General features: G+C 35.6%; 1 protein-coding gene across 5 annotated transcripts; it reads left to right on the forward strand.

The window, feature by feature from the left end:
* The first annotated feature begins 18,745 nt into the window (after positions 1 to 18,745).
* Positions 18,746 to 216,414, forward strand: AGMO (alkylglycerol monooxygenase). Of its 5 annotated transcripts, none has more exons than XM_038173734.2 (14): positions 18,746 to 18,935; positions 24,851 to 24,981; positions 37,277 to 37,428; positions 97,831 to 97,934; positions 103,621 to 103,716; positions 117,472 to 117,538; positions 118,886 to 118,951; positions 119,091 to 119,170; positions 120,286 to 120,420; positions 120,934 to 121,050; positions 129,889 to 129,971; positions 131,566 to 131,671; positions 174,393 to 174,546; positions 215,052 to 216,414. In XM_038173734.2, exons 1-13 carry the CDS (start codon positions 18,807 to 18,809, stop codon positions 174,510 to 174,512), a joined length of 1,386 nt encoding a protein of 461 aa, XP_038029662.2. In that variant the 5' UTR covers positions 18,746 to 18,806; the 3' UTR covers positions 174,513 to 174,546; positions 215,052 to 216,414. The 5 variants fall into 5 exon arrangements, with proteins under 5 accessions (XP_038029662.2, XP_027306685.3, XP_027306683.3 ...); XM_027450884.3 differs by lacking the exon at positions 174,393 to 174,546 and adding an exon at positions 162,996 to 163,086 and having other exon boundaries at positions 18,747 to 18,935; XM_027450882.3 differs by lacking the exon at positions 174,393 to 174,546 and having other exon boundaries at positions 18,747 to 18,935.
* The last annotated feature ends 45,067 nt before the right edge of the window (positions 216,415 to 261,481 follow it).

Here is a 261,481-nt window from a genome sequence, read left to right on the forward strand (position 1 = left end):
GCAGTTAATGACATCTTCAGCCAAAACCAATAAGACTGTTCATTTTTCCAGATCTAAAACAAATATAAAGGGTTAACTTGTTGGATCTTGTTGAAATTGATTAAAAAGGAATAAGTATAAGGAAACTTACATGATCACACCTTTGTTTAATAAAGTTGTTCAAAAAAAAAAAAAACACACTAAAAGTAGGAGGTGACTGGGTTCTGTGGTAGAAGGAGCAGGGTGAAAGAAAGAGCAAGAAAGAAATGTGCATGTCATTGTGAGCATTCACTGAAGATCTGCAATGAGGAGCAGTAGGACATCATAAAAGTTAAACATGATCAGGAGCTCTGAGTCTGTTCTCCAAATCCTTTCCACTGTAGGCTTGATCTTTCTTGCACATTAACTGTTGTCATGATCATTTTAGTTTAAAATATCCAAGCAATGGGTAATTCATTTCTTTAAAGACTTCAGAGCATTTTATTGAATCCAGCAGTTACGGAGTTTTGCTTTTGTTTTTCTGTTCTTTTTCAAATGCCTTTCTCATACAAAATTGCTTAGAATGTGAGCAGGGTAGAGAAATAAGCCAATTGCTTGTGAATATTTGGTATTTTTAATTTGATGGCTGGATGGGAAAGTTTTTTGAGTGGTGCTGGTGATTATCAAAGTTGGAAAAAAAAAAAAAGTGATCCACACTAAAAGTTTTTATTTTTGACTAGTTTTTCTCCCTGCTAAGTGAAATATGGCTAAATTTCAAAATGAAAAAAAAAAAAATATATATATAATAAAAAGTTGAAAAAAATCATTTTGAATTTTGAAATACTACCCATTTTGACAACAGAGACTTAGTCAAATTCTATGTGACTCATTTAGCTAGTAAAGAGGTAAAAGAATATTATTAGCTTTCATATACTGTAGTTGCCAAAAGTACCTTTTCAGGCTTACAGAATCAATTGTAGTTGTCTTTCATATGCAGTTTAAGACTGAACCTGAAAAGTGTTTGGGCAAGTTTGAGGTGACACTTCACAGAACAAATGGATGTGCTTTATTTACATTACCTAAAATGTCTTCCTAGCCTAAGGTGTGGGTGGCATCATGATTTGATCAGGATACTCACAATGGGTAGGCAGCCTATATGTATGATGAGGGCAAACATGAAATATAATGATCTCATTACTAGGAAGAAGTTTTTCCATTTGAGAAGTAAGGACTTTTTTTCCCCCCATTTTCTTAGATTAGATGAATATGTTGGGATTTAAAAAACTGAGAGAAGGGAAAGAAATATGCAAATGAATTTAAAGTGTGAGGAGAATTTTTGATTAGATTTTTTTTTTAGATAAGTCTCAAACAGAACACTAACATGTGACATTATATTTTGGGGTGGAGGGGTGGAGGGACTGGGGGGAAAAGGAGACTAACAAAACTGATCATCTTCCATGTTCTAAAAGCAGTTAAGACTTTGAATGTGGCTGTAAGGCGCTAACTGGATGTAGATTATTTAAAGACCTCCAGTGGCTTTAAACAACTGTTTTGTGGGCACACCATTGCAAAGTGCAATATGGTGTAGAGATTGCACACTGACAGAGGTTGAAACTATAAAGTCTAAGCACAGTGAGCTTTCTACCATGGTCTTGGAGGAATTTACTTACAAGCACAGCCTCACAGAAGTCCAGACATGCTTCTTCCAGATTTCAGCTAGCTCATGTTCAAGCCACACAGAGCAGCAATGAACCCTCTGCTCTTTAAAACTGGTTTGTGGGTAGCAGGTCTGCTTAGGACTCATCAGTGCAGATGATCGGGCTTGTTCTGAACACTCCAATTACTCAAAAACTAGCTTATGGAAGCCTCTGGGATCAACCAGATGTTGTAACATATGATTTTGTATCAAAATTTTAGCATAATTTTATTGTTGAGAAAAATTATGGATAAAGACAAAACTTGAAGTTTTGTTTTATATTTAATGTTTTTTGTCTGCCTACAGAGTAACTGAGGGTTCTTCTACCAATCTAGTCATACGGTATGGCTAAGAGTATACCATTTAACAGATGGACACAGTCAAACACTAAGTTTGTGATTTCCCCAAGGTTGTGCAGGCACTTGGTGGCAGAACTAAGTGGTATGAAACCTAATTTGTTTTATATCTTTTCCTGATAACATAGATATAGATATATATTTATATATTTTTCTGATAATACAGATATATATATATTCCTGACAATATACATGTTTCTGATAGTACGGAGTGGCTAATCACATTTGTGTCTTATCCTTCATGAACTTTGTTACTTTGTCTACCGGAGCCCACTGCTCTTTGATGCTTTATTGTCAGCATATCACCAAGCCAGAGATAGACTATATACAAACACAGAAAATCTGACTGCAAAAAGAGAGTAATGTTTAACAGTTTAATTTTCAACATGTTAGATGATTGGAATTTTTTTTTTCTCCTGCCTTGGAGATACAAGTCTATACAGTATTTGTAGGGTTTCCTTCTCTTCCTTTATGTCTGTTGACTTTTCATTTTGTCTTATTGTTTACTATGGCTTCATTGTTCTCAGGTTTATTTTGGCAATAGCTCTTCAAGAGGTGTGGTTAAAATAACACCATTGTGAGCTAGTATGATTTATTTAATCACATAATGGAAGTAGTTTGGGATTTTCATTAAATACTTAATTAATTTTTCATTAAATACTTTTCCTAAACCTTTATTTATTTATTTATTTATTTTCATCAGATCCAAAATAGTCAAAAATGGAGCTTAAAGAGTGAATCTATACTTATGTCCTTCCACCACAGACCACACTTCAAGGTAGTTTATTTATCTGGCTTTCTTAAATGAAGACTCTGACTGTTGCAATAATATTATTTATACAAATAAAGAAAGAAACAAGGTTAGGACATGCACTCTTAATAGCTATGAGGAAACACAGTTATATAAGGTAGGGACAAAAAGTCAGCTTGAGCCTTCGCTTAGAATTTTCTGGCTTTAGTCAGTTTATGTCTCTTGTATTTAAGTCTATGTCACTTGTATTTAATAGCTTACATGCAGTATTTAGGATCAGCTGCAAGACTCGAGAAATTTGAAAGAGTAATATTTAATCAATGATGTACTGTAATTTAATATTATTATGCAACATTTTTGGATTGAAAGGAAGAATTCTGTACACAAACTAATGTTTATATTGACTCAAAAAAGATAATGTACCTGATAGCCTGTAATAACTGGTGGCATAGGGCTGATGAACATGATTGCCTCAGATTGATAAGAATTTACTAGAGCTCATTTGCTTTTATGTATTTCTATCAATTTTTATTTAAAATCCATAGTTTTTTATGTAAGTTACAGCTGAAAGCTTCGGTATAGGAGTCAATTTCAATGTAATTTAAGGCCTCTGGCAGTTATTCAGGGCCTCCATACGGCACAATCTGACATATTATCACAGACACATTATATGCATTATCGCAGTCATCTGTACAAACTCCAAACGTATTAGAAGTTTCTGAATTCACAGTTATTTGTTATTTCTGCCCAAACTTTGCATGCAAGACATGTCCAGTGCATGTTAGACATTGTCCTTTTCCTGGTATCTGAACTGTCACTAGTCCTATCTGTGGAAATCTAATGAAACATCGCTTCCATTCAGTTGGAAAAAATCATCTGGGCATTAAACTTGGTTAGTATCAACAACTATAGAAGACCCTGCGAAGTGTTGGAAATGAAGAGCTCATTAAATAATAGTCATAGTTGGAAGTAATAATAGTTCCTTTAGTTTTCAGTGCTTTTCTGTAGACAGACTCTCTTTGGAGAGTCTCTTTGGAGAGTCTCTTTGGAGAGTCTCTTTGGAGAGCTCTCTTTGGAGAGTCTGTCTACAAAGAGTCTGTCTACAGAAGAAGGGTAAATTTCAAAATATTTTTACTGGGAAAATTATAAGAGACTTAAATAATTTGTACTGGTCACCTTATGTCTCAACAAGCTTTTTGGGATTAGTTTCAGTGTCCTACAAATTGTGCTCTGAGAACTTCATAATTCTTCTCTCTCTGTCTGTCTCTGTCTCTCTCTTTTTTTGCCTGGCTTATTTGGTCCTTGATGGATTTCTTTGATGACTCCTGAGACCCTGAATCCTTTTGTTGACAGACAATTCACACAAAAGAGCAAATACGCAGTTCTTCAAACCACACATGAAAAATATAGTTGAAATAAGATAGAAAAACATGATCCAGGACATTAAATAATAATAAAGACAGAATTAGTTCTGTTCAGAAGACTTGTTGCCTTGCCTGGAGTAAAGCACACCCCTGTTCTTTCTATAAATGGTTTTGTATGTTTTTTTTTTTTTTTTTTTTTTTTTTTTTGTGCAGAAATATCATTACTATACACATTTTTTACCTATTAAGTTTAAATCTATTAAGGTTATGTACTTGAATTTAAATATTAAGTTGTGATGTCTAACAAAATGTAATTTTTAGTCTACACTCAAGAGAGAGACAAAATTTGACCATAAATACTTTCTACTGTTTGTATTGTATTTATAGATTTTGCAAATTTAACATCCATTATGAGGAACCTTGGAAAAAGTTATTTTACATTCATGAGCAACAAATTTCAGATACACTCATCCATCAAGTAAACTTCACAACAACTGATTTCATTAGGAATTTTCTTGTCTTATAATCACATGAAAATATTATATCTTTCATGTTGTAAGAGTGTGCATGTTTGTCTCAACTGCAAAACCATATGAAGCAACAAACATTGCCAATATCAATGAAAGTGGTTTAGTATTTAGAGACATATTCTTATCTGTAGTATCACTATATTGAATATAGAGACATTGTATATGCTACTTATTTTTGCTTATGGACTGATTTTTTTTTTAGAAATATGCCTATTCTGAATGCTTACTGCATTATTTGGCAAGAAAGTCACATGCACAGCTGAAAAAATACTGAAATGGGCATTTTCTCAAATTAAAAAATTGTCTTGAAAAGTGACCTTAGAAAATTTTTATGCATCCACCACAGAAATGCATTTAAGAGAGTAAAAACTAACAGGAGAGAAAAAAAATGTAATTAAGACATGTTGTAAATAATTTTGAATATGTATTTCTATGATTCTCATGCATATACCTATTTGGAATTGCAGAGAAATTCACAGGTTTTAAATTTATAACTGATAATAAATGCAGCATAGATTTGTTACTTTTCTAAGACTAGTATAAGGTATTTGATTCTGAAGACTGAATATTATGGAGTTCTTGGGATTCTTTTTATTTAGAATATTTTTGCAAGAAAGAAGTAAAAACTCTTCCAATAAAGCAAAGGACCTCATCTAAAGCCTATAGATGGCAATGGAAAGATTACGATGGATTTCACAGGAATTTGGATTTAACCCAAAGTATACACAAAAGTTCATACAAATCAGTGGGCAGTCCAGGATTAAGACATTAGCCAATAATTTCCAAAGTGACTGTTGACTTTGTGCCTCCGTTATGACACACAGTATCCTGATTTCAATGAAGTTTTGAGTACACATTGGAAATTAGGACCACTTTATGGAAATGTGAGTTGAGGACCCCATATTACTAGCCAGTTAAGAAAATTTTGTTCTTGATTCTGACAAGAGTCATATAATGCTGGATTTCTATAGCTGGCAAGTCATCACATTATGTTATTAAATCATCGGTTTCATAACCAATATAGAAGAAACTTGCTATGCTGCTTTCCTTCTGCTATAATTTGTAGCATTAGTAGATAAGAAAAATAAAGCACATTATACAGAGGTAGGTTTGAACAGATGTTCTTGAATGTTGGAGGGGGGTGTGTGTGTAGGGGTGTTGAGGAAGGTAAAACTTTCCTTTCACTCAGATGTCTGTCTTGAATTTCTCACAGTTTTTGCAGACAGTTTGGCTTACTTCCAACATACATCGTTGCCTGTCTGGTATGAAAAATGCCATCTGTGCTGTATGGAAGTTCTTTCTTTAAAAGTGGCCTGCTAATTATTCTTCAGGCAGGTGTTACTAAAGTGAAGTCAGGTGTCAAGCATAGTATAACCTTTGAATTGCCTAAAATTGCCCAGTTGTCATGCTCTGTTCCTTCCCAAAAGAATAGAATATTGCAGAGAATTGAAATGTTGGTTGATACAGGACTGAGATGACTCATGCAGCAGTATATATTGTGGTGACACTCAAAAACTTAAAGTTAAAGGATGTGGGTTGAATGAAGCATATAAACTTTCCAAAACAAATATTCTTCTGATTCTTATAAGTTTCTTTTCTGTTCCTTAACATCTATACTGCAGTCTTGCAAAATATTAAAAAGCCTGATACTCTCAGAAATTTCAGACAGGGTAAATGGTAGTAGAAAGAGTTTCCTTCTGTTTTTTAATAGACTGAGAGAACTGTTTTTTGAAAATACAGGGGAAGATGGCTGTACTATGTGAATGACACCTGCAAATTCTCACCTATATTCACTCTCTCAAACACTCGCACTTTAAAGATTTTTGAAGATTAATAGGATGGTTAATGGGCCAGAATCAACACATGGGGGCTGCAGGCAGTCATTCAACTGGTCCACAAGTCCCAGCTCCCAGGATAAGTACCGCTGCTGCCTCTCATTTACAATAGTTAGTCTGCTCCCCTGACTTCCTTACATGACATCAGCCCTCCCAACAGAAGATGAAAACTTACCACACTGAACCAGATGTTACAACACTTCTCCCTCTCCAGCAGATGAGTGTTGTTAGGAGGTAAGGGATTACAAGTATAAATGCAAGGCTTCCTCTTTTCCTATGAAGTTTTCAGAAGGTCTTTTGAAAAAATGGTATTTTTACTCCTTCTAATCTGAGTGTTCAGAATGAATGACGGTGTTAGCAGTTTAAAAAATGAAGATGAGGAAAACACAAGTATATGTACTCTTTTTGACAGTAAGGCTTTGAACTGTTTTCTCTAACAGTGATGAAAGTAATCCCAATCCCACTTTTCCCCCCAATTTTACGCAGAACTTTTGACAAAATATTTAGAATAAATCAATATGACATTGAGATAAAGACCAGTCCCGTAAGTAACTGCATATCTAGTGCTGTTGTATTTTTGATCAACCCTCAGACATCTGGAGGATTTTGAACTACCAGTCTTCTACTACGAAGAACAGTTTTACTTTCATAAGGACTTCCTCTTGTGTTTTCAATATCATGCATAGCCTCTGACTGACTTAGCATATTGCGATAATGAGATGTACACAAAGCACTGGCATGCAGCATTATTGAGATGATTTCCTTTTTGGCTCAGCCAGATTCCTGTTAAAAGTTATACAGACTCTTAAGAGACTAACAAAAGAAGAATTAAAGATCCAGCAATAGCACGAAGATAAGCCTGATGAAGCTGGAGTTAGGATCTCCTGAAATTAAAAGCAGACTTCGTACAAATACATTTATTGAAATATACCAACGACATTTCATTAAACAACAAACCAAAGGGGGAAAATAAATAACTAACTAAATAACTAACTAACTAACTAAATAAATAGATCTCTACTTGGCCCATGTTGCATACCATCAGAATCCCAGAATTTACTCATTAGAATAAATTCTTCACCAAATTTGTAGAACAGAGGCTTAACTAAACACATTTTGGTTAGGAAAAAAAATAAATAAAGGGAAAACAAAGCTGAAAACTACACTGAAATTTCTCCTCCATTGTAACATGTTAATGGCTAAAATCCATTCAATACCCGTCCACATAATGGATTAAATGAGGATGAAGCCATGAGTTTATGGTTGAGTCCATCCTACACTGGTCTTTTGAATGACTTTGTGAAAACAGCATTCAATATACTATTGAGATTATTATCTCAATATACTATGCAGATATTGAGATATACTGAGATTTCTTTCCATTCTATCTGGAGACTATTGTCTCCTAACAAAGACATACAAGCACCTTCCAAGCACCACCAGTATAACAAAAATTTTGCACATTGAACAGTCCTTTGGGAATGTTTTGATGAGTCTGACAGAGTTCTGAGGGCCAAGGTGGAAGCAGTTTTTTTCACAAATTTTGATGTGTAAAGGTTATGGTATCATCTAGACATTTAATTCAGCTTCTTAATCATGCTAAAAATTATAAGCAGCTTTACACAAACCGTAAAAACACATTGTCTCTACTTTTTCCCTATCACTACTGTGCTGCTCTCTCTGAGGTGAAAATTTACAGCTGTTTAACAATTCAGAGAATGACAACAGAAGAAGAGAAGAAGTGAACATGAATAATGATGAATCTAAGCACAACTATATTTTTCTTACTGCTTTTATTACTGCAATTACACAAACAGAATTTTAATCAGGATACTGGATTTCACTCCAGTTTTTTAGTTTCTCCTATATTGAAGAAAATCTATGTTGTAGACCTCTTTTTAAAAGTCAAAATATTTGGGAAAGCCAAATATGATTGCAATAATTACTTGTATGAAATACTTGTGTAATTTTTGTTAACAATAAATATTATGTGATATGTTTTAAACATTATTTTTCATATATCAACAGAGCAATGGCAAACTAACCAGAGTATCATCAATAAAATCATGCTTGTGTATTATAATTATCTTGAATTAAAAGAAAGGATGACAATGAAAAAAAAAAAAATCACCTCAGTTGCCACCTTGATCTTCTCCAGTTCATGTACAAGTCCTAATCTGGCATAAAACATGATATTTCATTTTACAAGTGAGGTTGCAATGCTCAAGACAATATGGCATTCTTGTTTTTAAGGAAATTACAGATTATTTTGTGTGTGTGTTTGTGAGTTACAAAGATCAGGTGAAGGCTTAGTGATATATCTGAGATAAATTGAATTGTTCTTCTGAATTTAATGAAACAGATTTACCAAAACTCTTCATAGCTCATATCTATTTCAACTATGACATACATAAGCAAAATTGAAATGTATGAACCAATATTAAGAGTGTTTTAAATTAGGATGCCACTTTCACATTTTGTTTCTTATTTAAATGAAGAAATTGATAAAATTTGGTGTTGCTTTCACTCTGTTGCAGTAGCTTTGGTATCTCACATAGGTGTGATTCAGAAAAACAAAACTAGGTCAATTACTTACATGAGCAATGGAACAATTCAGAGAATTGTTGCCCAAAATAGCCAAGGAAAATAATGTAGTGAGTGCTCCCCTCTTCATCTGGGAAAACAAAATGTTAGCTTCTCTAATGCCAGTTGGCATAAGGTCCAAGACATTTTTAGTAGGATAATGTTAGCACCACAAGATGTCTGTGGAGGGAATTAATGTAGGAATGTGCTTCACTGGAGCAGAACTATTGGATATGACAGATATCAACATTTTACAACCTATTTGCACACCTACTAGTTCAGAACTACAGACCAAATATCTCAGTCCAGATTCTAATTTCAGTTACAGTAATGTAGCACTGAAGTAAATACAGATCTGTATGCAATCACTACACCTAGTTTCTAGCAGAGGAAAAAAAAAAAAATCCAAATCCTCTAAGAAGCATTTCATTAACAATTTTCCAATTTTCCTTTCTCACTACATTATGGTAAGAGTCAGTGTTTGCTCAGTTTGAAAGGTAAAAAAGCTTAAAAAATACTGAGATCTGAACTGGAGACACAGAGCAACACATTGCATATTCCTTCAGCTTTGTGACAACACCTGGACTCCAAAGATGTACCATATTCAGTGAAATAGAGATTCTGGTTTTAATATTAACATTCTTCTCTGAATTCTGAAAAGTTGGTAGAGGAAAGTTGGTGTTTATTCCTGGTTTACCCACTTCCCATCCCATCTCTTCTTGTCACTGTTTTCCAAATCCAAAGTTTTGCCTCTCTGTGGTCCATAACAAAGGGCTAGTCACAGAAATGGCTCAAACAAGTCAACAGCAGTTTTACTGATTGAGAACCATGGTCTAAAAACTTCACTAATTTACAACTCAATACACAGAGCTGTGAAGTCAGTGCATTATTTTTTTTTTAAATTGATAAATACAAAATGATGCATTTTATAACTTATATTCCTGTATTCAGATGATCTATGCAGATTGTGCTAGATTTTGTAATCTTTTGAGAATGAGCATGCATTCCCCAGGTAGCTCATCAGTCTCTTAAAAACTAGAGATGATTCATGTCAAAATTATTGTGTTGATTCATTGCAAACGTATCCTAAGTAGACAGAACTGACCCAGATAGTTGCATCTGGAGTCTTGCAAATCTTTTTTTAATTTTCCACTATTTTGTCTCCCAGAATCTTGAAAAATTGCCACAAAACCCCCACAAGACACTCATCACCCCCCCCCCCCCCCCAAACACTACACATACAAATCTTACTATTTTGATTGTTTTTTGGCTCAGACCAAAAAAAACAGTAAGAGATTCTGAACAGGTAAACAGCACAGAAAAGGAAAATTTACAGACATCTTGATCACAGCTGCTGTGTAAGTTACTTTGTAACACTGGAAGGATTCCCCACAACCAAATATCAGGGAATACATTCCATACTTATGACATACAAATTTGAAGCCTATTTCATTCCCTGAACATAAAAAGAGATTAGAAACATTCATGAATATATGGCGACCTAAATTTTGGAACTAGTATGAAGGAGAAAAAAATAGGCATTTCATAAGTGAATATTGTAGTGAATAGTCTTTTTTTCCCCTAAAGTGTATGAATAAATTAAATTTCTATTTATATTTACATCTGTATTCATTATATTAAAAGAGGACAAAAAAAAAAGAAAAAAAAAAAAAAAAAGCTTCTTTCCTATGGTAAAATGTGTCATATATTATTTGTAACTTGATTGATCATGCTCCAATATTTTATCAAATGACTTTTAGAGTTATTGTTGCATTTCATAACATATTAGAAATTCTAGGGCATGAAATGAGCTTCAAGCTTGCAAAATGAAAAACATTAAGAGATTAAAAACTTTAACAGACAATACCAGTGCTTATCCATTACAGTAGTATTTAATTTATTTAATTAACCTTATCATATTCTATTTTGTCTGGAGAATTTTATCTAAATTTCTGCTTTAAATACCCAATTGTCTAGAGAAGTGGGGATTCTATAGAGTTCTGCTTGGTTGGTCTATTTATTTATTTATTTTGGTGACACCATTTTCCCTCTGCATTTTTTGCAGGTATTTTTTTTAATTATTATTATTATTTATTGTCTCAATTTTAATGCTTCTTCAGTCCAAATTTCAGTTTTTACTGTTAGATTGGTTATGAAGAGCACATTGGAAATGTTCCAGGTATTACACAACTAGTATTGCACAGCATTGCAATGACCTAGCATTGTAGGGCTAGGTCCCTGGTGCATGACAGATAAATTACCAGCAGTGCATTGGAGCATATGAACAATGTTCACATTTGGTTGGGCTGTGGGGAATATTTGGTGCTTCTTTCTGGGGGTGGCCTCATCCTCAGAGGTGATCTTTGGCAGAGGCACCTCGGCACTTGGTAAAGGAGCAGTGGGAGGAACAGTATGACTGTGTAGCATCAAAGATGACAAGAGGTGATGGACAGGGACCCTGGAGCATTTTCAGAAACAGCTGTGTTCTCTATGTAGGGAAGGAGTGTGAGTGAGTGGCTGGATGGGTGGTGGATTCCATGGATGGAGTCTGGAAGTTTGTGTTTTTGGGCAATAGGAAAGAGGCTCCTCTTTGCCACCAGATCTAAATTTATTGTATTTATGCAGTTTCTCAAAGTCAAGGCAAGGGAAAAACCTCTGCCATGGGAGAACATGAAGGAAGGTGAGCCAGAGCTGAGCATAGTGTGGTAGGAGACAGTGGCTGCACATTCCCTTCTGTGGGGGGCACCAGGGTGCCCATCTCCCACCAGGCTTGCTGTCACTGGAAGCTTCTTGCAAGAGGCAACTTTACTAGAAGAAAATAAAAAGGGATTTCCATCTTTCTAAAGGTATTCTACTCCATTTCATAGCTAAGCACTTTATTATTTACTTTGTTGAAACTCTTTAATTGCACTCAGCATTTATAACTCACTGTAGCTTATTTAAAGAATTCATACGCAGAAAAGAATCTCTCCTTCCAGAACTAGTTATTTTCAGGGTAGAAATGAACAGAAACTATGTGATTATCCTCAGGAAAAGAAATTATACCATTTCTTACAATAAAGAAAAAAATGTTGATTTGAGGCCAAACGGTACTTGAACATCTCAAACTTCAGAATTTTACCCAGCAATTTTCTTATTAAGTACATCTTCTGTTGGTACTATAATGTATATAATGTGAAAAGTTGTCCAGTGTCATTTAAGATAATAATCCTTCTGCTGAAATTTGAAGATTATATGTGCATAATCTTTGTAATTCTCTAGGACTGTTCCTTTTGCTAAAAACATCAGTGTTTTGGCTAGTCTTTTTTGAATGGTGGCATTTTGCATGCTTTCACTCGAGAAAGACCAAAATGATTTCTGCCTGCACACTAGCAGCAAAGTGTTAGTGTGTGCTATAATTCATGTGTTGAGATGTTTCATAATTTCAGATCCACCTGGTGTGGATACTCATACGCTTCTAATTTAAAAACATGAAAGATACTATTCTGGTTATAAAAAATAATCATATAATCATATAATCATTTATAATCACTGGTCACATAATGTAAAGACCTACTATATAAGTTGCAATATATCTGATCAAATGATCTTGATGTTCAAGATATCTACCCAGAATCTGAGTTTGTGTTCTATATAAGCTGATGTACTGTGTAGCATCTTGAATCTTGGTGTTCCTAATAAACTAAACTAGAATAAGATTTTCAGTAATAAAAGTGCAAGAAGTTGCATAGCAAAGCATGCCAAATAAAATTTGGAAACACCCACAACAGGTGGGCAGGCTGTTCTAAAGTTACTTGATAGGCGCCTTGAAGATGGAATTTATTTTTCCAGTAACTCCCATCCCATCCCCTCTCCCACCAAAAAAACAAAATACATTTCTCCTCAGAGGGAACAAAAGGTTAAAGTATTTCAAGACAAGAAAATGCCAGGGGAGAATAAAATAAAATAAAATAAAAAAAAAAAAAAAAAAAAAAACCTTTAAAATAAACTCCTGCCTTGTTTTTCAGACTGAGTACCCTGATGACTGCTTTCTGACTCACTAGGCAGCTGTGTCTGCATCAGAACTGGGCATAGGCAAGTCAGATGATGTGGGACTTAAAAGCAGTATTATGGCTTAAAGCAACTTGTTGGAGCTACTTTAGTTTGCACAGAGATAAGCAGTCAAAGAAGTCAGTTTTGGGGAATGCCAATTACTGACCTAATTAAGAGTTCACCAGTTATGCAGATTGGTAGCTGATGGACGGGGCAGCCTAGGAGCACACCCATGGACAGACGTGCAGCCCAACAGCTCAGAAATTAAGGCTTGTGGACAGGATGAACAATCATTTAGTCAGGCCACATGCCTGTTTATTGAAATACCTGTCTAGAGAATTTAGACATGAGACACCAAGATCAGCTTGATTCTCGGAAGTTCCCAAGCTTTCCTAATCAGGATAAAGCCTTGACTGCCATGTTTTCCTGATCACCCTTTCCATGTGAATGTCTCTTGACTTCAGTCCAGAACAACTTAGGCCATTTTTAGCTTTTTGTTTTGCTGGGCTAACTTTTCTGCTGATGGAGCTGGTTAAAATGACTTGGTTCAGTTCTAGTGACCACCCCAGCTTACACAAGGAAAGCAGTGAGAGTGCACAGTGTGCAGCTGGAAGTGGGGGAGGGCTGAAACCACTGCTTAGGCTCTCTTGGGAACTTCTTGCCATTACAGCACTGTTCAAGAAGGCTAACATGCAAACATATTAGAGGGCTTTCTGCTTGTGGTTGGCTCCCAAAAATCAGTCAGAATTTCAGGCTGAACCTCCCTTCCCATCTTCCTTGTAGTCAGCATGGCAACCACACCAGAGTTTTCTCTCTCTCTATATATATTTTTTTTTATTTTATTTTTTTTAGAGTAAAAACTAAAACAAACCAACTTTTAAAATACTTCTGTATTTCTGAAAAACTGAAAACTGAGTTTTTTCTTTGATGATTGAAGACTAATAGAAATTTAGAGCACAAATGCCAATTCTCCTGCTGCTCACATTGTCCTAATAGGGTGGGCCACTACCTTCAGATCCTGTATTTCTCATCTTTCAGCCTCAGCTCTCTTCCTGTGTTGCAACAAATTCTGAAAAACTCTAGTTTCCAGGAGAACCTTCCTCCTGCAATCACATGGAGATCATCTTTCTCTCCTTCCCTACGGATGCTCCATACCCTAGTCACATGTGGAGCTAGAATATGGGGTACCAGGGAATATTCTTCTTTCCTATCCAGCCAAAACCCATCCATAGACCATAACATATAACATATATAATAAATAAGCAAATAACAGAAAAAGCTTCCATCCTGCTAGAGACTGGCTTTCCAGAAAAAAAAAAAAAAAAAAAAAAAAAGCAGTTACTGAAGTGGTGATATAAAGGAAGTGTCAACTGTTTGGATGTAGTTGCATGCTGACATATGATAGCCTGCTGAAGCCATATTTTTGGCAAATGCACAGGAGGCAGTGACTCCATGAGCTGTTCATCTGATCTAACAATTTGCTGCTGCTGAAATGAAGAAGTCCTGTTTCCACCTCATCCTCCCATTTCTGGTTTGTAACTGTGTGGTCCTGTCCTTTGTCTTCTGGGCTTTCATGCCAACTTCTGCATTCCCTGGACTCTCTCATGAGCCAATTATCTCACTAGAGCAGTAGTAAAGTATAACAAGTGTATATATATATACACACACACACATATATATATATTATATATATATATATATATTTTTTTTTTTCTGGCTTAATTTCTTGCAATGTGAGTTTGTGAGGTAAATCAACTCATGTGAAATCCTGTCATTCTTGGTGCCAGGCAAAGGTAAGGAGTCGAGGAGTCCTGTTAGAAGCAGGGAGGGAAAGGGTAGTGCTGTCCATTTTCTAACAGAAAGTCAGCAGTTGGCAGTGGGGAACCACAGTCTAAGGTGCAAATTATTTAAATTATTATTATACTAGGGAACAGAGAAAGGAATATAAGAAATTTTAAGAATGATAACAAAAATATTTTTTTATTCCAGAAGAGAAAATATTTTTTTTATTCCAGATGAGATTTTTTTTTTCTCCAGAAGAGAAAGATAAAAGATATCAGGCACACCACTGTTTAAAATAAAATAAAAATTAGTAATAATAAAAAATCTTCAAGAGTAGATGTTAATATCAAAGAAACACACAGGATGCAGTTCTAAGAATAGTATCACAGAAAGTTTCTCTGGCAGATCACCTGAAGGGTCTATTACTTTCTCTGGCAACCTTTGAATAAATTGATTTTGCTAACAAATCACTGTGAATTGAGTAAATAATTGAAAATTATCACATCTGAGTACTGCTCTTTGGTTAGCAGTCCTGTATAGAAGAAATGGAAACAACCCTGAAGTTTGTAGTGAGTAGTTAATTGTATGTTTTGGTGTTGATTAATATAGCACATCTCTGTCTTCAGGCTTTTGGAGTCAGTTATGCTGCTATTAAGACCTGCATATTAATATATATAGTTTATTTAATGTGAAGAAACAAAAACTGGAATAATTGTTTTAAAAAAATCACTATCAAAACAGGTGTTATACAATATAAGGTTAATCACTGGCAAACATATTTGAAATATTTCATAATACCAGTTTTATAATAATTACGCTATTGCATCTTGGTATCCATTGCCAAGCTTGAATAAAGGTTCTGAATACTTAGATACATGAAAACAAACAAACAAACAAACAAACAAACAAAAACCCTATTTAATCTACACAATATACTTACATAAAATGTTTCTATATTCAAAGCTATCACTACATAAATAGAGGTCTCTAAGCCCAGCTCAGTTCTGGATGTGATTCAGGTTGCTGTGAATGATTGCCAAGGCAGACTATATAGCCCATCCCAATTTCAACCTGCCCTAATTCCCTTTATGAGTTTATTATTTAGTGCTGGCTTAGTGCTCAGAGAGACCCAAACAGGAAGTGTCTGGGCGTTCTCTGTTCATGAAGTGGGTGGGATGGAGTTCTTTAGAGAAAACAAAATACGATCCACCTACAGATCATGTTAGGCCAGCTCCCCAATTTCCTCTAAGTAGAACAGAGGCTTTTGTTGCCTTAGTTTCTGGAATGGTCTACTAGTCAACAGCAGAATCCTAGTCTCCAGAGAGAACATCATTTCTGTATTTCTGGTGGCAGCACAAGATAGGAAATAAATGCTTTATTTAGTTATTTATTTTCTGTTAAATATATTTATATATTTAAATAAAATATTTAAATGAAAAAAATGGTCTTTTGCTAAAAAGAGATTATGCAAGGTCACTGAACAGACGTTGTTTGTTAGAGTGTTAGGACTTCCACTCAGGCAACATTCCTGGATGTTTAATTTTCCATTCCTTTCTTAACAAAGAGAAGAGTGAGTACTGGAAACTGCATGCTAAATTTCAAAGCTTAAATAGAGAACATCAGCTACATTTGTACAGCCAGATTACTGACGTCTGTCTAAAACTCAGGCGTTCCAGATAGAATTTAAAATTTTTCTTCTCCTCACTAGAGGTGTAGCTATTATAGCGCTATCTATTTTTCCTTGGACACAGAAGCTGGAAAGTACAACCCATCTGCTTCCTCTGTAAAGTATAATCAAATCCAAATAGCTTATTTTAGTTTTGAATATGTGAATTTCAGTGTGGTGATACTTGAGTGACAATTTACACTGAAATGGGGATCCAAAATAATTTTTAAGAAAGTGTTGAGTCCCAAAAAACTGTTGGATTATCTTTTTTTCCTGGAAGGGTATAATATGAAATAGCAGTTCCATCTTACTTGAAATGTCTCACCTTTTGTAGCCGTGGACTCCCTGCCCTAGCAATTGTTCTTCACATCCCAAGGTAGAACCCAGATAGTGATAACTGTTTTTTGTTTGTTTGCTTGTTTGTTTTGTTTTGTTTGTTTCATTTTTGTTTGTTTGTTTGTTTGTTTGTTTGTTTTTTGGGGGGGGGGGGGGAGAGAGGGAGGAGGGGAGAGGAGGAAGTGACTGGTTTTGGTCAGATTAGCTCTGTGAGCTGACAGGGGACCAAGACGAACATGAGCACCAGAGCAAAGGGTGGCTCAACATGCTGCTGGGATGGTGCAAATGAGCACCTTGGTTCTGGGGAGGCCAAGCAGCCTGACTATGAGATTAATGTTGTAAAATTACCTAGGCTAACCTAAATGAAAGGAGTGAAGAACCCTGAAAATCTAAATAGAATGCTGTAGATCTGTGTGATGGTGGGTGAATTTGAAATTTTCATGTCAATGTACTGAGGTTTTAGACGTTAATAGTTAGAGTTCTACAAGAACCACAAATCACCATTAATCAACCTTGGAGTTGAGAACACTAAGCTGTACTTAAAAAATTTTTAAAAGTTTGTTAATCAATTTTACCTGTATTACAGTACTAGCATAAACAATACACATTAAGAGAATGCCAAAACACAGTTTATATTTCATTTTCAAATACTCATGCTCTGTTCAGCTTAACATAAAATATTTCCAGTAAATTTATTTGTGTACTATTGTATTATGTTCTTCAAACTACAGAATATTGTTTAAAACTAAACCTCAACTGTTCAAATTGCAACATGATTACAAACAGCAAATGTGCTTTACTTTAATTATTTTAATGCCAATTTCTACATATGTTTCTTCTCCTAAACAAAAATTTCAGCTCACATTACCTGTCATAGTTCCTTTCCAAAAATAAGGGTTGTTTCAAGGTAGACAGTTTTTCTTAGTTTAATAACTAGAAGGATTTTAAATGTGGCAAAATCTTTTACAGCAGGATTTACAGTCCATTTCTTCTGCAAAGGTTTTAAGTGGAACTGAACATTTGAGAGGAAGGGGTCATTGGGACATCATGTTATTTTATTTCTGGCTAATCTATTTTATCACAAAGCTTATTATTTGTCATAATGCCAATAATATCAAGGGTGATTGACAAATATTTGACAGGGAAATGCATCCTCCTGAGTTTTGGATTAATGGACTGAATGTACAAAGCCTCTTGTTATTTCTGTTTCTGTAAGTCATTTTCTACAGGACACTAACACACATTTGTTTTCACTGTTTCTTTATATTTCCCTAGTTTTTACTCCTTTCTAAAAGAAAACCTGATAGAGTCTGCCTTCAGCATAGTTATATTAATCTGAGCTACATAAAATTGAACTACAATAAACACTTCTTAAAGCTTAAAAATAAAAACATTGAACAGAAGGAGTGCTTGGCTGCCCCATGCAGCTGAACAAAGGAGCTGACGAGCACACCTTGCCTTGTTTCTCAAAAATATAAACATATTGATTTAAAATAAATAAATAAAACTGCATTTATGCAGGACTCAAAAACTGAACAATATTTTGTGGTGGAAAAGTTGAAAAGGGGTATCTTGAGCTCTGCTGTTCAGGGATTTTGGAGGGTGAGAAGGAAAATGCAGTAGATCGGTATGCAAAAAGTTGGCCATCCACTGAAACAATGATGAAAACGAACAATATTAGCGATAATTTAAAGATCTGCATAGCAGCACGGTTAAAGGACAAACGAGAGGCTTTTCCCGAAAGCAGGCTGCGAGACCCCCACCGCCAAGGGGAAGCGAAAATAGGGCTAAGGGCCAGAGCAGGCGCGGGCGCGGTGGCTCCGCGCTGCGGGCGCCGCTCCCAGCGCACCTGCGGAGGCCGCGCAGAGCCCAGCGGGCGGCCGGGGCGGGCGCAACGCGGCGCAGAGCAGCGGGGCCATGGGCAGCGCAGCGGGCGGCCCGCGGGCCACCACGCCGGGACAGCAGCTCCGCGCTCTTTTCTACGTGCTGCCACCCGGGGAGAGCTCCTTCCGCACGCTGGAGGAGGTGCCCGACTACGTGGAGAAGGTGAGAGCCCCTTCCTCTCCTCTCTCCCCGCAGCATCCATCCCTCCCCTCCGCTCACCCTGCGTGCAGCCAATGCCTTCCTCTCTTCAAAGGCTTGGGGAAGCGATGACTGCAGGAGAGCACCTCAAATAAGATTAAGTACTTTGTCTTTCTGTCTCCCTTCACTCCTGGGCTTGCTGGCAGTGTAGCCAAGTATTCTAATAATGTATTCTAAGTGAAGGCTTGGATGCTTTCTCCTAATATCACTTTTCAGAGGAGCACCTTACATCTGAAGGTTGGTGCTAACATTGTTCACATTGGCAGAGCTGAGTGATATAATGACAGCAAACTGAACTGAGTAAACCAGAATGCATGATGCTGTGTTGGGCTATTCAGGCTAGGCTTCTACCTTGCAGATCTTCAAACAAGCAAGCAAGCAAGCAAGCAATAAAAGAAACAAACAAACAAACAAAAAAAACACTAATAATTTTATATATATATATATATATACACACACACATATATTTAGAATCACTATTTAAAATAAATAAAAAAAAATACACAAAGATTGTTTAAGATAATTAGAACAAATATTTGTTTTGGGACAGTGCAGATTCCTAAAGTTTCAAGGCAAGAGTACAGAGGTCAGGCATGAGAACTCCCTTGGCAGCAGCATATCTCTCCCTCCCCTCCTGCCCTACTGGCTTGTCCGCTTTCCAGGAGATACCTTTGCACCCTTCTGTCCTACCTATTGCACATATCTTGGTACATATCTCAAACTGCTGTGCAGTAGCTGCTATTGGGCTGTAATGGGGGTGTCATGGACTGTGCAGAGTAGTACAGCAGTGTCAGCAGATTTCTGGGAATGTCAGTGTTCAGCAACCCGTCACTGATGGTGGTTATCAGCAAACACGGCCCTTTTGGATAGGGTAAGCAGACAGCTGCTGCAAATCCAACCTGTGTACACAAAATATGGTCGATGGACTGATCCCAGAGGCATTTTGCAACAAAGCTATAGCACAATGGTCAGGCAAGTCTGTCTAGAGCTTGGCAGTTTTGCCTAGTCAACTGATTGCTTCCTCCAGCTCTGTCTAGTGCTTATCCCAATCCCTTTTACTGTTCCCACATTTTCAGCTGAGTATCATTCAATTTCTTGCTAGCACTGTTCCTTAACGTCCCTGAACTTCCTTCTCCCATGCAGACCTGTGCAATATTCAGCTCAGACCTTGGCCTAACCTGTGACTGTTGATACAGGGCAGACAGTTATGAAAGTTTGCGGAAGGATTCCTGATACTTCTTTGCATTATAGAAGTGTCTGCAGGCTCCTGCTCTTGTACGACTCCCTTGTGATAAGTTTGTAAGGGAATATGTACCTAGCAAAAGTTACACTAAAAAAGTTTTTCAGCTATAATTGCTGTCTGATAGGTTAGCCTATTATCTTAGGCTTATAGCTTAGTCTAATTTGTGCACGGTATTCTCTGGTTGTAGTTATATTACTTCATTTTTTTTTAGAAGCAGGGCAGTTCCTGGTCTCTGCACTCTGCTCTGTTGGCATAGCTGTATGTTAAGGCCCCAAGTCCTGTTCAAAACATGGTCTGATTGGTTACCAACGACCAGTAAGCAATGTTCTGCAGTGGGGTCCACGGGGAAATCACCCTTCCAGCTAGACTCCAAAACTCTGGGAAAAGGGGTCCAAATCCTGGACCACAATCATGGAATTCATTTTTATGCGAGCTTTTGTCAGGTAGACTTTGAAAACCTTTATTTTCCCTCAGTTGTAGAAAGAGAAGAGAAAGTACAAGTCATTTTTTTTTCCTCCAGTTTAGAACCCAGCTCTTACAATGCATACCAATGCTTACCTTGTCCTTTCACAAGGACTCAAAGTATAAAAGAATATACTTTGCTTGCTCTGTTTCTTGGATTCTCTCGATGTTCTGCAGATGGGCAGAGAGAGTCCTTCTCTCTCTTTTTTTTTTTTTTTTTTTTTTTTGTGTGTGTGTGTGTGTACAGTTTTCATGAACATAATTTCACTTCTTGTTACCTTCTGGAATTATCATTTATGTGCAGAAAAGACTTTAGTCTACTTTAGTAGACTGAAGTAGACTTTTAATCTACTGACTGTAGTCACTGTAGTCAGTCCCAGGAAGAGAGTGCGCTGTTCCTTCCTCTGAAAGCCCCAAAATGGAAGCACTAAATATAATAATTACTGTTTTTCTTTTCTGTTTACTCTCTGTTTTTTAGAGCCCAAAGATTAAGTTCACATTTACACTCAATCCACGCTTCTAGGCTTTGCTTCTAAATAATGAGGCACAGAACCTGCTTATTTAATTCTATGTGAAAGTTGAGAATCTTATGTTATGAGGACCTGGGACTTTAAGAAAACAAACTGTTTCAAGGCTTGTAATAAAATCATGAATTTATGCTGACTTTCAACTTAGTATTATTTTTTGCAACTGTATGAAATAGAAATTGATTTAAAATGGTCCTTTGCATTGTGTAAGAATTGGTTACTTGTAAGGGAAACCCTTTATTCAGCATTCAGAGTAAGACTTCCAAGTTATGGATCAGTTATTCACATAAACCACAAAAACTAGTGCAAATCCCCATTAGGCATTTCTGCTGATGGGTGAAAAGAAAGCAGCTGGTAACAGAGTAAAACATTTGTAGATCAGAGGATATCGAAAGGGGCCAGCTTCCATCTCTGACCAGTGAGGTCAACAGTGGCTATTGCTTAATTTTGTGGGACTTTGTTTGCAGGGACAATACTTGAAAACTTTTCCTGGATATGTAGGAGTTACCTTTCTCCCTCATGTTCATTAAACATCTTAATTGTCATTTTAACTACTACCCTGCACACTTATCCCTGTCTGCCCTCCCTTACCCCCCCCCCCAAAAAAAAAAAAAAAAAAGACAACCAACTAACCATCCAAAAACCTAATGATTAGGCTACTTGAAACTTGTCTGCCTTACTGACTGCCTCATTTTTTCCTGTATTATTTCTGTTATCCTTCTGCTGTCTTACACTTCATCCCAAGATGATAAGCTGTTAGGGACAAGGAGTGCCTTTTCCTTCTGTTTTTATGGCATCTAACTCGATAATATCCTGATCTATGACAATAACTATTAGGTATTATGTTCACAGAAATAACATATACAAGTTCTGAGGTAGTTGATTTCTTTGATCTACTTTGGACACAGCATAATGTGGGTGCATGGAAGAGAGGTAGTAATATCTTAGGTACCAAGAGGTATGTCATAACACTTTCCTTTCTCAAACTCTTTGATAGGCAGGAGGTTAAGACTGTCTGAATGTTTCTGTATCCTCCTTGCTGTGACACTCCCTATTTGTGAGTCAAAAAGTGGTGTCAAATATTTGGCTGTCTCACAGCTTCACAGTGGGAAGAAAATATTTAATGAAGTCAATGGGAAAGAAGTTGTATTAGTATAAAGCCAAGTATTTTAACTATTTCAGAAGTTGCTAGGTAAAGTGAATCGCCATGCAGTATACAGGAATTGTATATTTCCTGTATGTTATTTTCATTTATTGAATAAAAGAAAGATCCCAGTTATTCTGCCCTGAGCCCTTTCAATTTGCAGTGCAGCTTCTGCTATTGCATAACTTTGAAATTGTCTATAGTCTGTGCTAGAGCTGGCTCTTAATTTTCTGGTAAAATCTTTCTTAGTGGTTCTCAAGAAGACCATTTTTATCTCTGATGGATGTACAGGCATGGTTATATGGCTTGTTTAGTAATTTAGGAATCTTTTTTAATTATATCAACTAGAAAAAAAATAAACATCTTATCTACTTAGAAATTATTCAGTTAAAGCAAAACAAGGAACATTTATATTTTTTCTAGGATGCTTCAATGACCTCTAAGAGAGTGCATTTTTTTTTTTTTTTTTATTGATTTCAAATGTACAAAGATTTACCACACTGGTTTTGCTGGGTACTGTTTAGGATTTATCCATAAGCTTTCCTTTGTTTTTGAAACTTTTCTATCATCGGCTAATGTGTATCCCAAACAGGCCTTTAGATTCCTAAAGTACTGTTAAAGTTCAAGCTAGGCATCTAAATTAAAAAGTGCCATGTTGATATTAATCTCTGTTCATCTGTTATTGTAACCTAACCCTGAGCTGCTGCAGTTGATGAACTTTCATATTTCCTAGACACTATAAATCTCTCTCTGCTTGCATGGTTTGAATCATCCCATTCTTCTTTGACTGAGAAATCTGGTCTATATCCATCTTAGTCTCTTTGGTGTCCTAGCTTGGTAGGAATTCCCGGATCACATCTCACTTGGCAACAAAAATGAGCACCCTCCAAAATGCAATGGCATTTGCAGAAGCAACGTGCTTCTTCCATTAAAAAAATGTATAGGCAGGAGCAACCTCTCTCATACGGTGCAGTGTGGAAGGTTTCAGTATATGGATCTATATTTTTGCAGTGACTTGAATGGGACAGTGAAAAAAGTCTAAGGGGTACAGGGACCAGTCTAGCAGTGTGATGTCTCCCATACTGGTGAGTGGATAGTCTAACAGGTCTTGTACTTAAAAGGTCTCTATCCCTTAAAAAATGCAGTGTGAATTTTATGCCTTAGTACCAGCAAAAAGGAGTTGTTTGAATGTCTCCAAGGTTACCTAAGCTTTTTCTGCAGAGCAAGGGAGGTGGTTTAAGGAACATTCAAGTTCACAAAGATCTGATGCAAATAAAATAGCTACTTCCTATATTCCTTGCTGCAGGCCTTCTGGTGGTGGTCTTGGTGTCTGATGTGCTGTTCCTGTCTCATCAGTTTTTCCTCCCATAAACTGCAGGCACTATCAGTCTGCACTGATGAAACATGGTGTTTTCACAATAATTTTTGCCAGTTCTACCCCACTAGTCACATCCATACCATTCTCTAATGGGTGCTGTTCTTGGGCATTTTCATCTTGTCCATTGATCTGGGACTCAGAATATACAGTGTGAGCTGAATTGTAGACTGGAACAGTGTTGTGGGTGAAAAATGTTTGTCTTGCGCAGTATTATAGTTTTCTTCAGAAAGGCAGTAAATAATTTGACAGCTAGTATAACCCAAAAGAAAAAAAGGGAGCACAATTTCTACTTGATCTGGAAAGAATACAGGCCCACATTGGACTTTGTTTCATAGTTATTTCACATAATTCATGGGTTCTCTAGTTAAAATGCATATGGAAGAGCTGTTGCTATCAGCAGCAAAAAGCATGGCAACAGATATGTTAAGCAGAAAATAACTCTAATGTATCTTTCAGATAATATTGTTGGATGCCAAATTCAGTGGCTGAACACTTTCAAATACTGCTTACATATTAAATTGAAAGCAGATTCTATTTTACCTTGGAGTTAGAGGAGTCCACAAATGTTGATGCCTTAACTGATTTATTTGAAAATAAGAAATGAGTTTGGAAAGGCTTTTTTTTTTTTTTTTTTTTTGATGCATTTAATAATTTACATGCACACAATAGAAAGTAATATATGGGATGAAGTTAGTGCATTGGATTTATTCTGGTGGCATCTAAGCCTTGGCAGCCTTGGTCGTCCTTGTTTATAGTGTCCATGAGGAGCTTTACTTTATTATCAGGGTGCAATAGTAGCTAGAAAGATGCAAGTCAACCTGAGAAGTATCTGTCTGCATAATCTGCTCTTTGAATCATGTTTGGAAGAACCTTAAAGATTATCTAGGTTCAATCTCCCTGCCAGGGTCAGTGACACATTCCACTAGATCACTAAATCAGGTTTCCTAAAGCCCCATCCAACCTGGACTTGAACATTTGCAGGGATGGGGAATCCACACCTTCTCTGTGCAAACTGTTCCAGTGCCTCACCAGCCTCACAGTAAAGAATTTCTTCCTAAAGGAAACTGAAAAGGCAGATCTAATCCTACTTGTGTTCTGACTGCTTTTCTTCCATTTCTTTTTCAGAGTATTCCTTTCTTCATTGCTTTTATTGTGTTGGAGTTTGCTGTCAGCTGGGTTCAGAAGCATAAGCTGTCAGGTCGAATCAATGATGGCATAAGTTCTCTTTCTTTAGGTATCCTGTCTCGACTGCCAGAGTAAGTATATGTGTTATATTAGCTTAAGGTTGTTTGCTAGCCACTGAGAAGGAAGAAGAAAGAATTTAATGTATTTAAATTGTTAAATTATTGAAATTGTTATTGCTAACCCAAAGTGATTAAATAAAGCATCTAGATTTTACTTTGATAAATTAAGTTGCATAGAGAGCATAAATGTCTTTTTAATCTGTAAAACTAAATATGATACTTGCAGGATATTTTCCTGTTCCAATTATATTCATCCATATTTGATCTTGGCTGTCACCTTTAGTTGTTTCTGGGACTTCAGTTAACTGGTGTCTTAGATTATGTTAAAATCTGAGTTTTTTTATTAACCTGCAGAAAGGAGAGAAAAAGAAGTCCTTTATATTCATTAGCCTTTAAAGTAAAATTGCATGCATATAACCAAATAGAAATGTGAATAAACATGTGATTCAAAGCTCTTTGAACTCAGTCATGATCTTGTTTGAGTTCAGTGGACTTCTCAGAGGTTTTAATGCTCAAGAGAAATGTTGCAAACATGATCATCTGTTTTTTTCTCTCCTATATAGAGGTCATAAGATTAACCTGAATTACTTCATGGTGGATGGAGTTGTGTTTTAAAGAAATATACATTATAGATTAATAAATATTTAATAGTAGGGAATCCAGCAAATTCTTTATATAAAAAGATCTAAGTGATTTTCAGAAGCTCTAAATGCTTCTAAGGAGTATTGTGTCTTAGATCTGCCTTTTCATAAGATGAGCTTCCAGACGCTAGATTTTATTACATCTTTTCTGTTAAAAAGGGATTCAGTTTCTATTCCCACTGTATGAATTTACAGATTACCGTTGTTGCATATAATCTTATTCATTACATGAAGAAAAGTTTCAATTATTTGAATTTGACTATACTGTATATTTTCAAGTCTTTCAATTATTCCCACAGTTCTTCTGAATCCTCTACAGTTTTTCAGCCTTCTTAATGTTGATGTCTCAAGTGCACTCCATATTTCAGAATTTGCTACATAAGTGCCAAGTAATGAAGTCATTTGTTCTCTATTTCTACTTGTTGTTCCTCCGTTTATATATCCCAGGTCCATGTTAGTCCTTTGAGCCATCTTTCATCCCCAAATATATATATATATAATTTTTAGATTGTGGTTTGCATTCCTTATTCATAGACAATATGTTCTTATATTTGGCCACACAGAAATATATGGGTAATGCATTTGATCAACCTGAATATTTTGAATCAGTGCAATGATGTCATTGCTACTTACAGATCCCTAGTTTTTGTCATTGCAGATTTTGCAAACAAAGGTATTGCTAAAATACATTAAAAGAGCACAGAAACAAAAAATTATCCGTACTGTCAAGTAGCGACCATTTTTTTCACACTTAAATTTTGAAATACATAAATCACCGAATTTGTAGTCTATTGATGTTTGAATTTGCACATTTAAAAAAAAAATGTAATAAAGGAAAAGTTTTGATAAGATCTATATACCTTTAATTTAGGTACAAAAAAACCTTGTGATTGATCATCTTAGTTTTCACTAGTAACTGTCTTGAATGAAGTCATTTAGGGAGTTTGGCAGATAAATAATGTCACTTATAGACACTCTCCCAAACTTATATATCTTGAAATAAGAGACAATAACTTTCAGAAATTATCTTGAACTTTTGAGAAATATTCAAAGTAACATCTAAATGGAGAGTTGCATGAAGCTAGTTTTTGCAACTAGCGAGCAATCTATACTCAAACTATTTTGATATGATCTGTGAACCTGATGCTGAAGGAGAAACATGCAATTTTGTGTTATATTTTAAGCCATAATAAATTATATAAAGTATTAGACTTGTATGCACTGAAACACACCACTAAAGAAAGTTTACTCTAGTTTTCATGCAGCTAAAACTGAAATTATTCAAATATAATTTTTTCAAATTACAGAATTTTTCTAGACAGTCATATACTTCAGATTTACCATGATGAATGCTTATTTTTCTTATCTCAAATATTCAGGACTGATGAAGTTAGGGGGACTGAGATATGTGTGATGGAAATTTGAATGGTTTTGTGAGGTCTTTTGGCTGTATTTTAAGAATACTAAAATGCTTCAGGGGCACTTATTCCTGGAACGAATGCTTGTTAAGAAAACTAATGTTGCATGTGTAGAACACAGCTTAGCAAGGTGCTGAGTACTTTTATTATTTTGGCACTCAGTACTCTGCTGCAGAATTTGGCTTGTAGGCTAAGCAGTTTTCTTTTGGATAAGAATTATTTTGTGAAGTTATCTTGAGTGAGTGAGCTAAATGATCCTTAAGGACATAAACTTTGTAGGATCAGGCAAATCGGCAGTACACTTACTCATTGATACACCAGCACAAGAAGTCTCTTCCAGGTCACTTGTACTGCTTTCCTGGCTGGAAACACAAGACCCTTCTCAGCAGTTCTATCCAAAAAAAAAAAAAAAAGCTTTTACAAAGCTTTGAAATTTCTTACTGAATGTGAAAGAAACAGTTTACCCTTCTGTCTTCTGCTTCCATGGTGTGAAAGAAATGGGTCAGAAAAAAAAAGGAGGGGGGAAACTGCACACGCAATCCATTGCTAAGACTTTCACTTCAGTCTTTCCCTTTCAGGAAGAAAAAAAGGTAGGGAAAGCTGACAGAAACTGCTAAAACAATATTTCAGCAGAACCCACAGCATCAGGGGAAATAGTAGTGCAAATCATTAACAGCTGAAGGTTAGATTAACACACCATTGATTGTATCCTCTCCCAGGGACTAATTTTCATTTTCTCAACTAGCAGGAATGGTTTGCCACTTCCTTAAAAAATCTGTGGTTGAATCTAAAATGGTGGGCTTCAGTCTATTAGTTAGAATGAAGCTTCAGATGCATCATTGCAATGAGGTCTTTACATTGTATGGAAAAATTATTCAGCCTCTGAGTATGTTTTTCCATTTCACAGTCTGTATAACAAGTGCTGCATCTCTTGAGGGAAAACAATATTTATTCAGTGTTTCTTACTTCATTGTTGGAGAAAATGCAAATCATAAATTGTTGATATTCCTATGCCAAATATTAAAAATGTAGGTGCAAGAAGAAAAGTCTAATCAGAAAAGGCAATGTGGTTTGTTTTTAGGCTTATTAGACTCAACAGCATGTAGAAAGTAGAATTGTTTTGTGTGTACATGTTACTTCTTGTAAAATAGCACATACATTTCTTATATATATTTTTTTTCCTTAACACATACTGTGCATTCCTTTGCATGTATGAATGCTAAATGTTATATGCAATGAAAAGCAGTTCGGGGGAAAGGGACACATTTGAATTACTAACCTTACTCCCTGCATCTTCAATGTTGGTGGTTAAAAAATTTCTGAGAACTTTTATTCTAAATAAATAACAAACTTCTCTAACAAACCATTGCCAGGAGACTTGAAATGCTGCTTTAAAAATATTCTCCCAAGAGAAAGTTTATTTTGGGTATAAATATCCACTATACAAGTATGTGCATTATTTCATATTGGCCCATTTCTTCTTTTAAAGCAGCAGAACATAAATCAAATCAAAAAGTGTTTGGGGGATAACTGAGGTAGGTACATTTTCAAACTAGTTGGGAAAGTCTCCATTCTTTATGGTCATGCTCAATTGCCAGTTTTTAGCGTTCAGCTCTGCAACACAGTCACACAGTGTGTGTGAGTTTATAAAGTGTATATATATATGTCTAACAGTTTTGTCAACAAATCTGCAATGAACTTTCCCATTTCTAAAGTGAACATTATTTTTTTTTTCTGTATTAAATGTTTGGCTTTGTGAAACACAGGAGGCTGAATTTCTCCAAAGTGGTGTTGAGCATCAGAAAGGAATGAGAAAATGTTTTTTGGATAGTTCATGCTATTATGCACTTCAAAATTGCTCATCAGCAATAACTGAATCAAAGGAGGATAGATTTTGTTTCTCCTGTAAACCAATATGGTTCAATTCTGTGTGTAAACTGGATTTTAAATAATTTTTCCGCAGAAGAAATACTGAAGAAGCAGTTTCACATACATATTAGGCCAACACTGCGGCCAAATGAAGGACCCTTGCCTGATTTGTACTTCTGTTTGAATATTCTTGCCTCTGATCGTTCTCTCCCCTTTTGCTGGCATCAGTACTTGTGTTACCCTGTGCTGAAGTGGCCCAGGAAATACATCCAGCACCACCACCCCCTCTTCCCTCCCCCCATCATACTAACCTGGATCAGCTCTTACCATGGTTCACAAAATCTTGTACCAGAACAAAAAAATGAGCATGGAAAAAAAGCAGTCAGGGGTGCAGGATAACACTCAGTTCTTTTGTAATATTACTGAGTTATCCACATAAAATTATGTAAAATTGCAGTCTGAAAACAGAAGCTTTCAGTCCTTAATAGTAGTAGTGTGCAGAACTGATTAAAATGCATTTGTTTCAAATTAGTGCAAGCAGTTCACAACCCCATAGAGCTGGCATTGTTTTTGACAAAACAAAATACTCACCTTCATGGATGCATCCATTTAAAGTATGTCCTGGCTTCCTGATGCATCTACTAGTACTTCAGTACGCTTATGAATGCAGAAAATTATAAGCTCATAAATTAGTGACTGCATCTCTTAAAAGAAAATTTGATACATGCAGTGTCTTGTAAATCATATTTCCACTTCAAGACTTATTAGCTAAATTTTTCTCTCCACATCTGCTTGAGTAAATCTTTGGACAGATGTTTACTTAGAGAATGGTCAGATGTGTTGCTTCTGATCCAGCTGCCCCCTCAGATCTGCCAACATAACTGCACATTTAATTGCTCCCTAACCTGGTCCTGACAAAGTGATCCAGCTAAAAGCAGAAACAAAAGCCCCCCAAGAACTATAAAAGAGGTGTTTAAGCTCAGCTGCATTCATTTTGACAGAGCAGGGTCAGGGAGCAGCTATGCATGCAATTATGCTGGCAGGTCTGATGGCTGGTAACCACCAGACTTTGGGCAGCGATGAGCAGATGGGGCCAAACTGGAAAGGTAATCACTTAACCTGGTTAAATTGCAAGTAAGGCTGCTGTGCCCCTACACCAACTGAACTTCTAGCTACTGCACTTCTGTCCTTTCTATGCTCATTTACATAGTCATTCCTTTATCTTGTACTGGTTCATGCGTTTATCCGATCCTGTGCTAAGGTTCAGTTCAGTAATGTGCTATTTCAGTTCAGTAAGGTGCTATTTCATTTCAGTATAGAAGCAATAAGGTTTTTGCTTAAAGCAGAAACAGACAGGCAAATGTGACTGGCAGCCAGCAGCTAGGCTGGCTTAGGCTCCACTGAAACTGCAGACACCAGCATGCCTGGAGCAGCTAGTTATGGCAATTTAGACACTACCTGTCATTAGATGTTTCCATAAAATAGTATTTTAATAGGTGACAAGTGTGAAGAGATAGAATCTACTCATCACCCCATTCCTCCCACACTTCAAATAGTGTTTTGTACTGACTGCACTGTCCAATATACTCTGCTAATTGTTTCCACATTTTGCCAAAGGTCACAGCCCTCACAGCTCTGTCAGAAGAACAGGTTTAGCAATAAGTCACTAATTCTCCATAGGTAAAGCAGTCAGAGTAGGATAAACAGCTTCAGAAAGCGGGTAGTGCTGTGCACTGGAGCTGGCAGTGCTTTCAGCAGGCAAACCTGACTCTGGAAGGGAATTCTCTAACTTAATTTAGTCAAGCTCGTGACAGGGACTGTCTGCATGAATGATCTTTGGTCTAATTCCCTTTTTTGTTGAGCTGTTCCATCATCAACGAATTGAGTGGGATCAAATCAGTAAAGGCTAGGTTAATTAGTCCATGTAAGGGTTACTATCATCTTGGTGAATCAATTTAACACAGCTTTATAAATTCAGTATAAGCTACACTGTGCTTTGGACAAATTCAAATCTAGCTGTGCCCATAAAAGATGTTAAAGCTTCCTGCCTGCTCACTGACACCTCCCTGCTCCCCTGTTACTATCTCTCACCTTCTGTCAGTGATGAGTCCTCCCCTGGCCATATCAGCTGCATTACCTTCAGGGCTTTAAAATGCATAACTTTGCAGACCTGGTTCATTTTGTTTGAAACGTGCTGGAGAGCACCTATGTGAGCAGCGCTGCTGGCACAACACAGGAGTACCAACTAGCAGCTGTGGACAGCCTGCCGTGTGTAGTGTGCTACTTTTTGGTGATGACTAAAGCAAGCTCTGAGCCAGAACACTGGAGTTTCTAATGAAATGATGTAAAAGCTACCAAACATTAAAGAGCAGAATTTTGGAGACAGACTTGGAAGAGTCAGGATATTCTCAAACTAATTGACTGAAACAACTGGTAGTCCCTACTATAATGTTCAAGAGCTTGCCATGTTTCACACAAGCCTGTCAGAAAGCCAATTACTCTTTTAGGTTCTAACCTCTTACATTGAGACAGCTGTTTGCAGAATTCATATTTGTCTACATCTTCAGTGTTGCATTGTTACTTATTTTCTAGACACTGGACCCAGTAAATGTCTCGGCGATTTTGTGAATCTCAGAGCCCAGTTTCACACCTGCTATGTCTCTAGAAACAGAAACAAGCTGTTAACATTTGTTCTCAGATACATTTGTGCTCTTATGTGAAAGTACAGACTGTTAACTGAATTTACCCTTATTAAAAATATGTTATTAATTAAGTTCCATAATCAGAGGCTCACAAAGCATACCAATTTCCAAAGCCCATTAAATGTTGCGTATATTTTATTCTGTATTTCTGTATTATTCACTAAGATAAAAGCATGAAAACTGATGAAATTTATTTTTTTTTTAAGCCCTCTAATTCTAAATTGTCTAGAGTATCTTCTGACTAAAGTACTTATCTGCTAAAAGATATATTAAGTTTAAATCAGGATTCCACTAGATGGAGCACAGGGGTAGCATTTTTAAAGCTGGCCAATATAGTTTGCTGGGATGACAGTTATGGAAATCAGGGAAAAATCTCTCTTTATGATTCTGTAAATCAGTGTTACAGAACAGAAAATAACAGACTTGTACCACTGCATATAACATGGACAAAGGCAAACTATGGCTATAGAAGTTCAGAAGTATTACAGAAGTTGATCACTAGAAAATCTTACACAAATATTTCTTCTGATTCCATCATTTAATGTGCTATGATGTGTCACTGAAGCTATTTCACTATATTTTTACAGACTATTGGAACAGTCATCTGTTATCACTTTCTTTGTTCTAGATAATTTTAGAACAAAACAGGGTTGAATTGACCTCATAACTTCTGCTTATACATGACATTTGAGAATATAATATGCTTTCTGCTAATCTAACCCAAACCTTAATGCAAATTTGCTGACTTCAGTGGAACAGTCACTATTCTGCAAGTAAGAGAGATCAAAATCAGATTCTTTATTGAAAAAATGCACTAAGTAAGCATTTGTATTACACTTGTATGTTGATATTTATACAAATATTAAAAAGTCAGGTCTGTTCCCTCACAGAATGTTCTAGAATCTCCCAAGATTGTACATCCTGAATTTACTAGAACACAGTTTGCTGTTCAGTGTGCTGGGAAGGTATAAATATATCTAAAGAAATGACACTTCCATTCTTATAAAGGTAGAAAAACCAAGCTACAATGACAGAAACTCAGCTGTACTGAAGGATTTAAACTAGTATTTGAAATCTTTTAAAGATAATTTGTAATTAAATTTACCATAGGAGTGCATATAAACTTAGGTATTACTAAGGTATTACTACCATGGGTTTTATTACTAAAGGGAGTGGAACTTTTCATGAAAATATTTAAGGATTTAATCTCGGATTTTTGATTGATTGCTTCTTTATGTCTGAAAGAGCAAAGCTAAATGATGTGACATAATTGATATAGGCATGACTTTTTAAGAAGCATGACAATGACATTTATTCTTTTGCTTTCAAAGCCCGTTGTTTCATGTTTAATTCCACCCACTAACAGAAATTAATACTAGTCTCAAGTTGGAGGATAAAAAGTGAAGTGCAGCAGGAACAGGGCTGGTGAAGAAAAGGTCAGCTCTGTCAGATGAAATCTTATGTAATACTGCACCTAATACAGCTAGGGATACCAAACTCACCTCTATTTTATTTCTTTTTGCATTTATAGTTGTTTTTTTTTTTTTTTTTTTTTTTTTTTCTTCTTGAGGAAAAGTGGGAACTGCATTATTTAGACTAAAATACCAGAGAAGAAAGCCATACTGAGGAAGAGGAGAGGCTTTGATTCAGGTTTTGTGTCTGGTGGGAACATTTTCTCAAAATATAGGTGCTATTTCCTGTAATTAAGGGCTTTCCAGAGTTTGATAATCATTTCCCAGCTGTATCATTTTGGTGAATTATTTTTTAGCCTTGGGTTATTTCATGACTGGTTTTGCATATTAAGAATAGGAGAGGATCATATTCATCTTGATGATAGAAAGCAGGGAATAGAACTCCCACAGCTCTTTCTCCCCTTCCCTCTACCTTGTGGAAAGTTTGGCTTTGAGCTAAAGCGTGAAAAAAGCCTTGACTGCAGTATGTCAGGCGTATTTCAGCTCGATTTGTGTCAACCCTAATAAGTCAGCTGACAAGGTAATAAATTGGGTGTCTGTTCAAGACCTGGCACCTGTACAGGAAATAAAAAGGGATTTCAGTTGCAGGAAGGTTTGCTTTGTTTTGCAAATGGACATTTTCTCAAGGCTTCTCTACCTCCTTCCCCCTTCTTCTCTTTACTGAATTCTTGTTATCAAAATGTTTATTTCAATTGTGACTGGAGCTAGTTTTTCATCCTGAAAAGAAAGCTTTCTGAGTGTCATTGGAAATGGAAATCCTTATACTTTCAACTCTGAAACAAAGGCTTACAGAGCATTTAATTATTCATGTATCCTTCTGTTACGTATATGGCCTGAATAATTTCCAATTACAGAATAGAAACGGCCTTTGTTCAACATTTTGAATCTTTACATTGATGTAGTATGCATCAGGCTGGGAAAAATGACTTTGTTTAACCCAGGGAAACAATGTATATGTAATATCTCACTATTTTTAATGATAATATAACCTTGTGACCGGGGTGTCTCAACGTATTTCCTCCTGTGTCTGACCTCCAAGGATGCAAGTCTGTTACAGCTCCTGAGAGCTGACCTTTTGTAGGTCCAGCTGTAGAGTTGTGTTTTTAGCTCAGGGGACCCAGGATGAGTCCCAGTGTGATGCGAGGGGGTGTCTGCAGCAGTGACGAGCCTGAGTTGTTTCCCTGGGGTCTTCACTTTCAACACACACCTCTTCCTCCATGATCAGAGGAGAGACACCTATTGTTCCCTGATCCTTTTCACTTTTGGGGACTGTCCTGGGGACCATGGAAGAGTTCCCCTGCAAATTAATTTCAGGTTCTAAGGTTGATCTGTGAGGTGGAGGAAGCAAAACAGGATCTGGCATTCTTTGCAAGGGGTCAACTGTGTGTTCATCTAGTTGAGTTTTCTTCACCTTTTCCATCTTTCATTATTCCATTGGGATCTACTGTAAGTAGATCTTCATGTCCACATGGAGAGTTCATCTCCAAGAATTTCCTTCTTGGACTTTTTTAATTAGAGGAAGTGATAATCTGACCCAGTGGAAGGAGAAGGGGGAAATGGTTTATTTTAAATAGTATATGATATATAAATATATATCATATATAAATAATAAATCACCTTTAAGTAAAACATGTATGATTTTTAGACACAGCGAGATGAAAAGCCTCTCTCAGTCAAAACAGTTGCAAAAGTGCATTCTTTGCACATAGTAAGATTATTTTTTTCAGCAGAAATATTCAAAATCCAAGATAAATCTATGTAATGTGTATAATAAGGCTTTCTATGCGGTATATGTGTTCTAGGATTCATTACTCCTTATGCAGAAGATTGGGCTAGATGACAAAAGTCCTACCTATCTGCTTCTGTCATATTTATGGTTAAAAACTTACTTTTAAATGAGGAAAAAGTTTTCATAAGTTCTCTTCAGTGTTTTCAAGAAGTGAAAAAGTAGCTTGAGGGAGAAAAAAGGGGCAATATAAACCTTTAAAACTCCAAGTGAACTTTCAGAATCTAATTGAATGCAAGCTCTGGACTTTCCTATCTATCACACTGTAAATTTTTTTAAAATACTTACCTAAGCAACTCTTCTTTCTGCAGCATTGCATAGTGATATGATGGATTACTCCAAATTAATTAGAGTAATCAGCTAACGTTATGTTCTGTAGAATTGTGATTCAAGCATGAAGGAAAAAATAAGCAAATTCTGACTTCTACAGCAAATTGTACATATAAAAATGTGTTGTGAGGTTAGCTCAAGTTTTACACCTTGGCCTTAGCTTGTGGAAAAAAAAAGAGAAGACTCTAGGGTGAAATACAAAAAGCTGATCAAAAATGGAGGAAATGTACCCGTTCACATATCTTTGAATGTACTGCAAAGGCATTATATGTTAATAAAAGCAAAAGAATAAAGTAAGAAAACAGTACCTAATAATAACTGATACTATATGTTGCAAAAGGTGTTTTAAATTTCCTGGTCATTGAAAAGATGTCAAGAAATGCCCATTTCTTTGTGTTTGAATAATATCAGCTCCCTTCTGACCTGTTGTGAAAGTGCTTGAGAATTTATACCAAACTTTACAGATGCCTCATGAGGTGAATTGCAAAAATCTGGTTGGACACATATAATCTTCTTTAAAAATATTTACAGAAAACAGCTCTTATGAAAATTAAACATGTTCCAGGTGTGTATGGCCCAACTTACGGGCATAGCTCAGTTGTTTTTGAAGTGGCAGATACACCTGCCTTTGCAACTCAAGAGAAATTCTTCATCTGCCAGCTACCAAAATGAAACTGTGTTGGTTTTGTTGTGTTTTGTTTTTGTTGTCTGAGATAAACTGAGATGTTTGTAGTACATGTAGGAATGAGCTAGTTGCAGGTACGATGTGGTAGCTGTCTGTGAGGAAAACATTAGTTCTCGTCTTCCCAAGCAACAACTCCTTGTAAGGCTTCAGCTTCTTAAGATAATATGGTGGGTGTGGTAATATTTTGCTTGTTGCCTAGTATTGGGAACTTGGAATTTTCAAATGACTTTGTTCCCCATTAATAGATAAACTATCATCACAGTCTCAAAATGTTTCCTTCTAATATCATTCAAAATACCATTACGGGAAAAAGTGCTAATGCTGGGATCATAAAAGTACTGAATGGATGTTTCTGCAAAAATATGGAGGTGAGGTGACCAAAAAGTGAAGTGAGAGCATGGGGGATGGTTCATAAGCTGAAGCAGTGACATTTTCTGAGGTTCCTTCATGTTTCAGTGCAGCTACCCAAAAAAAGACAGTGCATGGCCAGACTATTTTCAGGGACATACAACACAATTCTCACAATTCTGCGTTACTAGTAAGTGTATCTGAATTTTTTCATGTGCGTGAAACAAGTTTTTGCAGGAGACGGAGTATAATATGTCCTCCTTTAGTCTTGCAGGTTCAAGTATTTTGGGGGCTGTGCAGTAAACTAAATCACTGAAATCATCTGTATCAAAAATAATCAAGCTGAAAAAGGTGACAGGGGGGAAGGGCGTGGTGGTGAAACAAGAATTGGGAAGAAGCGTCACTGAATTAGAAATGAGCAGACATGGACAGACACATGGCATCCTGAATATGGGCTCCCATGCCTTCGTTGTGACAGTCCTGGTATTAAATCCCACTGGATGCTGAACTCAGCTGACTAACCAGAGAAGAAACTATCCCTAAGAAACTGGAGAGGAGGAAGTCTCTCCCTTCAAGTGACACTGAGCTTAAACTGTAGCAAATAACTTCTGGTACTCATCCTCAGTCCCATATCAAACTTCATCATATTTACAATTTTATTTAAAAAGTATTTTACCTTACTTATTTTACACTACATTACGGTTAGTTTTTGAGAATGATCGCCACTACACTTCACTTCTAACTTGCAAGTTAGTAAGGATGGGTTTTCTCCAGACCTGTGAAAACAGGAACACTGCACAGCACAGACTGCGTAAGGGTTTCAGCATACGTAATGCAAAAATGCAGGTGGTGAGTGGCTGATCTTAAAATCTTCACTGACCTGAAGCAATGGTACTGATGAAGTTAACAGTGAAGTTAACTTGACAAAATATTGTGGAACTTGGGCAGTGTTTATATGCTTTACAAAAAGACTCCCAATAGTAAATATACAGTAAAACAGTTCTGTAATTGCAGTTGACAAAATTATTGATAACACTCTTTGTCTCTCTATTTCAGTGTTTTATTCAGAAGTGTCGACTTAATTAGTTATATTTATGTATGGAATAACTACCGACTCTTTGAACTGCCCTGGGACTCGCCATGGACATGGTATTTGACATTCCTGGGAGTGGACTTCGCATACTACTGGTTTCACCGCATAAGTCATGGTAAGAGTTAGAGTTTTTCCTGTATTAAAATACAAATGGTGTTAATTATTATTATTTATTATAATAATTATAATTGTTATTTATTTATGAATAAAGTGAGGTATTTATTTTCATTTCTATACTTAATCAACTTTAGGTGCTCTCTTTCCAAAGTTTAGCAGAGATTTACTTGTACTTTGAATATGGAAAACAGTCTGTACATCACACTTTTATGCAATAGATACAGTTTTGTGAAAAATAAAAAAATAATAATAATAAAAAGGAGTATCTCTTGGCTAGTAGCAACACAAAAGAAAAACAAGATGTATCACAGAAAAAACTATAAATAAATGAAATTTATGATAAATAAATAAAATTTGTATGGCATAGTATCCTTTTGTGCCTGTATGGAAAATACGGCTTCATACAAAATGGAGGGGAATCAAAAGCAAGGTAGCCAAAATAATGACAGGACATCTGGCTAACTTCCTCTGCTTCTCTGTATATATATTTAACATTCAATTATTGTTTAACTGACGAATGAAAGTGGTTCTGCACTTTATATATATAGATATAAATATACATACATTTTATACACACACACATATATATGCACATATATTTATAAAGTATTTTAGCAATTTTGTCTGCAATTAATACTTGACTTAAAGGTGATCAGTCTTTTTTTTTTTTTTTAAAAGAAGTACCTTACTTGCTGTTATATATGAAAATATAGATTTTAGAAAGGATTCAACTGTTACTTATTGTAAATGGTTGTAAATTGTAAATGTAAATCATGCCGGTTACTTCTGTTCATGTGTATTCTGAAGATGTAATAATATTGATCTGTCTGTTTATCCATTATATATTCCTCTTACTGAAAACACATTTTTGCTATAGCCATTTGTATTCTGTGCACAGATGAAATAATGCTTTGTATCACTCCTAATTTTGGATCTGATCTAAAGTCTGTAGCAATGAAATAAGTATCTCTTTATTGTTTAAGAGACTTTGGAAGGGGCTTCTCAAGGCAGCATGCCCACAGCACACAGAAGCTGTAAAATCTAGTAATGAAAGTTTATGTAACGCAATTTCGAAAAGGGAAAACATTTTGATGCCAGTAGGTCAGTGGTAAATGTGGAAGTGGGTGAGAAATGAGTGTGAGCTTCTGGGGGGAGTGGGAGGTAGGAAGGGTCCCTTCCGGGTGGGGAGAACAATACAGGGTGGGTGCGGGGGGACAACAATGGTGTGAGGGGACGGGTCTCACAAGGGGACATGGTGGGAGGTGAGGAAGTTGGGGGGAGCTGGAACAATGTGCCGGGGGGACATCACAGCCGGGAGCTGGGAGCCCTGCGTGGGCGTGCGCGAGACTGGGAATATGCTTCAAGAACAATGACATTAACAGTGCTGGCAAGGCTGCAACTTTGGGCTGAGAACTGGACCAAGGTGGGAGGATATTCCTGTATTTTTAAGTTAAAAAAAAAATTACCTGAGAGTGTTAGAAAATCAGTAGCCTGGCTCTACTTTCACCAGATTCAGTGGTAAAATTCCCACTGCAAGAGAAAGGAGCAGGATCAGCAATTCTGAATTCACTCTCATCTGCTTTTCTATATTTTGAGAGGAACATTGGGACTGTGCACTTTGAAATGAATCACTCTGGCCATTTTAGAATTAAAATCCAAAACAAGTCTCTCAGTATGTAGTGAAGTTGTGGAAACCACAAAACAAAATGTTGTCCATGTCTTAAGAAGGTCAGCACTGAACTGTTCTGTAAATGTTAATTTAGTCTTCCGGAGGTTGCAGAAATGTTTCTTGCTGTCAGGTCTGTGCTGCTCAGCAGGGAACTGATGCAACGTTATAGAATAGCACTTAAAATGAAGGTTTTAGCTTAACTGACAGCCTTATTTCTGATCAAGCAATGAAATCTGTAACAGGGTAACACAGCTGCAAAAGTCGACTGCTTCAGAAGTTGGAAAGGAGAATTTGAATGTAGGAGATGCTTTTAAAATGCAAAGTGTAGTTTACTGGAAAATACCTCTGTGATTTGAGAAGTGGAGGCACTGGAACAATCTCTACTACAACTGGACAAACGAGAAAATAACAGGGCCTGGTGATTCAGGCTTGGATCCCAGAGCTAAGTTAAAAATTAATAGCATATGTATATCCCAGGAAATTCAAGCTGTGTGGACTTATGTGTGGGGATGTAAATAATAACACTAATTGTTTCAAACTGAAGAACTTAAATTCAGATGCATTTTCAGGCTGTTTATTTAGTACTCAAAATAATTTTGTTACAAAGCATCATCATCATATAGCTTTTCCTATCTCTAAGCAATTATTGGATAACACAAACTCCTGTCTACTTACTATCTTATTTTTATGTTGTCCATCCAACAATTGGATTGTTTGTTCTGCTATTTAAAAGAATAGTCTGAAAGTATAAACTTCTTTCTGTAGTACTTTCTACTGTAGTAGAAACCCTAATATACAGATTCAAGCTTTTACCCTGTGCTTGGGAATCTATCTTTTCCTCTTCGCTTATATGTGTGTAATAGCTATTATCATAAACTGAAGTTATACAGCAACAAGAGGAAGTATTTTCAGGTGTGATCTCATTTTTTTAAAGGATAGAGTTATTCTAAGTATGTGCTTGTATTTTCCATTGTTTGCAGTAGCCACTAAAAAGTTAGAAAATAAAATGTTTCACCACTTATTCCAGAATTCTTCTGGGCCTGATCCAAAAGCCATGGCAGTCAATGGGAATGCTTAGTTAGACACTGCTTTTTTTTCTTGGTGTTTTAATGAATTTATATATCACCGTAACTTTTCCTTTTGTTTCAATAAAAAAACACTGCTTATGGTGATACTACTGAAGAAAGTAAGCTGTAAAATAACAGGTCTTCTCTTTTTTTCTTTTCTTTTCTTTTCTTTTCTTTTTTTCTTTTCTTTTCTTTTCTTTTCTTTTCTTTTCTTTTCTTTTCTTTTCTTTTCTTTTCTTTTCTTTTCTTTTCTTTTCTTTTCTTTTCTTTTCTTTTCTTTTCTTTTCTTTTCTTTTCTTTTCTTTTCTTTTCTTTTCTTTTCTTTTCTTCTCTTCTCTTCTCTTCTCTTCTCTTCTCTTCTCTTCTCTTCTCTTCTCTTCTCTTCTCTTCTCTTCTCGGGGGGGGGGGGGGGAGGAGGGGGGCGAAGAGGATATGCGTGGGTTTAGGGAATTTTTAACAGATATTTTAATCTAGCATATATGGATCACTCCTCAAGCTTCCTCTCCAGGTGCAGAGTCCTTGCAGAGTTATTCCTGCTAAAAAGCAGGATTCTCTGGTCCCAGGGCAGTGCAGAGCCCTGGCCGTGGTGGAGCACACCCCTTCCCGAGCTCTGGCTTTGCCGGTACTCCTGTTGCAGACATATGACAGCGGCAGTAAGGAATTTAGAGGCTCTGTAAACTAATTTCTTCAGCAGCCACACCTTTTAATCAGGGAAGGAAATCTAGAGACTTCCAGATCCATGCAAAAAACAAGGGAGCTGTCACTAATGGATACGCTGGTGCTGAGCAGTGGATTTTGTGGTCAGTTTAGGGACCCTTCTCTCTGTTTTCAGGCCCTGGGAGAAGTTCTCTGGGTTTGGCAGGCAGCAGGTTCAGAGAGCCTGTCTCTTTTTAACAGCAGATTCCAACACCTCTTCTTTTGTTCTCCTTTACTGCTGGGGAATTTCCATTGCTTAAGTGTCCCTCCCCTCAGACAACCTGGGAGAAGTGAGTTTCCTTCAGCTGGGCCAACCTCAGTAGCAGCTGCATTGTTCTGCCAGGCCCGAGGCGGCCCGTGTCAGCAGTGCGCGCCCATTGTCCGCTGGCGGCTTCCAGCCGCTGTGAGGGATACGTGACAGGGTCCCTGTCAGCAACAGGCTGAGCCAATATCAGTTGATGCTTTGAGTTATGTGCAGAGCGTGTAAAATAGACCTCAGCTGATAAGTATATCCTAGCTGGATTCCCCAGCTGCTATATACAGTTTTGAGTTAACGGCCTGTCTCTTAATATTTCTCTGTTTATTTATGGTGGGTGAGAAATAAATTGGGCATATTCTGGCGAAACAGTCTTTGAGCTCTTCAGATTCCTCCAACCCACAGGACTGACCAATTGGCCAGCACTAGGTTCTGAAGACACAGGAGAAACTCTAAACTCTCATTTTGATTTTGCCCCTCAAAAGGCTGTGCCTGGGATCTGTAGCAAAATGTCTCAACTGAGGATGCTGAGGAGGATTTCTTTTTAAGATTTCCAAGAATTGGAAGCTTTAACTTTCAAAAATTCAGCAAGGCAAGAGATGAGAATGTGGATTTCTCTTAGCTTTATTTACACATGACTTACATAGCTTCTACCTCTCCCAGTAAACATCTTTACTTAGAGCCTCGTAGAGAAATTTTTTTTCAGCAGCAGAACTGCCTGCAGAAGTTTCTGGCTATTCTTCCCTACACTACCCAGCCAGTTCTGAAAAACTTTCTGTGAGGTGACTATATATGTAAAATCACTGAAAAAATAGTTCATTAAAAAAAAAAAAAAAAAAAAGGGGGTGGGGGAGGAGGTGGGATATATTGGGTTTCTCTTTTAAACAATGAGAAGCAACAACTTGGTTCAGTCATCATGGGGTCAATTTAGCTATGGGGCAGGAACTGCCCAGTGGTCAAGGACAGAGACAGCATAAACCAGATTTGCTGGTGCAGACTCTGTGGGATAACTGGAGACTTTGGGAAGAGCAGAGAAGTATTTTCTGTGTCAGTAGTGCAGAGACAGGTACCTCATCTCATCAGGAACCAGAGTGATCCATTTGTGGATAAATAAGAGCAGGCAACGTTCATGATTCATGCTGTCAAAATAATGGGAAGAGGTGAGAATAGAACCCAGTCCTATTCTTTCAGTTAGTTATACACATAGCCTTCAGAAATAATACTAATATGTTAGCACATTGGACACTAGTGCAATGGTATGTTTGCTATTAAGTGAGAAGATGAGTTTGAACTTTCAAGCTTGTTAAAGGAAAAGACAGCAGGGCTTAAAATCTTTTCAGCATTTACATTTACCACTCATTTTTGGAGGGTATATTGGAATCATATGATCACACTATCTTTATTTATCGGATCCATTCCTGCCTTTGAAGTGCTTTTTTCCATCTGCATTTTATAATGTGCTTGTCTGAAGTCAGTATATCAGAATGGACTTGTTAAGTAGATTTTATATTAAGAATTGATAGTATATTGAAATAATTTTGGATTTAAAGGACTTTAGTTTTATGGGAAATTCATTACAGTAAAATGATATCTGACTTTTGTTACTGGGAACATGGTCAGAAACACAAGGTTTTCTTTTCAGAAAAACCTGTATTCCCCTAGAAATGCAGTAAATGAGCATGTTCTTTTACATGTCAAAGGCTTCATTAGGGGGGACAAGGGAAAGGCTGGTTAGTGTTTTTTTTTAAGCTTGTCCTTGCATGTGGCAAAATGTCACTGTTTACCTGACTAGTAATTCAGAATTACATTGATTACCCAGAATGAAACAAATTTCATTCCACCCCAATGAAAGATGAAAACAAAACAAAAACAAACAAACAAACAAACAAAACACACAACAACCAAAAAAACACCTTGGGGAACTGTCAAGTGACTGAATGAAGTTCTGCTCTTTTTCTCGTCACAGCTTGTGCTGATTGCAAGGGGAATTGATACCCAGTGATTAAGATAAAAATATTCTCTTCTTGTGAATTTTAGAGAAAACACTTTTGGCCATTTTGGTAGTTGTTTTTTTGTATTATTTAGACAGGCTTAGGAAAGAAAGATATTAAATTGCTGACTCTGCAAGCCTCACAGAAATAGCAAAAGCAATAGCTGGTTTTCATATTTTTTGTTGTCTTCTGATTGTTGCTAGTCTAATACCTTCAGACTGGATAACATGAATTAAAAATAGAGAGTTCATGTAATTATGATTCATCCCCTGCCTTCCTACTCCACTGTAAATAAACTACATCATTTGTTATTTCTATATGCTTATTTTTGCAACCACATTTTTTACATTTCTTTTACTTCTCAGAAATAAGAGGTACTCCTTTACATAGCATTTTCAGAGCGAGTAATATATTTGTAGAAGACAGAGTCAACCAAACCAAATGATGACACTTCTTCTGCCAATTAAGCGTATATTTGGTTTAAGAAGGGTTCACCTGAAAAACCTTCAGCTGCAATCAAGCTTCCTGACATGTCGTGGTCTAAGGTCCTGTAAAATTACGGGAGCTTGCTTGTATTGTTTTCAGGTTGTTATTGTTCATAATAAGTTCCTGTTGTTTGAAAGACTGATTTCTCGTATATTGGCAAGAATAATGTCCTTATCTGGGGTGAAGTTAAATTTGTTGTGGCACATGCAGATATCAAAAGCTCCCTCCTGTTCTACTTTAAAAGTTGAGATAATAAGAGAAAAATTTCCATAATCTCTGTGAAGTTTAGAAGATGGGAATGAGAGGAAATCTACTGGATTATTTTTGCTTAATTTTCATTCTGAATATCCAGAAGAAGTTTACAGGTGAATAGATTTTCTAAGCATGCTATATGCCAGAGGTTATTAAGAGTGATGGTAATAACAAATACACTGACAGGTTGGACTGCAGAAGAAGTGATTGACTGCTGATTTTTGGCTCTTTAGAATATTGGCTGTGCTCCAGGGTGGAAGGTAGGACATGGATCATTGCTATAGATGAGGCATTAAATTTGTTTATCTGGGTTCAACATCTAATCCAAGAATACATAAGCTGTTTGCTCTTGGATGATGAAAAGGTATCACTGAGAAAAGTTACAACACGCTTGCCATGATTCTTGCATATTTTCTGTAAACACATAGTAATTGCTTTTTTTTTTTTTTAAATTTTTTGGCCACAGGATACTGGGAGAAATGGATCTCTATGGCTGTTATGAATTAGTCCTTGATCTGAAAATAAAAACAGGCCTTTTTGTTTTGTTTTGATGATATCAGACCATGCATCTTTTAATTTTAAATATAATGAAATATTTATTCATGAAAGTGTGAGCTGACTCTGTTATGACATAATTTTTATAGCAAAAATTCAGGTGGTAATTCCAGCTTCTCTCAGCATTGTTTATCTTTTCTCAAGCTTCCACCATCAAGAGATCTGGCAAGCTCCCCGGTACCAAATGAAAAAGAAACCATATTCCTCAATTTTCCTTGTTAGCTGTCTTTTCTTATGGCTGGGAAAGGGTCCAGCACAAAGTTAATACTCCTCTTAAGTATCACTGAAATCCTGCTTTGGGCATTTAGATAATACGTCAGCCTTGTCAAGGCTCTCTATGTGGACATACGCTAACAAGAGGTACCTATGGGTGTCTGGGGGGTGCAATCTCATTTTTTTCCTGTACTCAGAGCCTGGAGTTGTCCCTGAGTGCATAGATTTGTGAAAAAGCTCTGGATCTGCTTGCACAAAAGCAAGTTGGTAACATGCTTTTACAATAAAACACTAGAAAATGTAAAATAAATATCCTTAAATATTTAAACCACAGGGAAAGTATCTGTGATTTCTCACCTAACCTTTTCTTTAAGGTGGTAAAACCTAAAGTTTCTGAGGCTTGAAATGAATTCCAAGTCGTTTCACAAATGACTGTCTGCTGAGATCCTCAAGGAAATACGTACAATGTGTGGATTAAATGAGCAGTTGTAATGAAGAAACTGATATGTTGCACACATGGCTGTTGCGATTATGGTCATGCTCCTGACTATTAAACTAACCAGACAGAAGTGTCATTGAGCATGAATCCCTTAAAACAGTATATTTTAGGGTGAAGTGGGAGAAGAAAATTTACTATAAACTGGCACTGGTTGACCATTCAGAAAGACAGCTGAATTCACACATTCATAAACTTGGCTAGTGCTGCCCTCTAGTCTGTGCATGTACATTTGGAAAGGTGAAAAAAATCCCTTTCTGTTCTCAGAGTGGAGACACGAGGATGAAAGTATCTAACACTGTGTGGAGAAACAGCTCGTTTGACATAGTTTTCCAAGTGTGCTGCTGAAAACCAATGAAATAGTGCATAACACTTTATGGTTCTGTAGTACCTTAAGAAATACAAATGTGAATTATCGAAGCTTTGAATCGAACCTTTTTGCAAGTAGTGATTGTGGGAAAGAAGAAAGTACTTCTGCAATAGTTTGTAGATTTTAATTTTTGGGTGTTTCGCCTGGAAAAATGTTTGGAATAGCTCTCTATACACTATTTGACATCTCTGTTGTTACAGAACCACATGCAAGCAGGTAACTTCATTAGCTGAGGAGAGAAACTGTAAAGGAAGAGTGAATATAATTGTGAAATAAGTGTGAAATTGTGAAAATAAGTGAACCTGCTTTCCCCAAACTTCCAAACATACATTTTTGCTTGCCTTAAACATTCAATATGTATTTTACATTAAAAACATATATTTAGAGTAAGTGAAAATGCACCAGATAAATATATTCTTGTTTCCCTATATCTAATTTTAAGTCATGTTACTTATTTCAGTTAAAGACTTCTTACTAACCTAGACATAAACAAGTATGTACTTCCTATATTAGTTGCACACAAATCATTTTGCTTAGGCTCATCCAAACACCCTTTTTTTTCCTTTTTGTTGTTGTTGTTGTTGTTACCCTAAAACAGTTGCAATGACTGTGGAGAATTATCACAGAATTATCTAGGTTGGAAGAAACCTCACAATCATCGAGTCCAAACTCTGACCTAACACTAACAAGTCCTCTACTAAACCATATCACTAAACTCAACATCTAAACGTCTTTTAAAGACCTCCAAGGACAGTGACTCCACCACTTCTCTGTGCAGCCCATTCCAATACCTCACAACACTCCCAGTAAAGAAGTTCTTCCTAATATCCAACCTAAAACAACCCTGGCGCAACTTTAGCCCATTCCCCCTTGTCCTATCACCAGGCATGTGGGAGAATAGACCAACCCCACTCTCTACAGCTTCCATTAATGTACTTGATAATTTCTGATACAGCATCTCTGCACACTTGCTAGAAGACTTTGTCCTGGATAGTCTAGGAGTGGCAAGGTTCATTTTTATGTCCCTTCTATGTTTTACTAATCTGCTGAAATCAGCAGATTGGCAATAAGAGGTATGAAATGTAAAAACATTTATTTTAATTTGTTATATGAAAATTTGATTGTAAGGAATTAGGTTTAGAGTAAAAGTACACATCATGTAAATATCAAACAGCATCAATGGTAACTTTTTTTTTCAGTTAGATTTAAGGCACAAGCATAATTCTAGAGAAATAAAAGGCATTGTTAAAACAGATGGCCCATTTTGATGCTTGTATTTTTCCTGTTAACAAAAAAAAGAAAAAAAATTCTGCTGTGCTTGTAAAAATGTTTGTCAGTCTGTATAGTTTTAGAATGGAGAAAGAAACACGTAGAATACTAACTCTCAGCATCCCCATTCTGAAGCTGCATTTTAGCTAATGGGTGCTGTGAAGACCTGTAGTACTTTGCAATTTCAAATGGCTCTTTTGAAATGTCTTTAAAAACACTTTTCAAACTGTGCAGAACTTTGCTTTGGAGCATCCCTGTGTTGCTCTTCACCGTCTACCTGTGGGAGAAAGTAACTGGGGTGTGTAGGTAGGGGGCATAGCTCAGAAACAGACCCTGCTTTCCTCTTGGTGCAATGAGCCACTCTCAGGGCTCCATCTGCTCCTTAGTGGGACATTGCTAAAAAAATCCAGTATTAAGACCAGGGATATTCCAGAAATACCAGTATTTCCACTTGTTTCAAGAACATACGTTCTTTATGCAAAATTTTCTGTAACTTAAGTAGTATGAATAGATACACATTGGAAAACATTTTACACCTGTATATAGAGAGAAGTTTTTGATTATATATTGTCGCGGCTGATGTGACTGACAAATATTTCCCAGCATGTGCAATCTGTCCTAGATCTTTTCAGAATTAACTACCAAAAATAATAAAAATAAAAAAATTTGGACTTTCTATTGCTAATCGACAACCTTAGTTCTTGTTGACTGATGTGCACTCCTTACAAAGAATAAATGCTTGATTATTTGTAAATTTGTAAAGGGTGTCATTTTTTTTTCTTTCTTCTTATTTATTTTACTATATGTAAAAATTCTGAAATGACTTTTTAAGCAGACTAAAACTGCATTACATCCTAACCCCCAAAAGGTAAGATGTTCTTTTCAGGAGCATCAATTACTCAGATTTCTAGAAGCTTGATGTCTGTAATAGTTCTTGCTTGCTAAAAATCTGGTGAGGCCTTTACCATTTAAAATACTTTATTATACATTTCAGGATTTGCAGTCAACATAAAAAGTGTGTTTAGAACAGACAAACCATTAGTGTATTTGGACAATATCCTTTGGATGTATGTTTCCTTGGTTGTATCTTTATTGCCTTAATTAAAGTATTTAAACTTCCAAAAATGGTTTTTGAGTACAGAGGTAGCAATCTTTTCCACATCAAACACTATCTGAATTGATAGCACACTGGTGGGTAACAACAACAACAACAAAAAAGGTAAATATAATTTTGCTTTTTTCTATTTTTAATAGCTAAAATTATCATTAAATCCTTTTTTTTTTTTTTTCCTTGTTTCCTAACCAAAGATATTTAAACAACCTATACTACTGCTTAATTAGGTTCTCTCAAGAATCACCAGTTCTTGGGTAATATAAACAAATTCATCAAGGTTAAATATGTTATAAGTAAAATTACCTGTTTTACCCTAAAATATAGGTAAATAAAACAAAATGAAATAAAACAATACAAAATAAAATAATAATAATAATAATAATAATAATAATAATAATAATAATAATAATAATAATAATAATAATAATAATAATAATTATTATTATTATTATTATTATTATTATTATTATTATTATTATTATTAAACAAAACAAAACATAAACAAAAACAAGCCATACCCTAGATAGAACGCAAACATCCCATTGCAAGAAGGATGTCTACAATGTTCTCATGTGAAAAACTGTATGAAAGACAGATACCCCAAATAAGTATCACTCAACTATGATATTCATAGTTGGGTTTTGCAAAGCACTTGGATTTTAATACTGAATGTTGGCCTCTGCTTTACTGTTGCTGGCAAACAAACATTTTGAATAATCAAATTGTATTGTTCTGTTTGTGTGAGGAAGTGTAAGTTTTTGCAGGGTCCTGAAGTGGACTGAGGTCTTGCTCTCTTGGTTCCATTGTTGTTTTAACTTTATAGAATCTCTTAAGAAACTTTTCTTCTGATATAGCACCATCATGCTCAGCCTTACTGACAAGGACATGTAAGTGGCAGTCACTACATAGACTATCAGTAAATCTGGCTGGGGGTATTCTTTGCTTGAAACAATGCAGAATAACTAGGGCACCGGAGCTTGTAAAAAAATGTACGAGATTTTTTCCTTGTTACTTTTAGCTTTAATAAAATAAAGAGAATTCCTTAAAGTGAATGTATATCACAAGCATCACTGTCATTCTGATCATACCTCTCCATTTTATAGTTCTAAATTCAACAGTGTCAAAGGTATTGCTAAAATAAGACTCTTATGTTGTAATAACACTATTGTATGTGACAAGCTTTCATAAGGAATCATTGCAGAAATTAATGACATTTTTTGTGTTCTTCTTCAACTCTAAATAAGTCTATTAAATTGTGACAACTATTTATTTATTTATTTATTTATTTATTTATTTATTTATTTATTTTTTACAGTAGTATTGTGAGGAAAGTATATGCTTTATATGTGCATCCTATATTTTACATGCTTTTATATTTTCCTTTAAATTATAGTCACTGTAATACATCCTTCTTATGGTGTTGGTTTGTTTTAGTCTACTCTTTGGACGGTAAAGTGATCTATGGTGTTACAATTTTATTTATTTATTTATTTTTTAAGAACTGTATATGAGTTGTTTATTAACTAGGAGTGATATGAGGCTAGAATAAGAGACCTGTTAAAGCCGGCTCCCAGGTCTTCCCCACTTTTCAAATCTTCTGGTCTCTTATCAACTCATTCTGAAGTGAAATTATTTTAATTTTTTATTACTGTTATAAATGTAGTTTTGTTACTTAATTATGTATTTTTTTTGTTGATTTAAAGTTGAAAAATGAATCTAAATGTATTAAGGAGAATACACAGTTAAGTATGTAAGCTTGTTGTCATTAACAGCTTCCCTTGGCCATATGGGTAAAACAAATTCCAATCAGGCATATTTTCAACATTCCTATGGGGCTATTGGTAGTGTGCAACATGTATGCAATACATGTTAAATAAACTCATATGAAATGATATAATTTTAAGAAGATATAATTTTTAAATTAACCACTACTTTAAAAGCACTTCAATTTCACTAAGCAGAGTTAAATTGGAAAGCAAGAAGCTGGTTCAAAGAAATAACAGAGGAAAAGTGAGTGAAACCTCATGTAAAGAACAAACTTCAAAAAACTCATTGCCTAGTCCGAATTCTTTATTTTTTGTCCAAAAAATTTTACAAAGTAATTTCAGTCTGGACACTAGGATGATGATATGGAAAACTGGAAGTCAAATATAGATTTAAATTACTGAGTAGTAAGAAAAACTACAATTATTTAGGAAAGATAGCCTCTGAAATGATTGATCAACATTTTGTTATGTTAAATATGTGTGTTTGGTAATAGCATTTAAATGTCTTACAATGGCTTTTTCATAGTTAAACTGCAAAGTGTTTTGCAAAGGAGATGACTTTCATTCTATCTCTGTAAGATGGGAGAAGGACGGAACAGGAAGACAATTTTCATAAAACAGCTTTTCTTTTTTTAGAAAATTGATATTCACATTTCCTGTTTTGTGACTATCCCAAACGTGAAAGGTTGATTAGAATAATATTTGCTATATAGTTTATTCACAAATTAATTCCTACCTGTCCCTTGAATAGTTTCTTCTGGATTTTACTCTCTTCATTCTTTGTAAAATATAGAACACTTTTAAAGTCTGTTTTAAGATGTAGGAGATTTTGCATACATTGCAAATATGACTATGTAATAAATACAATTGCATATGTATGCTCCCTGTGGCTATAGACGTACATATACACAGAATAAAAGCTACAGTCAAAAGAATCCAGACTGCTTATTTTTATACGTACTGATATCCCAGGGAAAAAGGTAAAAAGCAGTTTATAAAACCTGGACAAAAGAAGGATGTAACTTTTTTTTGTACTCCCCTGGGTTGAATCTCAGCTGAAATAACTGACAGTTTTTGGACTTACCGAAGGAAATGATGAGTGAAGATAAATATCCAGATGTTTGCTGACCAGATGTATAAGATTACATTTTGGAAGGCATGAATACTCTACCTGTGTCTTCTGAGAAAGAGGTTGTAAACAGTAAACATTCTAAATTGTCTCTACAATCTGTGAAAAAAAGGGATTAAAACTAAAACTTTTTTGTTCTGCCTTCAATGTAATTTCTTAAGAACAGATGCAGGTTGCACATGCAAATTTACATAGCATACAAGTGGAATTTTTTCAAGAGTCATTATGTCTTCATGGCTAACTTAACACCCTTTGTGCATTGTTTTCAATTTAGGGGAGATGCAGCTTATGGAACTGTCTTAATTTTCCAGCAGTAGGAAATAGGTGTGTCCAGTCTTTGAAAGTTTCCTATTTTCTGTTCCCATGTTTCAAGCTGCCTATTTACGACAACAAAAATTTAAACCTTGACTTTTTCCCCTCTTTCCCCCACCTACGCTAAGTCTCTCCCTTTCCCACCTAACATACAGATCTGCTTCTTTTCAAATAAATTGTTGGAAGCGGCTGCCTGCTCATACAGCAGCACAGCTCATCTCAGCTTGTGCTTGCTCTCAAACTTGGGAAGAAGAAAGAAAAGTCTTGTTAAAGTCAAGTAAATAACTTAGCTGCTAGGCAGTAGGAAAAATATTGGATTTGATTGTGTATTATTCCCATATGGGTGAGATATATTTAAAATTGAAAAGGAAACCAGCTCCCTTAAAACTTAAAGGGACAGATTTTCAAAAATTGGCAGCCAATTTTCGCCTGTAATTGTACTTAATGTGAAAGGGATTTTCCTCTGCTGATGAGGGATAAGAGGGTCTTGCCACCGGACCAGCAGTAAAGCAGTGGAGGCCCCTTCCTCCAGAACGCCAGTGTTGTTACTGGCCATGTCTCTCCTTCTTAGGGCTAAAGACCTCCTATGGCCCGCAGGACTCTGGGGAAGTGGGTGAGGGCTGGAGCCTGTGTAGCAAGCTGCGGTGCATGTGAATGAACACATATCAGCTCCCCCCTCCTTTAGGAGTGCCAAAACAATCATGTAGAGAGTATAAAATCACCATGATTCTTCTCCTGGACAGGCAGTGTTGCAGCATGTTTCAGCACTGCAAATTCCCTTAATTGGTATAGCTTGTAATTTTAAATGGAAACAACCTTAAAGTTTTGTTTGATTATTCTGTTTATGTAGATTTGTTTGTGTTCTCATCCTGTCGGTGTGTAAACATTAGAAAACATAAAAACCATGTAATTACAGAAGTCCAATATCTCCTTAGATAGAAACAAAAGACTTAAAGAAATCCCTATCTCAAAGGCTGTCAAACTCCTTCTTTGCCAACTTGCTCATTTCTTCCCAGTCGTGTATACGAACAAAAAGGCTCTAGAGGGTGACCTGAAGGTTGGCCTTTGCAAGCAAGTAGAAATAGACTGTTTCAATTTCAGTGTAATCCTCCTGATGCTGCTTTGAAATGTTGTGTACTCAGGTCAAGATGCTAAAAGACAGAACAATCTGTATGTATCACCAGACACAAAGCTTGGTGTCACAAGTCTTTACCTATAGAGAAGAAAGAAGCATGGTTGAGAAGAAAATGCAAGATAGTTACCACAAGGAAAAATTAATTGTAGAATCGGAATCCTGCTCCTATGTAGGTCTGGGGATCCTGGTCCTGGGAGCTCAACCCTGCTCCTGGGGCAGCTTCTTTTCTCCAGCAAGACAGAATAAAGTGCCAGGGAATAACCTCTTCAGCTACAGGTCGAGTAATGCAGTGGCACTTGGAAGTTGTCCCCATCTGGTGCTGTGGTCATGGCAGCATAGCATCTCCTGGGTGGGCAGGAGGCTGGACCCTTGTCACTTGCAGCTGTGGTTTCTTCATGCTGGTGGGGAGATGGGACAATGGAGAGAAAAAAATACCTATTTCAGATTTGCTTATTAAACTATTTCTCAAACACATCTCAAGCCACATGGTGGCTTATTGATCCATGTCTGTTGCCAGCTGTTGCTATGCTACTGTGTCTCAACAACTTTATTGGCAGTACAGGCTTTGAAATAATTCTGAAATTATTTTTCCTTTGGCTTTGATTTCTGTGCCTGTAGGACACATTTACTTTTTTTTTTTTTTTTCCTGTGTCTAAGAGGACTGAAGTAATTTTTGTCATAGTGAACAGGCTCACAGGTGAAGCACTAATGGAGATTTCACATATCACAAGAATAACTAAAGGGAGAAGTCAAATGGGCAGGCAAATATTCAGATAGGAAAATGTTATTGATCTGAGTGTGCAAGTGGGATATGGAAACACCACTGGGTGTGGGGGAGAACGTGAAGAGGGATGGATGGAGCAGAGGAATGTGACAGAAAACAGTAGGTGTTGGGGTGGTGTGGAGTACTGTGTGCAGAGTCAGGACAAAATGAGGAGGACTGGTCTGAGGTTAATGTGAAATGAGAAAATTTATGATGGATTCATTAATGGCTACTGCATGGTATAGTGGAGGGATAAAGCACTGTCCCATAAAGCCTGAAGAAATTTTGCTGTTGATTACAAAGTGAGAGTTTGCACCAGAAGTGAACGAAAGTCATCTTTTCATATCAGGCACTAAGAAATACTGTTTTGTTATTGTTTTTGTTTTTGCATACTGCTAAAATGAAATTTTGCAATATGGTTTGGGCAGTCCTCTCGTGTGCTGAAAGCACTCTAGCCACTTGCTAACTTATGCTTCAAAATCTTATGATTGTCAAAAGAATCTAAGGGTTTTTCAATACATAGAACATAGAATAGTAGCTTTTATCAGAAGAGTTGGGTAAAATTGTCCTCTGCTCTCTCTTATGAGGGAGAAGACAATGGCAAGTGGTGGAGGAACACATTTTTATATAAGATTGTCACAAGAACATCTCTTTAGAAATATTTAATTTTTTTTTTCATTTGCTTACATTCAACAAATAGGTGTATAAATATTTGTTAGTTATATATTGATTTATATCTATTAGTCAAGTGATGGAAGCATCCCTTGAGAGGTGCGCTACTGAGTGTTAATATAATTGCTAAAAAGTTTCACGCATTTTTTAGGTGGGAATAATATTCAGCATGTAACGCATTTTCTGTGAGGTGATAGCACAACATTTTACACATTAATCAAAATAATTCACAGAGCTTACTTCATCTTCCACTCTAGAAGGATATAGTTACTACACAAATAACTTTAGGACAGGAAGTAAGAATAATACTGTAATTAACTGAAATTGCAGGGGAACTTAGGTAGTCAGAATGTAATTATACAAGGCACAACTCAGTCAGGAAACAGGATTAACTTTCCTGTTCTTTTGAAAAATGCCAGATGATTGCTAATATTTATAAAAGGTTTTTACACATCAACTGAATGATGATGCCTGTGACAGAGAAGCTGCCTTTAAAATTATGCTAAACAGTTGGTTCCTCTCTGACTCAGTGATAAAGATGCTTCCTCCAGAAGCAGCTGTTAAATTTCCTTCTTGAAAGCTATATTTCCTTAAAGGTGACACATGCAAACATTGACTCAATCTTTATTAGTTTGTCAGGATTAATTTGATCACAGTTTATCCAAAGTAAAGTTAAATTGAAAATGACTTAATTAAACTAGTTTGTTTTAGAGGGGGAAAAAAAGTGCATATTCTATGTTATGTCAGACACAGGAAAGCTCAGCATGACAGATACTGCCTCAACAGTGAAATGGACACTTTCTCTAACTTCCAAAGTATTACAAGACCACTGCTAACTTTAGCAGATATTGTTTCTATAACCTATATCATTGCTGAAAATGTTTACTATGTGGCTCAGAAGTAATGTATTAAATTCAGAACTAAACTGTGCCAGAAGAAATAGAAAATAGGAGTAGCTACTAAGTATTGTTGATTTAAATCCATGGGCAGGGAATGATATTTAGTTCTGGGAGAAATTTGCCATATCTGTGATTTGCTCTAAAAAAAAATAATTTGGATTGCTAATTAAAAACAAAGTATGGCAGTCCACAAGTCTGACACAAGTGAATGCTGTATTGACAACTGCTTTGAATGCTAAATATCAACAAGGTAAAAATAAGCCGCAGTGTAGACCTAATGTACAGTTCTGATTCCCATACACTATACACAGTAACCTCATTGCAAATCTGCCTGGTGTTATTTTTAGACAAGTCATGAGTTTAACCTTAGATTTTTTTATTTATTTATTATCTACTTTTGAACTTGTGTTTGCAATGCTTTTAAGTATTTTAAAATTAAGTTTCTGACTACTATTTTTTAAGTCAAAATTAACTTTTTCTTTTTTTCTTTTAAATTTCATGGCTTTTATCCATAATTGTGAGTAAGTCTATAAATTCTCTGTTACCTGCTAGTTTGATTAACTACATTTATACTATGATGGCTATTAAAGGTCACTTTATAAAAAAGCACATAATGGGCTACTGATTACAGTTTAGTGTATGATATTATATATATATATATATATATATATATATATATATATATATAAAGTATTTTAATCTGATACTTCAAGAATATTATTCTTAATACAAATTAAAATTGTCTACAGGGTAAAATCACAAAAATCATATCCCCACTTTTGAGAGATTTTGAGAGATTTGTTCTGCTTTTGGTATATGTGTTTATATGGAAATAATTGCATCTGTAAGCAATGCTGTTTATATTAGAAGTCTAACTGCCAGTCTTTTTGATCAAATAGCATCCTGCACATAAGAGCTGAAGTGTGACAGTTCCATGCATTGCTTTAAGGAAAGCTAGCAGAAAGCTAACATCTGCCTTTTTGACTTCCCATAGCAGGGAGTGGATCAGTGAAGAGATAGAAAACTTTAATCCTTTGTACTCACTAAAGTATGTCTGACATCATGAACACAATTCTGTGGTATTTCTTATGGAAGACTTGCCAAGACTGTAAAGAAAATGTTTTTGCAGGGAGTCTTACTTTGTCCTGACATTTACGTGAGGACACAATTCTCCATGAACCTTTCAGTCTTCCTCTGTCACAGAATAATGAAAGGAACCTATTCATTGCAGTCTCTTGGTGTTTTCGTGGAAAAATAATAGTACAGTTGCACAGACCCACTCCTCTTCTGAAATATGAGTAAGACCTCGAACTAGAGCAATCTGTGCCCACTGCATATTTCTACCAGGATGCTGGACTGTTGCCATTGTTAATAATGTTGAACCTAAAACCAGCAAATACAAATGAAAGAAACAGATAAAAATACTTATAAAAACCAATGCCAATAGTATAAATATACCAAAGATCATATTAGAAAAAAAAAATGTAGGATTACTATTTATTATTACATTACGTTTTAAAATATTTACACTCAGAAATGGCCTTCTCTCATTTTGTAATTGTGGAATATTCCTTTGGGAGCAATGGCAGGATGTTTTCTGTTAACCTCATTTTTTTATTTTTTTTGACTAGAAAAGGAAGGCCATTTCTAGCCATTTTTTTTTTCCTCTTGTAACTAGGTAATAAACTTGTATCTAAAAAAACACTTGCTAGAAAGTGCTGTTATCTGTTTAAAATTTACGGAAACACTGTATTTTAATGGTACAATAACTAATGCTCAATTATAGAGGAATTCCTCCGGAAGAACAAGTCATGACAGCAAGTGCCAAATAAATCTGCTGGTGTGACACGGATAGTAAAATTTCATAACAATAGTAATCTGAGGATTATATTTTCAAAGCAGATCATGTTGATAGTACTACAGCTGACCTGGCTATGTTTGATTTGGTGTGCATGTGAGGTATAATGCTACCAAACTACTCAGGATTGAACAGGGTGACTCTTGTTCATGAGGTGAAAAGTCATGAAGTTATAACCCAGATGAAATACATTTTCAATAAAATAAATTGGACCAAGGTCACAAGAGTTCTCAGAAGTATGAGCCTTTCCAGAGTTTGGTTAAATTGTCACAACTTGAATGTCTCATAACCTTTAACAGGGGCATGACTGTCAAAATAAAAGAAAATACTTTTGTAATGTCCTATAAAAATGCAAAATAATCAAAAAAAAAAGGAAGAGAGGTAGAAAAGAAGAGAACCTTTTTCAAAACTGGAGTTATAGAATATAGAATTAATATAAAAATTGAAACACCACAAGGAGTTTCCAGGTAGGCATAAATTCTGTATAGAAGGGGAGTTGCAATTTCACACTGAACAAGATTTTTACTGTGACTAGTGCTGGAGTTGACAAGGAAAGAGTAAAATTTTTAGATTCAAAAATAAGCTCAGCCTCCATGTCCTTGTGGCATTCTGTTCAGTAACGATACTCCCCCCCCCCCCCCCCCCCCCCAAATGATTCTTCAATCTTTTTTAAAAAAATGAACATGTTCTCAGGTAAAATGCCAATGTTTATGCACTTATTTTTTGCCAATTCATTAGACAGAATAAGATATTATTCATAAGATGAAATATTTTTATTTTTACAGACATAATTGTTATTATGTATTCTTTTATATAATTTTAAAATAACTTCTATTGTTGAAAGTACAAAATCAAAACTAGCAACAATGTTTAATTCTCATGTTTTATTACCTCTTAGTATACTTGCTCTTATGATTTGAAAAAATATATATTTTAAAACACTGTTGTGATTTAAGTCAATTTTTTTCAGATCACAAACATCCTGGTCAAAATATACAGCTGTCTTCTTTGAGTTGTATATTCTTCATTTATTCTGGAAATATGTTAAAGAACTTAAATTTTCTTACAATTTGAGGCTTCCAATTAAATGAGACAGTCCTGTCAATTTAAAACATTTTAAAAGAAAGTTTAATTGTTTTTAGAACTAGAAGATTTACTTTTGGTTTATTTTTCATATTTATTTTTATTTATATATTTATTTGCAGAGAGGGTTCACATTGTTTTTATTTAATGAGTGAATCAGAAATGTTAATGATCTAGTTGAAGCAGCATGCTAAGGTTTTGATATAATCATGATTTCAGCCATATAAATGTGCAGCATGCACAAAATAAGATTATTTTTCATTTTCAAGAAGCAGAAGAAATGAAGGAATAAGGACTTAACACTTATTATTGAATCTAAGTGACAATAAGAATCTTAAATAACAATAACATCTCAGAATTCACATATCATTTGCTTGCTGGAAGCATTAATTTTACTGTGCAGCACAGGGAGTAATTACTACAGTAAATGGTTATTTTGCAGTGCCTTGAAAATTTTGATGAGATTGATTCTTTAAAAAATATGTAGAATATTTTTTTAATATAAAATTTAGATAAAGTTTAATCACATGTTCATTCTAAATACATAATCACTCTACAACAACACAGCAGCAAGTACCCAAACCTAGTTCTTAAAATTGTAGGTACCAAAATTAGTTTTCAGTTATTTCATTATCTCATTTCAATTTCAAATGGATGTAAGTCTATCGAAACACCATCATTTAGAGAGGCAATTTCACAGAGCAGATATTTAAATATTTCTTCATTGGAAAGGATTGAAAATAGTGTCTACTGAAGAGTCTGTGGCATTAGTGGAGTAGGCTCCCTGATAGCATTAGGGATAAAGTGAAAAAAAAAAATCCATCATTCAGAGTTCTCATCACTTTAGAAGATTAGGTGACCTAAGGAAAAGATACAAACGTATCTGCAGTTGTCGTGGAGAAAGAAATAGGCATGGTAATGTATGAGTTGTGTATCTTAAGAAAAAGGTTCTACAATTTGACTTAATACTTTGGGCAGGAGACTGTGAGCTGTTGCAAGGTAAGGACTGAGAATAGTTGCTGCTGTTGCTTGATAAATTAGAGGGTCATTTACGTTGAAGCCTCCCATGGAAAAGGTCAGCGGAAATATTACTAGGGACGTGTTGAGGCTCTAGCACTTCCCTGATGGCTTAGAAGGGAGGGCCTTTCCCTTACTGCACTGTGACTTGTAATGTACTTTACATCCAGCCATAGTGGAGGAAGTATGGAAAAGTCATCTTTGCAGGAAAAAAAAGTTTTTGAACCTGTGCACGTTTAATGGATGGCTATTTTTATATGTTTATAACATTATAAATATATGGAGTATTTTCTATTTTAGAATATTTACTTGAGACAAAAGAAACTATGAGGGGTGAGGCTGCTCAGGTAACAAAAGATATTGCTTCTTCTAAATGCATCTTTAAAATTGAGTCATACAACCACTGGATGGCAAACAAATTCTGATAGTCAATGTCCTGTTTGTATTGAAAACTTCAGAACAGCTGATTTTCAGTGTAGGTATAAACTTTTTCAACTGCTACTAAATTGTAACTATTAAGTTGTACATATAAAAATAAGTGTGGGTGAGGATCTTATTAGACAATATTCTTACAATTTTTGTGCCATGTTCAATATAAGTTTAATTGTATTTAATTATAAAATATAAAATATTTTTTAAAATTATGTTGATGATCCCCTCATCATGGAGACATTGGTTTGTCACTAGTTCTAGAACCAGCATCAGAGATTTCAATTTGCCAGCCCAAAGAGAATTATTAGCCACATTTTCAGGTCATACCTTAAACAGTCATGGACTTCTGAACCACTAGATTGCATACTTTTTAGCATGATAACCTGTGAGGGAGGCATATCAGTTCACTGACCCAAAGAATAATCAATATAATTTTCCAACTTTTTGTGTGATCCTGAATCAATATGAGAATAAAACATTAAAGGAAAATGTATAGACTTGAGCATCATTTTCTGATATGTTTTTAAAAAGTTTGGATTTAAGGGGTGACAGTGTATTATTTTTCATGTGTGAATGGAACAACATGAGGAATACTTTTTCATCTGAGAGGACGAAGAACATTATCTCTTCCAGAATATCTGTGTTCTGTAGTAATTGCTCTTGTGAAATTAATTATCTGCTACTCAAGGGAACATACTTAATCGAGCTGGTTTATTTCTGATAGCCATGGAAACACAGAACTTATTGCCAACTCTAAGACCCTAACAAAAGAGAATCACTTTTTATTCTTTTTTTCTGCCTTGGTTTACAGTACCCCAAATAACTAGTTTCAAGATAGCTTAGATAATTCTACCCAACCTGTAGTAACCAGCCACTTCAGAAAGTCTTCACGCTTGGTGGGTTTTATCTCATTTTCCTTTGAGCAGGAGTTAGTCAATCCATGCTATAATTAATCTTTTGCTATATCTCATGCTATAAATAATCTTTTTGTAAAGGTAAGCATGTTTCAAAAGGTAATACTTTTATGAATACATTTTTCTATGTGTGAAACACCTCAAAAGAGACAAAAATATCATTTTGTACAATATGAGTGTTATTTTACTACTGCCAGGTTCTGATTCAACAGCAACATATGTATATACTTTTGAATGAAAGATTTTTCCAGTTACTTAGTGTTCAAGATGGATTTATTGTGAAACATTCAAGTGCCATTAATGTTTCTTGTTCTGTTTGAGCAAAATAATAGCTTTTGTGGAAACAACGTTCATTTAATTAGTTTCATCACTCTTAAAATTGTGATGCTAATGGTTTATTTCATTGATCTACTCTCTCACTGGGAAAAAAAAAAAAAAAAAGCAAAAAAAAAGGACAAAATTCTAATTTAAGACAGGTTAACCTCCACTCCTATATAAAGTAAATGGACATGGCAGTGACAAAACTGTCAGTCCTTCTACCTGTCTTATTAGACTTTAGAAGCAGTAGTCTTTAGTTTAATAAAGGCCCTGTCTTCCAGCTGGATTTGTGAAGGGAAATGCTCCCACACAGACCTCATTGTAACTAATGCTACTTTTATGTGCACATGCTATAACTATGCTTATGGCATTTGATACAGTGAATGAAATCTAATAGTTATACTAGCCATCAGTATTTTATAAAAGTGAACAATTTAGCATACGATATCTCAATACCCTTCATATTATAAGCTTCTATTTATCATTTAAGTAATTTTCATTGTCTATCGCTTATGTTTTTTTTTAATGCTGTTGCTTTCCATATTCACTTTAAACCTTGATTTAAATTCCTTATGCCTTTTTGCAGTACATTACCAATAAATGCTTCTTGCACATTGTTCATTTTATAGCAGAGAATATTACTTTTTTATTGGTAATTGCACAGCAGATTACTATGTGGTGAAAAAAAAAATCCATTCTTTTCCTAAGGCACAAAACCAAGTTCCTGTCTGTTTTGCGGATGTTAAAAATCCCATGACACTCAAAGAAGAAGAGTGGGAGTATTAACTCTCAGAAACCCTTGGCTGAGTATCCATGAAAAGAGTCTTTCTCCTCCCAGCACAGGGGACTAAGCTTGTTAGGAATGCTTACTGTGAAAGAAACACTTTATGTAATCTTAATAAATAAAACAAATTTAAGAGCATTTTCTTAAACAGGAGGGAAGGAATGGGACCTAGTTCAACTTTTTATGTTATTAAGAAATATACAGAGTAGGACAGATTATCTGAGGATTTGTCCAAGCTTCTAAGCATGAACTGCTTTGGGGAAAATGACTGTAAAAATAATTTTCCCTACCTACTTTTAATATTTAATAACTGTGGGGGGAAAAAGTCATTTTTCTCCCTCTTCCAACAGATATATAGAATAAATAGACAAACCACCTGCACTGTAAAGGTCATAAGGGCCTTGAAAGTAACTTAACATGATGTAGAATTATTTGAAATGACGAGAGATTGTCAGTCAGGGTGACCGCCCTAAGTCGTAGAGTAATACTAGTGACTGCCACATAAAAATAAAGGGTCTTCCACAATAATGTAGTATATTCAAAGTCTCTAAAGGGTCTCTTAGATATTACAGACTTCACAGATTTCCAAACTTTTGCAAATATATAAGATTATAAACCCTCTGGCTGCAAAAAAAAACAAGCCTTTAGAAACACAAAGAGATTCTTTGAGTTGTGGGCTATCTCAGCCAACACCAGTCTGGCAGATAGCAGCATATAGGGCTACTGTGCCTAGCGGAACTGCTGGCTGCCCGTGCTAGAACCCAGGGCTTTGTGTTAAGACAAACACGGAGAGCGGGTGCCAAGAGAGACAGCCCTGCAGAGCTGTGGATAGATGTTATTATTTTTAAGAAGAAGCTGTCTGGTGATATAACAGGGCTGACCTTGTTAGTGGAGGCTTCATAAATCTTTCTCAAGTGAAAGTTCTGGCCGCGCAGGTTGGAGGGCAGACAAAAGAATCAAAAGAGCCAGGATGTGAAGTCTCTGTACTGTACATGTGAGGGCTGCCTATGGGACTCTGCAATAATACAACAATAGCCAAGATTGCAAGGCACAGCTTCAGTTCACTGCCTGCTTTCAACTGCTTCTAATAACAGTTTTAATTTTAGATTCCTTATGGCCTTCTCCATAAATTCTAAAAGCCATAGAAATTTGCTAAAAATAAATACATTAATTAATTAAATGCTATTGAAAACACTTTTGAAAAAACTCTCTTAGTAGTATAGTAACTGTTCAAGATGATGATTAGAATAGAAAACAAAAAGATAGAGTGGCTAGAATATAAATGTTTGTTTTGTTTTGACTTTCCACATATTTGCTGTGCTGTGATAAAAAGAGCTTTATATAATATAATATTGCTCAAGCTACAGGAGACCATTTTCTGTTGTTATCATCTGGTAATTGTTTGAGTTGGATACTTTGCCGTACAGAACCTTCCCAAAGCTGGCTGAAGAAGCTTGCTGAAGAAGCTGACTCCTTACAGATGGGATGCTGCCAGTCTCGCGGTCCAGAATGAAACTTAAAAACCTTCTTTGTGGTTAATGTTTGCACCTGTTCAAACATGACATATATGTATGTGGGATATACATAGCCTGTCTTACTCCATCAGAGCTGAAGCCACGAGCATTGCTGTTTGCCAGATGTGTACTGTTGACACTACATATAGGATAGGCACTTTTCAAGTCCAAAAATCACAAGACTTATCTAGTTGAGCTAACTGGGTTTACAGTGTAATTTAATTTTTCTTTGTGTTGCAGCAGTATCAGAGATCACGTAATCCCTAACTTGGGGTTGTACCCGAAACTTTTCTCTTATAGCTCTGTGCAGTTGTGTATAAACAGGTGGAAATTACATTTGTTACACTGGAATCCATATTTATTGTGTAAGAAGGAATTGAAAGACTAGGAAATGAAAGTATAATGTTTAGACAAGTATTCAGGACCAGCTTTAAGGCCATCTGAATTGAGTAGGGAGACTTTTTTTTTTCCCCTTGGAGCTGGGACAGGAGCAGGATGTATGTTGGTAGAGTTTATGTGCTGTAGTATTTCTAGGGCAAGTTTTCCTTTCTTTATTTGCTATTCTAACATTTCAGCATACCATCATTTCCCCAAGTGGAAAATTTACACAAGGTGAAACATAATGAAAACAAATGAGCAAGGCTTGATTGGCTTTGCAATTTACATGAAATGTTGGCAAGAGCTGTGATTAAGAGTTTAAATTCACACAGGCTTAATCAAAAAGAAATTAAAATCCTGTAAAAATTTTGCTCAGGATTCCCTTACAGAAACCAGAATTGTCAGCAAGAGCTAATTCTGTGTGTTTCTATCAAGACTGGGAGAAAGAAATAGGAAATAGAGCATAATGAGCAGTCAAAATGTAATTAATACATGTACATCAGTATATAACCAGAAAATGTGATAATCTGTACTCGGTGTATAGCTGTGAGCTTGGGACAATGTTATCCAGTGGAAGACACAGGCTGATCTGGTTGGCAGGGAAAGATACCATCTTGTGGGTGCTAGAAATGAATGAGCACAAAACAGTAGATAACGGGCAGTCTTAATGTCCCTCCAAGTAAATCTGTCCTGACATCTCATCATATTATATATCTCCTCATATTATACCCCATGGGTTTTTTTTTGTTCAATAGTTCAGGAAATTCTTACTGGACATGTTGGAAATTTTTAGGCAATATGTTATAATTAAACAAAATCAGAGTAGGTTATTCTCTGTATGACCAAATTATCATTCAAATTATCCATCATCAGGAACACAAGTCCTGCATTGCAGTACAATTTAATGACATGCCAGGGAAGAAATTGAAAAGAAATCTAACAGGTTTTAAATGGAAGAAAAGAAATAGAATAGGAAGAATTTGAAAAGAGCTAATGCTTATTTGACAGAAAGATTATAAGTATTAAAGATTTAGCCAGTATCGTTCTTTTACACAATCATTTGAAGCTTAAGAGATGGGAGAAATGTGGTTTTTAAAATGAAAGATAACATATCAGGAAAAGGACTTCATTATTTCAGAAGTGAAGATTGAATTATTTATGCTAACTGTTAGTATTTTATTACTGTGGCCTGCACCACATATTTTATAGCAAATTTCATAAAGGTGTAGATACGAAAAGAATTTGGCCCAATAATTCTCACTGTAGATGCCCTGACACTCCCATTCTTTCCAGTCTTCACCAAAAGGAAAAAAAAAAATCAATTGTTTCCAGTGTATGGATTTATATAGGTCAGTAAGAATCAAAATGTGCAAGGTCTGTATTCTTGTTAACTAAAGTTCACCATAACTTTTGAACTGAGTAGGGATTTATTTTTTTTTTTAAGTGGAAAATAGAATCTAATAATTTCACTAGGAACATGTTCTGGGACAACTAATCATTTCCTTTCTGTGGGTGTGAGCCTTTAATGTGTTTGAAGCTATTTTGTATTTTGGCAAGTATTTCACAACTGTTATAAAATTTGAAATTTGCCAAACATATGATCCTGATGCACTCTGGGCAGACAACAGTTTATAACAAGTACGAGAAAATCACGGTGCTACAATTTGTTATGTGTATTGCTGCCATACTAGGAGATCCTTGTTTTAGCCAGCTACAGATCTTTTATATTATGGGGAGTGCAATCAATAAATTGTGTGCTAGTAACAACTGTATGTATCACATCATATTTCTGTATTTAGGGGCCCAGATCAGGGTAGAGGGTCCCCATGTTTTATTATACTAAACTGTACCTGTTCAGCTCTCAAAGACAGGTTAAGAAGAGTTGTTTTTTTTTTTTTGTTTTTTTTTTTTTTTGCAACAACAACAACAACAAATCACTTCCTTTTGCCAAAGGGAAACAAAGCAAGGCATTGAACAGAAAACTCCATTTACTAAACATTCCATCTTGCTCGGTGTCTGCGGCCTTACTAAGGAATTGCAAATAGTGCAGAATAAACAAACTACATTCTTTGTAAGAAATCTTCATGGGTAACTACTCAGATGATAGGTTGCAATAGTCCTTTAAAAGTAGCCAAAGATACTTTTGACATAACGTCTTATACGCTTTAAGACGGAGCCTCAACTATCCAGATTTATTTAGCGGGAAAACATATTTACATTAAGTTCTGCTTTTTTTGTATATATTTTTATTAACAAGAGATTCAGTGAACACCCCACTCCAGTTTTTATTGTGGGCAGTAGATAGTGGAAAAGAATGTATATGCTTTATATTTGGTTCTGTAAAATACATTGATACTGTAAATCCTGCAAAAATATTATCATGGCCCACAGACAGCTTTCAAAACCACATTCATTCAGTAAATGTTCAGAGTACACCGGGTAAGTCAAGTTGCACTTTGGCAACAAGTTTCTTGGAGATGCCCAATACTTTTTGATTTAAGTGATGAGATTGGAAGAAGGAACCATGACAAATGCAAAATAAAATGGCTTGTGATATATTTTTTTATCTGTTAGGTAGTCTGTATAAACTGTTGAATGAAGAAAGGGACCATCTTGACTTAATCAGTAATTGCTGGAGATTTAAATACTGTTGCACACAAGTAATTTTTTATGAAAACTGATTTGAGGGAGCCTGCATTTAATATAAAAAGCAGACTTATTTTCTGGTATCAGAGTGAGAACAGCACTATGATCTGTGATGACAGCACGTGACATGTCCAGTGTCCTAGGATCCAGTAGTTGTTTTGCTTGGCCTGCGTCACACAGCAAATTCCACAGGATTTTGTCCCCCATTGACTGTGCTGGTGACAAGATCTGAAGTCAGTCAGCAGACAGAAAATCAACAGCTATTCAGCATATTGCTTGCATGTGCTTGACTCCACTGTTTTCTGTAAGGTTTATTAGCTGCTTTCATTATTTTTTGCAGTAAGCATTGCACTTTCTGATCCAGAACAAGTTTAGAAAGCTATAAAAGCTGATTTTGTGCTGCTTTTTTACAGTTTTCACTGTGTTTAAAAGTAGAAGCACATGACAGTTTATTGAGTTGCATTGATTTTAATGAGTTTTCAACAGCTCATCTCGCATTTATTTATTTATTTATTTATTACAAAAAGGTTGCAATTGCAATGTGAAATTTCCTCCCTAAAGCATCTCAGTTCAGATTACATTGTAAAATGAGAGATTTCCTATTTCTTCTTTACTGACAAAAGTTGGCATACTCTGTTCTTCAGCATTTGAAAAAAGTGCTCTAACAAATACCCTTGTTTCTTGAAAAGAATTTCCAGTTACATGTACTAGAGCTTCTATGTGCATACTTGTGAAAAGGATACAGAGAAATAGAGTTGAATGTTCACCCATAAGTAAAGCCTATTTCTATCTGAGTTGTACAGTGGTACATATGCTAATGCATTTGTATGGTCCTCACAACTAGAATATCTCATTGCCTCACAAGTGGCAATCCCCTTCCAAGATCCCCTTCCAAGAGTATATATTTTTTTCAAAGTACTTTTTTCAAACATGAGTAGAAGTATATATATATATGCATATATTTATAACTATATATGTGTATGTTTAAAATTTATATATTTAAAGATATCTTTTTTAAAAATTATTTTTAAGGGAATTTCTTTATCTATTCTGTCCTTCTTATCAAATATGCTATTAGAAATTATATAATAATTTAATGGCCTATATTTGATGGTTTAAATTTTAAACCATTTAATAGATGACTTTTTCTCCTATCATACTGATCCTTATTTTCATACATGTGTAAAAAGATGCTGTCAAAAGGGGCATATATGAGTGAATTACATCTAAGTTGTTTTCTCAGGAAACAGTGATTCATGAATGCCATTTGAAGATGACCCGACTTTTCAAAGGTGAAAAATGTCAAGACTTTTCTCACATTTGAAGGACCAAATGTTGTTTTTGTGCTGCATGTTTTCATATTATATGTATATCAGTAGCACAACTGTCTTTCAAAACCTACTTTTCCATGCAGGAATGGAAGAAGCCTTTTCCCTTAAGTATGTAGTGTACTTGGTGGAAAGCAGTAAATAAGGGCTGGGAGCTAACCCACTTCTCCCATTCACCTCCCCCTCCCAACAAAAAAAAACCCTACATTTCTTTTTATTCCCTCTGCCATTGACTTAACATATGAACATTTTGTAAGAATGCTTTTAGTTGATTTCTTCATAATGAGTATTTGGCTATAAGCAAGCCATAGGCCATTCAAGGGGAAAAGTGTGTATCTGCATGCAGAATTTTATGTGGGTAGGTTACCTTCTGACACTTTGTGCAGATGACAAATGAGCTGAGCTGTCACCAAAGGACAGATACATGCATGAATATATACACAAGGAATTAAAAATAAATAAATAAATAAAATCAAAAATGAAAATAAAAATAAAACATATGAGAAAGCAGAGAGTGTTTTTAATATTCATTTATTTACATGTCCCCAAAAATATATTTTTCATATTTTTCAGTTGAATTATGTATTATGCAATCTGTCTTCCTCTCTTCTTTGTACCGGATCTTCAGAGGTGGTTCTAGTATTTTTTTGTTGGTCTTTAAGTGTTTGTAAGCAAAATGCTGATGTTTTGAGCAGTTTTTCAATGACAATAAATTAAAAACCTGGTATGCGCTGGGAGGAAGTCTGGCTTCATGGTCCTACTCCTGACTGGATAAGACTCAGTGCAAAAGTCCCTGCACCTACACAGCTGTTACTGCTTGTACTGCAACATCGCTTGCGATCATACCAAAGAGAACAGTTATCTATATCCAATGGGATGACTTAAGTGCTTCAAGCAGTAGCCTTTCAGATGATGAGTAGTACTTTTCCATTCAAAGCACAGATTTAGGACTGCAAGGAAATGTTAAAGCTTGAGAATGGCAGAATTTGACTATAGCTTGTTTGAAGATTACTTTTGCTCGTCTCCGTTTCAGAACAGTGCCTGCCATTTTGGACATCAATACCTTTCATAAACACTCAATGTGGGATAGAAGCACTCTCTGAACTTCATGTCTGACTTTTAGGTGTTTCTCACTGCGGTTCTGACTACATTTGTAAAACCGGGTCCAAATGACATGCTGGGAAAAACTGGGATTAAAAGGAAAACTAAACAGCTGACACAGCCAAGGATTACAGTCCCACTTCTTCTTTTACAGTGACAAACCAAAATTTATTTAGTGAGTTGAGTTATCCTACTAGTATAATTTACAAAACAAAGTTTTGGTGAGTGCCAGAGGAAGCAGAAGTGAGTGGTGGCTAGAGATACAGGAGGGAAAAGGGGAAGACCAGTTGAAAAGGGATGTGTGATCACCACAATGGTTATAGTAAACGAGATGGGCTTTGCCATGGAGTCTGACTTCTTCCTTCAGCTCTGTCCCTCTTCCCACAGTGAGCAATTCCTCTCCATATCCCCAGGTGGAAACTGAAGCAGGTTGAGTCCAATGCAGCCAGGATAAGAGAAGGGGATTTCTGTAAATCCCCATACTTCCATCCATTGTGGTAGACGTATGCTATTCAGCACTGCCAAGGAAATCAGTCTGCAGAGAGAGCCATAAGCTTTTCATAGCTGTGACAGTCAAGTACTGATGCTGGGTAGCTCTAGAAGAGGTGACACATCACTGCCTCCTTTCAGGTTGCAGTTTCAATGATTGCTGTGATTACTAAGCATTTTTCACACAGTCACATTTGCTTTCTTGTTATTTATTTATTTGAGTGAGAAAGAAGGAAGTTTTTGTTTGTTTGTTTTCTTTTCCACCAGAATAAATAAATAAATAAATGCAGTAATGGTCTTGTTTTTCCATTAGAAACTTGCCACTGGGACTTAAATTGCCTGGCATCCTACAAGAGGGAAACAGAGAGAAGTCTGGAATAACAGCTCCATTGATAAATGGCAATTCTGATAGCATGTTGCTGTTTTTTCTTATCCTCAGTATGTTGCTACAAAGGTGTGATGATGTTTGACTATTTAAATTTCATGTGAAACTTCTGGATGAAGTGATTTTTAATACATCAGCTACATAAAAATGTGATAAACTCAAATTTCTCACCAGTCTTAAAATCCCTTTTAAATTAAAACTACTCTGAGCTAGACTAGTCCACTACTTTTTTTAGGAGTTCATGTGAATCTATAATAAAATAACAGAGCATGATATCTGAGATAACAATTTGCACTAGATTACAAACACATAATTTTAATTCTGTAGGAGGCAGACTGAATCACAGAATCACAGAACCATCTAGGTTGGAAGAGACCTCCAAGATCATCGAGTCCAACCTCTGACCTAACACTAACAAGTCCCCCACTAAACCATATCACTAAGCTCTACATCTAAACATCTTTTAAAGACCTCCAGGGATGGTGACTCCACCACTTCCCTGGGCAGCCCATTCCAATGCCTAACAACCCTTTTGGTAAATAAATTCTTCCTAATATCCAACCTAAACCTCCCCTGATGCAACTTTAGCTTATTCCCCCTTGTCCCGACTGTTGAATTTTCATTTTGTCTAAACTAAAATTCTAAAAGTGGAAGGAATAGCCTCTGGTCACGCCCAGAAAACATTAACACATACTGGTAACTAGATACATTGTAAATGTTTAATTGTGTAAGATTATTTTGTACTTTACCTTTCAAAGTAACAGAAGTGTTTATTACGTTTGCTAGATATTTAAACTATTTGATGTAAAATTTAGCATAACAGAATGTAGCAAATGAACTCATATAGGACCCAAATGATGTGTAAGCAGCTGGAATTATTTCACATTTCCAATATATCATTAAAAATTAAAGGAACTCTGAAATTAATCTTGCTTTTAGCAGATCTTCTCCCCCCCCCCCCCCCCCCACACACACACACAGGTTGTGGTTAAAAAAAAAAAAAGCTCTGATCAGTTAAACACAAGAAGTGCTTGTCCTTAAATTTCCAATATGTATTGTTAGTACATTCCTTCCCTTAGCATATGAGAAAAGCCTCCCCATAAACTTATAACATATACTTCTAGTGGCCCAGCGGGATAGAATAAATATATCTGCTTTTTGTTAGCAATGTATCTTCTGGCAGCTTGAAAAAATTAATAATATAAAGACACTCAGAAGGGAAATGAATATTTTATTTTATCTATTTGTTTCTAATTTAAAGTTGAAAAGGAAAGTGAAGATTTTTCTGTCTGTAATAAATTCAGATTTCCTAGAAGGACACATGGATTTTTTGCAGTTATCTTTCAATTTCGTATTCAATAACTTCCAAAACACAATACATCATAAAATACTCTTTATATAAAACATAATAAAAATCTTTCCTTTACAACTAGGTATTTGTTATTTCTGAGTAGTCCAAAAGCAAAGACTCTCAAGTCTCAAGAATGTCTTTCTTCCTAAGAATATAGCAATATAGGGTGTCTGGTATAGCCATATGCAAACATTGGAAATTATTCTATTTCAAGCCTCTGCTTTTAAAACACTTTACTCTCTGCTCCTAAAGTCACAAAAGTAATGAATGTTGTTGGTGCTGACTGGTGGATTTTGGAGCCAGCCTATAATGACCTAGAAGACATAACTAGGGGTCAGACTAGAGAAATATTTCAAAAAGCTTTTTGAGCTATCCAGATTTGAGAAGCTGACATGTTTTCATATGTAAGTTAACTGAACTGGCCTTCACCAACTCCAGAACTGTGTCCATTTACCTTTCATAGAGAGTGTCATCTGCTCAAAGCAAAATGAAATTTCAGTCTGTGTTCCCAGCAAGATGGCTATGTATAAAATTGTCGATCTGGGCTGATTTTACCAATCTGTGCTAGAAATCCAGAGAAATTTTTTGTCAGCCTCTTACATGCTTTTGTACTTCAGAATCTGCTGAGCTGGGGAGCTAAAAAAAATAAAAATATCCAGTTCTTTTAATTTTCTTGGGAGTCCGTATGATTGCATGAATCCTTGCAGAAGGGTTGGAGGACTTGACAATGAAATCCAACTACTCTGGAAGGGCATTTGAGGAACAGGCTACAAGGACAAGGCAGGCCTCCTTGGAACAGCAGACCCAGGCATTGGAGCTCTTCCCTGCTCTTTCCATTGCCGACATTATCTGTTTGGAGGAACCTGTGTTTCCAGAGTTTCTCCCCACTTGACCCCAGGTATAAACTCTTTTCCTGTTGCCTGATTAGCGGAAAGGCTGTAGCAGGAGGAAGAAAAAAAAAGATTCAAGCTTCATTCAACATGCAGTGAATTATCTGTGTCTTTGGGGAGGACAATGCGTGCCCAACCCTATTTCCAGGGTGTTTCCAGCCACACCAAATACTTTCTAGAGAAGCCCCAGGAGCACATTACTTTGCAGGAACAGGATGTTATTATTTGCCAATGTGTGGATTTAGAGACTGATCACATCTGAAAATCTTGAGCTTGACCTTAGGTTACGTACGCACAATTCATATATGTAGCCACACAATATATACAAGTTCACGTTATCTATGTACATTTTCTGTGGTTTGCATTTAGCTATTTCAGGATAAGATAAGAAAGACAGCAATCTGCCATTGTAGCTATTTTTCTCTTACATGAAACTTAAAATTCTGGTAGTACTGTTTGATTAATTCTAGCTAAAGCCAATTTGGCAAATAAACTATTTTTTTATTAATATTATTATTATTTTTAAAAGCAAACCCATAGAAACGTATTGAGAAAGGAAATTGTATCTGGCAAGTAAAAGCAGCCTGGATCACCATTCTTTACTTCACCACAACATACACCCACACAAACATTGAACTTAATTCCTAAGTTCCTGCTGGCTGCATTTCCAAAGATTCAAAATTATTCTAATAAAAGAAGTCATTGGCCAGCTTTTTCCTCTGAGTTCTGAACTAAATGGTGTGACCTATAGTTACCAGCTTCCAAAATTAATGTGTGAATCATAATAAAAGACACTTTAGTCTTGTTTATAATTTAAAAATATTGGTCTCTATATTTAGTTTGTTGTTGTTGTTTGTTTGTTTGTTTTACATTATTTACAATTTCATTATTATAAATGTGGGAAAAGTTCTTAGTGGGAAAAGGACACTGCAGACCCATATGCAGATCCCCAGTCCAGACTCCATATTGTTATTGTCCTATTGCCTCACATCTGGAATGTGTAACTTGTAAATTCAACAATTACAAGAATTATGGTTGAGCAAGTTTAAAAGTTTGCATTTGCTGAGTACAGGAGTAAGGCTGACCTTGATAAGTCTGCCTTTTCCTTGCCTTGCCTTGCCTTGCCTTGCCTTGCCTTGCCTTGCCTTGCCTTGCCTTCCCTTCCCTTTGAGGTCATAATGACCAAGTTATGCAAGATTATGGTTCTATTTTCAAGGCTGTTACTGTCAACTACAGAATTGAGTATAGCCTGCTGTGTACTCCATCCTGTATGAGAAAAGAAATTGAAGATATGTAGGCTGACAGAATTCCAGCAGGAAAAAAAAAAAGAGTATGATCTCCTAACAAATATGAATAGGAACCGAGAAGTATAAACTGAAAAGGTTTGATTCCATAACTATAACAATGGTGTTTATAATCAAGAAATATAATCAAGAATAGTGAAAAGGAGAGGTAAATCTTTAAAGCTTTATGGCCTCCCTAATGCAAGAAGGTGAATAAATTATTACAGCTAGGATCTCTACAGCTACAGACTAATCTTTCTGTTAGCTGATGATGAATTTACATGAGTTATTGGGTTAAAAAAAATTGCAAGATTCCTGACTACTGCAGCTAGACTTATAACATATGTTATGCACACTTCTTTCAGATGTGTGCAATGAAAGCATCATTCATGGAATGACTCCTAGACAGGAGTAAGCTATCCTGAAAGCTTAAGTCCTCCCACTCCCAAAATGATCAGATCAGTATGAGCAATGATTGAACCATCCTTTCTATTTGCTCCCATTACTGATCTGTAAGAGAACACTGTAAAATATGGGTGAACATAAGATTAGCATATGCTTATAATCTGAAAACATTGGATATTCAGGATAAAGATGTTCATAGTAAACAATGGCCTTTACTCGCGAACACCATATCTTTTTCAAAATAATTTCAGCTTAATAACTATTCACTAAAGAAATGTGATATATTCCATTAACCTGGCTTTCGCTTCCTTTCAATAGCTCAGTTTCCAATTTTTTCTTATCTTGCAAATTTGCTGATTTACATACCTAATATAGGGTATCTTTATTAGTCATATTATTCATATTATTATTATTATTATTATTACTATATATTTTAATGGCACAGAGGGAAATAGATGATTTAATGAGGACAGTATTAGCTGCGCGAAAAACTTGGCCAAAATGAAAGTCATTGCTCCTCTGGATGGTAAATGATTAAAAGTAAAGCAGGCACATACGCTTGGTGCAAGTTTGAAGTAATTTTATTTCCAGGTACTGAATCTGATACTTGGCATCTAAAGTAATTTGTAGTAATGGTAGGAAAGATAGTGAAATGAAAACATTTCCATGTTTACTAGGTTTCTTCTTCAGTACTTCCAGGCAGGCTGTTATCTTAGAAATCTAACACTGGTTTGTGCTCATAGAGAGATTGAATGCCATTAATATTATTGGCTATGCTTATCTAAATAACCAGTAAGTTAAAAAATAAATAAATAATAATAATCCTAAAAGACTTGGTACTTTTTATGTATTTAACAACCCTTTCCTGATGCCAGAAATTAATTGCCTTACAGAACAAACAAAAATAACTAGAATTTATTGGATTAACTAGAATTTCAATTTAAAACAAAATATATTTTATTTATAAATAATATAACCATATATAATAAAATAAAAATAAATAATTAATAATTAATAATATTAATATAAATAAATAAAAATAAATCTTTTATTTATAAATAAAATAACTAGAATTTAATGGATTGTTTTCCATTTCACAAATCTAGATCTGATAATACACTACCAATACACCAGTAATTGTCTATATATATAGAGATGGATAAAGTGTTAAAGATGACACATGGTGATATTTGAATATAAACTGTTTATTGTCAAGTATAAAACTTTATAACATAAAAGCAAAGACAATTTCAAAAATATAACAAAATTAATGAGAATTTTTGCTTTCTGTGCTCATTTTTCATGTTATGCATGACAAAGTAGAAAAACAAATTTCCAGAAACTGATTATATTAGGCTCTTCACTCATTGTGTCTACTTGTCTGTCCATCAAATGTCTTGTAAGTTCTATCATTGGCTTGTGAGCAGTTTCACAGGTAGATGGAAATAACATTTACTTTTTCAGCACTTAGGCTGATGATTTGAACCTGAGGGATGCACAGGGATCACAGCCCCATTCATGTGCTATACACATTTATAAGAGTTATAGCTAACACATACAACTACTTACTTAATTCTTACTTCTTATTCCTTCTTTTTTATCAAAGAAAAATCTTCAGTCTCATTAGAAATACCGTTAAACAATAAATTTCTGAACTTGTGATTTTGGGAAAAAAAATGCAAAAATCCAGCAAATATGACCCGGGTTCATTATACATATTCTAAAATCATTAGGAAAAAAAAAATGTAGTTGCTTTTTGCTCTTATTCATTTAACATAATGCCTTCCCTAACTTCTTAGGGACTGTTCTCCAAGGATGGATTAAAACGTCTAGAGGTGATGGATAAAAATCGGATATTGAATGATTTGATTTTTTCTTTATTAATCATTTTCTCTTTAATTTTACTCTTATTTTAGTCTAATTTTGTTATAGTCACAATTTCAAATTAATAAATTCCAAGTCACTGCAACCAAATTGTCATTATTTTTCAACATTTAGAGAGAGACATGTAAAATTTCGCAGGGAACACTTTGCCTCTCTTAAGTGTAATTCCTTTGTGGGAGTTATTTTGAAACTAAAATCCCAGTCAAGAGACCCATGTACCTCAAAAAACAAACAAACAAAAAATATCTGGTCATTTTTTTTGCAACACTGACAGTTTTGGCTGATATTAAAATTATAAAAACACATTTAAAACCACAGCCCAAGATCTACCACTGGATTTTACTTGAAAATATAGCTTGAATAGATATTTCATTTTTATTCATTTTATTCGTTTTATTCATTTTTTATTTAATACTTGAATATATGTGTCATCTATTGCTATAATTTAAAAATGTTTATTATTATTATTATTATTATTATTATTATTATTATTATTATTATTATTATTATTATTATTATTATTATTATTGCAACTAAAAACAATGAGTGTTTCCTCATTTATGGTTAAGCTTGGTTTTGAGTTCAGGATACAAAATGGAAATGTCATGCTGAGGATATTTCAGAGCTTTTGGGCCAATTTCTGTGTTGAGGAAAGAGTGTGGAAAAATTTAACATAGGGTTTTAACTTTTTACAGCAAATTTTGCTTGTACAAAGCTTTAGTAAATACTAAACTTCATGAAATCAGTAGAACTGTTATACCATGATTTTCTCTGCATTTTGGATTAATAAACAGTTGGGATAGCTATGTTTTATTTTATGAAGTGTCAGAATAATGTGAAATGATTGTCCTTTTCTTTGTTATCAGCAAATTTGTTATTAGCATTAGTGGCTTACAACAGTTGTTTATGTGGTTAACAATAAATTGAATTTATTGGGCACAGGAAAATTTGAAATTTGAAGGATATATTTGTTATTTACTTTTACTATTAATTTTGCTGAGGTCATTGGCTTATGGAAAAGTGAATTCAGAATTTTAACTGTAAACAGTAATCTTTCCATCCAATTTTTCTCATCCTTAAACAAGAAAAAACCTTCCACTTTCTAATCCTAGTAAAAAATACTAACTATATACTAAATACTTAATGCTAAACAACTTTAAATGACAGTTTTTCTACAAATTAATTCCAATTCCAATCTGTTTTGTTTGTTTGTTTGTTTTCACAGAAAATATATGTTTTAGAGGTTTTTTTGAAATTAAGAATTGAAATTAGCTTTTAGAATTACACTGATGAAATTCTTGGAAACTGGAAATTCTTGGAAACTGGAATTCTTGGAAAGTGTCTATCAGTTAGGAGGACCTGTGTAGGGTTTAATTTATGGTTGTCAATCTCACAGGAAAAGAAATTTAAGTGAAAGACAGAGAACAAAATCCCATTGTTTTTTTTTTCCATGGATCTTTAAATACATTACTAGCATCTAGCAATCATTTTTTTTCTCTAAAACTGAAATTGTATTCAGTACAATATGATTAGGTGAAATTTTCAGAGTAGCAATAAAAGCAGCTGTTGGATCTCCAGCATAAGAAAAATGATGCCTCTTATATATGTTAAGTCTGATTGAAGAACAGAGCTTTGGAAAGAGCTTAACAAAAATATTCAATAAAGTAAGTTAAGTAACGTTCAGGTAAGAGGAGAGTGAATTATTTTAAAAGTAATTATTGAAACCATCTTGTTGTATGTGAGGAACACTTGTAAAGTCAATCACCTTTACATAAGTAGCTGTTATGTGTGCTGTCATCTTTGATAACCTGACTCATTAAAAGATCCTCCTGAACCCACTATGGATCTTTCTTATGTACTTTCCAGAGAAAATCATATGTATGGGGTTGTGCCTTAATGTGCAGTATGGCCATGTCTGTGCACAAAATCATCAGCCCAATATTTAGATTAATAAGTTAGGCTAACAGAATAAGTTTGCTTGCATGTTTGTATGGGAAACATCGTTTCATAAATTCTTTATTTCTTTGTCTGCCTTACCTTTTCAAACTTAGATGCTGCCATTTCTCTTTCAATGCCAAAAATGTTTGCATGTTGTGAAATCAGGTGATCATATTTAGTTGCCGTAAAACAGGAACTGCCTGTTGAGTTTTGTTTTTTGTTGTCTAATCACTTAAAGCTCCACTGACTGTGATTGGCTTCTGAAGGGACCAGCACTGATCCCCCCAACTCCAGATCATCTCAATCCACCACCAAGCAGGTTGCTGGGAAATTATACAAATCCACAAACTTGTGGTTGTCCTGACACACTGTCATTCTCCTTTGTTCACACCGTTCCCTGACATTTTATTCTCCTTTGAGTCCAGCTGCCACCTCTCCCATCCCTGACTGCTTTGTTATCTTGATGTTCATCAGCTTTTTTCTTGAGATAATTCAATTTACTAATCCAGCATACTCCAAGAACAGGCATATTTATTGTTTTCATTGGTTTCAGATTCAGAGCTGTAAGAAATGTATTCTGAAACTACAGATAATATAGTTACCACCTCTGTGTCATCTCATCTAGTTAAAATGGTATATGTGTCAACTTTCACCACTTTTGTAGGAAGTTAAAGATTTTTTACCTCGACTTTGACATCCAGTGCCTTTTAATGTCTTTCATATGAAATGAGCAAAGAACAAGATTTCTGTTGACAATTACTAAGTAGGACAAACTCACAACATATTACATTCTTGAGTTATTACATTTTTACTCAAGAAGCACTAATACTTAATTTTGTGATAAAGAATCATTTCATCTCTATAAATATACACACAGTGTTTAAAATCATGATTTTTAAGTACGCTTTAGTACCACTTTTATTATAAGTCTGCACAGTTTGGCAGAATGCTACCCATTGGGGTGACTCGCTGCAGTGATTTATGTTAGCAAGATAATTTATACTTTATATTTAATTATTAACAGCACTGTTAGTGCTGTTGACAGCTAGTCTTATTATAATCTCTGTTTTTTGATTATTATTATTATTATTTCTGTTTTTAACTCAAAATTTCACTGAAAGAAATGTGCTTATTTTAAACTAGCACTTTTTTTTAAAATATATTGATATATTAAAATTGGTCATGATCTATTTTAGAAGTTAAGAGTACTTTTCATGAAAACTATCATTTGTCTATAACATTAAGTTAATTCTATCCCCTAACTACTTAACCAAGTCATTTAGTACTTTCCTTCCTAAAGAAACAAAGATATTTTGGACTTAGTAAGTAAATAGTTAAAGTGCATACTTTATGGAGTTATAAAATACAAGTTCTTAATATTAAAACTGTTAAAGTCTCCTTGGAATTTTAGTATTAATGATTTCTTTGTTCTTAAATTACATCCCCTAGCCTCTCTTCTTGGAGGATTTTCTTCATAGCTCCCTCAGCAGTACTGAGGCCACACATAGCAAATACATATTTGATGCTTATTTATAAAGGATTTGACCTATCCCTTCTGTTTTCCCCTTGCAACTTCTCCCTTATGACCTCATCATTTCATTCAGTCAAGCCCTGTAAAATTCTACTTGTTTGTGGAAAGTACTTCTAATGAGAGAATATGGTATAATTTCCTTTTGTTTTTGGTCATTGTCCTCCCAGTTGGTATGATAGGGTTGGTTGCACAGATGTATTTTGAACTGAAAATTTTTCATGACACTTGTGTAATGCTGCCTTAATCGTAATGGGCTTTCTCAGCCATCCCTTGGCTATGATCTTTGACATCTTCACTCCTCTACTTCTAAAACCATTTCCTAATATAGAACCCAGCATATCTCATACATGATAAATTGTAATTCTGGGTTGCAGCTGGAGATCTCATCAGATGCGCAATGTGTTCTGGGGCTCATTCATTAATCCAAAATAGTGACCACAGGCAAATCCCTACATGCATTTTCAAACTTTAAAAGTTTTGTTGTCCTGAAAACTGGCCTAGTAAAATAGGCTATGGGTAGGATCCATGTTTGTAGCCAGTCACTACTACAGCTGAAATTAGATGTCAGAAATCAAGGAATGTAACCTTTACCTGTTTACCAATGTGTGACTCTACTGCAGAAGGGTTATCATTAGATAACACACAGCAACATACTTATTTAGAAATATAGAGTACAACATTTTTATGGACTCAAAATCTTATGTACATGTTGCTGTGCTCTGTTGGTTTTATATCTGTAAAACTTTCTCTTCTAAAGAGCCATCCTGTTAAGAGCTTAAAATTCATGCTTTATCTCCTTGTGTATTGTCCTTAGTCTGTGTTTCTTATATTTTATGTGGTTTTGTACTGACTTGCTAGGTTAAAGAAACAATTTTGACAAGCAAAATGACAGTGAAAGGGCAGAGAAGTGTTCTTGTGCTTTGTCAAGATCATTATTAGTCAGTAGAGGATGGTCAAGGATATAAAATAATACTTTTGACCATGCTTTGGCTACTACCATAATCATCACTTTGGGTCATAGCAAATTAATTCTGGATTCTAAATCTGATTCTAGACCGGAGTTTCCCTTGAGGATGTTGTTGAGGTAGGACAAGGCCATATCCAGGAAAATCGGCAGCACTGTTTGAACTGGAGCTGGCAGATTCCTCTTACAATCCTGGAACAGTAGCTTGGCTATTTTAGAGATTAGGTTGAGGTCCAAGAATAAAACATTGGGCTTCACACTCAAAAAATTATGTTGTATAGATCTGGGGTAAATGACTGGGGAAAAAAATGGAAAATTCAAGGGAGAGTAGCTATATCAGTATCTCAATAACAATTTCATTGATTTTTTCTGATATAACCTGCTATTTTTCAGTAGGTTAGTTTTTCCTTTTGAACCATCAGCACTTTTTTTTTTTCCTGTCTAAAAAAAAAAATGTAGTATGCTTCTAAGGGTAACATTTGTAATGCAAAAACTAGCAAAAATCTTCTGGATCTTTATGGTTGATGATCATCTTGATTCATCTGAAAATATAATGCAGATGATTATCATTCATGGTTCATTCTTTAAAATGCAAGAAGACCACCCCACCTGTAAGTTTCCCTGATGACCTGCTGCATGAGGTCAGAAACCTCATGAGGTTGGCATGTAAGCTCCCAAAACCTATCAGACACAAAAAGCATGATATTCTTATAGAGTTCAAGTCCAAGAAAATTTATTAACGATTTCCAAAGAGTCCCATTGTTTCACAGACTTTATTATCTCCTATTGCTGTAGTCTGGCACTGCAGCTCAACAGAAGACTGACAGGTTACTGTACGTACACAGTTGAGGCCTCAGCACTTGGCAGACTTAAGCCTTATCTGAAAAGCTGCTTGCAAAAGGGACTTTTTTCCTGATCTCAGTTTGTATGTCCTTTTTGTCTGTTCTAGTTTGATAAAAACAGGTAGTGGTTTTAATGCTTAATTTAACAATGCTTAATTAAATGCTAAATTATCAATGTTTAATCTGTGTGAGTGTATAAGGCAAAATGCAGAAATAACATAATAAAGATCACTTTTCGGAGTTAACATTTATATTTTTATTTTTATAATTAGCTGATAATTGTAAAAATAGAAGGAATTATAGATAGATTTTTTTTCTCTCTAAAATGGATTAAAATGAAGGCTGCAAAGCAATAAAAAAAAAAAAAAAAAAAAAAAAAAAAAAAAGAGAGAGAGAGAGACTGTTCATGAGAGACCAAATATCTTTAAAGAGTTAAAAAGAATTTGCCCATGTTCCTATGTTCACAGCAAACCCACTCATAGATTTTGTTTAAACAGATTTTTCCCTTGGTTTGGAAGTGGAAAACCATGAGGTCTGAATACAATTTTATTTCTTCACTTGATTTCTCTACTGGAAGAGGAGAGATGAATTAATTGTGAACAGAGTGTTGTGGCCATGTTATTCATTTAGAGTTTTTGAGAATCCTGAGAAATCTGTTTGCTATGTACTTCCCATTTTGTGCATATTCATCTGTTGATCTAAGAGCTAATAGAATATTGATGCCTTTGCAAATATGTTAGAAGAGGTATAGAAAAGACTGGAGTGGCTGATGGATGAAGTACTGTTTGTGCCTTTTTGATTCTTTTCACTTTTCAAGTGTCTCTTCCTTTCAAAATTCAGAATGATTTTAGATGAACATTTTGCTCTGCTGCATAAAAATAGGGTGGGTGTGGGGTGAGGTTTGTTAGTCCAGAATAAATATCTTAATTAAAATGTGCAAAGGCAGAATCAAATTTATATTAATGAACATCTGTTCAAATGTACATACATTACACTAACATAATATTTAGTCAAATGATCACATACTGATTATAGCTGTGGCTTTCAAGAAAAAATCACCCAAACTACCTCTCCATGTATTTTGCTGCATAATAATTTATTGCAACTGAATTTCTTTCATTTAATGTTTATTTTGTCATGCTGAAGTACTGAGATTGGATTAATTGATGTAATACATGGATAAATATTAACGTGTTTAAGTTTTTCAGTGGTTTATACAAGTTCTACTGAGGCTGTACAATGTGTAAAATAAGAGAAATATTTATTAATCCCCACGATCCTGATTGAAAAAAACACTTGAATGCACAAATAATCACATCTTCATATGTGTCCCAAATTAACAAGACCCTTGAGATATAACTGCCCATCTGACTTTACTTGAAATGTGAGAATGGCAGAATACAGGGAAGGCTTCCAGTCTCCAAAGCTATGCCTCACCAGAACAGCAGATACATGTATAAACTAGAACCAGAAAACTCTCCTAATACAGATACTCAAAAACATTGAAAAGAAGCGGTTTGGAAAAAGATGTGAAAACCCATGTAGCCTGCCCACTGTGTTATACCAGGGTGGGATGGTGTAGCCCAAGGAAATTTATAGTGACATCCCTGTTCAATTTTTTTCTGTGTCTGTAGGAAGGTCTCCTTCTTTCCATCATCTCAGAGGCTTGGCTTTGACTATGTTCATTTATCCTGTCACTCCACTGCCTAGCCAGCTATGCTTAAATAAAATGTGCTATATACTGTCACGATAAATGTCAGAGAAACCAGCCCACCATCTATACCAGATGTCAGTGAAAATGCTTGCATCTCCTGCAGAACCAGGATCAAGAAAATGTGTGAAGTGCATTGTTAAAGCTATTGCTGAAATATGATCTATACTGGGAGCTGTAGCTATTTTCAAACTTTTCCTCTGGTATTCCTCTGGAAGATTTGCAAGAAAATCAAGCAGCTATCAATAAGTATGGATATTGCTACCTGAAGGAAGCTAACCTACCTGCTTTAATAAGCAAAGAATAAATATATATAATATATTATATATTATAATATATAATATGATATATATATATAATATAATATATATATATCATATTATATATAATATATAATATATATAATATATATAGTTAATATATAGATAATATAAATTAATATAAATAATATATATTATATATAGTATAATATATAATATAATATATTATAATATATATATATATATATAATTATATATATTATAGTATATAATATATAAATATAATTTATACACTTTCATAGTTTCCTCAAAGACTCTCAACAGACATAAATCAGAATTTAGCGGTTTAACACGTGGCACCTGGAACGTCTGCAGAACTGTATCAAAGCTCAGACTAATCCACAAAGATGACATTTTAAATGTAAATATACAGAAATGCAGAATAATTTATAAAGTTTTATAGGCATATGATAGGCACAGTTTACTCTGTTTTAAATTTTATGAACTATGACATCAAATTACAGTGAAGAGAGTTATTTTGGAAAGTAAAGATATGTGTGGATTGCTCTTGCATCCAGTCATAGTAATGTAAACCTTGTCACCCTGTACTATTTTAAAACATTTTCAGAGGATTATTAGATTTTTTACAGTATCAGAATATGCCTCACAACTAGCAAGGTTTGCTTTCTTTACAGTAATTTAGATACAATTTCATGCAAAAGCCATTCTCACCTTAGTTTGTTTTAAAATAAGCTTTATTTTATATCTGGAAATTACTTGTACAGTTTTGAAATAAATTAATGCAAATTAGGAGTTTAGATGTTAAATTTATTCTCGCACCTGTGAAATGCCTTCCTGAAGTTAAATTTACAGACTCTGAACTGTGACCCATGTTAGATGAAGGAAAGATTTAGACATGGTTGGTGCAGTTGTCGATTAATGTGTCATGCAATCTGTGTGACTACAGGTTAGTCATGCACGTTAGTTTTCCTTCAAAATTTCATCTTTTTTTTTTCAGAAAATATGGTTCAACTTTAGACTTTGATTTTATCTAGAATTTAGTCCTCTAGATTAAGTTTTTTGTTGTTGTTCTTTGGTTTTGTTTGTTTGTTCAAGGGAGTGTGTGTGTGTGTGGGGGGGGTATATTTAATTTTTACATGGTTTGTTACATAATTAGCGTTGTAAAAGACGAGACCTTACACCTCTTATACCTACCAATTTCTCCTCTGGGCAGGCAGCATTGTAAATTATTAAATAAAACTACAGACAGTGTCATGATAACTTTTAATGTGATGGTGAAGTGAGAGCATTGATCTTATGTAATTTGAGTCAGAAAAATCTGAACAGGTAAACTATTTGTAACTTCTTTCAGCTGAATAGGAACATAAGTAATATTAGTAACAGAAAAAAAGGCCATCTGGTCCAGCTTGCCTGAGTTTGCTTGACTGGCTGATTATAATCTCAACCACCTGCTTTTCCACTGAGCTCTACTTCACCAGTCCTATCCTATTCCAGAAACAAATGTATCTGTCTTTTGTACACCTTTATAAATCTTTCCTTATAACTTTGATTATTCAGACCTTATGTGATCTTATAGCACAGGAGGTCCCAAAGTCTCAGAAGAGGCTGGGACTTTTATATCCTGGATGCTCAACAAATATGCAGAAATAAATGTTCCTGATCTATGGGTTTGTAATCTACTTTCAGAGAAAGTATGTGGATGATTAGAAGAGGGATGTGATAAAATTAGGTGAATGTTTATGTGACAGTATGATTGGCTTGACGAATTACAAAATGCAAGTGTTTATTTTGCATTTAGGTTGAACAGGCACAAATACTATATATAATCTGTACCAATATCCTGCTAAGATACTTATTCTTTTATCCGTTCTTTTTTTCTGTGGTAGTAGAATGTTTCTTGTAATTTTCCTTGGGAATAAAGAGAGTTTTTAGGACTCTTCAGGTCTTTTTAGCAGTAGCAGAGGGAAGTTAACAGCAGCCTCATGAAGCTGCTGAGCCTCATATTTTCATCCTATAAACTAAGGAACAGAGATTACAGAATATTTCCACAGATATTTATTGGTCTGCCCCTGTCTCTTAATTCTCCTGTCTTTTTACTGGATGTAACCGCTACCAAGGCAGAGGTTAAATAATTAGAAATATGATTTAAATGAGATCAAAGTAATTTGAACTAGGTTCTCCAAATTATAACACTTTGGTTATCTGGGTCTCAATTCTCTGGTGTAAACTCCTAGCAATTCCTCTGGCATTTTGGCAAGGGCTACTCTTAGCCTGGACTGACACAGTTGTGCTGTGTCTCTGCCACTGGTTACCGTTCAGCTGCTCCTCTTGGCTGATCAACTGAAAGAAAGACTTCATCCATTGCTGAGGCCTTCCACTTCAGAATGTAAGTTAGCACTGGGATGAATATGGGGTAATCATTTAATTTACAGGCTTTGAGAGCTCCCATGCTGGGTGTAGAGATAATGGGTACTGGCGTACATATTAAATATCTTATGAAATTATACATAAATACTTGCTGTTTGATATGTCTTAACACACTGTAAAAATTTGTACTTACAAGTATGTTTTCCATAAAAAAATCAACACATTGCAGATAAAGAGAAAGATTCTCTGTTTCCCTTTCCTCCCCCGCTAACTGTGGGAGGAGATTGGCTGTGGAATAACAGAAGGTTTTTGGTAGACTAGAGTTACGTTTGGCACAATCTGCCTAAAGAGGCCAACAACACACTTGTTTTGGGTCAGCTCGTTTGACTAGCTATGGATTTTAACCAGAGATCTCCAAACCACAAAGAACCTTCTATTTTTATATTTAAAATAAAATACCCTACATTTGCCAGATAATAATGACACTTTATAAAACAGAAGAGGCTATTTTTCTTAGGCAGGTCTGTTTCCTATATACGAGTTTAGTAGTTGAGGTAAGTCTGCAATCTTGTGTCTTGCACTTCATAGCTATAATGCTTATTTTTGTATGTTTGGAAAGAGTAAAGTACATAAGATGCATCTTATGTTGAAGTTTTAATCTCAGGTTGTTTTATAGCTTAGAGCAAACAGGTAAATGATAAAAAATAATTAACTTACAGTGAGATATATTAAAATGTCATAATTAATCAGTTAAAAATCATTCTTTTCCATACTTGGTGTTTTCTGTCTCTGAAATCCCTTCCTTTCTGTTAGCTCTGCTACTAATTATCCAGACACTAGCTATAGGTCTTTGAAGTCAGAAAGCACAACATCGGTCAGAAGACATGTGGCTGCAAAAACCAGTGAGCGTGTAGAAAGAGTGCCTTTACAGGTCAAGTGCTATAGCTGTTCTTTGACAAATCAGTCTGAATTAGCATCAGAGGAGCTTGTTGGTATTCCTACTCCCCCACACCTCCATCTTCATCTGTTAGCTGCTGTTGTTGCCAACCCTCATGTTAAACTCCTAGGCCTGGAATCTGTGTCTGCATGCAGTGTTGAAGCAGGTTTGGCCCCACAAACATTGCTACCAAAGCTTACAGCAAACATTGATACACAATTAATAATTACTAGATGAAGTCTGGCAGAGGAGCTTCTCTTGCAGATTTTATTTCCTCTTTTCCCCCAAATACTTATATAAAGCAATCCTTCTGACTCATGGTCAATGTCCAAAAGACAGCATCAGAAAGCATCAATTAAAAGACTTTCTTGAAGGCCAGTTTATGCCTTTTTGCTAAATGTGTTTGATCATATTGCTGTTGCCCCAGGGATGGCTTCAACATAAAGATAAATCTGCATTTGTGTAGAACTAATCAAAGCATGTCTTTGTTCCCTGCTGAAAGGACAGGGCAAGGAGTGGTGGGAGAGAGAACCTTGAAGACTGCAGTCTGTTGTTAGAGGTGTCCTCTATATAGTCCTAGCTGGTAGGTCTAGGGATGGGATGTAGAATATGAGCTATCACCTGGCTGGGTAGAATACTGAGTTAAGCTTGCGTGCCCCCTTTTTTTTTTTTTTTCACCTTAAATTAAGGCTGTGTGCTTTAAGTTGCCTCTTTATGTAATCTGTCCCTTTATGTAATCTGTCTACATGGCTTCCATATCCTTCTTGTTCAAATGATAAATGGAAAAGTTTATTAAGTTTCAGCATGTTCAATAGTGCTCAGAACCAACCTGTTGTATGACAGATAACAATAAGTTGTTACTTGATGCACATAGAGTATCTATGGTTAGTGATACACTTTTAGAAATGTGAGTGTAATGTAAGTATTGACAATGGTGATACAAATGCAAATTTATTTTTGCACGTATCATATACACTGTAAATAAGCAATGGATCTATCACTGTTAAATAAGCTCACAGTATTACAGAACTATATTAGTTCTTTTTATTTCAAAGAAAAAGAATGTGAGACACTCGTAAAACAATGTATAAATAAGTATGGGTGGCCTAGGTGCCTGAAATAGAGTATGACGTGTCTCCAATGGTCTTTTGTTTTGAACTGTATATAAGGAACTTGCTTCAAAATCTGTTAAAGGTAATGAATGGTTTTAAACCAAAATCAGTAAGCTATGGATCGCACCAATAGAGAGAGCACAAAACATGTAAGTATTACCTGAAATGTATGTCTGTTTTTTTCTATGGTTTGTAAATCTGCAAACTGATGGGACCAAAGTTGAACATATATATATTTTTCCTAGTATATTTTAAAAGTTGATTTAAGGGATGTGGTGTGTCCTGGATGTTCCCCAGGCTTTCCTGATAGTCTTAGAAAATTTCAGTGGAATCCTTTGCAAATCTAATATGCATTTCCACATATCTGTCATTCAGGATCTTGGTTAATAAATCATATAAAATCTGCAGGAGAAAACTCCATAGAACTAATTCCTCTTTTACATGAGATAACTCTACTAATTTATCAGTGTTAATTCTTTCTGTATGTGACTTGGAAAGATGAAGAACAAAATAAATAAATACAGGAATCCAGCTACAAAGTGGAACTTACATGAAGGGCTCATGGATATTTCTTTTGAAAACTGTTTGTGCCTTTCAGTTTCGGGACTTTAATTCCTTCCAGTTCATCTTTTCTTTTTCCCTTTTTTTTCCTCCCTTCCTATTTTTATACATTTCCCTAGCATTTTTGATTGTATTGTTCTGAGGGTCAAAAAGTGCTGAGTTAATATCATTTATTGTTTTCTTCCTAATATTCTGCAGTTTTATGTTTCTTTAACGTATTCAAGCTCAGTTTTGAACATTGTGGGAAAAGGTTTCATTGGCATCCATTCTTGCCATTAAAGTGCTTCCCATCTGAATATTGCCTGCCAAAGTATGTGGTATCCTGCAGAGCAAGAGGATGAGGACATAGATTGCAATGAAGCTGAACAGTTTGCACTTCCTAACAGTGACACCAGACATCAATCTTGTGTAGAGACAGCCCAGAATACAGAAAAATAAGAACTCTTAAAAAAAACTCTACCAAAAAAAAAAAAAAAGAGAGAGAATTAAATTCTTTTTTTTCTTTTCTTTTTTTTTTTTTCCATTTAATTCCAAAAGTTTTGTTCTAAGATTCTTCAAGATGAATATGTTTTCAAATTGCACAAGCTAATGTTTCAGTGGCAGAGGCTTTTGAGGAAAAAAATTATTTATATATATATATATATATATACACACACACACACACATAAAGGATTTGAAGAAGGAAATTTATATATTGATAGGCTCTTTGAAGTAACTTTTTATTATTTACAGATTTTATTTAATTTAGTCTAATTTAGTTCTCTTTATTATCAAGCTAAGGAGCAGAGTGTTGATTTGGCCATAGCTAATGTGTTTCACACATTTCTACTACAGTTTGACATCAGTATTCAGTAACACCAAGTTATATTATACAGTCTGGAAAGATTGCCAGTGCTGCAATCAGCCATATTTGGAGAAGACTGAGTCAAGTCTGCAGCTTGTATGAAGTGGCATAGCTCTATGAAGTCTATTTGCACCAGCTGCTGAGGATCTTCTCCTTTACACAGGAAGTTGTTGCAGGTTTTTATTTTAATATATAAATCTAGTTTCACCAACAGAATGATTTATAGTTGGGCAATTAGTGAGCCATATGCTCCTCTTTGTAGTAAAAAAAGGTGTGGAAAGAACTAAGTGCTGCAAAAAGTTGCTACAGCAATGAACTGCAAAAGTTAATATATACCATGTCACTTAATCAGGAGGCTGTAGGGGTGTCAGGTGGGTAAATTTTGCCATAACCAGTAGGAATCCTCACTGAAGAAAAGGATAACTGAAAAATTTGGGATAACTAATAGACTTATGCTGGAAAATGCATCATATGACTTAGGACTGTGTTCACAAACAGGATTTTTCGCTATGATTTAGGTATTCTTGAAACTGCCATGGCACCATTTTTTATTACTTTATATATTTTTTTCTAATTTGGAGCTGTTTTCAGACTATTACATCTAAAGAATCTCTTATGAAAGCCAGGACAGCCAGAAATCAGGATATCCAAACCTTTTATACCCAGGAACGCATTGAAAGCAGCCCTGAGGAGAAGGACCTGAGGGTTCTTGATGAGAAGCTCAACTTGAGCTAGCAATGTGCACTTGCAGTTCAGGAAGCCAACTGTACCCTGGGCTGCATGAAAAGCAGTGTTGCCAACAGGCTGAGGGAGGTGATTCTCCCCCTCTGCTCTGTTCTCATGAGACCCCAGTTGGACTAGTGTGTTCAGCTCTGAGGCCCCCAGCACAAGAAGGACATGGCAGTATTAGAATGAGCCCAAAGGAGGGCCACAAAGTTCATCAAGGGGCTAAAGCATCTCTCCTACGAAGACAAACTGAGGGAGCTGGGGTTGTTCAGCCTGAAGAAAAGGCTCCAGGGAGACACTATAGCGATTTTCCAAGAACTAAAGGGGTCTATGGGAAATCTCTTTGTCAGGAAGTGTAGTGATAAGACAAGGGAGAATGGCTTTACACTAATAAAGCATAGATTTAGATTAGACATTAGGTAGGAAGAAGTTATTTATTCAGAAGGTGGTGAGGCACTGGAACAGGCTGCCCAAAGAAGCTGTGGATGCCTTATCCCTGGAAGTATTCAAGGCCAGGTTGGATGGTGCTTTGAGCAAGCCAGTGTCATGGTTCCGCTTGAGTGGGCAGCCGAGCTCCGCCGCAGCCGCTCTCTCACTCCCCCTCCTCAAAGAGGAACAGGGAGAAAATACAATGAAAAGGGCTCAAAGGTTGAGATAAGGACAAGAAGATCACGCAGTAATTATTGTAATGGGCAAAACAGACTCAGCATAGGAAGATAGTAAGATTTATTTCTTATTACTAACAAGCTAGAGAAGTGAGAAATGAAAGAAACCAAAAGCACCCTCCCCCCCCCCCCATCCACCCTCTTCCCCCTCCTCCCCCCCGAGTGGCGCAGGGGAACGGGGGAATGGGGGTTATGGTCAGTCTACAGCGCTTCTTCTCTGCCACTCCTTCTCAGCCACTCTTGTTCCCTGTGCTGTGGGGTCCCACCCACGGGATACAGTCCTTGATGAACTGATCCGACATGGGCATCCTACAAGCAGCAGCTCTTCCAGAGCTGCTCCAGATATGGGTTCGTACCACAGGGTCCATCCCTCAGGAGAAAACTGCTCCAACTTGGGTCCCCCACGGGCAGCAGCTCCTGCCAGGTCACCTGCTCCTGCGTGGGCTCCTCTCCACGGGCTACAGGTCCGGCCCAGAATCTGCTCCGGCAGGGGTTTTCCACAGGCGGTAGCCTCCGTTGGTGCAGGGCCACCTGCTCCACCGTGGTCTCCTTCACGGGCTGCAGTGTGGAACCCTGCTCCACTGTGGTACTCCATGGGCTGCAGGGGGACATCCTGCTTGTCCTCACCACAGGCCGCAGGGGACTTCTGCTCCAGCACCTGGAGCACCTCTCCCCCTCCTTCTGCACTGACCTTGGCACCTGCAAGGCTGTTCTTCACTCCTCTCACTTTCCCAACTGCTGTGTGGCACAGCATTTTTTTCCCCTGCCTTAAATATGCTCTCACAGAGGCACAAAACAACATTGCTTATTGGCTCGGCTCTGATCAGCTGTGGGGCCCTTACCAAACATGGGGCAGCTTCTAGATCTTTCTCACAGAAACTACCTCTTTGGCCCCCTGCTACCAAAACCTTGCAACGTAAACCCACTACACCTGGTCTGGTGGAAGGTGCCCCTGCCCATGCTAGGGGTTCAGAACTGGATGATCTTTAACGTCCCTTCCAACCCAAACCATTCTATGATTCTGTGATTCTATGAGAGATGAGTAATTGTGTAACAGCTGCTGCCATCATGGTTTCTCATGGTCCAAATACACAGATCTTGAAACAGAGATTATCCAAAACACAGACAAACAAAACTTTGACTAGCCACAGAGCTCCTGCAAGCAACTAGAGAATTTGAACAATTGGCTCCAGAAAGGTGTGAGAAACAGGTTGTTCAGGCAAGTTGGTGTAGAAGAACGTGTGTGAGACACAGCAGCATACTAAAAAATACTTGCCAAACGCTCAGTTATTTTCAAAGATTACACGTGCACATGTTGCTAAAGCTTCATTCATTCTTTGTATTTCTTAATTTTCTGAAAAATTTCTATTTGTCTTTGTGGTAGTGTCCAAATACAACATTAGCATGACAAAATTTCTTTGGGTCGTTTATCTTCTCCATATCTTTCCTCATGAAAGAATACACATTCATTTGTTATTAAAACTATGAGTGAAATCAGAGATGGAGTCAGTGTGAATTAACTTCTGAATTCTTACCTAATAAACTTTATTCTCTTGTGTTTTACCATGGCATGCATGGAGAGAGACTGTTCAGTTTCTAGAAACTATATGAAGAGCTTCTCAGAGGCAATAGGTTAGGACTGACCTATTGCAATAAACTTATACATTAATGCAAACTAGAGTAAGAATATTACTTTGCAGGCAGCGTGATTCACACAGCTTAGCTTCTGATGGTATTATTCCTACTATAAGAGACAATGAGTCTGAGGAACTCTGTGGCTTTTTCTAGCCTTCCCAATGGTATTCTATGCTTGTGAGCATGCCAAGAAATAGCACGGGGCACCTATGGGTTGAGAAGACCATTATTTTTGACCCAGCCAAGCTCCGCTTTTCTAACCATGTAGTACCTTTACAAATTCAGAAGTGTATGACAGTATAGTTCGCAATCCTCTCAGATTATTGCTATGAGGGTATATGATCTGGTCCATTGTTTGTTCTGGGTAGCATATGTAATGCTTTGGCTTGTCTTAAGTCTTCCCACGTTTCCCTAGACCATTCTGCATCTTAAGTTTTTCAGATCTTATTGTGGATTTTTTTGTGTGGGAGCAGTTTTGTGTTTTCAACTGGTATGGCAGCAGATCAAGCAGGAGGTTTTGGCTTGTGCACAGATTCTGGAGGCAGGTTTTGTAGAAGGTTGCTCCAGTTTTTGGCTTGTAAGCCATGGGAGCATATACCATGTATTACTCGATTGTAAGTTAGCCCACTCACTAAATATTTTGCTGACCACATACAGTAATTCAAGAGGGCTGAAAAATAGAGATAGTACTGAATAAAGCACAGAAAAAAAAAAAAAAGAAAAAAAAAAAAAAAAAAAACAACAAAAAAACTACCACCACACATCTTACATCACAGAAGAATCAGATGCTGAATTTCTATTGAAAATTCTTGATTACATTGGTGGATTGCAACTATGTATGTAGTGTGTCACATCGTAACATTATTTTCTGTTTGAGACTGCTTATTTGGTATTCCAAATGATTATCTATGCTGGAATTACCTGTGTAATAAAATATATTGAATTATAATGGTGCTGAGGCTGAAAAGGTGCTTCTGACTTGTTCCACTTTTCCTCCTGAAACACAAACTCTGGTAGCTAAGGTTAACATAGTCTATTTTTCCTTTTATGCTAACTAGCAGCAGAACTCCTATTTTCTAATTGCTGAAAACTGGTCTGTGTCAGGCATACGCACAGGTAGTGCTTTCCAATAGGAATGTGAAAAAGATGAAAGTCCAGAAAATTGTTTAAAGCTATACTGTGAATGATATCTAATTCATGACTCAATCCCAATTCTCCTTACAGGTAGTTTTTTGATTTCTGTGTGTGACTATCCTGAGAATGCAAACTACTAACATTTACTGTAACCAAGGCCACAATGTAAGAAAAAGATCTTATTAAAAAAAAAAAAAAAAAAGGAAAAAAGAAAAAAGAAAGACAGAAAGATGTGTGTTTCCCTGTATGCGCTCTTCTTTGTGTGTGGCATATATGTCTTCCAGATATTTCCTTGGATCTTATCCTGTTTTCTTTAAACCCATGCAGCTTTTTGCTTACATTAACATAACAGAGGGAAGAATTTGTTCCTATAAGAATTAAATTTGTAATACAAAGGAAGTGGAGGCTTTTGGCAAATAACCTATCTTGCAACACTTACTGAACACTTAAATGAAAAACATCAAGCAAAGTTGGATCAGAAGAGCATGAAAAGAGGGTCTACAGCATAAGCGTATAAAGATTTCTGTTTTCATGTGAGATAGAATGAATTTGAAGGTGACTTCTCAATTTTAATAAAGGCATTCACTCTGTGTCCCAGGACACAGTTCTTTAGCCAACTTTTACAAAAAAACAAACAAACATTAATTGTATTTCCCAGTGACAAACCACTGGCTGTCTCAGTGTTTTTTCATCCAATGGAAATATAGAATCCAGCTGGGAAGGTGAATCTTTAAAAAAAAACACCTCCCTCTATGTGAATGGATTCATTCAAAGGTTTCAGAAGCATCAATGGAACAAATCAATTAGAGCAGGGCAGGAAGGTAGTGAGTAATCACGCAGTTGTTTTTTGAGTAAGTGAAGCTAGAGTTCAGTGAAGAAATTAAGTAGCATTCATTCCTCTCTATTTTACCTTTATTGGGAGAGTAAAAGGCATATAGAATGACTGGAAGTTTCACTTTCTAGGCCATTATCCTCCACTTTCTGGAGAATAGACTCATGACATGACCCCCTCAACTACCACTTGTAGGTGAATGCAGGACTGAGTTTGAGTATCAGCAGGTCACAGCTGCTCTAAGAAGTAGCAGTTGTCATGCTGGGGTTAGCAGGGGCCACACTGGGTGAGGGGTTTCTTGACATTTGCTTGGTTTTGTGAAGTTCATCACAAAGTGTTAACCTGTGGCATAGGACAAGTAATATTCCTGTCTTAGTTTATACCCAGTTCAATTCAACACTGAATCTTGTAAGAGGTGTCAAGCATAGTCAAACTGAATGTTTTGTTTAATTTTAACTGGATGCTAAGGGGAAACTTTTACCTGTTTGCTTAGCTACAATCAGTGTTGACTTAAAGAGAACAGAGACTATACGAGACTCATCATATGGAAACATTCCTAAACTATCTGTTTGTTGGTAGGTGTTTCGTTTCATAGAATCATAGAATATCCTGAGTTGGAAGGGACCCTTAAGGATCATCAAGTCCAACTCTTGACACCGCACAGGTCTACCCAAAAGTTCAGACCATGTGACTAAGTGCACAGTCCAATCTCTTCTTAAATTCAGACAGGCTTGGTGCAGTGACCACTTCCCTGGGGAGCCTGTTCCAGTGTGCAACCACCCTCTCTGTGAAGAACCCCCTCCTTATGTCAAGTTTGTTTGTTTTTCTTCCCAGTTTATCTTATGTCCAGAAATTCACATGTAATTAAGTTACAAAGAAATTACCAACCATCAGATCTTTACCATTTCAATTATTTTGAGGATTGTGAAAAATGGCTGTTTTCAATGACATGGCTCCTTGAAATTACAATGGGGTATTTTGGCAAATATATTTTCTCCAGTTGTTAATCAAAATGTAGTGGGATGTGGAAATCACTGAAAGCTGTGGAAATGAACAACAACAAAGGCTCATTTTGAACTTCCCACATCATGTATTCTTAAAGAGAAATCTTCTGTGTATGGTGACCAGTTTCTGTCACCACAAGGGAAATACTTCAGTGGTGAAATATGGCCCAGGTGTTGGATCTATCTTTTAGTCCCATTGAAAGGGATTTGATTAATGCCAAAACAGAAAATCTGAAGTAGAAAAAAAAAAAATAAAGCTAAGTGGAATCATTCATACCACTGTGATATGGTTGTGATGGTGTGTGAAACTGAATTTTTATGTATTACTTGTAATGAGGAGGGAGGGAAGAAGGGGGGTGGAGGAAATGATAACATCTTCTCTTCAGCTTTTCCAAAAGGAAGAAAGATTAAAGTGGGAAGGAAATTTAGTAGTCTCCTTCTGCATAATGAAGACCTATGTCTAATAGAAGATAAAGATGGCATTTTCATTTCAGGTAGTTCTGAGAAAAGTTATACAAATTATAACCTAGCACAGCAAGGGTCTCCTTTGATGGTATGGATTTTCTTGTGTTTTGTTTTAATAGATGGAAACCTGATGTGCTGTTTGGATACAGGGAAGAACAGAACAACATCTTACTACTGGAGTTAATTATTGCTTAATACATTGCTGTTATCACTGTGCAGAATCAGTGAATTTTTTCACTTGCTAGACAATATAAATCCTGAAATAATCAGCCTGTAATTTTACAAGAGAATGAATGGTACCATCTAAATAGAAGGAAAGAAAATTGATGCTAGAATGTTCTGGATGATGGACTGGTTATCATCTGGCCCTCAGTTTTCTCTCTAGCTCTTCAAGTCTACACAGACTCATACATGCAATTACTAAAATAAGAGGGCTGAGAGTAGTTTGGAGATTTGTATCGTAACCCTAAAGGAAAATACTTTTGTACTATTATCATTAGGCTGATATATGAATTCTATTGATAAAAGAAAGAAAATGAGAGGCTGAGGGAACTGGATTAGAGAGTAGGAGGGGACCTAAAAGTAGCTTTGCAGCATAGATGAAACATCTTTTGTCAAGAAGATAGAGCCAGGCTTTTTGCAGAAGTGCATGGTGGGAAGGCAAGAGACGATGGAGAAGAAAACAGGTTCTGGCTGTATGTAAGAAAAAAACTTTTCTTCAGTGAGGACAATCAGGAACAGGTTATGGAGAGAGTTTGTATGGTTTCTGTCTTCAGAGGTTTCCAAGACCCAGCTAACCCTCAGAAACCTCATAGTTGTTCTTGTTGTGAACAGGAGGTTAGGCTAGATATCTCTTCTAGTCCTTTACAGCATGAATTATCCTATGTTTCTATGATGTTAATTCTCCTGAATCAAAAATAGAGGTTTTGTGCTTATTTTTTTTTTTATAATTTTGTATACTAATCCTATTGACTTAGAAAACAGTCAAAATTTCATTAGAGCATTGCCTACATGACAATTCCATTGCCTACTTTTATTCCTGTGTCTTCACTCATGAATTTAAACTGGAGAGATCTAAAAAAAACTACTATAATACTTCTATATAGTAACAAACATGAGAAAATGTACAAGACAGTCTTTTATAATTTCATTCTAATTCAAATAACGTTTTTCTTTTTATTTCAAGTAATCATAATTACATATGAATGAAAACGTGAAAGCACAACCCTTTTATAGACCCATACTTTTCTGTTTCTGTTTCAGATAGTTAGTAAGCAATCAGATGTATTCTTTGATGAGTGCTTCGTCTGTTTCTTACATTTGTAAGAAGTCTTTTAGCTGTAATGGCTATAATTATTTTTAATGTCCTAATGGTTACAGACTGAGTTTTGGGGTGATCCATTTCACACTTATTTATTATGTTATTTTTCTGCTCAATAAAATTTATAGATAATCAGTTTCTTCCCATTAATATTGAGGACAAAAAATATTTCTGATCATCAGCGCTGTTAGGTCAAGGAATTTAACATAGACCGTGCAACTGGTGTCAGCAAAAAGAGGATTAAGGAGAAGGATTTAATTCATTTAACTGTAGCAGAAAAAGTCAGAAATGGCCTAAGCAGTTAATTGCTTGTGACATAATTGTTTGTTTATGTCTCTAATATTCCTGTGGTACATTTTTGAATGATAGATCATTTAAGTTGACTGGCACATCTGAAAGATTAACATTATACCAATATTCAGTTACCTTGTTCTGTAACTTAGCTAGTGTAAGAGGCAGTTTAACTGAAAAATGAATGCTAATAAAGTGCCTGTTTAGTAATTCATTTTGAAAACCGTTTGACCTTAACTAGAATGAAAGTAGACTGTAAAAATCATCATAGATTCCCTTCCTTGAACTTTTCACAATGCTGAAAAATGACTGAGGGAAAGAAGCAAGATCCAGTTACTGTACCCTGTTTGTACAGCTGTACTTCATTGAGTGGAGGCTTGTGTTACACACAGTTTGTGATAGGAAGTAAATGCTTTTAAAACAACTAAGGAGACAGGTCTTTAACCTCCACCTTTTCAGATGCTTTATTCACTCATTTAGCTTCTGTCGAGGTCTTGGGAAACATTTCAGATACAAATTATTATTGAGTACTGAAGCTCACCTGAATAATTCATCTCCTGGTGAGCTCATTAGAGAGAGAAGTTAAGAATTTTTTTATTAATATTTTATTTATTAATTAATTATTATAATTATTATTAGAGAGAGAGATTACTAATTATTGATACAGAGAACATTTGCTGTTTCAGGGACAAATACGTTTAAAGGAAGAATTCTCAGACTGAATATTAAGTGTGGTTTATGATAGATGAAGGTAGAGTTTTAATTCAGCAATGGTAATGATTTTCAAGGACTTAGAGGACATTCAGAAATGATGTTGTTATGTAGTCTGTCAAAAATACATCAAAATTCATTATATTTTAAAATTTTAATTTCTAACGTAAGGCTTTTAACTCCTGTTACAAGACTGTTTAGTCATATTAAATGGTGAAGATATTTTAAGGTTCTTTAAGGGGATTTTTGGCAGTGCTTCAAATTGCAAGAACACGTTAATCACCAGACCTAAACTGTTTGATGTAAGCTTGGCACTAGATAATTTCAGGCATTTACACACTATAAGATCATTCTGTGAATTAATTTCACATATCTGCCAAGGGCACTTCTCTAATTGCTCTGGTGTAAGAAGTCAGTGGCAATGGCAGCATGCAGTTGATGGTCAGCTAGATAACTTTTAATTTCTGTAATCAGCTGAGGCTGTGTACATTTAATCCTTTGAAATATATGTGACCTTGAATTTAGTTTCATGATAAATATATATTATATAAATATATATATACTGCTATATAATGCCAAAAAAAACACATTATTTTGTCTGCATTAACCACCCATTTTCACATTTTGCTATAATTAACATCTTCTTCATAGTTTGTAGCACTATATCTGATGGCCATGAACATTCCTGGCTTTCATTTCTGTTGATAACCTCCCACTTAAGACTGGTCAGATATAAATATTTACTGCAATGAGGCCACTCCAATGAGGCACTTAAAGGGAAAATGCCTTCATTTAATTTAATCCAAAATTAGGATTTTGAAGTATTCTTCTTCATTTTAGTACATCAGAGGTGTCATGACTTCATAACACAACTGGAATTAGTTTTACCCTTATTCCAGCAACTTTTTAGAACCACAACACAATAGAGTAACTGCTCTCCTTTAGCTGAATCTGGAGTTTCCAGCAGTTTTGAGCAAACAGCCATTTGTTTTTCCATTTGTGGAAAAGCAGTGGGCAGGCAATAGTTGCATTTCATGGTCTGGGGTACAAGTGGACTTGAAGATTTATGTGATTTTATGTGAAAACCATAAGCATAACAGCAGATATCAGTTAAGTTGTTTAAACAGTCAGCTGACATTTAACCCAGTCTAACCAAACTCATCTCTGGACATTAGTTTTTATTTCCTGCTATACTATATTATATTATGGTAAATTGTAAATTGGCATTGTATTATGGCAAAGAGTAAATTGGGGATTTAGTTCCTTTTAGCTTAAGGAAAAAAAAAAAAAAAGCCATAGGAAACAAATGTTGCTTTGTTCTCTGGTATATGCCTCATTAGAAATTATGTGTTTTGCAGAGGTTAACATACTGTGGGCAGCACACCAGGTACATCATAGTTCTGAAGATTACAATTTATTCACAGCTTTGAGACAATCTGTACTGCAGAAATACACCTCCTGGGTAAGTTGCACAAGATTTGAAAAACAACTTAATATCACCAAGATTTAGTAAAAGTGAAAATATTTCCCTTCAAATAAAAACATGTAAATTATTTTATATGTTAAACACTGAAAAGCACAGATGACTTTCAGATTCTTCAGTTTCATAAGTTTTAAAAGTACATTCATTAATGATTTTATAGCAAACTTGAAAAGTGATACACTGATTAATTTTAAGAAGGGTAATTTTAACTCTTTCATAAATTCATAACTTTCCAGGAAAAATGTGACTTTTTAAAAACATTATTTAGTTATTCATGCATCAGTGCAGGAGAAGATCAGAATATAGTATAACTACTCTAGAATATGTCCATGTAGCTGAAAGTAGCAGAGAAATAAGAAAAGATTGCTTTGGACGTGCAAACAGATTTATTTTTGTATCTGCTCATGTCATACATCAGCACTCCAGTAAGTCAAAGAAATATGCCACCACTTTTATCTAGCTTTATTTCAGACAAAATGTATTGTAAATAATGATCTTTGTATGCATCTGTGTATGAAATTAAGATAAGTACTCATTTATAGATTTAATTGAAAATACTACCCAGTTTTGGGCACAAGGTAACTGCTGCTTTTTATCATCTGCTCTCTCATATTCTCTTATGACTGTTTTTTTAAACTCATTGTGGTTTCTTAGTGATTTTTTTTTTATTTTTTTGTTTGTTTTTGAAGTATAAAAACTTCAAAATTCGAACTCTTAGGATTAAATTTCAGAAGTAATTTTAAATATATTTTTATAGATAGAAGATATATAAAAGCTGTCCTCCAGTGAGATATAATGGTGGAATAAACATACAGTCCTCTGTGAATCTCTATGACTAGCCTATGAGCAAATGACTCAAACCCAAGGGCGTGCACTCACAAAAATCCAAATCCAGTGTAGCTCCATCAACTTCAATGAAGTTTGGATTTATGTTCACATAACTGAGAATGGGTTTAGTCTGTTGTTCTTAGTTGTTTCAAGCATATAACATTAGATAAGTTTAAGCAGTAGGTTCCAAAAAAGAATTGAGCTTTTCTAGAACTTGTGAAAACTCTCTCTTAGTTTTGCTTCTTAAAATATTCTCTGTAAATTATTATTTTTATTCATAAAATAGTCATCTGATTTTAGTACCAGTGCTGCAAATTTAAGTGGCCATTATGAACAATAGTCAAAGTATCTCTGTCACAGCCCCACTTTCTGTGTAAATACTGCCATGTTGAAGATTTAACTTTGAACATTTTACCCATTGGGACCATATGTACAAAACAATTTGTATGTGAACAAAAACAATAATTCAAAAAAGACAGAAAGCCTGTGTGTGTACATATGGGTGTGTTTATGAGTATTTTGTCTGCCTGAGTGGTTTTGAGGGTGATACCTCAGAGAGTACAAAATATTCAGGAAGGCCAAGGCGTCTGGCCATCTTAGGTTCTAGAGACCATCCTCAGGACCACACTAGTATCACCTGTCAAAAAATATATGTGTTTTTAAAATTGATTGGTTTTGAACAAAGGGAAAACAACATAGAATCTATAATACTTTTGTGTGCAGTTTTTTTCTGCCAATATTTGATATTAATCAAAACATTTTGTTAGTATAAATATGGGGATTTTCCTCTCCCCATAACTTTTGGAGAAAGAAAACTACTACACCTTTCAAAGCCTAAATGTGCACAAGCACTATTCCTGCTAATTCTTGCACTTTTATTTTTATTTTTTTTTGGACTGCCAGACTTGTCCAGAACCCCATAGATGCTTCAAAACTGAAACCCAGTGAAATCTTTAGTTATTCTCTGGGAATGATTTATGTCACTGAATCTGTACTGTTGAATGCAGCTTCAGATCCAGTTTTGTGGACGCTGTGAGAAAGTTGTGGTGGATGATGTGGGATTTTAAGACTGTTCTGTTGCCAGCTATGTATATGTTTTAAGTTAAGGAGTATAAGATAAATAAATTAGAATATCAGTCTCTATGGGTTGTGCTTGTGCTGACTGAAAAGATTTGAAATGAAAAAGAGAAAAGTGTGCTTTAACTACAATCAGTGGTGTGAAATGTACTCTTGAAATTGGAACCAAATGTCTATTACTTCATGTCATTTGCACACAAAACATTTCCCTTTGTCCAGTAGAGGAGAGATGATGCAGACCTAGTGTTAGACCAAGAGATGGTTTTGAAGCCCATTTGGGGAGGAAGTAGATGGAAAGAATGTATATTCATTTTTAAGAGAACATCAGGATGCTAAGGTTGTATGCCTTTTTGCTACTGATGAAGCACCTAGTTAAAGTGTAATTGTGAAAGAAGAATGTAGCATATACACCTTGAAAAGTTTTGGCTTAATTCTTTAAATACCAGTTCTTAACTTTCTTCCAAGGGTAAGATTTATTTGCAAATATTAGATCCATAATAACTTGATAGTTTTAAACTGTACTAAGGTTTTAATTATGCTTTGTTGATTTTAATTCAGTGGAAATGTTTGTATATAAATTTCAAAAGGGTAATGGGTAACACTTTTTTTCCGGCACAGAATCACAAATTTGACTTCTTTTCTATTGAGGAGTCTGACAGGTCTTGGATCTGTAAAGGATGCTTTTATTATATTTACCTTTATTTCCTGAGGAATCATCACAAAAGTATACCCCAATGTCAGCTGCCATGGAGGCAGTTTTCCTGTGGATCCTCACTGTGCCCAACAACCCCTTTGCCTTGTGCTGATGGTGAGCCTGAAAGATCAACAGGTAGCCCCAGTGACACGTCCTGGAGAGAGGTGGGCTCAGCACTGGATCTGTGCAGGAAACAGCCCTTCTGCTAAACCTCAGGATCTTCAGACTTTTCCCTTTCATTCTTTGTGGAAGCATTCATAAGCTTTTGCTTACAAAAGAGAGACAGAAAAATAGGTCATGACCAATGCAGAGAGCATGTAATAATGTGGTGGACACACATCCTTCCAAAAGGGCCGATGCTTTAATTCTTGAGGCATAGTTGTGATGCAGCAGCCCCAGATATGAATTCCTCTCCACCCCCTCAGTAAGTGCCTTTCCCATCAGGTTATCAGTTACTGTGGCTGTGCCTCAATCTCTGTTGCTGAACCCACAAGTGAGAAAAGATCTATGAGTGTGATAAACATTTTTTCTTGAGTTTTGACCAGAAATTCCATCTTTGAGCCAGGAAATGTTTTCTCCTACAGATTAGTGAAAGCTGGTATGTTCCCATGAAATGTTTTGATTTGGTGAATTGGCATTTCCAGTGAAAAATACTTAGTGATTTTTATTTTTTTTTAACTGACATTGATCTTGTTGCAGTGGAACCATAAGTAGGAGATTTATTTTTTTATTTTTAATTTTTTTAAGAGTAGTTTTCATTTCTCCCTATGGGTTCTGATTTTGTGAATGACCTTTCAAATCCTTTCTGTCCAAAATTAAGCTTACATTGCAAGGAAACATGAGGCAGTTAGGAAAGCATTCTCCCTTGTCAATCTGAAATTTACCTATACGTTTATATAAAATTTTCCTCACCTCACAACTCAGGAGGTGGTAGCAGTACTTAGAAGAACTTCTAAGTAGTACTTCTAGTACTTACTGAATATGAACCTTCCTTTGCCTGAGTCACCAGTAAATACAGTCAAATTGCATATGTTAATTTTAGGGAAAAAGCGTATAATCTTTAACTCTACTTTAAATCCAGCAACCAATTCTATGCATAATCTGAACACAATTTTATTTTATTTTATTTTATTTTATTTTATTTTATTTTATTTTATTTTGTTTTGTTTTGTTTTGTTTTGTTTTGTTTTTTGTTTTATTTTTTATTTTTTTATTTTTTATTTTTTATTTTTATTTTATTTTCAACTTCCTTTCCATTCCTTTTGAAAATTTCCTAGTTTTATCATGTCATTAGACAGATACAATCAGTAATGAGAAAACTGCATTAGCCTTACCAGCCACGTGTCCTACTTCTTCATTGGCTTCATTGTAAGATGACCTTTGAGAAAAGCTATGCCAGCACCCTGGATGTTGTGAGACAAATATCTTCCAATCTATTCTTTTTAGAGCTTCCCCCACTTTTAATAATTAAATACTAAGAGGGCTAAGGTTAGTGGCAGGAAGCAAAAGAATCTCAGACAAGAGACTGACTCTATGTCAGTGTTGAGGTTATTTCTTCTAAATTGTGGGAGATTTACACTGCATTTCTGTCTCAGATCATGGAGAATCATGTGTTTGAAAATAGTTCTTTTATTCGGTGCATAAGATATGCATTAAGTATTTAACTAATACATACCTCTACTCCAAAATTTCATGCCTAAATGCCTTTGATGGCATTTACTAGCTCCCACCTTCAGTAAGAGCTGATGTGAACTCTTGTGAGTTTAATTAGACCAAATGATTCTTAGGGATTGAATGTGAAAATATCACACGAATATATTTTCTTTTTTTGTTGTTGTTTGTTTCATAAATATTTCACAAGTGCTTCAGTCTTCAAGGATCAGACTGATCCAAACAAGGTTTCTTTCCAGTGCTTTGGTCTTGTTCCAGTGTTGAAGCCAGCAGACCAAGCTGGGATTGGAGGGCCTTGGTACTCTTGACAGTGAGAAACTATTGTGGTGATTTTCTCCAGAGCATCAGTCACATCAAAGGGATGGGGATGCATTTGTTTCATAGCCCCAGCTTGATGTCTTACCTATTGGGTAGATCTCTTGACAAAAACTGTGGGAATATCATAATTAAATACTGTATAATACATGTACGTGCCATTTTTTTTTTTGCAGACCTATGCTAAAAGAATTTATGGCTCAGGAGGCCTGTCATGGCTATCTTATTGCTTTCTCTGATATTCAAAGACTTGATTTTGTGAGAAGGACAATAGGAATTTGAATCTGTACTTTAGGGAAGGATTAATTTCTCAGAGCAGCTGGTGTAACATAAGGTAAGGTAGAAAAAAAGAAAAAAAAACAACAAAACACCTTTGCTCTGATGAAAGAAGACTGACTTCTTAACATGTGAATGTCTTGTATGTCTCATCCTATTGCTCAGCCAGTTAAGAAACTATTTGTGAAATTACTGGGACTCCACTCTGTAAGAAAACATTATGTTTCCTAAGGAGGTAATATGCTGAAACTATTTTCATGCCAGCACATCTTTAGAACCCAGCAATATATCAGGGCATCAAGAGAGATGCTGTGAGGAAGTTAGGGTGAGAAATTATAATTAATTTTGAAAGTGGAGCAAACTGCCTTACCCTCATGATGCTCATGGAGGGAGTTCAGATGGAAAGGCTATAATGCTATAAATTCCTGCCTTGCTTATTCTGTGATAATTCTCCCCTTTAAGTAAAACCTTCATGTCAAGGGTACGTTGCTGCATGCTACATATAGTGCAAAGAATAAATGTCTCATCTCAGGATTTTTAAGTTCTTTTCTTGATTTTGCTGCTTGCTCACTTTATGACTTTTGGTAAATCACTTTCACTGAAATCTGTCCCACCTGCTATTCCATGTCTAGCAGTAACATAATAATCAGTATGTACTCTATATAATGTCCACATTACAGAGGTTTTAGAAGATGAAATTAAATTATCTTATGAAGTGCTTTGAGCTCCTGAAATTGTACTTCATTATATCACCACAACTTTAGTGCAATAAATACAATGTATATTTTCTTTTTAATTTTTCAGATGTTCAACTTGCCAATGGCTCTTTTCATTCCACCATCAGTGTTTGCTGTTCATCTACAGTTTAATCTACTTTACCAGTTTTGGATACATACAGAGGTAAACTGTACTGGTTAAAAACTGGTAGGTTTTTAAGCCATACCTAAACAGTTAGCCTGGAGCAGTGTCCTGGAAATCTACTAGCAGCTGATTTATTGTGTAAGAAAAATCTTTGTCTGAATTCTTTAAGGAGAAACATCTGTTCATTTTTATTCCTTTTGCTGAATATATATTGCTAAGTTTATAAGAAGCAATGAGGCCAGTTGGTCCCAATTAGATTAAAAATAATAATAATAATAACTGTAAGGAATCAGAACTTTTTAATATTTTAATACAATATTTTCCTGTCTTGCAGCTTATTAAATATTTCTGGCAGATACTGAAACTGATTTTATTTCTAAGATAAATATTTTAGAGAAAAATATCCAAACTACAGTACTTCTTAAAGACCATTTAGAGTTAAAACTTAAGATATTGTTTCCTTTTTAATGCAAGTAGTTCTCAGATGAAAAATGTTATTTAGTTATCTAATAGCTATTTGCTTATGACTGCACCTATTTATTTGTTTTGTGGGTATATAGGCAAAATGTATTTTACATACATATAGAGTTAATTACCCACTGTAATTTGTAAGTAGTTTTCCATACTTCTCAGGTAGTTGGACAGCCTTTCATTCTCACTACAGTAGAGGTGTTTAAAGGTTTTGCATGTTATATGGCAGTAGCATGTATGTCAGTAGCCCCTGCTGGGCTGCAGGCTAATTACCTCTGCAACCCTCTTACTCCCTTGATTACTCTCACTACTCAGATGCTTTTTTCCCTCTGTAGTTTCATTATGTCATCTATAGGAAATTTATTTTGGAAAAACATATATATATATATTTATTTGCTATTTTTTTAAATACTGTTTTTATTTTCTCTTCTCTGTGTGCTTGCTTAACAACAAAAAAAAAAGAACAATAATAATAATAAAAAAAAATAATAATAAAACTAAGATGTGCTTAAAACTACTAAGTACTTACAGTGGCCCAATAACAAACTTCTACTGTTGGCATTACCGTTCTATTGGGCAAATTTCTAAAACCATTAATATGTGTCTCATATTCTGCAACATTACATGAATAGCGAAGGTTTACAATAAAATGTAACGAACATCACCAGAACTGGCATAAACTCAAGCAGTACACAGTTAATGTCAAAATGTTTGGAGCAAATTTGATCCAACACTTTGAAATTATAATAAATAAATACTCTGAGTCTCATGGTAGCAAAGTTTCTTTGACCATATCTTAGGATCTCCAAACTGCTTTTATGATGTTTTAAGTAAAATATGTGCCTTGCTTGCCTTTTCTTTGCTGTCTGAAGCCATTCTTACCTCATCTGAGGTGCCTTCAATGCTTTGGTGTGTATCAGTAACTGAATGAATCCTGCAACTGGTGTCACAGTGTGTGTATAAAGTTTCTAGAGTTAATTTCAGAGGCTTATGCATTACCTACACCCCTCTAAAGTGCTAGATCCTTCACAGGGCTTAGAGGAAATTTTCATAGTGTATGTGCAAGTGTAAGTTTAGACCATAGTCTAAACAGGAATAAATTTCAGTCACAATGAAAAGATAAGTACCCTTTACTACTAAATTATTGTATCAGTAGGAAAACAATGTATCTTTTATACTGATCCAATTGATCTAATCATAGATCTTTGTTTACAAAGGAGATATTCTTAATGTTGATATTGTTGAATTTGTAGTGCAAATGAAATCAACTGAAAAATGTTGAAGTTAGGCTTTAAGATCAAAACTCATGTCAAAACAGAAACAGGGTTACACCTGTTTAACATGTTTCCTGCTCTCAAGGACAAGGACCTAACAGACAAAAGAAGGGAAAGAAAGGGAAATAGCAGCTATTGTAGTCATGGAGGTTTATATCACACACTATAGAAAATGTGATCCTGGTTCAGTGACTGCTGCTAAACCTTGATCTGAACACTACGAGATTCATCATCCCCAGCTGCTCTGGGAGCCTGTGCTGGCTGCTGATACAGTGTGGCACTATGTGTCATTAGGGGGTCCAGAGGAGATGCCTTTCATCAGTCATATTCTGCCACTAGAAGATGTAATAGTTTTCTTAAATTGTTTTCCAAAATGCAAGAGGATTTGTTAAGAAATGATCAATTTATCCTCAGATTTCTATTACTACTTATCAGTATTCATATTTCCTTAGGCAGAATTTGGGCCTATATTGACTAGTCAAGAATGTTTGGAAACCATAACTTCACTACTTTCAATTACACATCTTCGTCCTTCAGAAAAATAAAATCTAGTAAGATACAGTAAAAACGCCTTGTTCTATAGTAATCGATTTCTTTTTTTCATCACACTGAATGTCTTGTGCACAATTTAATGTTTTATGAAAGAAAAGATACATGATATTTAAATAATAGGAAAGAAAAATTTTATGAAACTTCCTGTGGGAAGATATTTTATTTCAGTCTAGCTAGGTTTGAGTTTTTGTTGTTGTTGTTTAAAGAAATAACTCAAATTGAATTTAATAATTAAAAAGAATTATTGTGCTTTGCTGAACCTTTGTTGTCATGTTTCAGCCTAGAGCGAACATTCATAGCCAAAGTATGATCCCTGATATTTTCCCAAACTTTAACTTGTTGTTTCAAACAATGTTCAGAGAAGTTTCCTGTATTAACACTTTGGCCTTCTTCAATATTTATCATGTCAATTCTTGTTCTTCTTTTCTATTAGAATATCAGGCATGGTCCATTTCATTTTAACTCAGTTAGCTCATATATTCCTTCATAGACAGTATACCGAATCACAAATATCAAAAGTACCTACTTTTTGTCTCAGACTTCCCTAGTTCCTGTATATTTGGTAAGCTGTTGACCTTTTAGGTATAATAGTACAGAATTCTAAACACTTTGAATAAGGATTATACTACACCATGTTTTAATAGTAATAAAAGATCTTAAGCACCAAAATCAGAAGGGGCTATTGATACAGATAAAGAATTTCTATAATTGTTAAATAAATGGTGGGTATCCTAGTCTGAAAACAGCTGTGTGACTTAAATAACTATGTACTTTCATTTAACTGTATTTTTTCTATCTGATTGAATAGAATTCAATAGATAGAATTTCTGCTATCTGATGTCCATCTCTTTTGTATTTGTTTCTTCATTGCTTCTCTGCATTATCACACTGTATATAAGGCAATCTGAAATAATATCACAAATTGTCCAAAGACTTTTTTTTAAATCTCTGAATAACACTCAGGTACTGAAATAAATATAATAATATCTAATTTAAATGAGAAAGGAGAAAATAAATTAAAAAAAAAAAAAAAGAAAAGTTTTTTTTTTTTAATTGTGGATAAAGATAGGATCCCAATAAATCAAGAGAAAACAATTTTTGGATTTTTGGTTCAATCCAATCCTATCATGTCAATGGAATGAGTCAGATGTTGCCTTAAATGGACCGGGAGAAATTTTTCTATGACTAGGCCATGCTCATCTAGACATCATCATGAGAGAAGTTAAAAAATAAAAAAATAAAAAATAAAAAGGCCTTTGGTCAAAAAACACTAAAAATCTAATTTTTCAAAAGCCACAAAATGTTTCAGGACTTTTAATGACAGACAGAAATACCCTATTTCAGTTTATTTTCACAGGTGATTCAGGTCTGTGGCTCATATTAAACTATATCCTTCCGTTATGCATTTATTACAACCAATAAGTTAGGTGCGTTTATAACCTGATAGACACCTGTGAAAAACAGAAATTAGTTTCTGTTGGTTTAGCTGTAATTTTTATGAGATGTCAAATTGTATTTGGAAAATATCAACTGAATCAATCCCTGTTCATATTAATTGTGGCAGTAGATTATTCCTTGTCTGTGTGATCTTTGACACGCATTAGTTTCTGTTTAATTTTCTCATTTAGGAAAAGACTGAAATCTATGCCCTTTATCATACTCACAGAATTCAGGTTTCTTAAGGCATCTCTTTTCCCATGTTTGTCTTCCTTCCTTACCAAAGCATAAAAAGTGCTACTATAAACCAGGAGTAACATGGGTGAAAACAGACAAGAAAGGAGTAGGAAACATTTTGACACCTTATGGAGGCTGGCAAAAGAGAATTGAAATCACTACAGAGGCCAATATTTTATTTTATTTTATTTTTTTTTATTATTATTATTTTATTTTATTTATTTTATTTTATTTTAATCAGAAGATTAATTCAGTAAAGCTGATGCTTGCTGTGGAAGTATATAGTATTTGGCATCTCCCTCCCATTCAAAACCATGGGACCTATTTCCAAATCACAAGAGGCACAAAGAAAGCATGATTTTAGTAGGACACTCCTGTGCTGCATGCAGGTTAGCTTCTTTAGCTTTGACTTCTGCTCTATTTTCTTTAAAAAAAAAAAAAAAAAAAAAAAAGTGACATTGTGGAGGCTTCACTCTTTCATGAAAAGGAATCCCGTTTCTGGCACGAAGCCATCCACAGCCCATTGTCAGCCCAGATGTCAGTACCAGGTGAGATATTGTGGCTCAGTCCTGAAGTCCCTACCTCCATCAACTCTTACCTAGGAAGACAGCCAGATTCAGAAACATCTATGCTTTTTGAAACGTAAGTAGTCGATAAGGAAATTAAACAAGATGATTAAAAAGGCAAGTAACATTAATAAAAATACATACAAGTTTCTGTACTTATTTTAAGAAGCAGTACACCTGTGATTACTATATCAATATCAAAAGCTTATCTTGAAAAAACATATCTTGAAAATCTAGAGGACATATATGTCTCTTAAAGCAAAAACTATTTAAGACAAAAGTCCAATGGGTGGCAGTTGAAAGTATCTAATATCTTTTGGACAATGTGATAAATAAGTGACAGCATTAGACAATAGATAAGATATTCAAGTGGACAAAAAGTAACAGTTTTAAATAGAGTTTACATTCCATATGAGGAAAACAAGCTTTACTATGAGAGTGGTGATGCACTTCAACATGTTACCCAGAGAAGCTGTGGATGCCCCATACTTGGAAGTGTCCAACACCAGGCTGGATGGGACTTTGGGCAACCTAATCCAAGGTTTGGAACCTTGGTCTAGTTCCAGCCCTGGTTGGAACTAGATGATCTTTAAGGTCCTTCCAAACTATTCTATGATTCTAGATTCCGTTATTAATTCCCAGGACAAATTAGATTGATCCTTTATTTTTTCCATATTTCATTATTCCATTTACTTATGCCAGCCTTTTCCACATTTTGTGCTTTGGTGTCATTGAAATAAACAAGAAAGGAATGCAGAAGAAAACATATAAAAAAGGTTTATTTAAAATGTTTTCAATAGCTTAGCAGTTTAAAGTGAATTTAGAAATCTGATCCTTAAAACTAAAAGGTATTTTCTTGACCAAAAAATAAGATTTTGATTTTAAAAAGTGTTTTAACAAAATTTAGTTGACTGTAATGTGTACAAGTCTTTGCAATGGGAAAATGATTTTGTTTTTGTGGCTATTTTGTGGAGTAGGAGGAAGATTACTCCTGGCAAGTAAAAAAATAAAATAAAAAAATAAAAAAAATTCCCAAGGCCATAAGTTTGCTAAGGTGTATATTTGTCCCTAATTTAGTGTACGGTGAATAGTTCCTATAAGGTCCATGAGTAATGAGTTCAACTTAATGTGTAGAACTTTTCTGAAAAAATAATAGTATAGAAGTGCTATCGAATGGATCACAATGGAAACCAAATGTGATTACTGGACAAGATAAACATATTTGGTTATTTTGTTTGTTTGATTGATTTTTGTTGTTGTTTTGTTTGTTTGTTTTTGTTGATGTTGCTTTGTTCTTAAATAGTAAAAGGTAAAATCAGTAATCTAATGCATTGAGTATAGTTGTGAAATTGTAGTCTCTTGAATTTTTCACTAGAAATTCATTTTTAATTCAAATAGCACATGTCAACCAAATCTTTCATTTTCTGTATGCTAATATGTGGGCTCATTTAGTGAAAGAACAATCTTATTTTCTTTAATTCAGTCACTTAATTCAGTGCACTAATTGCACTTTGATGTGCCCTTCAAATCATAAACACACACCTCTGTCCTATTCAGGTTACAAAGGATTAATATAAATTCACAAGCCATTCATAAGACTTTTGCAAAAAATCTTAAAAAAAATCATAAAAAGATTGATCAGGGGTGAGATAGGCAGCCACAGGGGTGAGATTGATCAGGGGTGAGATAGGCAGCCACTCTCCTAGTGTGATATTTAAGATTATATCTGATAACAGAGTGACCCAGATGATTAATATGGGATTGCTAGAAACAGATCACATCATCTATTGGCTTGTAAGAGCTGGATTTTCTCACTGTTATGAAGATACATTAAATTATTCTCAAATGAACAGGAAATGAGCCAATCACTGAGTTGCATAAAGAAAAAAAATGTTTTGCAAAAGAAAGTTGTAGTCTCTTTCCTGATAGATGACAGTTGTTTTATTTATTTATTTGTTTGCTTTTATATTTATTTGTTTTCTTTTGTAAAGAAAATCATTGTTCATCTGCCACAAACTGAAAGTCAAGCATTTACTGTGGGAAGAAGGAAAGCAAATAATTTATCTAGGGAGATAAAAATACTTTAAGGAAGACAGGGCCTTGGTAGTACATGATACAGACAATAAAACTCAACCATGATTCTAAGAAGCAGATCTTACAACTTCAGTCCAGACTGTGTGCCAAAATAACTTAGTAGATTTTCTTACCAATCTAGAGGATGAAAGCCTTGTCATCATTGCACTTTCCAGAGAAAAGTACAAAGCTAACATCACTAAGTGAAAATACCAATAATAAGTGCAAAATGTATTCCACTTTTCCCTGCTTCACACCCCCATTAAGAGGGAAAAAAATCTTTCTAGACATGTAGAGTATCTTCTTTTTGTTTTAAATAAAAAAGAATAACAAAAGAGAGAGAAAATAAAACATTCACAAGAGACCACAGTGCTCCTGTCCTGTCAAGTGTTGCCTGCACTTGAACACTATTTAATCACTGTTTATATAAAAAATATAGAGTCATGAGGCTTGGAGTTCTTTCCTTAGCACCTGTGACCTTAATGGTGATAAATGCCAACTTTACAACTTAGTAGCACCAGGGTGAACCTCCCAATTTAAACTAAATTTTAAAAGTACTCCTTAGACATTTTTTTTATCTGAGCCTATCTAGCAGTGCCCTGACATAAGTTTTTAATTCTTATCTAGCTTCTCTTTTAACTAAACTGCAGAATAAAGAGAGACTCAAAAATATCAAAGTCATTTAAATGAGCTTGCTTAGTACATTCAGCAGTTCACCATTCCGTGATCATTTTCATTCAAGAGCTATCTGTGCAGGGGAACTATTCCTTTCCATTGCTGGAGAAGGGTCACTTGTGAGGCAAGAAATTAAAAGTTTATGGGACAAGAATATAAACAGGAACTTGACTTGTCATCCTATTTATTAAGTCCTTGAGTTTGAGTGCTGGCTTCTGGTCCTAGCACCAAAGATTCTTCTTGCAACAGACAGATTATGGATCACAGTAGTGGGTTTGATTATTATTAATGTCCCTGCAGAAATCCTAAAACCAAAAATCATATTCAATAATTTTATTTAGATGACTCATGTCAGTTGTGTCTGTGGAGAATTATGAAGATGAAAGTAAAATGAGCTACTTAGAGATGCAGCTTATTTCAGTACTTTTTGAATACTGCAGAAAAAATTAAACAACCTACTTACCAAGTAAAGTTAATAAAATAATGAAAGAATACCACAATAACATGGACATACGTTAGAGAGATCAAGTCTTGTACAAACAAACAAAAGATATTAAATTTTCCATCTCTTTAGCATTGTTTGCACATATTAACCTTGGGTTTTGCTCATAGCTTGTCCTTATTGAGAATCTATTTTAATCAGTTATGGCTTCAAAAGTAAAAGAAAATATGAAAGACATTTATTTATTAAAAACATAAGGTGTAGGATGCTGACTATACTTTTGTCTTTTTAAAGAGAAGGGTGAAAACAGCACTTGAATATATTTTGGTTTGTTTCAGGGCTGCCATATGATTTATTGCTTTCTGCCCCACCCCCAAATTTCCAGCATGTATTTGTCAAGCTGATGAAAAATACTGAAATTGTATAGCAATTCTTCTCTTGGATTTTGTTTGAAATCCTTAACTTGATATATGACTGAAAGAGTGGCTTTCTCTCTGCTCTGCTATTTGTAATGCTGCAATTAAAACAACCCATTAGTGATGGTTTTCTTTCATTTTAGTGGACAACCTGATTGAAGCATCTTATATATCCTCATCTTTCCTACAAGAGCACTTCATTAGACATTTAAAAACAAACAAACAAAAAAGTTGCATCCAGCAATTGAAAGTGTTAGCTGAAATACTCATCTCAGATGTCAATTTGATTCAAACCTTAACCTGTTTGAGGCATAAACCAATGAAAAGTGACAACGGTCACTGACTTCAAGATAATTTATTATAAATACATTTCTAAAGTTGATGTGTTTATTATATAAACATACGCTAAACTTGACTATACATTAAAACTAGGCTTTTACCTCCCATTCCTAAAATACAAATTTATCAGAAAATCATCCCCCTATGAAACTCTTTATGATCCCAACAGGCCTGATTCCTTTACCTTGTTTTATTTCCAAACTCTAAATATTGTTTTTTCGCTCCTCAGTGTGGAAATTTGGACACATCCATTTTACATGCTTACTGGAGTAGAAAACTGCCTAATCAGATAGGAAAACATTTGGCAGTGTATAAATCAGGGTTTGCCGAAGATTTCAAAGTGTGAAACTGGGCAGATGAGCACATATCCTAGGAGTTCTGCCTTTCCCTAGCTTCCCTGTAGAGATTTCACATGGCAAATATGATCACGAGGGCCATCTGTATAAATATGTGTGTTGTCCTGAATTAACACAGCAGCTCTATTGAGGAATGTTATTAGGGTCTTATTTTTAAATTTCCCCACCAGACTGTCTGAAATACAGATTTATGTACTGAGAATAAAAATCTTATCTGGATTTTGATGAGGAAATAATTCTAATACCTGTTTTACTACCAACTAGTCTAGCAAAAACCCCAAAGTTAAGTTCAGAGTGCTCCTTAGTGATGCTCAAGTGATGAATTTGTCTTCTCCTGTCCTAGAGATCAGTTACACTACAATATTGAAAGTCATGCTCTGCTACAAATGGCTTTTCATATACTTAAAAAAAAAAAAAAAGTTTTTATTTAGCAGTGGTTTTACTGTAACATTGCCTGCTCTACTCAGACGACATTCCTTCCTAACGTTCATGTTGAAAGAGAGTTAAGCAAAGATTCATGTTGCAGTGGTGACAGGAGGAGTTGTTACACAAGATGTAAAGTTTCCCTTGGATTTCATGTCATGATTTTTTCTCATTATTTAAACAAGAACTACATTGAAGTGGTGCAGGTACCAGGCAATATAGATTTCCCTTGGTGCTGACAAACTCTGAGACCGCAAATGGAGGCGCTTACATGCTGCAAGAGATATCGCATAATGTTCTTTTCCTTTATGTTAGGGATTGCTGTCACAAAGGAAACATCTTTATACAAGAAACACTACTATAGAAAGAAATATTTCTCATTATATATGAAGATCTCATTATATATGAAGATTTGACTTCCGACATTTTTTATGCAGTAATGTGTGGAAAAATTTCTAAGGCTGCAGATTTTATCCTGTCTTGTTTTTCAAACTGCTCTTGGAATCACTACAAGTGTTCTCATAATAATTCTGCTTTATTGTTTAGAAATACCTCAGTGTAATAATGTAGGAATATGTTGCCTGGTTTTTTTGTTTGTTTGTTTGTTTGTTTTTCCAAGAAAAAGGAGGAATATTTTTCAAGAAAAAGGAGGAATATGTTTTCAGGAGAGATCTTATAGGGCTTTTATGAGTGATTTACATAAGACACCTATCAGATTCACAGGTATTTTATCAAATCTATTTGTAAGGTTTTGTCATTTTTTATTTTCTATTTATTTATTTAGTGGCTATGGGATGTTAAAACATAAACAAAGCAAATGGGCAAAGAGTTTTGCAGGAATGCTGCAGTTCATCTGTGGGTCACTGGCATACTAGCTGAGGTGCACATGATGTGTTAACTGAGAGGAAAAATTGGAGGCAGGGCTTGATTTAGAACACTAGGTGTCTGTATCTAGGAGACAAACACAAGCATAGCCCCTCTCTCCACCTCCCCCAGCCATATTAGTCAAAATACTGATAAAATCATACTTGGACAACAGTTGAGGTACTTCAATTTCTAGGGCTATTGATAGTTGTTTTTCTGTCTTCCTAAGATAACTGCAAGATGTTGATATAGACAAGAGTATTTTATACTCACAAGTAGACTCCTTTTTCTTTCAATAGTATGAATAGGATTTGCAGTAAAGTCAATAGGGATATGGGGCGATGACATTTCCAATATACTTTTTTTTTAATTTTGAAACTAGTTTCCGGTAAAATGATCTGAAACAAAGCTTTTACGTGGATTGTTGTTACACCACATTAAATCCTGTTTTGAGTGAATCCCTACAAAGTCCAGTCCTTTCACTGTGATTTCAGTCCTTTTAGCCTCACATAACAGGGTCATAGAGCACAGAATCTTCCCTGGCAAAAATTGTCTTATTATCCTACCCTTCACAATTTACTCTGATGAAGGATCTGCTCTAGGAGTTCTACCTGGGGTAAGATGGTAGAAGATGGAAAAATTCAACGAAAATCAACAAAAATGATCTTCACATTGTGGTGCTGTAGGAGGCTTCAAAATCCACCTTCACAGAGGTGATATATTTCTCCTTGTTGGAATGAATTACGGCCCTTTGGAACCAGAAGTTTTTCAGTTATAACAGCTTTTTTCTTCTATTTTAGAAATTTTCAAAGTATATAGGAGTAAACTTACTGATAGCAAAGAAAATTTCTAGAAATAGCATCCCGTACCGTTTTAAATACCTGGTGGAAATGTATTTTTGATGTGTTTTAGCCAAAGTATTGATTTCTGTATTGCTAATTTCAACATGCTGGATCTTTTTTTTTGTCAGGTACAGAGTACTGTGCCACCTCTGATCTTAAAAGTCCTGTGGTCATCACTGTTATCTCAGGCAATATTTCTATCACTATGTGGCTAATATGTCGCTTAATGGAGGTAACCTTGCTGAACCAAAGTGGGCCCAGGCATCAATCACTCATGATGCTGAAGGGAAGATGTTTCAGGAGACTTAAAATTGTCACCACCCCCAGAAAAGACTGTATGGTGGGCTCTTCACTTTTAAGTGGATGAGATACATTGCATTTTCCAAAGAAAATGCTTTCTCTAGGATTAGCCAGAAGTATTCATTTAAAATTGTACTAAAACTCCAGAGATCTTCAGGGAAGCTCAAAATGTAAAGTTTAACTTTATCATACCTAAGTATTATATGGATTTTCAAAAGAATGACTTTTAATTTTAAAATACGAAATTAATCAGGTGGATATTGAATACTTCAAGGCATTCATTCTGAGGAAATTTTATTATAATTTACTGGTAGGCTAAAAGTGAAGACTGCTGTCTCTTAGTGATTCTCTGCACTCCTGGCACAGATTTAGTTTATTTTTACCAAGCAAACGTTGTTTAAATATTTAGCTAAAAATATACTGAAACCAAATAGGTCAAAGTTAGGTGTAGTCAGAGATAAATCCTCATTCTCTTAGGTGTTGGACTGTAGTTAATTCTAAGACATTAATCTCATTAAATTAATTTAGTGGTTACATCTCACATACAAAACAGTGGGATTTTCTGCTTGAGAGAGGAGGGAAATTAAGCTAGCGTGAATGATGAATTGTTTCTCACCTTTATGTGGTCTTTTAAAGCTTGAACTTATTTTGAGGGAGTACTGAGAAATAAAAACAGCCCTATTTATGTTGTCCTTGGCTTCTGATTAAAACAAAACAAAACAAACTTGTCCCAGTGTTCTGCTTTTCCAGCCAATGTGTGCAGGATTTTGAGACAGATGCTCCAGATGTTACAGTTCTCTCTGTCTGAAGAATCTTCTCATTTCTATACTCCTTTCTTTACAGAAATGTTCTGCTTAACCTGATAATTAGAAGTTACTTTTATGTTATGAAAGACAAATATAAACAAAATTGTTTATTAATTTAATTATTATATTTGCTTTATTCACAAAGATTTAAATTCATGTGATGAAATGTCCTGTGTCTACTTTTTGAGTTCAGATCTACTTTCACTTGCACAAGTGGAACTGAAAGTAGACAGAAATGGAACTGGTATCTTTTAGAACTTTTATCAGTAAATTTTATATGAATAAAATCTTTGTATGTTTAGTTATTTAAAAGAACAGGCCTACTCTCATGAGTAATGAGTGGCTGCCTATCTACTTAATGTGTTACCTGCCAATATTATCTCTATTTATGTATTACAGATAATTCATTTCTACAGAATGAGTATTAAAATTATAATTATTATTTATTAAGTGGTAGGTTCTGCTTTGCTTTCTAAGGTATAAGTGTGTAAGTATTTTATTATTTTATTTTATTTTATTTTATTTTATTTTATTTTATTTTATTTTATTTTATTTTATTTTATTTTATTTTATTTATTTTATTTTATTATTTTATTTTATTTTATTTTATTTTATTTTATTTTATTTTATTTTATTTTATTTTATTTTATTTTATTTTATTTTATTTTATTTTATTTCTCTTTTAACTGTAAGACATTATGGTCATAACCAGACATGGCAAATAGATGCCATTTTGTGATATATTCTGACCACAAACACTTTTTACTCATCCAGTGATTGCATCTATTTTTAACTGATGGTTCTGTGTTTTGGATTAAGGAATAGTGGCTACGTCTGGGTATCCACACACTTCTATTGAGCTAACCAAAGCAAAAGATTTGAAGTTAATGCTAGCTTTCCTCTGGCTCCATAATACAGGCGAATACCTTTTAGCACAAAACCCTGCTCATACAAACTTAACTCATCAGCATTTTATGACAATGCTTGAATCATTGGAGTGAGTTTATGGCAATAGATGTTTTCTGGTCTAAAAGGATCAAGGCTGGATTTCTGTCTGTTGAATCATTGACTTAGCTTGCAGGTTCACTATGAATTTATACTGGTCTCAGTTGCCGCTGCTTCTTATGCCTCTAGCTCATGTGAGTATTTGTGATCATATATTGGATCAGATTCAGGAACTGATCCAGTTAAACCAATTTAAAAAAAAAAAAAATGTATCAGTTCCCTAGTGAGGTTTGTTGTGCTGCTTCTGCTTGAGTAAAGGAAGGCTACTGACAAGTAATCAAAGGTACTGAAGGAAGAAGAAGTGGTTGTTTCTAGGTCAGTTCCAGCCATTTTGTGAGGCAGAGTGTTCACATCTTAAACAGTCACACTGGATCTTGAGCAGTGCCAATGGATATAGATAAATATTGTGAGTGAAGTGATTTGTGTAGAATCATGAACTAATAATAAAATATAAAAAGAAAATATGATGTTTGATCAAGAAAATATGTATATATTTTAACTTTTATTTAACTAGATTTCACTTTTTTTTTTGTTGCTGAAAATTCTTCTAGCTCACACAGTGAAAAGGTTGAGGCAAAAAATTTGCATTCTCACCTTCTGAGGCAAGTCTCCCAAAGATAAACATCTTCTATACGCCTTTCATCCTCCTCTTTTCCTCTTTCCTATTGATTTTATACAGTATTTTCAAACTTATATAAACATTACTTGTTTTCCAGGTTATCACCAATATTGGTCCTTTGGAGTGGATTCTTAACACGCCCAGTCATCACAGAGTTCATCATGGTACGTGTTTTTTACATTTGAGATAAATTACTAAGCAGAAATTAAACCTAGGTAACATGAGATAATTCGAAGATTTTGAACAAAGTAGTTAAACACTTGCAAATATGAGAAATGATAGAAAAATATCTCAACTTCCCTGACTGCTAAAACATGATCATCTTGTTGATCAATAACAGATGCTCTTGCATTCAAATTCAAACACTAAATATGCAAAAATATGTTTTTCTTTTTGAAGTAGAGCTGTTTAATGTTTTAGTGGAATTTAGTTCCAACTGTCTGAATTTTTTAAAAATATCACTTCACACTTGTACATGACAGCTGATATGACTTTCCATCAATATTCAGAACCATTAAAGACAGTACGAAACATCTAAATTTGATTAAAAATTCCAATGCATCATAAAAATGCCATGAACATAGCTGTGGAATAAGAGTGGGTTTCATAGATGCCATTAGCTCATTCAGTGTGCATAGATAACAAGGAGAAATGTAATAGTAGCATGGAAGAGTAAAATAATTTGAAACAGACTCAAATGCAGTCATATGTACAGAGGATGTTATTAATATTTATTATATCCTCCATGTAAAGTGTTTATGGCACTGTAGACTTTTTAAAAAGACTGTGGTGCTGTAAGTGTCTAATCCTTAAAATTTGCACAAGTACTGGTAATCCTGGAGGGAGACACTCTGCTCTTGTTTGCTCTGCTGTAAATCCAGACTAATCCTCTGAGCCTGATCCCGATCAGAGTTGAGCAGAATCACTCCAGAGCTGATCAAGTGTTGTACAGTTGTTCCAAACAAACTCCACAAAGTTGGGGGTATTTAAGCAGTGTAAGCAGTGAGGGTTTTCTTTTGGTAGGATGGCTCATATACAGATGCATCCCCTAGCAAAAAGGGATCATCCTGAATTTAATAATAAAGACAGGATCAGACACATGACATAGAACATGGACAGACGAAAGCCATTAATGAGATGATTGTGCATAAATATATCTGGTATATATTTGCTTAGGTATAAATGCTTAGGTATAAATTGATGAGGTGATTTTTTTGTTTGCTCTTCAATTTTCCTTTTCTAAATATATATTTTAGCTAAATTTACTTTCCAAATAAATCTATTTATTTCACAGAAATTTGGGATATGACACATTTGATCTGTGTATTTGAATCTGAGTAGAAAGAGATTACATGCCTAATAAGAAAAAAAGACATTTTATAGACACATAAAAGGTAGCTAACCTACTACAACTTAAAACTAGACTAGAAGTCGATGCTACGATTTCCATTCATATTTCAGTCACACATATTCTTATATATGGAATGACTTGCCAATGATTTTCATTACAGGCAGAAATCCTTACTGCATTGACAAAAATTATGGTGGCACACTCATTATCTGGGACAGGATATTTGGTAGGTAAAACAAACAAACAAAAATGTTCTTCCTTATCTTTAGTTAGTTTGTCAAACAAAAATAAGTATACTTTTAATTTGATTGTTTGTTGCTCTTTTTTTTTTCTTTTTTTTTTCTTTTTTTTTTTTTTTTTTTCAGGAACATTTGAAGCAGAAGATGCTAAAGTTGTATATGGCTTAACACATCCAGTAAATTCATTTGAACCCATTCTGCTCCAGGTGCAGTTTGTATCACTTTGTATCACTGACTGGTATTTTCAACAGCCACTGATGTTCAAAAAAACTCCTCTCTTAGGCACAATTGAGGTTAACTCTGCATTGCTGCACAAGTCAGTTAATCTATCTTCATTTATTAATCATAATTATTTCATTACAAAAAACAAGTATTTCCACTCGCTGCATTGAACATATATAGATCATGTAGAGCCATAATTGAAGTACAATACTGTAAAATTATTAACTAATTATGAGGGAGATGTAACAGGTCTGTGATTTACCCACTGAATGATGTCCATTTTGCCATGCACAAAGCAATATGCAGAGAAGCACAGATGGAAAAAAAAAAAAAAGTCTGTTGTTTATGTCTTCTCTAAATACTACTATTTCATAAATAATCCCATGGTGTGATATCTTTACTATCTATTTTTATCTATATTGAATATTTCCTCTTCAAGATACTACAGACTGATTTGTGTTGACAGCATTATATATCATGGTTTCAACAAAAGCTGTAACACAGTTTGAACGCAGTTTAAAAATGAAGAAAAAAAAATCTTAGTATGATGTTTCTTGGTGGATTTCTTGGTCCAGGCTCCTCTTCAGCTGGGTAAAAATTCTCCATAAAAACCTCGGGGACTGAGGAGTAAATAAGTCCCAATTTTCTTCATGGGGACTTTTCATACCCCATGAGGTATCTCAATGAATGAGATTCTACCCAAAGTGGTGTCTGGGATGGAAGCTGGAAGGATGGCCACAGTCTGTGCAATTATATACGATCCAGACAGAATCTAAGGAATTTAGGAATCAAGAGTATATCATATCAAGGTCCCAGTAACAAAATTCTACTTTAAAACCACCATAAATAGAGCTATAAAAAATGCCATTAAATACAATGTATTGCTTACAAGAAAGTGAAATTTTCCTCTGAGCAGAAGTCAAGGGCCTGATACAGCTCCTGCCTATTTCAGTCAGGTTTTCTGAACTTTTCTTTTTTAATTTATTCTCTTTACAGACTTTCAAAACCTTTTATTTGAAAGCTAAGAATGAGTAAAATACAACATTTTACTAAATTTTATTTTACTAACAATGAAAAATCACTTGCTCTTTTTTTTCAGTTACGTCCCTTGGCTCATATTTGGAACACATTTTGGGCCACACCTGGATTTTGCAATAAGCTTTCTGTCTTATTCAAAGGGCCAGGCTGGGGACCAGGCAAACCTAGACTTGGCCTTCCTGAGGAAATCCCAGTGGTAAATATAACATGCAGAGGCTTTCAGTTTTGTGTAATTTACTTGGACCTCTTAATGCTAGTGGATCAATGTTAAAAACTCTACACATGCTATTTTAAATTAGCAAATTATCAGTGATAAGGCATAAGGGAAGATGAAATGGGAAAAGAAACTGAAGGAAATTAACGTTTTACTTTTTATTATTATTACTACTACTATTATTTTATTTTAAGGAAAAAACATATCTTCTCGTTTATCTTTTCATTATTCATTTCCTAAAGAGATTTGCAAAATAGTTCTACGGAGTAAGATAATTTATCTTTTTCTTTCAGCTGTGAACATACACGCACACATATTTAAACACTGTTGCATGCTAGGTATTACATAAATTTGAAGGTAGATTATCTCTGGGCAATTATCTATGTCCCTTAACCCTTTTGTGTTTGTAATTATAAAGAATACTAAAGAATATCAGACTGGATTGTGTCAATTATGAAGGCTTTGCTTCATCATGATCTGCTTTGCTTCATACAGGTCACTGGAAAAGAAGTTCCATTCAACCCAAGAGTACCAGCTTACCTAAATTGCTATGCAGTAGTGCATTTTGCAGTGATAATGGAGCTGTATATTGACCTCCTTGCTACTGTGACTGTAAGTAATTCATATCTGTAAGTAATTCATATCTTTGAGTAATACCATCTCATGCTGACAGTAATATGTCTCATGACATATGTCTCATATTTAAATAATAAAGCATAATCTAAGTCCTCTAATAAAGAAACTCTAAGGCCTGTATCATACATGTATATTAACTATTATAATCATAAATTCTGTAAAAAGTACAATAAAAATTACTAAATATATAATAATATGCATTAACATGTTAATTAAAATATTTAATAACATTATTAACCATTTACAGATGCATGTACTTAAGCAATTCAATTAAAAATAATAAATGTTCTGTGGAAAAAGTATGTTTCTGCTTCAGGTTTTAGGACCTCATGCAAGGAAAAACATACATGAATCTCAAACTTGAAGCTATATAGGTCTTAAGATATCAAAGTTGGTCAAATTTATGGATTCCAATATTGTCCAAGCTTTAGAAGGAGGATTGTAAAGGTCTTGTGGTGCTTGCAGGTAGGAATCTTCAGCATGAGTTCAGAGTTAGTGGACCACTGCCTTGGGGCAAATTGCTCTTCCAGTATTGAATGAATTGACAGCATTGACAGAAGTGCAGAGAGAGGGAGATATTTCCCACCATGGGTTTGGGCTGACAGGATCTCTCTAGTAACACAACACGGTTACCCTATGTGTGGTCTCTGAAGGCCTTCTCCACCTACAAGAAGTGAGATATTAACACACCTTTCCAACTACCTTTTCATTCTTTCTTCCTTGAAAACTCTTTCTACTTTAGTAAAGGGAAATTTTTTTAGTTAACTAGCATAATTTGAATGCATAAACCTAGTATCCCTGAAATCAGTCAAAAGCCTACCAAAACCACCACAAAGTCAAGCATTTAATAAAATGTCGTTTGCCCTTCTTATATTCTTTCCAATTCCTCCTTGGTTAAGTAGCGGTCTTTTTGTCATTTGTGTCACAGACATTGCCACAGGCCTGCAGCCAAGGCATTGAGGGCCCCCTGAGGTTGTCAGCCTTTGCCAGACCATGGACCTGCCTCATCCCTGCATGCTTTCCCACTAATCTCTGGCCCCTGGCCAATGGCAATTACTGTCCTCTACCTACCTTGCTGGATTGTGACTTTTTCCTTGGCTCCATAGCCCAGCCCACTGGACTGCTGCTGACCACTATGCCGCTTGTGTGGGGAGCAGCTCCTTTTGCTGTGCCCTGATGCCTTGAATGACATGTCTGAATCTGTCCAAGTGATGGATTTCTGGAAATAAGTCTATTTTGCATGTCTAAACATGTTCAAAGTATTCCAAAGTATTGGGAAGTTTTCAGAAGTCTTGTCTGAATATTGAAGTTTCTGACTCAGAAATGCTTACATCCCATCGCAAGAAGGGCAGTGAAAAGGGTCTTTGTGTGCAATAATGGAAGACATGGCAGCAGGCCACTTATTTGTTTATTTATTTATTTATTTATTTATTCGCTTAATTGTTTATTTATTTAGATTAGATGTGTTCTGAGTAGCACATCAAAGCAGTAGAACAATACTGGTTTTGAGAAATGTTTAAAAAGCATTTTATGTAGCATTCTGAAAGCTAACAAAATACAAAAGCTAACTCAGGAACTCTCTTCTGATTAACATTAAAATAGTCTACACATCATGTTCATCTCTATAAAAGGTCACACCACAACTGCAAGGAATTTAAAGATTACTAAACCATCTGAAGTTTAGTCTATTCTGAGAAATTTCTGAAGACAGGAAATTAACCAAAGGTGAGCATTAATACCTCCCAAATAAAAAGGGTATACACTTAATTCCACTGTTCATAAATCGAGAAAAGCCTTTGCAAGATTTTCAGGATATGCTTCTAGAGTCCCGCATATGAGCAGCAGGTCATGTTTTTCTAGGGATCAAATCAAGCGTTTTGTTGTTTGCTTGTTTGTTTTCTTTACTTTGTTGAAACTGCTTTTAATGGCAAGAACTAAGGAGTCTGTTCACGATTTTTTTCATAATCTTTCTTTTCTCCTTTTGTATTTTTTGTGGTCTGAGAAGGAAAAATGGATGGTCCAAATTATTTTCTCTGCCGATAACTGCAGCTGTTTAAGAATAGTAATAAGGGAAGTTGAAAAATGCAGCGAAGCCCAGCTGATCATTAAATTCTTGCAATCACAGAGAGGAAAAGTATACATCCACCATGTATAAACTTATTGTGGCAAAACAACGAGAAAATTCTCTGCAGAAAACTGTGGGGAAATAAGGCAGTAAGGATAAGGAGAGCACAGGGGACTGGAAGCACCTCATCTCAGGACATAAACCATTGGCGTGGGTGTAGAAAAGTGCTGGTCCCAAGGCAGAGTTCCAGCATTGCTCTAGAGTACAGTGAGGAAGCTGTCATGAGAAGGAAGCTTGTGTATGAATAACTTTACTTGGCAAAAATCATTCTTCAATATCAGTTTTCCACTACACTGAATTATGAAATGTCTATGGATACAACTGGAACTTTCTGTCTGGCTATGAATTATGTCATAACTGTGGCATAGCTCCATAAATGGAGAAAGCTAACTGTTTTCCTCATTTTTAGGTATAAGTTCCATTTCATAATAGCCATAAGATGCAGCACACAGCTATTACATTTCTCAAGTGATTACAGTTGCTCAGTGTTTGGTCTCACGCCCTGTAGAAGTGTTAAGTTTCTCTATACGCAAAGAGCAACTGTATACCTTTAGTCTGAATGACCTACATTTTCAACAGAAAAAGAGCAAAACAAGAAAGAACAAATATATATTTTCCACAGCAGAACATATACAGTGTTTATTTTCTATATAGCAATCTGTACTACATCCAGAGAATAAAAAAATACTTCTGAGTTCTGCACATCTAGATCTGATCCAAAGCTCATTGAAATAATGGGATTTGGATCAGTCCCAGAGAGAGTGCTAGGAGTGTAAAACTGCAGTACATTCAAAGCAAAAGTCTCATAGCTCCAGGACTGTATGTATCACATAAATCAAAGTGAAGTATACCTTAAACACTTTTTGCAGTGTCTTTTTTTATTGTTGATAGATACTATAACATTTACTGTGATTATAAAGCTATGAATATGAGAGCAGTTTCAATTAGATAAAAACTAGTAAGTGATAAGATAGGTCTCTTGAAAGTTGAGAACAAAATTAATATATCCAATCAATAGGACATCACCAAGCATCATGTAAGTAATATTGCTAAGAATTCATTTTTTTTTAAGGAATTCACAGTTAAAATAAAATGCATACAAAGACACCTAAGAACACAAGTTCCATAGCATTGTATTAACACGCATCATTTCAATGTTGAAAGTATCTGATTAGTGGAGGAGTTGTTAGTGTTAGGTCAGAGGTTGGACTAGATGATCCTGGAGGTCTCTTTCAACCTAGATGATCCTGTGATTCTGTGATATGACAGCAGGGCATCTGCTAAATTATGAAATGTCCTGACATCTTTTTCTGTTGAACCCCTGAAGACAACAGGATGAGAAAATTATTTAGTAAATAATTTAATTTATTATTATTAACAGTCAATAATAATACATTAAATAATTAATAAATAAAACTATTAATAATATTATTGACATCATTAATAACATTTATTAATAAATGTTATTAATTAAATAATTTATTAAATTCATGTTATTTATTCTTCAGTAGGAATAAAACAATCTGAGTCCTTTGAAATATAAAAGTCATTTTGGAATCTTTCAATTTACATCTAAATGCACATTTGGACTGGCATATTTCCTTGGTTAAACGGATTTATTTTTTTTCTCTCTCTCTATTTATATATATGCTGTGATAATCTGTCAGTTTAAAGCAATGTAAACTTCTTCCCAAACTTCTGTAACTCTCCTTCTTTTTTAAGGCTCCAAAATATTTTTTCGAGCTTTCAATGGAATAAAAATCCAACAAAAATATTTTTTTCTGTTTGATTACAGCCAATAACCACATTACAAAGTTGTGGCTGACTCATAACTGGGGAACCTGCTGTGGTACAACAGGCTTCTCTGTTTATGCAAATACTCCAGTATATAAATATTCATTTATTTTATGTATATATCCATTCAAATAATGTTTAAGTGGGTTGAAAATGCTAGTACTAACAAAGGTGTAAAAAGCACATTCTTTTCGCAGTACAACTTGCAGTGTGTAGATTTATTATAAGATGTTTAGTTTAGTGATATAATCCACTGACTAATGTTGATTTTGGTAGAGTGATGCCTAGAAAATGGATGTCTCAGCTGCCAGCATCCAGTTCATAGGGTGATACAAATTTGAAAATAAATATGAGAATCAAGACAGTATGTAACTATATCACTGGAACTGTAAAGAGCAAGTTAGGAAAGCAAACATAAATAGATATTTATGCCACATGATTGGTTTGCTGTTTGCAAACTTGCACAAAATGTCTGTGTTTTGGTAAAAAATCCTTCAGGTGATGGCAGTTCTCTTTCTCCAACGGGTAAATCTGCAGACTAGATGGCAAGGTATCTATTGCTGAAAATGCTGCCAGATCTGCTTTCCAGAGTCATCATTGGCTTAGAGCCAACTGAAGAACAAAATTCAAATACATCTCCAAAACTCTTGAGTATGACTAATTGTCATTATAACACTATCTCATCTCATCTCATCTCATCTCATCTCATCTCATCTCATCTCATCTCATCTCATCTCATCTCATCTCATCTCATCTTATCTATATTATTTTATTTTGTTATTTTAAACATGAGTTAGTTGTTAATAGTTTAAGAATGTTGCCTATTAGCCAAAAAAGATGGATAGTGATATTCTGGAAGATTCATGGAGATTTTTGAACTCAACCCCGACTCACAAAACTGCAGTTGTTTCCAGATAGCTTTTCTGTATTTGCCACAATTTACCTACTCTTCCTACTCCCAAATGGCATTGTGGTGTATTTCACCACAATTTTTTTGGTAGTCCTTGACTAGGACACAAATGAACAAACATTTCACACTTCTTTTTTTTTTTTTTTTTCTTGCATGTGAATATGATACATGTATCTATAGTGAAGAGTAACTTACACCTTCTACCTTCACAGTTCCCAGTAAGGCTCCAGGCTTCAGAAGGCAAAGGATTTACGAAGTCAAAGACTGCATCACAGTACTAAGATTTTACATTGCTATGCATTTGTGTGAATTCGATGAGATTGCAAATAACTGCAGGTTGCAATTTAGATTCCTTCAGTCTTTCACATTCTGAGACACAGATGGTATAGACCCATAAGAAAATTTATAAAAGGCTACCCTTCAAAATCTTGTGGTTCTGAAGTGAGTGTCTGAAAAGGAAGACAAACAGAAATTGACCTCAAAAAGAGAATCCATATAATGTGATTGTACCTGGCTCTAGTAGCTCAAAATAATCAAAGAACCTCACATAGCATTTTAACCTAAAAGATAAAAGGTTGTTTATATTTGAATTTTATTTTCCTAAATCATAAGATTATTTCAGTTGTTTTTTTCTGCTTCTATTACATTAAATTTCTTCTGCTATTCTGCTTCTAATACATTAAAATGCATTTCTGTTCCTTTTTTTTTTTTTTTTTTTTTCCCCAGACACTGAGAAATTAATTAATCATGGAAATTAATCCATGTTTAAAACTTAATTTTGAATTTTTCATTTTGTCTCAATTTTTTAATCTGTGTATATTTTTCTTCTGTGATTTGGTGAGTCAAATGATAACTTCAAGCTGTAGTTTTTCACGTGTTAGAGAGACTGTTAGAGTAAATTAAGTTTGCATGTTCATGGTCCAAATTCTTGAATTCGCTCCTTTATTTCATTGTGGAGAGAAAGCTGCACTCTGAATTACTATATTACAGTGTCAATGTTATCAAGCTTATCAAGATCCATCAAAAATGAATACAAATCCATCAAAAATGAATACAAATCCATCAAAAATGAATAATAAAAATATTTATTGTTTCATGAAAAGATGTTAATTCTGAGAGTCTCTTTTGTGTTTTTGTTATTTGTTTTCTTACTTTTTTAGAAATGGAAACTAAAATATCTTTTAGGGAAAAAAAAAAAAGTTATGAGAGAAAACACCAATAAAAATATGCCCACAATGTGTCTGTTTTGGAGAAGTGTTTCTATCACCCACTCAAATGCAATACTCAATCTAGGAGAGTTTAGCCTGCTATACCTACTTTCACCTCTATACTTAATTTCTAGCTAATGGCAAGAAACAATCATTCAGTAAATGCACTCTCCCACTGAGTACAGAGGAAGCTTAAATTAATAACATGGTTTTAGGCACTCCAGTTACATAAAGAAAGGTAGACTTAATCAGCTCCTCAGTTTTCTGAAATTGGAATAACAAGGAAACTCAGATGCCTAGGACTTAGCTGTTTGTCTAATGCTGGCCAACTCAGAAACAGTGGAAGGTCAGAAAAGTGTGAAAATATACAAATTTTTAAAACTGGAACTTGGAGACACTCGTATTCATTCACAACAGCTGCTGTTGGGTCCTTCCCCGAAAACAAACATTAACTTTTTTTTTTTCAAAATCATTGTAGAGATCATTCATTTTCTGCAAAGTGTGATTTTAAACATATATTGTAAAGTAGCAACTACATCAACTCTTCAAAAATTACATGGCATCCTCAAAATTTGTATTTGATATTCGGTTTTCTTGTTACCTAAGGCTTTATGTTCCTTTCCTCAGAACAATGCTCTATCAGTCTAGGGACATTTTTAAGACAGTCTGTATAAGCCAGTGCATTGCACTGGAAACACAAAGCAAGACACAGCTGGCCAGGACTAGTTTTTAAAAAAGGTGCAATTCTACAACTGAAAAGTGAGGACAGTCTCTAAAGAGGAAAAAATTTTGAATTCCAGTCCCAGTTGGCTGGCAAATTCTTTTATCTGACAAGAAACAATCACTGAAAAACATAACAAAGCATTTCTACGAAATTTATGGGTGAGTTCCCTTATGCCTGTGCCAAATCATGTTTTTCTTTGCTTGCTTTACTTCTTGAATTTTTGTATGACCCGGTTTTTACAGGAAGCTGAATTGGGAGTTGAACTTACTGTGGCTAGATGATCAGTTTAAGAACTACTCTTTTTATTAAACTTAAATAGAGTCTGTGCTGTATTTTATAACAAAAATAAAAAAAAATACTGTCCAAAAGTTTTGTCATTTCAACACAAATTGCTTCATGTTGACAACTGAAAGTCTTTTAACCTTAGGAGAGTTGTAGAATTTTTGGATTCTAGAAACTGAAGTTTTCAAAAAGAGTACCTTCAATTTATTTTTTTACTGAAATATTTTAAAACCTATATTGGGAATTTGAAATTGTATTCCAAACGATAAAAATGTTGATAAAAGTATAGACCCATCAGAGCATTTTGGCTTTCTTGATTTAAGCAAGAATTTCAAAACATAAGTGATATATTGAGTCTCCCCATGGTTCAATATGTAGTTCAATATCTTGTCTCCTGTGGTGACCAATAGCAGATGCCCAGGGTAAGAGTGTAAGAAAAGACTTTCTCCAAGTCTTCATCTAAGTAGACTACAATACATCAGTTTGAGATTTTGTAAGTTTATCATAATGAAGGATGGAATGGACTGCAGTGGATCAATCCAGTAATTTGATCTATCCTTGTATAAATCTGTGCAATAGAATGACTTGACAGGTGTCATTTGTGAGAAGTGTGTTCTGGCTTGTAAACTATTGAGACTGCTGTTTAGCGTGCATGTTACTGGGATGTCGTTTTCTTTGTTCAGTTACCATTTGTTAAGGATATCCAAGTAGGTGCTTGTGATTCTTCTTTTAAACAGAACCCTACCCAGCTAGAGTGCATGGTTTGATGTTTTTTGCAAACATGGGCACTGTAAGTTCACACAGCTGTAAAACTTGAGATTATTCTCCTGTGGCCTCCCACACTCACAGATACTTTAGATACTTTAGAGGTAGGGGCCACCACTGAAGGAAAGTGGGCTTGTCACAGAGTGGAGTTTATTGAAATTAAGGCAGACATTCACAGATTTTTATTTTTTCAATTCCTGTAATCTTGAAGTACAAGATGCTGTTTGTAAAATTTATTGCTATTCAAACTAGAAAGGATTCATTATAACTCAGCAAAATCCACTAGTTCTGTATTGTTGTTGTTGCTTCAGTGAAAAAAAAAAAAAAGGCTTTTCAAAATAACTTAGATGTATATGTTAAAGACATAAATCCTCATGCTGCTATTTGTCCAAATGCTAACACGCATGTTAAAGTTTAAAAGTTTTAAGTGTGATTAAAGTCAATGGTATGAACTGAAGAGTTTTGCTGAACTGGGAAACAAGTGTTGAGTTTTCACGAAGGGACAATAACAATGTTGTTTCTTGTAATATCAGTGTTGTTTCTTGTTAAAATATGGTTATGTTGTCACATCATTTGAATTCTTAGTCTCACCATTTTTTTTGTGTATGTTTGTTTGTTTGTTTTGTATTCATTGGGATTCGTAGGTAGCAATTGTAAAGACGGTAATGTAAGATGAAGAAAAAGAAGAGGGCTGAGGTGGTTTTAACTTAGGGATATGATTGTTTTCTCTTGGACAAAGGCATAAGAGAATTAAGTAACTTCAGGAAAACACATAGTACAGAAGGATATATCTTTATTAGTATTATTTTGGACATAGTGGCAACTATAAAGGTGGTTACTGAAAATCTTTGTAAAATAAAACAAATTTCCTCAAAAGTGAGTCAGTGGACATTAACATCACTGAGTGAGGAAGCTGAAACTGCTGTTCCATTAAGTTCAGTTTCTCTTTAGCAAATTAGTCTAAACTAATATTTTTCTACTTTTTTTTTTTTTTTTTTTTTTTAAGGTGTTATCACAGGGAACTATTCTGCTGAGAATTTGCTTTATCATTCTGTCCCTGACGTCTTTTGGATTTCTTATGGAGAACAGGCAAGAGACAGAAGTTTTTTTCTTCTTCTATTATTAAGCATTATTTGTTATTATATGGAAATCTCAAGTGTGTCAAAAATATATTGATAAAGAACTATAAATGTACTCTGACATATATTTCTCCTGGAAAGAGTCCAGCGGAGGGCCACAAAGATGATACGGGGCCTGGAGCATCTTCCCTATGAAGACAGGCTGAGAGACCTGGGTCTGTTCAGCCTGGAGAAGAGAAGACTGAGAGGGGATCTCCTCGGTGTATATAAATATCTGAGGGGTGGGGGACAGAAGGATGTAGCCAACCTCTTCTCAGCGGTTTGTGGTGATAGGACAAGGGGCAATGGCTGCAAGTTAGAGCACAGGAAGTTCTGCACTGACATGCGAAATAACTTCTTCATGGTGAGGGTGATGGAGCATTGGAACAGGCTGCCTAGAGAAGTTGTGGAGTCTCCTTCTCTGGAGATATTCAAGGCCTGTCTGGATGCCTACCTGGGCAGCCTGCTCTGAGGAACCTGCTTTGGCAGGGGGGTTGGACCCGATGATCTTTCAAGGTCCCTTCCAACCCCTACAGTTCTGTGATTCTGTGATATATGTTTCTACCTGTTGACTAGAAGATAACACAAATAACCAATAAGTAAAACTAGGAGTACTCCAATAGCAATTAATGGCCATATTTATATTGCAGCACTGGCTGCTCATGTGCTCAAATTTGCTAGCATTTGTTGGGTCATCATCTCTGGTTTTGAGATTCTGGCATGCCAAAATGGCTTGAAGACTGGCCCAAGGCTGTTTAAGCTCAGACATACTGTATGTGTCCCATGTAGCACACGATGGGTGGCAGACAGATAGGCTGACAGTATATGAAAAGTGCATGGTATAGCTAAGACTAGACTCAAACTCATGTAAGGGATAGACCTTAGTCTAAATCTTTGACTTTAGACTAAATTTAGTCATGGTTTCAAATCAAATTGGTGCTTAAGAAAAACAACAGCTCAGTGAGACGTACACTATGGAAGTAGTCCATATAGGCACTGTGACCCTACAGAAAAGTAAATAACAATTTTCTACAGAGAAACTATCTGTCCTGCTAAAACAAAAATGTATAATAGAACCTTCACTGTTACGCCACTTCTACTTTTGCACCTACTATTCTTTCTATTTTATTGTATTTTCTCAGAAAGGAATACCTTTTGCTTGTATGTACTGAAAGTTTATTTCAGAATTGGTAAAAGTCTGTCAATATACCAGAGATCTGTATTAACGGCCTTAGTAAAGTGAATTAGTAGAAATTTACAGAAATAGACCTATGAAAAGATTCTGCGCTATTCAGGTAGCAGTTTTCAGAATTTTGCTGTTGTAATTTTTCAAAAGACATATTTACACTTGGGTGAGTTCACATATATTCTTTGCATATATGTATTCTCACAGCAAATTTTAGTGTTCTAGGTGAACGTAAAATCCATATGCCAAAATGTAAGGTTAAGAGAGGTGACTTGATGCAAGTGCAGGACATCACAGACTATTTCTACATTCTCTATTTCACTCAAGTTATTAAAGAAGAAAAGATAGAACACTAACATGAATTATTTCTTGTTCTTAGGCCCAAAGCAGGAATTCTGGAAATCATCCGCTGCTCAGTCTTCTTAGGTGTATACAAACTTGGCTACTTAAGGAATCAGCTTACTTTGTTGGACTGTGCATATGAGGTAAGACATCTATTTTGAAGTATACTGTATTATACTGATGATCCTATATTACAATTGTTATTATTTTTATGGCATCCTTGCCTATGACAGAGGGGTTGGAACTAGATGATCTTTAAGGTCCCTTCCAATCTGAGCTATTCTATGATTCATTCTGTTTTAGAAAAAAAAAAAAAAAAAAGATAACATTACAAATTTGCATTTGGTTTCTTTATTTCTATTACTTTATTTGAATATAATACTTTTGTTTGTTTGTTTCTTAGTTACTTATTCCTTTCTGCCATTTACTTTTAAGAAAATTATTGTTTTTGCTACACCCCATGTATATTGAAAAAAAGTCAGAAAACTGTTTCTTTACATATCCCTGCAAAAATACCGAATTATTGCTATATGCTTTCACCAGAATACCAGAAGTGTATTTCTGAATTGGAATTAACTCACATTTCACTGGAACAAATCTGAAGAAATTTGGAGGCTGGAAAAGTTTCAAATACCAAATATATCACTCTGTGATATATTTCATATATATTTCATATATATATATATTCAATATATATCACTCTGTGATATATTTCACTCAAATATATCACTCTGTGATACAGTACATCAGGAACAGACTTTTAGCCATTGACAAAGATAGGATACTGGATTAAACAGATCTTTTATCTTATTAGGTATGGTTATTTTTGTGTTCATAGGACATACTTTTATCCTGTTTGTGACTTTTGTTTTTTAATCTACACTGTTGGTAGTTTTTTTTTTGTTTGTTTTGGTTTTTTTCCTCAGCAAAATTGGCAATTCATCTTAAAACAATTCTTTTAATATAATCTGAGTTGGATAACACTTAATCATTGTTATGATTCTGATCAGAATGACATTCCCAAGCTACTTACTGCTGGTCAGCTGCAAAGTTGGTTCTCAACAACGTTATGAACCTTGCTAGACTAGTAGAACTGTTATCAGAAAGTTAATCTTTGGATTAAAACCAGAAAAATAAATAAAATAAATAATAAGGATCAAGAATCAGACCTGTTACTGGTGGAACTCAAAAGGATTCTATTGACTTGCAAAATTTATAGCTGTTGATAACTTTTCTAATAGATTTCGGGTAGTCGTGCTGATTCTCCTGTTTTTCTCTGAGGTCAGGCAATAAGAGAATGGAAAAATACACTATACTTATGTAGGTCTTTTTTTTTTTCTTTTTTCTTCGGACAGGAAACAATAATTATTGGACAATATTTAAAGCCAGACAAATGCCACTAATCAAGAATGATTTTTTTCCCCAATATTGTTATTTTGTCAAAGCTTGGTGTGTAAATCAGAGTTCTTTAATTTCTCTGATAAGAGTCTGCCAGAACTCAGCAGATATTTTAAAAATTTTACTTGCTTAAATATCTTTTGGAAAACGTTTTTAGGATTTACTGACTAACAGATAGACTTGATGCAAAGACTTTTAATATTTGGCAATTAATTCTATTGTGCTAGCTCTGACTTTAGGTACTAAGGTATTCTAACTGAATTTGTGAAGAGTTATATGACAAATTGTGATTTCACCCGGCTGGCAGCTAAACACCACACAGCCATTCGCTCACCTAACTGAAACCCCTCCCTCTCTGAGATGGGCGAGAGAAACGGAAAAGTGAAGCCTGTGAGTTGAGATAAAGACAGATAAAGATTATTAAGACAGGAAAATAATCATATCAATAATAATAATAACAATAATGATGATAATAGTACTACTAATAATACTGTGTACAAAACGAGTGATGCACAATGTAATTGCTCACCACCAGCTGACCAATGCCCAGCCTAATCCTGAGCAGCTGGCTCCCCCACCCCAGCTAGCCACCCCGATCTGTCCCCTCCTAGCTCTTGCTGCACCCCCCACATGCCCACTGGCAGGAGGGAGTGAGAAGCTGAAAAGTCCTTGGCTTGGTGTAAGCACTGCTCTGCAACAAGTGGGGACTGTTAGCGTTAGGTCAGAGGTTGGACTCGATGATCTTGAGGTCTCTTCCAACCTAGAAATTCTGTGATTCTGTGATGCTATCAGCACTCCTAATAGTCATCCTAATCCAAAACATAGCACCCTACCAGCTACTAGGAGGAAAATTAACTCTGTCCTAACTGAAACCAAGACATAAATATACCCTCTAAATTACCAAAAAATAAAAATAAAAAATAAAGAAGTTGCATTTATTGCCTTGCTGAGTTGCATATGCATGAATAGCTCTCTTACTATGAAAGGAGTAGAAGCAACATTTTCAGGTTGTTATTTCTATTGTTTGGAGGAAGCTAAATAGTTTCCTATTCTGTCATGAAGAAAATAAAATATCTCTTTTTCTGTTCTTTAGTTGTATCTGTTATTAAATTTTAACCTTTTTGCCTTCCCTATCTGTTCCCTCTTTCAGAGGTACCTTCCTCTGATTTCTTGTGTATTTTTTCCTCTCCTTTATATTTGTACTTCTCTATGACTCTTTTTTTGACACTTGTTTGGCACTGACTAGGTGGTTCATTTAAAATGAGAAACAGGAGAAACATGCTCACATTGTTTTGTTTGAAAACACTTAATAAATAGGTGTCTTCCAAATTGTTTGCTCTTAATGCAACCAGAACAAACAATGCTTCTGAAGAATTCCAATATGTTAGTGCTAGAGAGTTGCATCTAATGTAATGGTAATAAGCTTTAGTGATGTTTATGATGACATTAAAAAGTCTCCCATCTTAAATAATTGATTTACTGTCATCTGTTTTGCTCATGTGCTGCATATATTATTCAATTATTATTCAATTGCAATATATTATTCAATTTTTGAATTCAGGATAGGAAAGTTGCTATGGGCAGCTATGGGGTATAATGGTATCTACAAGAAAAGATTCTTGTAACAGTAGGGAAACTACTATAAAATTTTCAATTAATGTTGAAAAGTATTGAAATATTAATATTTTCAATTATTATTGATGTGATCGTTTTGATAGAAAGCATAATAAATGATTTATTTTTTTTCCTGGAAATTATGTATAAAATTTGTCCTAAAAATTGTTTCTGTTTAACATTTATAAAGGTTATCTGCCCTTCATAATTAAACACAATAGTGTAGATAACTCTGAACATCTTGTGAGGTTCATAAAACAATTATTGCTGCATTTTTCCTGGTAATATTTATCTGCTTGGTTTTCAATTTCCTTTGCTCTACTTCTCTTTCAAATCCAATTGCAATTTGTAAGAGGTATGGAATAAACCATTTATTTAATCTTTCTTTTCCTCCATCTATACATATTCCATCTTTACTATACATCCAAATTTAACTGACCTTAATCTTCTTACCATTACATTTTTAGTACTTATGGTCAGTAATATATTTAAATAACGTTCTTCTTACTTCGTCATCCTTATTTGTTACCGAAAACCAATTCCTTCGTAATCCAATATTCATGGACAATAATAATGAATATAGGACACCATGTAAAAGAATTTATGTTGACTTGTTCTTTTTTTTTTTTTTTTTTTTTTTTTAATATATATAAAATGTATTTTAGTACACTTAGAGATAAAGAAAAATAAACTGCAAAAGGCATGATGGCAGTATTCAGTGTGTCTAGAATTTAACAAATAATTCTGTCCCAGCATTCTTAAGTTAATCATGCACATCACAGCAGGAAAGTGCAGAAACATTTTTTCCATACGTTATGTTGAATTGTTACTGAAAAATTATGTGACTCCTGTTAATACATATTGTTTTTCTTGTAACCTTCTTCTTCATAAACTTGCACTCCTCATTAATATTTTATAACCACTAAATAAGATTTCAGAAGTAAATACTATTTTTAACTATTTTTTAACCATTAAAAAAAGTGATTAAAACTTCAAATGTTTGCCTGTTATGGGATTTGAATAAGGTGTGGTGTTGTAGTCATCTAAGTGGAGAGTTCCACAAAATCCAATGATACAAACAGCTAATTCCTAACTCATTCTTGCCCTGCTCCTAGTCCTGCAAATAGCTTTCTGCCATTTTAATGAATTAGAGCAGTTCATAAACACATCTAACAATTATCAGAACTAAAGCATGGGAGGAAGACCATCTGAGTTAAAATAAAAAAGAAAATACAGAAATGAGAGAAAACTAGGAGAGAAGAAGAGATGAAAGAAGCCTTTCTCATTTTGCCCTTAAATTAGCACAGGTGGTTGTGAAAAAAGCAGCCAACAACTGCAATCCCATCAGGCAAAGCAGCTCTACCCTTTTGCTCCAGCCTCATCCAAACTACCCAGCTAACTGGGTTACCAGGCTTTTCTGATCAATGCAGCCAAAGGTTTATCTTCATGTTAGGCAGTGGATACAACTTCCTTCAGAGCAAGAAAGTTTTGTAATGCTAAGACCAATGGAAGGTGGAAGTAAAATGCAACTAAAGTTAGGTAAGAAAGAACTGTTGTTTTTGGTAAAGCTGTAATCTTTGTATGATTATTTACTGTGTCCAAGCACTAATAAATATGATATTCCATGCTTTGAAATTATATATCAAATAATGTGATTACTAGTCTTGGTTCAATATGAAAACTATGTAGTTGTTTCTATTGTTAAAATATATAATTTTCATTACTATTATATTTGAAGCCCTTCCAAGAGAGTTGTCTCTTGGTGTTCTTCCATTTTTGCAAAAACAATGATTAGAAGATACTGGAGTTAGAAAAATAATTTTCTCTTCTAATGGGAGGCGGAACTCTGCATATTTGTCAGTATATATTTTCAGTTCTTTGTGCTATATGTATTTCATATTGATGGTTATGCAAAAGGAGCAGGCTCTGTGTTTTCTTGCTTTGTTCTTATTTTTGGTTTGGTTTGGTTTTTGAAAGACACGGCGTTTAAGGAACATGAGCTTGATGAACTTAGATCTTGTGAGAATTCTTTTTTTGGGCGGAGGTCACAGGATACCTTGGTGGACAGAGATATTCTATTTGACTGGATATAGACAGCAAACTGAGAGGCTAATGTGTTTTTGTTCAACAGTCTGTGCTGTAATATCCTATACTAGTTACTTTTCTTTAGGCTGATTATTTCATGCCTGTGTAATGTGATGATCATGTGTGTTACTAATGCCAAATCTTTTTTAGCCAGACTGGGCCTGGGATCTCCTAACCACCTGGAGGTAGCAGAAAAACATTGCTTGTGCATTCAGTTATGTGACAGTTCAGCAGGCACAATATGTAAAAATAAATCCGTGATGATGGTACACCTCTTCAAAGAGTTTCCATCCAACTGCTCTGGTTTGGCATCAGCCAGCATATTCCATGAGCTGATTTTGGTCAAGCACTGACTGTTACTTGACAGTACTACTAATGAGGAGCAATGAGTAGAAATGGGAGCCATTGACATGTTGTTGGAACTCCTGTCTCGAATATTCACCAACTCACATAGTGGCTGCAAGTCAGTACTGAGACTCTTAAGCTAAAGGACGAGGATCTAGGAGCTGGAGAACAATACAGATGTCTATTTTGACATTGTTTATCTTTTACCTTTGTTTTGGCTAAGTCCTTTTATCTGAGAGCAAGTCTATTCATCCAGACCCATTCTACACTGCAGCCTCCTGGGCTGCCTGGCTATGAAAGCATCTGCAGTTATGTATTCACTTATGGTTAGGAAGGATAAAGATATAGGACAACTTTCACTGGGGAAAAGAGAGAAAAAGGGAGGATGCATACCTGTGTGATATTTTAAATGAAGTACTTGTTTTCCATTTCTCATGGGCATGTGTTGCGTGACAAATACAACCAACTGTAGAAGATATATAGAGTCTTGTGCTGCAGGGCATAATTCAACCATTAACTAATGAAAACAGAAACAAACTTCTTTGTGGTCAAATTATTTATTTACTCCTCCAGAATATCTAAACTCTGTAGATGCAGCTGTTCTAAACATTTTTGGAGACAGTATTCTGTAGCAAATGGACTGCTCTGTTTTTTTGTGCAATTCTTGTATTCTTACAAGCATGTCAGCTAATTTGTCTGGATGAAATATATAATATCTCTTTATTAAAGAACTGATTTGCACTGTACTCTACATTCCACAGCAGTCCTTCTTAATGTGATATATTGCCATACAACTTACTTCTCCTTTCATCATACAAAGATTTGCTGTTACCTCACTTGTTTCTTAGTGTAATTTACCAGTGTCAGAATACTGACTTATGAGTACTGACTTAAAACAAACATTTACTCATAAGAACTTATTTCCACATCAACGATAGTTTTCTGCTCTGTAGCATTTTTCCTTGGTCGCTCATTATGATCATCTGTGCCACATTTCAAAGTGCAGCATATCCTATATTTGGTTTCCATTAAGGTGAAAGCTCCGTGCCCTGTGCTATGATTTACGACCTCAGCATTTAGGCAGTCTCTGTGCTCTAACTAGATTGGCTGGTGTATTTGAAATGTATTTTAGAAATGAAGCTGGGGATAGAAGGAAACTACTGCTTTATGATAAAAAGCCTTGTCAACACACATGGAATTAAATAAACACGAGTTGTAATCTGTATTTTCTATGTTAGACTCATTCAGAAAAGTCTGCTATACCACGCGGTGGACTGGACTTTTAATATTCCTGACAACTACCCTAAAGGGAATAATGTCCCTTAGAAAAAGTCACAGTAAAATCTGGCAGTAGATTAAGTTAGTTTCCATTTAGGTGTGACAGCAGAGTTGTTACTGATTTTAGATTTAGCCAGTTTGAGAGTCGGCTTCACCACCATCAACTACAGACTATGATGTATAGTTCCAGATGCTTTGGCCAATTGACCGTAAAATTGCTCCGCATTTCTGGCAGAGCAGCCAAGCTGGAGCTTTTAAAATCTCTACTCCCTGAGCTCAACACCCTCCCCCTCTGCTTAAAAGCTGCTCATTATTCTTCTTCTGCCCACTGATCTTAGCAAAAGAAAAACTTCTGGAATCAATTAGAAGTATCTGCACTTGATGAGATTTGCACGTGAGTTTGGAATTGTGAGGCTTTGATAGTGTCAGCCAACAGCTGCAGTTTCAGGTGGTAAAATTGGGGAAGGAATTTTCCAGGGTTTATTTACAATCATAAAATAAAACAAAAATCAAGACAAGTTGGAAACCATCTAATGTGTCATTAAAATGAAGCCTGAATTGGGCTATATATTTTGTCTGAAAAAAAGTAAACCAGTTGTTTATTATCAGGATCTTTTCAATTATCTTGCAATTATTAGGCTGTATGGACTGGTTGTAATAAAATGCAAGCTATGGCCTGCTTGCTGTAGTTTTGACTATGAAAGAGGCATCTGCTATTACTTTTGTCACTTTAATTGCTTGACAAGACAGGAAGGTAGTCATACTTAATAGAAATCAGAAGTGTAGTCAAAGATGAAGCAAAGGTGCAAAAAATATACACATTCACATATACTGTCTGAAAATTTTACATTTCATTTTCAGCTACTGCTAAATAAGTAAATAGAAAGGTAATGTTCACATTGATAATTCTAAAGTTTATTTTATGACCATTCTGAGTCCAAAGCAGTTACATATTTTCTTGTATCTGTATGCAACATTTACATTTCAAAGATAAGTCATGCCAAATGAAATTACTAATGTTCAGTTATACATCTGAGTGTCCTGAAGATGAAATTGTGCCATTTCATGCACATTGTCACTAATTTGCATTGCAGACTGGTTTGTCACATAAGTCAAAGAATAATTTTTCTAAAAGCTAGGAATGCCACAAACCCCATCACACTGCATTCTTTTCTACATCATAATAACACATGGATTATAATAGAAATATTCTCCATAGCAGTGAATTGCTTCATTCGTATAAATCTACGGTGACAACTGAGTTACTCCACATGGGTCTATGCGTCTGTGCAATTATGACTCCAGTAGAACAGCACTTTTGTTGTTAACGCACAAACACATTTTTGTTTCATACCTGGATTTATCCTGTGAAGGTAGCACTATTAGGGGAAGCCATACTGTAATTATTATCTTTCTCACTTTAAAGAGATAAAAAATCAGCCTAAAAAAAAGTGCTTTCAGTGAGAGGTCTCTTGGAGGATTCCTTGTTTGTAGTATAGTCATCTGTGCATGCACTGAGGCATCTTGGCATCACTATTTTAGAAGTGCATAAACTAGAGTGAGAGGCAGGCATAGGGGTGGACCTTGCCTGCTTTGTATTCTGTAGGGGTGATGCAAATGCAGTCAGAGCAGGTTCATTTTATTTGATATAGCCTGTGTGATCAGTTTGTACTTTCTTACTTATTTTATGTTCAAAGTTGATTTAACGTATAGCATAAGATAATGAGACAAAGTCAAAGGTAAGAGGAGTGAGAGGCACTGGCTTACTTGCTGAGATTCTCCACTCATGCACATGCTGGGGGAGAGGCAGAAAATGCCTGCATCGGACTGTGTCCCCCCAGCTGTGTGGAGCACACTGGATAGAGGAGCCTCCTGGCCTCACCACGTATAGCCAGTGTGTATGTTGGCTCTGTGGCATAGCTGTTTTTAACCTATAGAACTCGCATGCATCGGTGAGTTTAGTAGGACTACCTAATGTGGAAAACTTCTTAGTAGACTTCTTGCCAAAATCAGATAGCCTGCCACCAAAACCACTGAAATTGGCAGGTTGGAACTGCCCTAACTGTGCCTGTGTTACCAAGACCATGAAGGCAGATGCCTTAGTTTGAATTTTATCCTCAACAAAACATGCAGAATTAGCTTTTAGGAGATGACAGCTTTAATTAAGCCAGCTATTTCTGATGCAGAATAAATCTGTGTTTGGCAGATACAAGATGGCCACAAAGAACCAGACTAGTGTAAAAAGCATTTTGGATATTTTTATATCATGAGATTTAAATAGATAAAACCGAACTGTAGAAAAGACAGGCAAAGCAAGGCTACCCAAATTTATGTGTCTTGCAGCAGAGGTGGAGGTACAAGTTTATTCCTCCTGAAAGTGTCCTATTTTACTTTGTAGGAGTAAATGGAACATGGCAGCTGTGAATATTTGGCATTTGGGGAATATAATGGCTGTGTGGGACCCACAGAATCAGACTGTAACGTAAGCTACAGGAGAGTCAAATAAACGCATGTTTTTAGGAACGAACAAATTAACTTAAAACATTCTATAGTATATGTTATTAAAATTGATTATTGGACTTTTATTTATTTACTCATTTTTTGCATAGTCCATTTTTGACAGTAGCTTTCAATGAAGAACAAAGCAGAAACAGCACAAATTAAGATTCTCTTTGTTAGTAACACCTGAAATAACCACTGAAAACTGGTTTGTGATGTTTGGGCTGTTGTATGCTAAATTCTACCTAGATAGTACTTATTAATCTATTGCTCACTTTATCTTTGCTGTATTTTATTTTTTATTACTGTCTTGTTTTATCATTCTTTTGTATGAATTACCTTTTCTGTGATGTTTAGAATCAGGGAATCTAGAAAGCAAAAATACCGTATTTATTACTGTATACATATTTCAATATTACACAAGTCAAAGAGAATGTCTTACAATTTCCTTTTCTTGCCATTGCTAAATAAAAAGTGCCTGATGAAAGAAGATTAGCAACTGGTGTGTTTAACAACTGATTCCTGAATGCAGAACCTACAAAACACTTTGTATACTCAAAAGTTGGAAATAGGTATTATGGGGAAAAAAAAAAGTACATACAAAGTTCTAGTTATTACTTGAAACTAAGACAAAATAATACAGACCTCCCCTCCAACAGTGATCACGTCTGTCTTGACAGAATTGGTTTGGTTTATCTTCATGTGAAGCCCATGAAATGCCCAGAATAAACTGTTTATTTTTCAGATTAGAAGCTAATACACAGTTGAAAATGTCTGGTTTTGGTTTAACATTTTAGATTCTATGGAGAAAAGGTTACTAAATTTTGTCCTTAGCTATTACCTGAATTCATTGCACATCTGTATATGACTACAAATCTAGATGCAATTATTTCTCTTCTTGTTGACTTCATGTAAGTTGGCTACAAAAAAACAGTCAAATATTAGGTAAAAAGTGGTGGTTAAGCAGACTGTTAAGAAAGAGATTCTGGCAGTTAACTGAATTGGTTTATATCTATATCCCCATACCTATCTTAACTTTCCTTTGTCTTCAAACAGTCTAGTTACAAAATTTGGGGGCAGATACCTGTCTTTCTGCATACATAAAAGGGCATACTTCAATTATAGACCAGTAGTGAACAGAGCTGTCATCATCCTAGTTGAGTTCCTGATCATTGCTTTTCCCTGACTTTCAAATGAAGTCAAATTATCTTTTGTTTTTATTGTTTAATATTGTCTTTTTTTTTTTTTTTTTAGTGTGTGTATGTGTGGGCTTCAACTGAGTACTTTTTAGTATAGTATGAGCCTTATTCTAATATCTTACTGAATTGTCTTTGCTCATCTTTGCTCCTCATGACTGTATTGGTCTACAACAAGCCCATTCCAAATATCTCAAAAATACTATTGGAAGTGTTAATTAGCTTCTGGGATTATTTAGGCCTCATTAAAACACATCTCCAGACCATATCATGTGTCAAAAGCAGGAATTCAGCTGTCACAGACTTGTAAATGAGACAGAAAAATGTGTTACCAACATATCAGCAACTGAGATAACAGCTTCATAAATTCTAAAAATTAGGGGACAACTGAGTATAATTTGCCATGACCTCTGAACAGAAGTCTGGAAAGTGCAGTTGACTGATAACAATGGCATATGCTTTTAAATCTATCTATCTAAACACTGAAAAAATATTTGAGATTTTCCTAAATGAAGGTGTCTGGTTTTCAACTTTTATTTCTGTCTTTATTCATTATCCTTCTCTTCCCTTTCATTTCTTTTGATATTTTTTTTTCTTTCTAGGTGTGAAAAAGGAAAAGATAATAGGAGGTGATTTAATGTTAAGACTTTCGTGGTTAGAGGAATTCATTTGAAAAAACAAACAAACACACTTGAAATACTAAGAGCAGAAAAACAAATCTTATTCACGAAATTTTCAAAAACAACAATTCTAATGAGTTTTAGAAATTACGTATTTGTATAGACCAAGTTTCCTGGTTACATCAGTTTTTATCGCCACCAGTAGCCACACAGTAGTGAACATGTTTTGTCCTATCAATTTGCTGAATATTAAAGTAAATCATTCCAGCAGAGTTATAATTCTTTTCTGACCACACTCATAGCTCAATGTGCTCTGCCTCATTGACTCAGGTAATAGAGAGAGCTGTAGGAAAACTTATTTTCTGTTCACTAACCAAATCAAAATGGAACAAAACCTATAAAATGATTAGAGGTCCACAAAAACTGGAAATCTTTTCACTACTTTTGCAAAATAGAAGACAAGCACAAACAAGTGGGAGGTTGGAGGGAATTATTAGAATATTTCTGTCTACTTAATACATTTTTATTTTGCTCTTCAATTGTTTTTTTTCCTTATCATTACAAAATAAGAATAGCCAAAATCCAAAAGAAATTATTGCTTGAAATAAAACCATCTCAATCAAACTTTTGTATTTAGTATAAAATCAAAAGTCTTCAACTTTCTCTAAGTTCACTAATAACAAAATAATACATTTAGAGAAATAAACTGAGTAGATTGTACAATCTCTACTTCCAAGAGTTAGAGAGAGAATAGTGAACGTTTTGTCTCAGTGAATACATGAGGACCTTGATGTTGAAAGTGAGAAGATTTCAGTTAGAGAGCCTGGATATTAAAAAAATTAAATAAACTGTCTGGCAAAAGACTGGCAACTGTCAAGTTTTAACGCAGTTTTAACACGACTTAGAATTGGTAGAATATTAAGGCCTTGGATTTAGGTCAGCTCTTTCACCCTGTTTGATTCTGTCTTGATACTTTGCTTACTGGAAGCTCATTTGAAATAAAAAAAAAAAAATGTATTTCTGAAGCGAGAAATTTTCAGAAGAGGCTACAAGAAGATCTTAGGGGAAAAAAAAAAACAAACAAACATAACATCTCTTACACAGTGTTACTCCGATTAAGAACAGCGATAGAACAAATACAGTTGGAGAGCCTTAATTTTTATATAAATTGATGTCATCCTAACTTCATTTTCAAGTATCTAATTGGACTAGTGCCTTCTAAACTCTTAAGTTTTCCCCCTTCAAATTTTTTGAAGTAGTCAAAATTGCAGTTTTGACTAATGTTGTATTTATGCTAGGTAAGAATGCTGTGTGACTTTTTACCATTTCCCTATTAGAGTTAATGCAGTCCATCTTACTGAAACCAAAAAGCTATTGCCATATACCTCTTAAATTATTCTCAAGCTGCCAGCTGTGCCATTTGGCTTTGATCCTTTCTTTCATGGTAATTGTCATGCTGAAATATAAAACTAAAATATATGCTGCACCAAAATGCAACTTTTTCATATTTTGGAAGATATTCATCTTCATAAGACTTCTGCAGATTGTACATGCTATTAATAGTCTTCTCTATGTGCTATTGCTGCCATCAAGTGTAATTATATAATTATGCATATGTAACTGCTCATGTACTGTACCTTTTAAGGAACGCCAGCTCTCTGGAGCTCATTCTCATACAGTGTTTTCATACCGCTTAGCTTAAAAATAATGCTTAGCATTACATGAAACACATGAAACACTTCATTGTTTTATTTTAATGGGAGCTAAAAAATTGAAAAATTCTGGTTGTATATGCACTTTGAAGTAAGTTGCTGAGTGGAAGAATAGATTGCTTTGTTATTAAATGAAATTTGGTAGTTCAGTGACTTGCTTTTCTGTTTCGGTTTGCTCTTACTGTTAAGATAACAGAGAAAAAATGTAGCATCATCAATGTAAATAAACACCCCCTTTAATACAAACAATTAGATTCTCACAAGTCACAAGTGTTATTACATGCTCAGATAAACATCTCTAAAATATTTTCCTTGCCAATCAGGTTTAAAAAAAAATGCTTTCCAGGTATGATTTTTTTTTTCTCTCTCTTTCAAACCATTTAGAGGGAAAAGCACGTTTCTGCTGTTAATTTTATGCTTTAGATATATTACTCTTACCATTAGTATGTTTTTGACATTTGCTGTATTGAAGAGGTCCTGAAACATAGAATCATTAGTGTTGGAAAAGATCTCCAAGATCATCTGGTCCAACCATCACCCTAGTACCAATGGCACTAAACCATGTCCCTAAGCACCACATCCAACCTTTCCTTAAACACCCCCAAGGATGGTGACACCACCACTTCCCTGGGCAACCCATCCCAATCCTTGATTACTCTTTCTGAGAACGTCTCCTAATTTCCAACCTAAGCCTCCCCTGGCTGTTCCTTCTAATCCTATTACTAGTTATCTGTGATAAGAAGCCGGCCCCCAGCTCCCCACACTTTCCTTTCAGGTACTTATAGAGAGCAATAAGGTCTCCCCTGAGCCTTCCTTGTCTCCAGACTAAACAACCGGGTGCTGAAAGAGCTGGCGGACGTCATCGCGGAACCTCTCTCAATTATTTTTCAACGATCCTGGGAATCTGGAGAGGTCCCGGTAGACTGGAAGCTGGCAAATGTTGTGCCGATTTTCAAGAAGGGTCAGAAAGAAGACCCTAGCAATTACAGGCCTGTCAGTCTCACGTCAGTGCCTGATAAAATCATGGAGAAGATGGTTCTCGAACTTACTGAGGCGCACCTGGGGGACAAAGCAGTCATTGGTCCCAGCCAGCATGGGTTTGTGAAGGGCAGGTCCTGCCTAACTAACCTGATTTCCTTTTATGATAAGATCACCCGTATGGTGGACCAAGGGAAACCAGCTGATGTGATTTTTTTGGACTTCAGCAAGGCTTTTGACATGGTTTCCCATAGGATCCTACTGGACAAAATGTCCACCATACAGCTAAATAAAAACATCATACGATGGGTGAGCAATTGGCTAACGGGCAGGGCCCAAAGGGTTATGGTAAATGGGGCTGCGTCAGGCTGGCGGGCGGTCACCAGTGGGGTCCCTCAAGGCTCCATTTTAGGGCCGGTACTTTTCAATACTTTTATAAACGATCTGGATGTAGGAATAGAAGGCATTTTGAGCAAGTTTGCTGATGACACCAAACTTGGAGGAGTTGTGGACTCGAATGAGGGTGGAAAGGCCTTGCAGAGGGATCTGGATAGGTTGGAGAGCTGGGCGATCACCAACCGCATGAAGTTCAATAAGAGCAAGTGCCGGGTCCTGCACCTGGGACAGGGAAACCCTGGCTGCACGTACAGACTGGGCGATGAGACGCTGGAGAGCAGCCTAGAAGAGAGGGATCTGGGGGTCGTGGTAGACAGCAAGGTGAATATGAGCCAGCAGTGTGCCCTGGCAGCCAGGAGGGCCAACCGTGTCCTGGGGTGCATCAAGCACGGCATCGCTAGTAGGTCAAGGGAGGTGATTGTCCCGCTCTGCGCTGGTGCGGCCTCACCTTGAGTACTGTGTGCAGTTCTGGGCACCACAGTATAAAAAGGACATGAAACTGTTGGAGAGTGTCCAGAGGAGGGCTATGAAGATGGTGAAAGGCCTGGAGGGGAAGACGTACGAGGAACGGCTGAGGGCACTGGGCCTGTTCAGCCTGGAGAAGAGGAGGCTGAGGGGAGACCTCATCGCAGTCTACAACTTCCTCGTAAGGGGGTGTCGAGAGGCAGGAGACCTTTTCTCCATTAACACCAGTGACAGGACCCGCGGGAACGGGGTTAAGCTGAGGCAGGGGAAATTTAGGCTTGACATCAGGAGGGGGTTCTTCACAGAGAGGATGGTTGCACACTGGAACAGGCTCCCCAGGGAAGTGGTCACTGCACCGAGCCTGTCTGAATTTAAGAAGAGATTGGACTGTGCACTTAGTCACATGGTCTGAACTTTTGGGTAGACCTGTGCGGTGTCAAGAGTTGGACTTGATGATCCTTAAGGGTCCCTTCCAACTCGGGATATTCTATGATTCTATGAACCCCAGCTCCCTCAGCCACTTCTCACAGTACTTGTGTTCCATGCCCATCACCAGCTTCGCAGCCCTTCTATGGACATGCTCCAGGGCCTTGATGTCCTTCTTGTACTGAGGGGTCCAAAACTGACCACAGTACTTAAGGTGTGGCCTCACCAGAGGCCAGGAGTACAAGGGGATGATCACCTCCCTGGTCCTGCTGGCAACGTTATTCCTGATACAAGGCAGTGCCGTTGGCCTTCTTGTTCACCTGGGCACACTGCCGGCTCATGTTCAGCCGAACATCAATCAACACCCCCAGATCCTTTTCCTCTGCACAGCTTTCCAGTCACTCTCTCCCAAGCCTGTAGCGTTGCATGGGGTTGTTGTGGCCAAAGTGCAGTACCTGGCACTTAGCCTCATCCCATTGGCCTCTGCCCATCAATCCAATCTGTCCAGGTCCCTCTGCAGGTCCTTCCTACCCTCCAGTAGATCGATACTTCCCCCAGTTTGTTTTCTGCTAACTTACTGAGGGTGCACTTAATTCCTTCATCCAAATCATCAATAAATTGAAGATCTTGCTGCCCCTTCACTCTACAGTAGCAAATCAATATTTTAATGCACTGACGAAAGACTGGGCTGCAAGTGGCTATACTTCATCAATACTACCAGTATTTGCCAAAGGGAATAAGACTTTTTTTTTTTTTTTTCAGGAGCATTCTGGGCAGGCATTAATGAAATATGGCAATTCTGTTTGCAAAAATGTTTATACTGGAGATATGAGAAGACAAGGGTTTGGATGAGTATCCTGTATGTGTGAATGAATAAGAGTGATTATCTCAGGTATATCGTTTAGAATGAATCTGCACATCTGGATGTGGTGATCTCAGGAGAGATGGAAATCAAGATGGGCAGACAAACAGTGATGATATCTGTTTTATAGGGAAAGAAGGAGGCAAAACTTACTTGAAAGCAGAATATATAAATCATTTCAACTATATGTAACCTAATCTGACTATCAGACACAAATATCAGGAAGGCTGCAATGTAGTTTGTAAGGCTTAGAAGGGAAGAGTCTTGGCAAAGAGTGGAATATGCATGGAAATGATAGAGTTTGTGTTGGAGGTAATATTATCTAGAGGATTAAAAAAGCAAAACAGGGACATAGCTTGCACAAAAAAAAGTGATGTATCTAAGCCACATATAATGGCAGAAAAAACAGTGTACCTACTGACCATAATGGTATGAAATGGACTTTTATAGATCTGTACAAGATCTAAACAATAGATATTTTGAATAAAAGAAAAAACAAATATATTTTATTTGAAGAAAAAGTCCAGATATACAATAAATAGATTTCTGGCTGAGAATTTTTCTTGCTGAGAATATTCTTGCTGAGTTTGCTCAGTAATGTGACTTACTTACTTATTTCAGTGCACGTGAAAATGAAATTTCCTGGCAACTGGAACCAAATGTGGTCCCTGGTCATGCTGCAATAGATTGCTCTAATACCACAAACTATTGCTATTGTCAGAAATAATCAGTTGAGGATTTATGTGTGGCATAATTATTCTTCAGCCAGCACTGGCTCTGGAAAAGCCAGAATAAATTGAAGTAGTGGTGAGAATACAGTAAGCAATGCTGATGACAAATTAATAGTCAGAAGATGTAGAGATCAGTGCTAAAAAGGAGTTAAATCTTTGCCATTAGCTATCCTGCCTGGTATACACTACAATATATAGGCGCTGACATGTATATAGAATACAAATATATGGTGTATATATAGTGTGGGCAAAACTTAATTACTTATCTCTCTACACATGCACTTATACACATATATGTACATAGAGGAGGGGAAAAACAGTGTCTCTATGAATGAATATACGAACAATAAAGAAAGGTTTCAGGAGAGAGCTTAAAATAACTGTATTGCTAGTGAGACTTGAGGAAAATGGGAGTATTTCTGATTGGAAGAAGGGAGAAAATAAATTTAAGCTGTGTGAAAGGATGTAATAAAAAGGAAAGGAGAAAGCAGTATGGTTTGTCAGGTAAATAGGAAAATGTTATGGGAAAAACTATTGCTAAATTGTATTGCTATGGCATTTTTAGGAGTCAAACATCAATAGTTATTCACAGGATTGTTCTCACACAGTTCTAATAGGTGAAAACTGGTAAACGCAAGGTGAAAATTAAATTTACACAACATGCTTAAGGAGTTTCTTAACAGCAAATTTGGTATAGTTTTGAAAAAGAGCATTCTGAAGGAGTTTATCTGACTTTTTGGTTTTCGAAGAGAATAAAAGTGTAAAAAGACTTATAGACAAACACTTACTGTGAAAGTAAATGTTACAATGTTACACACTGAAGTTTTTTTTTTTTTTTTTTTTTTTTTTTTTCTCCTCAAGGATCTATGCCTGGGTGAATGGTTCTAAAGTTTCACTGTGAACAAGTGTAGAGAGTGTGTGTATGTGTATGCATTAATTTAATATGTGCTTTCAGAAGTAGAAGACATCACACATAGACTAGATTTCATAACTTAGATCTCAAAAGATCATAGAACCCAGCTGAAATCACAGAATGGTTTGGGGTGGACGGGACCTTAAAGATCATCTAGTTCTAATCTCTCTCCTGTGGGTAGGGACACATGCCACTAGACCATGTTGCCTAAAGTCACATCCATTCTGCCATTGAACGCTTCCAGGGATGGGGCTTCCACACCTCTCGGCAACCTGTTCTAGTGCCTCACCACTCTCATAGTAAATAATTTCTTCCTAATATCTAATCTAAATCTATGTTCTTTTAGTTTAAAACCATTCTCCCTTGTCTTATGCCTACAATCCCTGACAAAGAGGCCTTCCCCAGCTTTCCTGCAGGCCCCCTTCAGGTACTGGAAGGCCGCAATGAGATCTCCCTGGAGTCTTCTCTTCTCCAGGCTGAACAATTCCAGCTCCCTCAGCCTGTCTTCGTAGAAGAGGTGCTCCAACCCTCTGAGCATCTTTGTGGCCCTGCTCTGGACTCGTTTCTTGTTCTTCTTGTACTGGGGGCCCCAGAGCTGAATGTACTACACTCTATGTGGGGTGTCATGAGAGCAGAGCAGAGGGAGAGAATCACTTCACTCAATCTGCTGGCCATGCTTCTTTTTATGCAGCCCAGGACATGGTTGGCAAGTGCATGTCCCGGCCCAGGTGTAGAACCTTGCACTTGGCCTTGTTGAACCTCATAAGGTTTGCACAGGCCCACCTCTTTAGCCTGTCAAGGTCCCTCTGGATTATCTGAATCTGATTTCTGGAACCTGAAATGATTATCTTCATGAAAAGTAGTGCAGCAGGAAAACTTTGAGATCATCATAATAAAACTTGCATGTGGTATTACTATTTTTAAATAGCCATAGTACTGACTTTGTCTGTTAGAGAAAAACATAACTTGGAAGTATTTGCATCTGACAGTGATCTATTTTAAGTAAAAGAGGAATATTGTTTAGCTGCTAGTGAGAAGTGTGAATATTGTGATTGGCTACTGCACCAAAACTAGCAGACAGGTAATATGTGGAGAGCAAATGAATTGCTACTGTGTAAGCTTAAAACTGTAGACGCAAAAGCTAAAATAATATTTACCTATACATGGTATAAAGAATCTTTATTGGCAACTGGTATTCACAGACTTTTTTAAAGGTGGTATTGGCCAGACACAAGTTATTTGGCAGAGATCTTGGTAGTATATATTTACGGAGCCTGTCTGTATAAGGATGCTGGCAGGTTTACCCTGATTTCTATTCCAGGTGACAAATTTCTGTCCAAGCATTTGAGTGATCAAATATTTTCCACTGGAATCTGGGCACTGTAAAATTTCTGAAGCTGAGTAGAAAAATTGCAGGATTTGTTTAAACTATAATAGCCTCTGCATACCAGTGTGATGGCAAAATATTTCCACTTGGACAACACCAGGGTGAACTGTGCTGAATTGAATTAAACATTTTTCTGGAAGACTGATGGTATTTTGTTGCCACTTGTCAATGGCATCTTCTTTTAACCTAGAAGTTGTGATCACTGTACTCTTCAGTTAATTTCTCAGTGAAAATTAAGCAACAGCAATGGAAAGTAGTGTTATACTAACTTTTTCTACTGAAGCAAAGAAATTGGTCCAAACCAGATGAAAGCTATACCATAACCACATTAGCTTATTTTTTTCCTATGCAAAGCCAATTAAGAAATAGAACAGTTTCCATTAGTTTATTTGTCTTTCCTGGAACAATTACAATTGCTAAACTATACAAATGTGGAGTCTCCCCTTGTGACAGGTTGTTTAAATTTATAACTTAAGCTAGCATTTCCATCTCCAATAAAAGCCAAACAGACATTTAATTATGGTGCGTGACATTTCTGACTAAAATAGAGCCAACAGAGCCTGTCAGACAGCCCTCATTGTTCATGAATTTTGAACAAATTGGGGATCTGTGAATTTATAGCCAGGTTTTTCTCTAGTATTGTTTAAAATAGCACACATGGAAAACACGCCATGGGTGTGTTGTAATTCAGCTTTAATGATGTAACACTTGGTTTCAGTCAGTTGTTACTGCAATCCTCCAACACTGGTTTAGTGCTTCAGACATTGCATGTTCCTTAGCAATTATAGTCCAGCTTTCAATAATGGCTGTTGGCGGGATATCCACAAGTGAAGTCATAGCAATTTTGAAAAAGAGCTAATAAAAATACACCTGCCTTGTAGTGGAAAATGAGCCTTTAATATCTTTACTTTGAAGTTTAGAGAAGCCCATAGCATTAACTAACAGATACCAGTATTATGATGCAGTAATCCACTTCCCCAGGGGAAGTCAGGGATTGAAGTATGAAAGACTGGTATTTTCTAGTCACATATTTTTTAGTCACCATAACATCATAAAGCAAGAATGGGAATAACAAGGTGATAATAAAAACTGGAAAGGGGTGTTAGCTGTAAAGTTAGGAATATGCAAAACAATCACAAGATGTAATTCAGTGATGCTACAATTTAAGTGATATATAATGAGTCAGTTGTTAGTTTTAATAACAATTCCTTACTTAAATGCATCCAAATCCACTGTTGTTAGAATGGAATATTAAATGTTAGAATGAAATATGGAATATTAAAATATTAATAAAAAAGAATACGTTTTTTTTTTTTTTTTTTTTTTTTTTTTTTTTTTTATGCTACTTCTCATCTTACTATTCTATTCTGTTTCTGTTCTGGATCAGTTTAACTTTTGACGTTTTTCATAGCCACTGAGTATTGGCAGCCATTACTAAACCTGAGTTGATTTTCTTCACCAAAGGGTGGATTCATTTTGTCCTTTTGTTATTTTTTCTTTCATATTCTCTCCTGATATACTTCATATGCTTTGACTTTTTCATTCTAGGAAGCACGTGTGGTTTTAGCCTTCTGGCACATATACTCAAGTTATGCATCTTTCTAAGGCAGAATATAATGTAGTAGCTACATACGATCTTAAACTTCTGTTTGGAAGAAGCGTAACAAAATATATTTTCAATAAAAATGGTGGGGAAAAAACATAAAACTCTTTAACTGCTTCTAGAATAGGAGCTTAGAGGATCCATTCCAGCCTATTGCTAAATTAGTGACTAAGCAAATGATATAATCTTTCTTTGTCTTCAGTTTAACTGAATAAAAAGTGCATCCAAGAATAATACATATATAATATGTATTATATGTACATTATATTGTATTTTGTATAATAATGTATTATATATGTACATTATATGTGTATTATATGTACACTATAATGCGTTTATTAGGTATGATTACTGTATTTGTAAAGAGCTTCTACGATTACACTATGAATGGCCTTAAAAATTGGAAGTTAAAATGTAGGAAGAAACACGGTTCCCTGTTTCTCTTCTGTATTCTACACAAAGCTCTACATTTGTCCTGTCACAGAGACAGCTTTGTTAATCTTATTGTAGGGAACACTCCTGAAGAAACTACAAGCCAGGAATATATTGGAGCTCAGTTTAAGCTAGCTGTTTTCTAGTGTGATACATTACACAGCTATTTTGCAATCACTCTTGTTGCAATAAAGATCCAAACTGGGGGCACGGTAGGAGTCATGAGTATTAATACAAATGGCCCTCTAATCATACCTGGAGGGGAAGAGAAAATAAGATAAGTGGTATGTTCGTAGCACAACAAGACTAATCTGGAAAAACAAACAAACAAACAGCAGAGCTACTTCCATACTAATAATTAGGTATAATATTTGAAAAGAAAAAAAAAAATAAGAATTTATCTGAAACCCAAGGCAGTTCAGGAATCTGTAGAATATAAATCCTACAACTCAACCTGCAATCACTGTGGTGTTAGAGGCTCTCTTTCTTAAAATAACCAATATTAGATCTGTATACCTTCAGTTGCTTCTCGGCCTCATCCTCACCCCCCACCTTCATAGTAGGGTCCTCTAAATGGAGAGGTTAAAGATAAAGGGCGCTTAACCCCATGCTGGCCTGATCAAACACTCTTCCCTGCTAATACAGGAAGCAACATTCATCAAAGGGATATCACTTGAGTATGATCCTACAATGACATGCATACATGCTTAACTTCACATTAATGGGACTATTTAGGTGCATGAAGTTAAGCATGTGTTTTGAATCTTTGCTGTATTGTAGTCTATATTTTCTTTTCCACTAACCTGAGCCCTTACACAAGGCAGTTACCTTACTGGTCTGAAATGCTGAAAATTCTCTCTGTCTATGGAGAAGCTTTTATATGTCTGAATTCACTTACTTATCTCCTCTGCTCGCCCTGTGTTTTCAACTTTATTATGTCTGCTGTTTCTATTTTTTTTAGGGTTAATAAAACATTTAAAAAAAAAAATCATGTAACTCTTACAGACTTGTTACTTTTTCAGAGGAAGTATTTATGGAATTATTTTTCAAACAAAAATCCAAATAAGTAGTAATATTAAAAAACTATTAAGAATTGTACAAACTTGTACTACTTTTATATATATTATATATTTTATATATATTATATTTTTTATACTAATTCTCACTCGTAAGTCATTACCTTCATCTTAATATTGCCATAACATAACTGAAAGAACTGTCTGTTGAACTGATTTCCATTGTATCATTTTGGGAGTAAGGAGGGGGCTGGAAAAGTTGCTCCTCAGCATTCAGTTTAGTAAAAAGAATGCAAGAAAAAATGCTATATCTGAGCAAAAAAATCTTTAGACTCCAGAAATAGAAGGAAACATAGTAAGTTTTTCAGCTCCTACCATGTTCAGTTTCACAGCAAAATTTAAGTGCACTTTGCATTCAGTGCTAGTCACTAAGATTTTGTTGTGCTGGGTAAATCAGGAAGTGATCCGTCACACTTCTTGCAAACTTCATAGTACTGTCACTCCGTATTTTACTGCTGTTCTTTTCTTTGTAGAATTCAAGTGTGTAATTTGCATCATTGCTCTGAAAGTAAATTGCTATCGAGTCTTGACACCTGCCAGCACTGGTATTCATTTCAAGCTGTAAAACACTACTTTGAAATAAATTTGAGGAAACTCATTAAATGTTGTCAGCTGTATCATCCATACTAACAGAAAATAATGTAGTTAAATGTGTCTGGTTTCTATTTTCTATTCAAAAATGAACAAAGCTCCTTAAAACCTTTTTTTTATTTTTTTCAATACTTTAAAAGTATTTTCTAAATCTAAATCCACTGATTTTTACCAGTTTTATGCACACATTAATTTCCCCATGTGTTCTTATAGCAGAAATATTTTCAGTTTCTGTTTTTATGCTTAGGAAGTTCAACATCCAATTAAAGGATTAACTGGGCCAAATCTGACAAGAACTCTCAATTTGAAATTCCCCTAGACTCTGTTATTTCCAAAATTCAGATGTAAACTAAATTTAACCATACTAACGCAACACAGTGCTTAAAGTCAGCAGAACCTGGGCTTTGACCCTGGCTGTTGCTGGTTAACTCCCAATGATTTCAGAGGTGTGGAGTGTAAATATCCAAGGAGATCTAAGTGTAGGAATTGTATAAGTGCTTATGATTGCTTCTTTGCTCATTTCTAACAGCAATCTCCCTTGCCTTGTGGAGTAGATTTATCTTCTCCACCTTTAGGTTCACGTTGTCTAAATAACTTTATTGAATCTGGATTGAGATGTGTCATACACATATTCATGGGGGTAATTTTCATTATTAAAACAAAGGTGTTTGTAATCACGTATAATCAGCAGATGATTTCAGCTGGGAAGTGTATATAAATTAGCACTAATTTACTGTGGTGTTGATAGATTTATTTTTCAAAAGGTTGTAGGAAGAGCATGAGAGGAAGAAAACCACTCATGAGCTCAGTGTGCTCTTCATACTTGTGTTCCCACAACCCAGAGTCACCAAATCTACTTGAAGAAAATATTTTGATTTTTTTTTTCCCCCCAAAGGGAGCTAACTATGATGTAGTAATGTTTGCCAGATAACTGTGATCATACCACTTTTTTTTCTTGAACCTCCACCAACTCCAGTCACGTGGAGTTCAAACTTCTTGCATTAATCAGGGCCCTTAAAATTCTGTGTGCCTCACTGCGTGGAGTATCCCATTACCTCCTGTTTCATAAGGGAGTTCAATTTTGAGTCTATGCCTGAGTGTTTGCATTTGAGTTCTTCTGTCCAGTCACTCCTTTCTTTCACTGAATTCATCTTTTAAATTATTACTTACTAATGCCACCTTTAAATCCTTTCTCAGGATCTGCCTCTTTCTGCCTCTTCCAGAAGCAGTGTGTAAAGGGCTAGACAAAAAGAAACTTATAGATGGCTGCTGGCCTAAGGTATATATTAAAAGCAAATCCAAAAATTTTCTCTAATCTGTAAATTTGTTTGTCATTATATGTTGTAAGCTCATGAGGAGAAAAAAAAAAAAAGACAGAGTATGACTTTTTATAATACTTATTGAAACCCTTATTTTTGCTGCAGAGCTTGACTGTGACAAAATAGTGAAGTGATAGGTCTACCCAAAATGAATATATTAATAGTCATTGTTGTTGCTAAGTAGATGATTTTCAGCTGCAGATGCATTAAAATTTTGTAAGGAGTAATCTGTGACCTCCATAACACTAGTCCCTCTCACAGGTCATGCAGATGCTTTACTGTGGCTGAGAGGAAGTAGTGAAAACAGGTAAAAAGTAGAAGATGCCCTGGAAGACCTCAGGGAATCATTCAAACAGCAGTAGACAGGATTCATATACTCATTTAGGTTGGAAAAGACCTTCAAGATCACCATATTCAAGCAGCAACCTGACCTACTGAGTCCTATCACTAATCATGTCCCTTAGTGCCAGATTATTGTTATAATGAAGTCTCTGAATTTCTGTTCTGTGAGAACAGAAAATGAAATTAGCGGAAGGGGAGCTGTTGGGAGGATGGAAGAATCATAGAAAACAGTTTGGGGGCACAGGCCTTTCAAGTGGAGAATAGTGGCCTCAAGCAGAGGCATTAAGTCAGCATTCCCAGGCTGAAAAATCACCACTGAGACAATTTCAAGCTTCCTGCCCTAATGGAGCAATCTGATGGAAATTTTGAGCAGGGAGTTGGACCATGATCTTATTTATAAGAACAGATTTTCTAAAGAGGGAATAATGCAGCTGTATACATTTACTGAGTTTTATTTAGAGAGAAATGTCACAGTACTATTGATATGCTTTGCAAGTTCCTCTACCCAGAACTATTAGGGTGTAAGCAGTTTGATTACAGAATGATAGGAACCAAATCTGCCTTGTGGTATGTCTAGACAAGTGTCTTAACTCCTGTGTGAATAACTACTAGATACATTAAGGAAAAGAAATTCTATACTGAAAATCTACTAGTTAATAGCCTAGTGATTAATCATTACACAGGTGGCAAAATAAGACACAAGAATTTTGCTACTGTTGGTAATTAACTGTGCTTATGACTTTGCATGTACGCGTAACCTCAGGCACAGAATGATAGCCACTGAACTTGAAGCTGGATCAAGTCCTTTTAAAGCATTGCATTTTCTTGGCTCTCCATAGTAACCTCCCCCTCCCCCCCCACCATTTATCTATCCAAATCAGTTGAATCTAGGCATAAGTCCATGGGGGAGTTAGGGAGGAGCAAAACTCCATATTGTTGCCTTTTCAACCATAAATCAGACACTTTTTTAATATTTTCTACTTTGAGATTTATACCACTGTACATGTAAAACATGTTTACAAATATAATGTTTTACCTTTTCTGAATATGCTATAGATTACACCTGGCTGCCTGACAGAAAACTGTCAAAGTAAATGACCAGAATTAGTTACCACTTGGTACAGTAAAACTTAAATGGGGATGCAGAACTCATAGGAGCTCCACAGAGTAATGTACTTGTATACAGCTCTCTAAATTATGGTTCATTAGGTGTATAAACAAATCTTTTCAATACACTGTGGCAGTATGGAAGTAACTTGTCATTTTAAATTAAAATCTCATTAGTAAACTAGTATATAGTTTAATATCTGAAATATGCTTGTTTTTGTACTGATGCAATGTTATTGACTTAACTGTCAGTGTTCTCTAGTCACCTGAAGTGGACAATAATGAAGACGTGAAATGATTCCATTCATTCTGGTTTTGAACTTACACCTCTTCCTAGTGCTGCAAACCCAAGGGAAAAAAATTCCTTTATTAAGTCTGAAGCCTAAGATTCCACTGCCTCAGCTATTAAGAGGATTTTAGAAAATGGACAACCCTACCTACAAGAGGCTGAAGAGGGGAAAAATGGACAGTTTACAGGCCTAGGAGGATTAATAAATCTTCCCGTATTCCTTGAAATCCCATTGAACTAAATTTACAGTAAAGCCATGGAGACAAAGGTCTTATGCCTCTTGCTTTCCTGATCAAAGTGGAAAATAAATTTTTTTGGAGAGCAAATGATATTTTCCCTCTCTTATTTTATCTCTAAATAGCTATGCCATGGTTTGTTTAGTAGCTGGAAACTTCAGAACTTCAAGTTAACAAATAAATTTACCAAAGAAAATATTAAATTGATGACAAGAGTTTTGAAACTGCAATGGTTAGTGTGTCTTACATATTGAAAGTACTTATTTCTGTGGGAGAATATGGAAAATATTTCTGTAGTCAAAAAAAAAGTACACTGTTTATGCTGGAAAAAAAAAAAAAAAACTGAAAGAAAAGATGTAAAGAATTTACCTCTACTTGGACCTTTTATCTGAGAAATACTATTACCATGATGTCAGCATCATGGTATTAGTATTGCAATGTTACTATTTAAAAAGAAATAATCTACCAAATGCAATGGACGTATTGGCTGATATTTGGCAGATAAAAGAGAAAGGTAAAAGAGAAGGACAGAAAAGAATGGAAAATCAGTTGAGAGTAATTATTCAGGGCATGGGATGGGAGGGGATAAGAGTAGCCCTTTTGAAAATAATCTGCAAGCTAGCAACAGTCTCAAGGCAGGTACAAAAGGGCAGGGGAAGGTGGAACAGACTTGCAAGGAAACAAGAAAAAAAAATATGAAAAAATTCCAGAGAGACAATTTTTATAGTCAACAGGAAATGAACAATAAAATCATAGCACTTCTGAGATGAGTTGAAAGGACAAAGTGTAGAGCATAAAAAGGCAAACAAAGATAATACCTTCTCTTTATGCAAGCAGCAGAATTCAAAGGGAGAAGGAGAAGTATTTCTGGATATAAAAGGGTGAGGGCAAAATTGATGTGTGTAGCCATGTGCCCATCTTACTTTGCCAGTATGGCAGTAAAAATACTGGTGTTTTATCTTGGAAAATGGAAAAAGTTCTTTGGACTTGGAAAAGTTCTTTGAACTTACTGCATAGGTTTTATGGTATTTGATGTTATCTTTTTGTGAATCATGTAACCACTGTGTCACTGATGTGGCTGATGTTCATATCTGTGCTCAACTTGCACAGCCAGAAGTGACTGAATGAAAAGAGGAATGAAGAGAGCAGTAAGAACCTTTGTAAAGACTTCCTTTGCTGGGAAGTGTATCAGATGGAGTTCCATTAGGCTTTTTATTTTTTTTCCCTTCTTGTACTTTACATATTTGTATATTACGTACAATAATGGGTTGACAATACTGTGAAATACATATATATTGCTTTAAAAGAAAGACCTGTATATATTTTCTTTTCTTCCTCCCCCCACCCTCCTCTCCACCCCCCATCTTCCCCGGAAAATCCTGAGTTAGCTTATAGAAAGATGAGAATTTTCGAATGTGTTGATGACAAAAGACAGAATAGCAGATGTAGTTTCATTCCAAAAAGGTGAGGGGAAAAAAAAAAGCATAGACATCTCTGTGATATAGTGTTGGCAATCATTTGTTGTAGTGGCATCTAATTTAAGTCATCACAGCCTTTTCCTGGAGCTGGCCCCAAAAGACATATAAACCTTTTCCTATCATGTCCCATTATCATGTGCTAGTTAAAAAAGGATATGGGAACCAAACTTGGATTAAAAATGAAATGAAGCTTAGATCTAATATAAAGGAAATGCTTCTAACTACTATAAGGCCCTTCCACAAGTCAAAGCCCCTCATTCCCAACCTCCAGTCTTTTATAGCCATTGGCTTATATCGTTATTATAAATTGAATTTTATTTTTTAATTTAGTACATACTTTAATGACAATTGTTTATAGAAAGCTTTTTTTTTTTTTTGTCAATAAGTTTTCTTGTTGTTGATAAATATTCTGTGAAGTTGTTCAAATGTTGCAACATAGTGTATACTCCAAACATTCATGCAGTGACCAAACTGAGACGTTCTTGCATCAAAGACTAACAGATTAGGAAGCAAATTTTAGGATAAATTTCTGTTCAGGTTTGCTATATGATAAACTTTTCAGGGAACATGCTATGTTTATTTTCATAAAACTTTACCTTAGGAATTTCAAACAGAAACATTTAGCTATTTTTTGCAATAAATTCTAGCAATTCAGTTGTATATATTCAATAAGATTATAAAATAAATCATGAGAATACATAAAGCTAAATGTTACAGTAAAATACATTTATCAAACCACTAATATCTTCCCCTTCAGTTGAAGTGTGGTGAACCATTTGTTAAATACTGAAGAAATGTTTTAAAAACCAAAGGTATGATGAGAAGGTAATTTATTTACTCCCTACTGGAATGAATACCCAGGAGCATTATCTATCATGAATAAAAATACATATTTGAGATGAATAGGTAAAACAAAAAAGAACAAAGATATAAACCTACAAATAAAATTAATGTCTGTTTTCCTATATGTATGTATGTATGTATGCGTATGATGTATATGATAAAATATAGATATATATTTAACATGTATAGTGGCATACATGTATATACCAAAGAATGTAGTGTACAGTAAGTATCATAGAAAATGCATAAAAATGAATTAGTATTTGTTTTCATAACGATGAACAAGATTATCAATCTTCATTTCTCTTGCCTCTAGTCTTTCAAGTTTGGATTGCCTATCAAAAATACAGAAATAGATGTGGTGTCAAAAATTACTAGCAGTTGCAGAGATATCAATTGATGTTTCTTGATATATTGGTTAGCACCGCAGGTTCAAAGTAAATGTTTGTAATCGCAACTGCTTTACCACATCATGATTAAGAAAATAAAATACTTGAATATGTAAGAATTAAGTATTACAGGGTCTTGCAAAAGAAACTGATTCCTTTGCTAAAAATTATAAATTTTGTCTACGCTGGAATGTTCTGTAGTTTTCAGACATGCAAAATGTAGGGATTATCATAAATTAAAAAATAATACCTGAAGTAATATTTGGTGCATCATAATTAGTACTATTTAAAAATCAGTTCTGTTTGTGATTATTTTTTTTCCCCCATCAAATTCTCAAACTTTTGAATTTAAAAGGGCTGCTTTACAAAACTCTCAAGTTGTAGGGAATCCACAGCTGAGGCACAATTGCTAGCTCATTTGGCAATGAGAAATATCTGGTCATGTAGTTTATACATGCTATTATTACCAGGTTTCGTGATGGACCTTTGCTTTATTAATGCAGCTTGTAACGCATTGCTTACATGGAAAGACAAATGAAGTTCTAGATCACTTACCATCAACTGAAGCTATTGTGTCATGTGGTGAACAAAATAAATAAAATTAAAAAAAAGTGAAAGGATGTAGTTAATGACAAAACGTGGCTTTGGCCTTGGAACTTCTCATAAGATGCTGTAAAAACGTGAATTAAAGATCTAAGAATGGTTATAGTCTAAGTATAACAAACAGGAAAAAAATCCAATAATTTTCTACATACAAAGCAGAAAAAAAAAAAAAGAGGAAAAAAAATTGAAAAGTTGGACTGAATTTCAGTCCAGGCTGTGGGTTGTGTACTGGACTGTGGTTAGGAGGTCTCATAGGACAGAAGCCTACAAAAGGTTACAAAAGTTCAAAAATGAACTAGAAAGAAAAATACATGGAAAGTTTTTGAACAGAGTCCATAGTTGGTTCAGTAGAAAGGACTTGTCAATTTAAGGGGTGTGATATTAAATCTCATTCAAATTCATGTGCATAATATCTGACTGTTATTGTTATTTTTACCAAAATGCAGTTATGACGGAAGTTCTAATGTAGATTTAGAGGACTGTAGGCTTTTTTTTTGTTTGAACTCTAAATATTGGTCTTCTGTAAAACTCTGCCTTTCTGCTTTTATATGTTTGCAGTCAAGTGTGGCATGGGTAATTCCTAGTAGATATCTGCTGGTAATACAGTAATTTAAGTTTTGTGAAAAGTGCTGGTATTCAATGCAGGTCAGCCATCAGTGATCACAATTAAACAGAAAGAAACAGGAAATTGCCATCTGATTCAGGAAACAAGCAAACTGATTTCTGTAGGAAACTGATTATTTAATTACACAGTAACGTATTATATAATTACACATATTATTTAATTACACAGTAATGTAGCTCAAGTGGCAAATATGGATGGATGCGTCCATACTTCAGACAAAAATGTAAAAATGTGAACTTTTGTGTACTACATTGTTCACAGTAAAGTGAACAATGAATATGAGTATCTTATGCATGCCAGATTTCAAATATATAGGTTACTTATAAGAAGCTTTCATACGGAATTGGAAGTTATGACATTGTTATTAGAAGGGTCCTTAGATTATTAGGTTATTGAAGTCTTTTCCTAAAGTCAAGAATGACAGCCATATAAAAGTAACTTCTGCAGGTTTGCACCTACTTAAGTGGAGTTATAACTACAGAAGTGCTGTTAAGCTACAGATGGTTTAAGTAATAGTGACAGGAATGATTCCATGATTGCCATCCAAAATCTTTATGCAACTGATCACCTTGTGACACTTTCCACATCCCTTGAGCAGCTAAAAGCAAACAAATCCTAGGGAAAAGGCAAGGCAGGAAATTCTGCTGGCTTCCAGGGTCCCGCTGCTTCAGGGCAAGACAGAATTTAGGCACTTAGTATTTAGTAGTTTTGTCGTAGGGGAACCTGGCAGTTTCAGCCTTGGCTGTCTTTCTTGGTCAAAAAGCATTAGAGGCACCACTGCATGCAGCAGATGAGAGGTAGGATCAGGAATATACAAATAACCCTGAGATTGCTCTCTAGCTTCACACTGTTTTCTGCATTAATTAAGAAGTGAGCAGCAGTTTTAGCCATCTGCACCCCTAGGGATTCAATGATACCTAAAATTCATTTCAAATAGTGAACAACAATAACCACAACAAAAACATTTCCCCCCCCCTCTTCTATTACTTGCCTTTTTATGAGTCCTTGTAGACCAGGAACCTTCAGTTAAATATTATACCTGTTTAAAAAATCCATTGTTTGGTACCAAATGTAATTGGTTGTGTCTTTCCTGAAAAGGGTTAAAAAAATGAGGAAAAATACCGTTATGTGAAACAGTGTAATGCATGTTTTATTATCTTGGTGGATTATCACATTAACATGTTGTGGTCACTGCTAACTCTGTTGGCAATGCTAACAGATTTGAGCTTCCTCAGGCAGCAGATGGCCTTTGCTCTTGTGGACAAATACTTTATATATTGATGGGTTTTTGCAAACTGCAAACAATTACTTCAGAAAAATAAATAAATAAATAAATAAATAAATAAATAAAGACTCTATTCTATAGCAATGTGATGTAGTTCTTTCAGCAGCAGTCCAACTTTTAATAAAATCTTTGAACAGATATTTAAAAAGGAAAACACTGTTTAGTGAAGATAATGGACTGCACTTTTGTGTACATTCATGCCCTGTTTATCCTTCTACACGCTCACCACAGAAAGTCAGCTACCTCGTTTCCTTGCCAGTTGCAAATCTCTTTAGGCCTTGACTGTTGTTTCATTAGGTTCTCCTCATGTCCCATGCCCAGTTCTTTCCCTGCTTTACCAACAGCAATGCAATATACTGAGGAGATGGACCAGGTCTACCCTCCATATAATGCTGAAAAGACCATGACAGAGAGTTACATGTTCTTAGAAACAGGGTAAGTGCGATGAAGGGTTGAGGTTTGAAGGGTGCAGAGTGCCATGCAGCAGTGGTGGAATGGACAGTGGACTGTGGAGCTGGATGAACTACTGAAAAAGACCCCAGTCCTTCTGCTATCCCCATGGTCAATAACTCTTCCTGAGAGACATCCTGATTTATTCTAATCCAATCCAAAGACCTTCAGTGGTGGTGATTCCTCAGGGGCAATGTACTTAAATATTTAATTGTTCTTACAATTAAATATATATGTGTGTGTGTGTATATATATATGTATACATGTGTGTATATATATATATATATGTAAGCTTAATCATTCTTTCTATCTCTTGTCCTTTCCTATGTTGTTATTCTTTGATTGAATTCGTTTTTCAAACAACTCTGCTTGTTACACTTCATGTAAGTATTTTATGAAGTTTTATATACCTACACGTATGTTTATTTGACCTTTTCTCATAGTATGTTTCCAATATTTCATTTGTATTCCATTATGTGTTTGGAATCAGGAAAAGTTTGTCATTTAGAGAACCTTAATACTCTTTTTCCATAATGAGGTGCTTTTTTAGTTGTTTTGTTTTGTTTTTAAACTAACATCCTTAATGTGGTGGTGTTGGTTTTTTTTTGTTTGTTTGGTTGGTTGGTTTTTTAAGGCACAAAAAACACTCCTTAATTGCTTTCCCCCTTAGATAATTTTTCCTTGATATCTTACTATTAAATTCTAAGTTTTTTGAAAACAAACTTTTTATTTCTTTCTTAGTCCTTCTTCTTACTCCAATCATCAAGTTATATTTTCATATTTTAATTGTGTGGCCCCCAGCAGTAGAACCAAGTAAAGAGAATTGTTCCTTCTTATTGCCTTAACACTTTCTCTATCAATAAATCATGGAATAGTAAAAAAAGTTTAATGGACAAGCTAGATCATGCTCAATCTTCTTTTCCCCCCAAAAGGTCACTGTAGTTTAAATCTTACGTTATAATCAAGACCCATAGTATGGATTTACCAGTTGCTAATAGTAAACATCATACTGAGTAAAATAAGTAATTTAGCAGCAGAGATGTTGGATATAGTTTTCAATAATAATAGCTTGGTCTTGTCAGGGTCTTATAAGTGAAGTTGACTTGAAATAGAAATGCAAGCTTTTATGAAGATTTGGTATCACATTGAGTATTTTTCTAGTTTCCTTGAGCAAAGGCAACAGACTTTCATGTGTTCCAAATTTGTGCAGATATTTTTATTTTTATTTTTTACTTTAACCATAGGTTAAAAGTATAGAGTAAACTAACTAAAATATTATTCAGAGCAGCTCACCATCTGATATTGAACTTAATTTTGAATGTCATTTTTTAAGTAGTAAGGACTAAATCACATGAGAATCAACTAATTGGCATTATCAAGAAGTCTGTAAAAATAATTACTAAAGCAGAAGTCCTTAAGATTATGAAGCATTGGACTGCCTGGAACACAAGCAGCAGGCAGCAGAAATTCTATAAACCAGGAGTTTTGCCAAACCTTCTCAGGCTGAAGGCCAAATGATTTTTTTTTTTTTTTAACCCAGCCAGATTTTCCATAATGAACCAAGCAAATTGCAGCCCAAGGAGCCCTCACATGTGTACATTCACATTGCAAGTGAATGTCTGTCTTTTTTTTTAGGTGTCTGTATTAGAAACCAACAAAAATGTATGCTAATGGGCTGAAAAAAAAAGTGAAAATGCTGGAACCGGTACTTGTACGACACAATTTATGAGGTGATGTGCATAATGTACAAACTGAGGTTTTGCTGCTGCAAAAGTTTACATACGTTATTAACATTATGTACATGAGTAATTCCTGAAGAATCAGATCCCACAAGTGTCCCTCAAGTCACTGTTAGCTGAACAGTGTTATGACTGCACGACTCAGTTTGCTTATCAAAAGGTATAGGAATAACTTCCTATAAGAAAATAACTCTAAAACAACAAAAGTTTTTGTAAATTTGTTATAACATCCCTATAAGCATTTGTATTCATAATGCTGCAGAATAGTTACATCTAAGTGCATGATTTATGCTTTTTCATGATCATTATGCCAGCATTCCAAAATAACCCCTAAACCAATGTTTCATGATTTGTAGTAGCATACTTGCAGTTGTCTCATAAAATCATCAAAATAGATTCTATGATTTGAGTTCTTACATCTATGTGAGAAGTCATGCAGGAGCAGATACATGACAAGGGAAAAGGAAATTGTGTACCTTAGAAAGTACATCACAATAGCTGAAATGAAAAATGGACAAAGACCTGACTGTTCCGCTAATGCCACTGGGGCAGAGGTCACTCACATAGCAATGTCCAGGACAGTGCTCTCCAATTATAAGTGAGGAAGGAGGGAGGACGGGAAAATAAAGAAAATTGTTGCTAATGTGGTTGTAACCGTCCCATTAAGAAGGAGCCCAAATAACCACAGATTTGATCAATTTCTACAACTGAATAATTTTGAAAGCTTTTACTGTTTGTTTAAATAAAATTTTGAGAAAAGAAATATTATTTAAATGAAATCCAAACCTGATCCACTAAACATAAGCCAAGTTGTACAGATACATAGCTGCTCTCTGCTGCAGCTGCTTCTGAAAGAATTACCCAGAGAGAGAAGGGAGAAGAGAAGGGATTGAACATGTAACTAATGAGTGATGATTTATGTCATTGTGGAATATGATTCACAGTTCTGACTACAAAAAGGGTACAGATAGCTATGTACATTGGTCGCATTCAAATACCCAAGATATGTGAGTATAAGCACATCTACAAACATGATTTAAATGAAAATTTTCTTACCTGCTGAAGGAGGATGGGGTCCCTTGTGGGTGTATGGATCTGTCCATGTTTGCTGTACAATTCTATCGTTTGAGATAGAGATGTACAGAATGATGAATAACACAGAAACACACTTTTTTTTTTTTTTTTTTTTTTTTTTTTTTTTTTTTTTTTTTGTCAGAATAGTGTAGTTTGCTGTCCATATGTTCTTGGTAAAAAGCTGATTTCAAATACCTGATTATGGAAACTTCATACCTAGAACTATGGTCCAACAGATGCAGTGGATCAAGTTAAATGATTTTATTGCTCTTCTTTCAAGTAGAAAAAAAAAATAATTAACATTAGAGTGTCAGGGAGCAATAGTCTGTAAGACTCCTGCTGTGGCTACCTGTGATTTGAGAAAGTCCTTCAGATATGTAACCTGACACTTAGGTCTCTTTCCTATAGCTCCTGAGGAAAAAAAAAAACAAAAACAAAAACAAACGAGGAGAAAGTTTTGAACCAAGAGCCTTTGTAGATGAGAGTTCTCTAATATTTCTCTAATATTTCTCATGTTCATAATATTTATGAACATGAATAAAATTGTGAACGTGAACCTTGGCCTAGTTTGAAGCTGATGTGCATGGGCAAAGAGAAATAGTAATCAGGTTTTGGTCATAGTTCTGCATATTGCATTCAGGCTTTTCTACACACAGAAGTTGCAGCAGCTGAATTCATATTGCTCCAAAACTTGGTTTGGGCACATTTACTTCAGTTTAGGTAGGGCTTATTGCAATTTAGCAGAACCTTGTTGCCAGCTGGTATAAGCAATGCTGCAGTAAGACTGATCATTCATTGAAACAAGTACCTTTATAATGTTGCATCAAAGCAGGGCAGCTTTGGCAAAATACTGATTATTGATGCATAGGGCATCAAACTCTCTTCCTCTCTCACTTATTTTCTTTTTTAATCTCAAGAGTGTTTTTATTGTTGATTTTGCTCTTTTTGTTTGTTTGTTTCATTGTTTTCAGTGGTGTCTTTTCTCCCTTTCTTACAATTCATGTATTAAATTCTAGTATCTTGTTAAGGAATGAATTCATGGACACACTGATACAATCTGTCTAGGCCCCCAGAACTTGTGAAAGTTTGGGTTATGCAGTAGCATATATACATATACATATGCATAACAGTAGAAACATATTTTTAACTGTTCACATACACACACACACACAAAAAAAAAAAAAAAAAAAAAGGCTGTCCATTTGCCATTTACTCTTTCTTTGGGATTGGTTTATTGGTTTTGGAGATCCTTCACCAGTTGCTAGAGGGCCCATGGTACTGCTGGACAATGCTCTTACCTTGCACAAGCTGTGACACATCAACACGCACAGTGACTTCTCAGCAGCACTTGCGGGTCTAATTTATGGTGAAATCTGTTGGTTTGTGGAATTGTCTTTATGGATTAATTCATTGGGAGTTTTTAAAACATGTCTGCACAAGATACTGGGAAACAAAATCTAAAGATAATTCTATTGAAGTTGTTCAACTTTATGACCAATAACATGATGATGGTGCTGCTGCTTATAATTATTTTCTTTTAAAGCAAGCTGAGATAGAACAGAAGTACCCATAGGGCTTAGGATAACTCCCCATGTTAGTGGGACTAGGGACCAGCAGCATCTATGGTTGTAACTGTAGGACTAGGGACATACTCAGTCCTCTGGTTCCTTGGTGTCAGGCTGCAGAAAACCTGCGTGTGTGCAGTCTCACTCATAGAACTTGGCATGCAAGTTTTACTGAGGCTCAAATCCAGCAGGACCTTTGTCCATGTGACAGGCAAGTACATCTTATGTGAAGAGCAGCTTCAGCACCACTCTTGGTAGCTGGTGTGAATGTTGCCAGGGACTGCATCTTGAGTTGTCTGTGTGCATCTCTGAAGCTCCTGGTCAAACCTACTTGCCCTGTAGACTGTGAATGTTCCTGGAGTTCATAAGTCAAGATATAAAGGATGTCTATTGGTATGCAGCACAGACCTTTCACTCCCATGCCTACATGCTCAGAGCAGTGCACTTGCAGCCACTGAAATAATATTTCCATTAACATACTAATTTTTACTGAATGAAGATTATTTTTAAAATTCAGACTGTATATGAGGCAGCTGTCTCAATACTCAACTATTGCCTCTATCAATAGATGTCATGCATGATTATCTTATAGATATCAAGATTATTATTTTCCATATAAATCTTTCCCTTGCTTTCTGAATTGAAAATCACTGAAGGCTGGGAGGATGTTCCAGAAAGATATCACCATATGCTTGTCTTGTGCTAATATTCTTATGTAGGCAATAGTTTTTTGGCCACTGTTATAAATCGGATACAAGGCTAGATAAACCATTTGATTTTACTAAATAGTTCCTTCTTAATGTTCTTGATCTTAAGCAATGAGCAGAACCAAAAAAAAAAAAAAAAAAAAAAAAGAAAGAAATCTGGCAGTTGTCAAATAAATTCACTTCAATGTTACAAGTATTTTTATATCAATTTACATATATTGCTTGTTCATTATGTCCTATTTTACTCAGTTAACACACATACATGTCAAAGGTTCTATGTAGAGCACCCCTCCACCTCACAAAGAAGATGAGATGCCATGCTCTTCTGTTTCTTTCAAAAGTCTGTCCCATATTATTTTATCAAAGACTCTCAAGTCAATTCTAGACTTTTCTCATTTCTGAAAATATATTCTGAATTCCCTTATTCTCAATGGAATATTGAGAAGATTCAATTCCTGTCTATACATGTTTGCTTAAAACTAAATAAATAATTTAAATATTCCTCTTAAAACTGTACTAGACAACCACATAGGACTGTTTTTGAGATTTTAGATTTATTACCAATATTTGCTTTTACAATCTGCTCTAAGTTCTCAGTGACAGCTTATCTAGGTTGTAGATGTACTGTACCGTAGAGATGCTGAACAGGATGCCTGCAACCTGGATTACTGGCTCAGTCCTGGCCCTTGACAAATATAATTGTATTTTTTTCTAATAAGCTTTTGTCAAGAGCAGGCTAGCCACTTTTGCTCAGAAAGAAACTAAACTAATAAACTCATTTAGATATGGGTTGCCCAGAATTACATATCTGACCATCTGAAACCTCTCTTCCCCATGTCCCAGATCCTGTGGAGCTGGGGGAAGTAGAAAAAAAGCATTCCCATGGCTGCATGCCACACTTTATAGCACTACCAATTCCAGGAGCATTTTGCATTCGTGTTGTTGCTCTATTCTTTCACAAGGAAACACCTCACAACCCAGTTTGTTCCTAAGCCAATAAATCTGTTTCCTACCTAAATGTTCATATTAGTAAACCACTGTCTAAAGCAGGTTAAGGAAAACAAATTCTTATTTGTTCTTTCTCGGGACAGGCAGGTTTCACTTGGACAGACCTGGGGTAAGCTTGTCCTCTGCATTTTTCTGTTCTGGAAGGTATTCCAGATCCCCAACACTACTGTATATATAAACAATGTGAGGTGGCTAGATTTTGTTACTATTCAGTTACCTGACTGGTGTGCTTTCCTAGAGATGTGAAGATTTTTTAACATAAGGAGGAGACATTGTGACTACAGAAAAAGAAGGCCCAGGACAGAATCTAAGGAGAATACTTGCTTATTCATATTCTTCAAAGTCACTCATAATACTGAATTTAAACTATCGTCATTGTCTTAGGGATCTTTTCAAAAATCATAATTTGAGTAGAACAGAGGATTTGAAGGACTTTTCTAGGTGAGGACTAGAGAAGACACCATAGAGACACTGAAAGACTGTTGATGTGAAGTTCTTAAATACAGGAGAGTTGTGGGCTCCAGACATCAAGCGGAGTCATGAAACAGTCTTTCCGTAGACTTCAACAGAAGGGTTAGAAGAAGGGTTTCTCATGTGGCATGCTTTTCTGATGGTTATAACATCAGAATTTGGTCATTTCTTTGTTTGATTTCAGTGCATGTGCTATTTCATCAAGCCTAATAGTGTTATATATACATACACACGTATATATATATATTCATCATAATTCCATCAGTTGTTTTTAAGTCTTTGTGTGTGTGTGTGTGTTAAGAAGACATTTTTAGTTTAGTCTTTATAATAATTATGGAAATAATAATAATTATGGAAAGAAACATATTACATTGAAGCACAAACTGAACTTTAGACTGAGCGTCTGTTCTGGGCTCCAAAGTTTTCTGTGCATTTCTAAACAGATTTGAGCCTATAAAATTCATACTGATAGCAATAGAAACATTTTCAATTTAAACAATTCTGAATGAAAATTCCACTTTGTTCATATTCCAAGTTCTATGGGGCAGATCTCTTACTTAACATTACATGTACTTGCAGTATAAAATTTATAAAATTACTATTAGTGTGCTCAATAGTGGCCTGTCTTCCATATTTTTTGGTAAAAAGTTTGTCTCAAAAGTAATGTGTTGTTTAAATGATGTGAAGCAATGCCAGACACCCAAAGATTTCAATTAAGTTATTTATTTGTTTACATTAACTAATAAATGAGCCATTTGCATTCCAGAGTACTAGCTGAGTTCAGCAAAACAGTTCTAAAGTAGAAAGAGCCATGATATTTATCATTCTGAATGATAACAACTGGAAATTTCACTTTATTTTAGGAAGTTAATACTGTCATGTGGAAACCTCCTTATATACCTTGTATAATAAAATAACTGTCACTTCTGCATGTGGAATTAGGTATGTGGCAATTATATAAAAATGGACATTCTTCTGATTCTAAATGTGAAAAGCTGACCTTTTAAAAACACTTTAACAAGTTTTAGTGTTATCATAAATCTTAGCAATTCTTTAATGTTGCAGTTTTTTTGTTGCATACATTACATTAGTTCTTCTAGGAGTCAACTTTTGTTACAGGGAAATTTGGGCCTGGGGCCAGGTAGAGTTTTGGAGAGCTTTTAAGTTTGAGAGCCTGTTTCACAGCTGGAAAGCTCCCCAAAGTGAAGTGATCCCAGAAGAATATGTTTCCCATTACCCAAATCTCTACCAAATCATGCCTTGTAGCTCTAAAATAATTAAGACTTTGGAAGCCCCAAGAGGTCTTTTTTGATCCATGAATGAAGTTACCCCAGGTTCAAATAACTAAAACCTGACTCCCTCTTAACCAATGAAACACAAAACCCCTCCATTTGTCAATGTAACATAAAGAGAATGCTCCAAAATGTCAAAGTCTTTACACTTTAATGGATTCAACCTCAGGATATGTCAAGAGTTTTGATTGCATTTGTTGGAGATCAGGCTGAGGTGTCTGTGCAAGTCCCTAGGGTGGAAGAGTTAACATTATATAAAATATGGTGTAAAAAGACACATTGTTGTTTTGACATTTGAATAATGATGAACTTGTTAAAATCAGAAAAAAAACTCAAAGTCCCTTGTGTTGCTGTTGCATTGCTACCTTCTTTTGTAGCAAAGAACATTGTAATTAATTTCAAGAGCAGGGGATCTGCTGTAAGATAGGAAGTACATGTTTTTTGGGAAAGGTAGCATACCGTGGTATTTTTGAGGCCTTATATATATATATTTTACTATTCAACTAAATTGATACAATGGCTATGGAAAATATCTTACAAAGAGAACACATTGAGGTATCAAGATGTATCGATAAGAAATTTTTCCAGACTCATTGAAGAAAGAAATCGACTGGCAAGATTTTGCTGCAGAAATAACAGGATAGGGTTAATATGAAGTTTGGATACTTCTAAGAGAGGTTCAGAAAGAGAAATGGATGATATTCACAGGCTGTGATTCCTATAAGATGAAACTCATAGGAAACATGATATCAACATAACTTACTTTGCTTTTCTTTCAGTACTTATTAGAAAAATTCAATGCTTTTTAAGTTTATTAGAACCTTCTGTGGGATGATGCAATGTCAGTGTACTTTCTAGTCTACTTTTAAAGACCAACCCCAAATAAGGGAAAAATTTGGAGGATGCTAACTTCGGGAAATTTATTTTGTATTGTATTTGCTTAGTGATTTGCAGATAGTTGAAATAGAAAGTGGAATATGTAGTATGAAGGAACAACTAAAATCACTTGGGCCTCTGAGAATTTCAGTGTGTTCACATATCAGACATCCATATTAATTTAATGATGCATATGCATAATTGCTGATGAAATTTTAATCCTTCAATTATTTGTACTTGCAAAATATCAGAACTAAAAGTGACCTTAACATGAAAATTTTGTTCTGAAGCCAGTCTATTAGAATTTCTGATGTGTTACAAGCGGTATTAATTTTTATACTTCCATATTACAATACAGCATAAACTTAGTAGTTAAAGTTTTCACTCAAAGAGCAAAACAAGTAAGCTTGTTCCTCAAATACTACAGAGGTATTTGTAGACTTTCCATTTAGCACATGCTTGAGCTACCTACTGAATTAAGATACTGAAATAAATGTGGAAATGTGGCTTAAAAAACATTTTACACTAAAATGGCCGGTGTGTCTTATTTCCATCTAGATGAAAGCTTAGAACCTCTTTTAGAAGAAGAGATGTGAACTGGTACGGATTTTTTTTTTTTTTTTTCCAAATGCAGTTATGTTCACCTCCTGATTTGCTGATGTTCTGTCAGTTGGCAGCAACTTCAGATATTGGCAACTGAAGGCTAGACTAGGCTGATGGCTAAAGGTTTTACAAGCTCTAGTGGGATTATGCAAATCAGCTAAATACAAAATTGTCATTGAAAACTTCCTTTATGCTGAGAGTACCCAGATTTCAACTGCTTTGCTTGCTCAGGCCTGCTGTAGTCTGAGCATGTGTAACTGTTGGAGACCAAGACCAACTTTCCGTTTATACCATGGGGATCCCAATTCTAGTATACTTTTACTGAATGTGCTCATGACACTGATGGGTTCAAGATCCCCTCAAGATGCAGCAGCATCCTTTTTGTTATAGCACACACACTTGGTACTTCTCCTTCTCTCTGCAGGTAAGGTGCAATTCCTTTTTTTTTTTTTCTTTTCCTGTCTGCAGAGACAAATAAAACTTCCAGAGAAGTACCTGAATCAGCAGTTTATCTGTATTTTACCTAGTGAATGTCAATTTAATCTGAAGTTGCATAAACAGCAACAAGAGCTAGGACTAGAATTGAGATTTCTCAATTTTGTGCTCTATAGAGTTATGTTCACCTTTTCAGGTAAAGGTTTCCTCTCATTTCTTGACTCTTTTTTTCTATTCCTGTATAGAGCTATAAATTCAACAGGAGGAATGAGAAAACATTTTCTTTTCCTCAGGATAGATTTTAGTATGGCAGTTGGAACATTAAAAGTAATGAATATGTGTGTGAACTCCCCTAAGCTGGGGACAAAATAGAAGTAATTTTCCTAAACAGTTTATCAGTTGAGTTTATCATTATTTTTTTTTTTTTGGAGGCTGACTTTGTAAAAAGGTTTTACAAACATCACTAACTGCTTCTCTCACTACATTTTAGAACAAGCTAATCTTCCTCAATACTTTAAGGCCCCCAGTTGTTGGGCACCTCACTCACAACAGCCTTGAACACCTGGCTCTGGAGAAAGATTCCAGATTATAGATCATCAGTTAGCAACACAAGTATGCAATTGCACTTTGAATTCAAATGCTTACTCTATGGAGAAAAAAAGGTATTTTTCTATGGAACTGTGGCTGCAGTTCCCTGTTGGGTGTCCTAGTTCCCTTGGGTTCCCTTGGACCTTCTTTTGAATATCTTTTTTTTCACCTCTCCATCCATACCTCTTAAGGACCTGTGTAGAGTAAATGGCATCTGGGTTCCAATGTGTAAGCAGGCACTTTAGGCACTGTGGATCCAGCCTGGGGTTGCATTTGAACCTGTGACCCAAAGATGTAAAGATCCATGTTATATTTCCTGTCTTTTGAGTCATCCAACTCCACCAAACATATTCTTACTGTTACTAAAAATGTACAGCATATTGACTGCTGACAGGCTAGACTGTCTGATTGCTTCACCTATTACCAGGATTTGTACATCAGACCTGGCAGTATTATTCTTTTGTGCTTGGTCCTCTGTGTTTATATTTCAGGATTAAAAAAAAATGTTTCTATTAAAAAAAAAAAAAAAAAAAAAAGAGGCAATGTAATTAGATTTATTGTCATATTCTCTAATTTTTCTATTAGTCCTATGTAAAATTGCAGGCCAAATTTTCAGCTGGCGTGAGTTCATTTAATAAATTCCTTCCACAGTTTCCTTAATAAATCATTCTTCTTGGATGTGAAAAAAGTGCATTGATTTGTGCTTTGAGATTGCATAGATTAAGTTTGACTTCAGCTTTTCATTTGGTGCATTAATCATATTTGGCAAAAGACCTGCACAGACAATATGTTGTAAGGAGTGGATATCAAATGTTCTGCTTCGTGCAGGTAGAAAGCTGCATTGCCATGCCAGTGGAATGTTATTTTACTTTAAAGTTACTATGTGAGAAAGCTGACAATTAAAATCTTTCATGTGATATTTTTTTTTTTCAGGAACATTTTTATTCCATGCTGATATTAGAAAAAAAAATATGCATCCAGCTATTGGCAAATAAAGAGTGTTTGCTTATTTTAAATAGGAAAAAAAAAAAGAATGGGATGGATGGTTTCTGAATGAGAGTGATTAATCATGCTCTGCATGTGCTGGGTAAGAAGTACTTAATTTATCATTTGAAGAGTTATACAAATATGAAATGCTGATGACTAACATCACCAAATTAAAAGAGTAGGATTAACATTTTGGTACTCTCTTAATTATATGGGACAATATTTGTTTTTGTTTTAAATGCTATAATATCAGTTTTAAAAACTTATTAAGAGAAGTATTAGTCTGAGGAAGGAACAAGGAAGTGGCATGTTATTTGATTTCTTTCTAGAATACAAATGGTTTTGTTATACGTACACTTATTTTATTTTTTTCTCTTGTTTCTTTTTCTTCATCATCCATTCTGCCTTTCTTACCTGCCTGAACAAACACACTTTCACTTCCACAATCAATATTTCATTCTTCTGACTTTCAGCATCATTCGTATTCCTTGCATTCCTTTTCAGCAGTGCACACTTGCTCAATCTTATAACAAAAACCATGTATTGTGGTTAGGCGGTAGAGGTCAGCACTAGTCTTGCGTCACAGGTCAAACAAGATCACTTACATTCTTTATCAGGGTCATTTCTTCTCCCTGGGTGGGATATGAACTTTTTTTTTTCTTAGAGAGGAAACAGCACAGATGTTCAACACTCCTTGTTCAGAACTTCAGGATTGTATACCTTCATCTTTTATGTACGCTTCCAAAACAAGGGATGAATCACTCCTAACCAATCCTACTAATTCTGTTCAATATTCAGACACTAAAGTAACTGCAGAATGTATTTGTGTTGTATGTAAAAATTTAATTCTACATTTTTTAAGATAAATTTGAAGAGAGATCCAATATTTATAACCAATATTTATGAAACGCTCAAAGTGTTTGTTTCTGGAATTGCAGAGATACGTATTTGTTGGTTGCATATCACAGTAATATAATTTAACCTAATATAATGAATATTTCTTATTTTTTAATAGAAAAGGAATGTTTATTCAAAATAGTAACATTTAAATGGAACAATTCTGAGTTAAAAATTTTTGCATCCTTTGTTATAATTTTTCTTATCTTAAAGTAATCCATTTAATCTTTTTTTTTTTTTTTTTTTTTTCAGCTGTAGAAAGGCAATGTTACAAGTATTTCTTATTCTTTTGTTTTATTGACCCTAAAGGAAATAGGATATTAATTATGCTTTCACCACTGAGTATTCCTCTTTCATGGTTGAATGAGGTAACACACTGGAAGTTCTGTTACTAATCTTCTAATTCATGACTGATTATTTATTTTTTTTTTTTTTGCCAGCATTTGTCAGCAACATCACACTTCTAGATAAATTAATATTATAAACATTTCCTAGAAGATATGTCATTCTCTATTCTGTTTACTCAATAGTTATCTGTTTTGGTCCCAAAAGTTAGAATACAAAGCTTCCAGGGTAAAAACAAAATAAGCTTTTGAGAAGTTTCATCTAAGAAATGCATTTGTTTACATGTCTGATTCTTTCTTCCATTCTTGAAGAGTGTATTTTTTGTTAGTTTTCCTCAAAAAAAAAAAACACAAAAACAAACAAAAAAAAAAACAACAATAGGTGTTCTTCACTATACTGTTCACTTGCTTCAGAAAGTAAGATTTACTATTTGTTTTGAGACATCATTACAACTGATGAGCCTTAGGGGTTCTCTTGCGGGTGCTTATGTGATATAGCTCTGTCTGCGCTATAAAGTACTGCAGCACAATAGGAACTAATCTCTAGAGCACTGGTTGGTGCTGAGGATCTGAGTTTGCACTGTGCATGTTTTTGCTTTGAATGCAGACTGGTGGGTAGACTAAATTCCCAATAGCAGCTGGAGAGCATTGAGTGTCCTGCCAGAAGGCATCTTCCAGTTGAGTTTCACCCTAGTTTTAACGCTCTGGAGGTGCAACGTGAATCAAAGCTCAAGAAGTGAGGATGATCAGGAGATTTGCTTTTTTAGAGTATTGTTATGGTAAAACACTGCATCTTAGCATCCTCCTAAGTACAGAAAATAGTCAATATTGATACCAACTGAGACCAGAGTTCACTTTTTATTTTTTTATTTTTTTGTTTTTCCCCGTTACAGGCATCCAACTGAGTTTGTCACATTATACTCTATTCACCTCCATGTTAGTTCATCCCTTCTTGCAATCAGGCTCTGAGGAGCAGAGTTTTCTATTCTATTTTGAAGACCTTATCAAACAGACCAAGAGTTTTGGTTTAGGTTTTAACTGGGCCAGCATTTCATTCCTTACCTAGCTATTCACAGAGAAAAGAAGGGGAAAAGGAGGGAAAATAAAAATAATAAAAAAAGATCAAGGGAATCTGGCATTACTTCTGGGAAACCATACTTGGTACAAATGAGCCCAAGCCTTTGATATATTGACTCATATAACAAGAAGAGTTAAAGTCAGTTTACTGATTTAACACCACCATCCAAGGTTATTAATGTTGCTGTTACAATAAAACCTAGATGCCTGTTAAGGCTCACCATAACATTACATCCCATCATGCCAGAAGAATAGTGATAGGACAGAACTTAATGTGTAAGAAAGAGGGGAAAATTGTAAACCAAATTAAAATGGATGTAAATTATAATTATAAAAGATGCAGTACATCATAACTCATTGGCAAGTTTGAAGTGAATTGGCAAGGGTTGAAGTGAATAATGCTAGGCAAACAAGTATTCACATGGACACGTTCTTAAATTCGCTTTTGCTTTAAACAACGAAATAAAAAAAAGGTTTGTATATAGTATATTGGGTTACGTGCAAATATTTTCCATGTATAGTGTGTGTACATAATGTCTTATGATATCTGATATATATACAATATAAAAAATATATATAGCTTCGTATATACATCTTAGAACTGTCTTGCTGACATTGTCTTGATCAGTTTACCAATTCAGACAGTCATTATATTAAGTATTAGTTCTTGTAAAACCTGCTGTTACTGAACAAAACAGTTTAGATTTATTCTGTATAACTTAACTATGATGTTCATGTCACAATAATATAACACACTTAATGCACTTATATGTTTCTTGTCAAAACGCTTGTGTATGGCATCTTTCATTTCTTAGTATTTCCATAACTTGACACAGAAGGTTACAAAGAAGTCAAATTTGCCCAGCAATAGGCAATTTTCTTTCAGCCTAGTATCTCACCTTAGTCACATGTAAGTGTAAGCCACCAACTTTGCATTTCTACTTTAAACCTTCCAACTTTTTTAAAAAAATCCACAGGGTTTTGGGTTCCACATGCTTATCAATAGCCTCTAATTTATAAGATATTTACCTTCATAAACTATGCTTCCTAATATTTTAATGCATATACAACATTATATATCCATATATAAACAAGATTGGTTGAGAGGATTTAGTAAATGATAATTAGTGCTGGTGTTGATTGACAAATTGTTCTGTCTCATGAAAATCTAGATGCATGAATTTGTTGGTTTCTCTAGATGGAACAACTATGTGCGACTTCTGAGTGCAGAAAAATGAAATAGATATCTAGAGGAGCAGTAGACTTGTCATCACTCCACCCAACACTTGCATCACATTATAATCCTGAAAAAGCTTACTGCCCTATTTCCATTAATTTTGGTTACCTATTTTGGCTGCTGCATAGCCCAAACAGAGCAGAGTCCCAGCATTTAATTTTAAGATTTATGTGCTTTGAAAAAATTGTATAAGGCAAGAAATATTCTTTCACTTTTATGCTGCAGCTCAGATTTACATTTTTAGAGCTTCCATCAGCTTTGGCAAAATGATGGTTAGTTTGATCCAACTTCTGAAGCTGGGAGTTAGGCCAAGACTATGGTAGTCAGAGATCTGTGAAAGCATGCTGCTGCTCTATTACCTGACACTTTTGGCCCTATTTTCAAGATTTTTATGCTCTTTTTTATTTTCTTGTGTGTATAGGACTCACATTTTCTTTTTCTCTAAGGTTGGAATCTGATACTATTTTTGCTTAGCATCTTTTGCACATCACTAAATGCATTATGAAGCAGTTCCCCAAGCTCAACTTCACTGGGTCTGGGGATATGTTAACAAACAAGTGGTTGAGCTGGCTCTACTATGGACATTCCCATCTCTTATGAGTATTTCATCTCAATTAATGAAACAACCCTGTACTTCTCCAAAATGATGATGTTTACAAGGAGTAGCCTTTGTTTCACCCTCATCAGTTTTCTGGGCACCTGAACATTGCTTCTGAGTGGAAAAAAAACGTTCGTATAATTTGCAGACATACATTTGAGCATTAATAATACAGTTATAGTCAATCAAATAGAAATGATCCAATTTTGTCACAAATAAAATGCACTGAACCTGTATCTGTGGGTGAAGTTTGTCAAAATACAACTAGCTTTGTTGAAGCTATCAAGTATGATGCATTGTGAAAACATATGTGCTAAGGGAGGTCTTTTATCTGCTGGTTTCTATACTTGCTCTGCAAACAATATATGCATTAAAATATCAAGATGGTGCAAATACAAATCTAAACTTTTAAATTTGCAGACTTGAGTTCATATTTCAATTTTATTTTTTTTTGAGGATTTCTCCCTAAGGTTGTATGCATGAAGCATTTCAGGTTCCAAATGGTTTTGGAAACCAAACGAAGTCAGTATACATACAGCTGAAACACAGAAGGAGCTGTATTGTTTATTTCAGGTAGAGATATCTATAGAATTATAATGATAAAGTGGAGACAGGACTTGTTTTTACTCTTTCAATTAACTTGTGTTTAGCTTATTCTTTGAAATTAACTGAAATGAAAATATCATGAGGAGAAACTGTATCTGCAGGATAAGATGCACACCTTTGCAAATTGAAGATCAGTAAGGCATTTTATGTATGTTTTTTCTCATGCAGAGAAAAAAAAAATAGAAAATTTGACAATTGGCCTTTAAGAATCTGTGGCAGTCATTAGGAAAATATTAATCAATCAATAAAAGGTCAATCAAAGCACACTGAATACAACAAATAAACTATGTTACCCTAATTCTCGTGTTCCAAATGAAGTAGAATAAAAGGCAATGCTGCTAATTATAATTTGCCACATAGTTCTTACAAAAAAAAAAAAAAAATTAATTAAAGAATTTGTGGAAATTTAGGATGCTGCTTCTTTGCTCTTTCTGATATAAAATTGAATCCCTGATATTTTAGCAGTGAACTTAGTACCAGTGGAATAATTTGAAAATTTAATATTTTTGAAGTTTAGCATTCTGTAAAAAAGTCTTTTTGGGGGAGGTTATTTTTGTTTGAGTTTTTGTGGTCTGAATTATCATCCACAAATTTTGTGTTTGGGAAGGTTTTCTCTTTTCTAGTGGATAGTTTTCTACCTTCAGAAAACTCACTACCTCCTACTTTGTTCCTCTTCCCTCACACTCCTATCAATGCCCTTTTTTAGTTAAAGAGAAAGGAAATTAGATGTACAGGGTGTAGGGAATTCTTGACCCACTTTGAAACAGAAGACATAAATCGAACTCAAATGACTTTGCCAATTTGTTGCAAATGTTTTCAGCTAATTCTCTAAGGCTTTTCCCTTGACACCAGGAGAACTTCCCACCTTTTTTAGGTTCACTCCATTGCAAGTGGCCTACATCATATGCGTATGCTTCAGCTTGACAGGTCACAGAAAGTATACACTAGCCTTTCACCTCCAGTTGCCCCTCCACTCGACTTCCTCTAAGCAATATTGGCTTCTGCAGCTAAAAACTGCTTTTCACATATAATGAAATTCACAAGTGCATTGGAGGAAATGTGATTTTTTTTTTTTTTTCTGCCCCCACAATTTCAATAGCAGTTTATTCCTTTAAAAGGCAAATTGCAGAAGGGAATAACTTTGAAAGCAAACTGGAAATATAAAGACAGGAAATGAGTCTGTGACTGTATAACTGAGTTCATAAATGGGTCCTTTTTCGGTATGAAACTGGGCTTTTAGAGTAGAAAAATCACCTACTTAACAAAACCATTCTCTGTTTCAGCGCTGCAGGAGCATGAAATAAATCCATGTTTCTTTCTAATACATCATTCAGTCTATCAAACTATTTCCAAATGACCGGAGTTCTAGCAGTGCAGCAGAAGGTCCCATACCTCTTCTGGGATGGTGGATTTTTTTAATATAATCCTTTGAGTTTCCTTGTTCATTCTGGTTTTTAAAGATGCCTATAAAGCATTCCTTAATCTGAAGATGAGAAAAGTGCATATTGTTTCTTAAATCACGAACTGCAGACACACTAACTGCCTGCAGAAGTTATTTTTTTGTTTTGTTTGTTTGTTTTGTAGGGAGGGTTACTGCATTTTAATTCAGACATATTCTTCTGTGTAAGTCTCAAAGCATCTGTACATGCCCATTCTGAATTAATATTTGTTCAGAATCATCAGAATTGTCCCTAATCACCGACTTACAGGACTATCATGTCCAGTGGCATTAATGGAGCACCTAAATCAGTTTCTTTCATGTCAGGAAAAAATTCTCACCTACACTGTTTAGGTTAGCACACAACCACCATAAATTCCTACAGTTTATGTCTATATTGACTCAGTCTCACAGATAAAAACATTAGTACGTTAGTAATCAATTGCTTTTTCTTTTTCCTCCCCACTCACTATAATCAAGGTAAAAAGCTCCTAGTCACAAGGCATAGAGGTAGTAAAACAGTTCTTTAGGATTTAGATTCATTTCACTAAAAAGAACTTTTCCTCTCAAACTTGCTTTTTTTTTTTTTTTTTTTTTCTTGTTGAGAATACTCTGTTTGTTTGATTGTTTTTTAAGATGAGACTCATATCATAGTCCACTGCTCTCTCACGGTTTCTTGCTGTATTATGACAACTTTTTTCGAACTCAGAGGCCTGAGGAGAAAGAAATGTTGCAAATGCTGTTTCTGCTAAAGCTAAAAATAAATAAATAAATAATCCAGAGGACAATTGAATATTTAGGTTACCTGATGTTGCATTGCATGCATATCACAAAGTGAAAGTACTGCATAGGACATACACCTTGCAAACAAGTAAAGGAAGGACAAAGGCTGATTTAATTGTGCATACGAAAGATTAGGGGTGGTTTGTGGCTAGGCTTTAAAAGAAAAAATGGCAGTGAATGAGAGGGAGATGATGATGATCCATTGAGTTCATGTGGCTGAGCCTAGCAGCTGTGATGGGTTCTCCCCAGGTTCTGCATATTCTGCTTTCAGTAGAACTAATTTTGTGCCATTAGAACATACCCTTTTTTCTTCTTAGAAAGCACCTCAGTGCTCTAAGAGGTTCTTTATTGCTGTAGCCTAAAAGTGTCATGACATTACTGTAAGGTATGTGACGTATAGGATGTGAATATAAAATGCAAGATGCCTTATGAGGTATTAAGTTGTTAATAAGAATACCCTGTATCTTAATCTTAGAAGAACTTTATTTATTTATTTATTTATTTTTGGAGGTGAAGGAGTTAATCTTACAAGAGTCTATGATACAGAGAATGAAAATAAGATTCTCATGCCAGGCAGAGTAACAAAATGCACTGTGATTTCAAATCGTGACTACCTACTAACAAAGAAGGTACAGAAAAAATATTGTATGGGAGAGAGTGTGGAGGAGTTAATAATTACTTTTTTTACTTTTTTTTTAACTGCTAAAGGTGACACTGCTGAGTCATATTATTCTAGGTATCTGAAAATGGCAGATTGGAAAAGTATGAGATGTATTTGATTTGGCATTTAATTATGGTATAAAACCTGTGAAGCTATCATATTGCTTCCTCCTTTAATTTTACTCTTACAGGCAATTTTGTCTGTCTATCATGTTAGAATGTAGTGTTTTTTTCCTCTCTGGATAGGTCTTATAGGAACAGTATTTTCATTATTCTTATTGATGGGAACTTTGAGAAGCATTATAATTGTCTTCATTGACAGTTGAATTATGTATTTTTAAAGGAAGACAGAATGGACTGGATGACATCTTAAACTTATTTAAATATAGTTCTTTATGTTGTGTTAGAGCAAAAATGCTTTCTTGAGTAAAATAGAATAGACTGAAAACAGCTTAAACTTATTTAAATATGATATCCTTTATTTTATATTATGGAGAGAGTTTCTTTTTTAAATTCTGAGCCAAATTCCACCATGTAACAGTCATACAGTTTATATTATTTTAGTGTCTTAAATGCAAAATAGAGCTTCTACAATACACTTTGCATTCAGATTTGAGTTACGCTAGCTACCTCCTCAGTACCCCTGAGTTACAGAAATTACCACTGCTTAAAATAAAATAGTCAATCTACTTCCAGTCTTAGGCTTTTTAAAACATTAAACTTTTAATTGGTTTGCAAAAACTCAATCAACTCAAAGTTGACTAACATTTTTTCTTTATAAAGATGTTTGCTTATATTTGTTTTATTTTCAATAAATTATTGTGCGGAATTAAGCCTATGTTGCTTGTTGTTTTTTTTTTTTCTTACACCCTGATTTATTTTTTTTTTCTCTGAAATGTACCTAAAAGATTTCAACTTAACTTCTAGGCAGATGATTGTGCATATGTGGTAAATTTGGATGCTAGTGTAATTGTCACTGCTTTCTAAATGACTAGTTCTCTTTTCAATTTAAGAAAATATAATGTGTGGAAAGGCATTATGCCTAACTTCAAGATATTTTTATCAGATGTCTAAATGCATTTAAATATGTTCGTGTACACAATATCACCAGAAATATTTTCACAAATAGACTTAGGAATCAGACTGCTTTTCATGCAACTACATCCAGCTTCTGCATTAGAACAAAACTCTTCACTTGCCCTCAGCCCTTGATCATGCTTAATGTTGTGAGGACAGCTGTCCATAAAGCTTAGGAGTTGGCGACCTGGGGAGGTGGCTAAAGTACCAACATTTCAGCTTTTAAATGTATACCAGTTAAGTTCAGATACAACATAAAGATGGTACAATAATCTCCAACGCTTTGTTTAAAGTGAGTAGCCTTTTTTAGCCACTCAGATCCAAAAGAGAGTTCAGAATTGAAAATATTAAGGATAAGAAAGATTTTTCTTTGCTTTTATATCTTTAAGAAGAAAACCAGTCTCTATTGAGCAGCTTATGTCTCGCTCATCTCTGTCTACCTACCTGTTTTAACGAATGTTGTTTTTGTTTGTTTGTTTTGCTTTGATAGTTTTAAACATTCGTGTGCTTCTTATGGAATCTGAACAACTCAGGCAGGGTATCTGAAGGTGTAAATGGCTTCAGGTGTTTGGCTTCTAGTTCCCATTATTGTCCATAAAAGGCAGAACTCTTTTATTTAAAAAATCAAAAATGTTTAAAAGATTTTGTTTCTTTATGACCAGTTGTAATTGTTAAAAGTTCTCTGAGGCACTGGAGAAAAGTGCCCATGTCTTCTTTTCCTCTCACTAAAGCATATTATTTCTGGCAGGACTATGCCCTTAACTTCTAACTTGACCAACAAAACTCCCCAAGCAAACTTGAGTTCAATCCTGGATCTGTTGCATAAACCTTCTTCAATAATATTATTCCATACCTATCTGCCTGCTGTTTCCTTCTAACCTTCCTGTTGCTGAAGTCTTTTCCCATCCTCAAGAAATATTCCAAAAATAAAAAATCCTGTACATCTCCTCCCCAGACACAAACTATCTACTATGCCCCTGACTCTGTTCCCTCCCATCAGTATACTGGTCTCTCCACCCAACAGTGCTATGAACTCCCAGGCTTCAGGATATGTACTCAGTTTGTCTTGTTTACTTGGTTGTAAGGCAGGTAATTTATCACTATTAATATATATTATTAGTGAATAGCATTTTAATGGTAATATTTTCTATTGCATTTGTTTCCCTTGAAATAAGAATCATTATGCTTAACCTTGCTAAGGAAAATCAATTATGTACTCTGGATTTTGGTTGCAATATTATATGTTGAAGGGCACCAGTAAGAAAATATCTATGTTGGGAGGTAAATGTAAGATGGGGAAAATAAAGAATCTATCTGATAATTAGGCTGCTATAATGAACTTCAGTACAACAGAGTAATTAACACTTAAACGTTTACTGAAAATTGCTACTCTTTCGAACTTCACCAGCGCAAATAAAACATCATTGAAAACATGTATTGATTCAATGGATCAATGCAAATGACTCAAGGCCACCTTCAAAACCTCAACCATGTTAATGAAGATGTGGTGACCAAAGAGAAGGGAATGTGTCCAGCATGTCTTGAACTATATTCTTTTTAACTGGCTGTACATATACCTTTTGAGACCAGTTTATGGGACAGTGAAGTTACTGTGGCCCTGGGTGTTTCATAAATCACTTTTCAGGGCTGGGAAGTCCAAAGGTTAATGCAGGGAGTTATGGTTATCTCTGAAATTCTTTAAACTATGAAAAATATCTATATTCTATATAAAGTTTGAGAGCTTTGTTAATGATAGGACAAATCATGCTAAACAGATCTTTGCCTTCAAAAACAAAATCCGTTCTTATGAAGAAAATAATTATCTCAAGGATTAGAAATGAAGGAATATAGCCTGTGAGTATCCTCATAATCATTTCAGGCAGGAACAGAATGTTTCAGATTAGGTAACTCTCTTCCTGCCAAAATCCCTTGCACCATAGTCTCTGTTAAGCAGATGAAAAAAAGTTGCTGGAACTCATTATTCTAGGAGAAGAATATTTTTACATTTCTTCACTTCAGTTGCTTACCTCAGCGTACAATAATAAGAAATTAAGAAGAGTGTTCAGAAGCTGCTGTTCCTGGTCCCCTGTTACCTCTGTGAATTGGGTCATTAAGGAGGGTGGGACTGCAGACATGAGTCAGTTCAGGGCTTAGTCCAGTGGAACTTTTAGTTTTCACGAGAGAAAGGGAACTTTCTCTAGTTTGCTGGTCCTTCTGGTTACTTTTGTACATTCTGAATCTTTCATCTGCTTCACGTTTTGCATGTGCTTATGTGCATGTAGTTGAATCTTAAAGAATTGCAGATGTATATATATTTCTGAGAATGACATGCTTATCATTCCTCTTTGAGTTAAATGGTCTTTCAGATACCCTTCAGATAGATATTTTTCTTCATGGAAAAGCTTTCTGCCTCACGGGAGTATTTCTTCATTCAAGCTAGGTCATTGGTTAAATAGGTTAAATTGTCTTAGAAATTTAGAAACTTAGAAAAGTTCTCTATATATGGTACCTTACATATCCTATTATGCGGAAAATAAAGTAGGTCTTTTTGTTACGCGTTTTGCTTTGTATACATTCAATTACCTGAATGCATCTTTTTGTGCTTTAAATGCAGTTCCACTGTCTTGGCTTTTTACCATTAAGTACTATTAGAAAAGTTCATATCTGTGTTTTCATTGTTTGTTATTTCATCATTCTGGTATTTGTTGTTGTTGTTTGTTTCTCTTTTTTAATTTAGATTTTGTATTTCTTCTAGCCTTCTGTCATGGCTGATTCCTAGGAATAATGCAATAATATAACAATAAGTGAAAAGATGAAAAGGAAAAAAATTGGGTAAAATAATTAAACAATATTGAGAAATGAAAAACAGAAGCTTATATATATCTCTGTCTTAGAATGACTACCATTTTAATATGTTATAAAGACCTTTTTGAAATTTGAAGATGATTTTATTTTTCATAATTAGAACTGAATGTTCTAAATCCTAAACCCTTTTATGCTTTCAGCTTTGGGAGCTAAAATGCCTTACCACTATCTTTAGTTATCAAGCTGTAAAAAACTTTAAAATTAAATTTTACAATTTAAACTTCAAGAACTTGAGTAAAATAATATTAACATTTAATATTAACATATTAACAATAATATAAGAATAACAATATAACAATAACCATATAACATATTAATTATATTAATAATATAATATAAATAATAGCATAAAATCTAGACTTTAGGTTAATATTATTTTACTCAGGTTCTTAAAGTAGAAGTGACATGAAATTGCATGATGTTCACCATAAGTCACTGAGGCAGCTTTTCAGTCACCGAGGCAGCTGTAAAGGAAGCTGAAGATGATGGCCACAAATATATTGGTGTAAGCATATCTGAGTTTCAGCAGGTGGATTAGTATTTATCACGTCCTCTTACTTGTCCTCTATGCTTTTTGAGACAGAGACTCTCTAATCTGATCCTGAGTAAGAATAAAAGGAAGAGGTTTTTGAGCTATTTTTTCTGAGATCACGCTTTCTTTTAATCCAAGACCTGTTTGCCTTGGTCCAACCACTTTATTTCTGTGGTATTTTAAGGGATTTGTGGTTCCCAAGCATCAGCAATGTAGGAATGAACATTGACTCAGGGATCTCCTGGTATACTGTGAAAGTTGATCAGTTTCTTTTTGATACTTCCACTGCTAATGGTATGGTCACTCTGCTTTCTATCTCTTCCACTTTACTTCTCCAGATACAGGAGCCTTACATTTGATGCACTGGAGGATACACTCACTGGGAAGAATTTCTCTGTGCATCATGTTGACATTCCATATGTCAACATATCACTTCTGGTGTAGATAATACTTATCTCAATAGTATGAGTACTAGAATTTTGTAACAAACACTCAAACTTTATATTTTTACACTTTTTTTTTCTATAATATTGTGTTTTATTAGTATGAAAGGTGCATTCATGAAGAGCTAAAAATTAACATTGCATACAGAAAAAGATGAAGTGATTTAAATTACGTTTAGTCTTCAACAGTGAATGATTTATTAGACAGAAAGTGAAATATCTTTCTTCAGAGCTGGAAGGTAAAGGACTGCCATGAATACTACTACTTGCAGTAGTCTAAATGACATGAAAAGTTCTGATAGTCTTTATCTTAAACCTGAAAAGAGCTTGTCTATAATACCTATCATTAGTCAACATCATTTTAAACAATTTGTTGAGCTGCTGATTATGAGTTGGTAAATTTGAGTTTCTCTGTTTGCCAACAAGTCAGCATAACACTGTTTGAGTTGACAGAAGAGTGAAACAAGAGTTGAGTTTGAGTGAGTCAATGGGAGGAAAAATGACTTAAGTAAATTACAAGTAACAGCTTTCTAACAAACCTTCCTTCTGTTCTTTCATGTAATTTTTTTTTTTTTTTTTTTTTTTTACCTCTCCAGAACATCTTATGGTGTCAGATGGCAGATTTTATAGCACAACCAATCACAATTTGAGCTGTTCAGCAATTTCTAAGTGTCAGTAAAACAAAAGCACCAGCGGCTCTTTGCACAAAAAATGCAACCAGACTTTCTGAAACAAAGGCAGCCCTTGATTTTTCTTTCTGTAAATCCTAGTTACGCACTGAGTGAGAATGTGTGCTGCATATCCTTTGAGCACATCATGGAACTGGCAGCTTGGACACGGGCAGCTGTAAGTCTTTGTTAGCACTGACTCTGGTCTGCACCGGCACCAGTACCGCCAGCCCCAGCATGATTTAGAAAGTCTTGAAAGGCTCAGGTTACGAAGGCCTGCCTCTAGTTACATCCACTCTGCGTTATAGTAGTCAGTCTCTTGTTTCCTTATGGGCAGGATCATGACCCAGCATCTCCACAGTGCTAGCAGATTGTCCTGATATATATGTTAGTGGCCCAGTACTATCCTAAAGTAGCTGTGTGATTCTCGAAACACAATGTAGTACTGTGTTAGTGCGATTCTGTCCCTAGGAAACTATTGTCATTTTATGCTTTCTGTTATTTTATCCCTGGAATAAGGAGTGGACAAAAATCTGATCCTTTCTTTTAAACATTTTAATGGTATATTAGTACCCAGGCAGAATATAAATGTGCTAAAGAAAAGTTTTGTTTGTTTGTTTGTTTGTTTTAAAAACTCATTCTGAAAAGTTCTTAATTTTTGTTGGGCATTTTTATATAATTTTGACTTACTGAAACAATAGTGTTAAGCTTCAATATTAAATGAAGCTAGCTATGCAATTGCAAGCTGCTGTCTTATTATTTAATAATAATCAACTAATTAAATTACCTTTCTTATGCGCATTATGTCACTCACTAAAATTCTGAGAGGAAAAATAACATTTTGAAATCTGAATAGACAGAAAGGGTCATGCCTTGTGTTGTTTTTTCTTGTTTTTTTTGTTTGTTTGTTTGTTTTGCTTTTTTTTTTTTTAAATGTTGTAATTCATAATAATGGGGTGATGCATCACACCAAAGCAACTAATATTGAATTTGAACTGTTTTGGAAAATATGATTTAAAGATGTTCACACAAGACCACTGATTGGTGTTGGCAACCAGCTGTGCAAATCAGTGAATTGCTGCATAAATACCAGCATTGTCAGTTGTTTATGTTCAAAAGTATGACCACAAAAACTAAACTAATAGATACCAATAGAACAAATAGATATCCAAGGCATTAATTCTTGAAAACAGATAATTAAACAGTTTACTGAATGGCTGGAGGACTTAATCCAGAGAAGTTGTAGGCTGGTATTTGCCAACGTTGTCTTTTCTTAACAGGACCTCTAGCAGTAAACCTGTATCACTGCGTGAGTTCCAAGGCAGGCTGTCCATTTTCTCTTTATTCAATTATATTTTTTAACAGATGAAACAAATTTCTTACAGCAGATCCTAATCTCTTATCAATAAAAGAAATTGGTTTTGATTTCAGCTTCCAGAAAAAAAGTATTATGTTATGATTTTCCTGTCAGCAAACACATTTTTAAGGGGGAGGGGAGAGTGCTCTAAAATTAGGCAAGAGAGAAGATGAAATCAAACGGAAATGCATTCCTCACAGGAGATAGGCCAGTCCTTCCCCCCCTCCCTCAGCCCCCCTCTTCCTAAGCAGTCATTAAAATCTGTTTCTGAAATCTTAACTTTATCAACTACAGATAGGAGAGTAAAGATATGTGTGGAGAAACTCTTTTTTTGAATGAGTTCCATTTTCCCATAACTCCAGTAGGGACACATGATAAAATTATCAATGAAACGTCCTAATTTGATCCTTAACCAAAGGGATGTTGTCCTATGAATCATCTGTGTTTGTGGGAGGCAACACTGAAGCTAACAGAGCAGGAATGGGCCCCAGATGTTTTCTGGGAAGCTGGTTGCACTGTAGTCTGTGTGTATTACCTAACGTAGGCGACCATATGGAAGAAAAGGTTGGAAACATCCCATTACAAGTCATATATCACTGAGCTGACAGCAAGGATTTCAGCTTGTTTTTATTTAAATCATGAAAGCAGCTGCTCAGCTGTCTGGCTGCATTAAATTTAACCCTTTTTCTAGCAAATGAAATTTGTTTTGTGAAATGGCAGACAAACTGCTGCTCTTGCAAAAAACAAACAAACAAATAAATAACAACAACAAAAAAAGATTAGAGCATCCTGCAGTAACCCATGTGCAGACAGAAGGACAGCACTAATAATGGCTACATCTGCTGCTGGGTGATTGCATAGCCACATTATACACTTGCACCTTATTAAACACCAGAAAACCCCTTTTTCTGGAAGGGTAACAACAGAAATACATGTGCATTACGTAAAGATAGTATCTTTTTTTTTTTTTTCATTTTAATCTACTTATTGTTCAATGGATGCACACCTTTAGAATGAACTATTACTTTTTTTTAGTTCTCTCATCATCTTCCATTTTCTATGTTATTTCTCTGTTATTATTTCTTCTTTTCTTAATTTTCCTTCCTTTTGTCTATTTGTCTTTTTATTTCCTGTTCATGCCATGTAGCCTCTCTTCTGTCTTCTTTCCTTTTTCCTTTTCTTCCTTTTTTCCCCCTTCCCATTATTCTCTCCTCTCTCTCTAGCCAGTGTATAAGCTTTCCTCAGGGATCCTCCCAACTCTGCTTCTCTGTCCCCTTATTGTACGCTACTTTTTTTTTTTTTTTTTAAAAAAAAAAAAGGTTGTTTGTGTCAGTAAGTAATAATCTCTGGCCTCCAAATCAATCCTTCACCACATCTGTCTCAAACAGCTTATTGGTTTGTTATTTTTTATCACTCTTTTGCTAAAGAGAGAGACTTTAACAGAATCCTGACAGTTACAGTTAAGTAACAGACATACAGTAAGTACAGACTTTAATTTCCTGTGTAGAAATCTGTACAAGAAATATAAGGAGGATCCAGCATAATACTAAACCAGATTAATAGTTACAGCAAACTAAAGAATGATAAACTTGGTTTGTCTCTTACTGTTTTGTGGGGGCTGTAATCTTTATTCTGTGCTACATCTCTCCTGCTCACCTCCATCGTCTGAATTTATTTATTTTTTTTTCTGTCAGAGCATGGACGTTTTCTTATTTTTTATTCTTCATGTTCTATATTGCATCCATCATCCTTTAAGACTACAGAATATTTGAGAATAATTTCTCCTGCATCCATCAATCAGAGTCTTTGCTATAAAGAAATGGTATGCTTACACTGACACTTAATTAGCTAAGTATTTGATACAAACTTTTACATCCAAATTAATTCTCTCTTCTTTAGACATAGTGGAAATATGAGGAGCTTGGCAGCACTCACTTCCAACTAGTGATTTGTCTCCCAAGAGAACTGGTGTAGATGCAACCTATGCGCTCCAATGCAGGTACCAGGTTTTGGCCATAGTAACAGTATCTCTCCCTGTTAGTTTTGGAAAACAGATAGGATCAAGAACCAAATATACTCCACTTTGGTTAAGAGCAACAGAAAGTGTCCTTACAGGCCTCTCACCAAGCCACAGGGAGGTTCTTCATGCACAGACACTATGAACGGCAGCCAAAAAAATGCCCTCTTGTGGAAGAGGTAACTTCCATAGTAACACTCTGCTAGTAATTTCATGTGGTCTCTCCACATTTTGGAGATAAATCTTTCTTGTTATTTTAATACCTTCGGGATTTTTCCTGTCTGATTCCCGTCTCCCTTTCCTTTGTCACAACTATTCTTCTGAAACTTTCAATGCTACCTAGAGTATGACATGTTTTCCTACTTATAACAGGTTGTCTGTTTTCTGCTGAAGACTTCTGTTCTGACTTTCCAAGATTTTGCTCTGTTTCATCTAGTTCACAGTCACCCACAGTATATAGCAAGAGGTCTAAATCCACGTTCAATAAGACTTAATTTTTTCCTTCCAGACGTCTGGTATCACACTATGTACAAGTGTCCAGCTTAAGGTTAATAAGAGATTTCTTTATTCAGAGTAATACTCAAAATCACAGAATTGTGGAGGTTGGACCTCTGAAGGTCATCTAGTACGAACCCCTGCCAAATAGGATCACCTAAAGCATATTGTGCAAGATGGCATCCAGGCAAGTTTTGAATAACTTCAGAGAAGGAGACTCCACAGCCTTTCTGGGCAACTGGTTTCAGTGACTACAATTCCACCACTACCTGTAGTTATCTCCTGGAGAATTCTGATGGAAAATTCTTCACTTGTACTGATCCTTCTCCTCCTCCTGAAACACTTTCTTCCCTATTGCAGCAGCCTTGTCTCAGAGTGTTGGGTAGCACATACTCCTTTCACAAATACAGCATGGCTTGGATCTGTGGGGTGACTGATCTGCCGTGATTCACAACTATCTTCTTGACCAGCTAAGCTTGTTCAACCAAAATACGTCTGGAGTATTATGTTCTTTCACGGGACATATAGGAAAAGCCTTTTCTGAAATGCTTTGCTTTTTTGCAAATATGGCAGTTTCGGTTAAAAAAAAAAAAATCGTCTCTTGTTATCACATATTATTCTGTAACTTTTTGTGAAGTCCTTCTATTTGCATTACTTTTGAGTAAACATTTTGCTTTAGCTTTATGTAGGATTTGTCTTTACAATCATGCAAAGTAGCATCCTTCTCAAATACGACATCTTACCTGAGTGTGTTCTGCAGCACGTTTTTGAAGTTTCATTTTACCTAGAGATGCAAAATTCTACAAATCACTGATGCTCTTGGATAGTGTGCTCACTTGTTCTAGGTTGTTGCATAAGTCTAAGGCCTCAGACTAAGAACTAGTTTCAAAAGGCAACCATTTGTCAGTCTCCCATCAGGTTGTGTTGTGTTTTTTTTTGTTTGTTTGTTTGTTTTTTTCCTTTCTTTTTCAGAGAACCAAGTTCTTGACTGAATTTTTCTAGTTATTTTTCATTATGTTAGGTAGTTCCAGCTGGACCGGAGACCTTAACTTCTCATTTTTACTTTCAGCAGCTTTCAAGGAGCTATGTCCTCTTTTCTTCAGTTTATTCAACATGCATAAATTGTAGTTAACTGCAAGATATTATCAGGCCTATATAATTAAGACAATTAATGTAATATAAATACTAATGTGTATAGTAATATAACAATTAGTAATCCAACAAGTACAAGAAGAGACAGTGCAGAGGGAAGGGGAAGTGAGAAGGATATCTCCTATCTACATGGTTCACTGCTAATCTGCTTGGCTAGCTAGACATGTCCAAGGCACTCTTTGGAGTGCTTCAGTTCTCCCTCAGCCAGGGGCAGCAGGGAACCAGAAAGGGTCTCTTTCTGCAGTATGAGGCTGCTTGAACTCCCAGAGCCTTAACACAGAATCTCACCCAAGGAAATCGACCTGATTTTTCCATGAGGTCCTCCAGGTGGCAATGCAGACAAGCTAACAGGTCAGAGCATGTTTAAAAATACAGAACTGAGAACATTTGAAAGTTTACATTACCAAAGTGGTCATTTTAATTGTGTTTAATATAAAATGTTCATCATTCTGGCAGGACTTCTAAGTTCATGTAAATGAGAATTGGGGGTAAAATGAGAGATAAATTTGATTTCTGCGATCCTATTAACATCATTATTTAGTTCATAGCTAAGATTAGAAGGTAAGATTTTTAATTTTAAAACAAATAAATAAAATAATTACAGCTGAAACCACTAAAATTAATCACGGCTTATTTTTCATTATTGGTGCTTAATTCTCCACAGTTGTGTGTATTTGTTGCTATTTATCCCTTGTGGAATGCATGCAAAACATTGCTATTATGATTTTCCATTATTTGTACTGATTTTATGAAGCTAAAGATATGTGTATAGTAACATATACATACAAGATACACGTGTTTATGTACATATACACAAATGAGATGAAGATGCAAATTCTAAATGATTTAACAATTTTAGCTGTCTGGAAATAAAAAGCAGCTAATATGTTCAGATGAGATTTCCAGACAATTAATTTCACTATGCTTGCATTTCACAAATGATTAGGTGGGTATCTAAAAAGTCTGACTAGTTGCAGGATTTTCCATATCCTCAGTCATAAACTGTTGCTCACCATTAAGCCAAAACTAAACTCTTAACAGTAGAATACCAGGCTTTCCAACCTAAGATTCAGGAAAGACTTAAATAAGATTTTTCTTTATACTTGTTACAGAGAGGTTTCAACTGCAACCCAAAACAAAACAAGTTTCAAGTGCCAACCTGCAGGAACTGACTTAAATAATGATTAGTTTATTTGATGATGTGAAAACTTTTTGCAGCATGCCACTCTCATATACTTTACAAAATACAATACCCACTCTATAAAATACCAAGTTGGCAAGATTGATTTGTCAGGGAAAGGGACTGTGAATGGAATTTAACCTTCCCAAAAGTACCAGATGCACCTATTTTAAGCTATCTGTAAATATTTTTTTTCTTTTTTAGAAAAGAAAGTCCTCTGCAGTTTTATGAAATGATGTCTGATTTTCTAAAGATTTTTTTTCAATATGATCCAACACCAGTTTGAACTGCAATATTGGTTTCTTATGTGAAAGGAACAAATTTCTCATTTTAAGTTGGCCATTCAGATGACTAGCATCAAGTCCCCACACAACTTTTCTGATTTTGAGATTTTTTTCTCATAAAATACAGGATTTAGGAATAATACCTGAAGTTTATTATATGCATTTTGTGTTGAAACGTTATACCTGTTTATGCAAATTACTATTATTTTATTTTATTTGTAGTTCTGTTATGCACTACTATTTTGTCTGTACAGAAAACTTAAAGGAAATGTTTCTAACACACACTTTTTTTGAAGGGTGTTTTTTTTTTCTCGATTTGTCACTATGATATTGAGTGCTGCTTCAGCTAAGCATTCCACAAATAAACCGACACAGTAAATCTTTTGTGATGGATTACCAGGCCACACAACTATTTACAGAAACCATAAAAATACTCCAAAGGAGAATTAATTAATTTATGTGAATTAATAAATATAAAAATTAATGATGTGAATTACTATAATGCTATGTAATTTATAACCTGTTCCTCCCAGAAAATTCCAAAGCTACATTAGTCACTTAAGACACTCTGGTGTGGAAAATATATTTCTGTTCTGTAATGTGTTGTTAGATTTTAGCCAGAGCATGAAGAGTAAAAGCTGGTTCTGACAACCAGGAATTTGAGGATCTGTGGTTCCACTCCGTGTGTGTTTCTTAGCATGTGACAATGGCTTTCCTGATATTTTTGTTCTATAACAGTTACAGATTCTGTGATTTTATTACAGATTAAAGTTTAGCAAAGCATTTGGGGAAAAATTTTTAGCTTGTGTTATGTTCCATACATTTGGCTGCACAAAATATTTATCTACATGGTTTCTTATCATTGTGGGAACTGAAACTGATGTTATAGAAACTTCATCCAACCATATGTTTCTAATACCAATATTCCCTGTAACTTCTGTAAATCTGTGTTTCAAATTGTGGAATAGATGTATGTAAGGTATTTCTATTCTATGGATATTTATTTATAATGTTCTGTTTAGTTGTTTTTTCTCCAGGTCTTTAATGACATACCAATATAAAGAAATTTCCATATTCAAAGAGAACATGTCACTTAGTAAACTTCTTCCTAATATTCTTAGAATGGCTTGGGTTGGAAGTGACCTTAAAGATCACCTAGTTCCAACCCCTGTGCCACCCACCAGACCAGGTTGCCCAAGGCCTCATCCAGCCTGGTCTTGAACACCTCCAGGGATGGGGACACCACACCTTTGCTGGGCAACCTGTTCTAGTGCCTCACTATACCTGAGTGAAGAATTTTTCTGAACTAAATCTTGCCTCTTTTAATTTAAATCAATTCCCCCTTTTTCCACCCCTGTCTGTCAGTGTAACAGTCACTTTCCATCTTTTTTATAAGCCCCTTTTAAGTGCTGAAAGGCTGCAATCAGGTTTCCCCAGAGCCACCTTTTCTTCAGGCTGAACAACCCCAGATCACTCAGCCTGTCTTCATAGGAAAGACCTTCCAGCCCTCTGATCATCTTTGTGGTTCTCCTCTGGACCCATTCTAACACATCCACATCCTACTTGTGCTGGGGTCCCCAGGCCTGGACACAGCAGTCCAGTTGAAGCCTCATGAGGGCAGAGTAGAGAGGCACAATCCCCTCTCTCGACCTACTAGCCATCCCTCTGTTGATGCAGTCCAGGATGCAGTTGGCCTTGTGGGCTACAAGCATGCACTGCTGGCTCTTGTTAAGATTTTTATCCACCAGAACCCCCAAGTACTTCTGTGCAGGGCTGCTCTCAATGAGTTATCGACCCAGTCTGTGCTCATATCTGAGATTGCCCTGACACAGGTGCAGCACCTCGCACTTGGATTTACTGAATCTTATTAAGTTCACATGAGACCACTTCTCAAGCTTGTCCTTTGGATGGCATCCCTTTCCTCTGTTGTATCTACTGCACCACTCAGCTTGGCATCATCTGCAAGCTTGCTGAGGGTGCACTTAATCCTACTGTCTATCTCATAGATAAAGATATCAGTTCTGGTCCCAGGATGGACCCCCTAAGAGACACCGCTCATCACTGGCCTCCACCTGGATATAGAGCCATTGACTGCAACTCTGGATGTGGCCATCCAGCCAATTCCTTATCCACTAGATGGTCCACCCTTTAAATCCATCTCTTTGTAATTTAGAGATAAGGATGTTGTGTGGGACCGCGTCAAAGGCCTTCCAGTTAGATAACATTGGACAGTCTTCCCTTGTCAACTGATGCAGTCACTCCATCATAGAAGGGCACCAAGCTGGCCAGGCATGATTTCCTCGTGGTAAAACCATGCTGGCTGTCTCGTATCATGTCCCTGTCTTGCATGTGACTTAACTTTGTTTCCAGGAGGATCTGTTCTGTGACCTTTCCAGGCACAGATGTGATGCTCACTGGTCTGTAGTTCTCAGGTCTTCCTTTCTACATTTAAAAAAAAAAAAGTGATGTTTCACTTTTTCCAGTCATTAGGGACTTCACTTGACTGTCAGCACTTTTCAAATATGATGGAGAGTGGCTTGACAGCTACATCAGCCAGTTCCCTGGGATGCATGTCATCGGGCCCCATAGACTTGTTCAGTTTCATCAAGTGGCCTTGAACCTGCTCTTCACTTATAGTGGGAGGGACTTTGCTCTCCCAGCCCTCATCTACAGGTTCAGGGAAATGAGAGCCGTGGGAAGCCTGACTGGAAATGAAGACTGAGGCAAAGCGGTTGTTGAGTTTCTCAGCCTTCTCTATATTTGCTGTTACCAGTCCTCTCTTCTTCTTTATCAGAAGGGGTACACACTCCTTGGCCTTTCTTTTCTGGCCAGTGTACCAACAGAATCCTTTCTTGTCAATCATCATATCCCTTACCAAATTCAGTTATATTTGCGCCTTGGCTTTCCTGATCCCATCCATACACATCCAGACAGCATCCCTGTACTCTTCCCAGGCCACATGTCCCTGCTTCCACTGCCTGTGCATTTCCTTCTTACATCTCAGTTTGACCAGCAGACTGAGCCATGCTTTCTGCCTTCCCTGCTTGACTTCTTACAAATGGGGATAGAGAGCTCTTAGCTCTTGTACTCTAAGAAAGGTCCAGCTGTCAGCTTTGATCATTATGAGTATATACATTTTAATACTATTTCCATATGCTAAAATCCATTTTGACCTTTTGCCCCATGATTTATTCTGATATGCTATTACCATGGGATGGTAATATGCTATTACTATGTATTCATGGGATGCTGTCCAGGATGGGAATTGGGTGCATGAGAAGGAATGGGTTGTTATGTGAGAAAACCATTCATGTGGTTCCTACTGCAGGTGGAATGCCAGGCCAAACATTGCTATCAGCAGAGATTGAGGCAGACTGCTCTGGTTAAAGAGGGAGTGACAAGATTGGAGAGGGGAGAACTGAAAACAGCAGTTTTTTACTGTTTATTTTTATTGGTGGTGTAGTAGCAAGATGGTGAACACAACAGTGAAAAAAGGCGAGGGGGGGTAAAAAAGCAACCAACAAGAAGAAAACAAAAACCATGGAGCTATAAAATAAGGAGCATTTTATTCAGGAAAGCTGCAAGCATGAAGTTATGAGAGTTGTATTGCTGCTATGTTGTTATGAGGCTTCTCTGGGCCTTCTTTCTATATGTTCACTGGGCTTTATATGTTTATTTGTGATGTGTCCCAAGAGCCTGTTTTTTTGTTCCTACTTTTGTAAGCTTAACATGGGATGTCTACAAACATAAAATCATAGATGCAGACAATGCTAGGTTGCTGCTCCCATCTAGGCTTTAATGATGTAGAGTAGATTGCCTGTTTACAATGTCTTCAGAAATAGGAATTCAAATCTTGTTATATCTTTATGCCAAAGGTTGTTCCCAGTCAACAAAGCTGCAAATGTCTGATTATTTCAGCTGGAGAATCAGGGTGTTTGGATAATATTAAGCCTGTGCATGCTTTTACCTAGTTGTCACTAGCTATAAAAGTTGTATTTGACTTGATGCACCACATATTCTCAACTGGATTTGAGACAAGAGGCAGTCCTTGGGGTTGCTTGGAGACTGCCTTTCCAAAAATTTTCAAGCACTTTTTCAAACTTGTACAGGGTAGATGTCTAGAATACAATGGGATATCTTCATACAAGGTTAGACATAAGTTTAACATAGATATAATAGAAAATAGAGTTAATAATATGGTGCAGACACATTAACCATTTGCAATAAAGCAGGACTGATCTGTAGGAAAAGCAGAATTCATAAGCGTCACAAAAGTAATTATGCACTTCACTTGTAAAAGGGAAGCAACAGTGTATTTATTGAAGAAAATAGTGATTTAGCAAAGATTAATCATGAAGAAGACAGATATTTTAGAAAGTTCTTATGGTAAACTCAGCATTAACAAGATTTGTGATGGCAAGGTCACTTAATTATTAACTGCGTAGATGACAGGTTCAGATTAAAAGTGTCAGGAAGACCCCTTACTTCACAAGTAATGAGGTACCTCATGAATGGAGTAGTCCCTTTTGCCATCCTAACTCCAAGGAGTCTAGATGTGACCAGATCCTATCCCAATCCCAGATTCAACAGTTTATGCCTAAAGGATTATATCAAATCAATCCTTATCTTATCACTTAGCAAAGATTACAAAGTTTCACCATGCTTAGCAAATTATTTGCAAAGTTTCAGCAAGCTAATTATTGATCACTTACCAAGTATCTGTCTCAGGTAAGGAATCTCTTGATGTCAAGAAGTAACCTTGAGAGGGGTCCATGCTCAAGGGGAAGATCCTGTCATGAAGCCCACTGCAGTACAGGAGAACTCAGTGGGCTCTGGGTCGTAAATAGGGGTATTTACGGGCTAAGATGATTATTATCACATGTCATATTTGTATATCAGCCATGTTTGGTTGGTGCATGCACCATTAGCCCTTGGATCTACCTTTCCCAAATCCACCTTGAGTCTGGTTTTGCTAAAACAACCATATGCATTTATCATGGCTGCCATTGACGGTTATTCCCAAGCAAGGGTATGGGTGAAAGGTCAGGTTGGAGCAGGGCAGGAGGAGTACACCACCACAATAAGGAAATAGCCAAATAATTTTGATTAATAAATCTATTGTGAGGTCATTCTGGTCCCATAAAATTTGTGTATAACAGAAGAGTTGAAATTTGTTGAATAAATTATTTCTTCTGAAAATGAATCTAAACGTACCTCACAGAAACATAGCTAACTTTCATTGCAAACATAACAAATATCTTCAAATGCATTTTTTTTCAAAGCAGAGAGAAGAAAACAGACTCTAATCCATAGTTATATTTTTTGGATCAATAAATTATTGTCCCCTACTCCTCATGTCTGTAATAAGTTCCAGCCAGATGAATCCTATGTGTAAACTTCAGTATGTTTTGACAGAATAATGATAATTACACACTTATCCTTATTTCCCACTTCCAGATACTCGACATACTACACATTTTCTTCCTTTTCAATCAACCACACATTCTGCACAACTCTCTGATTATGTTTTTTACACCATCAGGGTGGAATATTTGATTTGTTCTTTAAATGAATATATCACAGTGAAATGCTTCATAAAGGGATTGTGGGACTGTGGAGATAAAATCATTAATATAGGTCTGATATAGTTTGCATAGTTTCCTCACCAATTCTAGAGTAAAAATAAAAAATAATAATAAAAAAATCATATATGTTAAAGATATATAAATGTTATATATATGTTATATGTACGAATGTTATATATATAGAAATGTTATATATAAATGTTATTTCTTTATCTAATATTTTTCAGCTAATCATACTACAGTACTGAATACAAATGCATAGAGGAAGGCTCCCCTGGGAGCCAACCCTGTGCTCCATTTGCCCATTTGCATGGCTTATGGCCTGGTGAGCAAAGTTAAGCATGTTGATCCAGATCAGAATCAGCCCTGTAGCATGGTCCCACAGAAAGCTTACAGATAGAACAAACCTATCTGTTTAAAATAATCATTGTGTGGGCTTAGTAAATGAAAAACTAATGTTTATTTATTTAAAAGTACAACATCTGTGTCCAAACTTGTTTGGTTCTTCACGTTCTTCTTTGTTTCTGGATGCATTTACATAATACAGCAGACTGTAATAAGCTTATTCATATATTCATCTATGGATAGATCATCCATTTATTTTTCTCTTATTAGTGGCAGATAGAGGTGCTTTTAAGTCACTTTTTAAATTATTTATTTTCTCCTTTATTCCAAAAATTAATTCTCTCTGATGGTGATATTATAATATCAGTAGTAAATCCCTTTAGATACAGACTAATCTTCTTGTGGGATCTGACAATACTATCTTTAACAACTGGGAGGAGACTCAGATGCTACATTCCAAATTGTCTGTAATAGTCTCTCCTCAGGTCCTATTATCTGTCATCACTATGGATGTGCCTGTAACTCTTCTATAAGATTATCCTGTTGCTAAGCTATTTTACTCATCTGGACATCATTTGTTTTATGATGCAATATTTGTTCTTATAGCAGAAAAAAATAAGTATATTTCTTTCAGACTTTCAGGGTTAATCCTGTATTTTTTATGTGAGTACTCCTTTAGACTTCAGTAAGATTACTTCTGTGAATAAAGGTTGCAAGATTAGATCATATGTCACATATGTATGAATTCATTATAAATATGTCTATGCTTCTATAACCCTGTCCCCTTTCATTCTCCTGCTTTAATGATTTTTATCATAACACACTTATTTTCCGTGTTTTCTGTATGATTCAGTAATGCAGTATGCTTGCTTTCAACAAAAATGGAAAGTAGTGTTTTTATAGTGCTGCTGAAAGCATGATTTGACTGATATATGCATAACTGCAAAAGACTTTTATTCTGACAGTGCTTGAAAGAAAAAATAATATGCTTTCAATAAAAATTGGAACAATTCATTATTAGTCAGGTGAAGGATAGAAAAATAATTCAAAGAGATAGCACAGCAAAAATATTACAAATAACTAAACTAAGACTAGAGATAAACATATATTATTGCCTAGGTTAGTTAGTTTTCAACAAAACCTCTTTGATCCTGAATAAACAACTGAAAAATATGACATTCTTATTTAAATAGGTAGCAGTGCATTGATTCCTATTGTCACACAGGGACAATAGGGGAGAATAGGATTTTCTTTTTTTGTGTGTGTGTGTGTAACCACCTGACATTTTGAAGACCTCCGTCATTTAGTTTGGAGGAAAAAAAAGGTTATTGCTCTCTTTTAAGGTGTTAGGTTATCAGATGCTGTGTTATAAAGGCTTGGACAAGAAAACAAAAAGACACTGATATATTTGGAAGTGCAATAAATGAGTTGCAAAGGAGAAAGAGAGACAGGGCAGACTAAAGTTAGTGATACAGGCAGCAAAATTCCCATAGCTCTTTCCTGTGTGAACAGTTTTGGGCAATGTTTGGCTCAAGTACAGTAACTTTTTTACTGAATTTTTGGCTTTCTAACCAGCTCAGACTCACTGACTCCTTATAGTTTGGTCAGGTGAAACCACTTTCGTAGTCTTATTCTGTTCTTAGAATTCATACATGATCCATCTCGTGAAGTACATGCTCCATCTCTAAGGGGGGAGCAGCAGCCTGCATGGCTGATCAGTGAGATCACCACTCAGAGTAGATCTAAGTTCTTATCCTTATGGCTTAGAAATAGTGTATCTACCACGCTGGATTTGACTTCATTTTGACTTCATCAGCTTTAAAGCTCCTCTGGTCTGAAGTAAGAGCTCAGAAAATCACTTAAAGAATACTTTGGAGGAAATTGTCAAACCAAAGCTATTTCTGTGTCTGGGAAATGCACTGGCTGAGAGAGCTGTTTAGCCATTAGTACAAGAACATAGTTTGATGTCTGAGTTGAAGAGTTTTCTGTCTGGATGGTGATCAAGTCAACAAAAGCATAAAAAAGTTGTTGGGACTGAATGTAAATGAAAAGTATTGATGAGTAATGGGGAGGAGAGGGCAAGCCCTTAGGAAGATTGGTCCATACCTGTTCAAGTAGCCTGCTGTGAATCTTTAAGCAAACATCATTCAGATGACTTACGGAAGAATGTCTTTTTGATTGTCTGATAAGAATTACCACTTCGACAGAACTGTTCTTTCCCAGAGATTTTTTTCAGCTTTTTACAGAAAACATTGATCATCTGCTTGTTTCCACTGTTAACAGACAGATGTTTCTTCATTTCATAGACATTGTGACAGAAGGAGCAGGCACTCACTGAGCACTGCAGGTAGAAAACAGGTGCAGCCGTGCATGAGAATGACAAAGCTGTTCTTAAAAGCAAATGATCTGGTGAACTGTAAGCTTAACAGATAGTGATTGTGTTGATTCACTGAGCAGTGGCTAATCATTAAATCCAGCAACACATCTTGTTTATGTGCTGTTCTGCTTTTTATGTATCAGCTAAAACTATATACTACTCCATTTGATGTAAATTAATTAACTGTGTTTTAATTGGGAGATTTATCCAGTTAAGAAACATATAATACTTCAAAAGGTGTTACTTGGAGAAATGTTGAAGGGAGTCATTATCATGGCTACAAAACGTATCTGCAACCTGTTCAGAAGAAAAGGATAGACATTTGACCTACTAATCTATGAAAAAGTCATTGACCATTAATATGTATGCACAAAAAAAAAAAAAAGGATAATTACTAAACAGTTACTATATGTACATCACTATTTAATGTGATTTCAATTGAATATATGAGGTAGGTGATGTTATATACAATCCTGGGCAAAAACATTTCAAAATGTAACTGCATATGTATTTTCTTTTTGACTTCAGAGAGTTACACTCAAGATAAATATCACCCAACAGTTCAAGATAAAATCTATATTATGGCATTCAGCCTACAGTCTGAGGAAACTAATCTTTCTAGAAAATACATAGGATACATGTATTTTCTATGTAGCTTTGAATTTCCCTTTGTATATATATTTATATATATATGTATATAATAAATATATATATATAATACCCACTTCTAAGTAATGTCTTTTCAATAAAATACATCACAGCTTTTTTTTTTTTTTTTTTTTTTTTTTTTTTTTTTTCCCTTAAATAGTCTCTGCTTTAATAATTAAGGTCTTTATCCTGATCACTAAATTTGTGCTCAAGAGGGGGAGATGGGAACATTAGTGCATGCTCTCACCTATTTCACAGTTTGAAATCCTCAAAACAACAAAAAAAAAACCAACAAAAAAATAAGCTTTTTGAACATTTTTATTGTTTAGGTAATCAGTACCTGTGCTGCCAGGGTTTATTGAAAGCAGCTGGATGCCTGACTCTGTCCTCCCTCTTTCTTGAAACTGCTGCCAGAACAGGTAGTCAGAAACGGAAAGTAGAGAAATATTTGAGCATCTGTGCACTCTCTCTCTCAGGAAAACAGCTGTGGCTTCCATAGGAAGCACTCATTTTTTCCCATCAGCCAAGACTTTGGATACCCCTGGGTCCAGTTTTGGCACAGTGAGCCAAGTAGGATGCAGTTTATGGCTCAAAACTATGAGAGAATCTGTTCAGGCGGTCCCATCCCTGGCAGAACATTGAGAGAAATTCCCCAGGCTGCAAGCCACATGTGGGCCTCTGACCTTTTATTAGCACACCATGGGAGAGGTTAACAATTGTTGAGACTTCAGTCCTCCCTTTGACATACAAATAAAACAATACCAAGTAGCCTTTCCAAGACAGAATCATATTTAGGGCACAACATCCTTAATATAGGATTCAACATTTGGGGGGGGGGGGGAGGGGAAGGAGCAAACAAATCATTAGATTAAGAAAATGATATATTTCTATAGAACTGAAGTCTGGATTGATATTTGATATTTTTTCAACATTGTGCAATTGTTCATGATACAGTGACTTGAGACTTTTTTAAAACATCGTAATCATGAGATGGAAACAATTTCTCACACCATTTTTAGCTCTTCATGTGGTCAGCACCATGAATTATGGAACTAAGATTGCTCAATAGCTGGAGCCATATAAAAAATACACTCAATTATCTGATTTTTAAAGATATCCATTGTGTTTACTCAAGCACATAATTGTTGAGAAAAAAATTACTATAGATTCAGAATTATTTATATAAAGCTTGTCACAGAAAAAAAATCATGAAGTGTCAAATCTATGTCTTTTTGATATGTCTTTATCCTCTCAGCATTACTCTAGTTCACTCATGAAACTGACTTAGTTTTTAGGAAGACAGAGACTGGAAACTACTTATTTGGAGGGAGATAGAAATACTGTCCCTGTTTTGCAGCTAAGAAGCTGTGAAGACTGAGTCTTGCTGTAAGATGTCTCATTGTGTCTGGATTACATTTTCAAAGAATGGAAACAGCATCCTAGGATTTCACTATAATACCTTGATTCTTTGAGAGTCTTAGAAGCAGATGATTTTCACTATGCAGTCCCATACTTTTAGTGCAGAGACTATGCTGTGTATAAAATAGGAATGAGCAAACTCATGCTTCTGCCACCAGTCTTTGCAGCTAATATTTGAAAAGCCAATGCAAGATGATTTCTAAATGTAATAATCCTGTGATCCTCTGATATGAAACAGGTTCAAACCTATCCAAAATCAGAAAGTAGATTTTTCATTTCATCTCTTTATTAAGGCAACAATGACATCTGAGAATTAAATCAGTGAAGTCTTGCACAAGGTTGGTTATTGGAAAAAATGTTTACTAAGTAATGGTTGCTCTGTGCACTAAGTAGTCTCATCTTAACTGCTGTTGGCAAAGTAGATGGTCTTAGAAAATGTTAGTTTGAGATGAAGAGTTCCTTTGTATTCATTGTGAATAAACAGAAATACTGGTCTGTCATGGAGTCTGCACTAAAAGAAGGATCAAGTACAGCTACACCATAGACATGCCTATATTGTCATTTATATACTTTTCACAGGTTCCTTACATAGCTGGCTCCAATGCTATACCAGCCTTCCAGGCAGTAGGACTTTATTTATTATGGAATGAAAACCTTAATTCAAAAAGATTTTTTTGTTTGTTTGTTTATATTACCTTGAGCAGTAGCTTATCTTTTCTTTCTGTATTACTCTTGTATATTTCAGAAGATTTTGCTTCTCCTGAGTATTATTTTATTTCAAAGATGCACAGTAGATTTTTTTCAGGCTTTCCTACAGGTTAGATGTTCTAAATGTTTTATCATTTTTGTCTTCTACTTCAGGACTACACCCAGTTTATCTAGGTTTTCCTTAAAGACTTCATCAGCTTTGAGTAGGCTGGAACAATTACTGTGTATAACATGAAACACTCCTGTTAATATCTTCCACACTGATACTGGCATATTTTTGCATAAGCACTTTATGTTTTAGATGTTTTGTTTGTGAGCTGCTCCATATCTCAGTTATTATTTTTTTTCTGATGTGTTCTTGACTATCCATTATTTGTCATTCATATGTGTGCATTTGAGTTCTTCTTCTTAATTATAGTACCTTTCATTTCTATTAAATTACACATTTGCTTCAGAAAGAAATAGAAAAAATAAAAAGGATATTTCCATAGCTTTTTTTTATGTTAGAAATGTTATATAAGGGCATATTTTTTTACTTAAATTCTGATACCTCTTTCATTTTGTGATATAATAATTGATTCATTGATTCTTCCTTTCTTGGAGATCTTTTCTTCCAGTCAGTTCTGTACCTTCTATGTAGAAGTTTCATTTCTTGTATTCCCCTAGTATTCCTAGTGGAAAGTCATACAGATTTTCCTGCACAATAATCATCTCATTATTATTATTAATAGGCTAATTAAATAACGTAACTGCAGTGGCTTGACATAATGAGTAGGAAGATCCTCTCTGCATTACTGTAGTAAATGACTTAGGCCATTTGAATATAGCTGTGGTTAATATCAAGAACAGCAACTTTTACATTATCAAAAAAGTTTGTGAGATTTGGGAATGGAAATTTTCCAGACAAAAAATAGAAGCAACAAGCCAGAACACAGAAAGAGTGTGTTGTGAGTATGGCAAGAAAGTGACACACACTCAGAAGGAGAACTGGTTTTCCTTGTACGGTGATGGACAGAGGGCTGGACTGACTTCAGCACATTTCTCTTTTCCTTGGAACTTAAAAACTGTCACATCTTACTGTTTTTGGCCTCAAAAGATGGTTGGCCAGCAGAATGGGTGTGTTCTGTCTATCTTTAACTTGGACATGTATCATCTGTGACAAGATTTTTCCTTTAGGGTATCAATTAGTATTAATATATTTCCTTTGCTCAGAAGACCTTTTTTTTTTTTTTTTTTTTTAAATGAAGGCTGAGAACAGCCTTCTATGCTCTCCATTGTTTCAGTGAAGGGATTAATTTCTCCTTACAATGTATTGGCTTTCAGAGCAGTCTTTGTCTCAAATGACTTTTTGCCTTGATCTCTCTCAGTCTTCCTTGAATACTTTTCTTTTTTTCCACTGTACTGGAAATCCCTTCTGCTTGTCACTCAATTTTTTTTATCCCTCTCTGCACATTTTTACTCCTTTCTTTCATATTTACCATTAGTCACAGTAGCCAGCTTTCCCCCATCACTTCTTTTCAACATCTGCAGCAAAGTTTTCCCGTCAGTGATCTAATGTCTGTGGGCTGAGATTTCTTTCTTTCTTTCTTTTTTTTTTTTTCCTTTTTTAAACAGCAGATATTCCTACTTCAGATCGTATACCTAGTCAACTTTCTTTCAAGAGCATATTTAGTATACTAATAGTCAGAGATCTCCCACTCTCCCACTTTGTAGCCACCTTTGTCAAAGTTCTAAGGTTTGATAGAGTGTTCACCACCACACCAAGACACTTATGCATGGTATCTACACTCTGAAATAGCACCATCTGTATAGAAACATATAGTATTTTGTTGCCTGCTAATGATGGAGAGATTAGACACAATCTTCCTGCAAGATCAAGATAGTGTTGTATTAAACTGACATAAAAATGAAGGGCTTGCACGGATTTAGTTATCCTTGTAGGTACTTATTAGGTGAATATTGCACAGCTAGGTGATCCAAATTTTGAAATGTTATGATTCCAAATTTTTTCTTCTATGTTCAAACTACGATCATTTTTTGTTGTAGCTGTAATTTTTCTGTATTTTCAAGTGAGGCTTAAAGGACAGGTCCATCCTGCATAGGGTCTTTCAAACTAATTTGCCTCATGTTTTAAGTAAAAAACAAAAAACAAAAAACAAAAACAAACAAACAAACAAAAAACCACTTTTGACTGAGGGATTAAGCAGTATGGTAACTAGCTTTTCTTAAACTTATAACTGTATAAAAACAATACCCTTACTCTTATCATGTACAGCAATATATACGTCCAGTCTTTCTTATATAGAGTATTGAATTTAAAAGCATTCAGTTCTTTAAGCCTAAAGAGAACAATTTAAAATTGATTAAATATAAGGTAGTAAACTTCTGATTAAATGAGAATGAGATTCATATTTCTTCAGTGAGGGAGGAAGAACTGCTCCTTACATATAATTAATATAACCTTTTATAAAAGGAAATAGTTCTTTGCAGATATCTCTTTTACACTCCAACTTGTGTTTGAGCTATAAATGATGCTGTGGGGTGTATTTAATTATGCCACAGCAGCTGACAGGCATAAAAGTAAATGAGATATTTCATCTCAATGAGTGTACTTCCTGTTTAAATCTTTTTAAAAAATAAACTCAACAACTTTTGCCAAACTGAGACAGGACTATCTCAAATAATTTGCTTCTGCAACGAACAGCTATTAATAAATCTTTCAATCTCATTTGGCCTATTGGCCTTCAAAACATTAAACCAGTATATTTACAGATTGAGTTATTTCTAATATTTGTATTAATTTTATGAAAGCTTAATTTGTTCATTTAAAATACAGTAATTAACAAAATTATTTCTATACCTGTTTCTGAATTTTATTTCTGGAAAAAAAACTGAAAAAATCAGACTCAGGAAAAAGTGAAAGTCTGAATTGAGTTCTAAAACTGTTGATCTGTGAACTCTTTTTTTTTGGTACTGTATTGTTAAAAATATAAAAAGCATTATTTCACTAATTTTCCTTCTAGCGGTGATCCCTTCATCCTAGCCTAGTGTGATAAATCTAGGTAGTATTAGAACAGCAAAGACTGAGCAATTCTGCTGATGCTTATCACTCTTGTTCATCAGGATCAAGATATGGAGCTGGAAGTATTCTGAGAAGTATTCTGAGAAATATTCTGAGAAGTATTCTCAGATATTTCAGTAAAACATTTTGGCAACTTTTGTACTGAAGAGCATGCAGAGAGTTTATGTATATGTTAATGAATACAATGTTGATACCATCTCTGGCTTGCATTAGCTCAATGTAAGGTGAGGGTTTAATGATTAACACGCTTTGAAGTTCCTATTCACGACTGACAGCAGAACTTCCTGGTTTTGGGGATTTGTTTTGGTTTTGGTTTTGTCTCTTCAGGAATGAGATAAAGCCTTCTTAATCCTAGTGCATAGACTGTGGATTATTCTTTGACCCAATGAAGGACTAGAATAGGTAGCAATTCAGTGGGATACACATACAAATGTTTTGAGAGGCAGTGTGATGGTGGGATTCAAGATATCGTGCTGGATGCACATAAACTGCCTCAGGTCTAAATAGAATGCAATAGCTCTCCCTGTGTGAAAATCCCTATGTGTTTAGCTGAGGGATACAATTTACCAGCTCAGGTGCAGTGCCAGGTGCTGTGCCAGGAGAGTCTGTCAACCTGGTGCTGTGCTGAGAGACACTTAGCAGTTAGAATGTCCTTGCTAACTCAAGCATCTCTGCAGTGTATTTCATTTCATAGTGAGGATGTGCTCAGCTGTGAAAGCAACTGAAGAATATCCTTTCTTTGTATCTTTCTTTGTCTTTCCTGAGTATGCAACATAATCCTTTTCAGGTATGGGAGTTTTGCGGCCTATGTTTTCAGGCATTATCTAGCTTTAGAGTCTCAAACCATATTTTAATAAAAGAAGAATGATTAAAACATTCAACGGAATAGACATGAGATGTATATATATGTATATATTGCTTCTCTACTATTTTCTCATCATCTGCTAATAATGAAGTATAAAACTAAAAAGGTATATCATACTAGCAAGAAACCTGTCCATGAGTCCGCTGCCAATATGCTTTTGTGGGGGTTGGAGATGCTTGGCTAATCATGTGTGTGCTTGGAATTCTTTTGATACACACCCTGTTCTATGTCTGGGACATGTTGAATCTGAGACGTGTGCTGCACCAACAGTCTAAATGTGTATGATGAACCCTTGTGGAGAATTTCCTGACATCCTGCTACTTTTGCAGGAATCTTGAATGAATGCCGTGAAGGCCGTGAAGCTACTGTAGATACCTTCTATCCATAGTTCCCTCAAAAAAAAATAAAAAATAAAATAAAAAATAAAATTGCACCCATCTAGAAATAGCGAACCTCTTCCCCCACTTCTGAGACACATATTTTCCATCTCCTTTGTGTATTTCAGCACAGAAACAGTCTCAGATAGTCTAAAAATAATTCTTAATTTTCATTAAAATTATTTCTAGTGCCTTTGAAGAAGCCATGATTGTATTTGTAGATAAATAGAACCTTAGTCTTGTATAATTTTCAATATCAGTTAAACAGTTAGCAATATCAGCTTGAGAGGGCTCATCATTTATCACATTTGCCAGTACCAGGTACGTTTTTTGATGCTGTCAGTCAACCCAATGACGTGGATGTGATGATTTTCCTGACTTCTTTCCAGAGCTAGGAATAGTTTACCAAACACAGAGGTGTTCAGATAATTCAATTCCATTAACATTTCTGTTCATATGGCATGTACCCCCAATACAGTCAACTTGTTGGGCAGGTGCAGACAGGTGCAAACTGTCTCTGCAGTGAAATTTGAAGTGAACATGTCTGTGCAGAATCAGAGAAATGCCAGAGACACATTGAATGATTTAGGTTGGAAGGGATCTCTGAGGTCTTGTGGTTAAAGCCTCATCCCCTCCCAAATGCAAGGCTATCTTTGGACACTTGTCTGTATTTCTTGACTAATATCTAAAGTCTTCTATCTAGATGAAATCTGCAAGATAAAAAATAAACAAACAAACAAAAAACACTGTCAAGGCAACTCATCTGCAAAAGCCATTACAAAAGAGAAAATGGCAGAAAATAGCATTAGTGATCTTCAGCAAAACTAGTCACATGGAAGTGGGTGCCTGAATTTAGATAATTATTTTAAAGTAGCTAAAAGGTAGGTATCTTTATTCTTGTGAATAGTATTATTTCTATTTCCGTCTGGAAACAGAACACTGTATGAAGGGAGGTGATGTAAATATTTTAAAGAGGACTGCCCTCTTCCAGCAGCCTAAAGGACAGTCTATCATTAATCTGTAGTTACTTGAAGAGGTAAAGGCAATAAGTGCTTGCATTAAGGTGGCAAAAAGTTTGCAATATGAGCTTAACTTTCCTGGATATTTTGTTAGGCACTGGAACAGGCTGCCCAGGGAGGTGGTGGAGTCACCATCCCTGGAAGTCTTTAAAAGACGTTTAGATGTAGAGCTTAGGGATATGGTTTAGTGGGGACTTAGTGTTAGGTTAGAGGTTGGACTCGATGATCTTGAGGTCTCTTCCAACCTAGAAATTCTGTGATTCTGTGATACTGTGATATACGCTTGTGAGAAATTCTGCATTCAAGCTTAACTGTTAGTTAAAACTAACTTTTAGTTAGTTAATAGTGTTGCTGTTATGGAATAATATTTGTGGGGGAACTTCTCTTACTGTGAAAATAAAAGAATGTATACTATTTAATTCTGTCTTTTTAGTTTCAAAACTGACTAAACTGGGAAACTGATATTTAAATACTTTTTTCAAGAGGCAAATACTAGTGCATTTGGACAGTATGGGAAATAAAGAGAATTTCTGTGACAATAATTTAGATAACTCTAAAGGGAAAACAAAGACTGCAGTTAGGATGCTGGAATGTTGAACTGGGAAATTCAAACTACCTGCATATAGGGTTCAGGATCTATGGTTTGTCAAGTGCATTAAAAAAAAAAAAGTCACAGATAGTTCAGGTTGTCTGGTGGAATGCTCTTCTGCTGCTTCCTGCTGCCCACACTCCCGTCTGCTCAAAATTCTGGCATGTGTTAGCTTGACTTTCCATTACTGACGTCATGTGATTGCAACATTTATTCAAGTGGTTCAAACCTTGCAACTCTAAATTATGTAGCAGCAATCAGAAGAAACAGAAATCCAACCTCCACAGCAAGTTTTTGCTTGGTAGCTCCATACAGCTGGCTCTGCTCACTATAGGTCAGCATTATAGCGGTAGAGCTGGCCAGAACTGCTGTCATGTGAGGGAGGATGGGGCCCCTTAATTTTTTTCCCTGATGTTCCACTCCTCCACCTCCCTCTACCTTAAAGAATTATATTTTCATGAATACATTACTTTCCATAGAGTGCTGGCAGTCCTGACATTGATAGGCAGTGAATCAATACTTTTATAGAATCATGAAGCCAAACTAGTTCTGCAGATCCAGTGTGCAGTATGTGGTTTTTCATTCTGGATATAAGAACTGCAGTTTGAAATATGTCCCTACAGGCACTGATTGCATATTTTAAGAAATTCACAATAAGAAATTTAATTAAAGAAGTTGCCTCACTCTGTCTTTAAAACAAAAATTCATCCAAGATGTTTCATTATTATTATTATTATTATTATTATTATTATTATTATTATTATTACGTTTCATTTTCAGTATTTAATAGCGATAACCATCTTTAGCTGAGGATATTTCCTGGGGCTTAATGGCCCATGGCTGTGCTTTTCCAGGTGATCATCATCTCCCAGCAGTCATTAATGCCCTACAAATGCCCTGTGCCTCAGTCATTAAATATGCTTAAACGTGCTTCTTCTGAAAAATGAAATACTTCTTCCAGGGATAGCGATGATCTTTCTGAGGTGAGGAATGAAAGGACTCAGTAGTGGTTCAGAGAAGTACTAATTATGACAATTAGATAAGATCTGCTTCTAGAGATAGCACAACAAAGAATTTTTCTACAGTCAGAATATAGTATATGTAAGTCATTTTATCTAGGTGATAATTCACACAGATCCTAGTTACATAACAGACAAGTCAGAAATAGAGACAGTTATTTTTAATTGTTTTTCTCTACAGGGGCACCACAGTATAGAAATAAAGCATCTCACAAAACAAGGAGAGTATGTGCCTGAAGCACTACTTAAAAGTTTCTCCATTCGATACATGAAAAATTGAACCACGCAGTGTTTTACTCAAGTTTTACAAGGTGCTTGCAGTAATATATGGAAAAATAAATGTTAAATCTTTCATACTGAAGGTCTGAAACTCTTATAAACAAGTCTTTTGGCGAGAGTTTTGTGAGTCTTTCTTAAAAATGAGACTGCAAATAAGCACTGACAGTGTCATCAGAAGTTTTAAAGACAGCATTTACTGCTTGGCCTACCCTTGGTCAAGTAGAATTAAAACCTTCAATTAGAATAGTTAAAGGGAATTTGTCTTGATCAAGATTGAATGGGAATTTATTTTGTGGAATTGTGTTTAGTTATGATTTTGTGTTACTTCCATCTCATGCTACTAAGTATTTACTGTACAGTTTACGTGAAGGCTGTACTTGTCCCGTATAGATTGTGAGGGAGATCAGATCTCATCCCATCACATTGCCTTCAACGAATGCAGAATTAGTACCTTTTAGGTATTATGGTCATTTATTATTTCTTTTGGATGTTCAGATCTCATGTACTTTGATGAGTGTGGGTGAGCACAGTAGTAGATTTTTGGGCCATGCATTTTTGAATGTTGACTCTTAAATGATAATGTTAAAATTGGAGCTGTCCTAGTTAATACCTTTTGATTGCAGATAAACCTGAAAAAAAGAATTGTTATAACTTGATCCCCAAATTCCTTTGATTTTAAATTTACTCTGTCCCTATAAAGAAATGAACAAACAAAACCAACAAACAAAAAAATCACCTGGAGAAAAATATCCTCCAGGACAAATGGAATCACAGAATCATAGAATGGCTTGGGTTGGAAGGGACCTCAAAGATCACGTAGTTCCAATGCCCCTGCCACCCAGTAGATCAGGTTGCCCAGGGCCTCATCCAATCTGGTCTTGAACACCTTCAGGGATGGGGGCATCCATACCTTCTCTGAGCAACCTGCTCCAGTGCCTCTGAGTGAAGAAGTTCCTCCTAACATTTAACCTAAATCTTCCCTCTTTTGGTTTAAAATAGTTCCCCCTTGTCCTGCCATTATCTGCTCATAATAAATAAAATGCTGAGTGAGAACTTTATTCCAAATGTGAAATTAAGAAGTTTCATTGAAAAACATTAAAATGAAACATTTCACATATATACATGCACACAAATGGTTTTTATCCTGTTATTTGTTGATTTGTTGATTTTTTGATTTTTTGCTTTTGTTTTGCTTTTTTTTTTTTTAGACAAAACATTTAACTGAATTAGATTCAGCCCTGCAAATATTTGTACTTATCCCAAAGTAATTTTGGGCAAACAAATTAACAATGATGATGATAATAAAAATAATAGATCTCTTATTAAAATTCATTGACTAACAAAAAGATGTATGGAGCCAAGGACAAGAAAAACAGTATTAAGTCTTTAAATTATTTCAAATCTACTTTATATCTTGACATAAATAGTAGGTTGGGTAATAAGTGCCTGTCTACAGTACTGCAGCTAGAACACTTCATTTGCCATATATTATTGTTGTGGTTTAACCTAGGAGCTAGGCACCATGGAACTGTTTGCTCACTCTCCCCAGGTGGGGTGGGGGAGGGAATTGGAAAAGTAAAAGTGCAAGAACTTATGGGTTGGGATAAAGACACTTTATTAGGTAAAACAAAAGCCATGCATGCAAGCAAAGAAAACCAAGGAGTTCATTCACTGCTTCCCATTGGCGGGCAGGTGTTTCACTCCCAGGAAAGCAGGACTCATCATGCATAATGGTTTCTTGGGAAGACAAATGCTATTGCTGAATGTCCCCCACTCCTTCTTCACCACAGCTTTTATTGCTGAGCATGATGCTGTATGGTATGGAATGTTCCTTTGATCAGCCTGGGTCATCTGTCCTGGTTGTGTCCTCTCCCAGCAACTTGTGCACTCCCAGCCTCCTTGCTAGCAAGGCAGCACAAGGAAAGTCCTTGTTTCTGTGTAAGCACTGCTCTGCAACAACTAAAAGCACTGGTGTATTACCACAACTGTTTTCATCAAAAATCCAAAACACAGCATTGTGTGAGCTGCTATGAAGAAAATTAACTCTATTCCAGCCAAAACCATAACAATATTTAAGACTACTTTGGATATTTGTATACTACCATGCAACTTGCAGTGTTAGCAATCTTCAGGCATTACTTGAAAACAAACAAACAAACAAAACATTTTTGCATCTACCTCTATCTACCACAGCTGGTGTTATTCCCCTGTCTTATTATAAGTGACTCTGAGTACTCCAAATCCACACCCAATTACAGAATCACAGAATTTCAAGGTTGGAAGAGACCTCAAGATCATCAAGTCCAACCTCTGACCTAAATTACAAAATAGGAAAGGTTATGCAGACTTTGCAAGTCATCTTATTTTAGTACCATTAAGAAAGAACAGATTAAAACAAAAATGTACACAATAAAAGGTACTATAAAAAGAAAGCATATACTCCTGAAGTGAATTTATAAGTATGTCTAGAAAACTTGTGTAATTTTTCCTCTTGAGACTTCTGTGTTTTCATCCATTTGTGTTTACAGATACATATTTTTAAAGTGTTATGCAATGTTTCTCATTTTAAATTCTGTATTATAGGTCTTGTTTTCCTTCTGCATTGCATTCTGGGGAATCCAAGTTATGAAGCGGATCACTTCTTCCAAAGATAAACATGTCTGAAAGAACAGAACTAACATCACTTTAATTATGGATGCAGCACTTTGGAATAACCTTCTAAGTTCTTTGGAATTAATCACCTATGACTCTTACTGAATTGTAGTCATTTCACATATGATAAGAAAGGTTTGTGATTTTATATGAAGATTTGAAAGATTCATTGGGAAGTGCATTTATTTTGGGGTTTTAAAAATATTTAATTTACCCCCCAATTTAAATAAAATTTTCTTTCACAGCATATTTTTGCATTCAAGGGATCAAAAAGTCTTAGAAACCATATGAAACTAATGAAATTTTACAGTAATTTTATTAGTATTAAATCATATATGAAAAGTATTTTTCACAATAGGAATAATTAAAATCATGTTTTTAGCAACCTGATATAAAGTGACTGGCTGTCTCTCTGTTGAGCCTAAACATAAAAATATGTGAATGTCAGTTTTTCCATAATGATTGGAGTAGACTAGAATCTGTGTCATGCCCAATTTAGTGTTCATAACATACGGCTACATGAGGATAGTCAGGGCAAGAAAATGAATAAAAACAGCATGATAAAATAACTCAGAGTAGTATGAATTGAAACATCTTCAGAAAAATTGGCTGATGTATGCATTGTATAATGCAGACTTTCAGTTTAGACTGAATTATTTAAGGACTACACCTGCAGTTGCCAGCTTTAGTCACTGATCAAGCCAGCACATGAGTATCCCATTGACAAATATTACTCATGTGACAAAATATTTGCAAGGCTGGGCCCTTAATTCTGGTAATTTCCTGCAGAGTTGTTCTCAGGGGAGATGCACGTCTTTCAGGAGCTGCTGGAAAGATGGTTTCTACTAAGATAGGAAAATTAAATACAAATGGTAAAGGGAGTCTCCAAACAGCAGGACTGGCAAAAATACTGGAGCTGGGTTGTTTTTCTTTCCTCACACTGTTCCAACTTCTATTTGGCTCCAAGACTTTTAGAAGTGCTTAAAGTCAAGTAGCTAAAAAATGTAGGCTGTCTTGCATGCCTCAAACTAATAATAATACCTGAATTATTTTTTTCCCATTCCATTTTCCTTTAGAATATTAATGGCATGCTAACAGTGTTCTCAGATGTAGCCATCCTATTTTTAATTAACCCTTATTTTCAGTCTTTAGCTGCAACAGATGCCATTATCTATATAATTGGATATTTCTAGTAAATAATCAGAAAGGCATTGATGTCGTATAAATGAAATAGATCCAATGTCTAGTGTTAATATCAGCCTAATTTTATATAAATTCTTGCTTTAAAACCCAAGTTTTGAGTCACTCCATTTTTAGATCAAGTGACTTCTGTCTATTGATTTGCATTTTGCTCAAAATACTTGAAATATTTAACCGAGAAAGTAAAGTGCTTGTTTGATTAGAGGTACTAATACCTGTAAAGTAAGGATCTTACCTTCCTAAACCAATGGTATGTATAAATACATGTATTTACTTGTAGATCTTCTTCACTTTATATAATAAGATGAAAAAAAAAATAGCCCTTGAAAGCCCTAGAAGAAATCAGATTTTAAATACTTGTTCAAAAGTTTAATTCAAACATTTACACATAACATGGTAGGCTTCCAGTGCCTTCCAATAGATAAATACAATTATATACATCTGGGTCTAATAGTGGAAGTATAATCTTCTGATTAACACACCACAAAACTTACTATCTCTTTGCTTGAATTTCCCCATCTGTGGAATGGGAGTGATAACGATACTGATCATATCTCTCACCATAATCAAAGTACAACATTTGGAATCTTTTCCTTACAAAATTATTATAGGATATTTAAGAAAATTCCAGAATATGGTTCCAAACATCACAACATGATCAACTGACTGCTTAATTTACTCCATCAGTTAGTGTACATCTGCTTTCAAATTTTGTAATTATGATAGCAACATCACAGGAATATTTTGAGGTCAATTTAATATCATGACTGAGTACTATAATGAAGAATCATACTGAAAGTCAGTTTTCTTACCACAAAAAATTCTTCAAAGAGACAGGAACAGGATACTGAGTTAGCAACTTCTGCCTTTTAGTTGGTCAGCTAAGGTAAAGCTCTATATGTCTCTGTATCACTTCCTGCAGTGTTACTATATGTATTGAATATACAGAAAATCTGCATTTAAAATTCTGGTCTTTAAATTATAATAACGAGGATCTGAATTAAATTAATTATAAAGATATCCCAATGAATGCCATTTTTTACATGAAGTAATTAAAGTAATGTGATTTTAAAGGTAAATTCAGATTAAGATGTAAATATCGTATGCCTGTCAGCGTCCAAGAGGTATTTGGACAATTGCCTCATTAATATGCTTTAATACTTAATTAGTCTTGAGGAGGTCAGGCAGCCGGACTAGATGATCTTTGAAGGTCTCTTCCTAGACCTTAGAACAATCCTATTCTAATAGATCTATTCTACTACATAAAACACTTGTTTTGCTCTAGTTACTATCAGTTGCCTACAAATAAATAAATGAAAATTACATAGATAAGTTAGTGACAAATACAAAAGGAACAGTAATTTAACTAATGTATTATTCCAGAGAATACAGTTGTGCTTTTATGGGATCAATTCTAATATATGAAATATATAAAATACAGGTATGGAGTATAATCTAAATATATCATCGCTACAGAAACTTTACTCTCCTACCTTAAAAGTGTCTCATATCTCAGCTTGATGAGAATCTGGAAAAGAAACATTCCTCAGTTTGTTTGGCACCCCAATTTGGCCAAATTTTATGGGGGAATCTATCACTGGGAACATCTAACATGTTTTACATACATCTAACAGGACTACATACCTTATAAAAAATTGGTGATGAAGGCAACCTAGTAATTAAAACAGAGGCCCAATACATTTCCTCTTTTAAAGGTATTTCAAACCCCATCTTCCTACTTCCAGTAACTGCTGCCATTGTGTATGTGTTATTTGAAAGCAAGGTGCACAAAAGAAACAGTGTTCTTCCCATTGCATACTGGACAACACCAGAGTCAGAGAGGGTGACTCCTCTGGTTGAAGACTCAAAGAGCCTTGTCCTCTAGTGGGTGTCCCAGACTCCAGTATTTTATAATAACATCTATCAGGTATGTACATGTATAAGCAAATCTGTGGCTGCAGAATAGAAGCTGGTGTTTGCCTTTCCCAGAGAAGAGAAAGTTTCATGGACAGGTTCACAAAACACTCGACTGCATCATTGAGGGAACTGGGCTTGTTCAGCCTGGAGAAAAGGAGGCTCAGGGACGACCTTATTGCTCTCTACAGGTACCTCAAAAGAGGCTGTAGCGAGGTTGGTCTGTTCTCCCACGTGCCTGGTGAGAGGACAAGGGGGAATGGGCTTAAGTTGCGCCAGGGGAGTTTTAGGTTGGATCTTAGGAAGAACTTCTTTACTGAAAGGGTTGTGAGGCATTGGAACAGGCTGCCCAGGGAAGTGGTGGAGTCACCATCCCTGGAAGTCTTTAAAAGACATTTAGATGTAGGGCTTAGGGATATGGTTTAGTGGAGAACTGTTAGTGTTAGGTCAGAGGTTGGACTCGATGATCTTGAGGTCTCTTCCAACCTAGATATTCTGTGATTCTGTGATCATTCTCCTACTAACTACATGATAGGTAGCTATATCCCTGTCAAGTTGCTTATCATGATTTTTTAATAGAAACTATTTATTTTTTTTAGGCATCTAATACTGGTACTAGATCTAGTTATACTGTCTTTATAGACACAAAATAGTTTGAAACAGTCATCTCAAAGGTTCTGTTTTTGAGTAATCAGGAGGATCTCTAGGCTAGGTGGTCGATGAATTAAATATGACATCATTATATATTACATACAGTTAATTGAATGAATTAAATGCCAACTACAAACAGTGCTTATCAACAGAATATATTAGTGGCATTTTGGTAATCCACCCTTCTACCCTCACATTTCTAAGATTTCATAGTTTATTTATTTGGTGTATGACCATGTTGTGAAGTTTGAACAATTGTATGGGGTCAAATCATAGAATCATTAAGGTTGGAAGAGACCTTTCAGATCATCGGGTCCAACCGTCATACTACTACCAATGTCACCCTCTGAACCATGTTCCTAAGCACCAGGTCCAACCTTCCCTTGAACACCTCCAGGGAGGTGACTCCACCACTTCCCTGGGCAACTTGTTCCAATGCCTGACTACTCTTTCTGAGAAGAAATGTCTCCTAATTTCCAATCTAAACCTCCCCTGGTGCAACTTGAAGACATTCCCTCTAGTCCTATTGTTTGTTATCTGCAAGAAGATGCCAACCCCCAGCTCCCCACACCTTCCTTTCAGGTAGTTGTAGAGAGCAATGAGGTATCCCCTGAGCCTTCCTCTTCTCCAGATTAAACAACCCCAACTCCCTCAGCCACTCTTCACAGGACTTGTGCTCCAGGCCCTTCACCAGCTTTGTAGCCCTTCTCTGGACTCATCCCAGGGCCTTGATGTCCTTCTTATACTTATGTGAGGGTTTTAGTGAATATAAATATTAGTGATATATATACATATATATATATATATTTTTAATTAACAGATGTTGTGCAAGTAACTTTTTGTTTTAGAGAGCCATTGTTGCATCTTTGGAAACACAAATAACCTGCAGGCTAAAACCCTAGTATAAACCCCATGTCCAAGTGAGAAACTCCATAAATCACAATTGTAGTATTTGCAGTATTGCTCAAGACTTCCTTCTGGTTTTGTTTGTCATTAAACTCCCTGGTGGCACACATCTTTGGAAGAGAACCATAGATAAACAGAGATGCTTTTTTCTTTTCTTTTTCCTTTTTTTTTCCCCTTCAGCAAGAGTGCTAAAAAGTGATTTCCCCTACTCTTTCCAGCTGTTGTAAGGTCACATCCGTATGCATGGAATATGCATGCACATCCCAAACTACATACAGAACAATATCAAGTCACTGAAAATTCAGAAGTAAGCAGCTGAATCCTGTATTCACTTGAGTCCTGACCCAGTGCCATTCAAGTCACCAAAAATCTTGCTGCTGACCTCAGGAAAAAAGAATGATGCAATATTCACTGCAACTCAAGCTTTAGTACAGTGCATTAATTAAAAGCAGTGTAATTGCACAATGACTTGTTCCTGTAAACTGCTAAGATGGTGTTCTTCGTGTTATGTTAAAATCAGAGCCCTTTGACTGATAAAGTGACAGAGGAAGTTACAGCTGCAGTCTATACGTACCAGATACTCAAGACTTGAATTCCTCTCTCTTGTCTTTCCTGTTTCCAGTTTTCACTGAAGTCTGTAGGAGTATGGACATTGTTACCTAAACCATTATCTAAAAGAAAGGAGATGATCAGATGACTTATTCTGAAGTTTCCTCTTTACAGGCAAACAGATTTCTGTGGTCGTTCAGGATTTAATGTTATGTGATTAGACACTAGTAGGCTGAGTGGCACTAAAGGGTAAGAGTTGTTCAGACTTTTCTTCTTTGCTCCTTGACTTCTGGTAAAAAGTGTTGTGGCTCAGACATGGAGTTCATCAAGGAAAGTAATAACTTTCAGAGAACACTCAAAGCATTGCTGCATCTTGCTGTGTTATGCAAACTGTGTTACCCATAGTGTTTCTTAAAACTCTGCCTCCTGGAATCTTGTAAATGTTTATTTTATTTTATTTTATTTTATTTTATTTTATTTTATTTTATTTTATTTTATTTATTATTCACATGCATTAGCAAATATTTCTATCCATTGAAAACATGAGCCATAGAAGTTTCAAAATCTAAGATGCAAATAAGATTTTAATAGGTAGTATTTTAAAATATTTTCTCTTTTAAACCACCCTAGTAATTACATGAGGATTGACTAATGATTTTTAAACTCTTGGGACAGCTAATGCTGCATGGGAAAAAAATATTGGTCTTTCCTTTTTCCATAAATCCTCTGGTTTTAGTATAAGAATATATAACGGCCATGAAGCAGAGTTTTCCCGGGTTTCCTGATTTGCTGCTTGTGTTTGGCCTGTTTGGCTTGTGATTAGTTTGGGATTAACACAAAATCCAGTGCTACACCACAGAACAGGCTCTCTGAGGGTGAACTACACTCAGTAATTCTCTGCACATGCAGACCTAAGTCATAGTGTTACCTCTCCCTCTCAGCAGTTCTGGTCAAAGCAAACAAGAGGCATATTATGGACTTCAGGGTTTTGTGTTTCTAAAAAAGGAAATGAGAAAAAATAATGAGTTTGAAACTCAGATACAAACCACAAGGTAAAGCAAATATAAGATATCTCACATATTGGAGCAGCACTTCCATATTAATATCAAAGCCAATGGACTTGGCTTGGTTCTTTGTCGTTTTTGCCCCACCTATGGAAAACAGCAGAAAAATGTGGAAACAGTGAGTAAGAATGAACTGCTGAGCGTCCTTGTGTTTATGGTTTGGCAAAGAAAAGTGATAATAAAATGAATCCTCTCCTCCCTCCCCTTTCTATATTGTTAATGCTTCCTCATTTGTTGTTCCATTTTTTCTGCCTCTCTCTCTCATTTATTTATCATTGAAAAAAAAAAAAAGTCTCCTGCTTTTTTTTTTTTTAATTATTTTTATTTTATTTTATCTTATTTTTTTTTTTAACATTTAGAGGTACCTAAAAGTACTTTTCATTCCCACAGAGTGATATTTCTCACAGGTGAGAACCAAACATAGTTATCTAAAGATGATTACTTTCATAACTGTTCTTTACAGTCACCTTTATGTTCTAGTATTGAAGACACAAAATACATTGCTCATACATTGTTAATATTACATTAATTTATTTCATGTGTGTCTGCCTAGTTCCCTTGAATGGTCCATTATCTATTTCTACTCCTGTAGCAGCACAGCAGCACTGGCACTGTCCTTTTCCCAGTTTCTACTCCTTTTCCTTTTTTTTTTTTTTTTTTTTTTTTGTATTAATTCCTTCTAGCTACTTTTTGTCCCTTCAGTGATGTGCTTTAGCTTTCACTGTCTGTCTTTGCCTCAGGATGTGCTGCTGTAGTTTTTTATACACTATATCTTAGCCTGCTGATTTTACTATAGCAGAAAAAGGCAGCCCAGTAGCAATAATGTTTGATTAAAAAAAAAAAAAAAAAAAAAAAAAGATTAAATGAATAAAGAAGATCATGGAACGTTTCAAACACTATGGAACTTGTGATTATTCTGCTTCTTAGATTTTTCCATAAACCTTGACGTATTTTATCAGCACATAAATTGCCATTATAGAAATATGTGTCAAGAAAGAAAAAAAAAAAAAAAAAAACACAAAACACAACTGTATGAAGACAATTGAACTACATTTTTTGGATTGAAAAATAACCTATTAACTTGACTGTGTGTGATCATGTCTTTTATTGGATGTCTATCTGAATTGGAGTCATGAGATATATATTTGAAGGTAATATTATAACTTCTTTGCTTCAAGTACTAGCTTTTGTGATTTCAGATCTAACAGTATTTTACCTTCTCTCCACTCATGACTCATGGCTGAGTCATTACCATTAATCGTTTTGAAAACAGAGATTTTATTTTTCTTTTAATCACAGAGCAAGAAAACGCTTTGAAAAAGGGTAAGGTGTTACATAATGCAGCAGTGTAGGTAACAACATGCTTACTTTTGGAAAACACTGAATACTCTCAGTTCCCTATCCATTGCCACAAACTGGATTTCACAGTGATGTCTAACAGAGGGAAGCCTGGTGATCAGGGACTGGTGGAAGAAATGAAAGAAATGTTTCTGAGATTCTAACAGCAACATTTGCCACTGGAAGTCAGATAAGTCAGATCACCTTTGATTTTCTTTTATATAAAAAATTTCCCCTGAAATACAGCATTAGAGAGGAGTAATATCTTCATAGATAGTAACGAGATATATTCTTTATTTTTTTTTTTCCTTGTCAGCAGTATTTCTGTTATTTGTGAGAAAAATATAAGAGGACCTTCATGTTATTTCTAGCGTACATACCACCATACCATTTAGGAAGTAGAGATACTTTCAGAAATACGGAGAAACTGCTAGGACAGAATTTACCCAATGTCCTTCTTTAGCAAGGTAAAATTCAAACTTCAGATGGCCAGCCAAAAACTGAAGGCCCATGTTTCCACTTGCAATTTTCTGATGGTTTTAACAATAGAGAGATTTCATACAGTCCTCATTCTTGGGTTCAATGCCACCCAAGGAAAACAAGAACATGAAAATCAGCTGTCCAGCTTGGAGGATGCACCAGTCTTTTTTTTTTTTTTTTTTTTTTTTTTCTATTCCTTCCTGCCTTTGAGCGTTCATACAGGAGAGAAAGCTACTGACAATGAAGCACATACTGGGAATTAGACTGCAGTGTGTGTGTAAATGGCCTTTGTTAAAGAAGAGCAAAGAACAATGGTTTGTGCAATGGAAGTAGAATTATTGCTCAATTATTTATTTATTCTAGGATTTCTTCATGCAAGGGAACCCTGTGTTAGGATTTAGTTAGCATAGTCCTAAGTATTATAGGACCATGGAAACTTCCTGTACAATACCAATAGCACCCTCTTTGTACCTCTTTGTGGAAGCCTGTAATATTTTCCCTGAGGAATCACAAACTCATACAATGTTACATGAAAAATAACTCATCTCTGAGTGTGGCTGAGAGGCATCTGAGCATTCACAGAGACAGTTCTTAACCATAGCAAGCAGCCTAAACAAGGTAAGGTGTTCAGTCTCCCTTCTTCAGTGTTTTCAGGAGAGGAAGCTGAGGTGGACTTGGGCATTGAGAGTGGCAGAGTGAGGTAAAACACACAGGTTACAGCAGGCTCCTGTTGGGGCAGAAGACTGTCAAGCTGTGGCAGGGAATGTAATAGAAAGTTGGCAGTTCCTAGTCTACAGAAATGAATAGCACAAAGCCATTTTTATCTTTTTTTTTTTTTTTTTAATTAATTATTATTTTTTTTTATTATTCAAAAGTAGTTTAAAATAAAAAGTACACCATTTCACATGCCATCATTCTTTTTCTTCATCACCATGAGGCTGTCTGAACAAATCGCCCAATTGATTTATTATTTATATCTATATTTATATTTTTATTTTCTCTCATTCGGTTTCAAGAAGTTGGTTTAAGTTCTACATCACACTATACCTTAGGTAAGTATAAAGCACATGGATCTTCTAATACATACCAAGGATTTTTCTACCAAAAATTTAATCAAGAAGATGAAATGGTATGCTGGTGGATTTGAGCATGTGTGATGTATTTGCAATGCATGACTTCGTGGTCCTGTCAGATTCTGTTGCACTTATAAGATAATGAAATTAGGCAAGATATAGCACTGGCCAATGAAACTGGTATAAACAATGTCCATTTAAAGTGCTTTATGAGTACGTTACCTACCATAATTCTCCTATTTAACAGAATGTGTGTGCAGGTTTGTATACAGGGCTTGTAAGTCATCAGCAGTAATCACTTCTGGCTGATGCATGCAGAGGTAGAGTATTTAAAACAATCTTTATATATATATATATATTTTTTTTTTTTTTTCAAAAAGGAAAAAAATGTTAAAATAGTATTTCCTCTAGATACTGTTTCACAAATAGTATAGTTGTAGGCAGGGTAACAAAAAGTAACTGTTAAGTTTTATTGGTATATTGAAGAAATTCAGAGGTGACTTGCTGTCAGATTTTAAGGGGAAACAGCATTGATAACCAGTTGAATTGTTAATAAGAGCTAGAAAATATTGATCACTGTATTATTAATATTAGTAAAAGTAACTCAATGCTTCAAATGCAGTTGCACAGTTTGAACTCAGTAAAAATTGCCAAAAATGTGCACTGGGATATTTTTGTTTTTTCTGGAAGATTTTCTGGAACTTATGGAAAATGTAGTTATATAGTCTAAATATATTCTGTGGAAAATACTCAACTATAAGACCCATTTTCCTGTTAGGGAGATTTCAGAGCAACAGAATTATTAGTGCCTGAGACCTTGAGCATGTCTGGTTAGAAGACACATATTTGGTCTCTAAAATATGGAGATTTATGTCTGTATTCACATGAATAGGACATGTAAACACATTTTTGTGTTTTCCAGGAGGCATAGTCATATATTTTTTTGACTACTCTCTAGTATTTCTGGGTTATAACCTGCAAGTTATTACTGACTGCATATGCAGCAGACACAAAGGTTAAAAAGGTGCAAAATAGTAATATTAAATGGATCACACTCTGTTCCTCTAAAAAGTAGCTTGACTAGAGAGAATTGAGCTAGAAATATATATATGTATATATTTCTTTAATTCTTTCTGCAACTTACTTGCTGGTTTGGAGAAAATATTTGTTGTCTTTTCCTTTTCCTTTTCCTTTTCCTTTTCCTTTTCCTTTTCCTTTTCCTTTTCCTTTTCCTTTTCCTTTCCTTTCTTTTTTCTTTCCTTTTCTTTCCTTTTCTTTTTTAACTTTGCATTGCATGTCCTATCAACCTTTTTCTTCCTCAGCTTTTCAGAGCTACGGATGGAACTATAAGCTATATAGAACTCTTTATTCCAAATGTTTGAGAAGATCTGATCAACAGAATACTGTGAATGATTTTTCTGTGCTGTGGCAATCAGTAATGGATGTTGCTGACTTTGACTTTTTGTCAGTGGATGCTTTGAAAGGTGCCTTGCTTCCACAGGAAAACTACATAAATGGGGACAGTCAGATAAGCTGAGAACCCTAGCATCACATTACTGGGTATGGATTACCTATGCAAGATTTTCTTAAAAGTCAAGAAGTATTATACTGTTCAATTTCTGTCTGTTTTCTGGCTGCTCATTTTACAAGATCTTTGGAGGCTGTCACCTAAGTAAACTGTGTAGGCACTGTGTGTGAGGGCCTGAGATCTACTTTGCTCTAATGAGCTGATGGAGAGAGTCTCACAGATAAGTTTTCTGCTGTTAGTAGCACATCAGAGAAGATTAATGACAGACAAAATAGAAACACCTTTAACAAGAAACAGCAGGTGAAAAACAAATGAAAAAGCACCTTGCTGTGTTTCATAAAATCTAATTCTAGATTATATGTGCTCAGGTGATGTCATTTCTGGAGGGAAGAAGCCCTGCTGGCTGGAGTGTGCGCGCTCATATTTAGTAATCTTCAGCAGGAGCTGATGTTTTTATCTTCAAGAGGTTCCCATTAGCCCAAAGCAAAGCTGGTCTTTAATCCACCACCACCGCCACTCTCCCCTGCCCCATCCCCCTTTTTTGTTATGTAGATGAAAATGGAGCGGAAGCATGGTTCTACTCCTACGGTGATGTACTAGGAAAATCCTGATCCTTGGCTGATATAAATTGGATAGCTCTACTGACCTTTGTGTTTGGTTGGTTGTCCCTTTTGGCTTATTCAAATCATCCTAAGCTCATTAAGCTGTGGTTCAGCCAAACTCCCCTTAAGAAATGATTTAAAAGGTAAGTGTAGTGGCATATTTGAAGTTCTGTTGCTTAGGGCAGAATTTTATTGAAAAGATATTTGCATTAATATATAAAGGTTCTCTGGAGTGGAAGCCACATGTTTGTCACTAGCAGAGTGTCTGAGTGTCCAAGTATCTGAGACTTTTAATTAATTCACAGATCCAGGATTCCAGATAAAGAACTTTCTAAAAAAGTAATGGACTCTTCTCTGGGCAAGTCATTTTCAACAAATTAATCAGCTGCTTTCATCTCTTTGGTCCTTCAGCCAATTGCTTGTAAATACACTAGTAACATTTTGGACATATTTGTTACTCAGAATAACTCCCAACTGGAACAAGGTTCACAAGCAGAGCATACAGCGCCTTCAGACATGAACATGGGAGCTGTTTGCATTGGATACTGACATCTTGTGGTACAGTTTTCTAGGGGATGGATGCTGCAGCATTTTTTGCAAAACTTACACCAGTGAAAATGGCCTACTACTTCATCAGAAAGGCATTTAACCAATGTGTCTACAAAGACTTTTTTTAAAAGTAATTTTTTTTTTTTTTTTTAAGTAGCTTGATTTCCAGGTCAGTAGAACTAGTGCAGTCATCTCAACATTGTGTAGCAGAGCTGAAAGAGGTAACCATATAGGTTTTTGCTACACTATTCCAGTTTAAAAAGAGATTCAGAACAATGAACTGTTACCAATATTCATACACACACACAAAAAGTAGTTGTTGTGTTTGTTTTGTTTTTCTTTTTCCCCAAGAATTTTAGGGTTTTGACAAAGAGTGCTAAGTATCTGCGTGTTCAGTACAAAAGTTGAAATATCTATGCAGCATGGGCAAATAACTCTGAAACTGTTTTACTCATAAGCTTTTCTTATCTATTTTAAGGAACACCATCATATTTTGACATGTCATTCCAGAAGCTTCAAAGCTTCAAAGACAGCTTACCCCAGATATGATCCAAAGTAACAGGCAACAACAGCACTTCTAAAAGACATTGCAGTAATGTACAAAATGGGTTAAAGAAAACACAGAACATTCATTGTAGTTGAATCAGGAAAGAGCAAAAAGCAAACGAGAAAGTGCTTACTAACCCAGGCTCTCAGTAGGTTCAGTCTTTCATATTCTATGAAACCAGTAGATATTATTGATCTAAGAGTGCGAGTTTAAAGAATTAAAAGACATGCAACTGTTTGGATGGCAGCTCTTCAATTCTATGTGTAGCTTAATTAATTTTGCTCTCATGCTGGTATTTGTAGCAGTCCAGGGAGTAAGTCTTTCCTTCTGCCTTTCTCTTTACATTACACAAACAGCTCTCTTTTATATTTTGATAGTGACATCTATTGGAGCTTTGAAGAATAGTCTTTTGGGGAAAAAAAAAAAATAATCCAAGGTTATATTAGTAAAACTAATTTTTTTGACAACTAAAAATTTCAGTTAAAACAAAAGCAGATACATATCTGTCATCAAAACATATACAGGAATGAAAATACCAGTGCAAAAAAGAATAAAAGGGGCAAGAGTTCACATTAGTTTTGAGGCAAAATTATGCCTCTTTCTCTTTGATGATGGGTGAGTTTAGAAACTCACCCAGCTGTCATGAACCAAAACTGTAACTTCAAAGTTTCTTTCAGAAATACAGAATTTTATTGAATCCATTGTAGGTACATGCATGACTTTGAAAGCATGGGAAAGACCAACTCTAATAGAGTGGGTACAATAGCAGTTAAGACAGTCAGCAAAGGTTTGGCAAGCAACTGAAGCCTGTGCTTTTGGGGAACAAAAACATCAACAGTATTTATAATGAAAACAGCTTGATTTTTTTCTAAGAAATCCATGTTCACAGCTCTGGATTATATTGTCAGTATGGGGCAAAGGTCTTAGACTTTTCCAGAGACATCACAATAGCATCAGTGGTCACTGATACAGTTCTGTTTTCAGAGTGAAAATGGATGTAATGTAAAACCATTGTGACCAATGTATTTACATTACAATAAATTAGCCAGTGTATTTACATTTTTAAAATGTACATGTACTGTGGGAACAGTCTAGAATGCTGTCCCTGGTGTCAATAGTAGGCAGTACTGCGTAGCACTATTTCACAAAACCTCTGAGAGAAATTTGGAGATTCGTAATGTACAAGGAGATTATGTAGTGGCATGCAGTCACCAGGACAGTGTGTTTCCATACTGCTTGCACCAGAGTGCACACCAGAGAAACAGGCCTTATTTTCCTCAGACTATGCCTTTCCATGACATTGCATCCATAATGCTGAGAAGATCCTGATATTAAAGTTACGTGTTTATTTACTAGAGGTTGTGACTTTGGGGCCTTTTTCATCTTTTCCACAGCGACATGGTAAAGAATTTAACAATATTTCAAAGGATTAAAGAAGCAGCAGACTTTTCTGCTGTCTCAGATTACAGATTTTGTTGTTTTGTTTGTTTTGTTTTGTAGATGGTTTCCCTCTTCCCTTCCTTTCCCTCTCCTCCCTTCCCCTTTCCTCATATGAATTGATTTCAGTTAATTCTAATTTTTAAAGGAAATTTATTTTTCCAAACAATTAAAGGTTTTAGTTATGTTTTCCTTCTTCCTGGTGTCGTTTCACATGTCTTAGGATATGTTTTTGCTCTTATTTATCCTGGTGTTTCTTCAGTTGGTAGTTTCCCTGTGGCTTACACCTTATTGAATCCATTGTGATAATGAGTCAGTCAGGGAGCTAGTCCAGCAGAGATCCTACTATGAAATGAAGAGATGAAATGTGATTTTACAACAGCAAACATAATTGACTCAAATGATCTCAGTGCAAGAGTACTTGATGAAGCCTCAGGTTGACTATTTTCTGAACTGCATATTTTTCAAACCTCTGTATAAACCCTCTCTTATACCAAATAAAGCAACTGATAGTATCTACAGTTACTATTCTCATAGAAATAATATAATCATTTCTCCTGCTGTTGGGTGAGAAATGTTCAATTTTTACAGACAGCATTATGTTCTCCACTCTTATTCAGCATTTACAGAGCCTGAGGGAGAAATAAAATGTTAATGACGTTGTAAAGACACTTTTCATAATGAAAATATATCCCAATTCATCTCACCTTTCATTTATTTAATAGGAATTCTATCATATAATTTGGTGTCTTAAAAGAGTCTGTAAAAGGACTGTACAGGAAAGTATCAAGTATTTTTGCCAGTATATTTTGACTTTTCTATACAAATGCTGCTAGAGAAGAATAACCCTGTGTTTTGGTACTGTATCCATTTGACTGCATAAGCAGTTTCAGTGACATCAGTTAATTGAGCAAATGATGCAGAATCACTTTTGACCATCTAACAGTGCTTTCAAGATCATTGATTGTTAAAATGAATATGTGGCCAGAATACAAGAAGAAACAAACAGAAGCTTCTTTCTCTAAGTTTAAGCATTAAAGGAGAGGTTTATTTAATTAAAATGAGACCTAACTCCCTAAAATCTGTGCTGTGCCGGAAACCCAGCAAATACATACCCAATATGTAGAGACACCACAGAGGACTTTTATATATGTGTTCTTGGTCTAGCCAGGTGATTTAATAAGAGTCTAAGCAGATTCTGAATAGAATCATAGAATCATAAACTCATTAAAGTTGGAAAAGACCTTCAAGATATCTGGTCCAGCCATCACCCTACTGCCAATGTCATCCACTAAACTATGTCCCTAAGGCTTTTCAGTACTGTTCTTCTATCACACAGTTGGGTGCATTAAGCTCAGAAATGTTCCTGCCTGTACTTGTACAAAGCTGTGCTTTTAAGCTTCTTGGAACATCATGGAATAAGAGAATTCCTTGGGTTGGAAAGGACATTAAAGGTCATCTGCTTCCATAGGCAGGGGTGCCATCCACTAGATCAGGCTGCCTAGGGCCCCATCCAGCCTGGCCTTGAACACTTCCAGGGATAGTGCATCCACAGTTTCTCTGGGCAACCTGTTCCAGTGCTTCACCACCCTGATAGCAAGTAATTTCTATCTAATCTAAACCTACCCACTTGGACTGGATTTACTTGGACAGGTGTCGGTAGCAAGGGAGCTACAGGAGTGACCAATGTGAGAAGAGTCCAGAAGATGCCCCAAGTTAGATAAAAGCCAGTTCCAGATGATTCAAAAAGGGACCTATCACTGGCCAGAGCCCAGACAGTAAGCAACGTTGTTTGGGCTTCTGGGACAGCAAAGTTCAGAAAGGGGAAAAAAAACTTCTGGAAAACAGCAGCTGGGAGCACAAGGTGTGAGAACCAGCCCTTCAGACACCAAGGTCAGTGCAGAAAGAGGACAGGAGGTACTCCAGGCACACAGCAGCAGTTCCCCTGTGGTCCCTGGTGGAGCAGGCTTTCCCCCTGCAGCTGATGGGTCCCACATGGAGCAGATCTCCACCCTGCAGCCCATGGAGGAGCCCCCAGTGGAGCAGGTGGATGTGGCCTGGAGGAGGTTGCAGCCCATGGAGAGCCCCCACAGGAGCAGGCCCTGGGCCAGAGCTGCAACCCATGGAGAGGAGCCCATGCAGGAGCATAGGGTCTGGGGGAAGCTGCCACCCATGGGGGACCCGTGCTGGAGCAATTTGCTCCTGGGGAATGGACCTCAAGTTATGGACCCATGTTGGAGCAGATCTTGGGGAGCTGCTGCCTGTGAGCAGCCCCTGCAGGCTCAGTTTGGGAAGGACGGCATCCTATGGGAAGGACCCCATATGGAGCAGGGGTAGAGAGTGGCTGTAAAGGAATGGCAGATGAAAAGCATTATGGACTGATGACATCCCCCATCCCCCCTGTGCCTACTGGGGGGACGAGATTGGGGAGGAGGGTTTTTAGTTTGCTTTTAGTTTCTCACTGTTTAGTTTGGTAGTGACAGGCAATAAATTATATTCATCTCTCTACATTGAATCTGTTTTGCCCAAGACAGTATTTGGTGAGTGAGTGATCTCCCTGTCCTTATTTCAAATGTTGAGTCCTTTTTCTTCGTAGTTTCTCAGAATCACAGAATGGCTGAGGTTGGAAGGGGTCTCTGAAGATCATCTAGTCCAACCCCTGTGCTGAGCAGGATCACCCAGAGTACATTGTGCAGGATGGCATCCAGATGGATTTTGAATATCTCCGGAGACGGAGACTTAATGACCTCCCTGGGCAATCTGTACCAGTGCTCTCTCACCCTCACAGTAATGAAATGCCCCCTCATATTCAGCTGGAACTTCATGTACTTCAGTTTGTGCCTGTTGCCTCTCCTGTTGCTGGGAAAAACTGAAAAGAGACTGGCTTCATCCTCTTGACACCCTCCCCTCAAATATTTATACACATTGATGAGGTCTCCCCTCAGTTTTCTCTTTTCCAGGCCCAGTTCTCTCAGCCTGTCCTCATATGACAGGTGCTACAGTCTTCTAATCACCTTTGTAGGCCTCCTCTGGAGTTGCTCCTGTAGTTCCATGTCCTCTGGAGTTGCTCCAGTAGTTCCATGTCCCTCTTGTACTGGGGAGCCCAGAACTTGACACAATACTCCAGGTGTGGCCTCGCCAAGGTTAAGTGGTGGGGGGAGGATCACCTTCCTTGACCTGCTGGCAACACTCTTTCCAATGCACCCCAGAATTCTCCCCCTCTTTGAGGACAGGGAGTGAGACAGTGGTTGTGACGGAGTTGCCTATCAGGGTAAAAATATCACACCTTTTTCAATGTAAAACCACTCCATCTTGTCCTGTCACTACACTCCCTGATAAAAAGTCCCTCCCCAGCTTTCCTGTAGGCCCTCTTTAGATACTGGAAGGCTACTATAAGGTCTCCCCGGTGTCTTCTCTTCTCTGAACAACCCCAGCTCTCTCAGCCTGTCTTCATAAGAGAGGTGCTCCAGCCCTCTGATCACCTTTGTTGCACTCCTCTGGACCTGCTCTAACATCGTGGCCTGACAGCACATGGCAGAGAAATAATGCCAGTCTATCTTGTCTCGTTAAATCCACAGGTGTTATTCTCAGGTGTGGTGGACCTCATCTCCATACAAAGTCACCTAGCTGCTTGTTTTCCCAGTAATTTCCCAATTTCTCCAGTATTTTGGGCTGCAGGGATAGCATGTTGGCTTTGACACAGCAGATCAACTTTGATGCAATGTTTTAGAAAGACACTGCACTCAAAGTAATGATCCCTCCTAAACAGTCATACAACCAGAGCTGCTGCAGCCTGTCCTGTTTCAGTGCTTTTCTATCTTCATAGTACAGTCATTGAACAACTTAAACTGCCATTGTGAAAACATGGAATGGACTTTGTATTTAGTGATTTGTTTTTATATTTATAAATTAAGGAAGCTTTATCTTGATGATCTCAGCTATACTCTTAAACTGTTTATGTCTCAGATAGGAGACAAAGAACGGTTAAAATGTCTTTAAAGAAAAAATGAAAGAATTACCTGTAGTCTGCATTCTAGGGAAGAACATATACACACAACAAAACTGATGAATAATCATATAGTAGGAGAAAATCTAAAAGGAATGGAAAAAATAACTTTGTCTAGGAAGTCAGACATGAGAAAGGATCAGTTGAGTTCAAAATGTTGAGTCCAGAAGTTGCAAAAGGACTGGAATAATAAATTCAAAAAGTATGTCTAGACATCCAAATGAATGCTTTGTTTAAATTTTAAAATAAAAAGAAGATGTAGAACATAAAAGCAAAATGAGGATGGTTCATGAGTTTGAATATATGAAAAAGGAAATAACAACTTGGAAGCAAAAGCAAGAATGTTTAATGAGTTCACCTTTGGACACCCATTATTCTCTGTTCTAAAATAATGAAGGAATAAGGATGCTTTCAACACTGGAAAACAACAAACACTATATTTCTATTAAATAAAAGGAGAATATGATTGAATTAATTTGATGCTCATTATCCTGACCTCAACAGAATTCAAAAGTGTTGAAAAAAAATTAAAAATGTGGAGGCTAAAGAGGAAGTAGAATAAAATGTGGCATGTGTAACCAAAGTGAGAATGTCAGGATAATTGCTACCATATCTACATGGAGTAACTGATTGCTTACACAAGAAAAACATAATACATCTCTACTATCAATACTATAACAAACAATTTTATATGATGTCACATAGGAAATTGTTAGCCAAACTGGGAGAGATTATGATAAATGCAGGAATTGTAAGGCATATAAAGAAACACACAAAATGGATGACTAAATACACAGCCTCAAGAAAAGCCTGTTGAAAGGAAATATGATTGTGCTCTGTAATATGATGTGACTATTGTGTCCTGTGAAATTGCAAGTAGAAAGGACATCAATACGGGATGATTATTAACTTTTTTAATATTAAAAAATTCAGGTAACATCAAATAAACTTGTAAACTTAGGTTCAGAAAGAAAATGGAGTGCTATTTCACTTGACATAGCTGTGAAGTTTACTGCTACAAATTTTTATAAATAAAAAAATAAGTAAAATTAATTTGGATTGATGGATGAATTTATGGAATAATAAAAAAAATCTATCATGGGCTATTCAACACCAAACTCTTGTACTTTCCCCAAGTACCTATGGTAGAAGGGAAATTTAGGTTTCTGCACACATGTTCTGATCTTCTTAGGAACTGACAAAAAGAAAACCATGAGTTAGTAGCAGAATTCTTCAGAATTCAGTCTTGGGGCTAATATTATTTAAGTTTTCTCTAACTACCTTGGCACACAATATTTGAGTGAACAAATGAAAATTAGCTGGTAAAGTTGAAAGACAGACAGAAAAGGATGTAGTTGAAAGACAGACAGAAAAGGATGTAATCTGAACAAATAGAATAGCTGAAATTTAATAATATAAACTTTGATGCCATTCACTGAAGGATTAACGACAAAAATCTGCTGTTAACTCAAAACACAAATGATGAAGACCAGGGCTTGCTAGTCAGCTCCAGGGGTCTCTAAGGGGCTGTAGATGAGAAAGGACTTATTCGGGAAGGTATTAAGTCAGAAATTCCCTGTTCAAATTAAACAGCATTAATTCTATTTTTACTAGATGTTGATGAGATCCTGTCCATAATACCATAATACTATGTACACTTCAAATCATCTATACTCAGAAGAAGGCAACGAGGCTATTCTGAGACTACAAAATGATTCGTCTCTCAAGCAAAGTGAAAACTAAGATACGATTGTATATCCATATCTGTAGATTCGGTGGTAACTGCAATTAACAGACTCTAATTATTCTTGTTCAGACTGGGGATGCAGGAAATGTTGCTTTCAGGCCAGTGTACCTGGTTCTCTGCTCCGTAGAGACAGAGGACAGAAGAAGAGGAGAAAGCCATATCTTGTGCTGGTATGTGGTAAGGACATGACTGAGAGGCACACAAGTACAATGGATAAATCAGTCATTGATAAATCTAGAATGAAAATTAGAATGTATAGGTTTGAGAATTTTTTGCTAGTATAATTAGTTGCCTGTAATATCAGAGTTCATTTTTCTTCTAGTCCAGAACAGAGCATTTTCAGCATTTTGTGCCATTTTACAATATAAATTGAGAGAAAAAAATGAATTACGTACTTACTTTCTCATCAGTTCTTGAAAGCAGAAAATCAGAATCATTCAGCTGAGCAAATGCTACTTGAAGGTCTTATTCCATATTTGAAGCAAACCAAAATGAGAGAGAACAGGAATTTTGAACTCAATTGTGTGTATGTTGGACAGGAGCACTGATGGAGGCAGTATTACTAAAGATAAAGGTGGGGTGAAATTAAAATTTCAGTTTTGGGGTCTCTCTTGACTTCCACGGTAGCTGCTACTAGGAAGTAGCTATTAGCATGTATTTATTTTTCTGAGTCGTTACATGATTACATGGGAAATAGCGTTTCTAAATTAAATGCTTCAGTGTTGTCACTTGTATATGTATATATGAAATATGACCTTGATATTCAAAAAAATTTTTGCAGATGGAATTTGGTGTTTTCAGCAATGAGATACTACTGAAGGATGATATACCCATATATACCAAATACAAGTGATTCTGGCATCCTCACACCTACCATGCTCATAACTGTTTTATTCTCTGATAAGTTTGTATTTAACTGAGGCTTTGCCTTGAGTACTTAGAACTTGTGATAGTATAGCAGAATCTATTCTGCTAACGTCAGAGACTGTGGGCTTTATTTATGTGGTGTAATGCTTTATATATAATTCCTCAATTGATTTATGTTGATACACTTACTGTGATGCATTCTTTTCACAAACATATCAAATTGTGCTTTCTAAACTGAAATCAGAAAACTTGCTTGCCAGTATGATTTACTGTTTCCTTTATTATTTTTTTTTTTATTTTTTTTTGTTTCCTGCAGTGCAGGCTAGATGAATTATTTAGTTTTCAGGAAATATTAAATAGTAACTCATTATATTCTGTAACTGTTCTATGTTTTGTTTAAATATTTCAGAATAACGTTATTTGCAAATATCAGACTTTTTGTCATTTGTTTAAGAAAGACACCAACAAAGATGTTCCATTGAAGAAGAAATTAAAATTTATTTTAATCCATATTAATTTAGGAAAAACTTTGCTAGTTTTCCTTTTCTTTCCCTTCTCTTTGCTTATATGGCTCTAAGGTATGTGATATTTGCAATTCATGCAGTGTTTCTTACTGTCAAGAAACTGAATAACCTATTCTTATTCTTGTCACTCTATTTCATTTTATTTACTATTTTGATCACCTTCAAGATGTTGCTTGATGCTGCATTAATCCATTTGCTTATTAATATTACAGTATTTCATGGATTTCTGTTGTTGCTAAGCTCCTAGATAAATGAATCAAATGACCTTAGTAATATCTATCTGTTAATATTGTTGTTGTTTTTCCTTCCCATTTCTTTCCTAAAATTGTAAAAAACAAAACATCTAAAGCACTACACTTGGGCACTTGTTCCTAATTGGGACTATTAATGAGCTAGGTGAAGGAACTTGGATAAACTGAGAACAGCTGGGGAACCTGTTGTCCTCAATAAAAAGATTGCTTTTGGCCAAAGGTAAATGTGGTGGCAGTGGCTTGGGTATATGCTTTTTCTCTTCTAGGCTTTTTACCAGTCTAATAAGAAAAAAATATATATATTCTACTCTGTAAGTAGGTACTATATGCTATAGTAGCAGTGTTAATAGAGGACAATTTTGTCTTTTACTTTTGTTGTTGTTATGTAAGCAGAATGATTTTGCTGTGGTGTGGAACTTTGTTTATTTTTTGTGTTTGAGTGAGCTAGAGCTAAGGTCCTGTAGCTTGCTTAGAGGTTTTTTCTTGGTTTTCAATGGGCTTTGATTTCTTTTTTTTTTTTTTTCCTCCTTTCTTCTGCATTTTTCCCTCTATTTGCTCTGTTCTCAGACCCTTTTTCTTATGCAGTGTTGAGAGAGGCTTAAAGATATGGTGCTTTTTTTTTCTTTTCTTAGAAATACTTATTTTACTTTCTTAGAAATAAATTTTTTATATATCTTGTACAAAGAGTATTTATTTTTCATTCTGAGGTCTTATACTCTCAAGAATTATCTTTAGAATTTTGATGTAGCCTGCAACTGAATGCAAACTTGCAGAGGGGGTATTACTAGAAAGCCACAGATAGTGGTAATAATGTCCACAGTCATTCATATGAATCTTGCTAAAGACTGATTGAGGACTAAAGTCCATTTGTTGGAATATGTATCCAGGCTTACTGTGTTATGACTGTTATTTTATCTGCACCTTTACCCCTTTAGAGTAGAGACTGTGTTTTGTTACTGTCATCTAAGAGTATGCATATGAATGGTAACAAAAACAGAACTTGTAACTCCCTGTCTATATATTAATTCAGTATAGCTTAAGTTGTCTCATCTGGACCTTACTTCTACTGAAGAGTGTCATTTGCATTACTTTAAATGAATACTCATTTAATTTGCTATCTCACCTCTGAGCCTGTTTTGTTAATGTCAGTATTATACTCACATTCCTCTGAGTCTTAAATACTCCCCTTATTTTAGTATCATTTGCAAATTTAATGATCTGACTTATTATAGCTTCATCTAGACCACTGAATAAAATATGAAAATCTGCTGGTGTTAATCTACAACCCTGTGGGACTTTGTTTCTTAGCAGCTGCCTGTTTTCCTTCTAATCTGCTGTCTTTCTGAGTAATGATTAGTATGTTAGTACTGCTGATCCCTGAAGGCAGACAACTGCATCAAATGTGTAGTTCACTGAAGTTATTACAGTTCTGAAGGAAAAAGAAGGTCCTTCCCCCATAAACTAAAGGTCAAGGACTGGGAAGAGATTTCAGAAAACTGACCCTCAGATGTGAACAGAGGGTCACAAGTGCTTGACATTGGAGAAGAGTTTGAAGCCTATTTTTGACAAGAGCTTACTCCACTCACATGGGAAATGTTTTAATGATAACAATGATCCATCATTCTGAATTTCCTCTGAACCTTTTTAAAAATCCAACTATGTCAAGTCTGTTGGTTTATCTAGGCTGATAATGTTTTTTAGAAGTAACCGGATTTCTCTAACATAATTTACTTTTTCTATATCCACAATGACTCATAATTATTAAATTGTGCTTATACAATTATATCCTTTAAATTGATCCAGAAATGTAACATCTCTTTCTTAAAGACCAGACTCTGAGGCACAAAGCTTCCTTGGTTTCTCCTTGCAGATAAAAAAAAAAAAGTGCTAAAGGGATTCATTAGAGGATTAGGTGAGAGTCTGACAGCTCTGGAGAAGAGGTTTGAAATTTGGTATCAGAGGGTATTTCTCTTTTTAATTTATTTTTTTAACTAGAGTAGGGGGAGAGTGATATTTGTGGAGTTGGATCAGAATGGTTCATCTGAGAATCAGTTTGATTTGAGAGTCCAGGAACACAGAAGGAATTGCATGAAGACTACAAACTTGAGAAAGGAAAAGATCAGCCATCGGCACTGAGGGCTGGGAAGCCTGGACCAGCTCCCAGGTTGGTGGGCAGGAAGGGAAGCCTGGGTGTTAATTTACAGAAGGCAAAGTCTTATTATTTTTCTAGAATTATATAAGCTTGTGTTCTTCTATATCCTTCTTAGACATAAAAGTCTTGTAAGGCTTTTGTGTTGTATTTATAGTTGCTTTTGTGTTGGTTCAGATGTGTTTAAGAAAAAAAAAAAAAAAAAATAAAAACTATTTTCTTGGCTGTGGGGAGGAATCAGATTTGCTGATTTCATGTTCTCATCTATTCCTGTTTGCTCTCTGATGTGGTCTGCAAGATGTGGTGTTAAGTCCTAGCAGCCAAAAGTTTTAGTGATCGTGTTGGAAATTGCCAATACTATGCAGTGTTTATCTGCTGCAGTAAGGTGATAGGTGGAAACCTTTTAAAGGAAGAAGGAGGAACTTGGGCTGTGTAAATCTAACATGGTCACAGTTGCAGTTGTGGGCTTCCCTATGGGCCTTTCACAGAAGCAGCTTGATAAAATAGACATACTGTGTACCTTGCAGAAGAAATAGAATTAATTTTGAGGGTGGTTTTAATAGTGGTATCCAAGTGCTACACAGCCTTGTTAGTGAGCCAGTAGCTGCAGTATTTGCTTTGCAGGTACCTATGGAACCCCCCTCCTTCCTCCTTTTATATCCTCCATCTTGTGGAATGACAGCAGGGGAAGGAAAGTAGGCGTTAAATCCTTGTTTTTATATGTTGCACCTTGTAGCCTGAGAACTTACAGTTCTATCTGTATTTGTGCCTGTCTGTGGGTGAACTCTAAGGGAAAGGTGGAGGAGAGAACAATTTTACAAAGCTGGAAAACTACTGTTCAATAGCCTTTAGTCATCTGCGGAACCTTTTGCCAGCCAATATACCTTATTAACAGCACAGGCCAGGCATTTATAGAGCCATTGCTTCTAGAGTTTCTTTCAGAGACAAGCTGTTCATACTCTGCAGGAATGCAGTACTTGGTGAAGGAGGCTGAGCAATTGTTATTGAGGCAGCAGTGTGACCTCATATCCTGCTGCTAACAGAGGCATAACAGCAATGGAAGATTAATTCTTTATTTCTTTCCCCAGAGTGTGATAATGTATCTGTTTTAGGTTCAGGTTTAAATGAAAGACGGAAACTTCAACTATGTTTTTACTGTTCCCCTTATTAGGTTGAGAAACCATTATTCTGTTAAGTCAGATGATACATAATCATGTTCAATCTTATATTTTCATAAACATTTTTAAGTTGCAATGGGGTAAAAGTACATGAGTCCTTATTTTAAGAAAAGGAAAAAAGAAAAATTGGTTCTAGTATTTCATTTCTTTAACTATACATTCACAGTAGATATTAATGCTTCCTCATTAGAAAATATGATACTGTTCTCATAATTCCTTTATCCTGCCTTTGGAAAGATGATCAAGATTAAAATTCTGAGATGTGGATGAAAGGAGTACATAATACTCTTCTTGCATTTGAAAAATACCCTAGTTTCTGTTGGTAGGCTCTGTGGTAGTTTTACACTGATGGGAAGCAGAACTCTACCACAACCACTCTCTCACTTCCACTCCTCAAAGGAAAAGGGGTGTGAAGATATGATGGGAAGGGCTCAAGGGTTGGGATAACAACAGGGCTAACACTCAAGAATTAATATCTTGGGCAAAACAGACTCAAATAGGTAAATTAATATAATTTGGTATAGTAATATTATATATAATTACTATAACTTGCCTATCATTACCAAACTAGAACAGTGAGAAACTAAAGGCAAGTGAACCTCTCCCTTCTCCCACCTTGTCCCCCCAGTAGGCACAGGGAGATAGGGGTTGTGGGGTCAGTCAGTGCTCTCTGATCTACTGCTCCTTCACAGTCACTCTACCTATGCTCCATGTGAGGTCCCTCACACAGGATGCTGTCCTTCCCAAACTGATCCTTCGGGGGCTGCTCACAGGCAGCAGATCCTCAAGATCTGCTCCCATGTGGCTCTGTACCATGGGGTCCATCCATCAGGAGCAAACTGCTCCAGCACAGGCTTCACATGGGCAGCAGCTCCCCCCAGACCCCCTGCTCCTGCATGGGCTCCTCTCCATGGGCTGCAGCTCTGGCCTGGGGCCTGCTCCTGTGGGGGCTCTCCATGGGCTGCAACCTCCTCCAGGCCACATCCACCTGCTCCACTGGGGGCTCCTTCATGGGCTGCCACATGGAGATCTGCTCCATGTGGGGGCTCCTCCATGGGCTGCAGGGGGACAGCCTGCTCTACCAGGTGCCTCTCCACAGGTGGCAGGGGAACTTCTGCTGCATTCCTGGAGCACCTCCTGCTACACTGAGCTGGGCTGGTTCTCATGCCTCACTCTCCCAGCTGCTGTTGTCCAGAAATTTTCTTTCCATTTCTTGCTCTTATAGAGACTTAAACAACCTTGCTTATTGGCTTGGCTCTGGCCAGTGGCAGGTCGCTTTGGAGCTGACTGAAACTGGCCCTTATCTAACATAAGCAGCTTGCGGATTCTTTTCACAGAAGCCACGTCTGAAGCCCCCCACTACCAAAACCTTGCCACGTGAATCCACTACAGGGCTCTAAGGTAGTCCAGATTTGACGTTGAAGCTGATAGATATAAAATCTGTGGTTTCAGAAACAATAAGGCAAAACTTGTGATTTGACTCATTTGGTCTGCAATAGTGAATGTGCACCAGAAAAAGGGCAGTGGTACCAAAAACTCTAGTGTTGTTTTTTTATGAAGGAGACAAGTTTTTAGTGATGATAGTTTATTTTTCACTGTGGAGCTCCATACATGATGGAGCTGTGTTGTAGAAGTAGCCATGCTCCTGAGCCTTCAGTCATGACTGTGCCAGATGACTGGGAGATGTTTCCAAAGCACTTCAGGCAACAATGAAACAATGTTCAAACAAAAAATTGATTTAATTTTACTCTTTAAAAGCACAAGGCAGGAACAGTGATGCTCTGCTGCTGAGATACGAATTCTTTATTCTCAGCAAATAAAGTTGCAAAACTTTTGAGACTGTTTTCCTCATCTCATCTGCTGTAATGGTCTTCTGCAAATTGGTTCAGAGCTCTGAAATGAAGTACTTCATACTATGCATTCTTGTTTAAATCTTCTGTTAGTCATTTTTGGATGGTTACCAGAGGGCAGAGGTAGACCAGGCAACTTTCTTGAGGATTGACACTAAAACCCAAAACTTTTTTCTTTCCACTGTCAAAGAATAATACTGCAGTTCATCCTCTGCTTTCTTTAGAAAAATAAAATAATAAAAAAAAATACAAACAACTTTTGATGACTTCATGCAAGTTCTTTTTTTTTTAATGTTCATTTTTTGTTATTAAAATTGTTGGTTACTCTAGGAAAAAGGAAGGGGTGGGGTACAGTTGTACCTAGTTATAACCGGTAGATGAAAGTGGCAGCTTATATGAACTAGCTTAAAAGCAGTTATTCTTCTATGATAAGTAGTCATTTGAGGCCTACCTTTTTCTCCCACTCCTCATTTCCTTATATAATGGGGATTGCATCCATTAGTGCAATTGATGTGCGTCATTAAGGTGATACCTTACATGCATTCCTCAGGATTATGAGGTCACTTCAGTTTTGTGGTTGTAAGCAACATCTTAATAAATGTTCCTTTTTACAAATGGCCTTAGTTCTTAGTGAGAAATTCATATCAAATTAATTTTGTCCCATTTTGTGCAGGCATTGGACTTGTGAGGGACCTTTCAGTTTGATGTGCTACAGATATCTGTAGACATACAGATATCCACAGATATCTTTCAGCCTATTTGTCTCTTCCTGTGCAGTTCTTAAAGTATTTTATTTTCTTTAATTAGAAACTGTTTCTCTAGTATTTAGAATAAGTAGTTTTAGATGGGGTAGGTCAAAACTTTATTTGGAGGAAGAGCTGACTTAACTGCTATATTTGTGCATCTGAAATAATGGTTTCAAGTGCAACTGATAAGGAGCTGGATAATACGCTAGAAAGCAGGATGTCTGTAGTCCATCAAGAACTAAATGAGATCTATATAAAGCAGCAGTATAATTGTAAAATCAAGATGCATAGACTGGAGAAGATCCAAAAATAACAAAGTTGTTATAAATGGAGCATGTGGATCTGATGAAAGACTGGAACTTCACTTGTGTATTTAGCATATAGGTAAAGCAGATAAACCAAATCAATTTTTAGTAGTTGCCTAATAATATTCAGTAAAAATAATAATAATAAAAACAATCGGTCAACATGTAAGGAAATTATTCTCTCCATGTGAAATTGTTGTGGCTTTGATACTTCATATTCATACTGCTGAAGTGATAGATCTTTGTGGTGTTTGGACCCAATGTATGAGGTTACGTTTATTTCTTGGTATATTGTCTGAAATAGGAAACCATCTGATAACAGCCCATGCTGTAAGGCTGGCTGAATGACTATGGTCTCTGGTACAGAAAAATTTTCTCTGCTCATTAAATCACTGGAGTGTTTGGGTAGTGGGGCAAACACTGGAAGAGGCAAACCCAAGAGAAGTAGCCAAGGTGGAGCACCTGTCCTGAGACTAGTTAGATGTTCCAGGATATCATGGCCTTGGCTAATTAATTATTCCATAAATAGATACCAAGCTTTACCACAGAAGGGGTTCAGAAGCTACCACACAAAATATCAAGTTCTTCGGAAACTAATGCCTATTAAGGGTTCTGATGTCTCTGATCTACAGAATTGTCCCTTTCACAATGGTGAGAGAGATGTCTTCAAACAATTGTTCCTGACCAGATACTTGTCTTCTAGTGCCTTAGATCCATCATCTTAGTTGTTCAATTATCAAAGGGCAGCTAGAAGGCAATTTTGGAGTGTGGGTTAAAAACAAAAAAAGTTCCAGTTTCAAAATCATAGAGTTGTATGAGATGTTTTTTAGGCAATAAGAAAAGTACCAACAGTCTTGCAACATTGTGATATCTGCACTTAGCAACATGAAAGGTATCAACTCTTCAGATAAATTATTACCACCAAAACCTCATTGCTCCTATATGAAGATAAAGAAAGGATTGTTTTGTATTGTAAAAACATGTGCAGAGGGGGAAAAAAAAAAGGGAAAGCGTAGATTCTAGGTGAGTACTATCCATTCCTTAAAGACTTCTAAATGAAGGTTTAGTTTGTCCTTTTAGATAACCTTAATAGTAACTACTATTCTGAATGATTTGCTCTTCATTACCAAAATATATATAATTCCAGAAATAGAGGCAGTTAACCTAGAAAATTAGGTATGAAAGCTATTTTTTAAAACTCTTTCTCTAGTATATAGAAACCACTCTTAGCCCTGAGAAAATATTTTGTTAATCATGTATTTGAAGGTGGTCTACGCTTTATGTCTCCTTTAGTAGGAGTCCTAATGCTTAGCGTTTTGAGGAGAGGAGGTGGTTCAGAGAAGTACTAATTCAAGCCCATTTTCTGACTTTAAAGCATGAAAAATAGCTATATTGATTCATTAGATATAGAAAATGATTGTAGGATTATCATTCTGTCCAGGCATAAGCTTTCTTAGAGCAGCTTCACTCCTTATCCTCTCTCCAGAGAGAGGAGAGTCCTCTTGCATGCTAACTGCCTTGAGAGGGAATCAAAAAGATTAAAATTCAGAAGTATCCTTTGAATTACTATTTTTAGGGTCTAAAAATAGTAATTCAGGAAGCATCAGAGCTGCAGTCCTCATGGGACAAAACACAGCAGTTTTTCTGCTGCTAAAATAAACCCAGTTAAAATAAACTTTTTTTTAGTTAGCGTTTTTCCAAAGTCCAACTATTAAAAACCTGGCATACTCTTGATCATCTAAAAGCTCTAAAAATTAACATGGAATGCATGTTCTCTCTAACTGGTTATTTAAATTTCTTTTCTTTTGTGAGTTCTGTGAAGTACAGTGATTTCCCATCAGCTTTAGAATGTGGGTATGTTTGACTTTTGACTTAAACTGTAATGTGTCACCCAGTCTACCAAAATCCCACTGAAACACCAAAAGCATAAGACAAATCTAGATTCTTTGGTTATACAGTCCCTTCATGACATACTGTCTAGCATGAAAATATCCCAGATATACAATTTTAGCTGGTAATCCACTTTTTTAATGTCTTTTTTAGGGAGATGGACAGATACAGCCTGCTTTGGTAGAGACTTGGACAGGAAAATGTAGTTCAAATACATAAGTATCTTGGGGTTTTGTTTAGGACTGTTGTCCATCTTTAGGAAGAACAGTATAATCTTTTTTCCTGCTAATCTAATTCCTTTTATTCTGATTGGATTACTAAGGCTAGAGTAGAGACCATTACCAGAAGTTTGAGAAAAGATGAATGTCGAATGTTTGAGGGAAGTAATGTTTGAGGGAAGTAATTCCACCTATCTCTCACCTTAGACTGAGATATTACTGTCTTTCCTATATTATATATCTTATATCTTATATATTATAATATATATATTATTATATATCTAATACAATAATATATATTATATAATATATCCTATATTATCCTAATATATTACATTCAAGGTGAGCTGCACAGACATAAATGAGCTTCAGAGTGATTTGCAGTATCAGAAAGTTCTAGAAACTCATATCTAGGGATTCTACAAATAGGAAATGGATTTAAATGACTTAATAGTTCTGAAAAACTGGGACAAATTAATACAGTACTGTTTACCTTTTCCTCTTGAGAGTGTGTGTCTGCATGAGCATAGATGAATTGTGTCAAGAAACATGTATGGACTAGGAGTTCGAGACTTCTGGGGTCAAAGGAGGAAAAAACTGACGTTGAAATAATTTCAAATAATACAGTGTGAAAGAAATACTCTGGAGTCCCTGCTGACGAATCTGTTGTTGTTTCTCTTGCTCCTTGTCCCCATTGTTCATAATGCTTTTAGCTCTGTGGCCTCTCCTTGGAGAGGAGATATAGGATGGGCAATATTCTTTAAGATACAAAGCTGCAATCAGCTTCATTGCTTGTCTCAGATCTGGCACTAAGACTCCCTAATGCTCACTACTTGTTGGCACAACTTCAGAGGGTTCTGAGGATGCTTTCTTGAGGTGTGGAAGGAGTGTGCCCAGCTATCTTGCAACTAAGTGAAAGCTAGAAACAGTATCTTATCTCGTATCTTAATTCTCAGACTGAGGGAGACCATTATAGCACGGGATGATTGATTTTCCTGTCAGTTCTTATGTTTGGTTTTTTTTTATATGTTCCATCAGGTAGATACATGGGTAATGTGAGCTACCAATCTGCCAGGAATTCTGCACCCGACAAGTGAGGAAGGACATACAGAACTTGGCCATACAGGACTATCTTTCAGAGCTGTTCAAAGACATCTAATGCTCTCATTGACTGTACATGAAAAAGAAAACTTGGGTATAGGAGAGGCCTATTCACTTCTTCCCAGAAGGCAGAAGCCCCCCCCCCCCCCCAGACCCTTAGAATAACCTGTTTCTAGGATTAATGAGGTTGCTGAGAACTATGAATGCATCACCTTTTTTGCTCTGGTAAATGTGGAATGTTTGTTTTGTATTGTAGAACTTCATTGACTTTTGAACAAGTGTTGATTCTATTTGTGACAAAAACTGCTTCATAGCACTATTAAATAAAGAAACTTATGTAATAGTGTCTAAAATATATGAACTTATTATTGAAATCTGTTATAATCTGTTAAGTACTTGACGTGCTATTGGCTAAATTTTAGGACCTGTTGCAAGTGTTGTTAAATTTTATTGACTTAAGATTTGTCAAGGAGTACCATGGTACCATGTGGGAAATAAGAGAACTTCCTGCAAATACAGGTTGCAATAATCAGTTGAATATAGCAGGATGGAAGGAAAAGATCCAATATCCAATACAGTAAATAAAAATTGGTAGTTATGGAGGAAGTTTTCGATATCTGTAACAAGGGAGTGTTTCTAAAAAACCTTTCTATCTTTTCTTTGATTTTTACTTTTTATGGTTACTCTAGTATACTTTTTCCAGTTGTTTATGGATGAATAATTCATCAACCATTACTCAAAATAGGAGTAAAGATTCTTTTTCTGCCTTTTAATTACAGTACATCTCTTACAGTACCTCGTATTTGAGATGGTTTAAAACTTGAAAAGGTACAGGAACAAAACTTCTGCCCTTTTTCCCCTTGTAATAACAGTGGATGTTTTCTAGAGGAGCTTCTAGAAATTATTCCAAGATAAGCCACAACAATGTTAAATGTTTGGAGTAGTCTTAAAGGGCGGTGGAAACTATAAGCTTTGCTTTGGGGACAAATTTGACTGTTGAAGTCTGTATGCTTCTCTTGAAATATGAGATGGTCATATAAAGTAATTATCTTTCACAAAAAGGAAAAAGATTTGTCTTAGAAATATGTGCTCTGTTAGAGCTACTTCTTATCTGGTGCATTTCTAGGCAAAACAGTTATGGTGGGTCACTAGTGAATTAAAACAAACATTTCATAATCCTAGTGAGTCTGTGTTGAAATATGTCCTTTTCCTCCTCCTCCTCTTCACTTGCTCCTCTCATGGTGCTGTTTGAGTTGTATGGTATGTCTGTCACAAAAGGCTTTCACATTGAGGAAAAGATCAATGATACATCTGGCTAAACAAATTCAATATGAGATTCTCATGGTTCTCTTCCAACCATATGCTTTAATTCATCTGTGTTTTATCTTACTTGATCTGTCTTCATGCAACTCTTGACCTAGTCATGTGCTAACAACCAACTTTATATTCAAGTACAGGCATTGGTTTGACTTAATAACACTACTGGAAGTACAGTGGCCAAAGCTGTCTATGCCAGACAGTGGTGGTCTTGTAATGACTTGCACACAAAAACAGTAAGGGCAGTTGAGGAACTGTCCAAAGCTTTTCCCTAAATTTTGAGGAGGAGGAAGAAAAGAGCCATATGAAACTGGGTCAGCTGCCAGGTCCTGCAGCTGTATCAACACATCTTGACTGTGGCATGTCTCTCTATGTAGAGAGCAGTTCTTATTCCATGTTGGAACAGTGTTATTTTCTGAAAAACATTGCCTTCATTTTAATAAATAATATATGTTGGGATCTGTCTTAATGGCTTAGTCAGCTTAAAATGACTCTTTACAGTCAAATTATTCAGAAGTCTGCTAGAGCTGATACAGGTGTGTTGCACAGGCAAATAAAAGAGCAGTGTAGAGCAGTGAAGCATCTGAAGGTACCACTCTCACTGTACTCACACTGGAACTCATTTATCTTATCTATTGCTGATTTCTTAACTTCGCCACATTTCTGATGGGTATACATAATTAATTAAAGTTAAATAAAAGGTTTACTGGAATTTTATTATGGCATGTTACCAGATCGTTATGAACAGATTAGACAGATCTTTAGCAAAATTCATCTGCTGCGATAGATGAATTGGTAGGTAATTAGGCTAAATATTCATTTATTAGTATTGAGTCAGTGGAATCAAGAATGACCTAATCATCTAGATTTGTCCTTATAACTTACACTCCCCCAATGTTTATCAATGGTTGTCAGATAATTAGGGATACCAGGTGGTGAGTGAATTCAGGCATAACTTTAGACAAGTCTGTGAAGAGAGTAATAAAGGAATTGCAATAAAGAGGTTAAACTTCTGTTAAATTTCCTATGAGAAAGAACTGTAGTATCATGTTCATCTTTCTTGAGCTGTCAAAGACTTGTGTCTAGGAGTATCCACATTTCCTGAGTAAAAGACCAGGCTGTTCTGTTGTCCATTCAGTATTTAGGCAACTGCCTTTAGATAACTGCAAGTAGAAAGTTTCAATGGCTAGATATTTTTACTGGTTGCCTCAGTAGGTCACCTGCTGCTACTGACAGCTTACTGATTGCTAACAATCGTTAATGGTAGCAGAGGGTGTAGTACAGTCTTGAAACCAAGATTTTTTTGAATACTTTTCTGGCTATAGGTATACAAAATAATAATAAATGAGACCGCTCACTTAAGGTTAAGGGAGTAGGAATTTTGTATCATAATGTTAATGGGAGCACTGCACTATAGTCTATGCTTGTGCACGGGCATGTCACTTCATGGTCCCTGGATAGTTTTAATCAACAGATTAAGCTGATGTGTATGTGTGTCCCCACACAAACGTTCAGACAACATTTGAAAGAGCAAAAAGAACATGTGGCTATGCAGGTCTCAGGCTGCAGAGTGTCCCTGAGTTTCCTGTCAGTGTCTGGCAGCAGTGAGCACACCTGTGGGAGGTGTGCCCAGGTAGGACTGATCAGAAAGTACATGGCCACTAGAAGCAAAGGTGGATGATATGGGAGGACCACAGAGATGCTGTGCACAATTGTAGGGAGAAAATGGATGTGGTTGAAGCTGGCCAGTACTGTGGGGGACCCAAAAAAAAAAAAAAACAAAAAAAAAAAAACAACAAAAACCACTACAGAAAAGGGAAGACCAGAGTTAGCACTGGTCCATTACTTATTGAGGGTGGTAACCTCACAAATAGGAATGTAGACTAAGTAGAGATGTTTAATGTCTTTTTCACCTGTCTTCAACACTGATGATGGGCTCTGTGGGTCCCAGTTTGGAGGACTGTGACTGAAGTAATGATAAACCTGAACTTAAGTGGGATTTGCTACTTTAGTAGATGTGTATAAGCACACAAGACTCAATGGGATTCATCCCAGAGTACTCAGAAGGCTGGCTGATGTAATCATGAGACCTATCTCGATTTGATTTTCAATGGTCTTGGGAATCTGGAGAGGTCCCAGTTGATATGGCCTTGATAGGTCAAGGGAATTGATTGTACTGTTCTGCTCTTCATGGGTGCAGTCTTACCTCAAGTTCTATGTGTAGTTTTGGACACTGCAATGTAAGAAAGATATGAAACTGTTAGTGTCCAAAGGAGAGCTACGAAGATGGCAAAGGTTCTAGAGGTGAAGACATGTGAGGAGTGGCTGAGGTTACTTTCTTTGTTCAGCCTAGAAGAGACTGGGGGCAAACCTCATGGTGGCTTACAGATTTCTTATGAGGGGAAGTTGAGGGACAGGCAGTGGTCTCTTCCCTCTGGTGACCTGAGGGAATGGCATGAAACTGCACTGGGGAGATTTAGGTTGTACATTAGGAAAAAGTTCTTCACTGATGGTTGGCCACTAGAACAGGTTCCACAAGGAAGTGGTCACAGCACCAAGCCTGCTCAATAAATGTTTGGACAATACTTCCAGATACATGGTTTGATTTTTAGGGTGATCTTGTGTGCTGCCAGTTGTTGGACTCGATGATCCTTGTGGGTCCCTTCCAGTTAAAGATATTCTATGGTGCTTTGAACTTTAGCTCACCTTCGTGAGAACCTAGGCAGCCTGGTTTCCAGTTGTATCCAGATGTCGGTTTCTCAAACAAAAAAAGATGTGTGTAACACTTCAATGATAATACAATCATTTTTGTCCTTTCACCTACTGCACCCATGCAAGAAAGGAGGCACTCTCCAGCCCTAAGTCCTTTTCTCTTTTGGATGTGGTGCCAACTCTTTGTTAAGAGAAGTCTGTTGCCTCCCTCTCCTTAGAAAGCAGTTGTTAGCCCAAATGACACCACTTTGATTTAACCTTCCTACCATTAGGTTGAAGAACCACAGGTGTTGAAGATTCCCAATACAGACCAAAATTTTAGGCATTTTAGTGAACTATTCAGGTAGCAAAAAAACAAACAAACAAACAAAAAAACAGTTGTATGTCAAGCAGCAAGTGAAGCACTAGACCTTACAGTAAGAGGAGGGAGGCTGAGCATTGTATTCTACTACTAAAACATCTCAATTTTTATTGGTATAGGGATCAACTATGCTCAAAGAACTGAACTTTAAGAACCGCTGCTGTAGATTGCTTTTCTATGTAAAAAGCTTTTTTAAAGTGACAATTTAAATAAGATATTCACTTCCTTATTTTTTCTATCTGTTTATTATCAGTTTAGAATGGGTGTTGATATTCTTCATTTATTGAAAACTTGTTTTGTGAATTGAAAGGGAATGGTTTTGGAGAAACACTAAAAAGGGTTCTGTTCTGAAAACTGATGTGGAAATAGTTTTTAAAAATGATATATATTGTCAATTTATGGTAGGAACTAGACTGATAGACTTTTGTGCCCACCCCCAAAAAATATATCCTATTTAATCCTAATTATTCCTGAGTTTTTGAATAGCTATTAATAAAATTCCTTTTCTGAAGTTACCAATTTAAGAAAATGCTCTCATTAATTAGAGAATGGAACTGCAGCTAAATACCTAGTAAAAAGGAATCAGCTTTGCTGAATAAAGTTTTAAAAAAAAAAAAAACAAAAAAACTCAGTGTTACTGACTTAACCTATCACTTGTAGTATTCTGAAATCAATATATAGTAATAAATTGCTAAATATTAAAACATGTCAATTGGTAAGTCAGAAACTTGCTTCTGACAATGGACTATGCTTCCTCTACTACATCCACAAAGGATCTGGTGATGAAGCACAGGGTTTCACAGATGTGTATATACTTCACAGGGAAGTGTGTCAGTGCATGTGGAAGAGATAGAAGTATTCTGGAAGAAGTTCAAAGGAAATATCTTAGTAACTACAGAAACAAAAGCCCTTCATGCCCTATGTTGGGAAGAAAAAAGACTAAATAGACTAAATGAACATCTTCCTTTTTAGTACTAGGTTGGCTGAGACAGATTTGGCCTCTAGAGCTGATGGGGCTTTGAGAGAGAATGATGAAATCTCCATAAAACTGCAAATGCTTTTCTTATGATCTGGGGACAGACTTAAAATAAGAACACCTTCCAGCATTGTTCACTCATATGATTGAGATCAAGCTGTATTTCAGAAAAGCTCTTCCTTACACTTGGCTTTAGTTCCAGGTTTTGTGCCAAATACGGGAATCAGTTATTTCAATTTTAGTATGGCTCTGACTTTTTAAGAACAAATAGATAAATAAACTTAAATATTGCAGGAATTTCAACTTTAAGAGTCAATAAATGAGAACCATGAGCTTCTGTATTCTAGTCCTTAAATAAACTTTTGGATAACCTTTTATTATATTAATAATAATCAAATCATACTTATATTGTCATCTTTATATATGAAAAGGTTATAAATGGTGTAGAGTCATTCAGGGTGAAATTTACACAAGAATGTGGCCCATATTTCAATCATTTTACTATTGTAATAGAGATTGGCAGCAAGGCCATAGGTGTAAATATTGTACAGCACATTAGGCATACTGCACTGTTCTAAAATATCTTTTTTTTTTTTTTTTTTTTTTTTGTTTAAACAGAAATGTTTAAATGTTTTTCTAAGATTAGACTGACCATAGAAGATTTTTTTACTTATTTTTCTTTCTGAAAAATGGGAGGGGGAAGAGGAACCTAGTCCACTTGGATTTTGCCTAAATCACTGTTAGAGCTTAGCAATTGAAAAATCTTGCTTGTTCAAGGTTTCCTGGAAAAAGTAGGGGGCGTTGTGTTTTAAGTCTCTGAAGACAATTCTTGAAATGCATCTGTCCAATATGACTTGTTTTTAATGCTTTCTGTAAGGGAGATACAAAAGCTTTCCATTGAGGAAATTGCACTAATGATTTCTCCACAAATTTTTCTTCAATTTACAAGAATTATTTTGCATTTTCATTAGGTTATCAACTGAAATTATATGTCACATTATAAAGTGGATTATTTGGTTTTGTATGTACAGAATGTGAATTATTTGAAGTACTGAGTAGTACTTCTGTGTTAATTTCAGCAGGCTTTTTACATAATATTAAGGTGTCTGGAAGATATTTCTGTAGACTCATCTCTAATGTATTTTACATTGTCAATATTTTTCTTAATTTGAAGAATTTACTCAAATTTGAACATCAACTTTGTATGCTAATAAGCCACCAAGTATTACAAATGAGTCTTCCACAGGTAAAATTTTTTATGTGACTTTGAGAATTTTGCCTTTCTGCTATATCTTCCTTACTCTTATAAGGCTCGAGAGTCCTTAAAGCTCAGTGTGTGTAATTTCTGCAGTGAAATGACTGCAGAAAAGTAATCTCAACCTTTCCAAAGGCCTCATCTCTGTAGCAGTTCAGGAAACACCTTTTCTTAAGTGTGAGTTTAAACAACAGTAACATTTTTGACTGTGTTAAGAATTTGTAACACGCAAGCTGTTTAACTCAAAATGAATGGAGTTTACTGTAGGAAATAACTAAATCCTACTGTTATTCATCAGAAAGGCTTTTTATTTAGCTTACAAATTATTGTCAGGGGAAGCTCCTCAAAATGATTTCCTCAGAGTTCAGGAAGTTACTAATGAGATTTGGTTACCAATGTGTTTTCTGTATGTCAAAAGTAGAACTTAAGGTAGCAATGGCTAGACTTCTGCACTCAAATGTGCAGTCCAAGGTATTGTAGTCTTTTCTTCTTTGCACACAGCTGCTCTGAATACGGAAGGAAAAACAAGCCAAACCACAGCACACCTTTCTGGTCTATGCCCTATGTAAAATGAGAATTGTTATGATTACCAACCTTCTGCAAAAGACTTGGTGACTTATAACTCAGCAGAAGTAATGAATTGTTCTTTCCAATTTCGGTCTGTGGCCCTAGACAGAGAGAGAGCTCTAAGATCAGTTTGTTCTTCTTTCCTGCCACAGCAGCATCTTGGAATTATAATCAGGACCATGAAGTATGTAATTACAAAACAAACGTCTCTGCCTCACAACACTGGTACGTACTAGTAAACAGAAATGAGATAGGTAGAGACTGCAGGAACAGTCTAAAAAGAGGTGATATCAGCTTGCTCATGATAGATGGTCTATCTGTGATGGGAAACATGTTTGGGCATTGAAGAAAGTTACGTGTGCTGGTTTGTGAAAGAAGAAGTAAAAAAAAAAAGGTAGTTTTGCATACCTCCATGGGGAACTTCTCTCCTGTGGCTGCCGAGGCTGTGATTAATCCTGTAGCTCTCTGTCAGAACATACTACTCATAATTCTTCTGATGTCCTCAGCCATCTTGCTTTGCTGGTTGGTTTCCTTAGCAAAGTTTGCTTAAGAAGTTTGCTCAAAAAGCAGATTTTTGGAATGTTTTTCCTGCATTGCAGGGCTTGAATAAATAAATCTTAATTTAAAACATACCTTTCATTTTAGAAGCAAATTTACTACACTTCTGAACTGTCCTTAGGCAGCTCAGTCTCGTAGCACATGAAGAGTGCTTGTTCTGTTATACATAAAATGGTGTCTAAAGACATAAGCAATGTTTCAGATTCACTCAAAACTAATTGTGCTTTCTCATCTATGTACATCTTAGAATCATAGAATCATTTAGGTTAGAAAAGACTTCTAAGATGAAGTCCAACTGTTAACTTAGCACTGCCAAGTCTACCACTATACCATGTCCCTAAGCACAGCTATGCATCTTTTAAACACCTCCAGGGATGGTGACTCAACTGCTTACCTGGGCACCCTGTTCCAGTGTCTCACAACCCTATCAGTGAAGAAAATTTTCCTAATATCCAACCGAAACCTCTCTGAAACTTGAAGCCATTTCATCTTCTCCAAAGCAAGAAGTGACAAGAGACTGAGCCCCCCCCCCCCCCCCCCCGTGCTTCAACCTCCTTTGAGGTAGTTGTAGACATCAATAAGGTCTTCCCTGAGCTACCTCTTCTCTAAAAATAAGTAAATAAATAAAAATAATCACTCCTTCTAAGGATGTTTCTTTAGACCCTTTACCAACTTCATTGCCCTTCTTTGGACATGCTCCAGCACATCCATATCCTTTTTGTAGTGAGGAGCTGAAAACTGAACACAGTATTATTGTAATCATTTTTCTGCATTTGTGAACTTTAAGAGCTTATGAATATTCTAATAATATTGTATTCTGCATACAATCTCATAATTACAGGTATAATTAAAAAATAATTGGGAAAAGAGTACCTGACAAAGAACCTTATCCTTTTGATATATAACAAGGCCACAGTATTTCTTTTGAAGTTTCAAAGGCAAAGGAACTGAGGAAGGTGAGAAGAATTTTTCTGTTACTACTGTGTTTTGGAGAAACCATGGTGTCCCCCATTCACACTGTGTTGTGAATATCTACTTTAGTTTGAGTAATCTCAGTTATCTAACAGCAGTGCACTGGGGCAGACACCTAACCTGTCTTCAGTATCAAGAAAAAGGATAGAAATAATCTGATCTTTTTCCAAAGTTGCCTCATGCGCTTACTCTGACAACTTTTATTTTTTTCTCCACTTGTAAGCTTAATATCACCTGGTTTATTTCTGTGTATATTAAAAAAAAAAAAAAGTTTTGGGAAATGAGATGTAGTTTCTGCTTTTTAAGGAATCTAATAGTCTCATTCTACTTCTTATTTGGTCTGAGACATACAACAAGTTGCAGTATAAAAATCTGGTAACCTAGCTGTAAATTGGAGCATTTTTTTCTGTACTATGCTGTCTTACTTGTTCTTTTATGCTGTTCTGGAGCCTATTACTGATAATATCTTGCTGTTAAGCAGGATGTGCATCTACCTCTTTCAAATCAGTATAAAGATGAAAAGCAAGTCAGACTTGTTTTAAATTTTTTTGCCAACTAGTGTCTTTGCCAGCTAGTGCTGTGAACTATGGTGCTCCAAACTAAACATTTTTATATCACAATCAAGGAGGTACTTCTGATAATGAAGTTAAACATATGAATTTTATACCATCTTATATTATTATGCAATCCTGCTTCTTCCTTAACCCTTTTTTTTTGTCTGCGAGCTTTCCAGGTAAGTTAGGGAAGCCAGTGTTTCTCCAGAGAAGTGCTTTAAGGTGGATACAAAACTGATGGGGTAACTCTGCAAAGAGTAATAATTAACTGTTAACTGTCTCTCCTAAAGGATTTCATTGTTCTGCTCTGGTTATGGTAGTATCTTTTTTTATTTCATCAAGGACTATTATAATACAGTAAGTTCATTAAACTGTCCAGCAGTTGCAAGAATAGCTACTGTTCTATTGAAAGATCAGGTTGAAGTTTTTGGTTTGTTTTAATATTTCTCCAATTTTCTATGACATTGTGAACTACAATAATAAACATCTGGAAAAATATTCTGGCCTTAGTAGAAGTCATCAAGTGCAGAAATACAGGTTGAGGATTTGCTACAAAGTAGTACTATTTCCTGAGAAAAGGATCTAAGTTACTGTAGGTTACAAACTGAATATGAACAAACAAGGTCATTTTTTATCAAAACAAACATGTTAAGAATTAAATGAATGAATGATATTTGTAGTACATTTATTATAGTGTTTCTATTCTACTTGGTATGAATTAATAGTGGCTGAATTATTTTGTCCCTTTTTGGTCATCACATTGAAGAAATTGAGTTTCCTTCCATTATGGAGAGGAGAGATGAGGGAAAAACTGCGTAGCCCAGTACTACAATAAGGCAGACTTAAGCATTTCTTCACTGTCCTGACTGTTGTATTTGATGTTGAGGTAAACAGAAACACAGTGCTTGAATTTATAGTTCTTAAACTTCCACTGATATATTTGTCTGATTTAAACCAATCTGGACTGAATTAGGTATGAATAATTCTGCCATGGAACAGGAGTTTGTATTAGATAATCTTTAAATGATTTTTTATTCAATAAAAAATACTTCTTAGCATATTTCCAAAGTTACTTAGGTAAGACTAGCTGAATAATAGGAGAAAAAATAAAATTAGATGGTAAATCTTTTTATTTATTGGAACAGCAGGTAGTTTGCACAAAATCTGTCTAGTTGAATGATTATTAGGGAAGTTGTTATGATTAAAAAACTTCAGTGTCATAGAAGAAGAAAAATATTCCCGACTGTTGTGGTGCAGCTAGCATGCATTTGCACTGTGTAAAGCCTATGAAAAGGCTAACTGTATTATTATTTTTTTTTTTGCATTTTAGCAGGTTTTTTTTATGGCTTGATGTTTCTAATCAGATCATAATTGTAACTAAATCCAACCTATTGTACCACCACCTGCTAAAGTCTCATGTTTGCTGTAACATTTCATAGAAGTTCTGTCCAGTCTATTTCATTTCAGATGTGTAACCCTTCAAGTAAATGGATTATATGAAACAGATAAAAGAAAACTGAAGATTTTAAGTTTACAACATAGATAATTCTATTTCTTAAGAGACAGACAGTGAATTAACATGAATTTGCAGTAGATTACAGTAGCAACATAGGAGCTCAAAACAGAATAGCTGTTGCATATTAAATGTTGGACTTACTCCATTTCTAAAATGCATACGCTATAATTGGAAGTGTTACTGTACTACATAGGCATAATGCAAAGGTCAGTCTGGCCAGATAATACTTTAAGGTTAAAGATGAGGGGGGAAAAATGCTTAAAACTGGGAACTACTTGGCAGAAGGGAGAAGAACATAATGGATAAAATGCTAGTGAAAAAATTGCAGCAAATGTGGTGAAAAATCCATATTGCAAGTCCATATAAGGCACCTGTCCTAAAAACTTATGTAATTAAGACTTCGAGGGGAAAGGGGGGGGGGGTGAATAAAAATGGATAGTTGCTACCCAGAAGTAAAATTTATTCTCAAATGCATGACTTGCTCATGTATTGCTGTACTTCATCCTTTCTTTCTCTACTGGTGATGTATAGGTGTGTCATGGCATTAATAATTTCTTGAGAGAGAGAAAGAGAGAAAGCTTTCTCTTTGAATGAAATAATTTATTTGTAGTCTTTGATTTCCTATTATTTTTCAGTTGGTTGTTCTTGTTTGTTTGCTTGTTTTTAATTTTTTTGTTATTCTTCTGACTTTAAAATATTTGTAGGAAGTGAGCAGTTATCCTCTGAAGCCCAGATGGGAGTAGGCAAGCCTGCACAAACACATAGGCAGAATACGTCCTTGTAAATCCCCCAGCTATGGGCTATGAATGTTCAGGAGGAAACCATATGTCACTTCAGCAATACTGAGTGAGGAAAAAGGGGAAAATGGACTAGCTTTAAACTACTCCATAAAAAACATCATTTGGTTTCTTGGAGTGCAAAGAGTTTTTCAGCTTTTTTATTGTCAGTAGAACTCCATGGTGGCTTTCCACCTATCCATTTACACTGTACTCCTTATACAGCAGTGTCACAATAGCATCCAGACCAGATGGTGGCTTTGGAATGGGTGGTAAGAAGGGATGGAAGAAATTCCTAAGGTGTAGCATGCTTCTGTCTAGCTTTTTTTCCTAAATAGTATCTTGTGGAATTCTTGACTATCCTGTTCCTTTACTATAGGGATAAATGAAATAACTTCATTCAGGTTTGCTGATGCTTAACAAAATAAAATCAGAAGTCTCAACATTCAGGGGGTTGCTTTTTTATTATTTACAAGCTTTAATTGATGTGTTTTATTTCCCGGACAGTTACAGAAAAAATTTAATGTTCTAATGGTTATCTCAGGGGAGGCGGAAGAAAAATGTAGCAAGATCATAGGTAATATCACAGTGAGTCGTATCCTATTGTCATGGAAGAAATTGTAGTCAGTAAGATCTCTGCTCTTGAACACAAACCACATCCTGTTCTCTAAGAGATGTTTAAAATATATACAAACAAATATATAGGCAAGGAAAAAGGTTAAAGGAATGTTGGCTTTTATTCCTTCTTGTGTCTGTCTTGCTTCAAACTGCTTTGGACAGGTAGATATGTTCTCAGAGTAACACACAATTCTGGAGGACAAAGAAGTCTCTTCTTGAGTATCTCTACTCCATAAAGTGACTTGGTAACAGTTTCATCATTTTAGTAAACTAGTCAGATCAACATAGTTTAAGTTGAATCGACAGTAGCAAAGTAAACAATGACATTTTCTTAACTGCATCTTCATGTGTCACCACAGGAATTGAAAGGTATATTCATTTTATGATGATACTTCAGGAAGAGCAACAGGATGAGGGATGTTAGAATGGTACTGGAGAACAAGGGGGTTATGACAATCTAGATAAGAATTCATTTTGTTCTTAATCTGAAAGAAGAAACTGCACATCTTGGCTTTTAGATTTTAAAAATTGTGCTTAGAAATTAACTAATAGTTAATCAATAAAAGCTGGTAAGAAATCCAATAAAAAAATACAGGAAAGTTTTAAGGAGAGCTATGGTTAGATGATTTCTTCATCATGAAACACAAAGTGAAATCAAATAAGACTTTGTTTCAACCAGGAATTTCTGACATGCTCCAGACTTCTACTGACTTAAAAGATAACTTATTAGAAAAAATCAACCTTTAGCTAATGATCTCAAGTGATCAACCTGAGTAAATTCTTAAACATAATTGCTTCTTTTTAGGTGATACTGTACTTCCATTATAACAACTAATTTCAGCCTTTGGGTTTGACATGTTCTGCTTTTTAAGAATATTTCCAGTCAATCTTCTTGGAAAGACACTAGGCAATTTTTCTCAAGAGCTTGACTTTTTTTTTAGAAATTCCTCTTTTTGAAAACACATCTGCTTAATTTCAATGCTAAATAGTCTATTTTTATTATTGTTGGGTGTTTTTGTTTTCACATTCTTCTGGTTGAGAACTTATTTAAATAAGTACTCCTAGGCTTTTAGAATATTATTCAAATATCTGAAGCTAATGCATATGCATATTCAATGTGATAGCTGGATTCTGTGCAGAATAAATACTTTTTCAGTGTGTATATTAGCAGCAGTTGTGTAATTCATGATCATGAATTATGTTTTACTTCAAAAATTGAGAATTAAAGGCAATGCTAAGAAATATTTTTGTATATAATATCGGGTTTTGTATATAATGTAGGGTTTAGCCTGGAGAAGAGGAGACTCGAGGGTGACTATTTTCGCATGTGCCTGGTGATAGAATGAGGGGGAATGGGCTAAAGTTGTGCCAGGGGAGGTTTAGGCTGAATATTAGGAAGAACTTCACTGAAAGGGTTGGTAGGCATTGGAATGGGCTGCCCAGGGAAGTGGTGGAATCACAATCCCTGGAGGTATTCAAAAGACATCCAGATGTGTGATCTAGATAGTAATATGGTTTATTGGAGGATTTGTTAGTGTTAGGTCAGAGGTTAGACTTGGTGATCTTGGAGGTCTCTTCTAACCTAGATGATTCTGTGATTCTGTAAATGTCAGACTAAATATAGAAAGAAAGTGTCTCTAAATATTCTTTCTCTGATTATTTCTTCAATTTTCAGCTAATTAAAGCATGACCAGTGACAGCATGATGATAATGCACTAGGGAAATGAGTCAGGAAAAAAATCAAGGTGAATTAAACAGTGAAAATCACTGGTGGTATGATGGCTTTCAGATTGGGGAGAAGGAACTAGAAGACACAGGATTCGCACAAATAATTACATTTGCCTGCGTATAACACAAGAAATAAGTACCTAATGAAGCAATACTGTCAAGGTAGTAATGCATGTTTCAAGTCATTGCTTGTTAGAAACAAGGGATGTATCCTTTTCTCTCATGCAGGCATTTATACTCCTATAAAGCCAGAGTGATAGCACAAAAATAAAGATTCTAGAGCTGCTTAAAGTGGTAAGCACAAGATAATATATTGCACAAGAAGTGTAATAATATACTGCTGAGAGTAGTACTCCTGGTCAGAGCTGCATATAGCAGGTACAGTAGTTTACAGACATGCTAGGAAGAAATCCCTGTCTATGAGCTGTTGAGCTTATGGCAGATGTTAGGCTGGTTTTCAGGTCTCTATGGTGATCAGATAAAGTGGGGATGGAAGTGTGAGAAGAGACCGTTTGCACAGTGTGGTAATTCCTTCCATCTTCTGCTGCAGCTATCTGTTCTACATCTTTTTTTTTTTTTTCTTCCTATCTGAGAAATCTGAAGAAGGGAGTGGACCAAAGAGCACCTAGTTCCCCCTACTGTATTGCAGACCATGCCTTGGTCAGCTCTCTGGACATCAGGCAATGTTCTGTAGAAGGCAGTGTGTACTACAACTCAGGGAGATCGTATACATTGTATACGTGATTTTTGTCCTGACCTGGGAAGTCCCCAGATATCACAACTTCAGTAAGGGAGTTATACTGTATAAAAATGATTAAGACATGGTTCAAAATAAATATTTTGATATGAAATAAAAGATGATTAGAAACAAGAGATTTTGAGGATAATTACCTACTGTTTCCTTAAGTCCTGTAAGCTAAAGGGTAAATGAACAGAGGAACATGCAGAGGAAGGATAAATGAATTTGTGCCACTGGCATAGTGGTAACAGAATTTTTTTCTTTCCTGTTCAGTAAATGTCCTGTTCAATAAATGGCCTGTAGGCTCAGAAGAGCTACTGTTTTTTTGTTAAGAAACATGAGTTTGGATTAGAAGTAGTCAGAAGTAGAAGATAACATCAGTTATAACATTGAAGAAACATCTAAAGAAATCCAACTAAGGATCTAGGATGAGGATAGTTGGGGAGGAGGTTTAAGGTGGGGATTTATACTACTGCAACAGCACTAAAAACAGTTCTGTCAATTTTATTTCCGAAGGAGTTGCATGTTATAAACACCGTAACTGAGAAATTGTAAGAGCATAAGAATGTTCAAGTAAATAGAGACCTGACTTCAGTATCAGGTACAAGTTCTAGTAATGTTTATAGAACAATAGTCAACCTATGAGTAAGCCTTTTACAAGTAGGATGAACAATTTAACTGTTTCAAGCCCTGAATGCTCTAGGGATACAAATCCATGATGGAGAATGCAGTAATTTGTGACCATATTCCATTTAAAGGCATGCTGAAACTGGGAAGCCTGATAATATTATATTAATATTAGTATTTTAAGTAGCAATCCAAAGACAAGCTGCATCTGTTTCTGAAATGAAATGGGTTAAGTTTAATGCTTTCTGATAGTAGAATGAATTCTTAAGGCTTTTTGAAGGTTTTTCTTTAAACAGAAAAAAAAAAAAAAATCTTATCTGGAGTATCTAGGAGAAAAAGTGCTGGATGAAAGAAATTCCAGAGACCAGAAGTTAGGTATGTACCTAATTCTGTATTATAGTCAGAGACACTGTAA

The sequence above is a fragment of the Anas platyrhynchos genome, chromosome 2 (genome assembly GCF_047663525.1).
Source record: "Anas platyrhynchos isolate ZD024472 breed Pekin duck chromosome 2, IASCAAS_PekinDuck_T2T, whole genome shotgun sequence".
Classification (NCBI taxonomy): domain Eukaryota; kingdom Metazoa; phylum Chordata; class Aves; order Anseriformes; family Anatidae; genus Anas; species Anas platyrhynchos.

Coding starts and splice junctions, on each gene's coding strand:
- AGMO (XM_038173734.2), top strand. CDS start 18,807: ATGGGCAGCGCAGCGGGCGGCCCGCGGGCCACCACGCCGGGACAGCAG. Junction 18,936..24,850: donor TGCCCGACTACGTGGAGAAG/GTGAGAGCCCCT, acceptor TTTCTTTTTCAG/AGTATTCCTTTCTTCATTGC. Junction 129,972..131,565: donor GGATTTCTTATGGAGAACAG/GCAAGAGACAGA, acceptor TCTTGTTCTTAG/GCCCAAAGCAGGAATTCTGG.